At 50.3% G+C, this 283046-nt stretch overlaps 6 protein-coding genes and 1 long non-coding RNA gene across 16 annotated transcripts; 3 read left to right on the top strand and 4 right to left on the bottom strand.

The window, feature by feature from the left end:
- Positions 1-6254: 6254 nt before the first annotated feature.
- Positions 6255-23929, bottom strand: SDC1 (syndecan 1). Its single transcript, XM_074297281.1, has 7 exons — positions 23841-23929; positions 21986-22160; positions 21212-21589; positions 10236-10317; positions 9098-9507; positions 8205-8337; positions 6255-7655 (listed from the first exon to the last, which is right to left on the bottom strand). Exons 1-7 carry the CDS (start codon positions 23927-23929, stop codon positions 7489-7491), a joined length of 1434 nt encoding a protein of 477 aa, XP_074153382.1. The 3' UTR covers positions 6255-7488.
- Positions 23930-48578: 24649 nt separating this feature from the next.
- On the bottom strand, positions 48579-123869 carry PUM2 (pumilio RNA binding family member 2). Of its 10 annotated transcripts, XM_074285376.1 has the most exons (23): positions 123639-123867; positions 103901-103969; positions 103281-103326; positions 102171-102251; positions 98247-98355; positions 93689-93876; positions 92823-92992; positions 88284-88557; positions 88102-88195; positions 82220-82339; positions 80681-80826; positions 79278-79446; positions 78423-78566; positions 78031-78327; positions 75041-75280; positions 58498-58765; positions 55688-55817; positions 54836-54970; positions 54188-54325; positions 53562-53687; positions 52694-52815; positions 51553-51745; positions 48579-51425 (listed from the first exon to the last, which is right to left on the bottom strand). In XM_074285376.1, exons 6-23 carry the CDS (start codon positions 93866-93868, stop codon positions 51294-51296), a joined length of 3078 nt encoding a protein of 1025 aa, XP_074141477.1. In that variant the 5' UTR covers positions 93869-93876; positions 98247-98355; positions 102171-102251; positions 103281-103326; positions 103901-103969; positions 123639-123867; the 3' UTR covers positions 48579-51293. The 10 variants fall into 10 exon arrangements, with proteins under 10 accessions (XP_074141477.1, XP_074141478.1, XP_074141476.1 ...); XM_074285377.1 differs by lacking the exon at positions 102171-102251; XM_074285375.1 differs by lacking the exon at positions 103281-103326.
- A 10964-nt stretch (positions 123870-134833) lies between these two features.
- LOC141553081 (b(0,+)-type amino acid transporter 1-like) lies at positions 134834-141640 on the top strand. Its single transcript, XM_074284975.1, has 6 exons — positions 134834-135595; positions 138210-138343; positions 139081-139210; positions 139456-139580; positions 140104-140191; positions 141314-141640. The coding sequence occupies exons 1-6, from the start codon at positions 134858-134860 to the stop codon at positions 141545-141547; spliced, it is 1449 nt and encodes a 482-aa protein (XP_074141076.1). The 5' UTR covers positions 134834-134857; the 3' UTR covers positions 141548-141640.
- Positions 141641-166440: 24800 nt separating this feature from the next.
- Positions 166441-168586, top strand: RHOB (ras homolog family member B). The gene has a single exon (XM_074285369.1). It carries the CDS (start codon positions 166865-166867, stop codon positions 167453-167455), a length of 591 nt encoding a protein of 196 aa, XP_074141470.1. The 5' UTR covers positions 166441-166864; the 3' UTR covers positions 167456-168586.
- A 71041-nt stretch (positions 168587-239627) lies between these two features.
- On the bottom strand, positions 239628-258004 carry HS1BP3 (HCLS1 binding protein 3). The gene is made up of 7 exons (XM_074285362.1): positions 257783-258004; positions 254877-255042; positions 249462-249669; positions 248514-248757; positions 241810-241973; positions 240788-240908; positions 239628-240287 (listed from the first exon to the last, which is right to left on the bottom strand). Exons 1-7 carry the CDS (start codon positions 257815-257817, stop codon positions 240035-240037), a joined length of 1191 nt encoding a protein of 396 aa, XP_074141463.1. The 5' UTR covers positions 257818-258004; the 3' UTR covers positions 239628-240034.
- Positions 258005-262444: 4440 nt separating this feature from the next.
- On the bottom strand, positions 262445-263598 carry LOC141553907 (uncharacterized). The gene is made up of 2 exons (XR_012485715.1): positions 263284-263598; positions 262445-263175 (listed from the first exon to the last, which is right to left on the bottom strand). It is a non-coding gene; the product is annotated as an uncharacterized LOC141553907 (long non-coding RNA).
- Positions 263599-272270: 8672 nt separating this feature from the next.
- Positions 272271-279414, top strand: GDF7 (growth differentiation factor 7). The gene is made up of 2 exons (XM_074285361.1): positions 272271-272952; positions 275784-279414. Exons 1-2 carry the CDS (start codon positions 272568-272570, stop codon positions 276752-276754), a joined length of 1356 nt encoding a protein of 451 aa, XP_074141462.1. The 5' UTR covers positions 272271-272567; the 3' UTR covers positions 276755-279414.
- The last annotated feature ends 3632 nt before the right edge of the window (positions 279415-283046 follow it).

Raw genomic sequence — 283046 nt, 5'->3', positions numbered from 1 at the left:
TTTGAAGAGGATAAGTCTATGGTCAGTCCAGCACTCTAAACTACACATTGCTTTGGTCATTCTCATATCCCGTCTGTTTCATCTCCTTACAATCACATAGCCTATTAAATGCCGATGTTTGCTTCAAGGTGCATCCAGGAAGTTTATTGCATTTAGGTAAACTGAATACAGTGCTAAGATGAGATGCACAAGTCTTCAATGTCCACAAGGACAAGGTGATTGACACACATATTGTCAGATCTAACTTGGTGTTTGGGAGGCTCTGAAGGAGCGTGTGGGAGAGGAGAAGCATTCGAGTGAAGGTCCGCAGAGCCATTGGGCCGACCTCACTGTTGTACACCTGTGAAACCTGGATAGTCGGCAGCGCCATGCCAGGAAACTGACTCGCTCCATTTGAATTGTCTTAGGAAGATTCTAAAGGTCATCAGCAGGAGAAGGGACCTGACACTGGGCTCCTTTCTCAAGCTAAACTTCCCAGCATTCCAACTCTAATACGGAGAGCACAACTCCAGGGGCCTGGCCACGTTGTTCAAATAACAAATGTACGCTTGCCTAAAAGATTATTTTATGGAGAACTTACACAGGGCAAGCCCTCACAAGGTGTAGAAAAGGCAACCCAAGAACACTTTTAAAGTCTCTCTTAAGAACTTTAGAATTGGGGGGCAGCTAGGTGGTGCAGTGGATAGAGCACCAGCTTTGAATTCAAGAGGATCCGAGTTCAAATCTGGTCTCAGACACTTAACACTTCCTAGCTGTGTGACCCTGGGCAAGTCACTTCACCCCAGCCTCAGAGGGGGGGAAAATAAATAAAATTAAAAAAAAAAACTTTAGAATTGACTGTATGACATGGGAGACACTGGCACCAGATCGCCCAGCGGTGTGCCCTCATCAGAGAAGGTGCTGTGCCCTGTGAGTGAAGCAGAATTGAATTATCTCTGAAGAAACATGACATGAGCAAATTGTTGTTGTAGTGTCCAACCTGTGGCAGAGCATCCCAAGCTCTCATTGGTCTGATCAGCGCAGTCCGACACACTGCAACTCAACTCCAACATGGTGATGTCGTGCTGATCCTCTGTGACAAAGGACAACAACCAACCATGGATCCATCGATTGATTGATAGAAGGTGGGGGCAAGAAAGCTGTCTTCTTGGATTTGAAGGGCTCTCAAGGGGCATAAGGACTAGCCTAGCTCAGCTTGGCCCCCGAGGACAGAACCAGCAGCCTTAGGGGGCACAATGCAAAGACATGGATGGGAGGTGAGAAGCTTCCTAACAATGGCTGCTCTCCAAAACTGTTCCTTCTTCTCTCCCAACAATTATTGTCTCCTCTCCCTTGGCAAGGGGAGTCCCAGGACTGCCTTGAGGGGTATAGGGTGTTTCTCTTCCACAGTCATGAACTCAAGCCCCCATATCTGCCATTGCCCTGAACCATTTCTATCCGTTTGCTTTTGCTAAGGGAATTTTACTTAGAAGATGTAGCAGGAACAAATGCTCCCTGCCCATCCCTCAGGGGCACAGCCGGCTCAGCTCTGCACAAGGTTTGCAGAACTGTGTCCCACCAAGCACCAAGTTCCCACCAGATGTGTCTCTGTGACTGTCTCACTGCTGACAGGCAGGGTCCCCAAAGCCCCTTCTGCTTCTCAGGGCAGTGATACTGGCCTGTCTCTGACTCCTGGACTCCTGACCTCTCCAGCTCACAAGGTCAGTGCCATCAGATTAAATCTTCTTCTCCTAAGAAAGAACAGCCAGGGAAGCAAAGGACAAGGCTCGTTTTCCCAGGCATGAGTCCCCTTTCTTCAGAGAGAAGAGGGTCCAAGGCCTCCCTCGGGGTAATGTCTTTCCCCAAGAACAGAGCCCTTCCAAGAGAAGGAGAAGGTCTGAGAGAACCCCAGCTCCAGCTCTGCGCTCAACGGAAGAGGCTTCTCCTGACACCGCCGTGAGCCAAGGGGAGCAGTTGCAGAACGTGTACAGTGCTCTCCACAGAAGGCATTTCCACTGTGTCATCCCAACTTTCCCAGTAGACTCCCCTGCCTCTTCACCATGGTACTTTTCTACATAAAGATAAGATCATTTTTATTTTATGCTAAATTAGTACCTTTGACATAGAGAACATATGAAGGAAAAGCCAGTGATTAATTGTATACAACAAATCTGACTGGCTAAAATGCCTCATTTCCAGACTGTCAATCAAAGGATTACCCAAAGGCTCAAAGATTTTATAAATTTTATTAATAATCTGTATTATTACAGATGTACCAGTGCCCCACCAGGAGTCACCTTAGCAGCCAACCCCCTTTCCCAGCTCCACTTCTTAGAGCACCTCCTTCTGAGGTGGTTGAAATCCTTCTATCCTCTAAATCTTTCCTCTTCCATGAAGCCTTCCTTGAATCCCCCAACTACCAGGACACTCAGTGTTTCCTACACATGCCGTCTTATCAACAAATAGGTTGTGACTGCCCAATAGAATGGGAGCTTCTTGAGAGGGCTGAGCCATGTCTTTTTCATGTTGGTATACCCAAGGGGATGTTCAGAGTGGCCCTTCCTGCTTCTGGCCAACCATGAGGGCCAGCTCGGAGCTTTGGGGGGGAGGAAGCTGCCCCTTCTGACTCCCGAGGCCTTGTCTCTTCCCACTCAGGGTCCAGGAAAGGGAGAGATGGCTTCGTCGTCTCCAGAGAATCCACACAACGCTTAGGCACGTGTCCATTCCACACCATTCACATTTGTCTCACTGGGGGCTGAGCCAAGAGTCTGTCACGTAATAGATGCTTAATCCACAACTCCAGAATTAATCTGTCTTGGTGAATTCTGACTGGGGAAGAGCCAGGAAGCCTGACAAACCAGCTTTAATGAATGGATCAGGGTCATTCAAATTAGCTCATTATTATGGGAACAAAAACTGGGCTATTAAGATCAGTCAACCTTGCTGAACACAAATATTTTCAGCTGGAAACAAGCCATTCATCCAGTCCCTGGGTACTGCCTGATAAAGTGTAGTGAGGAGAGGAAAGGCAGGGGAGACAAAGCTGAGCTTCGAGTCAGGAGGATTCGAATCCTGGCCTTGTCCCTGGAATGGACTGGCTGGGAGACAGTGACCTGAGTGAGCCCCTCCATCAATCTCTTTAATTATGTATCTACTATGTGCTAGACAGAGTTCCAGCAGCACCTCTGGCACAACTGTACCGTATGGCCAGGAGCCCAAGCCACTTCTCCTCTTGATCAATACCTTGGGGAATTTTAGTTATGGAATTGACTGCTATATTGGAAGGAGTTTCCTCACCACATGGAATACCCTGCACAGGAAAAAAAAAAAAAAAATCACAGGTCTGGCTTTTGAAAAAGGATGAAAGAAAAAGAGGGAAGAAAAAAAAAGGTTGGAATAGAGTCAGGGATGAGGGAAGAGGAAGGAAAGAAGGAAGGAAGGAAGGAAGGAAGGAAGGAAGGAAGGAAGGAAGGAAGGAAGGAAGGAAGGAAGGAAGGAAGGAAGGAAGGAAGGAAGGAAGGAAGGAAAGAGAAAGGAAGGAAGGACGGAAGGAGGAAGGAAGGAAGGAAGGAAGGAAAGAAGGAAAGAGAAAGGAAGGAAGGATGGAAGAAGGAAGGAAGAAGAAAGGAAGGAAGGAAGGAAAGAGAAAGGAAGGAAGGACGGAAGAAAGGAAGAAGGAAGGAAGAAGAAAGGAAGGAAAGAGAAAGGAAGGAAGGAAGAAAGAAAGGAAGGAAGGAAAGAAGGAAAGAAGGAAGGAAAGGAGGGAGGAGGAAAAGTCAAAGAGAGGCTCAGACCTCCTACACACGCTCCAACAAAGATTTAGAAAGGGTACCAAATTGAACAATGATCAAGAAATCCAAAGGGGAACTAGAAATCGACTGCTTTCCTACCAGGACTTCCCGAGGAGCCTGCAGGCATTGGGAGGAGGATCCGGTCCCAAGCTTAGCAACATGCTTCCATATGCCTGCTCTGTGGATGAGTCTAATGTAAACTTCTGCATCCCCAGGGTGTCCTGTCTTGTGCTGCAGAATGGGCAGCTGTGAGAAAAGACAGCCCGGAATGATGGGGGGAGTAACGAGACTTTTCTTGCTGTGCTATTTCATTCAGTCCTTGGCTTTGAACTGATAAGACTTGGACTGACTAGTAGAAGTAACCCCGCGAGTGGGGCTTGTAAGCTATGGCTCTGAATGCATCGCTCTCACGAACGTGGGGTAGGTATTCTGGGACACTCGCTGGGCAAGTGGGGAAGGGGAGGGGCCCCCACCCGGGCAGCCCAGAATTATAATGTCAGGGAAAGCCTCAGGAAGGGACTCTCTAAGGAAGAGAATGTCCGAAGGCTCAAAGGGGGAATGGCAGCCCCTAGTTCCATTTTCTTTGTCTTCCCCCTTTTGTTGGGTTTCTTCTTTCACAGCATTATTACCATGGAAGTACGTGAGTGCACAGCCATGACTTGTATGAAATTGCTTACCACCACAGGGAGGGGGGAGAGAAAGGAGGAAGGGAGAGAATTTAGAGCTTAAAAATCTTATAAAGACAGAATGTTAAAAATTGTTTTTCCATGTGATTGGAGACAATCAAATATTATTTCAAAAAGAAAAAATAGAATGTCAGAGCTGGGAAGGACCTGTCAAGCTCATTGCACTCATCGGTAAGGGAAGGAAATGGAGATCCATAGGAAGGAGGCTTTGCTCTAGTCCCACAATGAATTAGTGACAGAAGCGGCTCCTGATCCTGGGACAGCTCCCAAGTGAGACTGATCCTCCCGCCTCCAGGGCGGCCCCGAGGCCCCTCCCCAAGGCTCCCAATGAAAGTCCAGGGCCCAGTGCCAGGCTGTGTTCCATTGCCCCCAGGGAGCCGCCGTAGGCTGCTCGGGGCTCCAGGATCCATTAAGGGCCCCCTCTGTCTTCCCGCATGTTGTTCTCACCCCATGCCAGGTAAAGTGTGAGGCTAGCAAAAGGGAGGTCCCTGGGCACACTTTATGGAGGGAACAGGCGAGATTAGGATCTCCTTGGCTAGGATCTGCTTTTGTCCCGGGTTTCATCAGTCTGTGGACAGGTGACTCCTGAAAGGCCGCTCCGGAGAGTTCACTGGGGGTTCAGTGATTTCTCTGGGGTCTCGGGGGCCTCAAGGTTACCCTCTGCCCCCCAAGGTCACACCCTGGCATCACGAGCTCCCCAGAGGGGAGGGGGGGGTGGTCCATGGCTGAGGGGGCTCAGCCACGAAGCTCTTCCCCAAAGCCAGGAGACTACCCTTCTTGCCAGGCCGTTTGATTAAATGTCTTTGCTAAGAGCTAATTAAACCACTGGCTAATTGATAACAGAAACACACCAGTGGGGGCTCATGAGTGAAAATGTTAGAAGGATCGCCCCACGGAGTCTGCCCGCAGTGGGCGCCCCCTGGGAACCCAAGCCAGCAGTGGGAGTGGGAGCTGGGGAAATCCCCCAGATTCACTTTGCTGAATTGTCTTTTTTCACCCCCTCGCTTTTTCATTCTTCATTCTGAGGGATGAGGGAGAGGAACATCGGATACTACGGAGTGCCGAGGGATAGGAGCCCCAGAGATGGCCGACAAAGGCGCATCAAACAAACGAGCGGGCACCTCAATCCCACGAGGAAACGGGAATGAACCAAGGCTGTTCACGGTGGAAGTTGGCAGAGGGCCGGGCTGTCCATGACCCCACGACCCCTGCCCACCCTCTCTCAGCTATTTCCCCTTCCTCATTCTGCCTTGGGGGCAGCCAATGGGGCTCAGCCAGTGGAGAGAGGGTCAGCCAGTGGGGAGTAGACAATTGGGGAGCAAAGAGTGAAGGGCAACGAGGGGCTCAGCCAATAGGGGGCAATCAGTGGGGGGCTCGGCCAGTGAAGGGCTCAGCTAGTGGAGAGGGGATCAGCCAGTGGGGAGCAGACAGTTGGGGGGCAGTGAGGGGCAGCCGATAGTGTAGGGGACCCTGTGGCAGGAGCTGGGTGGGGTGGCCGGGGCAGAAGCGGGGGCAGCGGGGGCTGCCGGTGCTCGGGGAGAAGCGGAGAAGCAGCAGCGGCAGAACCTGCCCGGGGGCTGCGGCCCGGCGGGGGACTTCAGGGTCGGAGCAGGGAGCCAGCTCCGCGCCCCGCCCCCTGCAGGCGCTTCCGGACCGCGGCTCCTCCGCCAGTCTGCCCAACGAGGGCCCCAGGCCCCCCCTCCCGTCGGCTCTCCGCATCACCCCCTCCCCCACTAGAAGAGGATTCTGGGAGGGAAGCGAGGCCGACGCAGAGAGAGTCAGAGGCGGGAGCTCCTGCTCCTTTATATTAAAAGTTTATTACATAATGAAAATCTACTGTACACGGAAAAGCCCCTCGGATGCGGGACCAGCGCTGGGGGGAGGGGCTTCCCGCCCCCCCGGCCCGGCCTTGGGGCCAGACGTCGGCCGGGGCTGCTGCCCGAGAGCTGCGCAGTCCCAAAGGAGGCCGTGGAGGCCCTGCGCGGCCCGACCCCCCGTGCGGGGGACCGGGCGAGCTCAGGGGGCCGGCACAGGCCCCGGGCCCCAGGGCGGAGCGCCGGAAGGCGGCCGAGCTCGGCCCCGGGCAGCGCGGCGCTCCCTGGGAACAAATACCAGATCATTCCTACCCTGTTGTTAAGCGAGGGACAAAGAGCACAAACAGAAGCTGGGCTTGGACTTCAAATTTTGGTATCTCGGGGGGAGGGGGGACAAGCATTGTCTCCCCCCACTCCAAGGCCCTGGGGCTCGGGGACCTCAGACCGGGCTCGGTGGGGGCCAAGTTAACTTATGTCCAAAGTGCCGCGGCCCGGAGGTGAGGGGCGGCCGGGCCGCCAGGGATGTGCAAAAGAGTCGGTGGGGGCGGGGGCGTGCCCACGGCACAAAGTGAACGCAGTCATTGCCCGGACTGGCGGGGGCTCCCAGAAGCCCCGGGGCCCAGTCATTCGCGGGGGGGGGGGGCGCCAACTCACGGAGGCGGAGGGGGGGGTCACTGCTGGCCGAGCTTTGGCCAGCTGAGGCCCCTCGGAGAGGGCTGTGCGGAGGGGCCCTCGGAAGGAGGAGGGGCTTCAAGGAGGGGAGGGAGGATTCAGGGGGTGGGGAGGGAAGACTCAGGCGGAGGGGAGGGAGGACTCAAGGGGTGGGGAGGGAGGACTCAGGGGGTGGGGAGGGAAGACTCAGGAGGAGGGGAGGGAGGACTCAAGGGGTGGGGAGGGAGGACTCAGGGGGTGGGGAGGGAGGGCTCAGGGGGGGGGCCGACTGGCAAGGCCATAGTCAGAAGAACCAGGGGTAAAGTCTCGTTCTTTTTGAAAGGTCACAGGTAAGTCTCCCCCCTCCCGCCCCCCACCCACCCCACCCTAAGTTGGCCGCCAGAGCCCCGCCCTAAGCGCAGAGAGCTGACGAGCTCCGGGCCAGAGTGGAGCAGGCCCGAGCCGGAGCCGGGGGCGGAGCCGGGCGTGGGGGGAGACCCGGGGTCTTCGGGCCAGGGCGAGGCTCGGGGCGGGGCGGTGGCCGGCACTCTCCGGCCGGGTCGCCCCTCAGGCGTAGAACTCCTCCTGGCGCTGGGGCTTCTGGTAGGCGCCGTTGGCCTGCTTGGGCTCCTCCAGGGAATAGCTGCCTTCGTCCTTCTTCCTCATCCGGTAGAGCATGAAGCCGACCAGGGCCGCGGCGAAGATCAGGCCCACCAGGCCGCCCGCGATGACCCCTGAGGGCAGAAAGGGGGGCACACGCACCACGCACGCACACGGATACAAGCACGCGGACATACAAGTGCACGCACGCACACACACACACACACACACACACACACACACAATTGGTTCTTTGAGAACAAGAAAGCAGGGCCCAGAGCCTGGCCATCTGGCCGAAGTCTCCAGGTTTACTCCGGGGCCGCTGCCCGTCCCCAACCGCAATTGGCTCCCCCTGCTGTCTGTCAAACGGGCTCCCGTCCTGCCTGCGGCCTCCCCGCGCCATCCCCGCTGCCCCCGCGGGAGTGTCTCCCCCCAAACAGGAGGGAGATAGGGGACAAGCCCACTTGGAGCCTCCACTCGCTCTCTCCGGGAGTCGGACGAATCAGGGCCAAGGGCAGGCGCCCCAGGCCGCAAAGCCGGCGCCGGGAAGCCCACGAGCTGCCCACGTGCTGCCCAGCGGGGGAGGCTTCCCTCTGCTCCCCTCAGACTTGGGGCTGGGCCTCCCCAGGGAGCCCCGCCCCCTCCGGCACACAGTAGGCCCTTAGGGAAAGAGCGAGCCCCACCTCCTAAGACCTCCTTGCGGTCCAGGATGCCCTGGGAGGCTCCCGTGGCGCCCTTGGCGAGGACATCTTCCTTCTTCCTCTCCAGGGAGGACGTGGGGTTATCTCCGGATGGGGCGAAGGTGAAGTCTCCGCTCTGGGAGAGGAGCCACAAAACGGGGGTCAGCTCTCGCAGGAGCCACCAGGGGCGCTGTCTCACCGCCCCCCACGATTGGGAGGCCCTCCCCTCCCTGCCCCCTACCTCATCACCGCCCTCCGAGAGGGCGCAGCCCCGAGGCTCATTTAAGGGGGGGGGGGCAGCCTTCTTCCAGTCCCGCTGCCAAGCTTTCGCGCAGGCTGTGCTTCCCTCCCGAGCCCCTCATCTCTCCACCCACTCCGCAGGACCCTTCCCTTCCCCTTCCTTGGGAGGGTGCTGCCGGAGACACAGAGCGCGAAGGCCCTGAAGGCCCTGCCAGTCTGAGGCTCTGCCTCCCCCCCCACTTCCTGCTTTTCCCCAGGTGTGACCCCGCCTCCTGGGAGGCCGGAAGGGCCCTCAGAGCTGGGGACAACTTAGCCAGGAGCCTCCGCTCGCGGCCATTCCCGTGGGGATGAGTTCTGCCCATTCAGAAGCTCCCACTGGCATCTGCCCGATTATTGGGGCAGGAGGGGGCCATGAGCCTGGGGAGACGCGGTGAGAGGGAGGAGACTTCCCCAAGAGGGGGCTACCATCCCCCACCCTCCTAAGGCAGAGCAAGGAAAGGGGAGGGGGGTGGGGAAGCTGGGTCCCACGGAGGTCCTGGGCAATCACTGCCCTCGGGGCGAGGAAGTGCTGGGGGCCTTCCCTTGGGAACTGTGGCCCTCTGCTGCCATCTTGTACCCCCCCTCGTGCCCGCCAGCGCCCGGATGAGAATACTTGCCCCGCTTCCTGAGCTCTCCTCCCCTGGATGCTGGCTGGGGCTTCCCTCGGGCTGGCCGCTCTCGGGGGCGCTGGGCAGGAGGCCTTCGTCTCCAGAGCTTGGGAACTCGGGGGAAGGCGCCATGGGGAGCCCCAGAGCGGGATCCAGGGCCCCGGGGGCTCCCACCGTCAAAGGCCAGTGGGTGGTGGGGGGAAACGTGGGAGATGAGGGGAGGGTCTCCTCCTGGCTGGGGGCCGGCCGGGGCTCGGGCAGCCCTCCAGGCAAGAGCAGGGATTCCACCGAGGAGGCTTCTGGGGCTGCTCCCCCCGGGCTGCTGGGCGGGGGCTGGGCAGGAGCGCTGCTCAAGGTGCTGGTGAGCACGGGAGTCTTGCTGGGCAGGAGGCTCAGGCCGAAGGTCCTAGAGGAGGCCCCTGCAAAGCAAGAGCCGGGAAGCGCGTGAGGGGCCGGGAAAGTCACCCAGCTTCTGTCCCCGTGCAAGGGGCAGAGAATGGCCGCCCTGGTAAGGGACACACCGGCAAGGGGGTAATACAGGCCAGGGCGTCCTGCTAGAACTTTGGCGGAAAGGGCTTCAAAAAAGGGAGCCCCCCCATCCGGGCACTTCCTCCCCTTCCCAAGCTCAGGGATTTTCTCCTCTGTATGGGGGGGGGGGGGAGAGGGAAAACCTCCTCAAGGTAACCCCCCTCCCCGCCAGCCCCGGGGCTCGGTTTTAGGAGCAATGAGAGTCATTATCCTTGCTAATGGCTGCCTGCAGCTCCAGAAGGGATAACAAGCACAGGAGAAAGTGGCGGCCCCTGGGGGGAAGCGCCGACCCAGCCCCGCCCCCCTCTGCTCCTTCCCAACTGCCCCAGAGACCCTCCAGGGACTCGCACTTGGGCCACAGAGCATAAAGCCTGCCCCCCCCAGCCCCTCCCCGCTGCCCCCCTGCCCCACGTCTGGTCCCAAGGAGCTGCACTCTGGCCTTCGCTTCTAGGGGTCCTCCTGGCAGGGAGGCTAGCCTCTTCCCCAGGCTGAGCCCTGAAGCCCCTCAGAGGGCCCTTCTAAGCTCGAATGCCGCAGTAAGGTGGGGGAGCCCAGGGCCCCCAGGAGGGGGAGGGGAGAAGAGAAGCATCCCCCCAAGTACTGGGGCTGAGCCACTCACCGGCCCCGGAGCCGGAGAAGCCATCGTCGTCATCGCCGGAGCCGTCCAGGTCCTCGGGAGGGAGGCCCGTCGCCAGGATCTGCTGGAGAAGTACCAAGGAGGGCCGTCACTTCTCCCGGGCCCCCACAGGCTGCTCCCACAAAGCACACGGATGCGCCCGTAATCCCCGGATGGACATGCGCCCTGTAACCCCTGGATGAACATGTGCCCCGTGACCCCCGGATGGACATGTGCCCCGTGACCCCCGGATGGACATGCGCCCCATAAAAATTCACTCTCACAGGGAAGAGATGAGCAGCCTCAGGAAAAGGGGCCTCCTCCCATTGTGGAGTCCCCATCAGCCCCCTGAAGTGCCTCGGTCTCCTCCTCTGGGCCCCGAGAGGCCTCCCGTCCTGCTGGGACCCCCCAAGCCCCCAGAGGAGAGGCCTCTGTGCAGTAACCCCCCAGGGAGCTCCAAGCCAAGTTCTTTGCCAAGGACACCCCAATCAAAGATGGGAAAAGAGCCCCTCATCAGCTGGGCAGGAGAAACTTAACCCCCCTCCAGCCAGGGCCAGGGGTCACAAGCCCAGGAGGTGATCTCAGCCCTCAGTTTCTCCCAGGGAGGAGCCTGTTCCCAGCTAAGGGGGAAAGCTCCCTGCCCCCGAGGTGCTAGAGCCCGAGGCCCCGCCTTCTCCCTCAGCCAGCCCAGACCCCTCACTGCAGCTGGGGCCCCCAAGCTTTCTGCTCATTCTAGAGAGGAGGCAGACCGAGTGGCAGAGCGGGCACTTGAACCAGGCCCCCATGACCCAGCCCCTGAGCCATGGCCAGCCACCCCCACCCCCCCACCCCCGGCCTGCCAGAGGCAGAAAGCGGGATCTGGGAGAGCCACCTGGCAGCCCCACTCTCAGAACCCAGGCTATTTCGAGGTCACTTTGCATAACCACCTGAACCTGCCTGGGGGCCCTTCCTGCTTCTGGGGGGAGAAGCCCGACTTGGTGCCCCCCCCCCCAAGGCCTTGGCCAGGAAAAGCCGAGGCGGGGACCGCACAGAGCGGTATGGCCAAATAAGCCTCCAGTGCCCGGCTCTGCCCATCAGCCCTGGGCACCTGCTGAGCCCCTCCCCCTCGAGGAGCCCATCACATCCCCGGGGCCCTGGGTCCCCTGGCAGCCCAGCCTCCTCCGGAGGGCACTGAGGGCAGTGACGGGTCCAGGATCGCCCGGAGCCCCGATGGCCAAGTCCACTCTCACCCGGGGTCAGGCAGCTTCTCGGCTCTCCATGTGTCCCTCTGGACCCAGGCGGAGGGCGGGGCAGGACCCCCTCCCCCAGCCCACCTCAGGCCCCACGAGCCACGGAGCGGGCAGTGCCACAGAGCGGGTGGTGCCACAGAGGGAATCGGAGAAGTGGCCTCTTGACAGTTGCGTGACTGCCCGTTCTCAGCCTCAGTTTCCTTCTCAGTAAAATCAGGGAGGTGGGGTCAGGGGCCGCTCCTCGGCCCCCCCAGCAGGGGCTGACCCCTCTCAGGAAGGCTTCCTGGAGGAGGAGCCAGGCAGGGACAGATGGCATCAGGGGAGCCCCAACTCCTGGGGGTGGAAGTCATCTGAGAAACACATCTGGTGAGTCAGGCATTTGGGGGGCAGGGCCTGGCTGAGTGAGGTGCCCCGCGGAGAGGAAACGGGCTGGGCAAGAGTCTGTCGTAACCCTCTCCGTGCCAGGGAACTGACCCACATCGGAGCAGCAGCTACGCCAACACTGCCTGCCTGGAGGCTGAGCGGGCACACAGCTCCCTGGCAGCTAGGGGCTGAGTGGGCACAGAGTTCACTGGCAGCTAGACCGAGTGGGCACACAATTCCCTGGCAGCTGGGGACTGAGTGGGCATAGAATTCACTGGCAGCTAGACTGAGTGGGCACACAGCTCCCTGGCAGCTAGGGGCTCAGCGGGCACAGAGTTCACTGGCAGCTAGGGGCTGAGTGGGCACAAAGCTCCCTGGCAGCTAGGGGCTTAGTGGGCACAGAGTTCACTGGCAGCTAGGGGCTGAATAGGCACAGAGCTCACTGGCAGCTAGACCGAGTGGGCACACAATTCCCTGGCAGCTGGGGACTGAGTGGGCATAGAATTCACTGGCAGCTAGACTGAGTGGGCACACAGCTCCCTGGCAGCTAGGGGCTCAGCGGGCACAGAGTTCACTGGCAGCTAGGGGCTGAGTGGGCACAAAGCTCCCTGGCAGCTAGGGGCTTAGTGGGCACAGAGTTCACTGGCAGCTAGGGGCTGAATAGGCACAGAGCTCACTGGCAGCTAGACCGAGTGGGCACACAATTCCCTGGCAGCTGGGGACTGAGTGGGCATAGAGTTCACTGGCAGCTAGACTGAGTGGGCACAAAGCTCCCTGGCAGCTAGGGGCTGAGCAGGCACAGAGTTCACTGGCAGCTAGGGACTGAGTGGGTACACAACTCCCTGGCAGCTAGGGGCTCAGCGGGCACAGAGTTCACTAGCAGCTAGACTGAGCGGGCACACAGCTCCCTGGCATCTAGGGGCTGAGAGGACACAGAGTTCACTGGCAGCTAGGGACTGAGTGGGTACACAACTCCCTGGCAGATGCACCCTAGAACTTAGAGAAGCAGAGGCTGCAGGGAAGGACCCAAATCCTGGCAAGTCTGGGGCACAGCTCAAACCCAGGGGCAGGATTCACAGGGGGCTCAGAGAGGGAAGGGAGTTAGCCCTGGACTTCCTGGCAAGGCCGGCCTCTGGTCTCCCTGCCCAGTGTGCTCTGCTGCTGAGGACGGGCTCCACAAAATTCCCTCCCTGGAGTCTCCCTGGGCGCTGCCCAGGCCCGCTCTGAAAACCCAGGGGCTGCTGTGACAGGGCGCCGCTCAGTCACCTGGGAACTGCCTCCCAGGGCCGGGCCACAGCGGCCCCACCGCCCTCTCCCAGGCCTGCCCAGGCCCAGGGGGAGACCACTCCGAGAACTTGGGACTCGGCCCCTGTGGCTCCGTAGAAGGGCGGGTGCTTCCAGCTGGGCCCGGCCATCCCCCTTCCCCTCTCTGCCAGTGGCCGTCCTGGCAGACCCAGGCCTCGAGCAGCTCCCTCTCCTCCCACCGAGAATCCAAGGCAAGCTGGAGCGTGCCCGGGCAGGGCGCGGCTGCAGGAGAGAAGGGCAGGGCAGGGTGGGGGGGTGGCAGGAGACCCAGCCCGCGAGGAGGGGGCCCCCATCCCGAAGGAAGCGAGAGCCGGGACGTCCTTCCCGGGCAAAGAACAAGGACCGTGGTGGAGGGCGCGGGCACGGGCAGGAAGCGCGCCCTCTCCATTTGTTCCAGGAAGCGCCTCATGCGCTCTCCTAGTGATCATCTCTCTCAGACATGCATAGAGATGCACAGTCACACACTGTCCCACCCCCTGGCCTGCTAGGGCTCTTGGGAAGGAGGCGTCCCGGCCCTCCAGAGCTGGGGGAGATCCCCGGGGAGCCGCAGGGGGACCCCCGGAGCCAGAAAGTGAGCAGAAATGCGGCCTTTTAGGGAGCCCCTGATTCCCACCACAGGCCTGGGGAGGAGGGAGAGCCTCAGACAAGCCAGGACTCGTCCCCGAAACAGGCCACGGGCAGCCGGGCGCTGGGATAACGGGCAGGCGGAGACCAGTTCCTCCACTTGCCTTTCACCCGGGCGTGGGAGGGCAAGCTCACCCAGCCCAGATTCTTGCTCTCTCGCCCACGGGCCCAGGGCGTCCTGCCCGTCCTCCAGCCTCCCGAGTTCTGCAGCCTGTTTGGCAGAGGCCCCCAGCGGGCAGTGGGCAGCTTCGTGGAGACTCCTATTGGGTGGTAGTGGGCAGTTTCACAGAGGCCCCCACTGAGCAATGGCAGGCAGCTTCATTGGGCCATGGTGGCAGGCTTGGCGGAGGCCCTCACCAGGTGGAGGGCAGCTTTGTGGAGGCTCCTATCGGGTGGTGACCTCCACGGAGGCTTCCAGCTGCCCGCAGAGGCCAAGCCTCTCCTCCAGCGGAGCCTCTTGACCCCCAGCAGGGGCTGCCTCCTGGACATCACCCAGCGGGGCTCCCCCTGCCGAGGGCAGGGCACTGCTTTTGTCATTGTTCGGTGACTCCCATGACCTCATGAGTGTTTTCTTGGCAAAGACCCAGGAAGGGTCACCCTGGCTGGCACGGCCCTTCGAAGCGCCGAGGGCCGTCCTCGGACACCATGCCAAGGGATCTCCCTGCCCTGGCCAGGCTCACCTTCCAGAGGATCTGCTCCCGTCTCCCACCCACTCAGGGGCCTCCCAGCCTCTCTGCCCACCCTGGACGTATCTGGCCATTCAAGGAACCAAAATGGCACCAGCCAAGGGCAGGATCTGAATCTGGTCCTGCCAATGCAGGTTCCAGCACCACCGCCTTCGGCACCAAATGCCCTCTCTCTCGGCTGCCAGCCTGCACAGGGGCAGGAAGGAGCAGCAGCCCAGTTGGGCGGCAGGCACCGCAATGCTCTGGCCCATCTCACTGATTGCAGGATGTATGTCACATCACTGCACATCAATATGCAATACCCTTCATAGAAAAGATCGCGGCCCCTCAGAATGGGCATTTGTGGCACCAAAGGCAGCAGGCTAAGGGCACTCAGCCTCAGTTTCCCCATCTACAAAAAGGCGGCACTGGGGGGGTAGTCTGGGATTCTCAGATGGATCCCTAGTGCCCATTCTAGCAGGGGCCTGTTCCACTTGGTGCCCGCAAAGACGGAGATGAAAAGATCAGCTGCCACATGCCCTGGAACAAGGGCCCCCAGAGTCCTCAGCACAGATGCCACTCACTGCAGTGGCCCCCAGGAGACGGGCCAAGCCTCAGTTTCCTCCTGGAATTATGAATGGCCCCCTGTTCCCTGGACCCCCAGTCTGGGGCTCCATCCCCTCAAAGGGAATGAGGATTCAGGGGCAGACCTGGCCTCCGGGACCCAGACCCGCTGGACACTGGGCCGTCCACTAAAGCCACCAGGGACGCACCCCCAGAAACACAAACATGCGCACATGCACGTGTCCTTGCTGGGCCTCCCCTCTGGAAATCCCGCCCATCCTTCCCAGAGACTGGGGGGTTTATTTGGCGGGGACTTTGCCTATTGCCCCCCCCCCCCCGGTCCAATCAGTCCAGTTGAACTCGGGTGCCAACACCTGGGCCTCGGTGCTGCCCAGGCCACCCCAGAGGAGGGGGTCCTCTCCTCCCTCCTCCTTCCGGGCCAGGGGGCAGGGGTGGTGGAGGGGGCGCAGCTCTCTAAGTGCCTGGGGACCCGCATCCTGCCCCGTGGCCCCCCGCTGGCCGAGCCCCCTGGAGAATGGAGCCCCCGACTCCCAGGCAGCCCTGGAGGAGCCACCGAGGTGGGGCCCCTGCCCTGGGAGAGACCCTTCCTCAGGCACCACGGACACCTCCTTCCCCCAGTGAGATGTCAGGGTGACGTCAGCCCCCCCAATGCGGGTAAGACGTGCTCGGACTTGCCACCACATCCGCTCCGGGCACCGGCTCTATGCCGGGCAAGGGAAGCCTCCAAAGGGGGCTGGAGCAGCCAGTGCCCCCGCTTTACAGAGGAGGAAACCGAGACCCCAGAGGGGGAGGGGCTCCATTCTTCTCCAAATCTGGGAGAGGAGGGGCTCCCCCCAGCTCAGACCCCTCCAGCTCGGAGTCCCACAGTCTGGGTCAGTTCTAGCCACCAAGGCAGGAGAACAGTTCTAGAGTGACCCAGAACCTCAGGGTCTTCGAGTGGGACCAAATCATGCTGGGAGGGATGGAGACAGGCTCCTAGTGTTTGCCCAGTCGGGGCCCCCTCCCTGCCCCCACCTTGCTCAGCACTACCCACAGCCCCTTAACTCCCTCCTCCCAAACAGAAAGCTTCTTGGGGAGGGGCCGGGCGCCCCCCCTGCACCCCCCTGCCTCTTCCTCCGACTCCACCTCCCACTTGCCTCAGAGGGCAGCAACCCAGGTTCTGCCCAGAGCTGCACCCGGGAGGGAGCATCTCCCCCAGCCCAACCCCCTCCCCCCCCCCCCCCCCCCGCACCTAGGTGGGTCTCAACACCTAGAATTAGCCCTAGAGTCCCAGGGAGGCGGGGGGCGGGGGGGGGGGAAGAGCCTGGTGCCTGGGGCTAGTGAGGCAGGGAGGTGCCCCCCCTCCTGGGGCAAGGTTGGAGGGGGGCCGCAGGGGGCCAGGCCGGGGGGGGGGGGGGGAGAGGGAGCTGCTATTATTTGGCTGCATTTGAACGCAGCCCTCAGCCCCAAGGCCACCCAAGGCCTCCCCACTCTGCCCTCAGTCCCCCCTGCTCCTTTTCCCCTTCCATCATCCCGCTGCCCACAAGCCCCCAGGGGTTCCCTCAGGGGGATTCTAGCTCTGCCAGGAGCCCCCCCCCAGAACCGGGACCCCTCCAGCCTCCCCTGTCGCCCCAGCCACCTTCATGGCTCCCGGGAAGGGACATCTCCCAGCTCCCTCGGGAGCGCCCAGGAAGGGGTTCTTCAAACCCTGCGCCTCTTAATCAAACCTCCCCGGAGGCAGAGGCTGGCGGGTTCTGACTCCCACCGAGTGACCCTGGGCCAGTCACAGGATCCGAGAAGGACCTCGAAGAAGCACGCCCCATTGCCCAGATGAGGAAACCAAGGCCTTTGGTCAAGTACACGGGAGGCCCGGCAGGTAGGCCTTTGGTTCCGAAGCCCGAGGCCTCCGGGGCCCCTCCCCGATTTGGGTGTCTGCTTTTCACCCAGAAAATGGGGGAAATCGTAACATTCCTCCCCCCTTTGAAGAATGGCTGTAAAGGGCTTTGAAATCCCAACTATCGCCACGTTATCTGGAAAGAGCGAAGGCTCCAGGCCGGGGGCCCAGCTTTGGGCAAGAGCGGGCTCTCGGCTCTGGACGGCTGCCGCTGCAGGGGAAGGGGCCCGAGCCGGACAGCTTTGTGGGAGCCCCAGTCACCATCCCTCTGAGGGGCTCGCGCCCCCCGGCCTCCATCTTCCAGTTGGCCAAGCCACAAACCTTTATTAAACACTTCCTGTATGCCAGCCACGGTGCCACGGGCTAGAAGTCAACAGGTAGGAAGGGGCTGATGCTTTTGTAGTCTTGGGGGAGGGGATGACAGAGGAGAAGAATCCAGAGGTTGGAGGGAGAGGGGGGCGCCGCGCTGGGCTGCACAGCTCGGTCCAGGACACTGCCGGAAGCCCGCCCGGGACGCTGCCCAGCCGGCAGGGTCTCCCTCGCCCGGCCACCGCCAGCTTGGCGTCGCCCTGGGACTCCCCTGCCCAGCACCCTCTCTGGGGCTCTGGCCCTCCCCCATGGAAGCTCGAGCAGCCAGCTCCGGAGAAAAGCCCAGCCCTGACTGCCACGGGAACCCACACACCAGAGCCCCAGGTCTTCTGGCCCTCAGAGGGGCATCGAGCTTCTCCCAAGCTCTCCCAGCTGACGGGGAACAATCACGGCAGGGAGCGGGAAACCTTCCCCGCTGGGAGAGCGGAGGCTTTGCCGGTGAGTGGCTGAGAAGCCAGTCTGGCAGGTTTCCCCATGGCAGAGGGGACGAAGGCTGCCCTCCGGCCCAAGGGACCCCACTCCCTGGGGTGCCATCTCCCCCCCGCCCCCTGCCTCCCACAGCAGCTCAGGAATGGCATCCACCCTGGCCCTAGGACACATCCCCATGGTGCAAAGCTGCCCGTCATCCCTCTCCCCCAGACCCAGGCAAGGAGGAGAGCGAGCCAGGTCCAGCAGAGCAGGGCACAGCGGAGCCAGGCACAGTGTGAGCCGGGCACAGCAGAGCCTCCCCGCCTGTCCACAACTGTGGGCAAGCTTGGGGTAAAGCTCCCCTTTAGGTGCCCAGTGGAGATTTCTTAGGCCTCCCGGACTTGCCATCAGGAAGCCTCATCTGCCTAGGAAATGAGCCCTGATCTTCCGTGACCTCTGACCCCAGGGGTCTCCCGGGCCCCCATGTGAGCCAGGCCCCATCTCTGACAAAGCCAGCCCCCCTCCCCCAGGCCGCTCTTTCCGTTTTCCCTGCAGCCTCTCACTCGTTTTAGGCCCTTCCGCCTCTGGGTGCTGCTCCTGGGTGCAGGACCCAACAGAGCAGAGCTGGGCGGCGCTGGGCATTCTGGGGCTCCAACTCGGGGGCAAGCCCCCTGCTCCGCCAGTGGGACTCCTGATCGGCCCCAGTCAGCCCCCAACCAACTAGCCGGGACTGGGCAAGGCCGGCCGGGCTGACGAGGGGGGGCCTCGGGTGCCTCCGTGCTCCCCATCTCGAGCCTCCCGCCTCCCTCTGAGTCAGCGCTGGGCCCCCTCCCCCCTCCCCAGGTAACCAGCGGAGAAGGGCCAGCCCAACGTGGCTTCCCAGGAAAGCGGGAGCCCAAGCCAAGAGTGACATCAGCCCTGGGAGGCGGCGGCCCGGGAGCCAGCTCCTCCCCGAACCCCCTCCTTCCCCAGAGCCTCCCGACCACGCAGGGAAGTGTCTCTACTAGTCCCCGGAATTCAGGGGCTCCTCTTTAGGGCAAACGGCGGAGGGATCGCCGGGCGAGAGCGGAGGCAGGCCCAGAACGGGCCGGGCGGCCTCAAACCCGTCCCCGGGGACGGGCCATTTCAGACAAACCTGTTTGGCTCTCCTGGGGCTGGTTCCAGAAACCTCTCAGAGGCCCCCGGTCCCTGCCGGGGACAGAGCTGCGTTCCCCACATGTGGGGCGCGGGAGGTGGGCGGCGCCCTCTCTGTGCTGGCCGTGGGTACTCCCCTCCTGGGCCCCGCCGTCCCGACAACAGGGCTGCCCACGGTGGCAAAAGGAGGCAGACCAGATTCAAATCCTGCTCCAGACTCCGTGTGACCCTGAGCAAGTCACTTGCCCCCATTTGCCTCAGTTTCCTTATCTATCAAATGGCTCAGAGAAGAAAATGGCAAGTGTCTGCCCAGAAAAGCCCAAAAGGGGTCAGGAAGAGTGGGACCAGACTGAACCGCAGCTACTGAGAGCTGAGCGGCAGGACGAGCGACAGCCGGGTCTCCCCTTTCCCCCCAAACAATGCGCCCAGGCGAGAAGGACCATCGTGTCCAAGCCCCAGTCAGAGCAGGCCACAGCAAGGTTCGAATCCAGGTCCTCTGGCTCCTAACATTGCCGAGAGGCGGGCGCTGGAGGTGAGGCTGGACCCCGCTCCAAGAGATACGCGTGCCCACAGCCACCGAGCCCGAGACCCCGGGACATCACTGCCCCCTCAGACGACGTACGTGTCCATACAGACGGCACCTGCAGCTGGGGGAGCCACTCGCCACCGAGAGATCCAGGGGGCCCCCAGGTGCCCCCACCCAAGAAGACAGGGGTGCCCCCAGGTGCCCAGCTAGGCTGGCACATGGCCCCGAGGGAGCCCAGTTGGGAGAGGCCCAGAGGAGGCACCAGTCACGACCTGGGGGGGGGGCAGGGCCAGGCCGGCGGCCCCCGGCCAAAGTCCAAGGGCTGGAAGGGAAGCCAGCCACCTTCTCCCGGTGGCCACCATCAGATCTTTCTTGCTCCGGGCCCAGGCTAAGCCTCCGCTGCAGCTCCCCCCCCCAAACAGAGGTCAGAGGCCAGACAGGGCTGGGAGGGCCCTAGGGTCCCAGAGGAGTGGCCTTCGGTTGTGGGGGAGGCTGCTCCCCCACTGTCTCGCCCACCTCCCATCCCCTGCGCGCAGGGGTGCCCAAATGTCGCCTGCCCGCAGGGGTGCCCAAATGCCTCCTCCCATGGGGGGGGCCCAAGGAGGCCCCCAGCAGCCCCACTTCTCCTCCCTGCTTATTAGGCCAGCTGTGTTGGGGGGAGAGTCCCAGGGACCCCGCATTTGGACTCCCTCGCAGCCCAACAAAGTACGGCACCTCGGGCACCTCCTGACAGAAGCAGCCGCAGGGAGGCCCGCCCCCGGCTCCTGCTGCCCGCCCGGCCAGGCTCCCCTTCTGGGGGCGGGGACTTCCCGGGGGCCTCTCTGAACCTCAGTTTCCCCTGTGGGGAAGGGCCCCTTCCTTAACTCACTGAGCCTCGTTTCTCCCAGCTGGAGGAGAGGGCTCCCGCCGGGAGCTTCCCAGCGCCTTCTGGTTCTCATGCTAGAACCCGGCGGAAGTCTCCTCCGCCAGTGGAGGCTGGGAAGGTTCCCGATTTGCTCCGTGCCCAACGGGTCCACCTGGCGGCCATATTTGCAGGCCTGCTTGGGGACTGCCAGGGGCCCCTCCTGGCCCGGGCCTGATGGGCTGGGGGGGGGAGGGTGTTTTGCTTTTTGTTGTTAGAACAAAGCTGAGGAGCTCTGGGAGCAGAGAGCCGGGCGGGAGGGGGAGCCGGGAGCTCTGAAAGTCCGGAGGAGAATCGGGGGCTTTCTTCGAAGTGAAGCAGGGAGGGCCCAGGCTGGGGGGGCCATGGTGGCAGGCGCCCCCAGGGGGGCTGGGTCCCCGAGGGCTCAGCCGGCAGTCCCGCAGGCGCTCCTCACTCTCCCGGGGGAACGGGGAGGGCAGTTGGTCCTGCCCCAAAGGCCGGGCCTCCGGTGCATGGGAGGGGGCCCTGCGGCGCTGCCCCCCCCAGCCGCTCCTTTCCCTCTGCGGGACAAAGCGATGGCCTAGGGGCTGCCCCCGCCCCTGTCGGCCCCTCCCTCGGGGCCCCAAACGCCTCCCAGCCCCAGGGGGGAGTGGGGGCGGAGAGGCCGGGAGGGGTCCGAGCCGCCACCCGGGAAACTTCCTGCCGCAGGAAGCAAAGGGAAAGTCGGCCGGGACGGGACGGAGCGTGTGGGGGGCGGGGGCGGGGGGGGAGTTACTGGCGCGCAAGGAATCCGATCTGCTCCGGAGGAGGGCGAGCTCCGAGCCGGGTCTGGTTTGAATTAGGGCTGGCGCAGGGGGAGGGAGCGCGGGACGGGCGGGAGGCCCGGCGGCGGGGGGGCGCACACGTGCGGCCCCTCCAGTAACTGAAGGGGGGGCGGAGGCAAGCGGGGCCGCGGCCGGAAAAGCCCCCGCCGCCCGCAGCGGGGGCGAGAGAAAGGGGCCCCCACGTGTCCCGGGGCTCACGCGCACACACTCACCGAGCGAGCCGGCTGCCCGCACAGCGCCAGGGCGCACAGAGCCAGCAGCGCCGCCGCCGCGCCGGGCATGATGCTGGAGCCGCCGCCGGGCTCGACTCCGGGCTGGGGACTGAGCGGGGCCGCCGCTGGGCTCGGGGGTCGGGCCGCCGCCGCCGCTGCCGCCGCTGGGCTCGGGGGTCGGGCCGCCGCCGCCGCTGCCGCCGCTGGGCTCGGGGGTCGGGCCGCCGCCGCCGCTGCTGCCGCTGGGCGCCCGCGCCGGGGCCGGGGCTGGGGATCGTCTGCTCGGGCTTCGCGCCGCCGCTGCAGCCGGCGGGGGGGGCGGGGGCAGGCCGGGGGCTCGTCCGTGCGCGGGCGCTGCTGCCTCGCCTCCCGGAGCTCCTAATAAACCCGAGCCGGAGCCGCCGACTGCCCCGCGAGCTTCTGGCGCTGGGGCGGCCGCCCGGCCTACCTCCCTGCCCGCCGGGCCCCGCCCCCGCCCGGCCCCGCCCCGCAGCGGCCCCGCCCCCGCGGCTGGCCCGGGCCCTCCTCCCCCGCGCTTCCGAGGCGGGGCCGCTCACCTGGCCGCCATCCCTCCCGCCCCGCGCCGCGAGGCTGGGCTAGCTCCGGGGCAGCGAGCGAGAGGGGGCGGGCGGGGGCGCGGTGGGATCGGGGTCTGGACTCCCAGGAGCAGGCTGGCCGTCCCTCCCCCTCTAGTGCCCCCGCCCCACCCTACTGAGCACCCAGGCCCTCTGCCAGTCCGGGCTGGCCCTTGCCCCCCCCCCCCCCCGCGGGCACCCACTGGGCGCAGGATCCTCGGCCGCGGATCGCAGCTCGGCCGGACCGGCCACGGGCCTGCCAGAGCCCGTTCTGGCCTTTGCGCTCTCCGCCCCGAACGCAGGGGGACCCGGGCCCCCAAAGGGAGCCGGGCCCGAGGGCCCCAAAGCGGGTGGGAGCCCGGAGGCCCCCTGAGCTGACAGATGCCCACAAGGGAAAGGCCTTTGTCCACCTGGCCCAGTCGCTCAGAGCCCTCCCTCGGGCTCTTCCTCCCTCTTCTCCCCTTGCCCCCCAACTCTAGCGGGACCCCAGGTGCACCCGGACCGCGGCCTCGGGGCCCGGCTCCCCCCGCGGCACCATCGCCTCTGCCTTTTACGAAGCTGAAAAGCAAAGATAAAAAAGCGCTTTGGTGCAGGTGGTTCCCGAGGTCCAATCCCCCCCTTCCGGAGAACCCGAGGGGGAAAAGTCCTAAGCTCGGCCCCCGGGCAATCGACTGATAATCAAGTGTGGGGGCCGCGGGAGAACCCAGGGGCGGGTCCCGCCCAAGGTGCATCCGGACCGGGCAGGTGGGAAATGGGGAGCGAAAGCGAGCCCGGAGCCCCGAGCAGCAGAGACCGGGCGGGGGACGGGATTTCACCTGTCAGTTCCCATTCAGGAAGTGGCTGCTGGTGCCAGGGCTGGCGCCCCAAACTGGATCTGCTGGAGCTCACGGGCCGGGGCGGGGGGCGCGCCGTGCCAGCCACGCGGGGAGGAGATAGTGGAAAGTGGACCGGGGGAGGGAGGGGCATTGCTGCAGGCCAAGCAGCGGGAGGCGCAGGGGTTAGCGACCCGGACCAGAGACTATTTGACAGAGACTATTTTAGGCTCCTCTCAGGTCTAGAAAAAAAATCAGATTTATACCTACGTGACGAGAGAGAAAAGCTTCCTCCAACTTTATATTGAAGAAATTCAAAATAACAATAATTGAGTACTTTGTCTTTTGTGGTAAATCGGAGACTGGGGCCACTCGTCAAGTTCTTGTATCTGGCAATATAAAGATGTTAGGGGGCAGCTAGGGGGCAGCTAGGGGGCGCAGTGGATAGAGCACCAGCCTTGAAGTCAGGAGTTCCAGTGTGGCCTCAGACACTTAACACTTCCTAGCTGTGTGACCCTGGGCAAGTCACTTAATTCAAACTGCCCAGCAAAAATTTTAAAAATTAAATTAAAAAAAAAAAAAAAAAGATGTTAGGTAAAGGACGCCGGTTCCAAACAGAATAGAAACACTCCCTGCTTCCTCTGGGTTAAGTTGAGATGGCGTCTCCTTCTGCTCATCCAGGATGCATTGAGTTAGGGGTTGGGTTAGGGTTGAGTTAGAGTTAGGGATGAGCAATTACAGGGTTAGGATGGAGCTCCAGTTAGACCACCGAGCTGTAGGACATGGAGGGAGACCCCCGTAGGGGCGAGTCTTCCCACTTGGGACATGAGTCCTCCTTCTGAGGTTATTGAAGTCCAATAACTCGTAGCTCCATCTCTGGCTGGAAGGGATCTGTTGAGTCCGGCTGGCTGCCCCAGCGAACAACTGGAAACAAGAAGATGGAGGCTTCTCCCGCTCTTTGTCTGTGTCTTGCACAGCTTGTGTGACCAGGTGAGTCCAGAATTCTCCTTCATGTGGTTCTTGCCGCGGATGTAAGAGATCTCGAAGTTGCCACCTCCTGCAGGCCTCTCCAGTCAGCGTCTTCAGTGCTTTCCCTTATTGGACTCTCGGTGACTTTTAGAGTCCCACTCCACACCCGTCCTTTTCCGATCTTAAACCGATCAGTTGTTCCATGTTCAGTTCTAAGTTGCTTCTTGACCCACATCCGGGTTCCTCAGGACTCCCCTCTATTTGTGGACTTGCCACTTTTTGTTATGATCCACACCATCAATGAATGTAGAGCGGATGAAGCGGAAGCAGTCGCTTTTCTGGAACTCCCTTGCTTTTCCCATTATCCGGTCAATGTGGGCAATTTGGCCATTTGGTTTCTCGGCCTCTTTGATTTTTAAAAAACTGTTTGAATTATTATTATTATTATTTTTGGTCACACATATTCATTCATTAAATACACATTTTTTTTATTTTATTCATTTTTCCAAATTATCCCCCCTCCCTCTACTCCCTCCCCTTGATGACAAGCAATCCCATACATTTTACATGTGTTACAATATAACCTAGATACAATATATGTGTGTAAATCCCATTTTCTTTTTTTTTTATTATATATATATATTTTATAATATTATCCCTTGTATTCATTTTTCCAAATTACCCCCCTCCCTCTATTCCCTCCCCCCGACGACAGGCAATCCCATACATTTTACATGTGTTACAATATAGTCTAGGTACAATACATGTGTGCGAATATCATTTTCTTGTTGCACAATAAACATTAGAATCCGAAGGTACATGCAACCTGGGCAGACAGATATTAGTGCTAACAATTTACATTCCCCTCCCAGTGTTTCTTCTCTGGGTGTAGCTGATTCTGTCCATCATTGATCAACTGGAAGTGAGTTGGATCTTCTTTATGTTGAAGATTTCCACTTCCATCAGAATACATCCTCATACAGTATTGTTGTTGAAGTGTACAGTGATCTTCTGGTTCTGCTCATTTCTCTCAGCATCAGTTGATATAAGTCTCTCCAGGCCTCTCTGTATTCCTCCTGCTGGTCATTTCTTACAGAGCAATAACATTCCATAACCTTCATATACTACAATTTACCCAACCATTCTCCAAGTGATGGACATCCATTCAACTTCCAGTTTCTGGCTACAACAAAAAGAGCTGCCACAAACATTTTGGCACATGCAGGTCCCTTTCCACTCTTTAGTTAAATACACATTTTTAAATGAACCCTGTTGGGAGAAAACAATCAGAGCAAAAAGGAAAAACCATGAGACGACAAAAACAAAAACAAACAAACAAAAAACTGAAGAAAAAGAAAAAAAAGGGGGGGGGGACATTGCATTTGTTGATGTACACTCTGGATACAGGCGGCGTTTTCTATCCCAAGTTTAGTGGGATCACCTTGGATCACTGAACCGCTGAGAAGAACCGTCTTGCCTACTCGATCACCGCACAATCTTGCTGTTCCTGTGTGCGATGGATTCCTGGTTGGGCTTGTTTCACTCAGCATCAGTTTGCATAAATCTTCCCAGACCTTTCTTAAATCAGCTTGTTCCATAGCATTCACACACCATAACTTACTCAGCCATTCTCCAGCTGATGGGCAGCCACTCGGTTTCCACTTCCTCGACATGTGTTCTCTGCCTCTTTGAAAACCAACCTGCTCTTTTGGAAATTCTTGGTTCACATATTGATGAAGCCTCAGTTTCCAAATCTTAAACGTAAATTTGGTCGGTGTGTGAAATGAGGACAATCGTTCAGTACTTTGGACATTCCTGAGCATTGCCTTTATTTAGGGTGGGGATTTAAGCTGATCTTTTCCAATCCAAAGAACACTGTGGAGTTTTCCAAATGTTCTGGCACACTGAGTGCAGCACTTTAACAGCATCATCTTTTAGGATTTTAAATAGCTCAGCCAGAAGTCCATCACCTACAGTAGTTTTATTCTTAGCAATACTTTCTGAGGCTGACTTGACTTCATTTTCTTGGACATCTGGCTCTAGATCAGTAAAAAGACCACTATGGTTTTTGGTGATGGTGAGATTTTTCTTGTAGAGTTCTTTTGTGTATTCTTACCACCTCTTCTTAATCTCCTGCTTCTGTTAAATTAGTACCATTTTTTTTTGCCTTTTATTATTCTCATTTTTGCATAAAATGTTTCTTTGATAGTTGTAACTATCTTGAAGATATCATCTCATTTCTTATTCTATTGCTTTCTTCTATTTCTTTGCTTTGCTCATTTAAGAAAACCTTTTTTCTCCTTATTCTCTGGAATTTTGCAATCTTTTGGGTATAGATTTCCCTTTTTCCTTTCCTTTTCCCCTTTCCTTCTTTGTTCACTATTTGTAAAGCCTCATCAGACAGCCATTTTACTTTCTTGTTCTTCTTTTTCTTTGAGACGTTTTTGGTTGCTGCCTCTTGCATAATATCGTCTGGCATGCTATCTATCAGAAATAACGCCTTAAGTCTGTCCATCACCTCCTCTTCATATTCATAAGGAATGTTTATTTAGGTCATCCCTATATGGTCTGATGTTTTCCCTTACTTTCTTAAATTTAAGTCCAAACTTTGCAACAAGAAACTCATGATCTGAGCTACAGGTTATTCCAAATCTTCTTTTTAATAACCATGCAGGGGAGGCGGGGCGGAAAGAGACAAGATGGCAGAATAAGTTAAGAACTCAGCTGAAATTTCCCAGACTCATCTCCAAACAACCATAAAAATGATGCCCCCAAATGATTTCTGGAGCAGCAGAAACAACAACATGGCAAAGTGAAACAAATTTCCAGTTCCTGATAAAAAGAACCTAGACATCATCTTTCAAGATGTTATCCCAGAAAACTTCCCTTATATCCTAGAACCAGAAAGTAAAACAGAAATCGAAAGAATCCTCTAATCACTTCTTGAAAGAAACCCTAAAATGAAAATTTCCAGGAATATTATAGCCAAATTCCAAAGCTCTTAGGTTAAGGAGAAAATATTGCGAGTAGTCCTCAAGAAATAATTCAAAAAACAGTCAGAATTACACAATAGTTAGCAACTTCTACATGAAAAGATCAGAGGTCTTGGAATATGATATTCTAAAAGGCAAAGGAGTCAGGAATACTAAGTATCACCTACCCAGCAAAACTGAGTACAATCCTTCAGGGGGAAAAATAAATATTTACTGAAATAGAAGATTTTTCAAGCTTTACTGATGAAAAGAACAAAGTGCAAGAGAAACATAAAATGGTAAAGAGGAAAGATAAATCATAAAAGACTCAATAAAATTAAGCTATTTACATTTCTACATGGGAAGATGATACTTGTAATCCTTCAGAATATTATCATTATTATTAGCATAGTTAGAGGGAGTATATACATAGATAGAGGGTATGGGTATAAGTTAAATAACAGGATAATTATTTAAGAAAATAAGGAGTACAACCAAATACTATGTCAGTTCACAAGCAAAGATTTAAATTGAACACATTAATCATTTGGAAGGCATTTATAGAATTCACTTAGATTCTTCTCTTAATATTTTCCTCTCAGTATGCTATTACATTAATCACTTCCAATTGAAACTTAGGTAGAAGCTTCTCAATTTGAGCACAGTGAATGGATTGTGAAATAAGAACATTTCTTTTGAACTGACAGTAAGATCTGATAAATGCTGTTGGAATTGTATTTTGAGCTTAGAAAATATATCCAAATGCAAATTGGTGTGGGAATGAAGATCTCACTTCTCTTTTTAAATTTTGACAACACAGGAAATGTCTAGAGCAACTTGTTTGACATGTGTGATTCAAATGTCCATTGTCATCAAATTGGCTTTATTGCAGTGTACGTTTTGAATATATGTGCTATTTGGCCTTGCAATTTTAGGTGAATTCAAAAAGAAATATCAAGTCTCTGAGTTGTTCAGTGTTGATAACGGCAGTTTTCATTCAGAAAAAAATTCAGTCTTGGCTCTGAGCTCAAAAACAAATAAACTAAAACCTTTTTTTTCCCCCTCTTCTTTTGTGTTTTGACATAATGGGAAAGCACTGATAATTTTTTAAAAATCTCAGCAAAGCAATATGCGTGGCACTTGAAATGCTGTCAAGGAATAATTGTCACTGTGATTTATAGTTCACCAAGCAACAGTGGGAATCAATGAGAGAACCAAATGTAGTCTCTGTTAAAGCTACTTGGCTCCACTATTGAAGCTTGAAAACAGAGACAATATTTAAGCAAATGAGTTTGACTATGTTCCAACAAAACTCTATTTATGGACACTGGAATTTTAATTTCATATAATTTTCATGAAGAAATATTCTACTGATATCTATTTTTCCAACCAGTTAAAAAGGTAGAAAACATTCTTAGCTACACATTTGACCACAATTTTTTGACTCTTGTGCTTTTACAGTAGACCATGTATGGAGTGATAAGGATCTGTACTAGAGCTGAGGCAGTATCAGAGGAGAGGAGTATTGGGGAGATGATGTTGAAGTGAAATCAAAAAGAAATGGTGCAGAAGTGAAACTGACCAGAGATGGTGGAAAGGTGAAACTGACCAGAGATCCTGCAGAGGAGAAACTGACCAGAGATGGTGGAAAGATGAAGCTGACCAGAGATGCTGCAGAGGAGAAACTGACCAGAAATGGTGCAGAAGTGAAACTGACCAGGAATGGTGCAAATGTGAAATTGACCAGAAATGATGGAAATTTGAAGCTGACCAGAGATGGTGGAAATTTGAATCTGACCAGAAATAGTGCAGAAGTGAAACTGACCAGAGATGGTGGAAAGATGAGACTGACCAGAGATGCTGCAGAGGAGAAACTGACCAGAAATGGTGCAGAAGTGAAACTGACCAGAAATATGGAAATTTGAAGCTGACCAGAGATGGTGGAAATTTGAAGCTGACCAGAAATAGTGCAGAAGTGAAACTGACCAGAGATGATGGAAAGGTGAAACTGACCAGAGATGGTCCGCAAGTGAAACTGACCGGAGATGGTGGAAAGATGAAGCTGACCAGAGATGCTACAGAGGAGAAACTGACCAGAGATGGTGTAGAAGTGAAACTGACCAGAAATAGTGCAGAAGTGAAACTGACCAGAGATGGTGTAGAAGTGAAGCTGACTAGAAATGCTGGAAAGGTGAAACCGACCAGAGATGGTGCAGAGGTCAAATCCACAGGCCTTGATGATGCTAAATTTCAAGCCCGGAGGATCAGCAGGATAGTAGTGCCCTTAGCAATTATAGGGAAGATAGGAAGAGGAGAAGTTCGGAGGGCAAAGATAGAGTTTTATTCTGAACATGCTAAATTCAAGACAACTAATGGACATCCAGTTTGAGATGTCCAATAGGCAGTTGGAGATGTGAGAGTGGAGGTCAGCAGAGAAGTTAAGACTGGAAATGATATTTGAATCCATGGGAAGTGATGAGAACAGCAAGCAAAACAATATAGAGAAAGAAGAGAAGAGAATCTAGGGCAAAGCCCTATGGGACTCTCATGGCCTGTAGGCATGATCTAGATAAAGAGCTGCGAAAGAGATGATTGGGAGAACTAGGATAAAAGAGTCAGGAACACCTAAAGAGTAGAGAGTACTCAGGAGAAAGTGATTAATAGTGTCAAAAGCTGCTGAGAAATCGAAATGAATGAGGATTAAGTTTTGCTTTAGGCCATTAGATCTGGCAATTAAGAGCTCATTGGTGATTTATGGAAAGAGAGTACTTGGTAGAACAAAAAGGTGAGAAGTCAGGCTGTAGAGAATCAAGAAGAGAACAAAACCAAAAAAAGCAAAAGAAAAAAACCACCTATTGTAGACAGTCTTGCCAAAGAATTCAACCACAAAAGAAGGGAGAAATGCAGAATGCTAACTAGTGAGGATGATTGAGGACAAAGAAAAATTTTATGAAGACCTGGTGATCTTTATCATCAATGTGCCAAAAGTGGACAAGCTTATAATTCTGGGTTACTTTAAAGCTAGAGTAGGCTTGGACAATCAGACATGTCAGGAAGTCCTTGAGAGAAATAGAACTGGAAACCACTATTGAAGATGTGCATCTCATGATCTTCTCATTACCAACACTGTAATCTGTTTACCTAAATGCAATAAACCAGCATAGCAAACATTGGATGGATCAAATGAGTTTTGGGAAATAAGGGTATATAGGTATATATTTAGGCAGTAGGAGAAAAAAATGACTCCGTTTCCTAGAAGCTGCTGGTACACTGTCCAGGTTTCACAGACATACAGTGAGAGGTCAGCACAATGGCTCTAGAGACCTTGAGTTGGGCCATCAGTCTATTATCTCTCTTCTCCCACACTTCTTTGAAGTCTTCTAAACACTGAACCAGCTCTGGCAATGAGTGTCAATCTCATCATCTATGTGGATATCCCTGGAAAATATACTGCCAAGGTAAGTGAACTTATCCACAGCGTTCAGCATTTCTCCATTTGTTATAACCAGTAGTTCTACGTCTGGTTGGGTTTGGTGCTGGCGGAAAACCTGTTTTCTTGGCATTAATTATTGGATGAGAGTTAGCAAGCAGCACAAGCAGAGAATCCACCTATACTCTGTTACATCTCAAACTCAGAGGTTACATCGAGTACCCAAATATCTGCAAGCAGTCTATCTGAGCCTCAAGAAACCGAATTGCTTCCATTTTAATTATCTTAGGAAGATTCTGAAGATAATGTCCTGGACACTGAGGTCTTTTCTCAAGTTAAACTGCCAAGTATTTTGACTTTACTCTAGAGGACGGAACTCTATTGGACTGGCCACATTGTTTGAATGCCAGACATACTCTGGCCTAGAAGACTCTTTTACGGGCCATTCACGCAGGAAAAGTGCTCTCATGATGCTCAGAAGTGATTCAAGATCGCTCTCAAGGTCTCTCTGAAGAGCTTTGGAATCAACTGTGGGATATGGCACAGGACCTGCCAACATGGCTTGCCCACATCAAAGAAGGCGCAGTGCTCTATGAGGAAAGTAGAATTGCAGTATCTCAGAAGTGTGAGATGCACAGATTTAGAGACATTTCCATTGCAAATGTTCACCCACGTGCCTCTGTGCTAGGGCCTTCAAGCTGATGTTGGTCTGATCAGCCACAGTCAGACCTGCTGCCCCCTTGACTCCAACAATGGGATATCATTTTGGTCCCCTTGGAGCATGAAGGACAATGACCATCAGGGAGGAGGGAGATAGCAGATAGGAAGGAACTGGAGGTAAGTGATGGTAAAGAGGGCAGAGAGCCAGATGGAGGGGTCCCTCGTGTACACACAGAAATCATAGAGGCAAAGAGAAGGCTCATGGGAGATGAGGCAAGGATACTGTGACACTTGTCTTCTCTCATCTTGCCTCTGGGGCTTTTCACAGGCTTTCTTTCCTGCCTCCCATACTCTCACCCTCATTTCCAGCTCAGCTCTCCTCTTCCACAAGGGGTCTTTCCCACCTCCCCTATGACTGTCTCCTATTTTTTTTTAATTAAAGCTTTTTTATTTTCAAAATATATGCATGGATAATTTTCAACATTCACCCTTGAAAAATCCAAATTTTTTCCCTTCCTTCCCTTCACCCTCTTCCTTACCTGGCAAGTAATCCAATATATGTTAAACATGTGCAATTATTCTATACATATTTCCACTAATATCATTCTGCACAAGAAAAATCATATCAAAAAAGGAAAAAATGAGAAAGAAAACATGCAAGGGAACAACAACAAAAAGTGAGAATGTTATGTTGTGATCCCCACTCAGTCCCCACGGTCCTCTCTCTGGGTGTAGATGGCTCTCTCCATCACAAGATCATTGGAACTGGCCTGAATCACCTCATTGTTGAAGTGAGCCAGATCCGTCAGAATTGATTCTTGTATAATGTTGATGTCGCATACAATGATCTCCTGCTTCTGCTCATTTCACTCAGCATTGATTCCTATAAGTCTTCCTAAGCTTTTCTGAAATCATCCTGCTGGTCGTTTCTTACAGAACAATAATATTCCATAACATTCATATACCACAATTTATTCAGCCATTCCCCAATGGATGGGCCTCCACTCAGTTTCCAGTTTCTGGCCACTACAAAAAGGGCTGCCACAAACATTCTTACACATACAGGTCCCTTTTCCTCCTTTAAGATCTCTTTGGGATATAAGCCCAGTAGTAACACTGCTGGGTCAAACTGTAGGCACAGTTTGATAACATCTTTGAGTACAATTCCAAATTGCTCTCCAGAATGACTGGATCAGTTCACAACTCCACCAACAATGTATCAGTGTCCCAGTTTTCCCACATCCCCTCCAACATTGTGCATTATCTTTTCCTGTCATCTTAGCCAATCTGACAGGTGTGTAGTGGTATCTCCGAGTTGTCTTAATTTGCAGTTTTCTGATTAATAGTGATTTAACTGTCTCCTGTTGTATACTTTATGTACATTTAGTGTGTGCATGCTGTCTCCCCCATTAGGCTATAAGCTTCTTGAGAATGGGGACTGTCTGCTGCCTTTCTTTAAGTCCCTGCCTTTTGCAGGGTATCTGCCTGGGTACACAGAGAGGGTTTGACAAATTCTCTACCCACTGATGACCCGAATTCTTTTGTTGGGACATGGGGGGGGCTCTGGGATCGAGGAGTGAAGAGATGCCCAGTGCAGATTTTGTTCCTGCTATTCCTTGTTCCATAGGAGTGGCTTCTGCATCCTTTCCCAATCTTTCCCAGACTCCCTGAAGCCTTATATGCTCCAGTAAACTAAGAGTTTACTGGAACCAACACAGACTGGCTCCAGCCAGTCTAACAGCCCTTGTAATGTCTGGACTAGCTCTCTGGAGAATCTCTGGACGAGCCTTGGGCTTTGGTGAGGGAGTGATGAAGGCAGGAGAGCCACCAGGAAGATTTCTGTTTCTGTCTCCTCTTCTGTGTCCCCTCTGTGTTCAAATCCTTGTCTGAGGCTCCTCTGGGTCTGAGTTCAAGCTGGAGAGCTCTCGTCTTTAGTCCTCTCAGCCCTTAAATACCTTGGTCTGATTCCATCATTCCATCATACTAAGTATGGAGTATATATTGGAGTGATGACATCATTAGATCAAATAGAATGATTACATCATTAGATCAAACTAGAGTGATTACATCATTAGATCAAATAGAGTGATTACATCATCATATAAAACTAAGTATATGTGAACTAGAGAACCATCATCTCATTATCTGCGGCCCTCTATAGTCCCTCTCTTCCTCTTCCTCTCTTTCTTTCCCTTCCTCTGATACTCCCTCTTTTTAAAAAAATCAATCATTGAGCATTTCTTTTCCTTCCTTCCCACTCTCCTATTTAAAAGAAAGAACAAAACCCTTGTAACAAATGTTCTTCGTCATGCAAGACCAATCCCCACAACGACCACGTCTCATCCTGCTCTGGCCCAGGCCCTTTCGGAGGGGGCAGGAGGTGGGCATCCCGCCTCCCTCTCAGGCCTCCAGAGTCGCTCCGGTCACATGTCCATCAATCTGCGTCTGAACTCTCTCCTGTGGCCTCCCTCGGGCTTGGCGTTCTTCCCTTTGGGAAGAATTGTGGGTCTCAGCTGTCGGCTCCCTCGAGCTGAGAGGGATTATGGGGACCACCCAGCCCGCCCGCCAGGAGGCAAAAGAAGCTAAGAGACCAGAGGCAGACTCCAAACCCGAATCTTCTCCACGCCAAGTGCGCTGTGGCCACTATTTCTCAAAGCCTGGATCGGCTAAATGGAGAACACCTAGAAAAGGAGGCAGGGGTCCAAAGTGCCAGCAATTTCCAAACAGGTCTGGCCAGACTCGGCTCATCCCTCCCCTCCGCCCCCAGGGTCATTGTGGCTAAGGGTAACCACATGCTATGGATTCCCCGGCCTCAGGAAAGCATTTAAAAAGTCACAAGCTGTTCTTAGAGAAGAGATGGAAAAGTCTAGACTAGACAGTACAATGGCCAGACAGATTTGGACCTGGTCGAATGGCCCAGCTTCTGCAAGTCCCCGGTGCTTTGGCGTCGGCTCGGCAGGAGGTCTCCAGTGGAGGGCGTCGGGGTTCTGTCTCGAGCCAGCACTATGTCGCACCTCTAACTAGCTATTCTTGGGTACCCTTCCAATTCCCTGCAGACAGCCGCTGACTTTTGCCACTTACAGTTCCAGAGATAGCCCTGAAGGGCTAGACCCTTAGTACTGTCTCTCATGGGCCCCCACTGATGTGCTCACCATGAACATCATTTAGCTCACTCCCTAGCACATAGTGGGCACTTTATGAATATTGGCTGATTGAAAAAAAGGGCATTACTAATATATGTATAGTAAGAAAACAAACATACCCTCAAAGGACTGGAGCAAGCTCTCCAAATACACAGGAGTCCTGGGGAGGACTTCACTTCATTTTACAGAGCAGGAAACTGAGGCAAACTGTGTCCAAGATCACTATTTGAACTTAGACCATTTAGCTTTTTTTTTAAATTACAGATCAGTATTTAATCACTCTGATATTTCAATATTTTAAAAATATATATTTTAGTAGATTTTATATGAAAATAATATTGCATAAGTTTAAGCTTGAATTGAATTTTTTTTGAGAATCTCATTTAAGGTCATGATTATTTTGAGATGCCGTCCTGCTCAGTTTTATATGCTGGGATATTGAGAATTTATAGCAGGCCTTTTCATGTATTATTCAAGGATTTTTAAACAGATCAAATACATGACAGTCTCGGGAAGGGAATCTTAGGCTATTGACATGGGGATTTGCTATGGTCCAAGTGCTTGTTTGAAATACAACATCTGACTGCTAAAAAGTACAAAAATGTTTTTATTAAAAACAGAAAAAAATATTTTAATGGAGAAAAACACAAAGGATAATGGCAGACAGAGAAGGACACTTGGGTCCAGAAAGTTTCAAGAATAGTCAGTGGGCACAGAGAGGAGTCGACCGAGTCCATCTAGGAATAACGGCGGGATTGATTTGGCCTCTGTTTGTGGTTCCTTAAGTGCAGGTAGGGATGGAGTGGGGAGGAAGGAAGATGTTCATGTGCAAGAGGGAGGAAAAGATGCTGGGTGAGGACGGCCAGAGAGCAGGAAATGAAAGGATGGCTGCTGGGACTTTTCTGAAATTTCAGTTGGGTCACCCAAAAGGAAGTCATTTCCATAATAATCTCCTTAGTGAGTGAAGAAGACAGAAAGCTTGTTGTGGCTGCCCACAGTGGGGATTTGTGAATCGTTCAGATGAGATTCAGGGTAAATAAAAAATCTCCTAAACAGTCCCAAAGGCTTAGATCTGGGATGGGTTAGTTTCATATTTAAGCATAAATGTTTTGTCAGCTGGACCAGAATCAGCCTGTCAGCTACAGCTTCCAAAGCCAGCCAGAGACAAGAGAGATGGGACCCAGAGCTTTAATCAATCTCAGAATTAGGAAAATGACATTTGCAAATGGAGCCCCACCCTCCTGAGGAGGCGGCCTTATCTTGTTGGGGGAAAGGCAGAGCCTATTATAACGCTTTAGGCTGGACTATGACACAATCGTCCAGTAGCTGCTCCCACAGGGGCCTACGAGAACAGTACTTAAGTTGATTGTTCCAAGTCTTGGGGGGTCGTGAGTACTCCGTGGGTTACAGAGCCAGAGTTCTGTGACGGGAGTGCAGTATTGTGAGCATGCTGGCTCTCAGGTCTCTGGGAAATAGGGGGGAGCTAAAATCACACTTTCCTTAGTCAACACCTGGCGCTGATCCAAGCAATGCTCTTGTCATCCAGAGAGCAAAGGATTGTTGTTATCCAAGCTCAGGGTGCAGCCTGCTGGCGCTGGGCCTTGGCTCTGGGAAGTCAGGTAGCTCCAAAATATTGGGACAGTCTGTTGTGTTAAGGATGTCTTTTCTGGTAGAGAAATGATGTCTACTTTGGACAATGAGTATCTTTTTCTAGAGGCTCTGTTAATCTCTTTTTCAAGGAGACGCTAAATGTGTCACACATCAATTATATTTAAGGACCTTTTCTTGGAAAGCCAAGGTAGGGCCATAATGAACTGGAGAGTGCGGGGAAAACGTAATTCCCTTTCTTTGCATCAGGCCGCCCCCAGGTGAATCCAGGTTTGGCTTAAGTTGAAAGGCAGTCCTCCCACCCCCACCCCCACTCTAGCATCATGGGTAAGAAGACTATACAAAAAAATGCAATGTGGAGAGCAGCGAGAAGACAGGACACGGACTGTCCCACATGTCACAGAGGAAAGAGGAAAGATCATATTCTGCCTCTGATTTAAGTCACCGGGTCTCAGTTTCCTCAGCTGGGAAATAAAAGAATTGAATAAGGTGACTCGCTGACAGTATCACTGAAATAAGTGTCTGGTCTTCCTGGGGGCCTCCTCCACTGGAGCCATTCCCAAATGGGCCAAACCCAAAGCTCCATTCAGCTTGAGCCGTTTCCGAGAAAAGCCATCTGCCTGAGGGTGTCTGACTGTTGGCATCCTGGATGACGTTGTTTAAGAAGCTGACTCAGCCCCTGGGAGCACGGTGACGAACGGTGGAGACTGAGGAGGGACTTGGCGCTCCCATCTCTCATTCATCCTTCCCAGAGCCGCCCAGTGCGCTTCCCTATCATACAGGCTGACACTAAACTGGCCTCCAGGACAAGAGAAATCAATGGACTCCCCTGTGCTGTGGGACGGCCACACAAAGAAGCAAGACAACCCCCACCCTCAGGGCATCTCCATTTAACTGGGCAGACGGCATACCCAATACATTGGTACATACAGGATACACTGATACATACACAATACTTAGATGTGTAACATTGATACATACAGAATACACAGCCACACAGAACAATGACCTAAAGAACAATGATACATAATACACTGATACACAGTACATTGATACATAACAAAACAATGATACATATAGAATACATTGATAATATGCAATAAACTTATATCCAATACATACACACCACTAGGATATATAACACTGATAACTACAGAACACATTGATACATACACAATACCCTGATACATACAAGAAACAATGATACATACATAGTACGTTGATACCTAGACAATACACATCAGTGTATACACAATGATACATACACAATACTTAGATGTGTAACATTGATACATACAAAATACACTGATACATTCACAAAACAACGATACATACATGATATTTCAATACATACACAATACCCTGATACATACAAGAAACAATGATACATACACAGTACATTGATACCTAGACAATACACATCAGTGTATACACAATGATACATACACAATACTTAGATGTGTAACATTGATACATACAAAATACACTGATACATTCACAAAACAACGATACATACATGATATTTCAATACATACACAATACCCTGATACATACAAGAAACAATGATACATACACAGTACATTGATACCTAGACAATACACATCAGTGTATACACAATGATACATACACAATACTTAGATGTGTAACATTGATACATACAAAATACACTGATACATTCACAAAACAACGATACATACATGATATTTCAATACATACACAATACCCTGATACATACAAGAAACAATGATACATACACAGTACATTGATACCTAGACAATACACATCAGTGTATACACAATGATACATACACAATACTTAGATGTGTAACATTGATACATACAAAATACACTGATACATTCACAAAACAACGATACATACATGATACTCCAATACATACACAATACACTGATATAGACACAAAATGACACATACACGATACTTAAATGTGTAACGTTGATATATACAGAATACACTGCCCCATACATAATACACTGACATATACACAGTTCATCGATACATACCCAATGGACTCTAACTACCCTCTAGGGGAAGGAGGAGGGGAAGAGGAAGAGAGAAAGGAAGAGAAGCAACTGGCAACTTTCTTTAAAAGAGCTCATTCTATAGGGACCACTTGGAACTGAGTCTTTTTTTTTTTTTTTAATTAGTTTTTATTTACCAGATATTTGCATGGGTAATTTTATAGCACTGACAACTGCCAAACCATTTGGAACTGAGTCTTAATGAAAATCAGGGACTTCAGTTCAGGATCTTTTTGTATCTGCTGGCTTTTAAGCATTTCTTTTCGGGTGGAGGAAATTTTAAAAAGCTGCTTGTTCTCAATAACCACTTTGTCCAATGAGTCTCCTTATCTAGAAGGAGCCCTGTTAATCTCTTTTGAGGGGAGACTCTAGACACATCATACATACATAAGTTAGTTGAAGAGATTTTCCCTGAAGGAGCAGGGGAGGGCTTCCTTCAGTGAGAGGGAGAGTGTTCCAGGCTTGGGGGACAGAGTAAAGTTATGGAGGCGCGAGATGCAGGGTCTGGTGTGGGGAACAGCAAATGTCTCCTTAAGGTTAGCATGTGGAGAGGACTAATGTGTAATGAGTTTGGGACCTTATCACACAGGGCATAAAGAGCTCTCCATGTTGGACATAGGAGTTTATATTTGACTAAATAAGTAATTGAGAACCAGTGTGATTAGGTGTAGGGGAGAAGAGGTCACATCTGCGTTTTGGGGAAATCATTTTGGAGGCTACATGGAAAAGGAATGGAAGTGGGAAGAGATCTGAGGCAGGGAGGTCCATTAGAAGACTATTGATGAAGAAAGATGGTGGTGGAAATGGAGAGAAGACATTGTGCCAGTAGAGACAGCAGGATTTTGTAGCTGACTGGATATGGAGGGACGGAGGGAGAGAGAGAGAAGAATAGAGGGGAGGGGAATGAGAGGAGAGGAGGGGAGGGGAGGGGAAAGGAGGGGAGAGAATGCTGATGAGGTTACAAAGCAGGATGACTAAAAGGATGCTGGTGCCCTCAACCATAAGAGAGATCAGAAGAGTGATTTGGGGAAAAGATGAGCTGTACTTTGACATGCTGAGTTTTAAATGACTACGGGACATCTAGCTCCAAATGATGATCTCCCGATTAAGTCCATTCCACTTTGGGATCACCTTAAAAACGGTGAGATACGTTCCTTTCTTCAAGTTTCAATTGACTGCCAAGTCCCTTCTTCCTCTGGGTCCTGGTTCTACAATCTGAGTTTTCCCAGTCCTTCAGAGACCCCCAAAGTTAGTGCTAGCTAGGATCTCAGAGACAGTCTGTCTCATGTCCTTCATTTGACAGATGAGAAACTTCCTAAGGATCATGAAGGTTAAGTGACTAGAAGGCTGTTGTCCTGAATCTCTCCTCTCCCCACCTCCCACTTTAGTCCCACATCTTTTCTGCAGGTTTCCCACTCCTCCGATGCCTGGGCTCTGCTGTAGGAGCAGACCCTACCAACTTGCTTGTCTGGGCTGTTTCCTCTTGGAGAAACTGGGAAGTCTGCTTGGAGGGGAGGCAAGATGGTGTACATGTCAGGGAAGCGCGCTGGAGAGAAAGTTCCAGGTAGATAACCACGTGGGAATGGGAGTTTTTCTGATTGGCTGCTGAGACACTCAAGATTCTCTCCGTGGTTAGCTGTCCCCAGTGGGGAAAAAAAGGGCTGGGAAGCCCTCTCCCCTATGAGGCCATGTGCCGCCCCTAATTCTCCCTCACCACACAGACACAGACACAGACACACAGACACACACACACTCTCTTCTCTGCATTTGTTCTTTTCCATTCTAGGTGAAGAATCCCCTTTCTGGTGAGTCTGGTGAGTCCTTAGAGCCCCAGGACCAGAGCCAGGGCAGTATCTATTCCCTGAGAAGCCAGTGTGACCTTCAGGACCCCACCTCAGTACTAGTGGAGCCCAGGACCCTCTCAAAGTTGCGCTGCACGTGGGCAAAACTTGTTGGAGCCAAGGGAAGAAACCGAGCTAAGCGACGCTGCCTCCCCCTAGAGGCTGTAGAGTAGGGGAGCGTCCACCCCAGTGATCCTGGAAAATGTGCCTCCATTTGTTCTTGCTCTATCTTCAAAGTAAATAGTCTTTTGTAAAAGCTAAAAATGTTCGGGAGATCAACGGAATTGGAGCTTTCTGGATATATATATATATATATATATATTATTTCCTCTTTACCATTCCCAAGGAGAACAGGATTCCCGGAACCACCAACCCTTCTCTCCGCTCTAATCCTCTGTGAGTGTAACCTAATTACTCTTTTTCCTACATGATTTTGCTTTGTAGAAGCACATCATACTCAGTTCTACCCCAATCTTTCTTTACTAATGGCAGTTTTAGACAGTTTATATTTGCACATATAAAATATAAACAAGCTTGTCTTTGAATTTCCTGTAGTCTCTGATGTTTAATATTTTAACATACTTGTTAGATTTTATTATATTATTTATATTAACAATTGTAAAATATGCTAATATTTTCTATTAAATTCAGGTCTTTTTGCAACAAAATCATGAATGTCCTTTTTTTTTTTTTTTAAATCATTCAGGATTATGCTTAACTTTTCTGGGTAAGATCTTTTTAGTGACAACCCCCAGTTCTTTTGCTTTTTGATATATAGTGTTCCAAGACTTGTCATCTTTTAGTGTTTAACCGCTGCTAGATCTTGTGTGATTCCAATTGCAGCTCCATATTTGAATTGCATTTTTGCTTGTTTGTAATATTTTCTCCTTGACCTGGGAATTTCAGAATTTGACTGTGACTCCCTTTTCTTTTAGGCTGTCTTTCATGTGGTGATCAGTGGGGTTTGTTTGTTTGTTTTCCTACTTATACTTTCCTCTCATGTTTGAACACCTCAGTAATTTTCTGTAATTATTTCTTGTATTATCTTATCAAAATTCTTTTTATGGTAGCTTTCAAGCAGCCTAGTTATTTTTGTATTTTCTCTTACTGTTCTATTCTTTAGATCGTTGTTTCTATGAGGTCTCTTTTGCTTAAAACTCTGGACTTCCTTTTCTAGTTGGTTAAATTTTTTTCATAATCTTGGATTTTTTGAGGGGGATTGTTTTAATTTTTTTCTTAATCTCTCATTTGACTTTCAAAGTCTCTTTTGAGTTCTGTGAATACTTTTGGGGCAAGTGATCATTTAACATTCTTTGGGATAGGAGAGACTTTAAAATTTTTTTCAAGATCCTCCTCTGAAGATGAACCCCAATCTTCTCTATTCCCCTAGTAACTTTCTATGGTTGGGTTCTTTCTCCTTTGTCTGGCTCATTTTTATTTCATTCTAACAGATTGTTAGTAAACGTCTAATCCTGGGTATGGGGGATGATGCCCTCCTTCAGCCCTCCCATCTGGCCTGAAACTCCAAATCAAGAACTCTGCCTACTTAGAAGTGCCCACTGCTGGGGCACCATTTCTTCTCATCCGGGCTTCATCTTGGCAGCACAGATAGGCTGGTCAGCTGAGGTTCCTTCTGTCTTCCCTTGCCCAGACACCCACACTGTCTGGGAAAATTCCTGTGGCTGGAACTGAGGCTATCTCAGCACAATTAGCCTGGAGGTGGTTACACCTCATGTAGACCAAATCTTGGTCAGGGGTTTTCTTCAGATTTTCTCTTGCCTAAGAGGATGTTTGGCCCCAACTCATTTCTTTTCATCTTTCTACATTCATCCTGAGGCTCTCTTTTATCTTGTTTGTAGGGAGCATCTGGAGAACATGGAATTTTATCTCCTACTCTGCCATCTTCCTACAATTAGTTTAATTGCTGTCACACTCTGACCCACATGGAAATCTCAAATGATCTACAATCCTCCAAGGTTTTTTTCAGGCAAACTGCTCTTATCTTGTACTTGTAGAGCTGGGATTTTTTTTTTTTTCTTTTACACAAAAGGTTAAGATTTTGATCTATTCCTATTGGCCACTCCCTCAAACATGCAGTTGCACCGGCAGATTGGTTCCCAGAGGATCAGCTGCTACCTCAGTTCTGGGCATTGGCCTGTGGATAAGTGCTACTAACACTATCTGATGAACTCCCACTAGTGTGCTCCCCATTGACAATCAGCCAGTGGATTTAGTCCTTGTAAAAGATTTTATTCAGTTCTATAGCACATAGTAGCCACAAAATGATTTCTCCCAAAATTTCTCATTCATTTACAAACACACAGAGAAACCTCCCCAATTACTACACTGTGTGTCCTCTGATCCAGCAATCCCATTACCGGGCCCATACTACAAAGATTTTTTTAAAGTGAGGAAAAGGTTTATGCTAAGAAAATATTCATAGTACTTTTTGTAGTGTCAATGAACTGGAAATGAATGATGTGTCCATTATCTTGGGCACTGATAGTGTACAAATATAAAATATTGTTGAATTGTAAGAAACAAAGAGATGGTTTCAAAGAAACCTGAAAGATATATAAAGTGGAGTGAAGCAAGTAGAACCAGGAGAGCCATTTAAATATTTGTTTAAAAAAAAAAAAAAGACATAAGAGATTTGATTAACATAATGATCAATCGCATTATCCAGAGGACAGAAGATGAAGAATAACAGACACCCTCATGACAAAGTAGTGATGTAGAATGAGACACATTTTTTGATATGATCAATTTAGGAAGTTTTGTTTCCTACATTTTTATTTCTTTTCTGTTTTCTTTTTCCCAAGCATGGGGTGGACATGGAAAGAAGAACAAATAAATAAATGCTTGCTAATTGAAAGAAAATATTAAAAGAAATAAAAACATTCAGTTTGGGGGGACAGAGAGTGGTCATAAAGCATGATGGTAGTGATGCAGTCATGGAAGTGTAGCTAAAGCGACTTAAAACTCTTGAAACTTGAGTCTTCAATTTCCTTTCTCCATTAAGTTTCAGGATAGGGAATTTTGGATAGTAATAGATGTGTGGGATGGCAAACCCCAATTCAAAAATATTCAGAGACATCTCAAATTGAACAGAAGCTTTATTAGGATCTCATGAGAAACGGACAGTCCTCTCACTGGAGTCCCAGAGCGGGGGAAGGTCAGTTTCTCAAAAGCTGTGAGATAATTTAAATGGTCAGTGAAAAAAAAAAAATTACAGAAACTACTCACCCACCCTCTCCTGTCCATCCTCCTGAAATCATTGGCAAAATCGGCATTTATTCCTTTATTTGTCTCTGGAATATAGGTGGGCTTTTATGGCATGAGGGTCTTGGTTATACGAGTCTTGTATCAAAAGAAAGAGTCTGTTCTGTTTCTAAGGTTAATAATCAATTAAGATAGTTTAAGGAGACTTAGTTTTACCTCAGGCTTTTCTCACTCAGAGATTAGCCAGTTTGTAGACTTCTCCAATATCTCCAGGACATTAAATAGATTCTTCTCTAAGCAGTTCTCTCTTAAATGTTTTCTCTTGGAAAGTCTGTTCTTCCCACAGCCTAATGATTAACAGACCCTTAGTGCTAAATCTGGAATTATCAAGGGATTATTCTGAGAAGTCCTCAGTTTCCCGGTTTGCTCATAGATAAATTTCTCTCACACTAGCCAGAGCCCGGCTTCTTCTGGACAGGTTCCTTGTCTCTATACTGGCTCTTTGAAAAGACTGGACTGCTAGATGGGTTCATCTACTGGGCATACGCTTTGATGGGCAGCTTGCAGTCTCTACCAGCACCAGTTTCAGCTGGTAGGGTGAAGGAAGGCATGTGAGTGATAGATGAGGAACAGGAAAGAAGAGGAACTCAATAGTTAAGGTCCCAATGTTTTTAGTAATTGATCAATGGATTTTTTCTATTTTCATTTTGCCCACGGACTCTATTAAGTCTAGGCATTCTTCTATTATGATTTCTTAACATAGTGTACTCGGTTGACTTTCTCTTTAATCTTAGGTTATCAAGATTTTTTTTAACCTATTGTCTTAAAACTTGTTTGTCAGTTTTTCTTTAAAAGATCAGACATATATTTTTTCTATTATTTATTCTATTTTAAAAGTCTTTTGATTTTTGTTCTAATATTTCTTGCTGTATCATGGACCATGGAAAGACCATCAGTCTTTTTTTAGTTTTCAAGAAAATCATTTCTTAAGTAAGATGTGCCACTTTCTCTTCTATTTCTTCTTTCCAATTCTTTGTTCTTTTAAAAATTTACTTTATCCTCTATTTTTAATAATAGCTTTTTATTTTTTAAAATACATGCAAAGATAGTTTTCAACATTCATCCTTGAAAACTGTGTTCCAAACTTTTATACCTCGCTCCCATCTTCTCTCCCCTTCTTTAGACATTATCCAATGTAAGTTAAAAAGGTACAATTTTTCTAAACATATTTCCACACTGATCATGATGCACAAAGAAAAATCAGAGCAAAAGGGAAAAAAAGAAAAAAAAAAAAAGTCAAGCAAATACTAACCAAAAAAGGTGAAAATATTGTTGTGCTCCACATTCAGTCCCCATCATCCTCTCTGGATGCAGATGGTTCTATCACAAGTCTATTGGAATTGCCCTGAATTACCTTATCTGATTCTTTTCTTTAGAACTTTTACTTCTTGCTTTGTTTCTTCTAGATGCTCATGCAATCTTCATAAAAAGTCCACTGAGGGAGAGGTATAGAGATAGAGGGAACAAAGATAGAAAGAGGGAAAGGGAAAAAGGGGGAGAAGAGGAAAAGGAAAAGATAAAGAAGAGAGGGAGAGAAACAGAGAGACAGATTGAGATTTTCTAGAGAGGCAAATTGGAAATCAGAGCAATGTTTCTCTCTTTGTTTTCCTTTTCTTCTTCCTCTTCCTTCCCCTCTTTTTGTTTTATTATTATTTTAAAATTAGTTTTATTTATTTATTTACTTATTTTTATTTTTATTATTGCCCCTCTCCCCCAAACAGTAACATCAACAAAACTGAATTAGGGTTAGCAAAACACCATGACCATTTCAGCAGTGACAGATACAATTTACTAATCAGTATTCTGGGATTGTGGTTGTTCATTTGTGAGTTCTTTCAAAGTCTGCTTTCTAGTCCTTTCCTAAGCAAAAGTGCTACTATATTTTTTTAAGTGTTGTTTGTTCCCTTTTTCTTTGATCTGTTTGTTCAGTCTTTTTTTTTTTTTTTTAAACACTTGTGTTTATCCTTTATACAAGTTAAGTAAGTAAGGTTTCTGAGATGTCTGCTCCCTATGCTCCCTTTTCTTATATTTGGTTTTGCTTGTGTATCTTAATTATTTGAAATACTGAGATCCTATCTTTTTCTTCCTCTCCTAGTACATCATTTTTCCTATTCTTTTGTTTCCACTATTAAAACCAAAGAAATTGAGATACATTTTTGCACAATTCTCTCTTTGAAAAAACATTTCCCCCCAATTACATGTAAAAGCAATTTTAAATGTTAGTTGTTCTTTTGTTTTCAGTTTGGAGTTCCGAATCCTATCCTTCCCACCTCCCCTTCCTTCCAATGGCAGTATCTTGTCATGGCAACAGTTTGGATTTACGTTATGACGACTTACATGATGCTGCTGCTCAATACGAGGAAGATACCAGCTGCTACGATGGTGGTTCTGGGAATGAGTTGTGACTGGCTCCCTCTGTGCTGCCCAACCATCTCAGGCCAAAGGGAGCAGCAGAAACTCAGCAGAGCCAGTGACAAAAACTACACGAGGCAGGGGGAGGAAGGAAAAACAAGCCTATTTACCATTGGCGGGGATCTGAGTTTGCTTATTTATTATTATTTTTTTTAATGGACCTCTCACTGGAGAGGAAGTAACTCTGCAGAATATCTGAATTCTTTCAACACACTATCACAACTCCTTTTTGAAAAGAAAACCTCTTGAAGAATTAGTCTCTCATTTTTAAAAGAGGAAGGGGAGATGAAGGAAGAGAGGGGGAAAGAGGAAGGGAAAAAGAAATGAAGGGTGGTGAGCAGTATTCACCCTGGAGCCAGGCTTTGGTTTTTTAGCATGGTAAGGCCTGTGTCCCTTGAAGGCAGCAGTAATTCAGGAAGAAGCTGACCACTTCTCCTCTTATCTGAATGTAATTTTTCATTGCTTACCACCATCCCCCGCTTCCATTTGCTCAAATGTAATACCCTACCCTACCTAGCTCTTGTGCTTGCAGCTCAAAACTACTAAATTCTAGTCTTTTCATCAAGACTACTTGAAAATCCTCTTTCACAGGAGCTCTTAATCTGGGATCTGTGAACTTACTTTAAAAACTTTGATAATATCTATTTTCTTTGTAATCTAATGACTTTATATTAATTAAAAAAATTTTTTTTTAGGAGTCCAGAGAGCCAAAAGGATTGCCAAACTATTCCAATGGTTTTATTTTCTATAATTAAAGAAAACAAAACAAAACAAAACAAAACCTTTTTTTTTTCTCCTAAGAATTCATAGATTTTTATCACAGAGCCAAAGGGGTCTGTCTCACATCAAGTAAAGATCTATTTTTTACTTGTGTAGGATCATATCTAGTTTTGGAGGATAAGTTGTTCTTATACATAAGCCCTTTTCTTTTGCCTTTTGGAATATTACCATCCAAGATTATCTTTCCCTTGTAGTTCTTTGGTTGTTGAGTCTGTTCTTGCTGGTTGTTTGCAGTATTTTATTTTCACCACAAAACTTTGGAATACGGTATTTCTGTGTATTTTTAGTTCGTAGTATCTTCCAGGTGATTGGAGGGTTATCTTCACTTTTTCCTCTGGTTCTAACCGATTTAGGCAACTTACTGATTTTTAAAATACAATATCCAGATTTTGTGTTGGATAGTGATTTCTTGGGAGAGCAATGGTGCTTAGCAATCTACACAACTCCAACCCCAATCTATTTCTAGGTCAGTTTTTGGCAAGTACGTTTTTATTTTAATCTTCAATCTTTTGATTTTGTTCTAACTTTTTTTTTGTCTCCTAGAGTCATGGAGCTCTGGTCATTTTTTCAGACTCCAGCCACCGGTAAGGCTCTCTGCTTTGTGCCTAAGCTACTTATTTGCATTCCATTCCCCCCCCCCCCCCTTCCCAAGGTCTTATTTTGATTTTCATTTCATTTTTCCCTCTTGCTTCAGTTCTTCCGTCCTCATGGCTCTTGTTGCCACGACTTTTCCCCTTCAGTTCTGTTCACGTTTACTGTTAGAATGTTCAACAGGGATCAGTTGCCTCGTGGAGTCCTCTCAGTCCAGTGTTCTTGGTTGTTTAGCATCTCCAATTTTCCCTGTGCCGGCTTTCAGCATTACTAACCTTTAGATCTCTTTGCTGTGGGTTGCTATGGCTTCCCTTTCCCAGCATCCATTGGGTTCTAGGTATCTTAAGGAGTCTGTTACTCTTTGCTTTGTTTTTTATTTTTGGAGACTGGGTATCTCCCTCTCTCTCTCTCCGGGCTGCAAGTGCAGGGGCCCCTGGAAGGCCCTGAAGCCTTGTCCTGACCCAGCTCTGCCCTGGGCAGATTTGCCCTTCCTTAGGAAGCCTAGTGAACCCCTGGGGCTTACTATATTGAGGCTAGGGATAAAGTGTTCCTAAATTAAAAAAAAAAAAAAAAATGCCCAAAGCAGGATTGATGGTGAACCTTGACCTTGGGCCACCATTTTTCACCAAATGGGAACTGAGAAATCACCTGGTCAAGCCCTCATCCCTCTCCTGGGGCCAGAAGGGATGATGAAGGTACTTCTGAGGGGAGAATCCCTTCGTATCATGGATCAAGAAGGAGACTGACCCAACACCAGGCTTCCACCATGCAAGCTCCTGCCCCAGGTTCAGCACTAACTAGAACCCTTCTCTTCCTGGAGATTCCTGCCCCCATTACTGCCCTTTCTGGGTCAACTTCTCATCCACTCTCCCACCCCCAAAGAAAGCTCCGCAGGGACAGGTACTTACATCCTCACAACAGGCCTGGTTGCTCAGGGGGCTTGAGGGTCAGCCCCTGCAGGGGGACACCGGTGACTTCGGGTCCTCCACAGTTCTGGGAAGTTCCACTGGTCTGGAGATATCCAACTTTCCACCATTTTCAGGCTTTCCTCTTCATTTCTATTTAGCTCCTTCCTTGTTTCAAATGTTAACAGTTCCATAGGCAAAGGAGTAGCTTTAGCTCTATTAGCATCCCGCCTAGAAGCAGAGACAGCGCAAGAAGGGCGTCCCCCTTGCGTAACGGTCGCTGTTTGGAAGGGCTTGAGCTGTCTTTTCCTTCAATCATCACAAATCCCAAGTGGAAGGAAGGCCCCACATGCTGGGAAGCTGAGCGTCACTGTGCGCTGATTCTGTGACTGCCTCCAAATGTCTGGTCAATGGGCAATTTCCCTCTTACCTGTGCTGACCAAAGCTTTCTCCTCGGGGTCCCGAGAGCAGGGAGGCGCTGGCTCACAGATGGCGACCTTTCTTACATGGAAGCTGCTCTGCAGACAGGTGCCCAGTGTAAGCCCAATGTGCATGTGTGAACACATGAGTGCATGTGAATATGTGTGTGAGCATGAGTGTGTGACTGTGTGTGTGAGTGTGAGAGAGAGAGAGAGAGAGAGAGAGAGAGAGAGAGAGAGAGAGAGAGAGAGCGCGCACACGCACAGCGCTGAGCTGATGTCAGGGACCCAGCCCGGCTGGACACAGAGGAGCACAAGGACCCAAGTGACCAGATTATGGCGGGACGTTGGTCCACAGGGGCAAGAGGAATTTTGATGTGACCCAAAGAATGAGGCTGGATCAAGGATGACATCAGCCAAGAGGCCCCTTTTGGCTCCACAGGCGGGTGGTTACCACACTGTGAAGAGACTTTAACAGCTGGACAAGGAAAGCCCTGCACTCTGCTAACAACTAGACAAATAGGGGGCGAGGGAGGAGGGTGCCAGATGAGGGGAGGGGATGCTGCAGGAGGGTGCCAGGGAGGTCTGGGACACAGCCTCTAAGGAGGCAGCTTCTGCTTCATCTCTGGGTAACATGAGACCTAAATAGGAATGGAGAATGGTCCCCAAAGGGGAAATCTTTCTGGGACACGCCAAATTAACCTCCTGTACTCACTCAGTGGAAGGTAATTGTGTGAAAAGCCAATCATATTGGTTCTAGAGTTAACAAAACCTCTTTATTTCCGTCCTTTTCCTTCCCCCACCCCCCCTTAAATTACAAAATTATCCACAGTGGTTTCTAGCCCATCCCCAAGTCCCAAGCAGCCTACGAGTGGGCAGCTCACACAAGCTAAGCGAGGTGTCAAGGATTCGCTTTTATCTCCCTAGAGAAAAACACAAGACCAGGTTTATTTCATACAATGTTATTCACACTTTTTCAATTCCTAGTTTATACAGAATATACAAATAAGTGAATAAAACAGTATTCCATATGAACCAAAAAGAGCCAGGACTTATCAGACTAAACAAACTGGTCCAGAAACAATGCATATCAAAAGGAGACACTCGTGTGCAAAAGCTGAATGGTTCTGCCCAAACAAACTTCCCCTTCAGGCTTCACCCTAACTGCATCCCAGATGAACACAAAGGCTTAGGAAGGTGGGTTTGGGTGGGGGTGGGGCAGGCAGAGGACCCAGTAAGGAAACCCTCCGAGATCTCACCAATGGGTTTTAGCCAAACAGGCCTCCGAGCGCCAGGGAGGTTTAATGTCGCCGCCTGGACTCGAGCGGTCTCAGACCAGCTGATCGCGTCGTGGACACAGTCCCTGGATGGGACTCAGGGTTCCTGACCCTGTTTCTAAGAAAGACCAGCTTGGGGACCCCAAAGGGGCCTATAGATTGCATCTCACATTCGGGTTCCTGATTGGGTCAAACTAGGAACTCCGACCAATGACAGAAACACGTTCTGGTCAAAAACTGGGACCAGGAGACAAAAGCCTTGTTAGGAGACCAGTGTCCCTCCCCAGGACTGGCAAAGTAGAGATGGATGGCATGGGTGGAAACGACGGATGAGCTCCGCGTGGTCAAAGACTGTGGCCGTGGTGGTCTAACTGAGCCTGCCAAACATTCCCTAAGCCGGCAGAGAGAGACGCCAATGAAAAATCGGCTAAATCCCCTCTCTTCTTCACCAAGGAATGTTTTTCTTTTGCTAGTATAAATCCAAAAAACATATTCCTGGCACCCCCCCCAATTCCTGCTGTCAGTACAGATTCATGATACGAATGATTAAAAAGCCACAACTCTCTACAAGCAGGATCGCCCCCAGAGAGGGTTCCTTCTCTTCTGAAGAGCCTGGAAAAAATGCCCTTTGACATGATCCAATGACTGAGATGGCACAAAACCAAAATGGGCCAACAGAAATGTTTTATACAAAATACAAAGCACTTTCTTTATCTTTCAGAAACTGAATATACAAAGCAAGCTTTTTTTTTTTTCCAAAATATTTCCATAGGCAAAGGATTAAAAACGACTTTAATTATACACATATGGTCACAATTTTGCCTTAAAAAGCTCCTTGGGAAATGTACATAAGGCCTCTTGTAAATGTACATCATCTTCGTGTTACTGTTACAATGTCCAATGTCCAGAGAAAAGAAGGGTATTTTACAGATCTGCTCTTACTTGGGAGCCTATTGAAAAATACAGGACTCTTCTGTACAAAGCAAAAAAATCACACCACATTGAGGAAGATGGAAAAAGCCGTGGCTTCTGCGGTGAGATGCCTTCTCAGTCCAGAACGCTCTGACTAAGCACAATAATACCCTGACTTCAGTGGAACCCAATCCAATTCTCAAAATGTCTGGAGTAACAGAATCAACAGCTATGTTATAAAACAAAAGGACATTTCTCACAATAGATAAAAAGAAACCTGGTTCAGATTCCTGAAACCATATAAAGATAAAATTTTTTTAAAAATCACTCTTGATTTGGAGAAATAAATTTACATTATACAACACTATATGTCAGGGCAAAAGGGCTGGGGATCTGAATATACACTAAAATGCAATTTTCTCCCCCCCCCAGGGTAAAACAAATTACATTTACAGCATGAAGGTTTACAAATGTACATCTGTACAGCCAAGAAAAGCTTCACTACCAAATTAGCCAAGTTTGTAATAAACATTGAACCAAGATCTGCCGTCAAACTGTAAACTTACATCTAAGAACTACACGCATACAATGCATATATTTATAGGAAGCAAAAAAAGCTCTCTGAATATGTCCTCATGCTTCAATGTCGCTTCTACCCAGGCCCTCCCAGCCTCCCCCCCACCCCGGCCGACCCCCAGCGGCACGGCCGCCCAAGGAAGGGATCTGGGCAGTGGGGGAGGGGGAGGGGATGGATGAACAGCCATGATTTTGCTCTGCTACCTCTTACAATCACTACATAGATAAGGAGACACAGCGCATCTTCTATACATTGCTAGAGAAATCAAGGGCAGTGTCTGTAACTAAAACCAGCTTCGCAGCCAGAGGGGGAAGCCTTGCTCTTCTCCCATCCTCTATGATCTTGTCCTCATTGAGTTACCGGGGCAACAGGTTGTGAATTACCAAAAAACAACTTCACTTCCTCGGTGAGCGGGTAATCGTATTTATGCAGGTAATTTGTCAATCTGGTATAAAAGACTTCACAGAAGGGGGGGAAAGGAGGACTATTATTCTATATACATTTCTATAAACCTGTTGTGCTATGGGGTAGGAGACCTACCAGATTGCAAGCCAGTTTATTAAAAGAATACTGTACTTTTTCCTTTTAAAAACTATTTTTTTTTTGTGACTTTACAAGGTAAAAATTTACAAAATATGTGACAGCTATTTTTGATACAATTACATCATATACAGGCATTCTGTGCTTTGCCAGCAATCCAATCTGATAGGTCTTTAATCAGGGCTGGAGATATTCTATCATTCACCCCCCCAAAATATACACAAGAACCTTAAAAAATGTACAAATGGATGAATCAAGTCAATAAATAGGTCTGCTTAACAAAAAACGGCCACCTTCCGAGTCGAGTTGTGTTTTGATAATTCACCAGAGCAGCGCCCCTACAGCACGCCGTTCGGGGGGCCCCCAACGGGCCCCAGCTCCGAGCTATTTTTCAAGTAGTACTTTTCCAGCTTGACCAATATGTGTTTCCCATACGTATACTTGCGCAGAGTGGCGACGTGAGGCCGGATCTGTGGTTGAGAAAGAAACAGCCGTCACCTGTGGGCCGCGCAAAACGAGGGCCCCGGGCCGTGGTCTCCCAGTGGGCCGGTGGCCCTCGGGCCTGGGGCTCCTGGCTTCGCCCTCTGCCCGACCTACCTTGTGCATGAGGACCTTGCGTTGCCCGGGCTCCGCCATGTCGATCATCTTCTGGATGACGTAGTTGGCGTACTGGTCCTTCATCATGGTGTATAAGGCACTGTGAGGACCGTCGTTCTGGCAGCAGACCTCGTCAATCAGCAGGGCTCGCTCGGCGCGGGACGCGTGAGACACACACTTCTCTACTACGTTGCTGCCAAGACAGGACAGGCAGGGTCACAGTCTGCTGGGAGTCGCGGCGCCATGCGTCCGGCCGCTGCACAGCAGCCGGCCTTCTGAGCTCCCCATCCCCGGATCCCTGGGCGTCTTATGTTAAAAGTCAAGTCCCATCCACCTCTGGTTCTTAAATCAAGGGATTCTCCCTCAGGATCTACAGCTCATCCCGGAGGGTGTTCGGGTTGCTCCAAGATGTGGCGTCACAATGATGGGCACCCTCAGGGTTCCCATTTCCCTTTCCACCATAGGTTTTAAACCGCTTTCCAAGACATTGTTGTTAAAGGGAACAAACAGTCAGGAGTCTCTCTGCTCCACAGAGCATGGGGCATAACAACTCCTAGGAAAGCTTGCCTTGCCCAGGATCTAGGCACCTAAAAGCCACTGGCTGGTGAAAGGGCACTCCAACTACCTCCCTGGAGTTCCAGGGACCCGTGACGGAAGTGATGGAGCTTCTCACTGGGGCTCCTGCCCCAAACTTGGCATTTCCAGCTCGTGCTGTGGGGGAAACACAGTGGGCAGACTAGGGCCCCCTCCCTGTGCCAACCAGCATGGACAGTACTCCTCTATTAAAAGAAGGCCCCTGGTTTCCTCCTGCTCAGCTGCTCACGGAGTCAGGTAGCCTGGGTTGCTCCTGGCTCTGAGGGAGCCCTTCACAATCCCAAGCACAGAAATGCCCCAAGGACTGGCACAGCTCCAGCTTTGTGGTCTCGAGACCCTCTGCATGCCCAAGAATTGAGGACCCCATTTCTGACAAGAGCTTCGCTCTAGGTCACAGATTCAACGTTTACCATGTTAAAAACGAAAAGCTCTCCACAAGAGCTCTGATCACACTCAGACAACAGCTCCTATGTCAGCCATCCCTCCCCACGCCAGCCTGACTCTGAGCATGCTCCGAGCGCGCCGCTCTGGGGGAACGCCGCAATACCTGGCAAATTTGTGCTGGCTGAGGGTCAGGACCTTGCCTCGGATTTCAGAAACAATTTTGCTCTTGTCCTCGGGGCGGCCATGTTCCAGAACATGCTGAATAACATAGTTTCCATACTGATCCTAAAGAGAAACCGAGTCACTGATGACACAGAGGAAGCCCCGGGTCCAAGACCACCTCTGGTCATGTATAGCTCCCTCCCGACCTTCTGCATGGAACCCTTCCCTGCAGAGACGCCCAGCCTGTCCTTGGGCCCCATGCTGCTACCCATTACTTCACTGCCCGATTCCTGGAAGAAAAGGGCATCCATGGGTTGCTCCATCCTTCAGGGTGGCTGGCCTGCCTACAACCCATGCCCCCTAAGCACTCATTCACTGCCTTCTGTGTGCCAGGACAGAGAGACTCCCCTCACCAGGATCTGCCTTCGAGAAAGCCGACAGCTTATTTGGCTGAGGGGAACTGTGCTTGAACACAGATAAATCGTTTGGAGGGGAATAAGGATCATGATTCAGGGAGTGAGTCTTTCTTGTAGGAGTCTGGAGGAAGACCAGGGATCCCAAGGAAGAGAGGTGTTTGAAAACAAGGAAGTCCCCCCTTCTCCAGCCACATCATACTGTGGCTGGGGACCCTGCTCTGAGGGGGAAGGGGTGCAAGGATGAACCCAGGAAGCAAAGTGGAGTGAGAAGCAGAAAGCCCTGCCCAAGAGGGAAGATGCCCTCTCCTTCCCGGGCCTCACTTTCTAGGCAGCTCCACATTTGATCCTCCTCCATGTAACTGCCCCCATTTAGACTATAAGTGCCACGAAGGCAGGGCCTACTTTGGGGCCCAGAGCACAAGCCCCCCTGTCCCGGCCCAAGGCGGCACCTACTTGGACCAGCTGCTCCGTGTGCTGGTGCAGTTCTTCCAGGACAGGCAGGGTCTGCTCAGCCGTGCAGTGCTCCAGGATGCGCTGGATGACTCGGCAGCCGTACGGGTGGGTGGAAAGCACAAACACCTTCAGGGACAAGCACAAAAGCCAAGTTATGTTGGGACCCCGGGGCCCCCTCCTCCTCAGGCCTCTTAGCAAATAGCCTGGTCAGGGAGTCACTGGGAGCACACAGCCCTCGGAGGCACAAAGGGCCTCACAAATGGGGTTTTCATGACCCCTTTGAAGGAGGGACTGTTAAGATGCAAATTTTACAAGTTAGGAAACTGAGGCAGACAGAAAAGTAACTAGCCCACAGTCAAAAAGTGTCTGAGGCAAGATTGGCACTCAGGTTCTCCTGACTCCAGGCCCATCAAAGGGGCAGAGCTGAACACTGAGACTCAACAGAGTCCCATTGCCCTGCAAGCAAAACAAAAAAACAAAAAACAAAACAAAACAAAACAAAACACAAAAGGGAACACACCCAGAGAAAGGAGCAAAGTCTCTTCTAAACAGCACTGAATGCCAGGAGCAGAGGGAGAGGAGACCCTCCCCTTCCCTCCCACCGTGGCCCGCATAGCCCTGGTTACCTGTCCTTTAAAAGCATCAATGATGAACTGCAGAGCCTGAGGCTGCACACACTCAATGCACTTCTGAACCACGTGGTTCCCGTTCTGATCTTTCACGCATTTGAGGACGTGGCCATCCAACTCCTTGACCATGTCATTCTGTAACACAGACACTAATTCACTCCCACAAAACAAAAGGGTTTGGGGTCAGGGTAACTTGCTCTAAGGAATGGTGGGGCCACAACACTCCTGAGGGCGGCCCCAATTAGCTTCAAGTGCCACAACAAAATAACTGATCGATCGTGCAATTAAAAAATGGATCAGAATACATTTCACAACAAAGTCAGTCTGTGGCCCACATGGATCCTCATGGACGTTTTGCAGTCCCTGCTAATCTGACTTGGACTCCGCTGGTAAAGGGCAGCTCTAAAGGGCAATGAATGGTCTGGCAGGTGGTTAGGGCTGGCACCCCTTACACCAACGTGTACGACACAGAAGGGGCCTGATAAAAAATCTGATTGATTGAAAGGAAATCCAATGCAAGTAAACTGACCCACTTTAACAATTTTACTTTTAAAGTTATTCAAAGGTAATAAACACAAACAGAAAAGACACACGTGAAACAATTCTCTAAGAAAATGAATTTTAGAAGATGTGGTTATAACTTACAATTACCTGCTGGTCAGGGGAAATCGACTCTAACGCTTTCTGAATAACCCGGCAGCCGTACATCTGTAAGGCCAATGGCAGGACGTGGCCTCGGATCCGGGTAGCCAGGGCGAGCTTCTGATCCAGGTTCCCGAACTGTAAGAAAAGAGCTGGGCTAGGGAAGTGGAGTCTGGCAGAGTTTACCGAGCATTTCATCCCCTCCCATGGAAGACAGAGAGAGGGCAACATTATTCCAGTTTTAAAAATGAAGAAAACTTGGTGACTTTGATACTAAGGGATTGGAATCCTTGCTGCCCCAATCACAGCAATGGATAACAACCTGGTAATAATAAATGGTCATTTCAAGCATCAAAGGGCAGAAGAGAAATCTGCCGGGGAGAGGACTCTCATTCACAAGGAGAAATAAACTGAGCCACCTGAAACCCAACGGGGTTACTGACTGTCCTCCTCTCTTGGAATGAGTTCACCTCTTCCCCAAAATGAGGGAAGACGGGCAAAGGGTTTTTATTAAGGCTCACCAGGTCTCGGGATATGTCCCTTCGACCTTGACCTTGACCACTCCAAAGCTACATATATTTCTGGCTACAGACAAATTGTAGTTTAGGGTGGCTAAGTAAAAATTCTTAGACAAAGGCTACCAGAGATAGAGATTAATTAGATAGAGACAGAGACAGGCAAGACAAAGACTGGAAGAGGGATGAAACAGAAAGGCACGCGCTTTGGATCAACAAGGTGAATTCATCAGAGACCAAACAACCCCTCTTAAGGGCATTCTTGGACATTAAAACACAAAGTACAATCACCCCAAATTGATGGGTGGATCAGCACTGTTACAACCAGGCAGCTTCTTACCTCAAAAAACTTTTGAATGACATAGTTGCCAAAGACATCCGTCATCAGTTGATAGGCTGATTGCAGAATCTCATTAAATACCATCTGGCGCTCAGTGGGCGTAGCTCGTTCTAGCTTCTGCTGTATGAACCTACGTGGAACAGAAATTCAAATGCCATCTGTAGATAACGGCAAACAATCAATGAAACCAATGCCCATCGTCCTCAGAGGGATCTCCTGGAATTCGATTTGCTCACTTTGCAGGAAGAGAAAAGGAAACAGAGTTCCAGAAAAAGAAGGGGCAATGTGCCCATGGTCACCGGGCTTGGGTTGGAACCCAGGTCCGCTGGCTCCAAAGTCTCTGATTCTCCCAATATTCCACACATTCAAAGAAACACAGAACTTCAGAGTTTAAGAGAAATGAGTACAGTCCCTGTAACCTCTGGGACAAGCATCTGAGCTGCCTCTGATGTAGAACCTCCAGGGAGGCCGACACCTTAAGATGGACCTCATTGCAGGGGTTTTCCTGGACAAGGCCAAAGTTCCCTTTTCTCTGGCTGTGCTTTTCCCAGATCCTTCAGCCAGTGTTCACGTGGGACAACCCCAAGGCCAGCCATTTCCCACCTGGCCCACTTCTTATTAAAAGGCTTTAGAAGTAATGAGAGCACAGAAGGTAAGAGTTGAAAGGAAGTCCCCAAAATTTATCTTGAGGAATCTGAGGCTTTTGTCTCCTGTCTGTGGCAGCCCATCCACATCTCCCTAGTCTATGTAAACGGTGTCTTTTAGGATGTAGTCCAAGATGGCAACAGATTAGTCAGGTATGTATTTTGGGGTTATCATTCCTTACAAGCCATGCATCTCATTCAAAGTCCTACCTCGTCATACCTGCTTTCATTTTGAATTTCTGACAGCCATTTTTTTCTCAAATTGGTCTGAAGTACCAGACATTCCAAAATTATACAATTACACTATCAAGCCCTTAAAAATAGCATGAGGCTCATCACTTTGGGTTTGTTTCTTTGGCTTGATAAATCTTGAGATACTGTATCTATGACATTTCCCTGAACGGTTACCGTTTAAAAACCACTAATAGAATCAACCAGCCTGTGATCTTAGGATGATCTAAGTAAGGATCTTAGAGTCCTATCAAAAATGAAAGTCTAATTACTTCCGCATCCCCTTCTTTTCTCTTGGGGAATAAACTGGCCCAGGTTAGTCTTTCTCTGGTGATCATCCCCTACTCCCATTCTTTTTGCTTCAATTGGACAAGGTCTGAGATTTCACGGGCACAGACCATGATGTCCGAGATCCCAACAGTCTTGCAGATGCTGACTTCCTCAAGGCCACAGTGCAGCCAAGAAGCCAGCTTCTGGTCTTCTCAACTCTCCAGAAAATGCTCTGCTGTCCACTGGACTCCCCCTGCCTCAGAAGAGACTTTTCTCATTCTTTTACACATTTTTTCTGTAGATGGATTATTAAAAGCTAAAATACACAGAGCTTTATAGGATATTGACTGATAAAATACTAAGAAATAAAGGTAAATGTACTCCTGCCCTCTTGGAGCTCACATTCTAATGAGGAGAAAAAAATGCCAAAACAAAAAAACCCCAACCCTCTACAAACAAAATACAGTGTAAGTAGGAAGTCATCTCAGAGCAGAGAGGACACAGAGGATGCTGGGAAAGACTTTGCTGCATCTGAAAGGGAGCCAGGAAAGTCAGAAAAAAGATGAGGAAGCTGGGAAGGGGCCAGCCCGATGCTCACAGAGGGAAGGGGTCCAACTGGAATTTCATCACAGGTCTTTCTATCTGAAACCTGGCCCTGTATCACCATACCTCCCGTGCTGGGAATTCACAAAGATCAGGAGAAGGGAGTGATGGAAACAATTCAGACTTCCTTCAGTAATTTCCTGGCCCAGTTGAGTTCTTGGATTTTGTTTGTTTTTTGTTTGGAAGGAGGGAGGAGTCATGTGTGACCCAGCTCCAATGACTGGCTCGGGTATCTGGGAGCCTGAGAAACTGTGTGAGGGGCTTGTCCGGAGTCCCAGGGGGTGTGTTCCCATTCTGTGTGACCGCCTGCCTTCCGGGCTCCCAGTGCTCCCATTGGCTACAGCCAGACACAATGATGTAACCTGGCACAGCCACCACCAGAGCTCGCCACAGGCCGCACCTGAACCCAGACTGACCCAACTCCAAAGGTCAGTCGCTTCTTTACTATCGTTCCTGCTGTTCCTTAGATCTTGCAAACTGATATATATATATGCTGAAATGACACCAGCCAAGAGTCTTACATCTTACTGCATACAGGCCACACAGGTCCAAATAAAGTTTGGGCTGTGCAGTTACAGTCAGGAGTGATCTTAAGCAGGAATGGGAACACACTAATGCCAGTGGACAGCACTGAGCAAACAAAGCCACTTCAGCTTCTGTACATATTTATAATTGCCATTTGTTTTGCATTTTACCTTCAATTTTTAGGATAATCCTGATCCCCCCAACCCACTAAAACAAATAAGCCAAAAATAAAGGTCAACAAGATCATCGAGCTACCCGAAACAAATGTGAGGAGACAATATTTCAGGAAGGCTCTTCACAAAATTTCACAACAGTTATTATTGTCTGAGAGGGAGAAAGGGGAAAGGCAGACCCATCAATAAATCATGTCTCCAGCTAGCTTCTATTCTTGGAGGATACAGCAAAAAGGGCGATTTTGGAGCCTTCCAAGTCAGCTCTCCCCAAGGAACAGAATCCAAGACTGACCACCCAACCAGGTGGCTGGGAAGCCTCTAAACAAACAAGGAAGCCACATGCGGACGAGTGGGAGATACTCACCTGGAGCCATGCTGGTCTTGGGAAAACTCTACTATGTGCCCCATGAGGTCTCTGAGCTGAAGGTTCGGGAAACGGTTGTTCCGGAAATCTTCTAATAAGCGACTGCGGCCGGAGGGCATAATGTCGGCCCGGCTGTAGCGGAGCCGGGAGGGAGGGAACAGCTGGCTGCTGGAGCTGAAGAGGCTGCACGTGCTGGACGCGCTGCGGTGCTTGGCTTCTGCTCCAGGAGCTGCCGAGATATAACGCCCACTGCCATTGGCCAGGCCTCCTACAGCAAAGGGGCGCTCGTCAACTGGGGGTTTCAAGGCATTCCTCAAACACAAGTTTACTGAGAGCACAGATACAGTGAGCAAACCGCTAGTTTCCCCTTCCAACCGAGACTGATCACAAGAGCAGGTTAACATTCCCAAGGCCTTACTGTGTAATGAGTGCAATTGTCAAAAGGAGAAAGGAAAGCAAGAGGGAAGTGAACTTACAGAGAATATGCAGACTCTCAATCTGACCGAACCCCAGCAGCTAAGTTAAAAGTGCCGAGGAAACTCTTGGCAAGGGGAGAGCAAGTACGGGTTAGCCCCTGCTGTGGGGCAAGTGCCCGGCTGGCTCCCTGCCTTCAGCACCAGGTGCCCTGAGGTGCCCTCTAGTGGCCTTACGCTCAAGTGGACAAGCAAGATTTCCAGAGCCCTCCAGCCTCAGCGAGCGGAGGATTCCTTCCCTTTGGAGGCTATTTCACAAACAGATCCAACATTGTCTGGCTTAAAGAAAGTCAAGGGAACCAGAATCATCCTGTATGTGGATCAGGCGTCCTTGAGGGAATCAGGTGACACTAGGTCACATAAAAAAGAGCCCATAAGGGGTCGGATACATTAAATGCTAAGCTTTAGCTGGGATAATTCATTTATTTTCTTTCTTTCTTTTTTTTAAAAATATGCTTCTTATACAACTTTCAGACTGCTCTGTGGACATTACAAAGACATTGTGGTCACTATCAACAATTCCTAGGGATTTTTCTGGGCAAAAGGAATTAAAAAAGAACCGCTCATTTCAGGTCCATTCAGAACAACAAATTCAAATGGCTGCCAACACTAAGACAAAAGAAGAAAACATGAATGTCAAAGGGGGGAAAGCACTTGACAGTGTCCTTTTAAATAAGTCAATCCTACAGAAAATGGAAAAACAGGAATTTAGGAGCAGGGTCTATTTTTTAAAGACCAAATTATGAAGTCACATGAATCCTGGCATCCCCTGGTAAAGGGTGGGCCAGTTCAATCAGTCCTATTTCATGGTGAAAACCAGTTTCTTGCTACTCAGAGTCGCATAAAAAAGCACAGGAAGTGAGTAGCTACAGGACAGATAGCCCCAGCAGGGCCAGGAAGAACTTCATCTTCTCCCCTATGTTAACCAAAACCTCTCCACGGCCTCATTTCAAGGTCTGTAGAAAGACTCCCAGGGTGGTTGGTTCCCTGGGAATTAGCTTATGATTTTCAGCAATGGCCCCCATTGGCTCTGAGTAATTTGCTCCTTTGTTTCTTCATCCTTGAGGAGCCCTCCACACCCCCATGGCTTTCTTATTGCTCAAGTTAATTCCTCCCACAGCTGCTTTAGCTTCTCTTCTTGGTCCCTGAATTCAGCGACAAACAGCTGAATCCGCATCCTTCCTTCCAGTAGTGGACTTCTAGATACTTTCTGAGCCACAGCAAAGTATTCTCCCCAAATCGAAGACAATCCTCCATTGCTACAAATTCTGCTCATCATCTCCAATCTATCCAACACTCTCAACTTCCATGACAAATTCATGGCTCGCTCTACTCCTCTGATGATGCTTTCTCAGCCAAGCCTCCTTCTCTAAGCAGAGTCCCCTCTATTGCCTTAGTGAACTGAATTTCAGTGATTTCTTTACCTCAATTCACTTCTGCCACCACTTAAATCCATTACTTCTGGCAAGGCAATTAAGGCCTACTTATCTAACTTGGATTTACACATTCAAAGGCTACCGCAGTATTTCAGAGCTATAATAAGTAATCTTAACGGTCAAAAAGGATTGGGAAGAGCTGCGAATGCCAAGTTCAATTCAATACCTTCACTTCTGAGTTGAATAAACAATGGCCAAGAAAAATCTGAAATGACTTATCAAGACTCTACAAATAAGAAATTATTAAGTGGCCCATGAATCCAAGCCCAATCTTTGAGATCACAAAGCAAGCTGATGGCAGAGTCCAGATCTCCTGGCTCCTAGGATAGGGCTTCCCCCCAAATATCACAGGCTCCTTAACACTTTACCGCATTTCCCCCCCACCTCCCCACTGGGATGCTGCTGTAAGGTGTGTGTGTGTATGCACATGAGCACGTTTATGTGTATGCACACATACACACCTACATACACCCCCCCACACACACACAAAACACACACACACCCTACCACACCCTCAATATTTTATATGGAATATTTTATTTTCTCAAGGCTACAAATTTCTGAAAGACAGAAGATGGTTTCTCTAATTTATCATTTACATTTTAGGAATCTGTACAGTTTAAAACTTCATTTAATCATAAATGATTAAAAAGACAATGCAATCACAACCAACTAATGAAGCCCCTCTGCCCTGCTTCTCTGGTATGGATAGGATTTTTCACCCTAAGTCCTTCAGAGTATATATGGATGATTGTACTACAGAGAATAACAAAGTCATTTACAGCTGGTCATCCCAGAACATTGCTATTACTTTGTTTACAGTATATTTCACTTTGTTCATGGAGGACTTTACAGGATATTTTCCCCTGAGAGCAACCTGTTTATCATTTCACAGAGAACAATAATATTACATCAGAGAAATTTGCTTCAAAGTTTTTTTCAATTACTATTACTAATTGTATTTCTCCCCATTTATTCTCCCTCTCCTTTTACCCTGTCCCTCCTCAGAAGTGTTTTGCTAAGGATATGCCCTCTCTTTTAATCATCCTTTTCCCTTTCCAATATCCCACTCCTGTCCTATTTTCCTGCAGGTAAGATAGATTTCTAGACTCCTATCGAATATGTCTGTTATTTCCTATTAGAGCCAATTCTGATGAGAGTAAAGTTCATTCCTTCCTCCTGTCCTCTCCCTCTTCCCCTCCACTGTAAAAGCTTTTTCATGACTATTTAAAAAAAAGATATCCTCTCTTCATGTCCAACTCACACCCATGTGAGGCCCAACTTCTTATCCAAAATTCCTGCTTGGAGGAAGAACTAATAATCCTGCTTCAGAGGGATCCCTGATGAAGTTAGGAATGCCTCAGAAGACCTTGACCTTAAAGCCTACTTTCACTAAGCCCAAATGACTGCCTCAAACATGTCTCTTGTTTTTTTATTTCTTTTTGGTGAGGCAATTGAAGTTAAATGACTTTCCCAAGATGGCACAGCTAGGAAGTGTTAAGTATCTGAGGCCAGATTTGAACTCAGGCCCTCCTGACTCCAGATCCACTGCACCATCTAGCTACCCCTCAAACATGTCTTTAAAGCAAGAAGACTCCACGTCCCCATTCTTTTTATGACAGGACAAAACTGGCTGTTAAGAACGACTCACATTTTTTCTACAGCTGTTTTAATTATGGGGCTGCAAGGAACCTAAGGGCTCCCCTTTCCCAATCCCTTCAGGCACATGTAGCACTTTTTCTGATTAGAATAAAAGAATTCAGAGTGGGGGAAATCATCATTACTAACTGTCATTTTACAGTCAAAGAAGCTGAGGTCCAGCTAGAGAAAGGAACTGGCTCAAGGCTGTGGTCATGAAGAGAAGGGACTGAACACAGAAAACTGAGAGATGGTGAAAATGGGGCTGATAATCATGCTTTGGACCCGAAGTGTATGGGACTGAGTGGACATAAAGAAAGCCAATCCAGGAGGGCTGTCTGATTGTAGAGTTCTTTTGAGCAGAGATAACGGAGTCTCCGAACCAAGTGGAGATGGGCAGGGACTGAAGATGGAGGATGCGTGATGCACGAGACCCTGAAAATGGCTTCTTTCAGGATTTTAGCTGTTCTACTACTGCTCCTCCAGCATTAGCCATTTCCCAGATCCTCCCTATGGAGGAAAGGGAAGAGGAGCAGGACACACAAGTGATAGGTATCATGGACAGGTACTCAAAGAAATACCAGTTGACCTTAAGTTAAAAGCTTACCACAGGCAAAGTCCTTTGCACTGCAGAGATGTGGAGAAAGAAAGGCGCTCAAGGGAAGTTACCAGCTGAGGGCTCCACAAGTACAGACATGGTTGTGCCAAAAGAGATCCCAGGATGAACCCAGGAGAATACAATGAGGAACATAGTGAGGGTCCCTGATGACAGTCAGTGGCGGGGAGAGGATTGTCATTCTAGATAAAGGCACCCAAGGTAAAGATCCCTCCATGGCACTGATGCTAGCCCATCTACTCACCATGACTCAGCCCAAGCAGGTGAGCTTAAGAAGCCCAAGAGGATGAAAGGGGTCTATTCTCAACTGTTCTGGCCCCCAAGTCCTCATTTCTCCCCCTAAACATCCCCAGGCCCCTGATCAAGGTGACTTGATCAGGTCACTGTCCCCGGTCAGTTCATCTCACCAGTCGGTAGGTATATATTAATTAGCCCCATGTGTTGGGGAGATTCCAAAGAATATAACGATAGGAAAAACAATGGGAGCATACTAGTGCAATAACTGAAATTATACATAAATAAAATGAGTGATACGGTTGAATGGTCAGAACTGGAACCATGCTAAGGTTTTGAGAATGAGACAAGAGGGAGGGGACACAGCTTTTGTTTTCTAGGAGATTTGCTGAGAAAAAGGCTGAGAGCTTCAAGATAATGGCTTGAGAGGATGGAAGGACCCAAGGAAGGTTTTATTTGAAGTAGGGGGGATATTGGGGTATATTCGAAGGTAGGAATGATTAGATCAGGAGAGGATGCTAAGGAAGATGAGAGGAGTGGGATCAAGGATACATAGAAACAAGATGGCCTTGGCAAGGATGATCATCCTATCACCAGAGACTGGATCATCAGAAAGAGGGAGGAAGGGAGCAGCTTTAATCCTGCACGCCGAAAAATAACATCACTTGACTCAAAGAAATTTTTCTTCACAAGCAGCCCATCACTGAAGACATTTTTCTGTTTACTATTACTACAGCCCTCACAGTTTGAAGGTTCATATTGACAAAGAGCTAAACTTGGAAACAAATTAAAGACTATTTGGGAAAGCCTCATGAAGAACAGAGCTGAGCAAGCCAGCAAACATGTGGAAGCCCTAAACTTTTTTTGTGTTGTGGCTCATGGGTAAGAAAAGCTGGTAAAGCCCAGGGATCTCTTCTGACATTTGGGTTTTAAATGCCTAAAATAAAATACATGGATTACAAAGAGTTAAAAGGCTTTGCTTATCTGCCTTTGACTAGAGAATCTCAACTAAAGGCAATGGGGAATCCCTCATCTGAGCCAGGCAGGCAGAAGGAAAAGCAGATTATACTGAGGTCCCCTGGCGATCCTGGGTCAGAAATTGTCTCGCTGCTAGCAAGTCTTCTTCGCCGCCAGTGGCACTTACATGTTTCCCCTCACCTTCCCACGGAATTGTCAGTTAATGTGACGCACCAAGACAATTCCAACAGCCCTGGGATGCAAACTGCCATGTGCATCCCAAGAGCTATGAATGGAGATGGAAGCTGACTATTTTCACTTCGCTTTTTCCTTCTCATGGTTTTTTCCCTTTTGGTCTGATTTTTCTTGCATAGCATGCATAGGATTGCAAATGTTTTTAACCTATATCGGATTGTTGTGGGAAGAGGGGGAGTCAGGGAGAAAAAGCTGGAACAAACTCATGTAAAAATGAATGTGAAACTATCATTACATGTATTTAGAAAAACGAAATACTATTGAGGGGGGAAAAAATGCCTGCTAAAAAGAAGGCAGGGGGAGCAGGGGAATGGGGAAAGGCCTTCTTAAGCTATAGAAAAAGTAACAAAATCCAGAAGGATTCTGGTTCAAAATTATGCCTGTAACCTCAGTTAGTTAGTGAAACCCTATGGTTTCACTAGATGGACTCTGGCTGAAGCCTTCCCACTGTCCAGAATGGGATGGGAAGAATTTGTGACTTTTAAAGTCAGGTAAGAGGACACCTTAAAAAAAATGAATAAATAAAAATCTAGCTCATTTCTTTATATAAAGAATTAAAAGGCTTAAAAAAACCCCACCTGCTTGTCTTCTTCATCACCCCCCTCTCCATACCTTTTTAGGAAAAGTTCACTGGTCCTTCTAATCAAGAAGGTGGCGATTTTCACCAGTCTCAAAGTACAAAGGAATGTTTCTGGCACCAGAGTCAAACAGTTTCTTCCAGCTGTTGTAAAGCCCTCTCTTTGAGGCCCTTCTTGGGGCTAGAGTGGTTTTTGTTTGCTTCAGCACCTCAGAAGACACATGAGTCCTTGACTGGGACTCCCAAGTGCTGGCCAGTCCTCCAATGCCAGCTCAGGAACCTCAGACACATTCTCTTCCGCTGTCCTGACTCCGCAGAAGGCCAGGGTTGTGGAATCTCACAGCTGGACAAAATCTCAAAGATTATCTACTAGTTCACCCCACACTGATCAAGAAGCCTCAGTGCATCCACAGGGGACACAATTACACAGATAAATCAGCCGATTCACAAGCATCTCCTTTGTGCCAAGCACCGTATCAAGTGAGACAATCACTGTATTGGAGAAGATTATGTTCGTAAACAAAATTTTAAAATCCCAAATAAAGGAAACTGGAATGCCTCTTGAAGGAGAGACATGATTACTGCAGCTGAGCTCTGAAGGAAAGCCACCATTCCAAAAGCCAGAAAAGCCAGGCCATGAGACAGCCACAGTGACTGCGGAGACGGATTGCCCTTTTATCCTAGAGACAATGGGAAAGCCATAGGATTGAGCGAGAGGTGAATTTTTCCTCCCCAATCTAGCTGTACAGAACACAACCAAGAAATGTAAAATACTCTTTTCCTACTGTCTACATGGTATACTTTTTTCCTTTTGGAAAAGACCTCACTCTGGCTGTGATCTGTGACCCTTCTCCAGAGGGTCCATCTAAGTTGCTAGCTCTTTTCCTCACTGGAATCCGGCTCTCACAGTGCCCATCATGTCCCAGTTCATGCGGTGCAGTCACCAGTGCCTCAGTGGCTGCTCTCTTCCCTGCCACCTACAGGGTGGCACTCCCTACAGGAAGCCTGTTCCAGGATTGCCACAGTGGTTAAAATTCCCCTCTCACCAAATTTAGTTATTTTTGTACCTAATCAAACTGATATGATGCTTCCCCCAAAAGCCACTCAGGTTCATTAAGTATATTTTCTTTTCATGGCCTGGCTACATGCTATCACAAGTCACTCCCTGCCTGACTTCAGCCACCGTGTCAGAGAGTAATGGGAGTCACTGCAGCAGCACCCCCACCCCCATCAGCCACTCTGCTGCCATATCTGGCTGATCTAAGATCCCAGAATGGCTCTGCTATCAAAGTTCTCTAACCAAGTTATGATCCTTATGGCCCCACATGAAGACTACTATACTGACTTCCAACTGACATCCTGAACCCAGGTCTCTCCCTTCTTCAATCTACCCCAACTAGCAGCTCCCGGGCAGTGGACAGAGCGTCAGGTCTGAAGTCAGGGAGACCTGAATTAAAATCCAGCCTCAGATAATTACTAGTTGCATGACTTTGTGACCCTGTGTTAATTAACATTGACAAAGAAACCCTGGATTTAAAACCAAAACAAGGCAGTCTTTAAAATCAGTACAAAAAAACAAAATAGAAAACCTCATACATATGAGTCAATATCATCTAAAAAAATCAGGCTCAGTTCCCATTAAATCTCCAGTCTTTGGAACTCTCCAGAAAGATTGTTAAGCAGGAGAAGCCTTTTAGGAAAAGGTGCGCCTGTCCCACTGTGCCTAAAGCTCTATTTTATATTATCTAATTAATTTTTTTTTTTTAACATTATCTAATTAATGCTGGGCTCTACCCCATACAAAGCAAAAGCAATGTCTATCACAAATTTTAAGTCATATATAAAACACTCACTTCCCAGGTCAGTTGTGAGGAACAAATTAGAGACTGTAAAGTGCTGAGCATAATGCTTGGCACATCATAAGTTCTATAGAAATGCTAATTTCTATCATTACAGAAGCAAATTTGATCTTGGATCTTAAGAGTAATGAAGGATGCCAACATGTTTGGAAGAGTAATTTAATAAGAAACCCCAGAAATAAATTATGAGAAGATGAGCACAAGAAATTGAAGGATTCAATAATTATACCTGAAAAATGTAAAGAGCTTGAATGGAGACCAATGTGGATTTCCATGAAGGTTAAGCAAAAAAAGCTCAAAAGTTTAGTGTCAAGGCCAAAACATGTTTCTAACCACCCCCTTACTCCCCACCAAAAAAGAGAGAGACAGGGAGAAAAAGGAGGGGGGGGCGGGGAGACAACTTCAATCAAAAACTTTTTTTGTGGCCAGCCAGTCATTAAATGTGACACCATTTAGATATCATTAAGATACCTCTTCTCCAAAAAGCAATGGGAATGGGAAGAGCATGGCATCTTGGAGCAGTAGGCCTTGATTCAAATATTGCTTTCTGGAATCTCAACATGCTTAGGCTTTCACTTAGTACATTCACTTTAGAATTTACCTATAAAATAAGGGGCCCGTACAAGATGATTTCTGGAGATTCTAGATTCATAAATGGAAGTCATTGCTGTCAAGGGAAATTTGCCCAATGAGGCTCTTTAACAGTGCAATAGATTGTCAAAGGAAGTTACAAAAACAACTCCTATTTTCTGAATATTACAGATCAGACACATTCATTGCACTTCAGGAAGCTGACAAGGGTAGAAACCTGTAGCATTAGGGAGTTAATGCTTTATATTTTATAAATGTTAAGATTTAACAACTGTTGCAGAGTGCCTCTGCTGGGCCTGTATCCCAAAGAGAATATAAAAAAGGGAAAAGGATCTACACATGCAAAAAATGTTTGTGGCAGCCCTTTTTGTAGTAGCAAGATACTGGAAACTGAGAGGATGTCCATCATTTGGGGAATGGCTGAATAAATTGTGGCACATGAATGTTATAGAGCATTATTGATCTGTAAGAAACCATCAGGAGGATGATTTCAGAAAGGCCTGGAGAGATTTACAGGAACTGATGCTGAGGGAAGTGAGCAGAACCAGGAGATCATTGTACACGGCAACAAGATTATGTGATGATCAACTGTGATGGAGTTGACTCTTCTCAACAATGAAGTGATTTAATACAATTCCAATAGACTTGGAAATGCCATCCTCATCCAGAGAGAGAACCATAGAGAATGAACCACAGTATTTTCACCTTTGTTGCTGTTGTTTATTTACTTGGTTTTTGTTCTGCCTCTTTTCCCCTTTTGATCTGATTTTTTCTTGTGCAGCAATAGGGATGTGGAAATTTATGTAGAAGAATTACATGTGTTTAACCAGTATTAGATTGCTTGCTGTCTTGAGGAGGGGAAGGGAGAGAGGGAGGGAGAAAAATTTGGTACACAAGGTTTTACAAAGGTAAAAGTTAAAAACTTTCTTTGCATGTATTTGGAAAAATAAAACATTATTAAAAATAATAACTTAAAAAAGGAAACAAAAAGAAAAGTTGCAGGCATCATAAGGGCAAGATACTTTTTAGCATTTGTTACTGTAACTAAGTAAATATAATTGAAACTAAAGAAATGTTTTCCAAAAGGTTCATGTGAGGCTTAAATAACATACAAAAACCAAAAACAAAGACCACAACCTTATTTTCATCAAAGCCTATGATAGTAAAAAAGAGCACATTTCTTCAAAAGTAACAACAATTGCAACATCTTAACAGGGAGTTGGGGAGGCTCCCAAAGATATAAAAACAAAATAAACAAAGATAGAAACACCACTGTCACTTTCCAAGACTTGTTCCACTGAAATGAACAGTTATCTTCTTTCCCTACTAATCTCACTAGACACTTGTCCACAAGCAAAAAATGCTTTATCTAGACTATTAAAAAAAAAAAGACATATAACATTTTCACACCTTTACTTTCATGATCAAAATACTGTTCAACATGAACAACAACCTGAAATCATGGGCTTTCCCATGTTTCTCTTTTTCTACCCTGGAAAAATGAGACTGCATGACTTTTTAAGCTATGGGGATCTACTATGGTTCCAAGTTCTTGACAAGTCCAGTGGTACAGTTTGAACCTCTGATCCAATACGATCCTTCTTACCCTACTGGATGCCAATATCAGTTCACTGGTTCAAAGAATGAAGGAAGGAGCTAATAATTTCACTGTATTATTACAAACTGAAACCCAAAAAAGTTATATCATATCATGGCCCCAACAGTCTATTCAGACAATACAGGCCAATGTCTCTGTTTTTAATGATCCACTCTAGGGTTTTTGGGAAATAGATTGCTGATCTGATTTCCCTCCACTTTTTATTTTAAATGCAAATGGTATGACTTTTCAAATTCAAGACATATATACATTCTGAATTTAAAGTAGTTATATAAGATCCAAAATTGATTCCTGCCAAGATATTTTCCCATCAACACTTGTCAAAAAGAAGATTCATTTTGCTCCTACCCTGTGACTGTATGTAACCCTCATATTATAATTTAGAATTCAGAGAATGACTAGTTCTTCATTGTGTGGATACCATGGACAGCAAGTGGAGGTGATGCAAAAGATTTCTCTACTTCCCCACCAACATCAAAAGTTTGTGTATGGCTTCAACCAATACAACTCTAAGGGGATTTGGAGGGAAAAAAAAAAATCTTTCATCAAATCTCTGATAACAAGAGTAAGAGTCATTCTACGTGGCTGAACATACGGTTTCCCCCAAAATAATTACAAACTATTGCCAACCAGGTAAAAGAATGCTCCACTTATTTAAAAAAAAAAAAAAAAAAAAAAAAAAAAAAAAAAAGGGCTGCAAATTCAGACAATTCTCAAAATTCTCTGCATATCCAGCCAATTGGCAAAGATGGCAAAAAAGTGTCAGGATTGGGGGTAGGAAGATAACAACATGAAGAAAATAGGAGGCAAAGAAAGCCTAAGTATGAAGTGGGGGATGGCACAGCGTATGTGGAAGAAGGGAGAGAAATCCGGCCCGGCAGACACTTGCTGTCCAAGGATCAAGAAGGAGCAAGTGTGAGGAAGGACACAGAGACTTTGTTCTTGAAGCTTAAGGAAAGAGCAAGCCCCCAAGCCAAGAGGGTGCATGTGGGCTGGCTCCTACAGCCTTGGCAGGATACGCTACCTGCTACCCAAGAGCTTCTGATGTGGCTTCTGGGATGAAGCAAAGTCTGGCCCAATACCTGCAGCCTCATCAATGGCCTTCTTATCAGTACAGACATATACAAGTGAATGAATAAAAATATATACAAAGTAATTTGGAAAGAAGGGCAACTGCACTTGGTGGTAGGCTGGCAAAGGGATATGTATGGAAAAGCCTTGTTGCAGGGATGGTTAAAGGAAAAGGAGGATTTCCTAATGGAAATTAAGGAGGGAGCTTGCAGCCTGCACATGGGAGCACCAGGGACACAGAGAAGCAGCCACGTGGCCAGAGTGATGAGTGGGGCAGGAGAGCTAATGTCCAAGGAGGGCAGATGGAGAAACTGAGTCCAAGCTGGTAATGGGGCCACTGTACAGGGGCAGCAACCTGTGCAGATCCGGCTGTGGGAGAAAGACAAGCTGCTGATAGGGGAGAGGGGCTGGGGGATGCCTATGGAAGTAGAGAGAAGTGTCAAAAGGGAGATGCTTTGAAGATATAAAGGGCAGGCGATGTGGTACGTGCAGGAGCAAAGGTGAGGAGTCCAGGGCAACGGCCACGCCGTGAGCTTGTCACTCTGAGAAGATGACAGTGCTTCTGACAGAAAGCATGAGGCCTGTGAGGGAGAGGTCTGTCTTGGACCAGTAGAGTCTTTGGGAAGGGGCTATGGGCAGGATGTTTGGCTCCAACAAGGACTTATTCCTTTAGAATCGGTAATCAATCTGTGACCCATCAAATACCAGCCCCACTCCTGGTGTTTCCACCTGTACCAGTCCAATAAATTCCTGCACTTCTGGGATGTCAGCTCCAAGTTATTCCCTGAGCTTAGGCCAGGTGACAGAGGTAGTAAGTTCTGACTAAGGATCTTCACAACCCTTAAAATGGAGCCTGGGAGAATTTTCCTAGGCTGGGGGTAGATCGAAACCAACATATATAGTCAACATGAGACCCAACTCTTCTTGGAACTCGGACCAAGAGAACAAAGATCAAGATGTTTTCTGGCCAATCTTGGGGGGGGGGGGGTTTACCACTTTTGTATTTGTATTTTGTTCTGGACTGTGGAGGCGAGAGCCTAATTTTTATCTGGACATGCTAGGTATCCTTGTGCTACATTTGTGGTTTTGGAAAAGCTCTGAAACAATTAGTGTCGCTATCAAATCTCTGCCCAAGCATGCACTAGGTGGTCTTGCAAATGTCTCATATCACATGACGCAAGCTCCTGGTACAGGGCTCATAGCTACAAAAAAATTTATGTGGTTGATGGAAGCAGAGGTTCACTATGATGGCAAAATAGAGCACAAAATCCTGTGATTCAGCTTCAGGTGACAGTTCACTTCTGGAGAGCTGTTTCATCCTGGGATTATATATTACGGGAATGTTCTTCAGGCTCAATTATTCAGACAGGAAAGGAGTTTCATGACAAGCTAGACATCAAAATTGGAAAGAAGCCCAAACCTCCTCTGGCCCCACACCTGCACACACATGTGTACATGTAAATTCAAATGCATAACATTTGATATATAATCAAATCTCATCTTACTTAATACAGTTTTTTTAATAGCCCTGATAGACGGCTGTTTGTGTTCAACAAATTGTGTTGGTGATGAGGAGGGGCGCGGAGGGAAGAAAGACTATTCCTTCCTTATTGTTATTAAAGCAACATATTTAGCTGTGATAATTCTTACACATCACTTTCTGGAAAAGAGGGTTGCTTTTTATCCCCTGTATGGTCTTGAAAGATCATGATTAAAATTGGAAATACAAGTCTTGTGAGTGACTGAGCACTTTTAATTGAGTGATGAAGTCAGAAGTAAGCCTGCCAAGGGCTGAGAACCAAGTGAGGGCAGAGGAATGAGACAGAATGTGCAAATAGCTTTTTCTAGGAGTCTGGCTGAGGAAAGAATAAGAGATTACAAGTTGATAGTTAAGAGGACGGTGAGTTCTAATGAAGAGCTATTGCTATGGGTTTTCAAATGACGTGGGAGATTTGGGTCTGTGTTTAAGTTAAGAACATTAAAAGATGATTCACAAAATGGAGAGGGGACACTTGAGGCTGCTTTTGTGCTGACAATAACAAGAACAGAGAGGCAAGCACATGGAGGAACATGTTAGATATATGATATAAGCAGGGAAGGAAGGATGCGGAATGGGGTTTGGATTGGAAGAGAATGGGAGTCAAAGGAGCACACACACCAAATGCCTCTTAAAAGAAAGAGTCCAGATGTTCAGCTGAGAGAGAGGAAGCAAAGTGTGAAGAGAAGGATTTTAGCAGATCCTCTGGGGATAATGGAGAGAATTAATTCTGTAAAAGTTTTAAGTAAAAATATCCATCAATCTACTGTGCAGTGATTGAAAGAGTATGTTAAAAAAACCCAGGAGACCAGCCCAGCTCAGTCTTGGGGCTCCACTGTATGTTTTCTGCCCATCACATTATTAAATGAGCCCATAGGCAATGGTGGGGCTACCGAGGGACAAATCACCGTCCCATGGCTTTGTCCTCCCATTCCAATAGCTTCCAGAGAGAAGACTGGGATCTGGTACCAATATTCCCAAATCAAGTTCTAACCATGTCTCCGTCAGTAGCCACCCTTCTCACTTGGAAGGCCCTAAGTCATTTTCCATCATTCCCTTCCTTGGACCAACTTTCCCATTTCTACCAACTTTCCAGCCACCTAATCCAGCCCCTCAGGGCTCTCTGAAGACTTCACGCAGCATTCAAACAACTCTGATTTCCTCTCCCCCAGTCCAACTCTCAGCTCTTATTTCCAAAAGACCATTCCAGATTTCCAAAATTCACATTTCATACTAACAAAATAACCTGTTGCTGGGGAACTCTACCACCAGCCACTAAAGCCATGAATTGGCTGTTCAGTGAGGTGTGTGGCTAGCTCTATGCCAGCTATCACCACTATGGAATACAACCTCAAACCCAGCTGTGCCCTCCGTACAGACACTAACATGCGATGGGATATGGGAACCTTTTGAAAGCACTTGCACCTCTTTTCATCTGTTTGGATACAATAACATGGCAAACAAACATTGGTTTACCTGCAAAACTTTGGAGAAGAATTTCACATGCTGTCGAATGGCTCTGCTATTGCACTGGGACTTAAGAGTATTTTAGGATTGCCTTTTTTTTTTTGACCTGGGATCTCATCTCTGTACAGAACTCCAGGTGATGGCATGTTCTCAACTCTATCAGCAACTGCTCTACCACTGGGTCTTGGGAAAGGGTCTGAGAGTTCCATGAGCACGCATGGCTGCCCAGCCAGAGTGGGTGCAAGGTGGGGCTGATGGTAAGTAATGGTTAACCTCCAAGCTCTCCTTCCCTTCCACACATGCAAATCAAAGAGCACTGGGTTAGGAGACCTTTAGGATTTAACATCTTGACTACCCAAGAAGAAGTTAAAGTCAAATCTATTTATTAAATCACTCCTTCCATCAGAAAGTCACCAGGACTTACTATCCTGAGCAATTCCCCTTTGGCCGAACTCAAGATTCAATTAAGGAACTGTGTGTCCTTCAGAGTCTCAAAAGCACCTACGCTATAGGAAATGCTGGCAGTTTTTCTTTGACCTTCTAAGAGAGAAATTTCAGCACAGTCAATGAGTTAAAATCTGGCATTCACTTTTTATATTAACTTCCTTGAAAGGACTACTTTCTGACTTTCATACTTTTAACACTTCATAATCACATCACACTTGCCCACTTCTGCATCAGATCCTGCTGGCCAAAGCTCCTCGCCTCACTCCTCTGCAAAACTCTCAGAAAAGAGGCAAACCAAGGGAAGAAAAGCATGGCTGAGTGGTCAATATGAAAGGCCACCACTGGCAGTCCACAATGGACCCGAGCTGTAGAAATGAATACAGTATTCATTAACCCAATGACAACCCAGCACACAACTCCTTGGTTCTTTGGAAGTGCCTTTTCAGAATGGGTTGTTGTCAGTCCCTGAACAACCCCCAGTGTGCCCAACATCTCAATCAAAAAAAAGCTGTGGGCCATGCTGTGACGGGGACATATGCTTACTCAACACTTCTGTATACAGAAGGCCTTAATAGAAACATGAGCTCTTCTGTACCCTGACAAAAGACTGTTCAGAATACATTAAAAAACAAAATTTTAAAACAATTAAATAGGTTTTCAGAGCATTCAATAGCAAGTTTTACTTTGAGATGAACTGAAGTCATAGGCAATCCTAATATTGAACCCAAGAAAAAAATATGTTATGAAGCCTACAAAGGACCGAGCTACATCAATTAACACAGCGTACTGTTAACCCACAAAGCAAAGAACAAAAGAGACAGGAAGAAAATTTCTATTTCAAAGTGAAAATAATAATAGTTTTGTATCAATTGAGGTACTTGGTCCTTCCAGTGTTACTCACTGTAAAACAGAGATAATCAGTCTCAAGATAAATATCATTTACTTTAACTATTGGTTAGATTCATTTGTAGAGTCTTATTGACATGGACAAGTACATCCATGTAGGAGAACATAAAATGATTACTGCCCATTTATAATTTTTCGGGTGACTACCCAAACTGAAGCCACAAAACTATTACATGTATAAAAATAAATTTTTTCATCAAAAGTCTATACTCTAAAAAAAAAATTTTTTTTTAATCTACCATTATTTTATTTCAGAAAATTGAGATCTAAAACATTATCTAAAATATTCTGTTCAAAAGCCTCAAACTAAAATGAAAACAATGAAATGTAGGAGTTGTGTCCCCAGGACAAAACTGAAGCCCATTTCTTGTTCCTGATCTCACGCTGGCTGTCATGTAGGTGCAAAGGGCCCATGTGGCAAGGAGACATCAGTCCACTTTGCAAATCTTTCCCTTTCCCACACACACAAACTTTGAAGAGTGAAATTCTCATTCCACTACAACCTAGAAAGCATTTGGCTCTTTAGGGAATCTGAAAACACACACATACACACACACACACACACACTCACACACATCCCAGATGAAAAAAAAAAAAAAAAAAAAAAAAAATCCCCCACCTATGCATTTTATCAAAAGGATATAATATAGAAAAGTCTTGACCCTAACTGTACATCTGACTCTTTAATTCCAATGTTGTGACAGAAAAGTGAACAATTTTCAAAGTTACAAAAATTTCTAGAAGCAAAAGCAATTCTGAATGTCTTATCCAACATGAAATTGTTTACACACATTATAAACACCCACACAAACATACACACACACGTATACATACAAATAAAAAGGGTTTTTGTTTTTTTACCTAAATGCAAACTGGATGAAGATCCATGTGATGAGAGTGATGGCGGTGGCGTAAGACAATGTCCTGGCGTTTGGCTTGGCAGAGGCATGCCTATTGGGCTTGGAGAGGAGGAAAATCCCAGACTATTGTAAAATGGCGGCCCTACGGGAGGAGCTAGGCTGCTACTAGATCTTTTGTACAATTCAGAACTAGTAGACAGAGAATCTCTCCTTGTGGCACTACTACTTGCAGAACTGCCAACTGAAGAAGAAATAAAAAAAACCCTAATTACATATAGTGGTAACTCGATAAAACCTATCCCCAACTACTCCTGAGTACTATCAGGAGGGAGCACAATAATCATTTGATAAACATCATTGGGGACAAAATGGTTACACTACAAACTGTACAGATTTCTTTATGCAATTCAGCAGGGTACCAATGCACCCCAAGAAGGAGTGACATAGCTTCAAGGCCCAGATCAGACTTAGATGGCTTCATTCAGGACCTAATCTTGTCCCAATGCTTTCTTTGACCCGGGTCTAAGAATGAACCATTCTCCATTTAATGTCAATGGATTAAATTTGGGGAGCTTCCTAATCTCAGGAAACTAGTCCTTAAAGCTTCCCTTTCAATCTTTCCTAGTCACACAGGGAAAAAGTTATAGTCATTAGAGGGGGAAAAAAAAAATCAAAAAGTGGTCCCCTGCAGTCACATCTGCTTTGGCTTCTAGCTTGGACTTCAAACTCTGTCATCTAGAAAGTCTGTATTGGCCCGAATATCAGCGGCTTCTGAAATGTCCGTGGCAATTCCTCGTGCCACTGTCCCCAGAAGTGTCAGGGATTTCCCCCAGCTCATGATGACCCAATCTTTCTAAGATTCTCTGGACTATGATGAGCTCCTTTCTCAGGCTCCACGCCTTGTTCCCTCCCCTACCACCAGGTTCTCAGGCTATTACAAGGCTCTCCTTTTCTACACTTTATGTCAGCATCCTCTCTCTCACTGCTCTTTTATGTCCAAGAAATCTGGACAAAGTGGGCATGATGAAATTCCCTCATGCTGCCGCCACACAGAAGATTCACTCCCTGTCGGACATCCCAGATGGTAACTGTAAACAGAGTGGCTGGCACTGCAAGCTCAGCCCATGGCCTCTGCCCCAACTATCTCCCCAGATCCAACTAGGACTATGGTCTAGAGGAGATTACCAGCTTTCAGCTAAAGGGAAGACCCTGAAATCTGTCCAGTGAAAAATCAGCTGGATATTCGGGCCAATAAAGCAGTTCTTTTCCAAACAGCTTCAAGTGTTCTAGAAGTACTTGGCTTTCCAATGAAAGGTCTTTGAGGGGTGATACATACAGAACATAGATTGGAAAGAGAAAGTCAGCAGAGCACAAGGCGGGCTATAGATCGAGTTAAGCTAGTAAATACAAATGTGAAACTTTAACATACTGGTACAACAAAATATCCAATTTGGGGGAAGAAAAAGGTTTTTCCTACTATATATTAAGCCAAAAAAGGGGGTAACATCCAACCTAACTGCCAGTCTTTTTCCTAAAAAAATATATAAAATATATATACACATATATATCTGATTTGTTTTGTAGACAAATTTCAAATTTAAGAAAACCATGTAATAGGCAAAGTGTTAGCTCTTTTTGGAACGTGGGAAAAAACTGTAAAATTTAATAGATAAGGAGTAAAGAGAAGCTCTCCTGGAAGTAGGCTTGGCAAAGTTGTTCAAGGCAATTAAAAAGCCAATTTAAAAGGACACTGTCAAAGTGACTGTTCCAAAGTTCAACTCCACTACACATGATTAGGTGCTGCAGACATTGGCTGTCTCTGCCCGAGAGCCAGCAGCAGCCCTTTCTAAGAGGGCTGTTTCATGCTAGCTCTCCCACCCTGAGGTCAAAGGAAATGAAACATTTAAAAAACAATTAAGAAAATCTTTCCCTTAACCACCTGAACAGTAGAGTGAGTTGCTGTAGTTTAGTTAAACTTGCTCTGAAAACTAGGAGGGTAAACCTAGAGCAACAACACACAGCTAATGATGCCTCATTGATGTCAAAAACACCAGCTGGGATAGGGCCTCTGACCTGAGGGTGATACTCTCTCCCGGGAGATCCCCACACAGGCACCCAGATTGATGCTACCTGGGAAGGTGAATTGTTCTGAGCCTAGTGCCCTGACTGGCCTGTGGGCAGGGAGTTGTACCCATGAACCCAAAGGGCATGGCTCACTAGGCCAAATCCCTAGTTTTGTCTGCTGTCCCTGGGCTAGAACCAATTCCTGCCAGCCTGAATCTGTGTCCACAAGGCCACAAAAGTGAGCCTCCGGGGCATCTGCTGGGAAGAGTGGGAAACCTGAGCAAGGAGGCAGAACACCTTGTCAGCCCCAAAGATACTCAGGTCTCAGAAAATGGGGAATATTATTTCATTTGCAAGGGCCAGATTTGCTGCAGTTTAAAAAAATGCAAACAGATCATCAAGGCAAGTAAGGCAGGAATTCTGCCTGTTTTTCCTAAACAGTGTTTCCTATGGAAAGAGACAAAGAAAAACTTAGGAGGGGATTTTAGTCAGTTTAGCAGGCTCCTTAAATGGACTTGGGGACTTCAGTTTAGAATTGTTCACCATCATATTGATTTTTATGAGGAAAATTAAGGCAATCACAACTAGCAAGCTGTATGAATTACATGATGAACATGTCATTTTCCATTGTGTGAAAAATCAGTGAAAAATAACAAGGACTCAAAGGAGTAAGGGGCTAGCCAAAGATGTCTAATAATCAATGTAAAATGTTTTGGTCCTTGAAAAATCTTACTAAAAACTTATCTTTCTAAAGATAATAGGATGACTTTTTAAAAAAGGCACTGTATTTGAAAAAGCTCTAGACTGAATGAAATACATAAGACTCGTAAATACTGCCTTCCTTTTTGCTCAACTATCAAAAGATTCATGATTCCCATTTCCACTTAAAAACCCAGCCATTAAAAAGGAGTCTCAGGCCACACTTACCAGAAGAGCCGAACCCGCTGAGGGCAGAGCCAAGAGCCGCCCCCAAGGAGCTGCTGCTCCCAAAACCCAGAGATGTGCCTCCAGGCTGACCCGGCCCATGAGAAAACAAGGAGCTGCTCTGGGAGGTGCTGGTCAGAGAGCTGCTCCCATAAAATGAACTGGACTGGAGATTTGTGTTGGGCTGGGGAGGAGGCTGCTGTGGCGGTGGCGGCGGCGGCTGGGTGCCAAGAGGCCGGAATAGGCCATTAGTGGCTCCTGTCAGACTGCTGGCAGTCCCTCCAGCAGAAGCTGCGGCTGCTGCAAGACACAAGTTAGAAATCCTTGCTCAAGGGCCCAGAATGGGTCTTGTCCTTAAGGGGTGCGGCAAGAGAACCTCTGTGCTCCCAACTTACCAGCCTGTGCTGCTGCTGAACTAATGAGAACAGGGGTGGAGGCCACAAGGCGCACTGGGGCGCCCAGGCCCGTTCTTGCTCCAGGGCCCATCACTAAGGCACCGGTCTGGTCATAGTAGGCGGTCGGGGCAAGGACTTGGTAGCCTAGAGGTTGGGAGAGAGACAAGACAAAACATCCTGCTCAGTACTGTTCCTTCGGTAGAAAGCCTGTGCTAAAGTCACAAGAGTGTACCATGCAGAGGCCCTGGAATTCAAAGGAAGCCCAACTTTCTCTGGGAAAGACAAAGGTCATTTGTGCTCAGGCTTCCTTGGGACAGCTGGTTCCAAGAGCTTGGAAACACTGAAATGCCCTCACAAAGTGAAAGTCCTCACCCACCTATAAATGGGAGCTCCAAGAGCCCACCAGAAAAAGCCTTTCTGTGAATTCCTGAAGGCTCCCAAAGGGTGCAAAGGATCAAGAAAAGCCAAGGAATTTCATTCCCTGACTTGACTGTATTCCGACTTCCAACTCATCAGTAGGTAACCTTTCAGACTGAATGTCCAACTGAGAGTGTAAACCTCCTTCACCCACTTTCTTTTCTTATTTCTCCCTTTATAATTTCATGATTTCATGAGACAAATCTGCTCAACTTCAGTTTTATCTCATTTACTAAGTTTTCAACTGAGTGAAACAAACACCAAGCTGCCACCCAAAGCCCCATCACCCCAACCCACAGCTACAAAGGTGCTTTACCCCAGTGGGGCCAATTCCAGCATGGACCATCAGCATTTGGGCTTTGGGGGACAAGGGGCGGGACCTTCTCCCCTACCAGCAAAAAACAAACTGGAATGAACAGAGGTCGGCCAATCCATTACCTGGCATGCCAGTAGCAAGACCCTGACCAAAAGCCAGAGCAGGGTTGGCAGCGGCAGCGGCAGCAGCAGCAGCGGCGGCAGCGGCAGCAGCGGCAAGGGATTCTGCTGGCTGCCCCTGCTGGGTCTGGTTGGGAGTGAGAGGGCGCTGACTGGCTCCAGCCCGGAGAACCTGTGTGAGGGAGAGAGAAACCCAAGAGAGCCCATGACAAAACAAAATGGGAAGGCAAGTTGTCAGCATAGCACGCTCTGCCTATTTAATAAATTTACAGACACTGAAGGGACTGAGAGCAAAGGCTTGGAACTCTGGAGAAAACATGAAACAGACCAGAGACAGGCTCTCAAAATGCAAGAGTAGAGGGAGATGCTGTTTCACAGATTCTAAAAAAAACATCATCTGAAAAGGACTCAGTTTATCCATCTTTAATGGAACTGATGAACCAAGACAAAGTTTATTTCCTCTTTCACATCATTTAAGCAACAGAGGCTTAATTCTTACAGTGGTTCATAACTTTATCCCACAGTGGTATCTGAAAAATAATTTCATTCCTCTTCACTGCAGAAGTAATCTGGATTTTTCTCATCAAGCTAGTGTTTACCAACCAAATTTGAGACATCTCTGGCAACAGACAACTTTCCCATACGCTCATTCCTAGACCAAAATGATTGCTCTACTTGTCAAGATTTTCTTCAAAACTCTTCATTTTTCAATCCCCTTTCAATTATGCTGCTGTTCCACAGAAATGTCAATTTAGGTGCTAATGTGTTAGCTGCATAAACTGTATAAACTCTAAGCAGATATGCCCATGAAAACAGGACTAAAGAGCAAGTTTAAAAATGAAACTGACACACCCCAAAGAAAAGTGGACCATCTGCAAATCAAAGGAGGCCAACAAACCCTTTCTGCTTCAAAGGATGGACTGGTCAGGAATAAAAAATGAACCAGTCAAAAACCAGATGAGACCCACTTCTCTGAGGAGTTCCTGGCTGCCGTGGGCAGGCTTTCCACAAAGGTCACAGGTTCACCAGCAGCAGCCTACTGATCTGTCCAAGACTCTAAAGAAGTACTCAAGATTCCATTAGGCTAAGAGTCCCAAGACAGAGCGCGCCAGGGATGACCAGAACACAGTCGTAATCACAAAAAATGACTTCAATTATCATAATTATGATGGCTAAATGAAGCTACGTCTAAAAGGTTGGGTAAGGTTGGGTCTTAAAGGAAATCTGTGATTCTGAGGTAAACACGTTTGCAACTATCCTGATCTATTTTTCAACAGATAAAGTTGCTTAAGTTAAGAAAGTAAAAGCCTGCTTTAAGTTAAGAAAGTTCCCTCTTGAATTTCATCAATAACATGCAGCTGAAAACCACCCACGCTTTGAAATTGGGGATAAATAGAATAAACTACCTGCTGCTGTCCCGGAGGTGGCGCCTGGGATGCGGCTTGCTGATTTGCTGCGCTGCTAGCAGCAGCTGCAGCTTGCTGCTGAAATAAATTGGCTGGATACACCCCCCAGGGCACGCCGTAATACTGGGGCGGGACCACTGCAGGACCTACCCAAAACACAGAGGGATGAGAAATGAGTACACTGTTAGCACAGAAATAGAGCCAGTATGTGAGACCATTAGAGATTACCCATTAACCTCTCTTCTCAAAGGATAAACAAGAGACAACTCTAAGATAAAAAACTTTTCAGCACTATTCATTTCTAGACCAGTGTGTTTCCCATAACTGCTCAACGTGCTCTTCATTTTCCAATCCTCTTTCAATTCTGCTGCTATAACAGAGAAAGTTGGTGCTCAAGTGTTTGCTGCTGGATAAACTCAGAAAGGTCAGGTATGAAGGGGAAGTCTGCAGCAAGCAAGTAGAGCCACCGGATCAGGGAACACTCCAGTGGAAGCTCCTTTACTCCTCCTCATCACAGGCTTCAAGGTGGAGACTTTCCAGGGCAGTCAGATACCTTTTGGGCGAAGTCCCTACCATTGCAGACCAGAAGGCAATGGCCAATGTGCCCGATGCTATTATTAGTCTAGTGAGGACAGTCCTAAAACTAGCTCTGCATTTTACACAAATGTGGCACCAACATGACCGGCAGATTGCATTAACCAAGTCTTTACTATTTTCCCCCTTTATGTCTTGAGGAAACTGCAATTGTGCTGACGATAAAATTAATTCACAAAATCAACTAACAAAAACTAGATCTGCGAAAAAAAAATATATATATATATAAAAACATCTTATGAGAAAACGGGACTAATAACAAAAATCAAAATTGCAAACACCAATGCGTTTCTAAGAAACTTCCTTTGAGAACTGGGTTGGACAAAGAATAATGGGACACTGAAGAAGCCGAAGCAAGAGGTGCTACTGCACGTCCAGGGATCTGGGCCCAGAGTCAGGGGCCTCACCTTTGGCTTCCAGTGTGGTCTCAGACCCACCTAGCTGGACAAGTCGCTTTACCAGGCTTGTCTCAGTTCTGCAAGTAGTAAGGGCGTGGATAGAGCCCCAGGCTTGGAACTAGAAAAACTCATCCTCATGAGCTCAAATCCAGTCTCCAATACTTCCTAGCAGTGATCCCTGGGCAGATCACTTCATCTTGTCTGCCTCAGTTTCACCATCTGTAAAATGAGCTGGAGAAGGCTATGTCTGACCATGGCCAGGATGTTTGCTGAGAAAACCCCACAAGAGGTCACAAAGAGCTGGGTGTGACTAAATGACTGAATGATAAGAGCTGGGTCCCTGAACTTGTGACTCAGCTCTCCATTCTTCCTTTCTACTTCCCCCACCCTTCACAGGACTCCCTTGCTGTTCTTGCAAAGGCTTGCATACAGTAGATGCCACATGTAAACAGAAGGTACTCATTAGACCCACAGCACCTGGACCGCTTAGCCAGACCCGCTCCATCCCAGGGCCCCAGACAGAGCCGAGCTGGCCGCTGCTGCTCACCTGCTAGCGTGGCGGCCAGGCCGGCCGCAGTGTAGGGGTCAGTGCCGGGGGGTGCAGCACTGATAATGTACGGGTTTGGCACAAAAGCGGCTGGAGCGAGGCCTGCGGAGAAGACGCCGGCTGGAGGAGAAAAGGAAGGAGAGTGAATGACAAAGAAGAAAAGACAGGGCCTCGTACTTAACAGAGAGGGTGGGAGGGTGCTGATCCTCACCACCACCTGGGAGTCATCGACCTCAACCTTCCATTCTCAGAACTAGATAAATACAAATAAGGAACTAAGTAAGTAAATAGATTAGAAAAGGTAGATATGATAGACTTTGAGAAAAGTAAATGTAAATAGAAAGGAATTTTCCTTTTATTTTCTCAGACCATGCAAAAAGGCATAAAAACTTCAAAATCAAATGTAAATTCATTAAAGAGAATGACAACTAGACAACATACCAAAATATCTGCTTGGGATGCAACCCAAGCAGAACTTAGGAGAAAATTTATTTCTCTAAATTCCTGCATCACAGATTAAAAAAAAGAAAAAAAACAAAAAAGGATCCCTGAACTGAGTATGCAACTAAAAAAACTAAATAGGGAATAAATTAAAATCCCTACTTAGTCTGAAAGTTAAAACAACAACAATACTACTGTATTAATACATCCAGTAGCTAATTTTATGGAAAAAGAAATTATAACTAAGCCACTGGTTAATTTAATTAAAAAAAGAAACCCAAATATCCAATATCAAAAATTAAAAGGGTAAAATCACTATCAATGAAAAAGAAATTAAAATAATCATTAGGAAATATTTTGCCCAACTGTATGCCAATAAATCTGACAATCTAATTGAAATGGATGATTAAAAAATGTAAATTTCCCAGCACAATAAAAGATGAAATAAGGCACTTAAATAATGCCATTTTATCAAAGGAAAAAGAACAATCCATTAGTAAATACTCATTAAAAATGTTTTCTATTTTCTATTAGTTAAAAAAATTATTTTATTAAAACCAGAAGAAAGAAAGAAAAAAAAAAGGAATATAAAACACAACGTTGTCATGCACCCAGCAGAACATGAAGGACTCAAAATTTGACAATGACCAGTTCAAGAAAGGACAAGATATTATATTCATGGGCATCCATCTTTTCTTTACTTCCTTGTATGTTGTTCTCTATTGTGCACCTGTTTTACTTTATTTTTTTTCCCTTTCATCCTCCTCTCTTCCAAAGGAGTTAAGCAAGGACATATCTACATATACATGTGTATATATATGTACCCCTACCTCCTTTTCCTATTCCTCTCCTTTAATTCTGCTCCTTAAATTATTTTGCTATTTATTACTTAACCTTCCTCTACGCATGGATCCTTCCTTTTTTTTTGCTTCACCCTCCATGGGTTCCTCCCCCCCCTTATTTCTTTATAGATTTTGGAAGGTGCAAGGAGAGCCACCGGATTACATGGTACCCATGTAATGCTGCCTATTTTACCCATTTTCCACATGAGTAGGTTTGCAGAACTAAGAGCCCTCCTCCTCCCTCTTCTAATGTCTCTGTGTCTATTCTTCCTCTGCACCTCATTTGAATAACATTACCACTATTTTTACTTAACTCTGTTCCAATCTTTCTTGAGCTACCTGATTGCTTCTTATTAATCTTAAATATAATATGCATTTCCATGTCAGAAACATAAACAATTTGTCTATGTTAAATTCCTTTCAATTGATACCCATTTTTTTCCTCATTTGGTATTATGGATAATTTTGCGGGATATATTTTTGGCCATAGGCCTAGTTCCTTTGATTGTTGGTAGATATGATTGATTCTAGGACTTTTGGCCTTTTATTGTGGTTGCTGATCAAGTCCTGTACAATCCTAATGTAGCTCCAACATTTGAATTGTTTTTATCTTTATTGCAAAATATTCTTTCATCTGGGGGTTTTGAAAATTAGCAACATTCCTATCTGCTTATCAGGATAATTTTCTTGAATCATTTCTTGCATTATTGTGTCAAGGGTTTTTTGGTTTTTTTGAGGGGACCCAGCTTTCAGGTAGTCCAATTACTCTTATATTTTCTCTTGTTCTTCAGATCTGTTGTTTTTCTTAGAATATATATGACATAATATTCAATTTTTTCATTCTTTATATTGTTTTGTTATTTACTGATCTCTCATAGCTTCCCTGGCTTTCCCTTGTCCAATTCTAATTTTCAGGAGTTATTTTCATCTTTTAGCCTCTATCTCCTATTCTAGTTGGTTAACTTTTTTTTTTCCCACAATCTTATTTTTTCTTGGATAACTTTTGTTACTTTTTTGTTTTTCCCCAGTATCTCTCATTTGGTTTTTAAATTCTTTTTTGAGTTCTTCTAATTCTGAAGCCATTTAACATTAATTACTCTTTGGGGTAGAAACAGATTTTTTTTTTTAAACTTCACAACCCTTTGAAGATAAACCCCAGTCTTCCCTGTTTCCAAGTAAGCTTCTCTGATTGGCTTCTTTCTTCTTTGCCAGTTCTTTCTTTCTTTCTTTTTTTTTTTTTTAAATGAGTATTCCTGTAAGCACCTCTAATTGTGGGGGTGGGGAGATGGTACCTCTAGCTTCACCTCAGCTCTTCCTCTGATCTGGAAGCCTAAACCAAGAACTCCCCTCTCCTGTACATGCACTCCCTTCTCGCCAAGGGCCCATCTCTATAACACAACTGAGATTGGCATTCCTGATCAGCTGAGATTTCCTCAGTCTCCATGAGTCTAGGAGGTGGCCGTCTCCGTGGTTCCTACAGAGGCTCTAGCCAAATCCAGCTAGCCCCAGAGCTCCCCACTTGGTTTTTCTGTGGAGCTAGTCTGGAAGTGTTTATACTTCATACACATTAACACTTAGTGGAGTCTTCAGAGCATCTTGGATTGTACCTGAAGCACTCCTGTTCTTGCCCAATTGTCTTGATTTTTCACCAGTCTATATTCAGCCTGAAGCACAAATTTTTTTCTTTTGTGGGGGATATCTAGAAAGTTTGAAATTTACCATCATCCTAGAATCCTCCCCCCCTACTGAATTCTTAAGCAAAAATGACCGTGATGAATATGGAAACATATCTAAAATATGTTGGATTGTCTTCTGCCTATGGGACAGGGTAGGAGGGTGAGAGAGGGAATAAAATTTGGAACATAATGTTTTGTAATGGTGAATGCTAAAAACTACTTTTGCATGTATTTGGAAAAACAAAAAGCTATTTTTAAAAATGACCTGGGCCAAATGGGTTCACAAGTGAATTCTACCAAACATTTAAAGAATAATACTATATTAACTCCTTGGAAAAACAGACAAAGGAGAACTCCTACCAAACTCCTTTAACACCACAAATATGGTGCTGATGGTGTTTTAGGTTTGACCTAAAACAGAGAAACAAAATTATAGGCCAATTTCCCTAATAAACAGCAATGCAACAAAATACTAGCAAGGTGATTACAACAATATATCACGAGGATTATATACCAGGAAGATTAAAAGCAAAGAATAAAACTGGGAAAAACAATTTTTACAGCCAGGGTTTCTAATAAAGGCCTCATTTCAGACTCTGAACATCCTCTCTCATCCTGCTGTACAATTCACCATCCATACCAGTAGGCGGTATTACCAATGACCAATACCTGTTGCTATATGTACTTGCTCCATGGTGTCACACAGATAGATACTATTCATAATGTTTTATATGCAATAAAATATAGAGCTTCAGTTTAGTAATATTTATCTATACCTTTATGTTTTATAAGGCACTCAGGATACATTATCTCTCTGACCCTCAAAACAAGCCCAGGAGCTAAGTTATTACATAGTTATTATTCCTAACTATAGATGAGGAAACTGAGGCAGAACAGTCATCACATAGCTATTAAGTATTTGAGGCTGTATTTGAAATTCAATTTTCCTGACCTGAGACCTAGCATTCAAAACTGCAAAAAGACCAATTCACAGTTGATCAAAAAAAATCCTTCTAATTATAGAAGGTGCCCCCAAATGGCAAGGTGAAACTCCAGAAGTGATTAGGATCCCTTCATTAGAACTCTTCAAGTAGGGACTAGGTGAGAACTTTCCATTTGCAAGGGGCATTTTGAGTCTTGGTTTGACTAGACATGAACAAAGACCTGAAGTTTTCTCCCCCTCTGAGATGTGAATGTCATGTAACAGCTTTATACAAAAAGGAATAAGGAACGTGAAAATTCAAACTCACAGGAATTGATGCAGCACCAGTAAAAATTAAGGACTTAATTTCTGGCGAAACACCCCTGCCCCCTAATTCCATTCCTCATCTCTTTTTCTCTTCCTGTCTGCCTATGGTCTCCTTCCCACTGAGAGCTCAAAAGCAGGAGCTGCTTTTTGCCTTTCCTTCCATCTCCAAAGCTTAGCTCCGTTCCTGGCACAGGGAAGGTGTTCAATAAACATTTTGGACTTGACTCAGCTCCAGAGTCCCATCCATCACTCCTGGTAGTTCCTTCTTGGCCAAAAGCCTTGGACTACAAGTGGGAGTAAAGCTCCCCACATCAGCTGTGGCCAGATTGTTTGGCTTTGCTGGATCGTTACAGGACTTGGTTATATAGGATTGGGGGATGGAAGCAGGAAAAAAAAAAGTCAAAACTCAGTGAGAAGTGATAATAATAGTTAAAAGCAACAATAAACACTGGGGGGAGGAGTCCTCATTCCATCTCTCTCTACTGGGTCCAGACTAAACAAAATATACAAAGATAACTTCAGAAGAGCAAGAAAAAAAGGCAAGCCATCCATAGGAGGAGAAAGTACTTTAGACACCATCCTCCAGCCAAATGTTTAACAAGAAGCCCATTCATAAGAACATTTGCTTTCAGAAATGCTCCAGTGCTCAGGAGGTAGGCTATTCCTAAATACACACTACACCCCCAAAATGAAACAGAGCCCCTGTCCTTGATCAATGTTTGCCCTTGCACCATCTCAGTCTGGACACATGGGAACTGTGTCCACCTTAGCCCACCCGAAGCAGCCCTCATGTCCCTGCTGGGGACCCCTATTTCCCTGCTTCTTTGCCACTCTTGAAAGCTGCAGCTGCTAACAGCAGACTCCAGGCTAAGCTCAAAGTGGGGAATTATCAGAGACCCTCTCACAACCTCCATGCTGCAGGGAGGAGGGGTTCCAGGAAGGCAAGGATGGGCGGGGTTGGCTAGCTCCCAAGCTAGAGCAGAGAAGAAAGAGCACAATCATAGGTCAAGGCAAATTTGGAGATGCCGAGCCTGTATACCAGCTGGGGAAACAAAGTCACGCTCCACAAGACCTTCTATCTCCTCTAGAAATAAGCTTCTTTTTATATCCTTGCCCTAAGACAGGATAAGGTCTTCAATAATTTACTCTGATGTGTCTAATACTACCAACTACAGCATCCCCCCCCAAGTGCTCTTCACTCCATCATTTAACCTTGGCAACAGTCCTGGGAAGGGGGGGGGGTTATTCTCCCCCAGGTTACAGGGGGAAGAGCTGGGTGGCAGGAGAATGACCTGGCCAGTCACACAAGAGGTCTGGGATCCAGTCAATGATGGTGATGATGACACTTAACACTTACAGAGAACCTACTAAATGCCAGGGACTGTGCTTAAGAGCTTTATGAACAGCATCTATTTTGATCCTAACATTGCCCCCATTTTACAGGTGAAGAAACTGAGGGCAGATGAGCCAAAGTCAGTCTCCAAGGTTATCAAGAAGGGGATGGGCAACTTGGCCCGGGCTATGCCGGCATTTCAGGGCACTTCCCAAGTGTAAGACACTGCTGCTCCTGAGCTACCACCAGGAAGAGGCCCTTGGAGGAGGCGGCTTATTAAGAGCCCGGCGCAGGGTCTTCTCTCAGACACCCCTACCCCGAGATCGACCACGCACACTCACCGATGTGTGGCTGCTGGGCTGCAGCTAACGCGTACTGCTGCTGCTGGGCGGCCGTTAGCTGCTGGACAGTTAGTGCCCCGGTCCTCTGAAAGAGCTGGGAGACAAAGAGAAGGCCCCCTGAGATGCTTTCATCAAGGCCCCCCTCCTCGTCGGCACCCCAGATCGCCCGGCAAGCCCGTTACCTGCTGTGGCTGAGAGCTGTAGTCAAAGAGGCCGACGGCAGCCCCTGAAGAGTCCATCGGCACCTGGTTTCCAGGATAGTCGAACTGCAAGGAATCCAGGCCCACTTGCTCCATGGCATCCAAAGTCTGGGCTTCGGGGCTGGGGAACTCTTCCACGAGGGGCTTATTAGCTGCAGGGTTAGGGAGAGGACCCAGTCCTTCAGGAGGATTTGAATTGGGGCCCAGGCGCTCAGCTACTTCTGTGGGAGAAGCTTGGCGGCTTCCCGGAGTACGACTAAATAAAGAGAATTGGGCACGATCAGAGTGTGGAAAAGCCACCAGCAACAATCGCCTAAAGCAGAACAGAGGGCCCCAGAAATGCCTGGCATCTAGACAATGCATGCAGTGATCTGAGAATCAAGAACCACATGGCATCCAGAACGTTCACTGGAGGAAGGGCCTTCAACATTCACATCGTACCCACAGAATCTCAGGCCAGGACTCAGGGTTTCCCACAATTTGCAAACCCCACTCAGGGCAAGAATGGCAATGGACCCTCTCTCAAGTCACGGTCAGCTGCTCTTGGGTGGGGAGCTCCTGATGGGATCAAAGATCAAGAGATGAACCGGGCCACAGAAGCTACCTGATGCTCTCCCAACCCTGGGAAGTGGAGGCTATTGTCCCATCTCACAGATGAGCAAATGGAGACTGAGAGAGGCAGGGATCATGAGGGAATGGAAGGAACATGTTTCAAATGTCATTCTGACAGTCACAACGAGCTCAGGAGGCAGGGGCTGCTATCATCCCCGTTTCATACAAAGACAATGAAATGACTAAGCATCCAGGGCTGGATTTAAAATCAGCCCGGAGTGCCAACCACGGAACTATCTCTAACAGGACAAAACCACTCCCTGGCAGAAATCAGCATCCAGAAGAGAAGAGTACGTTACAATGGAAACCAAACTGCAGTTTTCATGATGAGAAAAAACTTCCAAGAATCAGCCAATAAGTTTCTTGTGCCATTAATGAAACGGCTTGACCAAGAGATGGAAGGCTCGATCACCCAAACTAAGAACGTGGCCTCCAGGAGAAGAACCAGCAAAAACCTGGTGGGTCCTCTAAAGTGTCTACGTCCCAGAAATCTGGGTCACTTAATATAAAACAAGACAGCCAGGGGCAAAATAAGTTGCCTCTATGAAAATCTCCATAAATTTATTCCAAAATTTTTAGCCATTCCCCAAAATCATTTTCTTATTTCCAGGGATAAGGAGGATACAAATACAAGTGAATATCCCTGACTTTTCTGAAGACATACTTCCTGTTTATCACACAAGCAACATTTCTAATGCAGGGACTCCTAAACTTTACTGCTGAAAACTTTGGGCACTGAACAAAAAGCAACTCCATTCCTTAATTTTCACCCCTCTTTTCACTTAGATCCCGCCCATCTCTCACCCTCCCTCCTACCCGTATTCTATGCAGCAGTTACTCCAGTTCTGAATGGGGTTCCAAATAGAGAGCGAAGGGGGCATCGAGCAGCCCTTTTGGAAGCCAGATTCCAAATCCCTCACAACTCGGGCTCTACAAAGTCAGTCCAAAAAGGAACATTTGCTAAGTGCCTGCTACGTGCTAGGAAGCGGGCTGCAGATATACCCTAAGGCAGAAGACAGTTCTTGCCCTTGAGAAGCTCACAAACTTCACATGTCTATAATCAAGGTACAGACAGAATAAAGAAAGGGCTCATCACGGGAAGTAGGGCATTAGCATTAAGGGGAAGCCAGGAAAGGTTTCTCTTGGCCAGAGGCCGAGCTGAGAAGGGAGAGTGGATGGCTAGAAGCAAGCATGCAGTGGCACCGAATGTGGAGAAACCAGCAGTCATTCAGGTGTGGGAATGGCAATGTCAAAAGAATGGGCCCCGAGGAGGGGTGAGATGAAGATATCTGTGTGGGACAACAAGGTAACAGAAGAACTGACAATGGAGGCCAGGAATGAATAAACAGATGAGAGAATTGGGGGGAGGGAAGAGGAGGGACGCTAGGACTAGAGCTAGAGTAGGAGGAGACTGAGAGAATATCATTGCAGAGGCACCCGAGCCATTCCAGTTGGAGGAGGCTGAATGCCAGGCAGCAGTGAGCGGAGAGCCCGAGTTAAGGAGGTGCACTTATCTGGAGACGGCCTTCTTAAGGTGGGTCACAAAAGGCAAGAGAGGGGGGGACCAGAGCAAACAAGGCAGGAAGAGATTCTTTTCTGAGGATGGAGGAAAGAAGCAGGGTTGGCAGGAGCAGCAAAGCAGCCTACAGATGAGCCAAGGCCACAAGTCAAGTAAGAAGATGAAGAGAGAGGACAACCTGCTACAGGAGAGGGGACAAGGGGAGAGAACAGAGACTTCAGATGGTGAAGGGATCCAAGAAGGGGAAGTGGTCTAAAGAAGCAGGTTTGGGACAAATGGGTAAATGGAGGAGATGCTCCATTCTCTGCCGACCAGGGCAGCTTCCTTCAGCAGTCCGTGAGTGGGAGTGAAAGCCAAGAGGATGGCCAGAGGAAGCTGGGCCTGAGCAACTGGACCAGAGATCTGGGCCCTTGAGACAGGACACCAAGAGAGAGGAAGGTGGTTGCCAAGCAGAGGAGAGGAAAATTGTTAGAACAGGGGATGGCGTGGCAGAGCACCAGGGGGTCAGTTAGAGGACACAGTGAGGGATGACCAGAGCTCCTCTCCACGGACAGGGTCTTTGGGAGCAGGGACAAGAGCAGGGCTGGGGCCATCTTTGGGTGTGGTTGGGAGCCAGCTGAAGGGCGGCCAGGCCTGAGCCCAGCAGGCCCCCAAGAACCAGCAGTCCCTGAGAGGGAAGAGGGAGACTAGGGATGACGGTGGCTCGCTGTGGAGCACCTTCTAGTTCAGATGTTCGTCACGACAAATTGGATGACCTACAAGGCCTTTTAAGCATCTTTACTTCATGTTTTTCTCCAGACACTAAGGAGATGATCACGTTCTTTCTTTGCCAATGACATTAGGGCAAGTCTACAAATCCATCCAAACAAAGAAACCACATTTTGCTCTCATTTTATCCGTTCAGGCTGGTACTCAAGACTCATTTCCAAGATGAATAAATAAAATAAGGACAAAATGAGCAGACCTGAAAAAACCTTCCAAGTCTCTCAGGAAAGCTTTGGAGCTACAACTGCAAGGATGCTAGGAGGAATGGCTGGCTGTTTTTGAAAAATGTTATATGTCATCTAGTAACTGAAGTGGAATCCACAATAATTAGTAACATTAAGAAATAACAGCATTATTAACATAGAACAGAATTAGAACATTCTTTTGAATGCAAAGCATTTATACTTAGGGAATCAAATCTGTACTCACTCTCAAACATCTTTTTTAAAAACACATTTGTTTTTTAAAAAATGCTAATAGGAATTTGGTCTCTCTGTGGTTACTGGGGTGAGGGTTTGCCCCTTTCAGTGGTGCCATTTTTCTTGCTATAGTTAATGTTGTTTTAACACTTCAATTATAAATATGTGGATCTTAAGGAGTTATAGTAAGTCAACTCAGTATTAATTAGTCTTGGAAGAAATTTGTGTTAGACATAAGCTGGGAAGCAAATGCAAAATGCATTTTTGAAATGTAATTCTTTCCATTTCACTGAGTTCATTTCTTTTTTAAAAAGAGGCTTATTAGTTTTGAAGGCTGTTTTGCACGCAGGAGTTCTTTACGTCACTGATTTTTAAATCATCTTATTTATCTCACTCGTTGTAGCTATCTAAAAGCAGTAGATTTAAACACTTGTTCCTCTGGACATGTGGACAGGCTTTTAGACACAATTTACTATCTGCTTTGATATGAGCAGATAAGACAGGAAACTAATAGGAAGAAATGATTTGTAAAATTTAGACAATTTGGTGTTCTGAGATGCCTTCAACGGAAAAGATGCAGGATGTCTGTAGATGACTGGGCCACGTTAATTCCTCTTCAGACTAACTCCCAAATCTCCATCATCTGCAGTCTTCTTGCCATCAAAACCAACATGAATTCATTCAACAAGGTCGTGGTAGGGTCACAGCTACATTAAGGCCTTCATTTTTCTAAGGCAAACTATTAAGGAGATGGGGAGGAAGAAAAAGAAGAGGAGGGGGAGGAAAGAGTGGAAGGAGAGGGAGGGGCGAGGAGGAGTGGGCAGAGGAGGGAAAAGGGAGGATTCACTGCCAGGAGCTCAGACAAGAGGCGCCATTGGACAGAGAAGGGGAGAGGCCGAAATGGGACATTCCCTCCATTTTGGCTGGGGAGAATACAGAAAAAAGAATGTGAGCTCTCACTCAGTGGGACAAAAGATGACAGTGCTGTTCATTTGAAATGCTTCAAAGAACTTGCATTTCCCATGAATTATTCTAAGGATCCACGGAGTTCAAGAAAACCAACTAGCCTGGCTTACAAGTAACCAAAAAAACCATACTCCCAGGCAGTAGCAACAGGCAGAATGGGAAGCACCTGGAAAACCGTCTGAATGAGCCCCACAGACCAGTAAGGACATGCTTGTCTTCTGGAGAAAGTGAAAAGCTTACTTAAAATCTTTGCAATCGGCATCCATTCCATTTGGCAACCCTCTGCCTTTTATTTTAGAATCCTCCTCATCTCCTTGTTTAAGATCTCTGTCTGTGTCCTCCTCAAACGGAGAAGCCTTGCCTTTCTCATCTCCTTTCTCAGGTCCATCTGTTTCAGCATCTCTAGGGCCCTGAGGAGAAAGAATCTGTTTGATTCTGAATATTTAATAGCACACAAAAAAGGCACCATAAGGTGACCTAAATCTATGCTGCTGCAGTGCACGGAAACAACAAATAGACTTTGAAGTTGAATTGAGTGGTTCGCTTGTTTACCAAAGGCCAGAATTGGAATATAAAACCATCATCATTTATAATGGAAGCGCAAATGGCAACCTTAACTATAGCGGGGCTAGGAAAGCATTAACACCACAAATACGATGACTGGTGATCACTAGAGAGGTAGAAAGGGAGAGAGACAGAAACAGACAAGACAGAAAGACACAGAGACAGAAAAAGAGAGACAAGAGACACAGAAAGACAAAGAGAGAGGGAGAGACAGAGACAGTGTCTCCTTTCCTTGGAATTAAAAGGGGCCATATTCAGATTGTAAAGTGCAGGGCTATCCCCTACAAGGAATTAAAATTTCATCTTGAAGATTGGTTGAAGAAGTTACTGGGACTTATATTTGTGTCAAAATTAAGCCCCAAATTCTTCCCCAAAGCTCCTCTTTTTCTCTATTTTTAGGATTTCTTAAATAAGGAGGATTGGGGACAAAAACTAGGCATTCTCCCTAAATGTTTTAAGATAACCAAATATCAAAAAAACAGAAACAGAATCAAATTAGACACAAAGGACTGAGTCTTCCTTCTAAGAACAGAAGTACTTACAAAAGCTCCTTTCCTAAATCGAGAATCCAATTTATCTGCAGGAGAAGAACTTAATACATATTCTACCATGCTCACGCCAAGGCCTCCACTTTCAGATCGAGGAGACAGAATTGCATTTACTTCACTGTTTCCATGAAAACCCTGTCCAGGTCTTCTCTGTACCATAATAGGTTGGGACATCGAATGGTCTGTTTGGAAGAAAGAACAAAATGAAAAACACGTCAACTTCCAAATTAAACAAAAATGTTAACGAGTTAACAAAGGGGAAGAAACCTCCCCCCGCCCCCTGTTTTATTTTAGATGCTGCTTACTATAGCTCTCCAGGAGGTTACATGTCATTCAGATGATGAAAACCCTTTGTACTGCTGGGAAGTAGATAGCAAGAACCACCTGCAATGAAGAGCAGCCTCCCCAGCATATACCACAGCACCACCAAGCAAGAGGCTTAAAAGCTGGCTCTCCTGCAAGATGAAAAGCCTTCCAAAGGCCAACAATTCCAACTACCTGGTCCACACAATAGTTTCTTGTGAGAAAGAGTTACAAACGGGCCACTTGGATAAAAATAAGTCCTTTTGAGAATTTTTAGCTTAAGTAAAACTTATCACTAATTTTATCAAGACTTTTATTACTACTATAGAAGGGGGAAAGGGAAAAAAAGGGGAAAACTTATTGGAGTGGATGTAAGTTAGCTCAGAAGTAAGTACCATGTGCAAAAGTACATTACAAAATTATTTCATTTGCTCTTCAACAACCCAAGGAGATAACTACTACTAAGATGCCCATTTTCCAGTTAAGAAAAAGAAGGCAAACAAAAATTGGGTGGCTTTCCCAAGTACACACTGAGTATCTGAGGCTGGACACGAACCAGAATTCCTGACTCCAGACTCATTACCCTACCCACCCATTGTGCATCCTGAGTGCCAGGGAAAAAAAGGATAAAGATGGTAAAGATGGTGAAAGTGCTCAGATACAGTAATGAAGGCAAAATTTAGTATTAAAAGAACTTCTGTCAAAAAAGTTTTACAAATAGTTTCCACAAGGATGCAGTGGCTCAGTGCACTCTCTAATCAATCTAATCAATGTGAAAATCAGTTCTGAAGGCTGATGAGGTGGTTAAGCTCAGCCAATAATAATCAGCTAAATAAAACCTGATTCTTAAACTATGAGTCGAGGCCCCAGATGGGCTCACAGAATTCTGGCAATAGTAAAAGGTTTTGGGACTCAATGACCAAAAGTTAATTCCAAATCAAACTCCCCATGAATCTATGGTGTTTCTGGCAGCATTCGCTCCTGTTGCATCATGTGATTTCACTGCAGCCCTGATTCTAAACACACAACATGCACCAACATTGCCACAAACATCAGATTCAAGATAGGGTCAAGTAAAAATATCTCAGGTGAAAAGAGGCCACAGTTGGGAAAAATTTCAGAAGGCCTGGATTTGGGATCAGAGACCCTTGTCTGGATTCTCCCTGAGACCTTTCCTAGTTGCACTGCAAGCTCAGCCAAGTTTCAGAACTCTTCATCCCTTAGAAGGAAGTGGCTTGGGGACCTCTATGGTTCCACCCCGCTCTAATGGTGACCTGCCTGTGCTAACAGTAAATCTGCTCAACATGGATAGCCAAGGCCATTTCTAACTCAATTCGGATACTCAATTCCAAGTTAAGGTTGATCCGCTTTACTTGCTCTGTGAAGGCCTTACTGCTGACCAAGCCTGACCCATCGAATGGGTTCAAGATGTCCTTCTGGCAGAAGGCTGCCCCCTCACTCCTCTCCGATCTCACTGGCCTTCAACCTCTACCTCCACTTTCTCTCCTCAGCCTCTCACAATCTGGTTTCCAACCTCATCATTCCACCCCAAACACAGTCTCCATTTTCAGCAATAATCTCTTGTCAGATCCAAAGCTCTTGTCTCAGTCAATCCTCATGCTCCTTGGGCCTCTGGGTAGTCTTTTCAGGGCAGGCTTCCCCTCTGGCTTTCCTCCTACCCAAGACCTTCCAGATAAGGAAACTCCCAATTATAGGATGGTGCCCTATCTCTAGCTTTCATTCCCCGAGAACAGGGAGAAGCAAAGTGCCCTGGCCAGTCTCCACCCCCAGGGCTTCCTGGCTTACAAACCCACTTCAAACACACTTGGAAGAAACAAAGTATCTGACCCAGAACTCCACTGACTCACTGATGGAAGCAGCAAAGTTTCATTTTGCATTCTTTACAAGAATGGGTGCCTAGGTTAGTAAACACAGTTTGGAAACTGCCAAGGCAGCATTTTTTTTTTCTTATTTTGCAGTGCAAGTCCCTCCCCTGACTCCCCATTAATTGAATGTTTCAGAAGTTATAGCAGGTGAATCTCCAGCCCTCATCACATACACCAGCCCCTTCCCCCAAGGAGCTTACTCATATTCTAATGGGGGGAGGAGGGAGAACAGTGAGCAGAGGGCTCCTCCTGGTCAAATCTAAAACCTCCATCCCTGATTACATTCTTTGATGTCCTTGTGGGTCCCAGTCTCCCATTTCTTGTTTCAATTTACTAATGTTTCATTTCATCAATTTACTTTTCCTAGCTGTGGAAACTAAAGCCCCATCTGATGCTCACACACTCCATCCCCTGCCTCTCTTAAGTGAACAGCCGTCATTCAGCTCTCTGGCCTTTCTAAAAAGGCCTGAGGGGCATTAGGGGCCAGCAGGACAGATGTGAGCAGTGTGTACTGGCAGCCAAAAAGACCCACACACTCTCCAGCTGTGTCACTCGGGGCCTAAGGAGTCAAGTCTCACTGGGCCTCCTGTCTCTAGGGCTGAGCCCCAAGTTTAGCGAGGTCACTGAAAAGCTGCAATCACACCAGCGGAGCATGGAGTCTGGGACGTAGAAGAAGCTCTGAGGGATAGATCTGGATATTGGAAGGAGTGCCCAAAGAAAGGCAACAAGGTGGGAAAGCAGACAGAGCATCGAGCCTGAAGTCAGGAAGGCCTGCATTCAAATCCAGTTTCAGATACTTCCTAGATGTGTAACCCTGAGCGAGTCACTTTACCTTGTCTGCCTCAGTTTTCCCATCTGTAAAATGAGCTGGAGAAGGAATCACTACAAATGGGGTCAAACAACACTTGAAAAGGAGAAATATTTGCGTTGTTTCCTTCATTCACCCCCTTCGGAGGAGTGAATCTGCAAAGCGTTCTCCTGGGTCTGGATGGCAGGGAAGAAAGCTGGCCCTGAGAACCTGTTTCTTTTTTTTCCCCTAGGGGCAGGTTCTTTTTTCCTTTTCTTCCCTTTATTTTTTCCTAGAAGCCTTCAACTAAAGGCTGCACAGGGCGGCTCCTCTACTGCTAGGACCGAGAAGCCATAGGACAAAGTGAACAACACTGGTTTTGGCCACAGGAAGCTCTGCCTCTACATCCTGCCCTCACTCCATGGTCCCTGTGTGGCAAAGGATAAGTCTCCTAAAATAAGCATGTTTCTAAGATTGTGAGTTCCAGAGGAACTGTCTCTTCATATAGGCCTTTCCACACCAGGAGTACCTGGCATTAATCAAATCTCAGGGGATCCTGTTTTCCTTCGACTGCCTAGAGATTAAGCTCCCTGACTGACCTACCAAGTTCCTTTCAGCATACATCAGTCATGCAGTGATTCTTCTAATTCCTTTTTTAAATCATCTCTGGAAATCTTTTTTTTTTGCTTTATTAAAAATTTTGAAAACTATATTGCAATATAATGAGGTTTTTTTAAAAAATCTTTAATGTCTCTAAATCCTAAATTCATTTAAATAAGACACATCAAGAACATTTTTCTGGCTTAAAAATCTCACCATTCATGCACACATTGACCCTAATGATGTCACTCTTAAAAGCACACACATAAGCTTACTGACATGAACTACAAACAAAGGGGATCATCTGGCTCTGAACTGATCCATTCATTCAAGCAAAAATCTTGATTTCCGAAATTATTCAGTGCTTAAAGATTCTAAAGATTATGAATAATTTTAGACTTGAATAATAAGAGCCCAGAGAAGAGTGACCTATAAGGGAAAAGACCGAAGGGAGAATCCAGGTGAGAAAACATTGAGGGTACACAGGGACCTGAGAGCTGCTGGGTCAGAGGCAAGATGCCAGCTAGCTCCAGGCTTACTCCATTCTCTTAACTCCCAGGAGTTAGAATCCAAACTGATCAATTCCTTTTTCTTGCAGCACTCTCTCTCGTGCACACAGAGTAGTGCCCACCCTGACTCGCTTCCCCTCCCTCTCCCTAGGTTTGGCCTGGCTTTCAATAAGAAGGGGTCACCACATCCCTCCTGTATGATCAGGTCCTTAGTGACAAAGTTAGGGTTCATCTGCTAGTAACACTAACACTTTCCTCAAAGAAACTCTTAGTTTAACAACACTTTGAAGCCACAGGGGGCTGCTAGCTAGGGATTTGGAAAGAGGCAGGTAGGTGTGTGCTCTAGAACTTGATTTAAAACATTAAATCCTAAACAGCAAGCATGTCAATATCATCTCTTTGGTGAGCAACACAGAGAAATGAGAATTAGTCGAGCAATGATTGATTCACAGAAAGTCGTCACTTACGAGGAGTACCCCAAGCAGTCTCTCTCCATTCATCGTCCCCAAGAAAGACGCTTTTTTGTCCATCTTTTGTGGAATCATCAGGTTCCCAAAATTTTTTGGTAGGCAAAAGCTAATTTGGAAAGAAGAAAATAATAATGTTTAGGCTTTGCTATAAACACCAAGATTCATCATAAAGTCAAAGAGAAAGCATTTAATACATTTAAGACTTAAAGCTACTCTAAGAAAATCTGGGAGGGGTGCAGCCCGTCCACTCATTTGACTTACTCAAAACAGATGCATAAAACTGCTTATCCTCGGACATGGAGATTCCACATTTAGGGCTTAAACTCAAACCAAGAAGCGCTTAAACATGAATTTGCACAAATGTGTTCACAGCATCACCGTGTAAGGTACCAGGAATGGGAAGCGACACACACAGACCACAAGAGAGCAGCCAAACACATCAGGGCACGAGGACATTATGGAGTTTAACAGTTAGGCAAAAAAAAGGAAGAGGTGATGGATGCAATGAGCTAAGAGGGCCAGACTTAGGGGTCTGAAGACCTGGGTTCCAATAGGACTGGGAGGCCCTGGATCTGGGCGCTTCCCTGGGACCTATCGATGCCAGAACCTATTTCTGAATTGCCTAAGTGGAGAAAATCCCCCCCAAATCTTCCCATGTGGGCCTAGGACAAAAGAAGTATGTGAGCTCTCACAGACGGCTGTCCTACTACGGGACGACATCAGTGCCAAAATACAAAGAGGAGAGAACAGGCAAGTCCGAGCATTCTACACTAAAAGCCCCAAAAGGGAGCTGGGGTGAAAATATCACTGGGAGAAGGGGAAGGAGACAGGGACAAGTTGTTTATAAAAAGGGAAAAATTTCTAGTTTTATTGATTTTTTAAAATCCCTTTAAATTCATGACTACCTATCAGTCAATTGTCTATCAGGACTGAGGACACAAAAACAGGAGCCCTCCAGGCTTTTATGGAACAATGGGATGTCCTTTCCTCAGATGCATGAAGCCCTCCCCACAATCCACTTCTGCTCAGCACTACCTTTCCAGACAAGGAAGTTCACCTTAAGGAGCTACAGCAAATTCCCCAGTGAATGCAGCGAAGAGAAAAGGAGTTGCTTCCCAAAGGCATGTGAACCCTGACATTGAGGGAAATTGGCTCAGCTGTGGCCACAGAGCTACCCCAGCCTATGGAGGGGCTTGAATTTAAGTGAGGCCCCATATCAGTGGGCGTCTGAATGCTAGGCTACCTCCCACAACTGGACAAATTATGGGAAACATTCAAGGGATACTGGGGTAAATGGGGTAAAGGGGTAGAAGGGGGGCCGGGGGGACAGGACAGGGTATAGGAAGACAAGGTCAAAGCTAGTTTCGTAGTCATAAGAGACATTTTAATTTCTAAAATGGTAATTATCTAGAGTTCTGACTCATAATCACAATGACATATTCTTAGAGGGGTTCCTGGTCATTTTTAAGCACATAGTCTAAAAATTTTGAGATTTTTTCCCCCCAAAGAATTCTATGACTATTTTTTCACATGACCCCTATTTTCCAATATATCCTCACTTTCCCTCCTAGAGATCCATTCCTCACTATTTTCTTTATTTAAAAAAAAAGAAAAGAAAGAAAAGAAAAAAAGTTTGTTAAAATTAACCCATGCCTCAAAGCCTGCCACATGCGATGCTCCACACCCACTGTCTCCCACTTCTGACCCCCAGAAGAAAAGTGACTTCTCCAATCTCCCCCAGACAAGGAGCCATGTCTCAGCCTCTGAATGCAGGGCTTCTCTCCCACTCTGCCTCTCCAATATTCTAAGAACACAGTTCTCTCTCTCTCAGAAGGATTTCCTGTCTTTCACTTCGCGCATTCTACCCTCCTCTCCCCAGTGTCCTTCCCAGTTTTGGCGGTGGTAGTGAGCAGAATCAGATGTAGACCTGAACAGGAAACCATTAGCCTTGTTCTAGACTCCTCCCCTGATCTTACCTGTGTGATCAGAGTCTTGCCTGGAAAATGTGCTAATGTGCTTAGTATGGCCTCCTGCCGGAGATACCCTGAGATTCAACTAAACCAAGGGAGATACTTTGCTAACCTAAAGTGATCACATTTATCGCTGCCCTGTCCTACAGAAATGGCCTTCAACCTACTCTGACTCAACCACAGACATTCTTTGTTACAGTATAAAGGCTGAGGCTTTATTGAAGACTGCTCCAGACTCAGTGGGAAAAAAGGAAAGTAAGCTTCTCCCCTGACTTGACCCCTCCAAAGGCTGAAACTCTGCAAGTTTTCCCCTTAATCAGACAACTAAGCTATGCTTAGGGAACTTAGTAGATACCAGAGATTTGAAGTTCAGATGCAAGTCACTAATTCCAAATACTACCAGTCTATACTCCTAAATTTGTCTTTTAAAAGCACTAAAAATGCCCCTCCAACTCTTAATTCCCCTTCCCTTGGGCACAGTGACTTCAAGTAAATCCCACATTCCAAGATATTTAGAAGAGATGCTTTAGCTAAGTCAAATATTGAAATGGATGTTGTCCCACTAGGGGCAGAGCAGCAGGTGTTGCCCTTGAAGATGTCTGCCTCTTCCTGGGATGACTTCAACAGATTCATCTCAGTTTCCAAAAACTCCAAGTTTTTAGACACTAAAAAGTCAAAAAAGTGCCCAGAAAAGCCCTGCACAACCCTTCACTTTTCTTAATATAGTAGCTAATAAGGAAAACCACAAATTCCTTCCTTTTAAAAACCCCGCAGTCCAGAGTATCTCAGTCTAAGTGACCACTGAAATCCATCTCCACTCAAAACATGCTCTCTCCAAAGTTATCAAAACCCTCTCCCTAACAATCCAATTAGCCCGGGTCACTCATATACCCTGGTCTGTGTGTTTTCCTTGGCTGCTCAGCACTTTCTGGAAACTCCATCCTTAGGGGCTAATCATTCCACTGAGTTCTAGAGCCAGTGAATTATTTGAGCTTTTAGGCCATGCTTCTATTCTGTATTCACAGCTACAGAGAAAATTCCTGCAATTCTATGCTGAAACATGACTGTCACCTCCAGTTCTGCCCTGATCCATCAGCCTCGTGATCCTGTCCAAGAAGCAAGGGAGCTGCTCCTGGACTCCCACTGGCTCCTTCTCTAAGTGCTCACAAAGAAGCCCTCTGCTAAAATATTCTGGAACTTGGCCAGGAAACCAAGTCAAGAATGACTACATTTCCCTCCGTTTCTCCTTCTAGACAGCCAAGCCCTAGTAAATGGTATAATAAAGGAAAAGGAGAAAGACTGAGTCAGTAAGACTGGTGTTTTAACCTCCTTCAAATTAAATTCTGCCTAAGCTACGATCAGAGGGTAGGAGCTCTTCCCATATTAGCTGCAATAGAAATTCACGTCAAGAAAGACAATCCCCTGTCCTTGGAGGTTAGTTTAAATGAAATGGGGGCAGAATGTTGCTGCTCAGAAGGCTACATCCCATTGCCTTAGGACCATGTAAACAAAACCAGCTACGGATTACAAGCTGAAATAGCAGCAACTCTGGGGACAGAGGTGCAAATTCAACCCCACTAATGGAAAAGAAAATTTAAAAAAACAACATGAAAGCCAAGTCCCGAGAAATGGAGGCTCACTGAAATCATCTATCTCTGGCACTGAAGGAGAGGACATTATCATCAGCAGCATCCCAGACATGCAATGTTTTGAACTTTTGAACTCACTTCCTAGAAAGTGAATGCGCTACATTAAGAGAACAATAAAATCCCATGTTTGCACAGTGGTTTGGACCCAGGTCATTCTATGGAAAAGACCTTTTCATAAAAAACAGGAGTTGGAGATTTAAGAAAATAACAAAGAAAAACTTCATGGATGCTGACACTTACTTACTTCAACACTTAAGTTTACAGAGTGGAAGAAATTCTGGGGTGGAACAAAAACACCTCACCTGTCAGAGGGCAGGAGGAGAGGAAGGCTGGTGAGAGACCCCCACAGGCAAAGAAGGAATTCCCTGAAGGTTCCTAGCTGCCTGTGAGACGGGGAAAGACAGAAAGGCTGGTGGGAGACAGATACCCAGAGAAGAAAAGCTGCACAGGTTTTGGAGTCACCTGTCACAGGGGGCAGGATTCAGGGGCTCGGATGACGAAAAATGAAACTGGACTTTGGGCCATAGGAGTTTCTCAGTGTCATTTAAATAGCTTTGCCAATTGCCGCAACACCCCCAGCATCGGTTCAAATTACAAACGGAAGGATGCCGCAGCCCTTCCAATTGCACAAAAACCTAACTTTTCTAGGGAAGAGATTACCAATGAATGGTATTTTGCAATAACTACATTTCCTGTTATGATAGAACTGTGCTTTTGTCCTCAGAAGGAGAGCTGTCCCATAGACTCTTTTCAAGGGATCTTTAAATTGTGGACAGTGCTTTGCTGAGGACTTCTCTTGACTAGCCCCAAATCCTGGGGTTCCCTCTTCTCCCTTTACAAGAATGGGGCTGGTGCACATAAATGATGGGCTTGGAGCCAGTGGGGAGTCACTAGTTGGTCCCTTAGCCTCAGCAGTCAGTCTCCAGCAGCACTAAGTTGCCAGGTCTGTGCCTTTGCCTCTCCTGCCACAGACGCCAACATTGGCCAGCATGTTTCCTGTATGCAAAGGGGCAGGGCTGTGACTGTGGTAAAGCTATCCTGGGGGACCCTTGCAAGAACACATCCGTGGCTTGGGACCCAGAACTGATTTGGCCATACAGCAGACTCTGCAGTAGTGGGTTTAGGGAAGGGGAAAGAAGGCTGGAGGCCTGGTCTTGGTAGGGAGAAACTGTGTCTGAACATCATGAGCTTCAGCAAGCTCTCGGCTCTTATCAGACAGTTTAGGATGACACAATCCTAACAGCAGCATTATGTGAGGTACTTCAGACAACAACATGGAAGCCATCGGGACACTTACTGTCATCAATTAATGGTTCTTGATTTCTCCACAGTGGAGCACTGAGTATTAGTGTGAAATGGGGTTAATCTAAGGAGTCACGAAGACCCCACTTTTAATCCTCATGGATACTTACTAACTGTGTGACCTGGCCAAGACAAGGAGCCTCCCCGGGGCCTCAGCTGATTCATGTATAAAATAGAAATAAGAAGACCTATGATCACTCATTTAATAGGGGTACTACGAGAACTAAATGATTAAAGTTAGCATTCTCTATTCATTTAAATCTTAATGGGCAGGTTTCCTCTGAGATGTGGTGGTAGTGAAGGGCAGGAGGAGGAAAGGGAAACTCAGGAGGCTGCAGGCCACTAGACTGACCCATGACTGGCCACAAACCACAGCCCTCAAAAGCAGGCGCTTGCCAAACAGCAGAACAGGAAGGGGAACTGACCTGAAGCGCTCAGCACAAAACTAAGCTAACCAAGGGGTTTCACACTCTAGCTGAACCCCAAGCGCTCTGACAAACTCCGTGAATTCCCCCAGATGCAAATCACCACATTAAAAACCCACAACCACAAGGAGCTGTAAATTAAAACCTGGGGTGGGAGGGGTGGAGAGTGGGGGTGGCCTGAGAAGTGGTTTGGGGCCCTTTAGAAAAACTACTGTCACTTTCACCGTGTGAATAAATTTCTCACTGATGTTTCCAGGGACTGAGTCCAAAGTCTTCTGTGAATGTTCGTGTCTGTAAATATTTACCTCTCCCATTCCCCGAGATTCTAATGCAAGAGCTTGAAAATCATGATTCATTTCATCCACAGATCAAACCTGTTGGATAATAAAAAGAAAAGGAAAAAAAAAATTAGAGTCTTCCTTAATCTTCAGCATTGGCATTTCTGCACTACTCCCTCCCCGCTCCCCCCAAGGCCATTGAAAAGACAATCTGGGTGGAAAACCTTTGATTCTCTCAAAGGAGGTGCTCATATCCCTATCAATCACTGCTCATTGTTTTACAAGTAAGTCTTCTGCATTCATCATTTCCAACAGACCATGAAGTCCTTTTTATGCCCATTTATAACATGCATATACCAAGAGCCACTCGGGTACTCAGGGCACACATCACAACTTCCCTGGAAAAGGGCTGCTGGAGTTCTACTCATCACTCAGAACTGAGCAGCCTCTGCACCGTGCTCCAACAATAAATTCCTCCTCTCTTAGCGGGCCTTTAAATGTCTGCTATTCGTTCAGTCTTATTCTCCAGTCACTCACTCGCTCGCTCGCCTCCTTCCTACCTGCCCATCTGGGTGCCCATGAGTCAAGGGCGCTGCCAGCAAAGAAAGCACCTACCTCCCACTACCACCTCCAGACATCTACCCCTTATTACACACTTCTTTATTCAACCCCTTATTACCAAGTGGCCTTTGTCTAATTTCTCTGGGACAGAGAAAGACAAGTAAGCAGCTGGAACCCTCCTGCTCTCTCTCTCCCCACGAGGTTCAGCTCCAGTGCCATCCCTCCAACAAATAAGGATAAGTACTTCAAAGTTGGCCAAAACTTTATGACACATGAATTCATTTAGTCATCACCAGATCCCTGGGAGGAAGGTGTGATTACTATGTCCATGTGGCAAATGAAGAAACTACAGGTCCTGTGGACAAATTCTGCAAAACCCAAGCACTGCAGCCACTGTTACCTTGCTGCTCCCATAAAAAGGAACACCTCTCAGGCTATCCCCAAACTCAGCAGGCCATCTCCCAGCTTCATAGCTTTGTATGGGCTATAAGCACATACACACCACACAAAATTAATGAAATATCTAAGTAAAAAAGGTATAGTGCAACTCCACTAGGACCTGACTGATGGGCAGGATTTGAAGAAACAAAGTCTGGGAGGCAAAAAGGATCTGCTGGAAACATTGGGCACACTGAGCCCAGAAGCAAAGGGTCAAAGACCAACATGAGGCCTTCAACTTGCTCTGCTCCCCTGACAGGGAAGTACCAGGACCAATTCACCCAAAATCTGACTAAGAGTAGAGGAAGAGAGGGGCTGAGGCTTGAGTCTTTGACATCCCTCTCAACACCAACCCTAATCTGACACGAAGATGGGGCCAGGGCACAGGGAGGATTGCCAATGGAAGGGATGGGCAGGGGGAACACATGCATAGCAATGACAGAAACATTGTTTATAAGTATATATAAGTATATGGATAGAGCTGAGGGGAAATCAATGTAGGATGAGGGCATCCATGAAGCTGAAGAGGTCACATAAAGGACACACACAATCTGCATGGCCATGATCTTCTGGATAGATAGAAAAATTGAAAAACAGCCCAGATCTGGTATAGAGCAAGATGCAGTAGTAGCCAAGCCCCAATGACACAGACATCTGCCCACATTCTCTTTAAGTCTCTAAAGAGAAATCCACAAAGGGAAAGCCTCCTCTTGCTAAGATTCCCATCAATGAGGAAGAAGTGGGAACCTGGTAGGGAACTATCACCTTAGAATTAGTGTGTCTTCCATACCAGACTTCTGGAGAAGAGATTTCAAAGGACTCAGTAAACAGAGAAGTGGGAAGTTCTCATTGACCAAAATTCTTTAAGGGAAAGGAGGTAAGAAGGGATGCATTTAGAATGATATTCCGAAGAAAGAATTCTTGAGAAGGAAACAGGGAAAGTAGGAGGAAGGTGCCAAACAAAAAGAAAGTGGACACAGAGGAAACTTAACTCACTTGGATTTAAGAGAGATATATGCCAAACACTGAAGGAAGGGCAAGTAAAGGAGGATAAACACAGAGCACTTTCCAGTACAGTCAAGCTTCTAATATCCTAGGCTTGCAAAGACAACTGTGGTCAACAAAAAGATGGACAGTTTTCTGATGGGAGATCAGGAGAGACAAGCCCCCCACCCACACAGGGGGGAATAAGGAAGATGGCACAGACTCAACCCAATTTTCTTCCACCCTCTTTGGCTTGGAAAGGTAAAACAAAAATTACTTTGGGGGCTAGACAGGGTGAGAGTCATCAGAGCAAAGCAAACCATATCCTCAAGGACTTACATGGAATGCCAGATGATTTTTGCATTAGCACTCAGCAACCTTGGAATGATTAGGAAGCACAGGAGAGATTCCAGAAGGACTTGAGAAGAGGCCCCAAATTTGCAAAAACAGCAAGGAAATGGGATCAGGTGACTTTAGGTCATATCATCACAAGTACAGTTAGTGAAAATCCAGAAAAGGCAAGACAACAGAAACTCAGACTGTCCAAAGGAGTGTGAGTCCTAGTGAGTTTTTCAAGCAAAGACTGTAGATCACTTGTTGAGAATAATGTATAGGGGTCATTCTCAGCTGCTGTTTAGACTGGTACCTGACCCTTTTCCACCCAGATTGTGATTCTATAATCTCCCCAACAAGAACAAATAGCTGACTCCATATAATATATAACAAACCCTGTGAAACAAGAAAATGATATTCACACACATGTATTGTACTTAGACTATATTGTAACACATGTAAAATGATGGTATTGCCTGTCGTCGGGGGGAGGGAATAAGGGAGGGGGGGTAATTTGGAAAAATGAATACAAGGGATAATATTATAAAATATATATATATATATAATAAAAAAAATTAAAAAAAAAAAAAATAATATATAACAAACCCAACTTCAATGAATCAATATAAGCATCAGTAAAGAAGGCATAAATAGGCCGAGCGAATATAATTAAGATGACAATACTCCCTAATCTATTTATTTAGTGCTATACCAATCAGACTTCCAAGAAACTATTTTAATGACCTAGAAAAAATAACAACAGAATTCATATGGAACAACAAAAGGTCGAGAATTTCAAGGGAAGTAATGAAAAAAAAATTAAGTGAAGGTGGTCTAGCTGTCCCTGATCTAGAACTGTATTATAAAGCAACAGTCACCAAAACCATTTGGTATTGGCTAAGAAATAGACTAGTTGATCAGTGGCATAGGTTAGGTTCACAAGGGCAAGATAGTGAATAAAAATAGCAATCTAGTGTTTGACAAACCCAAAGATCCCAAATTTTGGGATAAGAATTCATTATTTGACAAAAACTGCTGGGAAAACTGGAAATTAGTGTGGCAGAAACTAGGCATGGACCCACATTTAACACCACATACTAAGATTAGATCAAAATGGGTCCAAGATTTAGGCACAAAGAACGAAATCATAAATAAATTGGAGGAACATGGGATGGTTTACCTCTCAGACTTATGGAGGAGGAAGAAGTTTGTGTCCAAGGGAGAACTAGAGACCATTATTGATCACAAAATAGAACATTTTGATTACACCAAATTAAAAAGTTTCTGCACAAACAAAACTAATGCAAACAAGATTAGAAGGGAAGTAACAAATTGGGAAAACATTTTTACAGTTAAAGCTTCTGATAAAGGCCTTATCTCCAAAATATACAGAGAATTGACTTTAATTTATAAGAAATCAAGCCATTCTCCAATTGATAAATGGTCAAAGGATATGAACAATTTTCAGATGATGAAATTAAAACTATTTCCACTCATATGAAAGAGTTCCAAATCACTATTGATCAGAGAAATGCAAATTAAGACAACTCTGAGATATCATTACACACCTGTCAGATTGGCTAAGATGACAGGAACAAATAACGATGAATGTTGGAGGGGCTGTGGGAAAACTGGGACACATTGTGGTGGAGTTGTGAAAGAATCCAACCATTCTGGAGAGCAATCTGGAATTACGCCCAAAAAGTTATCAAAATGTACATACCCTTTGACCCAGCAGTGCTACTACTGGGCTTATATTATATCCCAAGGAAATACTAAAGAAGGGGAAGGGACCTGTATGTGTCAAAATGTTTATGGCAGCCCTTTTCATAGTGGCTAGAAGCTGGAAGATGAATGGATGTCCATCCATTGGAGAATGGTTGGGTAAATTATGGTATATGAATGTTATGGAATATTATTGTTCTGTAAGAAATGACCAACAGGAGAAATACAGAGAGGCTTGGAGAAACTTACATCAACTGATGCTGAGTGAAACGAGCATAACTAGAAGATCATTATACACTTCAACAATGACACTGTATGAGGATGTATTCTGATGGAAGTGAATATCTTCAACATAGAGAAGAGCTAATCCAATTCCAATTGATTAATGATGGACAGAATCAGCTACATCCAGAAAAGGAACACTGGGAAATGAATGTAAACTGTTATTTTTACCTTCTGAATCCAATTCTTCCTGTGCAACGAGAAATTCGGTTCTACACACATATATTGTATCTAGAATATATTGTAATATATTTAACATATATAAGACTGCTTGCCATCTGGGGGAGGGGGCTGGGGGGAGGAAGGGAAAAAATCTGAATAGAAGTGCGTGCAAGGGATAATGTTGTAAAAAATTACCCATGCATATGTACTGTCAAAAAAAAAGTTATAATTATAAAATTAAATAAAAATTAAATAATAAAAAAAGAAGGCATAAATAACTGAATGGTATTTCACAGTGATTGCTTCTGAGTTTTTCCTATATTTATATAATACTTTCTATAATATTATAATTAGAATGATAGAAGAATTGCAAACCCAAATTAAATTAAATATGTTTTTCCAAAACAGCAAAAATTGAACTCACCAGAATGGCTGATAAGAGAGGGTAAAAAGAAAAGATCTGAAGAATGCAATTTGAACTCATTCACTGATTCTCATATAAGATCTTATCCAACCATCTTATTTTACAAAAGAAATTGAAGCTGGCTGGGAAGGACTGAGGAGTTAATCCAAAACCATTTAGGTCTAAGAACGCCATTTCGTGCCTCCCAATTTCTCTAGGAGAGTCAACAGAATGGGAAAGAGAGCGATACAGGAAGATCCCCTGGAAAAGGGGAAGGGGTTAATCATAGCTATCCTAAAATATCTGAAAGGTTTATTTCTAGTTATATATATATATATATATATATATATATATATATAAAAATACTCTAAATCACCATTAGTTAGAGAAATACAAATTACAACAACTCTGAGTTACCACTTCACACCTCTTAGATAGGTATTGGAGAGGATGTGGGAAAACTGGGACACTGGTGGAGTTGTGAACTGATCCAATCCTTCTGGACATCAATTTGGAACTATGCCCAAAGGGCTATCAAACTTCATACCCCTTGATCCTGCAATTTCTCCATTGGGTCTATATCCCAAAGAGATCATAATGGAAGGAAAAGGAACCACATGTGCAAAAAATGTTATTGGCAGCTTTTTTTTTGTAATGGAAAGGAATTGGAAACTCAATGGATGCCCATCAGTTGGAGAACAGCTGAATAAGTTATAATATTAGTATTATAGAATATTATAGTCCTATAAGAAATGATCAGGAGGATGATTTCAGAAAAGGCCTGGAGAGACTTACAGGAACTGACGCTGAGTGAAGTGAACAGAATCAAGAGAACATTGTACACAGCAACAAGAACATTAGATTATGTAATGATCAACTGTGATGAACTCTTTTCAACACTGAGGTGATTCAGGTCAATTCCAACAGACTTGTGATGGAGAGAGCCAGCTGCATTCAGAGAGAGGACTGTAGGAAATGAATGTGGATCACAACATAGTATTTTCACCTTTTGCTGTTTGCTTGGTTTAGTTTTAAGTTTGTTTTTTTTTAATCTGATTTTTCCTGTGCAGCATGATAAATATGGAAATATATATATGGAAAACTATCTTTGTATGTATTCTGAAAAATGCAAAAGCTATTATAAAAAAATTCAAAAGTTAAAATATTTGAAAGGCTTATGTAGTGGAAATTGATTTTTTTTTTTCCTGTTTGCTCCCAGAGGGCAGAACTAGAAACAAAGAGTAGAAGTTACCCTGGAATAGTCAGACTTATTGAAAAGCCTGAGCACTATGTTCCATGGAAGCCTGAACTGCCTTTGGAGGTGATGGGCTCCCCTACACTGACAGTCCTTGCACAGAGGTATAATGCTTAAATCTAAATATGAATTCTCACTAGTTACTAAAGTAATCAGGCTGAAAGCACAATGAAAAATGGAAACTATTCATTAAAAATTGTTTATCAAACTATTTTAAATTCATTTTTGGATTAGTACATCAAGTCCCTAGAAGTGTTACACAAGAATATAGAAATGACCCTAAAACAAAAAGGGAAAAGCAGTTGGATAATACCCAGTTTATACAGAGAAAGGCTATGGTGAAGGCATCACAATTTTGAGAATGCTGTGGGACTGAATCTCAAGATAGTTCCTCAGGAAAGTAATTATAAGAACTTAGAAAAATGAATTGGGCTTTAACTCTCACCCACAGGATATTAATGACAGGCCCTTAAAAACTGGTGAGACTAAGTGACAAAATACATTTAAAGTATATTGTTACAATTTAAAGAAGATCCTAATAATTGTGTATGTTACATTTCAAGAAGCACCTATTAGGAAATCGCATTAGAGAGTGTGTGGGTTTTCTCTGTAGAAGATATGTCTGGTAAACATTCCACCTGCTATGGAAGAAAAAGCCCCTTCTCTTCATCCCCTAGTACAGCAACGAGCAAATGAGTCAGTTTACTGACTTTATAAAGAAGCAAAGGAGGGGGTGGTTTGTTACTGAGTGGCTGCTGAGCTTTGAAATATCAGGGAGGAAAAGGCCAAACTTTGGCCCAGCCCCTCAGCTAATGTACTAAGGATCCAAGTTAATAGACATTAGTCAATAAATATTCATTTAGCATCTACTATGTGTCAGACATAGGAATTCTTGGATAAACATTCCTGAAAGATACTTGAGGCCCCGAAGGAGCTTACTATCTTAGGGAAGACAATACCAAAAAACGAAGAAGAAAAGGATACATCCCCCCCATTTCCTCCCTAGTTTGGGAAGTTTACTGCTCTGCCCTCTAGCCAGAACCAATTCATTACAAGCTGCCATTACTGAGGACTCAATAACCCCTTCTTGTCTGTCTGTGGGGAGAACCTAGTACCTGACTTGGTGCATAGTGTGGCTCTTACTTCAGCTCCACCTGGCCATTTTCCATAGTGGTACCAAGAGCTCTTCTGAGGTGAGGGAGGTTCTTGCCCCTTCACACAACTTTCACCTGGCATTCCAGGAAGTTGTAGCATGCAGAGTGGCAATACTCTGGGGAAACTGGCTCCACAGACCATCTAAACCAGATTGAGAGTGAATGACAGACCTCAAACCTATCAGCGAGTTGGGAGTGCCTACCCACACATGTGAAGACATCTTTTGAGAATAGGTAGACAAGAACAGTTTGTTCTAATGGCCATGAAAGCCGCCGAAGCAGGCGAATTTGGTCAGATACTAAGAGGCAAAGGTCAGTCATTGGATCCCAGGCCATCTTGCCAGTCATCCAGACTTCACTGGACTTTGATGGTTATGACAGCTTTGTGCAACTCTGCCTCACTTAAATCCCATTCATGTGCAAGCCAAGATATCACCCCAAGTTGTCATGGGTCTTTGATTTTCAAAGACTTGATTTGCCTTTGGAAATTTACCCAATACTTTTAATCAGCCAAGGTTCTTCCCAGAAAAAGGTCTCCCTTGAAGCAATTTGAATAAGGAAATACCACATTCCTCCAAAAACTCAAGAACATAAGGGAGTCACTATGGAGAGGGATATGTCTACAAGTATTAATAGATAAGACATTATTATGTGAAGCACCACTATCAAGGACACTGTCAGAGAAATTATAAATGGATACAATATAAACTATATAACTTGATAGGCCACTTGCACATGGGAACAAGAATGCCAATAAGAAAAGGCAAACAAAGCATGACGCCCAAATTTGTGTCACTGTCTTGGTCACAAACATGACCTTTCGAATTCAAAAAGAATGTTCTCTAAACAAGCTTGAGACGAAAGGCTTTTCCATGATCTGCAGTGGAGGTCCTTTTTCTTCCACAGAAATCACCCTGTCTCTGAGCCTCTCAGACTCAGAAAGGGCCTTAAAAATCTATGCCAGACCCTAAAATTTTACAGATAAGAAGCCTAAGAACAAGAAAAGGGAAGTGACAACTCAGGGAACTTGGAGAATAAAAGGAGGATGACTTCCACTAAGAAGGCCAGCCATTATAACCCCATAGCACTTGGTGAGAACAACAGGGAAATAAATCACTAATAGCACAAAACTATTAATCCACAATTTGAAAAACCTTCATAGCAAACAACAGGTACTATGGGGCTTGCAGACAAGTCAATGCCCTAATTTTCAAAAAGGGGAAAGCAGGGCCTTCAAACTGAGCTTAATATTAATTCCTATCCAAATTCTAGAATTTGTCAGAAGGAAAAGGTAGGAAAAGCAAAACCACAAAGAACCAGTGACCTTACCAAGGACAAATCAAGTTAGATGACTTCACTTTTTTCACAAGGGGGAGAAGGGAAGAGAAAGAATAAGAGAGGGAAGAGTTGAAGAGTAAGGCTGCCTCTAATATTTGGGGACACAAAGATGCCAATCAAGGCAAGTTCTGATGATTCCTGTTGTATTGATGAGGAGTAAATTGGAGGCTCTAAGATGGATCAGCTCTTCTCCTCATGGTCTAATTAATCTCTCTCTCTCCCCCCAAAGTAACCAAGGGCAGGTTCAGTAGTGAATGAATTCGCTACTCAATGCTGTATCAAAACAAAGTCTTTATTGATAGTAAAAGAGTAGACAGGCATTTGGCCTCCAGAAAGGCCAAACTGCCTGGCAAGGGGACGCCAGTTGGCAAGCACAAGGCAGGTGTAGACCGAGTGCAAGGAAAACAATTTTAGACCTTCATTTTATATATAACCAGGGTCATAAAAACCACATTTGCACAGAGATGTTATCCAAGCGGTTCCAGAGATATTTGTAAATAAGACAGGAATTTCTCTTAATCATTTGTATCTCAAATTATCTCCTTTTAAACTCTCCCAAGACAAGAATTTTCCTGTTAATTATTTTTATCTTGAACTATCTCTTTTTTCAACCTTATCATGTCATCCTGAAGAGCTCTCCAAACCTCTGAAGGATATCTCTCAACTTGTTTAAATTAGTCAGAAAGGGACTTGTATAATACATCACTAAGCCTCTTGACTAGAGAATAAGACTAGACTAAGAATAAAACTAGATTTCTTACTAGGAAACTAGTAACTAGGAGACACTGCCTAGTACCAAGCACCAACCTGGGGTTGGAAAACCTTGAGAAGAGTTCAAACTTGGCTTCAGACACTTTCTAGCCAAAGAAGGAAATAAAACTATCTCCCAAGGTTACTGAATAAGAGAATATTTGTAAAGCTGTTAGCACTGTGCCTGGTACATGGAAGGTGCTACATAAATGCTATCTAGCAAAAAAAAGATAGTATAAGGCTCAATGAGATAGCTTTGAAATATTTTTGAAGCTCCTTCAAGAAAGTGTAATATGACATTAAAGTATTAGAGCATTGGATTGTGTTTTTGTTTCTCAACAGGCCCTCTGGGCCCTATTCTGATAAAGCAATTAAATGAAAAAGAATCTATTTTCCATCTGATGATGGAAAATAAATAAAAATTTTATTAGGCAGAGCACTGCCTTCCAAATGTTCTCATTAACAGAACATTTAGTAAAATACAGCTCTGTGGTCTAGCTACCCACAGAAAGATGAAGGGGAAAAGTCAAACTGGATTCAAGATGATGTCTTCTTGGTGATTTCTGGACAAGTATCACATATACTGACATATTCTTTTAGCCACTTTTAACCATAATTTAAGTTCATAATCATGATCATAAAGGAGGGAAAAGGACCCACATGTGCAAAAATGTTTATGGCAGCCCTTTTTGTAGTAGCAAGAAAGTGGAAACTGAGCGGACGTCCATCAGTTGAGGGAATGGCTGAACAAGTTATGATTTATGAATGTTATGGAATATTACTATTCTAAGAAATGATCAACAGGATGATTTCTTGAATTCAAGCAAAGTAAAATGTTCTATGTACAAAGTAATAGCAAAGCTGTGGGATGATTGATCAGCTGTGAATGACTTTGCTATTCTCAACAATACAATGATCCAAGACTACTCTGAAGTATTTATAATGAAAAATGTTCTCCATATTCAGAGAAAGAACTGATTGTTTCTGAATGCATGCATCCTTTTTTTTTTTTTTTTTTAAACTATTTTTCTTGAGGGTTTCTTTGGGGGGAGGAAGGAATCTGTTTTCTTTGCAATATGACTGTTATGGAAATGTTTTGTATAATTTCACACTCTCAATTGGGGAAAGGAGAGAATTTAGAACTCACAAATATTAAAAAACACCATACATACATACACCCACCCACCATGGAAACCGATAAGATTCCTAAGTGAAGTAATATAGGAGAGAAGGCAGCCCAGGACAAAGCCATAAACTACAGCTCTAGTTAGAGGGCTTTGGAGGAGGAGCCAACAAAAGAAAAAGGTAAGGAGCAGTCTGGGAAATTGGAGGGAAGAGAAGATGATGGCAAAGAGGAGTGATCAAGAGTGTCAAGAGCTGCAGAAAGATCAAGGAGAATGAGCATGGAGAAAAGCATATTGGATTTGACAACTAAGAGATTACTAATAACTTTACAGAGAGCAATCTGAGCAGAACAGGGCTGGAAACTGGATTGTAAGAGGTTAAGATTAAGAGAAAGAGAAAAGTGGAGGCACTAGGGTAGATGGTCTTTTTAAGGTATCTAGTTACAAAGAGAAGAAGAGATATATGACAGTTCTGGGAGATGGAGGGATCACACTTCTCACAAAAGAGGTAAGACATTCCTTACCCCTTGCAGAAGTGTTGGGCATTGTACATATTTTCAGACTTTTATGTTGATATCCCCACCCCCTCCCCTCTTTTGAGGAGGAGGAAGGTCTTTTAAAAAAAAAAAATACTATGCGTTGTATGGGTTGGCTCTCTGGGAAGAAGGGAGACACCCCAGCTACATGACACAATAGATAAGTGTTGGCCTGAAGTCAGGAGGACCTGAATACAAATCTGGCCTCAGACACTTAACATTTAACTTCAACTGTTGCACTTAAAAAAAGATTGTACACACACACACACACACACACACACACACACACTTTTTTTAATTTTGGCAAATCGACCTGAATTGAATCCTCTCTGATACATCTGTACCAAGTGCTATAATGTATAAATTTAAAAAATAGTTTTAAAAAAGGAAAAGGACCCATGTGTGCAAATGTTTGTGGCAGCCCTTTTTGTAGTGGCAAGGAAGTAGAAACTGAGTGGATGACCATCAGTTGGAGGAATGGCTGAATAAGTTATGGTATATAAATGTTATGGAATATTACTATTCTATAAGAAACAATCAATAGGATGATTTCAGAAAGGCCTATAGAGACTTACATGAACTGGTGCTGAGTGAAGTGAGTATACCCAAGAGAACATTGTACATAGTAACAAGATTAGGTGATGATCAAATCTGATGGACACAGCTCTTTTCAACAATGAGATGATTCACTCCAATTCCAATAGACTTGTGCTGGAGAGAGTTGTCTGCACCCAAAGAGAAGACTGAGTGTAGATCACAACATAGTATTTTCACTTTTTATTGTGTGCTTGTGTGGTTTTTTTTCTTTCCCACTTTTCTTCCTTTTTGATCTGATTTTTCTTGTGCAGCATGATAAATGTGGAAATACATTTAGAAGAATTGCCCATGTTTAACCCATATTGAATTATTTGCTGTCTAGGGGAGAGGCAAGGAAAGAGGGAGAAAAATTTGGAAAAGGTGAATGTTGAACACTATCTTGGCATGCATTTTGCAAATAAAAAGCTATTGTGAAAATGTTTTGTTTTTTTTAAGTATTCCCATGGCAACTCGGGACTGATCATCCAATCTTTTCTTGAAGACCCCAAAATGGGGCCACCCCCCACCTCTCCACTTGAAGCCCATTTCTTTTACTTTTCACCAGTTTTCATCATTAAGAAGTTTCTTCTGACATCCAGCTATAACTTCAGCCCTCTCTTTTGCCAGGACATAGCCCCTCAAAAACAGCAGTATACTCAGTCTCTTCCTTTCCATCTCTAGCAGACTGTCTTCAGTCACTCTTATGGTGAATCTTCAATCCCTCTCTATACTCTATCCATCCCTACTGCCTCCATACATGCCCAAATTTTCTCCATACTCCAAAAAAAACAAAACTTCTTCTCTTTGGCCCCCTCTCCTATACCTGTCTTCTCTTCAGCCAAACTCCCTGGGAAAATCTATCTACATTTTCTTTATCTGCTTCTCTCATTCACTGAAACCACTAATCTTTTCTAAACTCTTTAGCCAACTGAAGCTGTTTTCTCCATTGTTACCAATAATGTCTTAATTGCAAAATTTTCATGAAGATGACTCACAGTTTTACACATCCAGCCCCAATCTCTCTCCTGACCTTGAATCTGGCAATGCCTATCAGCTACTCAAAAATGGATGTCCTAGAGACATCATAAACTTAAAATGCCTAACTCCTAATGATCTCTGATACCCCCCCCTCAGAGCCTTTTTAAATGAACCGCAACAGAATTATGACTTTATAAGTGCTAACTCTCTGAGGGTACATGCACACAATAAAATACCATTATTATTAATTTTGATAATGTTAATTTTCCAATAGGCCACATTTGGTACCATCCCTACAAATACCAGGAAGAAAAAGGAAAAAGAAACAAAGCAATCCCAAGTTGCCCCATTATTAAGTCGCCCCCAAGCTGGCACCCCACTTTTAGCCAACATCTCAGTCCAACAAAGCTCAGCCAAACGAGATCCTTGCTATTCCTCCAGAGTCCATCTCAAGGCCTTTGCAATCATCAGCTCAGTGACTAGAGTGGTTTCTGTTTCCCCTCAGAATGCCTCTTCTCTTCAAAGCAGAGCCATCTCCTACAGAAAGCCAAAACTAGATCCCCCAGAGCAGCCTCTTCCACCCACACTCCCAGCCATTAAAAAAACAAACAAAAAACTCAAAAATCATGTACACACACACACACACACACACACACACACACACATCCCTATAACATTATATTCCACATATTGAGTAGCATGGCATGTATAAGATAAAAGCCATTCTCCAAACCACAGATGTTCTGGGTCCAAATCTTGCTTCTGATTATAAACTAGCCCCTCTTACCTAAAGTGCCCAGAATCTAACCCTCCAACTCTAATCCTAATCTTAAATGCACCTGCAACTCCCTAGGTATTCTCCAGAGATAATTTTATTTGTGGTCATACACCATTCCCAGGATGTGTGGGGACATCTGTACAAAGGCAATTATGATTGCTTGCTGACTGATGATAAGCGGGATGGCCTCTTAAGGTCCCATCCAGATTGGTCTCTTGTCTCAAAAAGGGAACTACTGAATCCAAACAGAACCAAAATAAACAAAATAAAGTTTTTTATAAAAATCACAAATAACTGCTAGTAGTGCCATAGGCACAGAGCATCAGACCTAGGGGCTGGAAGGTGCCTTGTTCAAATCCATCTTCAAGTACTTCTAAATTGTGGGACTTTGAACAGTCACTTAACCTGACAGTCTTGGTTTACTCATCTGTAAAATGGAAAGAGCACCTACCTCCTAGAGTTGTTGTAAAGAGATACCATTTGCAAAATGCTTAGCACAATAAAATAGCTTAATAAATCCTTGTTCCCCAATTGCCTCAGAAAAAAAAAAAAGTAAAATATTTAGCACACCTTTAAATCTGACCTTTCAAGGCCAATACACAAAACACCAGATGCAGATCCAGGTGAATACTTTACTGTAGATTACAATTCATCTATGTAAAGCCCTAAGCTTGCCAAGAAGCCTGACTACAGTGTGGAGGGTTCTCAGGTTGATATGGCAGAAATGACTTAATTTGTTTCAAGACATCTTTTTCACAATAACAATTGAAAATAGCTTCACATTCAAAGAAATGCTCTGATTATACCACATACAAGCAGAAGATAGATCCATACACACACTGGGATAACCCAAAGCTTTGTTTGGGATGATGCAAACAACCATTATCATTTCCCAAATACCCTATGGTAAAAAAACATTCATGACTAATTTGCCAATTTATTAGAAAATATTTCCCCAAGACTCTTCAAAATCTTTCAGAAATCTGCTGCCACATCTCACTTGACATAAACCACTTTACAATGAGCCTCTTCAAAAAAGTGAAGTCATTTAAGAATACTTACTAAAGTTCTAGCAAAGAATGTGCTTTAAACAAGCTTTTTGTAAGAAGAAAATGATTAAATTTATTTTCTGGTTCTCAATCTCATTAAACAAAACAAACTTGGAGAATATTAATACTTGTCTGAGGCAATTTTATTCTGACATTCCAGAAATATTCAAAACTAGTAATTTAGAGAACTGAATATCATAAGGGAAGTGAGACACCATCAATGTCAGAAGCCCAACTCTGCCTCATTGTCCCCTTTCCTGCCAGTTCTCCTCCAGCTAGAGCAATTTTAGCACAGTCAGGATTTCACCTCAAAGCAATCAGTTTTAAGATGGGATTTTCACTTACACATATCATCCACGTAACATCACAAAACACCTTCCTTGAGGTGTTGACCAGAGAAACCATTAGAGTTTTGGACCTCAAAATTAACAAGCACTATTGATCTTGGTAGGGATTGAATTACAAGTAATGAACAACCTTTCAATCTGACCATGCAAAAGTTTTGCTATCTTGAAGACCTAAATGAGCTGAGGAAGGGAGGGAGGAAAATAAGGAAGAAAAAGGAAGGAAGGAAGCAGAGAAAAAAAAAAAGTTAAGTGTCCATCAATTTAAAAACTGCTTTAATAGAGAAATATAATATATTGTGCTTTAAATTAAAAACATGAGGGATTAAGAATATAAGAATATATGACATAAAAAAGAACCAAAGGAATGAGATACTCTAATTTCAAAAAATGTAAACGAAAAATGACACAAAGGAAGATAACCCAAATGAAGGTTCCAGAGAAGAGATGAGGAAATATAAGCACATGGGAATGAGAAGAGGTAGAGGGCAGGCTGCCCATTATTACCAGCTAAACTGGCCTGCTTGGTCACCCCTGGGCAAAGCCTAAGTATTGCCTGGGCTCAGCTGATGCTCACCCCTGATGACCCTACACTTCTCACCCCATCAGGTCCAGTCACCAGTCTCCTTCCAAGCTTAGCTCCAGCCACAGGAATCAGGCATAAGGCATATGCCAAGGCCTTCCACTACAAGGCCTCAAGGGCTCCTCACTTATAATATTTGGTATATGTGTTTAAGATATCCTCTCCTCCCAATCTAAGTTCCTTGAGAGCAAGGAATGGGTTTTTTTGTCTTCTGTATCCTTTGTGCCTAGCATAGTACAATTCATCAAAACAGAACTGAATTAGCTTAGAAGAAACTCGAGATGCAGTTAGAGAATCCACCCCAAATGTTCAAAGGGATTACCTATGTCTGACCCAGCATTCCACGCTTGACTTGGTCCAATTAGACACAGTCAGGATACACTAACATAACTCAACATAGTGATGTCATTTTGGTTCTCTTCAAAAATGAAGGCCAACAGCCAATACAATTCAATATAATAAGCATTTATTATGCTTCTATTACTCTGCAAGGCACTAGGGATACAAATAAGAAAAAGACAATCCCTGCCTCTCCTCAAGAAGTTCACAATCTAACAGGAGAACACAATATCCAAAAGGAAGGTGAAAATCCAGGGGGTGGGATGGGGAAAAGATGATGATGGATGGAAATCAAATAAAGCAGTTGGTGGGATGTAAGAGGTATTTGGGATTAAGGGAGACTCAGGAGGTATTTCTGCTCTCCCCTTTCAGTCAGAGGGGCCAAAAAAACTAAGGGAACTGTGTGGAGGGATGAGTCCCAAAGCCAAAGTCATCTGATGAGTGCCCTAGTGATAAACTGGAGGTGGAAGAGATTCAAAACCAAGCAGTGCAGCTAAGAGATGTTTACAAAAGTCAAACATTTATTTATGTTTATATAATTTATATCAATACATATCCAGCCCTACAAAGAAATGCAAATTAAGAGAATGCCCATCAACTGGGGATTGGCTGAACAAGCCGTGTGCTAATGATACATAATGCAATATTACTGAGCGATAAGAAATGAGGAGCAGGCAGATTTCAGAAAAACTTGCTAAGTCTTACATGAACCGATGCTGAGCAAAGCGAGCAGAACCAGAACATTATACACAGCAACAATCCCAAAAGACTATGATGGAAAATGCTATCTGCATGTAGAGAAAGAACTATGGAGTCTAAATACAGGTTGCAGCAAGCTATTATCACTTGTGGTTTTTCCCTTTTGTTGTTTCTTCTTTCACAACATTAATGTGGAAATAGGATTCCATGATTGCTATGTATTACCTGTATCGGATTCCACGCTACCTTATAGAAGGAAGGAGAAAAATTTGGAGCTCAAAATCTGGTAAAAATGAATGTTGAAAACCATCTTTACATGTTTTTGGAAAAAATATTATTTACACCATATTATATACGCTATAACAATATATGTATGCATAAACATATATGTATGTAGTGTGTGTACACACACAATACACATATACAGCTCATTTTTCTCCAATGCTACAGCATTTTGGGAGAGGGGGAGGGAGGTTGTCCTCTCCTAATGGACATCCCATAGTCATACCCCACACTCAGCACATGGTTTTCCCCAAAAACCTCCCAACAGTTGTGAGCTTCCCACTTATTGTCAAAGTCTCCACACCTGACTCTCTCTCATTCACACCAAGCAATCTAATGCCAAATCTTGTCCCATCTACTTTCAGTGCTCTCTCTGAAGACCCCTTCTCTGCATTCCCACCGGGCAGTTCAGAAGCAGCACCATGCAGAGCAAAAAAAACCTGACTTCAAAGCCTGCCTCAGGCACTTCTAGCTATGTGAAATTGGGCAAGTCACTAGAAACCTGACTCAGTTTCCTCATCTATAAAATGGAGATGAGGATAACACCTCTCTCCTAAGGATTTTATTGAATCAAATGAGGTAATATTTTTTTTATTATTTTTATTATTTTTTTAAAGGACTTAGCACATTGCCTGGCACACAGTAAGCACTGTATTCATTGTTGCTGTTCCGTCATTTCAGTCCTGCCTGATTCTTTATGATCCTTTTTTGGAGTTTTCTTAGAAAAGATCCCGGAGGTCATTTCCTTCTCTAGCTCATCTGACAGATGAGGAAAGTAAAGCAAACAGGATGAAGTGACTTGCCCAAGGTCACACAGCTAGAAGCGCCTGAGGCCAGACTTGAGCTCAATAAACTGGTCTTCCTGACTGGAAGCCAAGCACTCTGCCTTCCACTACTGAGTGGGCCTAAATATATGTTCGCTCTTACTCTCATCATTAGCTCAAGCCCTCTGTACCTCACCCAAACAATTCTCGAGTCTCTTCCGAAAGTTTCTGAAGCTGCCAGAGTGACTCCCTGGCAAGGCCCCACTTGCTCAACTGAAAAAGTCCTAAATTAAATGAACTACAACACTAGCATTTTGAAAAGTTGCCACCTAAAACGGGAAAACTTCGATCAGAAAAAAGCAAATAAGCCTTGTGCTTACACACTTACACCCACACCCACACCAGGAGGAACTCTGTAAATTTAGTTCTATGTTGCTAAGGACTATAGGGAAGGAGCAGACACAGGTGACTTTCTTACAAGAAAAATCCCAACCAGTGCCTTTATGTTTCTTGAGTTTAAATACTTTTAAAACAAAAGCTTTCTCTTGTGTGGCGATCCCTGCTACTTTACAAGCAAGGTGGTCTTATCGTTTTAATCCCACTCATGTTTTTGGCCAAGAAAAAAATGGTGAGCCAGGTTTTACCAGGACCGGAGCTCCCTGTAAGTAATCCCGAAAATCACAAATGAGGAGGGTCCCTAAAATACTGACCGCAGTGCCACCACAAGCATGAAGATGACTCCATGCCCGTTTATCACAACAGGAGGAGAGGGCACTTTCTAGGGCTGGCTGCAGCTCCGGCAGAAGGCAGGCCAAAGGCCCAGCTGGGGAGCCCGGGGAGCCGCCGGGGAAGGCTGCACACCTGGGGCTGTGGAGGACTTACCCGAGCTTTGGGGCACTATTATTAATACTCCTGCAAACTTCTGGCCAAAACCACGGCATTTTAAAAGCGGGACTGCCGGGCCCGGCGTCACCCTCCGAAGCCCTTCGCTCCAGACTCGTCCCCCCCCAGGCGCGGGCCCAGTTTAAATCCCACAGCTTCCTAATTCCCCTCCGAGCCCCATAACAATTCCCTAAAACGAGTCCCCACCCATACCTCGGGTCACATGCTGAAGAGTCACTCGCAGCCAGCGCTAGGCGGTCGCTGCCTCCAAACCTCCCATCAACAAAAGCCACCCCGGCGCTCAGGGATCTCCGCGGCCTCGCTCCCCCCGCCCCCCACACTTTCGGAATCTCTGCTACTCAGTAACCCCGGCGAGCTACAATGTGGCCGCTCCCACAAACCACGGGCTCCGGAGGCCACGAAGGCGGCTGGGTCGGGCCCCGGGGCTGGCTCCCGGTCTCTGCCCGAGGGCGCTCACGCCCCGACCGGGCCGGGGACCCCAGAAGCTCCGGAGACAGCCCCGTGCGCCCCCCACCCCGGGCCCGGGCCCGGGACCAGTCCGCGAGGGCGTCCCTCGGTAGCTCGGCCACTCTCCATGTGGAGAAAGGGCCCCAGCCCCAGGACTTCCCTCAGGAGCGGGACCCCGTGCTCTCCCGAGGACCCCCCCCCCGAACTCCCTCCCCTGCAGCCACACAGAAGCAGGGCCCCCAGGACGTCATCAGAGCCCCACGTCCTCCCCAGGGATCCCTCCAGGACCCCATCCCGGTCCCGGTCTCCGCAGAGCACCCCCAATCCCGGCCCGAAACAAAGAGGGGGGCCGCACAGCGCCCCGAGGGGGGGCTGGGCTTGTGGACGTGCGGTGCCTCGCGCAGTCGGGCCACGGGACTCCAACAAGTCCGGGGAGACGGCTAAGCAACCCCTAACGAGGCGGCCTCTCTGGGGCCGGGGTCGGGCCACGTGCCGGCCCGCGGGGGCTGCTGGAAGCTGGGCCGGAGCCCCCAAACCCAACGCATCCCGATGACTCCGGGGAAACTGAGGCGGAGCGGAGGGGAGAGCCTGCCCAAGGTCACCGAGCCAGGCTTCGCCTGCCCTATCCGGGTCTTCTGTCCCCCAGCAGCTCGGAGAGTTCACCTGACTACCGCGCTCCCTGACAGACCTCAGTTTCCCCGTCACGAAACAAAAACCGGGGGCTCGGCCACGGGAGAGGCGCCCGGGCCTCGGTTTCCCAGTCCGTACAATGGGGCCGCGCCCCCTCCCCCCTCCGGCCCCCTACCGCGCGGCGGGCCCCCAAGCGCGCATGCGCGCCGGGCAGTACGCGCCCCCCCGCCCAGCAGGCCCCCCGAAGGGGGGAGGGGCACCACGCCGGGCGAGACGCGCGTGGCGAAAGGAAAGACGGCCGCGCGTGGAGAGGTCGGCCTGCGAGCCACGCACGGGGGGGACACTTACGGGGCGGCCTCCGCGGCCCGGGACACCGACCGACCGTTGGGCCCGCGGTTGCTCCTGGTCGTCGGGCGGCGGCGGCGTCTCCTCGGCGTCCTTCGGCCTCCGCCTCCTCCTCCGCCTCCTCCTCCGGCCCCTGCCCGTGCCCGTCCCCGTGTCCGCCGCCTCCGCCGCCCCCGAAATGCCGGGGCCCGACCGTGAGAGACACACAGGGCGCACTCACAACAACATGGCCGCCACCCGCCGCCGCCGCCACCGCCGCCGCCTCCCCGGCCGCGCGCCCGACGCCAAAGACGCCGACGTGCGCGCCGCCGACGCCGCCGGCGCGCGAGGCACCCTGGGAGTGCCTGGGGCCCAGAGCCCCTGGGAGGACGCGCACGCTCGCTCGGGCGCCGGTGGGCAGAGCGCGCGCGCGCACGCACGTCCCGCCCTTCTTTCCTACAGCCCTCCTGGGCGCGAGGAACGCGTCCGGCGCGCGGGCTCCCTCCTCTGCCCCTCCCATTGGCTGGAGGCGGTGGGGGGTGCGCGCGCAGCCGATGGGGGCCACTCCGGCCCGGAGGGAAGGGAAGGAAAGGGGACCGGGAGGGGAGGGGAGAAAAGGAGCTAGGAGCTCGAGTGAGGCCCGCCTGAGGGGGAGGGGCAGCTTTCGAATAGCTCCTCCCCCACTTCCTGCCGAGCCCCTCATTGTTCTGGCCCGCGTGGACCTGCCTGGCCCCAGCAAGCTCCGCGACTGGGCGCCGCCTCCAGGAAGTCTACCCTGACTGTTCCGCGCCGAGCCAACGTCCTAAAGGCCTACCTCAGTTTACCCATCTGTCAAATGGGGCGTTAAGCGGACCTTCCCTCCCCGGGGGTTGCAGCATCCAGGACTGCCGCGGAGGGGGCCCCACCCCCAGCAGCAGACCTGTCTGTCCCCGGGACGGTACCTCTCCTCCATCCCCGTTAGGCCCGGGAAGTCAGTGCCCCCGGCGGCTCGGTCTGAGTCACGGACCCACCCCCGGGTCCGCCGGGTCCGGGGCTTCTGAGGATGGGGGGCCACGATCCCGCCGCCCCTAGTCCGGCCAGACCTAAGTGCGAACAGGGCCCGAGCCCCTTTTTATTTTACTTTCAATAGCATTTTATTTTACCGATTACATATAAAGATAGTGTCCGACATTCACTTTCCCAATTGCTTTTTATTTTTTAAAATATGGGGAAAAACAGCATCCCTTCCCTCCCCGTCCCCAACCAGATCTAGGCTATACATGTGCCGTCCTATTGAACGTATTTCCATATTAATCGCGCTGTGAAAGAAAAAGCAAAAAAAGGTGAAAATGGAAGGCTTCGGCCCCAGTCCGCCGGCGCCGCCCGGATCACGGCGTGGCCGAGGAGAGCCGCGTCCATCAGTTACCGTCGCCTAATCTCGCAGGGCGGTGCGCAGTGATCCTGGTCCGCTCACTTCCCTCAGCGTCGGCTCCTGTCCGTCTCCGGTTCTCTCAGAAATCCTCCTGCTGGTCATTTGTTTCCACACGAAATCCCTCCGTGGGTCAGCCAGGACAGGCTGAGGTGGGGTCGGCATCATCCCGCTCGCGGAGGCTCTCAGGGCTTTCCCAACTCCCAGGCCCAGAAAAACCCCGCCTTCCGGTTCCCTTCCCCCTCCGACTTGTCTCCATTTTACTTTGTAACGTGTTAGCACTCGTGGCTTATCTCCACCGTTCTAGGAGATCTTCAAGCAGGAGCTACCTTTTGCCTTTTCTATTACCCCAAGTCGGACCGACATGTAGCAAGTGCTTAATGCTTTTGATTATTGGATAGTTTGGGGGGGGGGGGGGATCAGACGATATTGGACCTGGAAAACACAAAATATCACCAATTGATTCTATTTTAACAGAGAGAAAAACTTGGCTCTGATCTGAGTGTAAAGTTCGCCGCTTTCTGGAGGTCCTTGGGAGGGGCCCTGCCTCAGCAGCATGGGCACTAAGAATGGTCAGGAACAGAGTCTAGAGGCTTGATCTTAGTGGAGGAGGCAGGAGCGCCACCAGGAGGATGGTCATCTCCAGTCCTTTCAGCCCTTCAATACCCTATTAGAGTGACATCATTACAGCATGCCGAATATGTGTGAAGCAGAGAGCCATGACAGCACCACGCTAAACACTGAATATATGTGACCTAGAGGACCACCGACCCGTCAATCCCACCGGCTAACACCTCCTTGTCCGTATCCTTGTTTCGAGTAGACTCCCCCAGAGTTCCGGCCCTCTACCTCTGAGAATCATTCCTGAATCAGCTTTCTGTGCTTAATCACATTTCTGATGAGAGAAAAGATTAGAAACAATGTTCCCAAGTCAGGAGACTTGAAGAGTGAGAGAGAGGAGACTTGTAATATTTGTACCCAAATGGTCCAAGCCCATTTGTAAAAGGCTCGGACCATTTGGGTACAAATATTGGTCTCTAGATTCAGAAACGTTCTGTGACCTCAGGTCGGGGGGGGGGGGGGGGGGGGGTAGAGTCCAGATTTTCATTTTCTTGAGGGCAATCCCAGAGCACACATTAAAGGGCACAGGGAGCAGGACAAAGGAAGAGAGGCTTGGGACAAAGAAAACCGCTGGCATTGGAGGGGGTGTTGCTGGGATGAGGACGAGAGGTCTCCGGGTGTGGGAGGCAGGAGGAGGGTCAGCGAGGACAGCTTTGTGGGTCTTCAGCCAAGCTCCGAGGTCTCCTTCGAGTCCAGAGAGGGACAGGAGGCTGGCTCCTGAGTCCCCTCCACTGCACGCCAGCTTCAGGATGTGTCACCCTGACCTTGGATGTCCAAGCACAGCAAGAACACAAAGGCCTGGCAAGGGGGCTTTCAGCCCAGAACAGGAGGGGGGGGAGGGGGACCTGACACCAAGCTGGCCAGCGTTGATTCCCTGGGCCAGCCTCCAAGAAGCACTTAAAGCCGAGAAGGTGTGTCATCCCCCTGGCCTCCATTTTCAATGGCTGTACATGGAGCCATGAGATCAGATGGCTTAAGTCATGAGACAGATCCAAGGAGATAAGGGTAGGAGACTGGGCCAGGGTCTCAGAAGAGACGGCCTCTTCTTCCCCAGATGATTCCTCCTCAGACATGCCCTAGAGAGCACCCGTCCAGTTTTGGTAGACCTCTTTTCCAGCTAATTGTGTGCTTTAAAACCAGCCCCAGAAAGCATCAAGAAACCCTGCAGGCAAAAGGAGCAGACCCTTGACTGGGGGCCTTTCACTGGATCAAGTGGTTTTCAAAGCTTTTCAACACTTGGACATAGGGCCTGTGACTGGTTGATTGAGCTAAGTTCTTCACTGAGGATTACAAAATGGAAATTGGGGGTCAACCCCATTCTGGCCTGGCCTAAGTCACTTCCAAGAAGGGAGGGGACTGCATTGTGATATCCAAGGAGTTCATGGAAGGAGGGGGAAGAAGAACAGAAAGGGGAGAATGAGCCAGGCTGGGAAAGCACTAATACGAGCCAGTTTGAAACCAGATATGTCCGTGGAGGGGTGCAGGCCGGGAATTGGGGCGAGTTCAGGGGAATGGGAGATCAGAGGAAGTAGTGGTGATTCAGGAAGGCTTTGTGGAGGAGGCAGCTTGGATGGAGCAGGGAGAGAGACTTTTAAGTTCTTGCTACCCCACTGAGACAGGTCACTGGAGCAGCAGCATCTGGAGGGGTGTACCATAGATGGTTCAATGAAGGCACCAGCATCACTCAGACTTGAAGCCAAGAGTGACAAAAAGCCCCCACTGGGGATACTGTAAGTGGCCCTTCTACAGTGACCACAGAAATGACTTGGCAGGGGAGAGATCCAGGAGAGAGCGGACAGTCGGGATGGGGCGGCTCTTCTGGAGGGGGTGCTTCTGTTCTTGGGCTTGGGCTCTGAGGAATGATGACCCTGGCCCTGAGGTCAATGATAGCTGTCCCCTCATGCCGGAGCAGATGCCCAGTTCAGAGCCCATTTACTGTGCCCTTCCCTTGTCATTAACCTGAGATGAGGATGCTGAACCCCAATGGTGGCTAAGTTCTCTCCAGCTGAATATCTAGATCTCCCAAGCCTTTCAGTAGGATCTGGGACTTTGGTCAGATACGAGACGAAGGGGCTCTGGACAGGATGTGGATCTGTGTCCCTGGGGGGATTACAAGCCCAGGTTATTGCTTACAATGTAGAAGGAACATAAGGAGGTCAAATCTGGCAGCATACACTTACTACATGTGTGATTCATTAACTCAACCCCAAATGTGCCCCCAAAAGGCAGGGGGTATAAGGGAGAGACACTTCAGGTTGGCACTGGTCTCGAGGCTTCACTGATGAAGTTCTCAGCACTACCCCCATCCCCATCCCAGCCCTGGCAGGTCACAACACCCTGTACCTCAAGAGTTAGCTCATGGGAGTATAGACAAAAAGCTAGAGGCCCCAAAGGCCATCTGGAGGAGCTCCCTCATTCTATTGATGTGGAAACTGAGGCCCAAGTCCACTTCCCCTACCTGGAATCTCTCCAAGTTACTGGATCTTTAAAAAACATCTCTCTCCATCTCACCCCCCAACCTGCTCTCCTGCTCCTGGACCTCAGGAACATATGACTCAACCTCCTTCACACACATCATCAACAGTCACCTGCTGCATGTCTCGTCCCCCTTTACCTTACCTGTGACTCAGCTGTGATGACAGCTTCCCATCATTCCTAGCCACGCAGTCTCACCAGAATATTAATGCTATAAAGATGATCTTTGGTGCAGGGAAGCAGCTTGGGGTAGCCAAAAATGACACCACCCACTGTCCCCGAGACAATCCAGCCTTGTTTCTCTTCTTCAGGTTTGAGCCCCGCTCACTGTGCAACCACAGGGTCAGCCCAAGGCCCACTTTCGGAGCCCAACATCTCATCTGGGCAACGAGGGTCTTTTTCCACTTGGTATGTCCTGTGTGGATGGTCAGGCCAAACCCTTTGGAGAGATTATGGATTCATTATGGAGGCCTAAAGTGTTCCATCACTTGCCCCCGTGTCCTCTCCAAACAAGAACACTTGATCTGAAGGCACAAGAGAGGGAGCTCAGTGGCTTTGTCCAATATTGGTGACCAAGATTTAGGCCAAACAGGAATTCGTGCTCATACTCCACCCTCATCTCGGAGTTGTAAGGGACTTTTCTGGCAATTTATTCCAACCCATATCTGACAAAGAACTCAATATCCCCAAGTGGTTGTCCAGTCTCTAAAGACTCTGCTATGGAGGAGTCTGCTGTGCTCTCGTGGGGTTCTATTGCTGATCTCTAGCCTTACTCTGCCCCTTTGTGACTTCTGCCCATTGCTGGATCCACAGTCTCCTTGGCTGGTGTTCCCCAGGACACTTCTTGAGTCAGTATAGTTTAGGAGTGACTGTCCCTCCAGGTGGAAGAAGAAGCTTGTGTTCATTCATTTAAAGCTAAGTAGTTCATAGCTAATGGCCCTGGAATTGAAAAAAAAGTCTTGTATCCCCACTCACCATTTTTTAGGTTGTTTTTTTTTTAAATAAAGTTGGCAATAAGATGCATTTCTCTAAAATAAACGCTTTTCTCATTCCTTTTCTTGCATTCAAGGGGTGTCTTCTATTGCAAGGCTGGCCTGCTGTGTGTTGTATATCAGTGGGGTTCTAATTTGGGGAAATTTCTGAAATTGTATATTTTGTAATATATATGAAATCATATATTAGAATTTAGACCTGAAAAGGATGCTTATCACCCAGCCTCCCATTGTATAGCTGAGGCCCATAGAAATGAAGGGATTTGTCCAGAGTCACACAGATAAAGAAGTGGGGAACTTGGGGAGCTGAGTCTACAACTGGCCTTGTCACCTACAGGTCTTTTTTTTTTTCTTCTTAATATCTTGAGTTCCTTTTCATTGTATCTGTCCGTCTTGTTCTCCCTTCTATGAGGAAAAGCATGTCCCAGGCTTACAAACATGCCTGAGATAAACCCAACTCAAGGCTGGCAAGATGAGCCCTTATTCTTTGACACCTCCAGACCCAGTAATTATTTCACTACCAGCCAGTCCTGCCTCTTGGCCAATTTCAAAGTTCAGATCAGGTTCTTGGAAGGGGCAGCTCTGTGTAGAGTTCTGTGGTAATAGCCACCTGGCCCTTGGGCTTGGCTGCTTGCAGGGACACGATTGCAAACTGAGAGGCGGTGGCTCCTTGAGATGCTGTATTATTAGAGCTGTTGTTGCAAGTGGGGGTGCCAACAGGGGAGTCATCCAGACCAGTTTGGCAGGAATGAGGAGGGTGCTGGAGCAAGGCATGAAAATAAAGAAGTGGGTCTTTAAGGAGAGGGTACACAGACCCTTACTCCACCTGCTCCAGCTGGGAATGATGGGAGAATGTCACAGACACAGGAAGGTGGAGCCTGGATCTGCAGGAAAGCCCCCAGGAGGTATCCTCCCACAATGTTTGTGGCTCAGGAAAAGAGGATCACCAACATACAGGCTTCTGAAGGTCTGGGACTGAGAGATGAGAGTCCTGGGTTCAAAGCCTGAATCCTCTACATGTTGGCTCTGTGCCAGTGAGTGAGGCTGGGTCTTGTTTTAGTATCAGTTTTCTCTTCTTCAGAATGAAGTCACGAGACTCTCTTTGAGATCATCTATTCTGGGGGCAGCTGGGAGGAACGGTGATTAGAGCACCTGATCTGGAAGCAGGAAAGCTCCTCATCCGGGGTTCAAATCTGGCCTCAGACACTAAGTGATCCTGGACAAGTCACCTAATCCTGTTGGGCTCAGTTTTCTTATCCAATATGCTGGAGAAGAAACGGCAAAGCAAGCCAGAACACCCCAAATGGGATGGCAGAGAGTCAGACATGTTTGAAAACAAATAACAAATCTTAGGGACAATCCAACTTCTTCACTGACCCCCAGAAGCCATAAGTGGAGCTAATAATTTACATTTCTAAAATGCTTTGAGACTTATCAGACATTTCCCTCATAATAGCCTTAGCAAATAGGTAGTTTCTCTCTCTTACTTGCCCAAGGTCACATAGTCAAAAAGCCAAGTCAACAAGCATTGATTGAGCACCTACAGAGTACCCGGAACTGTCTGTGCTAAACGAAAAGAAAGGCAAATCAGTTCCTGCTCTGAAGGAGTCCCCAATCTCAAGGATTATACCCAGTTAGAAATGGTTGAACTCTGGTCTTCAGCCTCCAGAACGGCTGCTCTGTCCACTTCATGAGTGCTCTCTATCCTCCCCACCCCACACAAGCTTCCCCACAAAAAGGGGAAATTCCACCTGGGTCAAAGGAAGAACTCTTTAGTCCTTCTCTGGGCAACTATGGTAAGGAGGGTCTCTGGCAGCGTCGAGCTCCCCGTCACAGCAAAGGCTGGGTGATCATTAAGCAACCACACCAGTTTAGGTTGCCCCCAAGGGTTGCAACGTGCTTTCATGGATGGCTGCTTAGACAAAATAAATTAAGGATCTGCTTCTCAGGCACTGCCCTAAATGCACAAATGGCCCCCAGCTGCCTGCCAAGTCTGGACTCTGAGTTAAACGGGTGATAACATGGCATGGAACCGTCCAAAGTGGGGAGGATCCATTAGGAGAGATGAAGATGACAAGACATTATAATCTCTTTTTATGTGAGGTACATAGAGCCCCGGGGCCTGGAGGCAAGGAGACAAATTCAAATCCAGCCCTGCCCAGCCAAGTGGCAAGTCTGCCTTAGTTTCCTCATCTGTCTGATCGTCTTCTAGGGCCATTGTGAGAGTCAGATATTTGGAAAGCACCTGGTATACAACAGGTGCCAAAGAAGGATTTGTGTTCTTCCTTGCACTTAGAGGTTTACAAAGCCCTTTACACTCAATTGAGCTTCACAGCAATTTCACGAAATTGAGTTTTTATTTTATAAAAGGTGAACGAGATGAGGTGAGATCTTTCAAGATAGTTGTGAAAAGCCAGTGAGGCTTCATCTACTTCAGAGTTGGAGTGGGCCTGAAGGACTCTGAGCATGGATCCAAGGGCATACCTAAGTCCCCTTCCTGCTGTCCTCCCATGACATGATTTTCTCCCTATTTCAGTCAAATATGGGCCACTATGCACTTATTGGTCAAGTTCAATTTCTTGGGTACTTCCTGAGTTTAGAATTAAGCTCCTCAGCCAATGAGGATGAGGGTCGGTGGTGGGAGGGGGTATTTGCATTAGGGATTAAGTGTTAACCTTGCCCACAGGAGGTGCTTCCTCCCTTCCATTGCCAGGCCAGGGGTGGGATGCCCTTCTCCCGAGAGTGTAAAATAAACTTTGCTTCGAGAGAGATCTCTAGCTTTTTTTTTTTTTTTTTTTTAAATTAAATGGTGACCCCCTCACCATTTCTGAACCACACAAAGGGATAAAAAATAAGGGTGTATGGGTAAATGTTTAACAGCCAGCTTTCCAAAGGGGAAAAAAAGGAGGCGAGCTGTACTCTGTTCAGTCGGTATTAACCCTTAAGTCTAAACAATCTATGGAACAATTATCCAGCCTTGTTGTCCATTGAGTCCCGAGGCTCCTCGAATTCCCCACCTGGGAAAAATCCAAGTGGGACTTGAGGCGAGGTCAGGCAGGTACCTCCAGAAGCCCGGGTCCCCCCCAGCAGCTCCCTTTTCACCTGGGTCTCTTCCTGTGCGCTCTCATCTCTGGGCCTCTGCCCTGGCCAGCCCCCATGCCAGGCATGCCAGCCCAAGGTAGCTCTTCCACTTGGTCACTCCTCCCCCATGTCAGAGCTGCTTGCAGCCCTTTTCCCCACTTTGAGAGGGGGGTGACACCTCCCCTTGGGGACAAACTGATGTATGAACCAGTCATCCTCAGCCAGGCTGAATATGCGGGGGCTCTTAAGGGACACGGGTTGGCGCCATTTGCCCACTTTTCTGAGTCTTCCCAATGGACAAGTTCCTAGCCTGAAGAACAAAGGGGGAGGGGAAGAGGGTAACAGCAAGGGAAAGTGTCCTCCAGCCCAGGAGGGATTAGGAGTGTTCTGCTTGGCCCCAGGGGCTCGAATTAGGGCCAGGCAAATGAAAGAAAAACTATTTTTTGTTGTTGTGAAAGAAAAACTTTCTCCCCTTCCCTTCCAAAGGAAATGGGCTGCTTGCGGTCAGGAGGCTAAACTGGAAAGATTACTAGCTCAAACCCCTCCTGAGGTATTCAAAGGCCGTTAGAAGGTGGAGGGCTCCTCTGACTCAAGGCTTTTCCTACTCTAAGTGGGGCCCCCCTCCCAGGGGTTTTTAGGCCTCAGGGGGAGAAGTGGGGGCCACCTGTGACACTCTAGGATGTGGCTGGCCCTCCTCCCCGCCATGGGACCTTGCAGTGATGGCAGGGCTCAGGGCGTCTCCCCACAGCTTCTGCCAGGCTCGTCCCCCAGACCCAAGAACTCTCGTCCCTACTGAGTTCTTCTCTCTGGTTTTCACCCTCACCCCCAGATTGCTCCAAGGGTCTGAGGAGACGGGAGCCCCCAACCTGAGGGGGCTGAGCTGGGCTCCCAGCGTTACCATAATTATCCCGTGGCTAGTACTCAGAGTATGCCCTTTCCCGTACTCCCCTCTCCCAGTCCTAGGTTTGCCCCAGGTGCTCCAGTTCCTGGTTCTAGCTCAGTAGGAAGATGATTGGGATTAGCTGGCACTAGTGTAAGGTCCTTAACGTGGTGTTCATGAGCAGGGGTCTGTGGCTGAAAGTTAGCTGTGGGACAGCGCTTTTCAGCAGGGCTCTTCACCAGCCTGGGAGGCAGAACACAAGGCCCAGAACCCCCACCTAGGCCAACCCCCTCATTTGAAATGGGAGGAAACTTTTTGTAGCCCTAGAGCTTCGAATAGTGCAGGTCGTACAGCGGGTGCTCAGCTGATAGCTGGACTTGCACTCAGCTCCCAGACTCCAAATCCCGAGGCCTTTGCACTGGGCTGCACATCCAAGTGGAGTCAAGGACTGTCTCCCTGCAGGCCCCGCTCTCTTCAGCTGCTGGGTGAGGGCCCTTCTCCCTGATGGTGAGGACCTTCTCGCCCTGCTGGGTGAGGGCCCTTCTCCCTGATGGTGAGGACCTTCTCGCCCTGCTGGGGAGGACCTTTCTCGCCCTTCTGGTGAGGACCTTCTCGCCCTGCTGGGTGAGGGCCCTTCTCCCTGATGGTGAGGACCTTCTCGCCCTGCTGGGGAGGACCTTTCTCGCCCTTCTGGTGAGGACCTTCTCGCCCTGCTGGGGAGGACCTTTCTCGCCCTTCTGGTGAGGACCTTCTCGCCCTGCTGGGTGAGGGCCCTTCTCCCTGATGGTGAGGACCTTCTCGCCCTGCTGGGGAGGACCTTTCTCGCCCTTCTGGTGAGGACCTTCTCGCCCTGCTGGGGAGGACCTTTCTCGCCCTTCTGGTGAGGACCTTCTCGCCCTGCTGGGGAGGACCTTTCTCGCCTTTCTGGTGAGGACCTTCTCGCCCTGCTGGGTGAGGGCTCTTCGCCCTGCTGGTGAGGACCTTCTCGCCCTGCTGGGTGAGGGCCCTTTGCCCTGCTGGTGAGGACCTTCTCGCCCTGCTGGGGAGGACCTTTCTCGCCCTGCTGGTGAGGACCTTCTCGCCCTGCTGGGTGAGGGCCCTTCTCCCTGATGGTGAGGACCTTCTCGCCCTGCTGGTGAGGACCTTCTCGCCCTGCTGGGTGAGGGCCCTTTGCCCTGCTGGTGAGGACCTTCTCGCCCTGCTGGGGAGGACCTTTCTCGCCCTGCTGGTGAGGACCTTCTCGCCCTGCTGGGTGAGGGCCCTTCTCCCTGATGGTGAGGACCTTCTCGCCCTGCTGGTGAGGACCTTCTCGCCCTGCTGGGTGAGGGCCCTTTGCCCTGCTGGTGAGGACCTTCTCGCCCTGCTGGGGAGGACCTTTCTCGCCCTTCTGGTGAGGACCTTCTCGCCCTGCTGGGGAGGACCTTTCTCGCCCTTCTGGTGAGGACCTTCTCGCCCTGCTGGGTGAGGGCTCTTCGCCCTGCTGGTGAGGACCTTCTCGCCCTGCTGGGTGAGGGCCCTTTGCCCTGCTGGTGAGGACCTTCTCGCCCTGCTGGGGAGGACCTTTCTCGCCCTGCTGGTGAGGACCTTCTCGCCCTGCTGGGTGAGGGCCCTTTGCCCTGCTGGTGAGGACCTTCTCGCCCTGCTGGTGAGGACCTTCTCGCCCTGCTGGGTGAGGGCCCTTTGCCCTGCTGGCCACAATCTAGGTGTAATCATTAACCCAGACGGCCCCAGGCTCAGCTGGTGCCCCCGGCTGCCCACAGTACCTGCTGCCAAGAGCTTGAGGACGATGAGGGAGGAGGAGGAAAGGCCGCGGCGGCCCGGGGATGCAGCGCCCTCCGGGCTACAGCTGCGGAGGGAGCTGGGGCTGGCCAGCAGTGTGTCGCTGATCGCCGGCTGCATGATCGGCTCCGGGATCTTCATGAACCCCCAGCTCATGCTCTCTCACGTGGGGAGCCCTGGGGGGAGCCTGCTTATCTGGGCTGCCTGTGGCCTCCTGGTCACACTGGGCGCTCTGAGCTACGCCGAGCTGGGCACCCTCATCCGGGAGTCCGGTGGAGACTACATCTACATCCTCAGGACCTTCGGGTCCCTCCCTGCCTTCCTGGTGACCTACGTGTCCACGCTGCTGCTCCGACCCGCTGGGATCGCGGCCATCGCCCTCACCTTTGCAGAGTACGTGCTGGCACCCTTCCACCCGGGCTGCGCTTCACTGCCGCCGCTGCTGGTGAAATGTGTGGCAGCCTCCTGCATCCTGATCCTGGCTTTGGTCAACTGCCGGAGTGTGAGGCTGGCCACCGCGCTCATGAACGTGTGTACGGTTGCCAAGGTCCTGGCGCTGCTGGTCATCGTGGCCGGGGGGCTCTGGGTCCTGGCCCGGGGGCAGGCGGCCGCCACCCTCTACGGAGCCTTCGCCGGCACGAGCCAGCAGCCGGGCAGCGTGGGCATGGCCTTCTACCAGGGGCTCTGGTCTTTTACCGGCTGGAACCACTTGAATTTCGTAATGGAAGAGCTCAAAAACCCAGAAGTGAGTGCCCTTCCTCAGCCTGGGGTCACAGCCTGGGTTCCCAAAGGGGGGATACGAAGCTGGGCAGGAGTTCTGTTTGAATTTCCGGGTGATCTCAAAAAACTGTTCATTTAATTCAATGTCCTAAGGGAAGTCTTTCTCCAGGCACTGAGAGGGATAGTGAAGAGCATCTTGAGCACCTACTGTGTGCACGGCCTGGTCCTCCGAGCATAAGTTATAACAGGAAGCAGTTATGGAGCCCTGTGAGGTCGGCAAAGCAGTTTAGGTCATCTTACTTCATCCTCACAATAGCCCTATGAGGCAGATGCTACAATGGCTCCATTTTATAGAAAAGAAAATTGAGGTTCTGGAAAAGGAAATGGCTTTGACCAGAGTCCCACAACTTAAGGGGTTCCCTGCAGCTACACCCACCATTCTGCTCCCCTACGGTTTACTTTCAGCAACAAGACGGGCTCTCTGATTTTGGAGAGTCCACAATGGGGGTGTTGGGGTGGGGAACACCCCAAGTAGGTGCACAGATAAGGCAGGCTGGGGCAGAGAGCTTCGTTTTGTGCGACTGGAGATGGGAGGGGGCCCTGCTCTCTGGCAGCTTCCCCAGAGCTCAGTCAGTCAACAAGCTTGGAGGACTGCGGGGCACCCTTCTAAATGCTGGGGATGCAGAGAAAAGACCCTCCTAAACAGAGGGGCCGGGGCCCGGCCCAGCCTGGAAGGTGATTCAACATGAAAGAGATGAGGAGGGAGTGTATCACACCGGGAAGGACAGTCTGTGCCAGTGGACATAGGTGGCAGAGGAGAGGAGGAGATAGTGAGGACCAACGGAGACTTTGTCTGGACCCGTCTGCTAATTGGGTAGAGGCTAGGAGTGAGCTTGGGGAGCCTGCGGGGAAGCCAAGGCGCCTCGGTCCCCTCCTCAGTGACTGTCAGAACCCATTTCACAGGCTGTGCTGAGGACCACACATGGGAAGGCTTGAAAATGCTTTAAGTGCAGAGGGGAAGGGAGGGATGTGAGGGAGGGGAGATGGGGGAGGAAGAGGGGAGATGGGGGAGGAAAAGGGGACACATTGTTGGGATGACATTATTGAACCTGAGAGATGAAGGTGACTTGAGAGCCCTGGGCAGGGACACCTCACCCAATCATCTCACCCGGAAAGCAGACCTTTACCCCTTAACTCAGGAGACGTGAATGAAGAGAGTGGTCTTCTTAGAGGGAAAAGACTGTCCTGACCAACATCCCACAGCCCCTTTTTCTCCTCCTCTCTTCCCCGTTTCTGTTGCCCTTCCCTTTTTCTCCCCTTCCTTCCTCTTCCTCTGCCTGCCACTGCTTTGAACCCAGGATTCTTTGACTTCAGATAGGTTCACATGCCCACTACCCTGCTCTCTGCCCTGAGCACTGAAGCAGCTTAGAAAGGCCACTCAACTCCCCGTGCATTGATTAGACTCCTCTTCCTGGGAGCCGCAGTGTGCTCCAGTCAAGGGCAAGTTTCTTTTCTGGAGCTTAGTTGAAGTTCTAATGTTGCTTCCACGTGTCCATCACTACTAGCAGCTCTTTCACAGAATCTGACAACTGGAGGGGACCCTGACGTTTATGGCCCCCATTTAGTCCAGCTTAAGCAGGAAGAAAGGAGAGAGGGAGGGAGGAGGAAAGAAAGGAAGGAAGGGAGAGAGGAAAGGAAGGAAAAAAGGGAAGGAAAGAAGGAGGAAAGAAGGGAGGAAAGGAGAGTAAGGAGAAGAGAAGTGAGGGAGGGAAAAAAGGAAGAAAAGAAAGGAGAAAGAGAGGAAAGGAAAGAAAGGAGGGAGGAAGGGAGGAAAAGAAAGGAGGGAGGAAGGAAGGAAAGAGGGAGGAAAAAAGGAAGAAAGGAAGGAGGGAGGAAGAGAGGAAAGGAGGGGAATAGGGAGAAGTGAGGGAGGGAAAAAGGAAGAAAAGAAAGGAGGAAGGGAGGAAAGGAAAGAAAGAAGAGAGGAAAGGAGGAAAAGAAAGGAAGGAAGGAAGGAAAGAAGAGAAGGAAGGAAGTAGGAAAGAAGAGAAGAATGGAAGGAGGGAGGAAAGAAGGAAGGCAGGAAGGATGGAGGAAAGAAGGGAAGAAAAATGGGAAGGAAAGGAGGGAAGAAGGAAGGAATCCTCACTGATTTCCCCAGCCAGGAGGTTCTGGAGCCTGGGCTCAGCACTTCTGAGGGAGGGAGAGATACTCCCAGCACCCCCAGAAGTGGGAGTGCCACTGGTGGTCCGGAATCTCTTTCTCATCTGCAGCCTGGCTTCTTTGCATTTCCCCCCAAGATTCCCAGTCTGCCCCCCTCCACCCCGGGCCAAGCAGGGTCTGGCTACTCTGCAATTTTTATCTAAACAAGTGTCCAGAACAGATGGCCCCCCTCCGGACAAGATGCAAAAGGAGTTCAAATCCATGGGACTGTGGAGAGCATCTTCCTGGAAGCTGTGGCTCTCTAACCCCCCTCCCAGGGAAGGCAGGGCCATGCCTCCATCATCTCCTTCTGCCCTTAGCACAAGGACTGGGGGCTTTCCCCCACCCTGAAGGTCCAGAAGAAATGCTTGAGCATTAAGAACCTACCCAAGGGTGGGGGAGAGCACTGGAGTCACCTTTCTGTGTTTCCTCCGCAGAAGAATCTGGTCCAGGCCATACTGATCTCTATCCCCCTGGTCACTGGCCTCTACATCCTCGTAAACCTGAGCTACATGGTGGTCATGAGTCCCAGTGACATCAGGTCCTCAGGCGCTCTGGCCGTCACTTGGGGGTGAGCAGCAGCCACCGGGGCTTGGGGGAGACCTTTCAGGCTGGACAGAAAGAAGTGCGGGTTTGAGTCTTGACCGAGATCAAGTGCCATGACTGCCGTTGTTCAGAGGTAGAAACAGCCCAGAGAAGGAAAAGCCTCCTCCCCGTGTCCCTCCCTCTTAGAAAAGGAGCTTTCCCTTCTCTGCGGCCCCTAAGGCTCTTTCTCCAGCCCTCCACCTCCAGGATTCCAAGAACAGCCTGGGAAAGGGTTAGAAGGAAAGGGGTGATGGGCCCCAGCTTGCAAGGGCCAAGGCCTGCGACCTTTCCTGTCCTGAGGTCTCCCAACTTAGGAGGGGTTAGTACAGGAATGGATCCCTAGGGCAAGGTGGCTGAAGGCTCAGATAGAGATCTGAGATGGGTTTAGCTCCCAGGTCCCCACCCTCTGGGAGGTCCTCCAGTCTGAAACACGAGCTGAGTCAGACTCTGGAGCCCCAGCCTCTGCAGAGGGCTCCAGCAGCCTCCCTTGCCAGGACCTCTCAGGAATCGCAGTCACATCCCTGGAAAATCTCCTTATGGGCTACCCCTCTTTGGGTCAGTCCATCATGGCCCTGATGCCTTTCCCTTCTCCTTCCTCCCCTAACTCACTATGCTTCCCAACCCCACTTTCTCCCGGGAAGTTACCCCGGGGAAATTAAGCTGGGAGAAGGACCAGCTGCAGCCGGGCTTGTGTTGCTTTTCTTGCCCTTTGTGTTTTTCCAGGAATCAAATCCTGGGAGATTGGGCCTGGCTGGTGCCTGTGTCAGTGGCGCTCTCAACTTTCGGGTCAGCCAATGGAGGGTTTTTTAGTGGGAGCCGCATGTGCTACGCTGCCGCCAGGGAAGGGCACATGGTAAGGAAGGACTCCACCATTCATCTCGGGGGGCTTCTTCCTGTGCCCCCTTCTCCCGGTCCTGATGCTGCAGTTCAGCCTGGTCTGGGAGCCTTGTGCCCGCCAAGAGGAAGCCCAGGTGCCCCTGCCATCCTTAGTGACCGTCCTCCCAGAAGGTCCCGGGTGCCCCTGCCATCCTTAGTGACTGTCCTCCCAGAAGGTCCCTGCAACGGGTGACCCCTTCTTCCTCGTGCTGTGACTTCCAGCCAAGCATCCTGTCCATGGCCCACGTCCGGCACCTCACCCCTTCTCCAGCTCTGACCTTCACGTCCGCAGTGGCTCTGATCATGATCATCCCGGCGAACTTCAGCAGTATCGTCAACTTCTGCAGGCAAGGGAGGAGGGCCTTCTCCTGTGGGGACCCAGAGGGGCTGGGGAGGGAAAGAGGGCCAGGGCACGAAGCGAGGATCTCCTTTTTGACAGAGGGAAAGAAGGGAGAGTGCTGTCCAAAGTCCTGGAAGCTTGGGATTCGGCCACAGGGCTCTGCTGCCCAAGGGCCTGCCCCTTTCTCTGTCACTCGAGGGCCTGCAAGGGTAGGGACAGAGGTCGTGGCAGAGCAAGACCTAGTATAATCCCTATTTTATATAGAGGGGAGGGAGGCTCACTGAGGTGAAGGGTCTTGCCCAGAGTCACAGAGCTTATCAGGAGCCATGGCCACAACCAAGCACGACCCTAGGGATAGCTGCTGTTGTACGACTCCAGGCCTACGGCCCCTTTTCTGCCTGGCACTCTAGTGGGTTGGCTATAGGAGAAATGGCCTGAGAATCAGCTCACGGAACATTGTCAGCCTCAGCTCCTTCCCTCCCTGAAGTTGGCCATATTCGAGGTAGGGAATAAAGTATGTTCTCTCTTAGCTTTATAATATGGATGATTCATGGAACTACTATCAGCTGCCTCCTTTACCTGAAAGTTAAGAAGAAAGATTTGCCAAGATCATACAAGGTAAACTGAGTCACTTCTGACTGTACATAAACATTTAGGAGCACAAAGACACACAGACTCTGCCCTTGAGGAGTTTAAATTCTAATGGGGCAGAAAAGGGAGGGCCTGGGGTGGAGAACTTGTGGAGAGGTCCAGGGAGTCAGCAGCAGAGCCAAGAGGGGAACAAAAGATGGCTGGTGTTGGCCCTTCCTCAAACTGGAGGTTCACCTATGGGAGAAGGAGGATGGGCTCAAGGCCCCTTTTGTTTACCTCCGCCTCTTCTTTACCCCATTTGGTGGCTAGCTGTCAGCTTGGTGTGATCCCCTGATGTCTTCTGTCTTGGAGTCACAGGTCCTTGAGCTCCCCGGGAATGAACAAGGCGTGAGCGCAGGGAAGGGACCGAGTAGCAAAGGGAAGGGCTCAGCTGAAAGAGCCTCCAGTTCTGCTGAGATTTCATGAGCATGAAAGCCCTAGCTGTCCAGAGACCCATGCTGGGGACCATGCGGGCCTGTGATCATAGTTGTTTACAGCTGGACTAGACCTTGGATAGGGAGAGGCTGAACAACACTTAGGCCAGTAAGCCAGATGGGGGAGTAGTTATGGGGGGGGGCAGGAATTCTGTAACCAATAAACCTCAGTCAATCCAATGATTAACTAATGACCATTTAGTTAATGGCTAGGAGCCAGGAGCTGAGTTCTGGATTAGCTCTAAGAAGCCCCAGGGATGAAGGCAAAGTCTTCATCTTCCTCATCCTGGGTGAGCTCAGGGAAGGACTTCCTTCTCTGCTCTTCTCCTTTCCTCTCTTCCTTCCTCTCCTGATTCCCAGCTTCACTCACCGCTCTAAAGATTACAATCCAGTTTTCATCTGTCAAGGAAAGGAGATCCCAGACTCCATTTTAGATCCTTTGTCTCTTGTGAGAGCTGTTGGATCATTAGCAAAAGCAAAACACAGTCCAGGCAAATTTCTCCAAGTTAGTGTTAGTTCTGAGAGCCTTTGGATGAACTGAAATGACATGAGCTAAGAGTCTGTTCAGAACAGGAGACCCAGCTTCTCGTTTCCAGCTCTGCGAGACAGGGGCTGGGCTAGGCTGACCATGGCTGGAGTGCCTCCTGCCAGTGATTGGCGCCTTTTCCCCCTGAAGGTTCCTATCATCGTCCCAGTCATCGTGCTGCTGGCCGCCATCTACCTGGTCCTGGCGCCCATCATCGACCAGCCACAGATGGAGTTCCTTTACGTCTTCCTGTTCATGCTCAGTGGCATTGTGGTGTATTTCACCATCATTTACTTCCAGTACCAGCCCCGGCTCTTGCAGGTGATCACAGTCCAACTCCAGCTCTTGCTAGAAGTGGCTCCAACCATGAAGAATGTGGACTGAGGGCTGCTGGGTAGTTCTTCCTCTCTTGCCATCTTTATTTTCTATTGTGAACTTAGTGAATGTGGAGAGTTCAACTTACAAGAATAATAAAAACAAGATTATATATGAAATTGTGAACTTTTGTTATATATAATTTGGTTGGTGTGTGTGTGTGTGTTAAATATTGTCATCAAAACTTCCCTGCTCAAGAACCAGAAGATCACTATACACTTCAACAACAATACTGTATGAGGATGTATTCTGATGGAAGTGGATATCTTCAACATAAAGAAAAACCAACTCACTTCCAGTTGATCAATGATGGACAGAAATAACTATACCCAGAGAAGGAACACTGGGAAGTGAATGTAAATTGTTAGCACTAATATCTGTCTGCCCAGGTTACATGTACCTTCAGAATCTAATGCTTATTGTGCAACAAGAAAATGGTATTTACACACATGTATTGTATCTAGGTTATACTGTAAAACATGTAAAATGTATGGGATTGCCTGTCATCGGGGGGAGGGAGTAGAGGGAGGGAGGGGAAAATTTGGAAAAATGAATACAAGGGATAATATTATAAAAATATATATAATAAATTTTAAAATAATAATAATAATAATAAACAACTTCCCTGCTCATCTCTGAACTCCTGTTTTCTTCAATATATTTTAAATGATTCATGGATGGGTTCCATATTTTCTTCTTTTGTTTCATCATCTGCCATGATGTCCCTTCCTTCCCTCACCCCCCATTATATCATCATGCAGGGACCAGTCTCCTCATTTCTATTGGTCAGGATCCTAGAGCAAAGCTAACTTTCCCTTCAGGAGGAGAGGAACAGGGGGAGGGCTGGCCGATACTGCAGTGGAGCTTCTACTGAGCAAACGTTCCCCACAGCATCAGTTTCCAGCTACCATCTCTCCTATATCAATTGATCAATTGATCTTTCCTTACTATGAACCCCAAATCACCGACTAGCTTTCACAGAAATCCTTCCTAGCTATGTGACCCTGGGCAAGTCCCTTAACCCCCTATTGCCCTCCCCTCCCCCCCAAAATGATGAGCAGGCTGATTTCCGAAAAGCTTGGGGAGACTTAGATGTCCTGATGCTGAGTGATGCAGTATTGGATGGGGTGGGGGGGTGGGGGGAGGAGGGGGAGGAGTAAGGAGCCTGTGTTGCCCTGTTTGGAAAGTCATAGAGATGGAGAGTTCATGGCCTGTTTGTAGAAGAGCCATAATTATTCACTGGAGTTGCCAAACTGGAAGGGGAATGAAGGAAAGGGAAACAAGGAAGAGATGGCGAGAGAATAAAGTGATGATCAAGGAGTCTGGTGGCAGCCCGAGGTGCAGGCAGCTGGACAGTGGCTTACCAATGTCACCCTCTGCTGTTGAGTGTTGAACAGGACAGGCAGACCCGGGCACGGGTGGCTAGACAGCACATGCTTGGGTCCTCCCAACCGCTTGGTCCATCACTGGATATAGGGGCCCCAGAACAGCTACAACACTCCCTCCGAAGCACTCTATTGTCTTACAATATTCTCCTCCTTATCTAGTTTTTCTTTACGGGCAGCCAAACTTTGATCTGAAACATAAGATCACCGATGTTGAGCTACAAGAGATCTGGATGAACATCCAGTCCAATCCCGTCACTTGACTGATGAAGAAACTGAGGCTGAGAATGAAAAAATGACAGAGGCAAGATTTAAAACCTGATCCTCTAGCCCCGGGCTTTCCTCTCCTCTGACACTAAGTCACAGCAGCCTTGAGCCTTTTCCACATGACAGCCCTTTAACTATTTAAAGATTGCATCATGTCCCCCATTCTTCTCTTGCCTGAACATCCCAATGTCAATCAACAAGCATTCCCTCAGTGCTTTCTACGATGTCAGGCACTATGTTATGTGGAGACGTGAAGCACTCCCTGCCTTCAAAGTGCTTGCAATTCTTTCAACTTGTCCCCACTCATTATTACTAACCCAAGCCCTCCCCCATTTATGCAAAGACTTCCTTTTTTATTATAGCTTTTTATTTACAAAGCATACGCATGGGTAATTTTCCCAACATTGACCCTTGCAGAACTTTCTGTTCCAACTTTTTTCCTCCTTTCTTCCACCCTCGTAGTTCCATACATGTTAAGTATGTTAAATACAATATATAGATACCTATTTATACAGTTATGTTGCTGCACATGAAAAAATGGATTTTGGCAGAAGGTTAAAAATATCCTGGGAAGAAAAACAAAAAGCAAGCAAACAATAACAGAAAGAGTGCACATGCTATGTTGTGGTCCACACTCATTTCCCAGAGTTCTTTCACTGGGTGTAGCTGGCTTTGTTTATTATGATCATTTGGAACCGATTTGGATCCTTTCATTGACTAAGAGGGCCACGTCCATCAGAATTGATCATCATATAATATTGTTGTTGAAGTGTGTAATGACCTCCTGGTCCTGCTCATTTCATTCAGCAGCAGTTCATGTAAGTCTCCCCAGGCCTTTCTGAAATCATCCTGCTGGTCATTTCTTAGAGAACAATAATATTCCATAACATTCATATACCACAGTTTATTCAGCCATTCCCCAGTGGATGGGCCTCCACTCAGTTTCCAGATTCTGGCCACTACAGAAAGGGCTGCCACAAACATTCTTGCACATATGGGTCCCTTTCCCTTCTTTAGTATTTCTTTGGGATATAAGCCCAGTAGTAGCACTGCTGGATCAAAGGATGTGCACAGTTTGATAACTTTTTGAGCAGAGTTCCAAATCGTTCTCCAGAATGGTTGGATCCGTAGTGCCCTCCTTTCTAACCTGTGGCTCCAACACTGAACACAATCCCCAGCTGTGAATAGGCCCCAGGACTAGCTAGGATTTTCCCCCGGGGAGCTTCCGCCTATCAGGAAGAATGTGGTTCCCTAGACTGAGAGCCAGGAGCATAGATGGTCTTAACAGTCCCCTGCTTCTCTAAGAATGTTCCAGGTAATCTGTCCACAGATAAGGGCCCTAGGGGGGCTTCTTCTGCAAGAGCTCCCATCTTGGATCCCAGACCTCCATACTTACACAGGAAGACCCGAGTTCAAATAATGCCTTTTACTAGATGTGGAGTCCTGGGCTAGTAAGTTAACTTCTCTTACACTCATTTTTGTTCATCTGCAAAGTGAGAAGGAAATCTGGCTCATTCCCCATCCTGAATGACCTCACCTGGGGGTCATTAACATGGAGCCTCCCAACCTCTCCTAGGGCTGGAGTTCCCTTCTGACACTGTGGGAGGATCTGGTTACCTATAAAGGCCAGTACTAGGGAGATCACAGTCCATCCCTCCCCCCTTCCCCCCACCCCGGGCTGTTAACCTCTGTCCCCTTCACCCATCACCTACCCTCTCCAGTTCTTTCCCATGGGGTTACTCATTAAATACATGGGTCTGCTGCCATGTTGTGCCTCCTCCCAACTTCCCCTTCTTAACTCGGCTTCTGAGAGAATTGCTGTACCAGAAAGTGCCTTGGAGGGGGAAGGGACTGCCCAGGGGAAGGGACTGTACAGGGTTACACAGCAGAGGGACAATTACAAGTGGGGTCTCCAGACTCGGAACCCTGAAGTCACTGGGCCACATGGGGTGAAAGTGGAGCGATTTTCCAGGTTTCCAGCCAGACTATTCTTAGACTAAGCCTCCTGGCATTAGGCCAGCTAGAGTATAAGCCTCATTTAAGCATTTATTAAGCACTCTTGAGACAGGTCTTGCCCTTCTGCACCTCTTCATCCCAGGGCACTGGATCAGGGCCTCTACAAGTACATCAGAGAGATGATATAATACTGGGAGCCTTCTTCCCGACAGTCTCCTGGTGTGGGCAGAAGCTGAGTGAGGCACTTTGCTGACTCCCTCTGACCAGCTCACCTTCTTTTTTTTTGCCCATAGTCAAGAATCCCAGTCTTAAAATTAGAAGACATTCCAGCGATCCCTACTTCCTAATTTTATAGATGAGGAAACTGAGGATGAGAGATATTAAAAGGCTTCCCCAAGGTCGCACACTTAAGAGGTAGGATTTGAATCCAGACACAGTATCCTTTCCCCCTCCCCAATTTTTAAAAAAACATTTTTATTCAAAGTGATGAGTTCCAAATTCTATCCCTCCCTCCCTCCCTAAGATGGTAAGTAGAGGTGGATTATTCCTGTACATTTTTATAAAATATTTTCATCTTAATCATTTTGTAAAAGAAGACTCCAATAAAAGAAAAAATGAATGAAAGAAAATGAAAAATTGTATGCTTCAGTTGGTATTCAAACCATTTCAGTTCTTTCTCTGTAGACAGATAGAATGCTTTATCATGAATCTAGAAGAACTTGTGTTACCACAAAAATATGGAAGCTAGAGAAAAACTATGACAGCATTCCGTTGTGAATATTATAGGTTGCATTTAAGGTCAAAACTAAATTAACTGAGAGTGGAAAGGACAGGAAAGTAAAGTTTATAACTATAAGCTAAAAGCATGCTTAATTGTTTTATGCATATTAATTTCTCCTGGGAGGAGCTTAGGTTCATTTAAATGACCATGTTTTGTAAGTAGCAGGAGGAGGAACATGTCTAAGAGTATATATTTAAGGTGGATCAGGAAAGAGGTGTTAATTTCCTTAATTGGGTAATGAAGGAGGTGCCTTGTGCTCTGGTAATAGGATAAAACTGCTTTATTTGGCTTCTGTAAGGTGTTTATCCTTGGACAACACATCCACTTCCTGGAGGAAAGTAATAAGGACCTGTTACTTCCTTCACCTTGGAGCCAGTTTCATCTTTTGTCCCATTAGTTTCTCCCAACCATTAGTCCTTTGGCATTGTCTTGGATCATTACGTTGCTGAAAATAGCTAAGTCATTCATAATTCTTCACCAAATTTACTACAGCTTGTTTAGCCATTTCCCAATTGATGGCCATCTCTTTGATTTTCAATTCTTAGCCATCACAAAAAGAGTTGCTATAAATATTTTTGTACAAACAGGTCCTTTTTCCTTTTTGGGGGGGATGTCTTTGGGATATCAACCTAGCAATGGTATTGCTGGATCAAGAGGTATACGAAGTTTTATAATCCTTTGGGCAAAGTTCCAAATTGCTTTCCAGAATGGTTGGATCAGTTCATAACTCCACTAACAATGCATTAATGTTTTAGTTTTCCCACATCCCTTCCAATAACCATAATTTTCCTTTTGTCATATCAGCCATTCTGCTAGGTGTGAATTGGTACCTCAGAGTTGTTTTAACTTAGTCATTTAGAGGATTTCCTGATATGACTATAGAAAATTATCTTTCTCTAAAAACGCTTGTTTATATCCCTTAAATCTTTATCAATTGGAAAATGAGTTCTTTTTATAAATTTGACTCAGTTCTCTATATATTTGAGAAATGATATTTGTATCAGAGATAATTTGTTGCAAAACCCTCCCACCCCCAGGTTTCTATTTTTCTTACAATTTTGGTTGCATTCGTTTTGCTTGTGCAAAATCTTTTTAATTATATATAATCAAATTCTACTTTTTAATATTTATATTTTATATATAATGAATTTATATAATCAAAAGTCTATATTTTGTCATGCTTTCTATCTTCTTTGGTCCTAAATTTTTTCCTTATCCATAAATTTGACAGATAAAATATTCCATGCTCTCTTAATCTGCTTGTGGTATCACCTTTTATGTGTAAATTAAGTATTTACTTTGAATTTTCTTAGTATACAGTGAGAGATCCTGGTCTATACGTAGTTGCTGCCATATTGTTTTCTGGTAATTTTTTTCATTCAAATAATGATTTTTTTTTTCCAAAATCTTGGATCTTTGGGTTTATCATATACTAGAATACTATTATCATTTATCACTATACTTAATCCATTCCACTGATCTACCACTCTATTTCTTAGCCAGTACCAGATTATCTTGATAGCAATTTGAGATCTTATATGGTGCTGAGTAAATAGATTAACTCAGGTAGAATTGTCATTTTTATTATAATGGCTCAGCCTACCCATGGACAATTAATATTTTCCCATTCTTTAAGATTTGACTGAAAGGTGTTTTGTAACTGTGTTCACATAGTTCTTGGGTCTGAATCATCAGGTAAACTATCAAGCATTTTCAGGCTCTCCCAAGTTATTTTAAATGGAAATTATCTTTCTATCTCTTACTGCAGAATTTTGTTGATAATAGATAGAAATGCTGATTATTTGTGCAGGCTAATTTTGTATCCCGCAAAATTACTAAAGTTGTTAACAATTTCAAGTAGTTCTTAAATTGATATTTTAGTATAGCATCTACCATAACAGTAACATTGATTCTAAGTGTAACATCGTATCATCTGCAAAGAGTGATAGTTTCATATGTTCACTTTTTTTTGTTTTTTTCTTCTCTTGTGGTTTTTCATTTGTTCTGTTTTTATTACCCAACATGATTCATAAATAAATGTGTATTTTAAAAAGTTAATATATATGTGTAACGAGAAAAAAATAATTAATTTTTAAAAATTTTTAAATTTTATTTATAAATTTTTTGACATTATATATGCATGAGTATTTTTTATAACATTATCCCTTGTATTCATAAAAAAATAATTAATTAAAAAAAAGAAAAAGAAAGAGGATGTTAAAGGCAGAAATATGACCCTGAAAAATTATAGGAAAAAATGAGATATATTTAACAATTTTAAAACTTTGTTAGAGAAACATTATGATTTAATGAGTAGAGAGGTGGTTTTGGAGGCAGGACAATCTGGGTTCAAGTCAATACCCTACATGAATCACTTAAATTATTTTTTAAAATTTATTTTATTTGAAAAAACAGAAAAGAAATGCAAAACAGAACAGAACATTCTCATGTGCCCAGCAGAATAGCAGGGAGGATCTAGAACATCAGGGAGGATTCAAAATATAAAACAACAAATTACCAGATCAGGAAAGTATAGATAGATAGATAGATAGATAGATAGATATTAGTAGAAGAAATTAATGAATGTCCATTTGTTCTTTACTTCCTTGTAAATTATTCTTTGGTTCTCTGTTGCACATCTTATTTTCTTTATTCTTTTCCCCATTTTTCATCTCTTCCCAATACCCAAGCAAGCTACAGATAATAAAAGATATATTTATATATACATATAAATATTCTTGAATATTCTGAAATAAATTATAAACCTGAACACTCACATCCACATACCACCCACATCTTTCCTATCCCTGCTGTCTTTTTAATCAAATTCTGCTCCATAACTTGCCTTACTATTTTTTAACCTCTCCCCACTAAAGGATTCTTTCCCTTGTTTTTTCCCTTCACCTTTTACCCATGTTTTCTTCTTCTTTTTTTTTTTTCCTTTCTGAGGCTGGGGTCAAGTGACTTGCCCAGGGTCACACAGCTAGAAGTGTTAAGAGTCTGAGATCAGATTTGAACTCTGGTCCTCCTGAATTCAAGGCTGGTGCTCTCTCCACTGCGCCACCTAGCTGCCCCTCCCTTCACCTTTTACTTCTCCATCCTCTTATTCCCTCCCCTCTTATTTTGGAGGCTGCTATACATTTTATGTAGTGTTGCCTATTGAATCCATTCCCGATGTCACTTAAATTTGTAGTGCTGTAGGCCAGAGGTTGGCAAACATGCTGCTTACCTGCCTTACTGTGATCAAGTACAGTCCAACCAGGGAAATGTCTAACAAAATAAATAAAAGTATAATAAAAAGAGAGTGATGGCTTTATTTCCTCGCCACCTCTTCTAATTCCTTTAATTTCTTTTCCTTCTCATTGTTATAGCTAACAATTCTACTACAATATTAAATAATAGAGGTGATAATGTGTAATGTTCTTCTGTCAAGTATAATGTTCTCTCAGAGCAAGTTTCTTGGGGGGCTTCTGGAAGCATCCTTCCTTTCAATTGAGAGTAATCACCTCAAATGCAGCCAGGAGTTAAAGTCCAGATCCTTTATTGTCTCCTTCAAAATAGCCGGGGTAGCTTTCTTAGAGGCCTATCTCTCTCCCTTGTTCTTGCCTCTAGTCCTTTGTCTCTTCCAGCTTCTGTCTCTAGCTCCCTCTGAATCCAAAGCCTCCAGCCAGCACAAAGGTGGAAGTTGGAACGAAGCTGACTCCACCTCCGAGAGTGGGCTTGTGGGTTCCTGTGAGCTTGTGGGAGCTCCTCCTTATATAAGCTCTCTTAAAGGTGTGAACTCGAATAAGTACTAAGTATATAAACATTGTCTCTATCAATTCCAGTGACTTAGCATCTTGTTTCAAATTCTGGCCCATAACAATAACGGGCATCCTTGCTTCATCCCTGATTGTTTGGGGAAGCTCTTCCTTACAGATAATGAATGTTGTTAGTTTTAGAAAATTGCTTATCATTTAATAGGAATGGGTGCAGTATTTTGTCAAAAGCCTTTTCTGTATATATTGGGATAATCATATGATTTCCATTCGTTTTGTTATTGATACGGCCAATTATGCAGATAGTTTTCCTAATATTGAAGCAGCCCCAGTACTCTTCCACTATTTCCCATTGCCATTGGCACCTCCTTATCCTCAGTTTTATTGCAGTTTGCCTTTACCTCTTTGTGGTCTTTTGGGGATACTCAACATTAATTTTTCAGAGACCATGGTATTCCAGGCCTGACGGCCACACCAGAAATGAGGTTCAAAGACAAACATGAAAATTGGACCGAGCTCTCAGGGACCTTAGGTTCTCCTCACACGCAGAAACAAGTAAAGCATCAGCTTGACTGCTAAAGGTACTGTGGGGAGAGGTGAGATCAGTAAAGATTTATCAGAGGAGGTGAGACTGGACTGAACCTTGAAGAAACTTAAGGACTCTGAGGTGACCCATGAAGAAAGCATACCAGCAGAGGGGACATGGGGATAGAAAGCCAAGTGCCAAATTTGGGGGTCTGACATGGTTTGTTCAGAGGGAGGCAGCATAAGATAGGAGGAAGACTCCTGGGTCTAAAATGGGAGGTCCTGGGATTTTCAGACTTTCCTACTTTCTTCTGCCCACAGGGATAGAACATTGCCTTGAAGTGATTGCAGAGTAGAAAAAAAAAAAAAAAAAAAAAAAAAAAAAAAGTTAGGGCATAGCAATTGTTCTCCGGATTACTAAGGCAGACCCCAGGGGTGACCAGATCTCTAGGAAGGAGTTCAGCCTGATGGAAGTGCAAATACCTTCAGGCCAACTCTTCAGAATCCACAAACTACAAGCCTTGGGGGCAGGTGGATTAGGAGGCAACTTCAGCTTCAGGAACTTTCACCCCTAGGATAGCAAGGGCTTGAAAGACTGAGTAGCAGAAGATTTAGAGACCTTCCATTGGAGAGTCTATGGATCAGACACATGCTGGGCTGCAGCTTCAGGGGAGAAGGAACTAGCTCAAGCCTGGTGAGTGCATAGCAGAGGGAGGGAGTCCACGTCTCTCTGCTGCCTGTGGCCATTTGCAGGAGAACAGAGTCGCTGGTTTCAGTTCCAAAGTAGAGAGGATGGGAGGAGGAACCATAGAGACCAAGAGCATTTATGGGACAGTAAGACTGGAGGAACTCTGACTCTAGATTATGGGTAGACAGGAGTGCCCAAGACTGGGCCCTGAAACAGAGCTTAGGGGGAAAAACAAAAAACAAAAAACAAAACCAAAGAACAGGGAAAAAGAGCTGAGGTCTGGGGCATCATTCCCCACACCTCAGGACTAGAAATTGATTATAACAATGCTGCTAAAAAATAAGATTAAAATGAGTAAGCAATGCAGGAAGAGTCCAGCTAACTATGCAGATAAAAAAAGAACTGGGTTCATATTCAGAGAAACATAATAAAGCTAAAAAAAAGTCATTCTATTTTCTTTTTTTTTTTTTTTTTTTTTGAACCCCCAAAAATTTTTTTTTATTATATATATATATATATATATATATATATATATATATATATATATATATATATATTTTTTTTATAATATTATCCCTTGTATTCATTTTTCCAAATTACCCCCCCTCCCTCTATTCCCTCCCCCCGACGACAGGCAATACCATACATTTTACATGTGTTACAATATAGTCTAGGTACAACACATGTGTGCGAATATCATTTTCTTGCTGCACAACAAACATTAGAATCCGAAGGTACATGCAACCTGGGCAGACAGATATTAGTGCTAACAATTTTCATTCCCCTCCCAGTGTTTCTTCTCTGGGTGTAGCTACCTCTGTCCATCATTGATCAACTGGAAGTGAGTTGGATCTTCTTTATGTTGAAGATTTCCACTTCCATCAGAATACATCCTCATACAGTATTGTTGTTGAAGTGTACAGTGATCTTCTGGTTCTGCTCATTTCACTCAGCATCAGTTGATTTAAGTCTCTCCAGGCCTCTCTATATTCCTCCTGCTGGTCATTTCTTACCGAGCAATAATATTCCATAACCTTCATATACCACAATTTACCCAACCATTCTCCAACTGATGGACATCCATTCATCTTCCAGTTTCTAGCTACAACAAAAAGAGCTGCCACAAACATTTTGGCACATATATGTCTCTTTCCGCTCCATTCTATTTTCAATGAGAAATGTCAAATGGTCACAAGTTCCAAAAAAATTCTTGGAAGAATTTTTTTAAAAATTAAGAGAGATTGAGAGAAAATTTAGGAAAAAAACAAAACAAAAACAAAATAAGAGCAATCTAAGAAAATTAAGAAAAACAGTCAACCAACTGGAAACAAACAAAAGCTCCAGAAAAAAAAAATAATAATAATTCCCTCAAAAACTGGAACTGGGCAAGGAGAAACTAATGATTATAAGATAATGAGATAATTTTTTTTTTTTTAATCAAAAGAATAAAAAAAATGGAAGAGAATGTGAAACATCTCATCAGAAAAACAAACATCTGATCTGGACATAGTCGGACTACCTGAAAGATACGATCAAAAAAAATTAATTTTGATACAACAGTACAAAAAAATTTTATATCATTTTCATTAAAGCTTTTTATTTTCAAAACATATGCATATATAGTTTTCAACCATCACCCTTACAAAACTTGTTCCAAATTTTTCCCTCCCTTTCCCCCACTACCTTCCCTAGACAGAAAATAATCTATGTTAAATATGGGCAATTCTTCTATACATATTTCCACGATTATCTTGCTGCACAAGAAAAATAAGATAAAAAGGGGGAAAGTGAGAAAGAAAATAAAATGCAAGCAAACAGCAACAAAAAGAGCAAAAATATTATGTTGTGATCCACATTCAGTCTCCACAGTCCTCTCGATGTGTGTATATAGCTCTCTCCATCATTAGAATTGGCCTGAAAGAGCCATGTCCATCAGAGTTGATCATCGTATAATTTTGCTGTTGTGTACAATGATGTCCTGGTTTTGCTCACTTCCCTCAGCATCAGTTCATGTGAGTCTCTCCAGGCTTCTCTGAAATCCTCCTCCCGATCATTTCTTATAGAACAATAATATTCCATAACTTATTCAGCCATTGTCCAATTGATGGGCATCCATTCAGTTTCCAGTTTGCCACTACAAAAAAAGCTAATACATTTTTGCACATGTGGGTTCTTTTCCCTCCTTTATGATCTCTTTGGGATATAGGCCCAGTAATGACACTGCAGGATCAAAGGGTATGCTCAGTGTGATACCCCTTTGGACATAGTTCCGTATTGCTCTCCAAAATGGTTGGATCAGTTCACAATTCCACCAACAATGTATATATGTCCCAGTTTTCCCGCATCCCCTCCAACATTAATCATTATCTTTTCCTGTCATTTTAGTCAATCTGAGAGGTATGAGGTGATACCTCAGAGTTGTCTTAATTTGCATTTCTTTGATCAATAGTGATTTGGAGAACCTTTGCATATAACTAGAAATGGTTTCAATTTCTTCAGATGAAAAGGTGTACTTGAATCAAGGTCAGCAGAGTGCTTATAGTTAAATACTTACTCTGTAAGATAATGGATCTCTAAACATATACTTAATGTGATACTGTGAAGTAATGGTTGCACATGCTCAGTGTGCTGTAGTGATGTAATCGTACTGAAGTATTTAAGGGAGTCTCAGACACAGAAGACTCTCTCAGCCACAAACACAGAGAAGACTCGGGATTCCAGATTCCAGACTCCAGATTCCATCTTTGACCAGCTTCACGATGGCTTATCACTCCTCCACTAAGACCAAGGACTCAGGCTAGTCCCGAGATCCTTTAGAGAGCTATTATATTATATTAGTTTTATTTGTACAAAAAATTTTTAACTTAAAATAATCAAAATCATCCATTTTGTATTCAATAATTTTCTCCAGTCCTTCTCTGGCCACAAATCCCTTTCTTCTCCACAGATCTGAGAGGTAAACTCTCCTTTTTTCTTCTAATCTGCTTAAAATATCACTCTTTATGTCTACATCATGAGCCCATTTCAATCTTATCTTGATATAAGTGTTAGGTGTGGGTCAATGCCTAGTTTCTGTCATACTAATTTCCATTTTTTTTTCCAGCACTTTTTATCAAATAATAAGTTCTTATCCCCAAAGCTGGAGTCTTTGGGTTTGTCAAATACTAGATTATTATAATCATTGACTATTTTGTCCTGTGAACCTAACTTATTCTACAGATGATTATTTTATTTCTAAGCCATTACCAAATGGTTTTGATGACCACTGCTTTATAATATAGTTTTAGGTCTGGCACAACTAGGCCATCTTCATTTGCATTTTTTCATTGATTTCCTTGAAATTCTTGACCTTCCCAGTTGCTTCAGAAAAAAAGAAAAAGAAAGAAATTCTTGATCTTTTGTTCTTCCAGATGAACTCTATTATTATTTTTCCTAGCTCCATCAAATAATTTCTTGGGAGCTTGATTGAAATGGCACTGAATAAGTAGGTTAATTTAGATAGTATTATCATTTTTATTATATTAGCTCAGCCTACCCATGAGCACTTGATATTTTTCCAGTTGATTAGATCTGACTTTATTTGTATGGAAAGTGTTTTGCAATTGCATTGATATATTTCTTGATTTTGCCTGCACAAGAAAAAAAAAAAAATTAAGGAAAATGACCCTAAAGTTCTACAACAAGAAGGTGGAATAAAACCAGAAAAAACCTGAAATCACTACCTGAGCTCTCAGGAAGAAAACTTACAGGGATATCATAACCAAGTTTCAAAGTTCCTAGGCTAAGGAGAAAATGATACAAGCAACAAGGGGGAAAAATCAATTTAAATACCAAGGAGCTACAATAAGCATTACAAAAGAAGTAACAAGATGAAGGACCATAGTTCTTAGAACTCTATGTAAATCCTTTTTGTAGAACAAAAGACCTGGAATTATGTCCGAGAATAATTTACCCAACAATGTTAAGTATAATCCTGAATGGGACAAAAATGGATATTTAATGAATTGGAAGACTTTCAAGTATTTGTGACAAAAACAGAAGAACTTACTAGAAAATCTGACAAATGCAATCCAGGAAAAATATAAGGTAAATTATAAGGGATTCAACAATTTTATATATGAAAATGTTATGAGTACTTTTATGATTATCATCTTTACTCTTATTGGAAATGGATTAAAGAAGGGAAATCTATATATCTAGAAGGGTATAGAAGTCTTCTAAATTTAGAAAGAAATAAGAAGAGGGATAGTATAAGGGAGGGACTTTTAAGGAGTAGAGGAAAGATAAGGAAGAAACTTTTAGAAAGATAGGTAGATTAAGGTGAAGAATTCAGGGGGAGGATGAGAGAGAGAGACTTTTAGAGGAATGGATAGATTAAGAACTAGAAGAGCAAGGTAGTGACAGAAGTAATTTAGACAATGAGGAGGCATAAGGTAAATAGGGTAAGAAAGATAATCAGGAAAAATAATATAGAGGAAAATATACAACATATAATTATAATTTAGAATGTGAATGGGATGATCTATCCATGAAGTGAAAATAGATAGAATGGATTAAAAATCTGAATTTAACAATATGTTGCTTTGAGGAAACAATAAAAATGAGATGCACACAGAGTTGAAATAAAGATCTGGAGTAGAATTAATTTCTAAACAAAACAAAACAAAAAGGGATAGTGGTGATGATTCAAAGTTAGAAATAAAATAGATTAAATTAAAAAAGAAAACTAAGAAAACTTCACTGTGTCACCAATTTTATTCAATATTGTTTAAGTTTTATTTCTCAAGTATATAAAGAACACTGTCTAATTCCTTACAATATAAGTCATATCCCAATTGAGAAATTGCCAAGAGATATGAACAGGCAGTTTTTCAATGAAATCAAAAATTACAGATTATCATACAAAATGCTCTATATAGTTGCTGATCAGAGAAATTAAAATTAAAACAACTTTGAGATATCATTTTGTACTTATCAGATTGGCTAAAATGATAGATGCTCTTCAACTGTGGGTTGGCTAAATATGCTGTGTGTATATATGATTGCAATGATAGACACCATCTACATCCAGAGAAAGAACTGACAAATAGAAATATGCATGTCATGGTCTTAAATATATGTCTTTATTTGGAGATATATGTATATATGTGTTTGTAGATATCTATGTAGAGGTATTTGAGTTTAATTGTAGCTTTCTCCAGGGTGAGAGTAAAGGTGAGAAAAATAAATAAAAAGGACACAGCAGAGAATTAAAAGAAAGCCTAGAAGGAGGAAAAGGAAAGCTGGGTATCTTTGAAAACCATGTGTATCACCTCTCAGTTTGGCTAAGATGACAGGAAAAGATAATGATTAACGTTGGCAGTGGGACACTGACACGTTGTTGGTGAAGTTGTGAATTGATCCAGCCATTCTGGAGAGTGATTTGGAACTCTGCCCAAAGGGCTATCAACCTGGGCATCCCCTTTGATCCAGCAGTGTCTTTACTGGGCCTCTAACCCAAAGAGATCTTAAAGGAGAGAAAGGGACCCACGTGTGCAAAAATGTTTGTGGCAGCCCTTTTTGTAGTGGCAAGAAACTGGAAACTGGGTGGATGTCCATCAACTGGGGAATGGCTGAACGAGTTATAGTATATGAATGTTCTGGAATATTATTGTTCTATACGAAATGACCGATAGCATGATTTCTAAGAGACCTGGAGAGACTGACATGAACTGATGCTGAGTGAAGTGAACAGAATCAGGAGATCATTGTACATGGTAACAGCAAGATTTTGCAATGATCAATTCTGATGGACGCGGCTCTTTTCACCAATGAAGTGATTCAGGCCAGTTCCAATGGTCTTGTGATGGAGGGAGCCGTCTGCACTTAGAGAGAGGACTGTAGGAATTAAGTGTGCATCACAACATGGTATTTTCACTCTTTTTATTGTTGTTTGCTCACATTTTGTTTTCTTTTTCATTTTTTCCCTGTTTGACCTGATTTTTCTTGTGCAGCATAATAAATGTGAAAATACATATAGAAGAATTGCACATGTTTAACCCATTGGATTGCTTGACATCTAAGGGAGGTAGGTGGGGGAAAGAGAAGGAGAAAAAAATTTGGAACAAGAGGTTTTGCAAGGATGGATGTTGAAAATTATCTATGAATATGTTTCGAAAATAAACAGCTTTAATAAAAATGTATAGTATTTATGACATAGGTTTTCTTGAAATGGGAATTTATTAGTGTTTTATATTGAATCTTCTTATATCCTGCTGTGCACATGGAAAGGTTATTTCTTTTTTATCCTTTTGTACTTAAGTTTAAAATGAATTTTAAAAGTTAATGAAAAAAAAATAGAATGAGAAGCCTGCATTCAAATTCCACTCCAAGGAACACAAGGCCTTCGTGAAGGTCACTGGGTACATCAGCTAAGAGGGTTTTTGGAACCTTAGAGAATGATGGGCTTGGAAGCCAGACTGGGAATGGGTTTGGGGGAGGTGCAGTGAGGTGCCAGCTTTCTGTCTGCATCAAAACCTAATGAGCTAAAGCACTGTGCTGGGATAGGATTTTGTCCTAGAGTTCTTGCGTTGTTCCTTTCCCTTTCTTTTCCTTCCTTTTAGATTCAGAGAAATGACTCATCTATAGATGGAGTGCCTCCCTAATACTGCTTCTAGGTTTAAAGGGTGTTATGTGTGAAATGGTGATGATCCTACCCTTGCTGGGTTATGGTGACATCAAAGGAGATCGTGCATGACTTTCTCTTTAGAGCCTTGACAGAAATGTTTTCAGGGGTTGGGGATAGAGGGCGGAGTGGAATCCCAGAATCCCAAAGTCAAAAGGGCATTCAGAGGTATCCGACCCAAAGCGGACCAAGGCCAGACAAATCATGTTCCCAGAATGTCAAACACTTTTAGGCCCAAGGGCATCATGGCTGCACTTGGAAAGAGAAGGCCTGAACTTGGACCTCAGAGTACTACTTCTTGCTAGCTTGGAGACCTCAACCAAGTGTTTTCCCCTCACCCAGGTCTCCATAACTTTGGGGTTATTTAGGATTCTTCCCTCATCCTCCTGGACCAATCCTGCTTCTGGAGCACCTCTCCCACCTGCCCTTTCCTCCCTATTCAGAACGAGAATCCAAATAAATGGGCATCTCCATATACAATGTTGAAGAAAAAGAGGAACTAGGAATCTACATGATAAACATCTGGCTTTTCTTCTAAAGATGAAATATAAATTGGTAGACAAATTGCACATAGATTTATAATAGATTCAGTGTATGACTTCCCAAACTGTCCTACTCCTCTTTGTTTTTTCCTATCATTTCCTTCCATTCTCTCTTCTGGGCATTTGGGAAGGGGGGTTGTATAACTCTCTCCTATTTCCTAACTCAGCCAGGAAGGGAATCAGACTTCCTTATCCCTCTGGCATCCTCTAGACAAAGTTCATTAATATAAATCTTCTGAGTTTTCTCTGAAATCTTGTCCTGCATCCTTTCCTTTTAGTTTTACTTTATTTGTTTTTAATACACATTGTCTTATGAATCATGTTGGGAGAGAAAAACAAAAGGGAAAAACCATGGGAGAGATAAAAAAAAAAAAAAAAAAAAAAAAAAAAAAACAGAAACAAGAAGTGAACACAGCATGTGCTGATTTACATTTGGTCTCCTTAGTTCTTTTTCTGGTTGCAGGGGGCATTTTCTGTCCAAAACCTGTGGGGATTACTCTGAATCCCTGAACCCCTGAGAACCAAGCTTTTCATAGTTGATCTGTCACTGTGTCCAATGATCTCCTGGTCCTGCTCACTTCCCTCAGCATCGATTCCTGTAAGTCTCTCCGGCCTCTCTGTATTCATCCTGCTGATCGTTTCTTACAGAACAATATTTCATAACATTCCTATACCACAATTTATTCAGCCATTCTCCAATTGAGGGCCATCCACTCGGTTTCCAGTTTCTGGCCACTACAAAAAGGGCTGCCACAAACCTTTGTGCACGTGTGGTTCCCCTTCCCTCCTTTAAGATCTCTTTGGGATACAGGCCTGGTAAGCATCCTTTCCTACAGCACCACAATTGTCTCAGCCTTTCCCCATTCACTGGACAGCACTTAATTTCCTAGTCTTTGTTCCCACAAAAAGGGCCTTAATAAATACACTTGTAGGTAGAGGTCCTCTTCTCCCTTGAATCCCTTCAGGCAAGGGCCTGGTGGGATTGAGTGGCTCTCATTTGCACCTGACCACAGTTTCTGATCTCCAGTCTGATCTTCTGCCCTCAAGGAGCTTCCATGACCAGACCACACACTAATAAATCTATGCAAATCAAGTTATAGATAGGAGAAGTGGGAACTCTCCTACAGAAGGAAGGCACTGAGATTGTGTGGTGGGGAAAACTTTCAGCAAAAGATGGAGTTTTAGCTGGGACATGAAGGAAACCTGGGAGGTCGGCAGCCAGAGCAAAGGAGAGAGAGTTTTGCAAGGCTTTGGGAAGAGGAGAATAAGGTATAAGAGAGGGAGGAGGGGACTAGGCTATAAATTTTGAGCAGAGCATCCTGGAGCCACTGGGGTTAGGGGGTGACTGAGTGGAGGATGGATTATAGTGGGGAGAGACTCGAGGCAGGCAGGCCCTCAGCAGGATAATGCAGCCATCCAGCTGTGAGGTGATGAGGGCTTGCACCAGGACCAGGACTAACACCACCAGGAGGCTCGGTGTTAGAGGAGGGAAGGGGTCACCATGTGGTGAAGTGAAGTGGACAGGCCTGGGCACTCGGCAGCTAAGAGATTGTGAGGAGTCCAGGGGACCCTTGGTTGTGAGCCAGGGAGACTGGGAGGAGGTGGTGCCCTTGATGGTGATGGGGAAGATGGAAGGAGGCAGGGAGGGCTTGGAGAAAGATCTTGGGCTCTGCTTCCCAATGTCGAGGTGCAGGCATCTGAACATGTGAGACATGCACGCAGGGCAGCTGGAGATGAGAGACTGAAAGTCAGCAGAGAGACCGGGCCCAAAAAGTAGATTTGAGAATCCTCAGCTTGAATCCAAGAGAGCAGATAAGATCATTAAATCCTTGGGAGTTGATAAGACCATTAATCCTTGGGAGGTAATGAGATCATTAAATCCTTGAGAATTGATGAGATCACCTAGGGAAGCAGATGAGGGAGATGATCCAAAGGCCCAGGACAGTCTTGGGGACACCAAGGGCTAGAAGGTGTGTCTGTGATGGGGAATTAGAGAAGGAGACAGAAGGAGCAGTCAGAGAGGGAGGGAAAGAACCAGGAGAATGAGGGCAGCGTCCCAAAACCTGCTGGGAGGAGAGAGTGACTCACAGGGCCAAAGGCTGCAGAGGTCAAGAAGAAGGAGGATTTGGATTTGGCAATAAAAGGGTGGATTCCTGGTCCTTTTGGGGAAAGCAGCCCTGGTGGAGGAGGTCAGAGGCCATGAATGGAGGCAGCTGGTGTAGATGGTTTTTTTGAGGAGCTGAGCTTCAATAAAAGATAGTGAGATAGAAAGATCAGGGAACGGGTTGAGGATGGGGGAGATGTGGACATGTCTGTGGTGAGGAGGGAGAGACTGAAGGCAAGTGAGAGGGGGATGGCAGAGTCTGCTGGGGGAGGCCGGATGGAAGGGGACCTCTTGTGAAGTGGAGGGTCAGCCTTGGGCAGCATTATGGGAGATAGGGATGATGGGGCTGAGGGGCAGAAGGTCCCCGAGTGCTAGGAGATGAGAAAGAGGAGAGAAGAGGGAGCTCATGGAGAGTGGCCTCCATTTTTCCTGGGGTCTCAGCTGAGAGTGGGGAGAGGGGAACCATGAGAGGCTTGAGGAGAGATGAGGAACTCTGGAGGAGCCTTGGTGGAGAGTGGGACAGTGAGCTCTTGAGAGGTATGGCGGGATTGCCAGGCAGCAGTGAGGGCCCAGGGAGGTTGTATCATATCTACTTATGATGGGCTTCTCCACCTTCATTTAGCAGCCCGTGTGTAGGAGTGAAGGTGGTGATGGGAGTGACCGGAGGCTGAGAGGAGGCCAGGGCAGTGCTGAACCGGCTCACCGAGAGGACAAGAAAAGGATACAAGGAGAGAGAAACTAGTGCTGGGGAGATGGTCTGGGAGGGAATGGAAGGGTCACGGGACTGGAGGTCATGACGCAGGCCTTCTGATCCCACCTTCTGATCTCTAGCAATGCACTGTGACACTGACAAACTGCACTGCATTTTCCTGTCTCTGGGCTTTTAGAACAATTATTAAACCTTTTTATTTTCAAAACATGTAGAGATCATTTTCAGCATTCTCCTTGCAAAACCTTGTGTTCCAGAATTCTTTCTCCCTCTCCTCCCCTAACCCCTCCCCTAGATGGCAAGAAATTCAGTATAGGTTAAACATGTGCAATTCCTCTATACATATTTCCAACAATATCATGTTACACAAGAAAAATCAGATCCCAAAGGGAAAAAAATGAGAAAGAAAACAAAATGCGAGCAAACCACAGAGTAAAAATGCTGTGTTGTAATCCCATCAGTCCCCACAGCCTCTCTCTGGGTGCAGATGCTCTCTCCATCACAAGATCATTGGAACTGCCCGAATCATCTCACTGTGGGAAAGAGTCACATCCATCAGAACTGATCATAGTATAATATTGATGTTTCCTTGTACAAGGATCTCCTGGTCCTGCTCACTTCCCTCAGCATCAGTTCATGTGAGTCTCTCCAGACCTCGATGAAATCTTCCAGCTGGTCATTTCTTACCGAACAATAATATTCCAGAACATTCATATACCATAGTTTATTCAGCCATTCTCCCACTGATGGGCAGCCACTCAGTTTCCTGTTTCTTGCCACTACAAAAAGGGCTGCCACAAACACTTTTGCACGTGTGGGCCCCTTTCCCTCCTTTAAGATCTCTCTGAGATATAAACCTGTTGGCATACATGGGAGCACCTGCCTGTGGCTGCTGGAGACTCAACCCAGAATGGATCTCCTCTTGTGAAAGGATGATATAAGGAGACGAGAAGAAGTTGTTCTCTGACCTCTATTAGAGGCAGTTGCATTGTCTGACCTCCCTCCTCTTCCCTCTACTTCCAATTTATCTCATTCCCAGTCCTGTGTCACCACAGGCTGCCCTGCAGCTCCTTCAGATGCTGTGATCCACGTGGAGGCTCTTGGAGAACTGACCTGTCCCTTAACATAAGCCCAGTAGTAACTGTTGGGTCAAAGGGTATGCAGTTTGATAGCCCCTTTGGACATAGTTCCAAATTGCTCATGGAAGCTTCTTTTACAATAAAAATAGTTGAGGCCTTTAATTGGAGCATATGCTGGAAAACCGAAGTTCAAAGCCTACCTTAGATGTGTTTTAGCTGTGTGACCCTGGGTAAGTCACCACCTCTGTCTGCCTTAGTTTCCTCATTTTTAAAATGAGGATCAAAAAAGCATCCACCTTCCAGAGTTGTGGTAAGTGTCAAATGAGACTATTTATCAAGTGCTCCCCACAGTACCTGGCACACCGTAGGTGCCTAATAAGTACTTGTTTATTTCCCTTCCCCTTATTTCCTGAAGTTGTCAGACCCTTCAGCAGGGCCAGAATTCCCAAGCCTTCATACTGAGGCTGCCACAAGAGGGCGCAGGCGTCCCAGAGAATCTGTGCCCAGCCTAGCAGGCAGGGGATCCGAGCTGTGCCAATGGCAATACAGCCCTGGAGGGGTGTGACCCAGGGGGTGAGGGAGCCCATGGCCACGGTTCCATGTCCTGTTCAGATGATCCAAAGGCTCCCGATTTCTCTTCTCTCTGTGTGTCTGTGCTGGTCACCAAATGCCCTCCGGAGCCCAGTCTGAAGGAGCAGGATCGCTGCCCAGTTCTGGTCTGTAAAATGGAGAGAATAATCCTTATACTGCTGGGAAGAAGCCCTGGCCCTGCAAGCCTGAGCTGCTGGGATAACAACAAGGACTCCACTGGGGTTCATCTTGCTCTTGTCATTTCCCACGGGCTTGGGGGACAAACCCCCTCCAGTTCTTTCCCTTCCAGTCACTAGAACAGGGACTTGCACAGGTGGGCTTCATCATAATTTCTGGAAGCAGAATTGGGCTACAACCTCATTACTCTTATTACCAGCAAGATAGATGGCTTGGACCTGGGATTTTGCTGGCAGAGAACACTCCCGTACTTGGTCCTTGCTCTATAATGTTGAGCCTTGAGAGAATTCCCCAGAGCCAGAGGCAAAGTACAATGGGGGCAGAGGAGAGGCAGGGAGACATGGGTCCAGGGACAGAGATCTCCGCCAGCAGCCCAGCCTTCACCTGGAAATGTACCGCTCTCCATTGTACTGAATTGGATTCATTGTGCGGGATGTTTCCCAGTGACGTGGTCATCTGGTTCATCTTCATTGGGGACTGGGGTAGACCGCACATGGCCAAGCCGCTTGACGTCCCTGCCCTTGAGGACCAAGAGTGTATGTGACGTGCCCAGAATCTGACGAGGATCGGTCAGAAATGAGACTCGAACCCAGATCTTTAAGGCCTTGAGGTCAGTTCTTCAGTAACTAAGCCATCCCACCTCTGTGGCAGCCATCACTACCACCACCACCATCATCATCATCATAATCATCACCAGCAGGGCGGCTGCAGTTGTAATAATAGTTTGCCAAATTCAATTTACCAGGCACTTATTAGGCACCTTTTATATGCTAGTGATCCATAGTTTGTAAGAGGTAAGGATACAGAGGCATGTGGAGCTGGGAGGGAGATCAAACCTCAACACAAAGTGCCCCAGATAACTCTCAGGCCAGAGGGATCCTAAGGGGGAGGGGTGGGGGGACCTGGAAGGGCCCTTAAACTGAGCCTAGAAGAAAACCTGGGATTCCTCAGATCCAGGGGAGGAGGCAACATATTGGGTGGGAGAGAGGATGTCTTAGAAAAGGTGACAGTGGGGAAGGGAACAAGGGTCTTCTCTTTGTACCTCAGTTTCCTCCTCTGCAAAGTGAGAATGATCCCTTCCCCCAACTATGACCTGGAGGACTGTGCCCCAGCAGCCGCTGGGTAATCTGTACTTGCTCTCTGTCTAGGGTCTCTCAAAGGTTTGTCCAAGGCTGGGATTCTGGCAGAACTCCCCAGCACTGCTTTCATTTCCCTGGTTTTCTGTTCTCTTGTTTACTGGAAAGAAAAAGGGGGGGCACTCACGGGAAGCAGCCCCATGGGAAGGTGTCTGGAGCTCAGGAAACAGTGAATTTACTGTTTCCTGCTTCATTGTGTTTGAAATAAAAGCATTGTTTGGTGTTCTGAATTTTCAAAATGTTATTTCTCCCCAAGGTCCCCCTCCTACCCTCACCCCCCCTGACCTCCATCCCTCAGACTCCCAAGTGAAGATAAGCAAGAAAGAAAACATGGCTGAGGAAAGCTGGCCGGGAAAACAGGCGGAAGGAGGCTGGACCCTTGGCCTCCAGCAGACTAGTTTTAGAGAAGCAGATAATTCTGGGAGGCTGGGGGGGGGGGGGTGCTGAAGGGCTGGAGAGAATGGGCTTTGCTCCTCACTCCCCGTGGGTGACTCTGGCCTCCCAGAGACTGCGCCCTTTTCTGTTAAATGAGGGGAGCCTCCGGCCTAGAAGCAAGCCTATTGGCACCTCTCCAGTCTGCGGGTGTAGAGCACCTCCAGTTAGTCAGACTAGAAGTGGCCATCCCGGCCACTGGGGGACGGTTCCATCCATTTCCATGTGGCACAGACTTACGGTTACTATTTTTCAGATGGGAAACCGAAACCCCCAGAGCGTGGGGAAGTGGGCCTTTGCTTCAGGGCCAAAGCTTTCCCTCTGAGTCACTCCTGTCCAGCTCAGGGCTAGCCCCTTAGCCAACGCTATTGAACTCTTTTCCGTTTATGGGTCATCGGACCTTGACCTTGGTCATCGGCCTTCTCCCTTCCCCTGCAGAACAGAAGCTCCTCGAGGGCAGGAATTGTTTCATTTTTCTCAAGCCCAGTGCCAGTCCTGCCTTAATAAGGGCTAGTATTCGCCTGGGTGGGGGGTGGCGGCTGAAAGGGGTCCCAAACCCAGCCTGCCACTTCTGTGGTGTTATAGACAGCAAAGAGTCCCCTGGGAGAGACTGAGGCCCAGGAGCAGGGAGGTGGTCCCTTCTGGAGGAGGGGGCTCAGCGGGGGCCTCCATGGGAAGGTAACTAGGAGGGGGAAGGGGGAAGGCTCCAGGGCCCAGAGGCTCAAATGAGGGATCTTAGTTTGGAGAGGAGGAAGCTGAGGGCCCAGGGGGACCCGGGATAGGGTAAGATTCCAGTCCCCTAGTGTGGGAAATCCCCAGGTCCTGGGAAAGAGGATTCCCTTTCTTCTGCTTTAAGCAGTTAATTACCAAGCACTAATTGGGGCCTGGGAGCCGGGCTTCCATTGGGCGGAGCACCCGAACCAAAGGGGGGGACTCCTGTGGCTCACTTTCCACTAGAGACTGAGACCCTGAAGGCGGGCTCCCCGCAGTGCGGACCCCTGGGAGGGGCAGGGGGCGCCGCTCAGGAGGCAAACTTGAACTCGGCTCTTGCTCCCCCGCGGCCTCTCCAAAAATTGAGCGGAACAAAGCCAAGAGCCGGACCGAAGGGGGCGGGGCTGGGGGGGGACTTCGAAAAGGCGGGTGAAGGAGGGGGCGCTGGAGGGCGTCGGGGGCTCTCCCTCCCCTTCCTTCCCAGCTGTCGCGCGTGCAGGAGCTTTACCGTCCCCACCTCTGTCCCCTGCTCCTCACCGGCGCCCCCAGCCCCTTCTGGGCCCCCCCCCCGCATTCTGGCCTCGCCTCGAGCCTCCCGGCCTCAGAACCCCCCTTCTGCGGCCCATCCCCCGCCCGGGAGCCCCCGGCAGCTGCCAGAGACCTCCGTCAGAAGCTCGGCTCCGCTCTCGGCCGGGCCGATTCAGGGCTCGGGGGCAAATCGACAGCCCCTCCCCGCCCCCATTACGAGACTCCCCTCCTCCCGCTCCGGGACCGTCCGACCCTCTGGCAATCCCCGGGCGGGACCCGGATCGCCGCCTCGGGGCCTTTGTCCCGAACGTTCGCCCCTTGGCCTTCTCCTACTAGAACGTCGGGCTTCCTTCAAAGCTCGGACCCCCGGCGGGCGGCCCTGCGGACCCTCCCCCCGCCCAGCCCCCTCCCCCGAGCATGGGGACCGTAAGCTCCCTGAGGGCAGGGGCCCCGGGCTTTGCCACTTGTGTCCCCAGCGCCCAGCCGGGCGCTCGCCGTTTCTAGGCAAGAAATCCCCGTCCGTGTGTGTGTGTGGGGGGGGGTGCGCTCCCTTCGCTCGCGGTTCGACCCCGGGATCAGCTGCGGCTGCAGCGGTGGCAGATGCAGCAGAAGCCGGAGCAAGAGCAGCAACCGCGGCCCCCGCCCCGCCCCGCCCCCGCCTCTCACCCGCCGCCAGCCCCGCCCTCGCTCCGCCCCTCCCTCCTTCCTTCCCTCCTCCCTCCGGCAGCCCCCGGGCCCCGCCCGCCGGCCTGCCGTCGCCGCCGGCCAATCAGGGTGCGCCCGCCCAGCGATGAGCTCAGCCCTCTAGATTTCCATTGGTTGGCTATATTAAGAAAGTGGCCGAGCCCTTTAAATAGCGGGCGCCGGGGCTCAGGCTGCAGTAGCAGCCGGATCGAGACGGAAGTGGGCCCGTGGGTCGTCGGGAGGGAGGGGGAGCCAGACAGAGAAAGCAGGAGGCAGCGACCCCCTTCTCCCCCGAGAGCACCCAGGGACCCCCGAGCCCGGAGCCGGCCGGGAGGAGCCCGCGAGGCGCGGAGGCGGAGCGCTAGGACCGAGGCAGCTCCGACACCTGCAGCGGCAGCGGCGGCACCCGCCCGGCCCCGGCCCCCGGCGGCCACGGTGCGCTCCCTGAAGGCCGGCCCAGCGGCCGCGCCCGGCTCCGCGCAGGCGGCGGCGGCGGCGTCTGCGCCGTCGGGGCCCGGGGGCTCCGCGAACTCGGCCGCCGGCCCGGGCCTGCCCCCGTCCCCCCGGGCGTCCCCGCGGCCGCCGCCCCCGCCCCCGGCCGGCCTGGCCATGGCGGCCATCCGCAAGAAGCTGGTGGTGGTGGGCGACGGCGCGTGCGGCAAGACGTGCCTGCTGATCGTGTTCAGCAAGGACGAGTTCCCCGAGGTGTACGTGCCCACCGTGTTCGAGAATTACGTGGCCGACATCGAGGTGGACGGCAAGCAGGTGGAGCTGGCGCTCTGGGACACGGCCGGCCAGGAGGACTACGACCGCCTGCGGCCGCTCTCCTACCCCGACACGGACGTGATCCTCATGTGCTTCTCGGTGGACAGCCCGGACTCGCTGGAGAACATCCCCGAGAAGTGGGTGCCCGAGGTGAAGCACTTCTGCCCCAACGTGCCCATCATCCTGGTGGCCAACAAGAAGGACCTCCGCAACGACGAGCACGTGCGCAACGAGCTGGCGCGCATGAAGCAGGAGCCGGTGCGCACCGAGGACGGCCGCGCCATGGCCGTGCGCATCCAGGCCTACGACTACCTCGAGTGCTCGGCCAAGACCAAGGAGGGCGTGCGCGAGGTCTTCGAGACGGCCACCCGCGCCGCGCTCCAGAAGCGCTACGGCTCGCAGACGGGCTGCGTCAATTGCTGCAAGGTGCTCTGAGGCCGCGCACGGACAAAGGCCGGGGCCCGCCGACGGGCTCCGTCCGCCTCCCGGCCCCGCCGCCGCCGGAGGGCCTGGGGCGGGCGGGGGCTGGGGTGTGCGCGAGTGCGCGCGAGTGCGCGCGGCCGCCCGGGCCCCGAGAACGGGAAGAAAGCGTCCCGGTGGCGCTGGGCGCGGGAGGGAGCGGGCGCCGCCCCCGCCCGGCTGCTGAGCTCGGCATTCCTGCCTCCTTTCTTCCCGAGCTCTCCGCCCGCCCCCCTCGGTGTTGGGCCTGGCTGTTCCTGGGGGTGTGTCTCCAGTGCGGGTGGGGGGATGGGGCGGGGGTGGGCACTGTTACTTAGTGATAAATATAATTTTATTTTTTGGCAGTAGGATCTGTGAAAGGCCTGCTCTTATTTAAGGAGGGGGGAGGGGAGAGCGGCAGAACGTTCGGGGACCCCCGTGCCCCCGCTGCCGTGCCCGGCGCTGGGATCGAACGGATGTGCACCCCTGGAAGATCGGGGGCGACTGCCGGGGGCGGGGAGCGCAGCTTAAGCAGCCCCGGGGCTGGGCTCGGCCCTTCTGGGGGCGGGGAGGAATCGCGCCCGGTGCCGGGCTCCTGCCGGCCCCCGCCTTCTCTCCGTGGGCATCGCCGAGAGGGGAGTCGGGGCTTTATCCCCCCTCCCCCGTTCAGCCGAGCCGCCGTTGCACAAAGGCCTTCTTCCTCCCACCGGCCCGGCCACCTCCGCCTGCCGTCACCCGGGAGGAGAAGAAACCGCTGTAAGATTGTTTCTCCTCCCAGTGCCAGGCGACGCTGGGGGGGAGGGGTCGCCTTTGTGCCCAGCGGGCACCTTGGGTAAAGGGCCGGGGACGGCGCGGGGGCTATTGAAACAATCTCGCCGGGCGGCCCGGCCTTCGGGACCGCGCAGGCGTCTCCGGGGAGGCGGCCTGCCCCCTTTGTCGTAGTCGCATCCCCTCCGCCCCTCCCCCAGCGGTACTTTGACCAGAGTCTGGGTTTTTATTTTTATTTTTTAAATAAACTGACCGTTGATAAAGTGATCATCACTTCCATAAAGGTGTTTACATGATATGCTCTAAAGCTTGTGCACAAAGGTTTTTGTCAAACATTAAAAGATTTCAGCGATTTCACAAGGTGTCCGCTGGTTTACTACCGAGATGCCGGCTGGGGCAGGGCCCGGGGAGCCTCGGCTTTCTCTGCTGGGAGGGGCCGGCGGGGGAGGGGGCTCAGGCACGCTCCCTTAGGGGCCGCGCTGCATTGTCCCCAAATTCAAGGGGAGGGAAAGCCGGCGCCCTCGCCCTCGCCCCCGAAGGCCCGGCGGATGCTCTTGCCAGCGACTGTCCGGACAAACGAGGGACCATCCGGGCCCTAGAACTAGGGGGAGGCAGGAGAGGCCTTCGGGAGAAGGGGCAGGTTTGGCTGGGCCTTGAGGGGGAGCCTGGGGGGATGAGGCCCGGAATCCCTGTCCAGCAGCAGGGGCTGAGTATTGTACTCCTAAGTGGGTAAGAGGGGCCGCTGCGGTTTGGAGGGAGCTCTCACTCCCACATCTGTGTGCTGGGGTCGGGGGTGGGGACCCGCTGAGAACATTGCTGAAGTCACAGGGAAGAACACAAAGGCGGTGGGAGTCCTGGGAGACCTCTGCCCCGGCAGTTCTGAGCCTTGACAACACAGCAATGGTCAAAATAGATATAATTGAGCTCAATATGCATTCCCTTGTTTATCCCTAATGTAGATCTAAGCTAGTAAGAGCCCACTTTTCTAAATGATTCACACCCATCATGCTGGGACGGAAGGGGGGCTCCCGCCAGAGAAGGTGGCCTGGGGTGGGAGTGGGTAACCCCCTTCAGGGATTAGAAGAGAAGGACCATTCCAGCAGAGAATGGGGGAGGGGAGCTGGTTGGTAGGGATACCTGAGCAGTCTCTAGGAAGCTGGAGGGCCCTCACCCCAGGAGGCAGGGATTTTACTCCCAAAGCTTTGGCCCTGATGGCCCAGGAGGAGCCCAGCTCTCCAACAGCTGCTTCTAGTTTGGGTTGAGAATTATACAGTTACCTTAAGTCATGTGCACTTATTAAGCATCTACTGTGTACCAGGTATTGCTGTGCTAAATAATGAAGCAAAGAAAGACCACACCCCAATTTCTTCCCCCCCCAATTTCCAGGAGTTCTTCTAACAGGACAACATGCAAACAATGTCCAGATGAGAGGTGGAGACAGTACCTGGGAGGTGATCTCAGAGGAAAGCCATTGGGGTGGGAGAGGGCGGGAGAAGGTCTGGTAGACAGGTAGGAGAAGCCTGAGGGAGGTGCCATGCAGCTCAAGCAGGACAGGGCTCTCCGTGGTTGTCCGTGGCTGGGGAGAGCCAAGAATAACGAATAAAAGATGGCAGACAACTTTGGCCAGAGCCAGGTCGGTGGGAGGAATGGCCAGGCACAGGCCAGATTGGGGGGCTAAGAAGAGAGCGCCAGGAGAGGCTGGAGGCCTCTCCCAAGAAGTGTAGCCATAACGAGCAGAAGTGCCCTTGGACGCAGGAATCAAGGGAGAGGTTTCTGAGGGTCCAGGAGACAGGGGCCTGTGGTTAGACAGCAGGAGCTGCAGGGACAGACTGGAGTGTGAGTGACAGTGGGGATGACAGGGGAGATGGGGCAGCATGGGGGAGGGGCTGTGGGGCAGCAGAGGGCTTAGCCTGGGCAGGGAGAAGGGCCTCCTCTCCCTGGGAGATGCTGGAGTTGAGAGAGATGGCCCAAGGACTCAGTGATGGGGGAGGAAGGGAAAGAGGAAGTGCTCCCAGGATGACATACAAGACCAGGTTTTCGGCTGAGAGGCCAGGGAGTGGGGAGGCCCGACAAACCTCAGCTGGGGATTAGGGAAGGAACTGGAGAGAGCAGAGGCTGGAGTCCAATGGGTTCATCAAGGGGTGTGGAGGAGGAGTGGAGCCAGTGCAAGGGCGGTGAAGGGGGGGATGCTTGAAGTAATGGGGAGCCAGCGAGGTGAATGTGGCTCAGGACAATTTGTACCAGGAAAACACTGAAAGACAAACACCTTTTCATGACGAGTCCAGGGCCCTGATCCATGGGATGAAAAACAGGCTCCAGGGGATGGCTAATGAATGAAAGCCTGGGCACAGCTGATGAATTGAGGAGCCCTCGGAGCTGGACAGAGACCGTGCAGATGGCCATGGGGCCCGGGAAAGAGTCAGGATGAGCTCTCCTGGAGCCCGGCTCATTTGGCCCGGGTTTTTTTAAGTTTTTACACGTTTATCCAAGCCCTGGTGGGGCTCCCGGGGATGCACAGGGGCTCTGAATTATAGACTCAGGCGGTCTTAAAAGTAGAGCCTGCTGGACCAGCAGACACAGGTTTAGAGCTGAAAGGGGCTTCGGGAGCCTAAATGGCTCTGGTGCTAAAGCAGGAAACGGAGGTTCCTCTGCTTCCTTCCCGTCCTGTGCTCTCTTGTTGGGGCTCCCGAACACCCTACTTCCCCAGCGAGAGGCCCAGCCCCCAAAGAGAGACCGGGTCAAGATCCGGCCCGGGTCCTTTGGCGGCCAGAGCGACCCTGGTGGGGGGGCACAACTCTGGGACCTTTGAGGACCCGCAGCATTCAGGGTAAGAGACGGGGTTCCAAGCAGGTCCCTGATTTTCCCCATTGAGCTGAGCTGGACCACAAGGGTCTTCTGTTCCCCCCCCTTTATTTTTCCCAAACTAGAAAGGAATTTTAAATCACGTGGGCAGGCTCTCCCGGCAGTCCCGGGACCCTGGGACCCACATCCGGCAGGGGCTTCCTTGTCTGGGGCAGCCTGGTCGCTGGTGACCTTTCCCCCACTTCGGGAACGCACCTCCACCCCCACCCCTACCCCACTCACCTGGGTATGTCAGCCGAGTGTCAGGGTGTGAGGGGGGTCGGGGGGGGGGGCTGGTGTAAGTGGGCGAGTCCCTCCCTGCTCCCTTTCCCTTCTCTCTCAGCTGCCGCTTTGGGGTGGGGGAGGGGTGGGCCGGACTCTTCCTCCCCGGGGGCTCCCAGTTGCCGCGGCAGCTGCCGGGCTGGGGCCTCCCTGCCCCTCCCCCTTGTTCCAGCTCCTCCCCCACTTTTCTCTAGGCTGCTCATACCTTTTGGGAGGGAGAATAGGGGCATGGGGGGGAGCGTCACTCAGATTCTGCGCCTCCAGTGGGGGCTGCTTCGGGACAGCCTTTGAGGCCCCCAGGCTCTTTTCCTCGGCTCCGGGTCCTCATTTCCGGGAGTTCTGGGGCAGGGGAGGGGCCAGAGCCCCTTGGCTGGGGGGAGGGGAAGGGCCAGGATGAGAAGCTTTTCTGCAGGGGAGGGGGGGCCGAGCCCGAGTGCTGGCCCTTAGGCCCACTCTCGCCTTCGCTGGCCCCCCGCACGTCTCGAAGCCAATCTTGGGCCCTGTTTGGGCCTTCCCAGTCAGGCTGCGGAAGCGGCTCAGCCCTGCAGAAGGCGTTTCTCAGGGGCGTCCTTGCGGGCCCAAGAAGCCCCTCGAAGGCTCTTCCGCCTCCCTTCCAGTGAATCCGGGCCTGGGGGAGACGAGACGTTTGGGCAGCGTCCCGGAGCCGGTTGGTAGGACTTCAGGGAGGTGTGCGAAGCACAGGCGGGTGATAAAGGCTTTGAGGGGAGGCCCTGGAGTTGTAGGAACATCTCTTCCGTGACTGGGGCCGGCCGGAGAGGCTCAAGGTGGGCCTTCCCCCCCTCCAGAAAAGCCCAGAGCCATGGGGGGGGGGTGAGCTCTGTACCGGGGTGGGCAGCGGCGGAGGAGAGAAGGGGAGCAAACAGGAGGGGCTCCCTCAGTCTGGCATGTCCTAGAGCTCCAAGGGCTCTGGGATCAACCTCTTGATTTTACAGACAAGGGAAAGGAGGCCCTGGGAGGTTAGGGTTCACTTGAAGTCCCCAGAAAGCAGCAATGGAGCTGGTGGGGAGCCCGGAGGACCTTGTGATGCCACAGGAGGCGCCCCCAGGAACCCGGGCCTGGACAGCGCCTTGACCAGCCTCGTTCCATCCTTTCCCTCACTCGGAGGGCGCCTTGGGAAGCTGGCCCGTGAACCCCTGGAGTGGCCACACTGTGTCCTTAATGTCTCCTCACTGGAACTGGGCTCCCCTGGAAACTGAGGGGACTCCCGTCAGCGGGGCATGGCTAAGCCAAGGGATAGGACTGTTATGGGACATTATTGTTCTGTGAGAAACGACGAGCAGAATGAAAACAGAGAGGCCTGGAGAGACTCACAGGGACCCATGCTGAGGGAAGGGAGCAGAACCAGGGGACTGTCATACAGGACTGTACCACGGTCAATTCTGATGGCCGGGGCTCTGTTTGACAATAAGGTGATTCAGGCCAGTTCCAATACACTTGGGATGGAGAGAGCCCAGAGAGGACTGTGGGGACTGAGTGGGGATCACAACATAGTATTTTCACTTTTTCTTGTTTGCTTGTGTGTTTTTTTTTCTTTCCCACTTTTCTTCCTTTTTGATCTGATTTTTCTTGAGCAACAGGATAATTATGGAAATACATTTAGAAGAATTGCACATATTTAACCTATATTAGCTTACTTGCTATCTAAGGGGGAAGGGAGGGAGAAAGTTTTGGAACACTAGGTTTTGCAAGGGTGAATGTTGAAAGCGGCATGTATTTGATTTTTTTCTTCTTTTTTTGCTGAGGCAGTGGGAGTTAAGTGACTTGCTCAGGGTCACACAGCTAGGAAGTGTTAAATGACTGAGGTAAAATTTGAACTCAGGTCCTCCTGACTTCAGGGCTCTATCCACTGTGCCACCTAGCTGCCCCAACTATATATATTCTTTTTTTTTTCCCCTGAGGTTGGGGTGAAGTGACTTGCCCAGGGTCACACAGCTAGGAAGTGTTAAGTGTGTGAGACCAGATTTGAACTCGGGTCCTCCTGAATTCAGGGCTGGTGCTCTATCCACCAACTACATATATTTTAAAAATAAAAAGTTAAAAAAAAAAAAGAAAGAAATTTGATCCTCCTCATATCTTTGGATTTAATCTTGAACCTCTCTCCCCAAGTTGGACTGACCAACCTTTTGATCTTTGCTCTGTGGGACCAAGCCCCTCTTTTGTTGGAACCATGTGAAATCTGCTGTTCCTGAAGAACCTTCTAAGGGTCTGTGCCAGAAAATCTAGGTTTCTGCTCCTCAGTCAAGTTCTCCAAAGGAGTGACCCCTCTTTACTGAGGTGCCAGTCATTTCCAGTTGGGCAGAATCTAAGCCAGAGGAGAGTGTCCCTTGGTTGGTTCCTCTGAAATGTGAAGACTATCACTAAGTGACATTTCACATTGTGAAGTCAAGCAAGTCAGACAGAAAGAAACAGAGAGAGAAAAAGAATTAGAAAAAGACAAAGACAAAGACAGAGAGAGGAGAAACAGAGACAGAAATAGAGAGAGGAAGAGGGAGAGGGAGAGAGAGCAAGAAAGTGTGCTTTGATCTGCATCCTGAGTCTCTCCATCTGGAAGCATGTTTTATCTTGCATGGAATCATGGTTGCCACCAAGAGTTCCCAAGCCTTCAAAGTCATTGTTCACTATATTGTTCTCCTGGTCCAGCTCCCTTCCTTCTGCCTCAGTTCATACCTGACTTCCAGAGCTGGGATTAGTCAAACCCAGAGCCTGAAACACCTACAATGTACAAGGAAGACTGAATCTCAGAGCTCTGGAGAGGCAAGCTCCTCCTCCAGCCCCGCCCACCTGTTCAAAAGAACCAGGGCAACTGCCCAATGGCCAAGCAAATATGGTGGATGAATAGGATGGACTTCCATTGGGCTGTAAGAGAGGCTGGACTTGGCTCTTCTCAACAATGACTCGAGAAAATTCTAATAGACTTGGGATGGAAAGACCCATCTGTATCCAGAGAACGATGGAGAATGAGTGTGGATTTGTTTGCTTGTTTGTTTGCTTTTTTTTTTTGCTGTATTTCCCCCCCTTTTAGTCTGATTTTTCTTGTACTACGCGGCAAATATGGAAATGTGTTCCAAAGGATGGCACATGTTTAGCCTAGATCAGCCTGTTTGCTGTCTTGGGGAGGAGGGAGGAAAGTTCGGAACACCAAGCCTTACAAAAATGAACGGTGAACACTATCTTTACCTGCATTTGGAAAAATAAAATGCTGTGGAGGGAAAAATAAAGCGAGCATCTTGCCCTCAGAGTACACAGTTATCCCTTCCTCATGGAGAAAATGCACGTAAGATGTTTTGGCCCTCACTTTGTGCCAGAGGAGAAGTCTGAATTCTCATGGCATTAAGAGAAAAGCTATGTTGATATAATACGATATACACATATTTCAGAGTTCCTCGACTTTTTCTGGGTTGTTTGCTGACCTTTGCATCCTGTGTGTGGCACAAAACTCCCCCCTGAATTCCCATTTAATTTCTTTTCTGACTGTGATATATCAGAACCTCAATAGGGAAAGTCTTACAATGGCAGAGACAATGGCAGATTCTGATGGGGGAGGGAAGACACCACAGAAAATCAGGGATGATGGGATGGGGGACAGAAGTGAAAATGCTGAGCCCTCTCCTCAAAATGAAAGGCCCAATTGGAGGCTGAGTCTCATAGGGCCCAGGGTCCTTCCATGGTGTAGTGGGCACTCCAGGGGCACAGTGAGCCCCCCAAGAGCATGGGAAACACCCAAGGGCACAAGGGACAGTCCGTGGGCACTTTGTCCTTCTGCAGAGGGATGTGTGGGAGCATCTTGCCCCGCCTTCTTAACAGACTATTGCAAGGATGGAGAAGAGGTTTAGAAACGAGGCAGAGATTATTGATGACTCTAAATGTCAGCTATTAACCTTCCTATCCTCGCCATAATTACTGCTGTGGGATCCAGAGAGCAATTTTTTAGCACCTGATAGAAGCAGGGGGAGAGACCAACGGCTCTTGACCTCCTGGGACTCCTGTTTTGGCAGAGGATTCCTGACTCAAATACAGGGAAGGAGAAGGGGTGCAGTCTGGAAGAGGCCCCAGGTTTCCTGGGCTCCCACAAGGCTGGCTCTGCTTGAGCTCTGAACAGCTTTGAGAGTAGAGGTCTGGCCAGGCCCACGGGGGCTGCCTGGGGCTGTGGCTGGGACCGCTCTCCCCTGACCCCGGGAAGGGCTCCCTTGGGCCTCCCCAGCCTCCGTGGGCTTTGCCGGTCTCCCCTCTCATTTGCTCACGTTCCCGTGTGTCCCGGGGCCTGAGAAGGCTTGTAGCAATGTGTGTGGAAAGGCCTCCAGTGTGACCCGTCAGAAGAAGATGTGAGCGCTCAGAGGAAATGCCCACTCTCCGGTTATGGCCAAATATGGAAAGCCGGCTGGTACTCCCCGGGGACACTCAGCCAGAGGCGGCTCCCTGCGGCCATTCGTCCACCCATCACTCCTCCCCCTCCCTGGGCCCTGTGGTGGCGATCTCTGCCTTGGAGATGATCTCAGGCCATGGGACTCTTAATACCCCCCCAACAGCAGCACCAGCCAGGTAGGGAAGTTCCAGGTGTGCCCCCAGGAGGCTCACAGCATTGTTCAGGAGTTTTACTTTAGAAAGAGCTCTGGAAACCCTAAGAAAGCCTTGTCCAAAGGCTGAACTGCCAGGACCCTGAGTGGGAGGCTGGAGGGCCAGTGGGCTGCCCCTAGAGCAGTCCCCAGCTGACCCTGCACTCCGGCTTGAGCCCTGGGCTCCCCAACCAGCCTGGGACCATTGTCTTCCCTTACTGCCCCACTCTGCCGGGCCTCCCTCCCCCTCAGAAGGTCCTAGATGCTGGTATGGGACTGTGGGCCGAACGCCTCAGAGCAAAGGACATTTCTCATCCTCATTTGACAGTGGAGAGTTCTCTGGCCCTCACACTGTGGCCCGAGGGGCAGGGCCGGGGCTTCCATGTTTCTTATGAGGGATTTCCAGGCTCCTCCCTGCAAAAGTAGAGTGCCAGCGGAGAGGGGCTGCCAAGATCCCATCCTCCAGCTTCTTCTCCCAGGGGCCTCTCTGGCACTGGTGCCCAAAGGTGGGACTTTGCACAATGGACAGTTCCTACGTTGGATAAATCCTGGGAAAGAAACAGAGAGAGAAAAAAAGGGGGGAGAGGAGGGAGAGACAGACAGACAGACTGACTGAGACAGAGACAGGCAGACAGACTGACTGAGACAGAGACAGGCAGACAGACTGAGAGACAGAGAGAAAGAAAGGGGGAGGAGGGAGAGAGAGAGAGAGAGAGAGAAAGCAGAGGACTAATATGGGACAGAGTCCTCCAGATAAAGTCTCTTGTATTCTTGTGGATGAGATGGAAGATCTGGGCAAGGCAATAATACAATTAGCCGGGTCAGGAAGGAGCCTGTGCCAAGAGAAGGCTCGTGGTTGGAGGTTAGCTCAGTAAGTCTTGAGGGGGGAGTTCCCAGGGACTTGTGCTCGGCCCAAAGCTGACTTTTTATGGGTCAGTGACTTGTGTAACAGTACAGTTTGCCAGAAGCTGAAGGGGCGGAGGAGGTGGCAAGGTAGGCCCTAGCTGGGCACCCACCTGCTGTGATACTATCCAGGCCTTCCAAAGGTCTTTATCTAGCCTGATTCCAGCACCCGGTGCCAGTCCCTGGCCAAGTTCTCTATCGAATTAGAGGACTGGATGGGCTCCCGGCCATTTGAAGAAACAGTTCAAACTCTAAATAACCTTTATGCAGAAGCAGAGAAGCTTGGGAGCTAATCTCACCTCGAAGGCTGTTTGCTTGCAGGGTGTGCTAGCTTTCTGGACATGGAACACATCATCAGGAGCTTCTGCTCCTGATTCAGGAACAGAATGAGAAGGGCCTCCCTCGGACATCCCCACCCCAGAGAGGATTAGTGAAGTCTCCATTGAGAAAGACAGAGACATAAGCAGTGGAAGCTAAGCCGGGAAGTCGAAGGGTCTGTCTCACGCTGGGATGCCAGCCACAGAGGGCCCCCTCCCTTCTGTCCAAGAGTCCTAGCTGCCAGTGCCACGGGCCACTCTGCCCCAAGCACTGACCTTGTAAAATTCTGCTCCTGCATCCTTTTGGTGTCTTTTAACTGCATAGGATCCTCATTTTTGTAGCTATTTCTGGGAAAATATAACAAAGCGTTTCCCCTTTTAAATTCACAAGGTTAATAAGCTGAGCTGTGTCAACCATCCCCATCTGAAAGCTCCTTCTTATCTGTGACGGGGACTGCTGGTTCTGCTCAGTATTTATGCTGCCATCTCTATAGGTGGTTTTTAAAAATTTTTAGCCAGATGATACCGGTTTGGTTCCATCTCCCCTGAATTTTAGACCGCCTTGAGTTGGGAGCATGTTTTTTGCTGGGGTAAGTGCTCCCCATGGCCTGCTGACACACTTAGCTGACGCATCTCGCAGACCTCAAAGAGCTCACAGAAGATCATGAATAATGTCATTTGTTTTTAATGTAGTGCTTATTACTAAGGGCCCCAGTGTTTGGTGGGATTTCCGGCTACGTTGATTCTCCTTGGAACATTTTACATCATTGCTGCTTTTCCATGAATGTTGGGAGGATGTAGCACCTGTCGCTTTACTTAGTAAAACTTTGTAAGCAATAGAGTGGACCTCAAAGAGAACCCAACGACATCCTCGCTCTGTCCCTTGATGTGTAATAAGCAAGGGGGATGGACATTTTCCTTGTGACTTTATTAAAAATATAACTTATGGAGGAAATCATTTGGTAGGAAATAGTTTTAAATGATTTCCACCGAAAAACCTTATGAATCATAAACCTTTCTTGAATTCCTCTCCGGGATGTAATTAGTTCAGATAAAATAAAATGAATGTTTCCTGAACAAAACTCCCCAAATCTGAGTTAATGTTTGTTGTTCTACCTACGTTCTTCCAGACCTTGAAAGTAAGTTAATCATTATGGTTGAGAGCATTGTTCTCCTGAAAGAGCTAAGGGATTTGCTGGAAAAGAATGAAAGAACGGAAGTTCTATTTCCAGCGCCGTTGTAGGTGCAGATGCTGGCTCTGGTCTTCCAGATTGAATTTCCGTAATGGATTTGTCATTCACCTCCATCCCAGAGGGTTGTTCTCTTTTCCTCCTTCCTCTAGTTCTTCTATGGTCTGTAACATTATGTCTGTCTTTCATAGCCCTCGCAGCAATTTTGCCTCAATATTAATGCATTAGTAAAACTTGCCTGATTTTTTTTTAAAGCATAGATTGCACAATCGTTAGAATTACAGATGACAAAAAAGCTAGGAAGAATGAAAACTCCTTATTGTGGTTGAATCCCTTAAGAAGCCCACTCCCAGATCTTCTCTTCTCTGCAGGTTTTCTGAACCCCTCTCTGCTTCTCCCCCTCTCCACCCCCCACTTATCCCTTCCCTCTCCCTCCCTGAGCACTCCTTCTCTGTCTCCTTGGGTCCTCTTCCAGACCATGCCCCTCATGTCCTCAGCTCTCTGCTCTCCTCCCCTGTCCTTCTTCCCTTGGGGACCTCCTCAGCACCCATGGATTTCATGACCATTTTGATGCTGATGATTCTAAGATCTCCTGTCTCTGCCTCGCTTTCTCTGCTGATCTCCAATGTCACGTCTCCAACAGCCTTCTGGGATTCCTGAACTGGATATCCAGCGGCCTTCTGAAACTCGCCATGTCCAACCATGTCACCTCTTTCCCCTCTCCAAGTTCCTCCTTGCCTCCAGGATCAAATATAGTATCTGGCTCTGTGTTTAGAACCTTTCCCGACCTCTGCCACCTAGCTCCCTCTCTAACTTTTTTGGGCCTTTCCCCCCCAACACTTACTCTTGGGCCCAGAAACCCTGGCCTCCTGGCCGTCCACCATTAAGATTCTCCATCTTTTGATGCTGGGGATTTTCTCTGGCCGTCCCCCATGGGGAAAGAAGCCCAACTACTCTGTATGGAAGATGGGCTGTGAGAAAGTATCCAGGGAAGAGGATCATGGGGTCCAAGATTGAAGCTGATTTGTTGTGTCTGCTGTGCCCTGAGGATACAGCAGGAGAGGGCTCAAGGTCAGGAGCAAATCCCTGCCCTCCAGGGGCTCCCAGTCTAGAACCTCTTCCTTTCCACTGAACAGCATAGCCAGCCAGGGCATTTTCAGCAGCTCGGCACAATCCTGTCCCCATTTGTGATCTCATTGGATCCTCACCCCCCTGGGAGACGGGTGCTAGTCTTATTCCCCTTTTTCAACAAACCGAGGGACATGTGGGGAGGTGCCTTGCCCAGGGACCCCCAGCCGGAAGTGTCTAGCGCTGGATTCGAACTCAGATCTTCCAGATTCATCCCCCCAGTGTTCTAGTCTGGCACCAGCTGGTTGCCTCGTGGTCTCGGGCAATCCAGAACCAGCAGCTGGAGGAGCCCACTGGGGGTTTTCTGATACATTGCATGTGAGTCCAAAGGTCTTCCCCTGGCTGCACGACCTGTTCCTCAGGATGTTCTGCAGAGATGAGCTGGCTGGGGGTCTCAGAGCGGTCCTGCTCAGTGGTCTCTGTGCCCCTCAGAACGCCTCCGGCTTCACTGCTGGCTCAATGGAACTGAACTGAGCTCAGATCCCACCTGCCACTTCCCCTCTGCAGGACCCTGGGTACTCTGGGTGCCTTGGTTTCCCCCTGGGTGACTGCAGGGCTGTGAGGGGCAGCTCGGGAGCTGTGACATAATCTCGGCTGCCGCCGTTCCCAACATTCCTTGTCCAGGGAATCATGGCGGGCACAGCTGGGGGATCATGGCACCGCCCTCCCTGGGGAAGCGGGCTGGAACACCCGCCCAGTGTCCTCAGCGCCAGCTGGTATCATGGGGAGGGGCAGCACGGGCACAGATGCCAGGCTGTTCATCACGACAAGCCTCCTTTCTTGGCCGGGCAGTGGTGGGTACCGCTTCCTCATGCCACTGGGCACGGCTCAGCAGCTGAGAGAGCAGAGGCGGGGGAGGGACCCAGCTTTTGTGTTCCCCTGTCTATGCAGTGGGTAGAGCTGCTGGGCCCGGAATCACTGGGACCCAAGTTCGAGTGTGACCTCAGACACTCACTAGCTGGGTGACCTTGGGCAAGTCACTTCACCCTGTTGCTTCAGTTTCCTCATCTGTAAGATGAGCTGGAGAAGGAAATGGCTGATTCCTCCAGCATCTCTGCTGAGATGGCCTCAAATGGAGTCACACTGAGAAAAAAAAACACCCAAGGACATGCTGGTCTCAAGAAGAATGTCACTTAAAAAATTCATCCCTCCAGCACTAGCACAGTGCTGGGGAGGAGAGGGAGGGAAGGAGCATTTATTAAGTGCCTACTGTGTACCAGGCCCTGTAAGAAATTCATATTGAGTTAAATAGAATCTAAAGGAGCCCCAAAATCTGGACGGCTCCTCCCGCCATTCTCGAATCCCATTCTGCCCCTTCCCTTTCAGACTCAGTCTGGACTAAGGATCAATTACCTCTGCTTGGCACCTTACCCTGAGCTTTTCCCTGCAGGGGGAGGACCTTGTGGAGCACGAGGCAGCCCCTTGACACCTCCCGGGGTGAGAGAGGACATCTCCTGAGTTCCAAGTGCCTGGAACCCGGGGAATTGAGGCAGAGCCCCTCCTTAGAACATGAGGCAAGGCCAGTGACTGACTTGACTCAGGCTTCCCCCACCCTCGCACTCTGAACCTTGGTACTTGACCTACAAAAGGGAAAGGCAGATTGTCCTGAATGGACGGGAGCTATAAATCCCTTCTTTGGCCTGTTTCCTTTCCAGGTCTCTCCCTGGGCACCCCAGAACAGCTCCAGAGATGGCGGCCATGGGGAGCTCATGGCAGAACACAGGCTTAAAAATGGCAGCCGTGGAGAGTGAGGTACAAGGCCAGGGGGATGTTCCTGCCCACCCCACGCCCCAATGAGCCCCGTGACCTGAGAAGCGGAAGAGCAGGAAGGAGCAAACATGGACTTTGTCTTCTGCTGATTGAGCAAGTGGACTGGCATCTTCCTTGTGGTGGAAATCTCTGCTCAAAACTATCAGATGATTATTGTTTGTCCATTTCTTGGAAGAGAACGTTCCATGACATGCAAGGAATTGGATTTAAGGGAGGCTGGGCAAAGTCGCCAGCCTCACTTTTCCCCCAGAGCCCTCTGGGGCAGTGGCCAGAGAGAGACCTGGAAACTGGAGGCGACCTCATGCAGGGGGAGAAGGTTGTCTGAGGTAACACCCATTCAGTGATGGGGGCTGGCTAGGAAAGGAGGCAGAGAACGAAAGCCCCAAAAATCCTCATGGGAAGGGAAGACCCTCAGGGTTCCTGGCCCAAACAGAAGCAATGACTGTGTAATTCACTCTGAACCAAAGGGGCCCTAACCCTGACTTGGCCTGGAAAGGGTTACTGGGAAGTGAGACAAGGGGATCTGTCTGGAAGGGGAAGAACTTCAGTCTCTGCCCCAAACAGAAAACTATGGCTAGTTGCACTCATTCTAAGCATCAGGACCTAAACTATGGACCACTGAGCTAGCCCTGCTCCATTATTGGCCTTTCAATGAAAGCCAGAACGAGTTCCGTTTAAAGGCTAGTTATAAAGCTCTGTTTGGATCCCAATGGACTTTTTAAAAACATATTTTTGGGGGGGAGAAATCATAAATGAGAAAAGCATAGGACAAAAAGTAACTTGTCCCAGCTTTTTTTTTTTTTTTTTTTTTTTTTTGAGGCTGGGGTGAAGTGACTTGCCCAGGGTCACACAGCTAGGAAGTGTCAAGTGTCTGAGACCAGATTTGAACTTGGGTCCTCCTGAATTCAGGGCTGGTGCTCTATCCACTGAGCCACTTAGCTGCCCCTGTCCCAGCTTTTTGAAAAAAAGAAAATGTAGGGGGGGCAGCTAGGTGGCACAAAAGCACCAGCCCTGAACTCAGGAGGACCTGAGTTCAAATGTGGCTTCAGACACTTAACACTTCCTAGCTGTGGGCAAGTCACTTAAGCCCAATTGCCTTAGCAAAAAACAAACAAACAAAAAAAGAAAAGAAAAAAAAGAAAAATTTTTAAAAATCATCAAATTCCCCAGAGCCCAAGACATCCAAAATATAGGCAACAGGAAGTTCTATTCCTCTGGGCAGAGTACGCACATGGAAAGCTACTGTACCCAGTAGAGAGAGGGAACACGAGTGGCTAACTAAGAAGAAATAGCAGCTTTCCCCAACTGGAGCTGGGAGGCTGGCTCCCCAGAAAGGTCCAGGCTGCAGTGGGTGACAGTGTGGGACAGTGGCGACCACAAAAACAATCAGAGACTCTCGAGGTAAGAAAAAGCAAAAAGGGATTTATTATGGATCTTGAGGAAAAAGGGCAACTCCTGACAGACGAGGTATCAGCAAAGGAGTGCAAAGCACAAACTGAGAGGCACACAATTAAATAGACCAGAATCCCCCACCCTCCGACATTCTGAACACACACACATTATACTTTTATCTCTGTCTAGAAGTGTGGGATGGAGAGGGACAGAGCGCTCAGAACTTAAAGTGCAACAGAAAAACAAGTAACATTTGGCAAAAAGACAGTCATCATTAATCATCCCTGGGGAAGTCTCTGTCATCCGGATCTGATCAGGACCAGCACAATGGGCGCTTCCTCAGGCCCTTGGGTGGGTCCTATCTGGGACCCCGAGAAGCACAGCGCTGGCCACGGTTTCTTGGCAAAGGCCCTGGCCATCTTGCCATTTCCTGTTCCAGGTGAGGATTAAGACAGAGTTAAACGCTTGCCCAGTGTCACATGGATAGTGTCTGAGACCACATTTGAACTCGGATCTTGCTGGCTCCAGGCCTAGCGCTCTCTGCCAAGCCTGTCTCCTGGAAGCTTTTAGACAGATAATTATTTAACAACCAGCTCTTGGAACATGTGTATACTTAGCAGACTCACTTTTAAGTAAATCCACATTATTTCTAATTTCTCTGCCACTTTCTTCTTTCTAAACCGCCAATGAAACCATCAATCCAAATGGAATCATCTGCAGTATTTGCTGGTTTCAAGGTAGGATTGCTCAAGATGGGAATTTAACCACAGGCTTCCTCAAGCCTGTTGTTTTTTTGTTTTTGGACCGGTGACATCATGGGAAATGCTGGATTGAAGCGAAGCAGGGCTAAGTCCTCGGCATCACACCGACCTCCAGAGACAAAGTCCAGTGGTGGGACAAACATCAGGTGCCCGGGCCATAGCCCGGAGGCAGGGGATGACCTTGAAGTCTTCCACGTAGCCACGCTCTAAGCTTCAGCCACTTCAAGGCCACTGGAACAAATTGTTCTCATCGACCCCTTCCTCGGGTAGGGGGGAGTCTGCACACTGGGGTTGCCTCCCCCAACCAGTTGTTTGTCCGAGACTTCTCAGTTACCGTGACCTGGGATCAGTCTGTTTGCTGAGATGGTTCACCAATTCCAGAACCAGAAGAGATCTCTGAGGTTGCCTAGGCAAGTCCACCCATTTTAGAGATGAAAAATCGGCGTCAAATGACTTGCCCAAGATGTCGCAGCTAGAGTTATCAGAGGTAGGATTTGAATTCAGGTCTCCTGACTCCAAAAGCAGGGTTTTTCCTAGGGTGAGTGACTGTGTACCTCAGATCCCCCGGGGAGGGAGCAGGGATGGTCTGACAGAGGGGGAGTCTGCCCAGGGGTGCTGGCCACTAGGGAGCTGTCACTGTCTATCCAAGCCCAGCTCCCCTTTCTGGAGGCCCCGCTTCTCCGCCCCTGCCTCTGTGCAGGACAGAACTTGGCTGAGCTGAGTGGAGATCTGCTGACTCAGCAAGACCTGTCCCCACCGGCCCACCTCCCCAGCGGCGTCTGCAGGGGTTTGCGGGGCCCCTGCTGGAGGGAGACAGACAGAAAAGCTGGGGAGGGCACCGAGCTGTCCCGGATTTTCTCTCTCACCCACCCCTGTGCCCAGGCCCCCCGGATGCCGAGTCCTGAAGCAGCCTGGGCGGTAGGGGTTGTGGCAGGAGAGGGGAGGCGCTCACATGGGGCGCACGTGGGGCAGGACCGTGCCCGGACAAGCAGCAGGAGTTGGGTAACTGGATTCGTGGCTGTAAAGTGGCAGCCCTTCCACTGCTGCCATCCAGATCTCACTCCAGCCTGGAGCAGAGGAGGGGAGCGTGGGAAGTGATGTCTAAGCCACAAGTGGGGGAAGGGGGCTCACGGTCTTGCTTTTTTCCAGAAGGATACAAAGAGAGTCTTCCCCCGAGAAGGTGGGAGAATGGATGGGGCAGCGGGAGGTCGGAGGAGACCGTTTGGAAGAACCACCGGGGTCCTCGGGGCCTATCAGGGAGCTAGGAAAGATTGCCTTGCGGTGGTGAGAGCCCCTTGAGACAAACCATGGTAAGATTGTAGAGGACCCCGCCATGGCTTCCCGATGTCCTCCACCCTGCTCAGCAGCAGGAGAATGAGAAGGAAGCAAAAGAAAAAGAAGGAAAAGCCTTCCAAGGCTCCACAGGACGAGGTCCACTGTAGCCTTAAGGAGGCCAGGGGTCTTCCATCAAGAGGACTATTAGAGAACTGGTTCTCTCCGGGGAAGGGAGAGCACAGCCAGTGCAGCCTGGGGAGGAGCTGGGGATTGGGCCGAAGATGGAGAGCGGGGTTGGAAGCCAAGGCTGAGAGCAGGCGGCTGGCTGGCTTGTGTGACTGGGTGCAAGAATTTCAGGAAGTGAACCCCAGGGGGGAGGGCAAGATCAAAGGCACACAGCTGAAGTGGGGGGAGGAGAGAAGACTGGGGCTTCGGGAGGCCAGCACCCTGTATGTTGGCTGCCCTAGAAAAGACACAAATGAGAGCAGAGAGGAAGTCAGTCACTGAACTCCACGAGGAAAGAGAGAATGTGTCCTGCCGGCTGGTAGAGCTCTCCCGCAATGGAGATGTCTCCAGATTACAGATGAGGAAACTGAGGCTCGAGACGCTGTGCGACTTGTTTGCCCACAGTTACAAGGAGAGTTGTAGGCAGCATCTGAACCCAGGCCCCTCTTCACCCTACAGCTCGTTCTGATGTAAACTGTGTCCCCCTTGGGGGGAAGGGTGGTCCTGGGCCTCAAATCCGGCCTCTGGGAGGGCCCCAGCCTCTTGTTCAGAGGGAATAGTAATCTCATCCAATTCCACTGGAGATCCTGGCCTGGGGCACAATCACTGCCCTCGATGGAGTTGAAAATGAGTCCCTCAAATCCACCTGGAGACTGGTCCCCAGCTCCCCAACCCCCGATATAATCAAAGCCGTGCGCCCAAACCTTGGCAAAAAATCCGAACGGGATTTGGCGCGCCGAGAAGCTGAGAAAGGTGTTTTCTTAGTGTAATAAACCCATTTTTGGCCACAAACCTTTCAGGTGAATTCTTTCCCAAAGTCTGCCATGCTGGGGACCCCACGGCTATCAGGGGGTCTCTCATCCCTCCTCTCTCCCGCCCCAACACGTCCATCCCTTTGGTTAAGTAGCCTCTGTAGAAAAACAAATGCCCCCTGAATGGAGCCCCCTGAATGGAGCCCGGCTTGGCCAGGGGCCATCGCCTTGGGATGCCCCAACTGTCCGCTGCTCCTGCTCCTGGGCTGAGCTCCGGAAGGGCTCCGGTCAGCTCTGGTGCAGACCTTTTCCTCCCTGCCCTCCCTGCCAGCGAGGTGGGCATCTGTGGCTGGGCGACTCGGAGCGTCTGGGCTGGTGGGCAGCGGGAGGAAGCAGCCTGTGCACAGGCCCAGATTTGGGGAGATGCTTCAAAGGGCAATGACATAATCCTTCCAGACAGACCCGAAGCTGGCCAGAGAGGCTTTCTCCCTTCCTTCCCTCCCCTTCTCTGTCCCCTCCCAGGCTCAGGCTGTCTACACTTGTGAGGGTTTGTAAGGGATCCGCTCCCCACACCTATCTTGGTCTGGCAGAGGAGGTGTCCTAACGTTAACCCCCTCTGCAGCCAGGCCTGATCTGAGGCAAGGAGAAGAAAGGGAAATCAATGATTTTGAAGAAGAGCTGAGGGTCAGGGACGCCCTGGGTGCCTTGGCCAGTGCAGGGCAAGAGGATGGAGAGGAAGCCTTTGTAAAAGGAGTTGGGAAATTGGAGGCTGCTGCCTGAGGGGCCAAGGACTTGGAGCTGCCAGCCTTACATGCCGTGGAGACTCAGCTCATGGGACATCTGCCTCCCAGTCTCCCTCTCTTCTTCCCCTCCATCCTTCCCTTCTTCCTTCCTCCTTCCTTTTCTCCTTCATTTCCCCCTTTTGTGTAGGACTTAATTAAATTAAAACCAGACTCTCTAGGTAAAAAAAAATAATAATAATTATCATATTAAGATCTCAACTCCAACCGACAAGGGTCAGTAGAAAAGTGTCAAGCACAGACTGCAGAACACAGGTTACATAGCCCCTAAATGCAGAAGCTGCCCCCCCCCCAGCTTTTCTCCCATTGTCTGGGGGGAGTCCAGGCTTACCTTCTAAATAGGAAATCCATCTCAGAAACAAAAGAATACGAGTAAATAAGAAAGGCTTTGCCCACTAAGTACCTAGCTGCTAATTAAGAAGTGGGGGAACACTCGTCCAGGAAAATGGGACAGCTGTAGCTTTTGAGCTATAGCCCCATTAGTTCCTGCAAAGTCTCGAGTCACCATCAGGGGCAGGGAGAAGCCTCGTCCTTCCGGGAGGGCTTCACTCAGTTTATCCCATTCACTTTCACCTCCTTTTCTTCCAGCAAACGTCCTTTCCTCATTCCACAAGCTTTTCTTAAGCACTTTTGATGCCCTGGAGGATTGTGGGAGGCAGCAGGAGCAAAGACAGAAGGGAAACTTTATCTGGAAAGCACCTGAGTAGATACCAAGTAGATGTAAGAGAGTTTGGGCTCTGTGTGTGTTTTGCGTGTTATTCCACCCTCAATTCCGTCTGTCTCTGGTCCGTCTGTCTCTGTGTCTCTGTCTCTGGTCTCTGTCAGTCTGTCTGTTCTCCCCTCCCCTCACACGTTGTCTCTCTCATTAGGGAGAGCAGGGAAGGAGCCTGAGCCACTTCTGCTCTTGTTCTCTCAGCCTGGAGCCCAGTGACTGACTTGAAGAGACATGGAATAAGCTCCGTGGTTGATGGATCACCTGATCTCAATCATCAAATCACCGATAGATCACCCCCTTGACCCTCCCTCAGCAGGAGCCCTTAGCCCGGACAGCTCTACAAGGTTCCAGTTTGTAAAGGGCTCATTTCAATCCTCTCATTTAAGCTTCTCACTGTCTCCAGGACAATGACAGAGTCAGGGTCACACAGCTTGTGTCAGATCTTCTAACCTAGATCTTCCCCACTCTCTGTCCAGTGCAGCACATATTAATGAAGCACCTACTGTATACAGAGCCCTTAGTTTGGTGTCACTTGGGTTTGCACCCTGCAGCTCAAAGCTTTATGAGACTTGGGACTGGCCAAAGGCATGACCCTATATGGGGGGGGGGTGTCCAGAGGTGCTTGGGAGGCCCCAAGGAGGCCGAGACCGAGGGCACCTGAGGGTGCAGGAGGAGAATGGCCTCTGGGCCTCTGAGTCCCAAGTTTCAGTTTTCAGCCTGAGCCGGGAAAGTAACCCGGGTGACATTCCTTTCACACGTGAGCCTTTTCCCAGACTCCCGGTGGAACCTGAGAGCGGCCCAGGTGGGCGGTCACAGACAGGCCCGGAAAGAGTTCCCACCCCTCCCCCCATGGGGAGCCGCTCAGGTGCAATCCAAGGACTGGACAAGGGCAGCGGAGGGGCGGGGAGGGACCCCAGGAGGCCACCATGGGGTTGGGGGGGATCCCACTGCCTCTGGGACATTCTCCCAGGCTCAGCGGAGGGCAGTCTGTCAAATGGGGGTAACCCCTCCCTCGGGTAGCTGGGGTGTGAGGACCAAGTGCATGTGAAACATTTCACAGATTGTAAAGAGCTATCGTGTGATGGTACAGAGGGAGAAATTGAGGCACAGAGCATGGAAGGACATCCCCAATCACGTACTGGCTCAGTGATGGGACCAGGACCACATGAGAGCCAACTTGGGTACAGGGAAAGGAGCTCTGGATTCGAATTCTGAGGACTTGGGTCCCAGCTCTGCCATTTGCTCCCTCATCTGTAAGATGGGGAGTTGGGTCAGGTAACTTCCAAGATCTCACGTGTTTCAGACACCCCTTCTCCCTGGTCCCCGATTTCTCTGGAGGGGCGGGCTCCAAGGGCTGGGGGCTCCAAGGGAAGGCTTGGGCTGCCAAGGCCTAGAGTGAGGCACCTTTCAGTGACAAGCCATGCTGACATCACCAGGAGCTGGAGCAAAAGGGCCCTCCCCCCCTCTTTCTTGCGCTTTGTGCTCGGTGGTTCTGGCCAGGACCTCGGTGACCCCGAGGTGACCAACATGAAGGCTCCCCTTCAGAAGTGGGTGTCGGTCTGGTGGTCCTGGGGCAGCTGGGGCACTCTGCTACCTTGCTGGCTCCAGGATGAGGACCCAAGAGAGGTATTGCCAGCCTCCCAAGAGCCTCACTGGAGGCAGGCTGGACAGCACATGGGTTCTCCCTGTGCAATTAAGGCCTGTGGTCGGGAGGCAGAGCAATGGGTTGAGACCAAAGTGAGAGGCCTCCCCAGTGGGACTCAGGTTTTGTTCCTTACTTCAAACTCTATAAACTGAATTCTGGGGCAAAAACCCTCCACCCATGTAGCTTGGGTGCTGAGTGAGCCCCAAAGCCTGGGGTTCTGGCCTGGGGACCACCACGGCCCTTTCCAGCCTGGGTGACAGCATCCAAGAAGATTGCACAGGCTCAGGGCCTTTCTCTTGGCCGGGAGGAGTCTCGGAAAGATCCAAGCCATCAGTTTAGGGTCACTGGTAAGCAAAACTTGCTGCCAATGAGAGAGGAAGGGGCAGCAGCTTCCTCCCCACCAGCAAGAGCTCACCCGTCCAGAGAACTCCAGCATTGGCAAAGGGGACGGGGCATCTCGTACCAGCTTGACAAAACCTGGCAGGCAGCCACAGATGACTCTGGTTGGGGAGCACCTACTATGTGCTGAGCCCAGGGCCACAAAGAACAGCTCCCAGGCTAATGAGAGAGCACCAGCCAATAACTACAGCCCAGCAAGATAAACAGGAAACAAGGGACAGAGGGAGAGGCTGCCTGGGGAAGGCTCGTTGGTGGCTGGGATGGGAAGCCCAGAGATGAGGAGGAGAGTATCCTGCAGCAGGCCAGAGACAATGCAGCAGTGGGGAGAGAGAATGGGGACGTCACCAGGGAGTAAGGGGTCAGAAGCTAAGAAGGCAGCAGGGGCTGGAGCCAGGAGAGGAAGGACAAGATCAAGCAGGATTTTGTATTTGATACTGGAAGTGATAGGGAGCCCTGGCAGCTTATTGAGTAAGGAAGTGAAATCTACATGTTAGGGAGGAAAGGAGACAATGATGAAGGAGGGAAGGAAGAAAGGAAGGAGGAAAGGGAGGAAGGAGGGAAGGAAGGAGGAAAGGGAGGAAGAGAGGAAGAAGGGAGGAAGGAAAAGAGGGAAGGAGGGAAGGAAAGGGGGAAAGAAGGAAAGGAGAAAGGGAGGAAGGAAAGGAGGGAAGGAAGGAAAGGAGGGAAGGAAGGAGGAAGGAAAGAAAGAAGGAAGAAAGGAAAGGAGAAAGGGAGGAAGGAAAGGAGGGAAGGAAGGAGGAAGGAAAGAAAGAAGGAGGGAAGGAAAGGGGGAAGAAGGAAAGGAGAAAGAGAGGGAGGAAAGGAGGGAAGGAAGGAGGAAAGGGAGGAAGAGAGGAAGAAGGGAGGAAGGAAGAGAGGGAGGAAAGGAAAAGAATAAATATTTATATGCTTACTACATTTACAAGCCTACTATGTGCCTGGCACTAAAATCTGATCTCAATTCTGATGGATGTGACTCTTTTCAATAATGAGATGATTGGGGCCAGTTCCAATGGTCTTGTGATGGAGATCTCGAGCCATCTGCACTCAAAGAGAGGACTGTGGGGACTGATTGGAGATTACAACATAATATTTTCACTTTTCTTGTTGTTGTTGTTTGCATTTTTTTTTTCTTTTTCAATTTTTTTTCCTGTTTGATCTGATTTTTCTTGTGCAGTGTGATGTTTGTGGAAATATGTATAGAAGAATTGCCCATGTTTAACATATATCAGATTACTTGCCATCTAGGGGATGGGGTGGGGGGAAGGGAGGGAGAAATTTGGAATGCAAGGTTCTGCAAGGGTGAATGTTGAAAATTATCTATGCATATGTTTTGAAAATAAAAAGTTTTAATTAAAAATAAAAATATGATCTCATTTGATCATTTAAAAAATCATTTTGACAGCTTTAGTGGAGGATGAACTGGCAGTAAGCAGACTGCCTCCTCCCTCCCCCAGAGAATACTGCAGCAATCCTGGTGTGAAGTGATAAGGATGGCCCAGGACGGGGACCACGTCAGAGGTGGGGGCTGTATCTGAGAAATGCTACAAAGGTGACATCAACAGGTCTGCAAATCAAATCATCCCCATTCTACCAATGGTGAAACTAGGTTCGGAGCAATTTAATCAAACATTCTTTATATACCTATAATCCACTCTAGAAAGAATTATACAAAGATTTAAAAAATGACCTAAGTCTTGCCCTCCCCTGGAGATATACTATGTATACAGATAAATTGCTACTGTGTATACAATGAATATCCTGGACTTCTGAGAGAGAAACATGCGTGTGGGAGGGCAGGAAACCTAGTCCAACAACAAATGGCCCCAGAACCAGAGTTTCTAAGGGATTGAGGTGAGAAAGGATGCTGTAATAAAAATTATCCAAGGATTTGTACTACAGCCCATCGAAACAGTGACCAGATATGGAAAACCTGGCTTACTATGCTCCCAGCATAGACAGACCATACAAAACTCAGGGAGCTGAGCAGCAATTCTAAAATACATTATGTAGGTTTTAGCCACTGTGATAGGATGAGCACAAGGGAGTTTTATAGAAAGCAGAAAGGGAAGATAATAATTGAATTATCAAAGACCAGATGGCAAAAAAGGAAAGTCTACAGTGGGTAAAACAGGAAACTAGCCAGGAAACACTGGGTCTTGAGCTGATATAGGAAGCTGGGATTTGCAAACAGGCAGAGCAAAAACTGACCACTTAACACAGGGGCTATCATTGATATCTCAGCTTGATTTGTGCTGATTCTAGCTGGTCATATGACCTGCTTATCTTGAGTAAATGGTGGTAATCAAGTTAAGCCAGAAATTCTTTCATCACCAAGCCAAGAGGGATTATGGGCAAAGATATGGAGGCTGGAAACGGACAGTTTTGGAGTGAACCCCTAGTAACCCACTCTGACTAGAATGGAGAGGAGGGAAATAAACTGAACCAAGATTAGAAAGGCAGACTCGGGGAGGCATTCAATGTCAGAAAAAGTTTGTCTTTTCTTCTGGAAGCACTGGGGAGCCACTGAAGATGTATGAGTAGGTATGTGTTGTAGGGAAAGAAGTGGATTGGAGAAACATAGGAGAGGTAATTTCCCAGCACACAATCTTACCTGAGAATCCCATTAGAAAGGTGCTGAAGCTGGACAGAACATCGTATTAATGCTCGATGGCACACTGTGCCAACTTTATTTTTTTTCTGATATATATATATATATATATATATACACACACACACACATATATATACACACACACATATATACACACACACACACATATATATATATATATATATATTTAAATTAAAGTTTTTTGTTTTTCAAAGCATATGCATGGACAATTCTCTAACATTAACCCTTGCAAAACCCTGTGTTCCAATTTTCCCTCCCCTTCCCCCACATCCTCCCCCAGATGGCAAGTAGTCCAATATATATTAAATATAGTAGAAATATATGTTAAATCCAATGCCTGCATACATATTTATACAATTATCACCTTTGTGCCAACTTTAAATGACAGCAGACTCACCCAGTGAGCAATCTTTTATGTATTGTTCTGTGGGGCCCTGGGGGAAGTGACCATTTCTGCCTCAGGATTAGAGATTAGGCTGGCTCTGTGGAGGTCTGAGCAGGGCTTTTAGGGCTTGGAGTCTAGGTCTTCAGGGTAGAAATGCCCTAGGCAGGCACACTGAGTCCCAGGCTATGCCAGCTAGACCCAGCCGGTTTCTAGCACTAAGGTTTTCTTCTAAGTGAGAGTCCCTAGTTCTGCCTGGCCCCCTTACCCACCCCAATTCTTTTCTTTCTCTTGACCTGTCCTGAGGACACAGGCACTGGATGAGCCAGAAAACAGAGAGAGGGTCCAGCTGGGTCCAGCTAGAGAATGATGGGCTCCCTGCCCACAACATTGTGCTGGCCCAAAGGGACCAAAGCAGTCAATTTCTGATTCTCCCAGCACCTGCTCTTCGGAACCAGAGCTCCCAAAATAAAAAACCAGACAGCCCTGCCCTCCCTGGGCTGACTTTCTAGAAGGGAGGAAGGGTGGAGGGAAGGAAGGGGGGGAAAGGTTCTGGTGAGAGCTGATGGCCCCAGAATGTGAGCTGCTCCAAAGCAGGGACTGTTGTTCGCCTTTCTTTGGGATGCCAGGGCTTGGCAGAGGGTATGGCCCTTGGGAGAGCAGGATTTAGGGAGACTTTAACGGACCAAGCAAAGGCTGGCAGAAATCACTGAGCCCTGCTCCAGCAATAAATGCCAGCTGATTTAAAACGAAATCCCAAATGTGAGTTGGAAAAACAATCTGAAAGGGGAGGGGGAAGAGTCATATATTTGGCCACAACTACCTGGCCAAACTACCCTTGAGAACTCATCGGTAGGTTGTGCTGTGGCTGCAGGGCTGGATCTAGAGTCAGGACTTGAGTTCAAATCCAGACTCAGACACTAACTAGCAGTGTGATTCCTTGGCAAGTCACTTAACTTCTGCCTGCCTCAATGTTCTTTTTTTATAAAATGATGATAATAACAGCACCCAATTCCCAGGGTTGTTGTGAGGGATTATAGTTGGATTTTTTTCTTCCAATTTATTTATTTATGTAATAAACTTTTTTCAATTTTCAATTCCAATTTTCCAATTTCCATTTTTCCAATTACTTTCCAATTTCCATATAAAGATGGTTTTCCAACATTCATTTCCCCCCCCCTCAGGTAATAGGGGTTAAATGACCTGCCCAGGGTCATACAGGTAGGAAGTACTAAGTGTCTAAGGCTGTATTTGAACTCAGGATCTCCTGACATCAGGGCCAGCACTCTCTTCACTCTTCTATGTAGTTGTCCCTAACATTCATTTTTGAAAGATTTTGCATTCCAAATTTTTTTTCTCCCTCCCTTCCTTTCTTCCTCTTTCCCGAGGACAGCAAACAGTAAGATATAGATTATATATATATATATACAATGATTTTAATATTAATTAATTTAATTAATTAATATTAATGTAATATTTCTATATTTGTCATGTAGAAAAAAAACACACCAACAAACAGAACAAGAGGGAAAAACCTCAAGAAAGAAGAAAAACAAAACAAAATAAAAACAGGTAAAAACAGTGTCTTCGATCTGCAGTCAGCTTCCATCGTTCTCTTTCTGCATGTGGACGGCGTTTGCCATCCCAAGTCTCTTGGAATTATCTTGGAAGGCTGAGTTGCTGAGAAGGCCTAAGTCCATCACACAAAGTCACTGTCCCTGTGCACCATGATCCCCTGGTTCTGCTCACTTCCCTCAGCATCAGTTCCTGTCAGTCTCTCCAGGCCTTTCTGAGATCATCCTGCTGGTTATTTCTTACAGAACAATAATACTCCATCACCTTCATATTCTACAACTTATTCCCCCACTTCTGGGCAGCCACTGGGTTTCCAGTTTCTTGCCATCACAAAAAGGGCCGCCACAAACCTTTCTGCAAGCGTGGATCCTGTTGAGCAATTATATTTATACAGCCCTTTTATCTTAAGCTACTATACAAGCCAGAGTTATTTTTGTCAAAGATGCCCTCGAGTGCAGAAATGTTCCCCAAATGACGGTGTCCAGTTTGGGGGGACAGGCAGCGGGAAGTGTAGCTCAAAGAACCAGGAGAGGCTAGGCTTCTGTCAGCTGACTCCTGCAGAGAATTCATAGGCTAGCAGGGACAAGAGGTGGAGAATGAAGTGCTAGAACTTAGAACCCAGGGCTGAGGTTCTGAAGCCTTTTTGGATCCTGGATCCCTTGGACCATAGCTGGTTAATCTCTCTGTCCTTCCCCAGGAAGCCTTTCTCAGTCCTCCTTCTTGCTGGGGTCCCCCTTCCTCTGCGCTCACCCCCAGTATCTCCTGCCTCTCCCTTCTTTGTCCCTCCTTGTTTGCAGAGGGGTCCCCATCAGTGAGATCTTGGAGGCAGGGCCTTCTTGATTGATGGACTGCATCTCTGGGGCCCTCAGGGGTCTGGGCTCTCTCTCCTTTTGAGTTTTCATGCATTTGCTTCTCTGTTTATCCTCCCAGTTAGAGTGTAAGCTACTCTTTCTCTAGTACCTGCTTCAGCACACAGCACACAGTAAGTGCTTAATAAATGCTCAAATTAGATCAGATAAAGTCAGGGCCTTCCAGCTCTTCCCTATATGAGTTTTGGATGGCCGGTCCTGTATTTCAATTGGTTTTTATTCCCCTCTCCCCCTGACCCCACCAGACCCATAATGGAAGAAGCGGCAGGACATGGAAAGACAAAGGGAAGAGGGGGGCCTTGGAGCATCCTCCTCTGGGCAGGAAGCAGCCCCAAGCCTCCTCCTCTGGCTGGTGGTGAGCTCAGCAGATGACTTCCCCTTCCTTTCCTTCTCCCCTCCCATCCCCCAAGGGCCAGGAGAGAGCAGAGAAGGAGGGGGGGAGGGGAGGCCCAGCCAACCCAATGTCCTGGGGCTTTGCAGCAGGAGGTAAGAGGGTTGGGGGGAGCAGGGATTGAAAGCTGGATCCCCCAGTCCAATCCTGTAGCAGCTGGATGCCACAGGCCTTCCTTCTGGGCTGAGCCAGGAACAGTTCTTCCCAAGCTGCCCCAGATAAAAGGAGTGTCTCTGAAGATGACCTCCAACCTGGGCTGGCTCTGTGGCCAGTGGGCCACGGCAGACCTTGAATCTGGCCACGGCAGGCCCTGAATCTGGCCACGGCAGGCCCTGAATCTGGCCTCGGCAGGCCCTGAATCTGGCCATAGCAGACCCCTGAATCTGGCCAATGGAAATCACCTGCCAGCCAGCTGCTCCCAATCTCTCAGCTGTAATGGAGACACCAGGTTGCTGCTGACGGGCACTCCCAAGTCCCCAAACTTCAGTGACCCCGGGGACTCCCCATTCTGGCCCTGCCCCCCCTTATCCCAGAGGCAGAGGAGGCTGAGTCCTCAACAGTTCTTTTATGAACTGAACAGCGGGCACTGTTCTAGACCCTAAGCTCAGCCTCCAGAAGGTAGATGGCCTCATGGTTTGGGCCACTCACTCACTGTCTGTGGAAAGAGGTCCCCTCCCAAGTGCAGTCCTGCTCTTTGACAGGGAATCCCCCTTAGCCCTGGGCCTGACTCAGACCTCTGCACGTTCTCAAGCACTGATTGCTGAGAACAAACCCTCTGCTCCGGGTCAGCCTAAGAAGGGGGGGTCCCCCCAGGGAGGTACCTATGAGGCCAGGACCTGCTCCATCACCTGGAGACATGTTTGAGTGTGTATGTGTGTGTGTGCCGCTCTCACGGGCACCTGGGACTGGGGGAGCAAAGGTACTTGGAAGAGCTCCAGAATGGGCCTGGGAGAGCACAGGTACCAGGGAGAGCTCCAGGATGAGCCTGGGGGGCACAGGTACCAGGAAGAGCTCCAGAATGGGCCTGGGGGAGCATGGGTACCTGGGAGAGGGCCAGCTTGAAGGAGAGCTCTCTTTTCACAGCATCTGAGACTCAATGGACCCAGTGGTCTCATTAGCACAGATAAAAAAGCTGAGGGTAAGACAGGGAAATCAAGAACCCAAAGACACACGGAGTGGAAGGAGTTGGGGTGCAGCCCTGACTGCCAGTTCCAAGGAAGGAGATCTGCCTGTGGGGACCCCGGCAGAAGACGCCGCTATCTTGGAGCCCCAGACATGGCAGTGCAGCTGGGCCTTGCCGTGGATAGAGAGATGGGGTCATTGTGTGACCCTGGCCAAGTCACTTAACTTTGCCATCTATAAAATGGGGACCCAGGGGCCCTTCCCTCCCAGGGTGGCTATGAAGCTCAAGTGAGAGAATAATTGTAAGGATCCTCGAACACTTTTGGAGCTTCAGAAATGCAAACCCTCAATAAGGCAGGAAGCGCAGGGAGCTCCACTGGAGACTCAGTGACCTGGAGGTGCTGCTAGGACACGCCTGAGGGCCCCGGGAGAGGAGTGAGGGCCCGGCTGGGGGGCTGCCCAGACGGAGGGGGGGGATGGAAGCAGGAGGGGGCCCCAGAATGGGTGGGGAATGGAGAGGAGATGGGAGGCTGGGAGAGGGGAGGAAGGGGGAGAGGAGCAGGGGTGGTGGACTTTTGGCTACTTGCTGCGGGATGTTCTGGGTCCGCCTTCAGAGCTACCCTTCCAGCTGTGAGTGTTCTAAGGATTCTAAGGTTCTTCCTTGTCCTGACATTCTAGGTGCTGGGGCCCCTGCCAGCTGTGAGTGTTTTACATCCCTGGATTCTAAAGTTCCTCCTTGTCCTGACATTCTAGGTGCCGGGGGCCCTGCCAACTCACCCATTCCAGATTTAGCTAGAGAACCGAGGAGGGAGGGGCCCGAGAAGAGAACTTTCCGGGAGTATCTTTGCCGCTGGGCCCGGCCCCCAGAAAGCCCCGATTTCTACCCTCAGCCCCGTGGCCGCCTGGTGCTGCCTCCCCCCATCTCCACCGTCAGGCTCTAGTGCCCGGGGAACAGGGAGCTTATTGTCCGGGGAGCTTTTCATGCTTGTTTTTGGCTGGAGGCCCTGGGTAAAGGGCTGGCACTGGGACAACGTTCCCAGAATGCCCCTAGTCCTTGCCAGTGGCCGCCCACAAGGAGACCCTGCGCTCTCGCTGCCAGCTTAGCCTGTGGCCCAGCCAGCACGGGGCCGGGGGCTTCTCTGTGGGGCAGGAGAGGCTGCTCTGAGGCGGCTCCTGCCAGAGACCCAACGTCAGTGCCTGGATGGGCCGGCCAAGGCCTCTGGTTGCCAGGCCCCCACCTGGGCCGGAAGCCTCTGCCCATCTCCAGGCTGGCTGAAGTTCTGAGGCCGGAACACAGGGGCCTCCCACTGGGGTCTCCGGAAAGATCGGGGAAGCTGAGGCCGGGGGGTCTCCAGCCAGGGGAAGTCGAGGCTGGGAAGGCTGGCAGGGTTGGGAGTGTTGAGAGTGGGGTTTGAGTCCCCTTCTTACACTTCCCTGATTGGAGGGGGAGGCAGTGAAACAGGAGAATGCTGGAACCCAAGGACCCGAATTCAGATCTTGACGTCCCCTCTCCCTGTGTGATTTGGGGCATGTACTCCAGTCCCTTCAGCTCTCTTGGCCTCAGTTTCCCCAGATGTTAAGTAAAAGCGGTTGCTCCGGGTCACCTCTAAGGTCCTTTCTGCTTCCCGGGCTAGGATCCTGGGAGTTCCCTAAACCAACGACATTCAGGGCAGCTCCCTAGTCCCGGGATTGCTGTGGCTGCCGGGAACCGCGGGACCTCTTAGCACCAGCCAAACTTCCACTTGCTTTCTTGGTGGCCCAGCAAGCGCACCGCAGGCTCATGTGTGGGTCGTCCACTCAGACCCTCAGATCTTTTTCAGATGGAAGACTCTCCAGTCTCCTACCTGGGCAGCTGCCTGCTTGAGCCCGAGTTGACCCTCCCCCCCCCCCCAAGAACTCTTATTAGCTCCTGGAAAGTCAGCTTCAGAAGCTCGGCCTCAGCTCGTGGGCTGGAGGAGGCTCAGGCCGGGCCGTGGGAAGGCGCCGGGCCAGCCGACCGGGGGCCGGGGTGACTAATGGCTGGGGCTGGCTGCAGGTGAGCGGCCTCGGTCCCGGCTTACTCAGAGGCGCTGGCCCGAGGCCCTTTGTTCCTGGGAGCCGCCCCCGCCCCTTGCCTGGGTGGTGACCGTGCTTGGGGCAGAGGGGGGGTGGGGCTGCGCATCGGGGTGGGGCCGAGGGCTCGTCGCGGGGGCTGGGCGGCTGGGGGAGGGCTGTTAGGGGCCTGAGTGCGGAGGCCTCTCCTTGCAGGCGGGGATGAAAGCTGCTCCTGGGGGGCGGGGGGGGGCGGACAAGGGGGATGGCGGTAGTGTTCATGGTGGGGTGGGGCCACAGGAGCGGGGCGGAGCCTCTTAGGAGGCTCGTGATTGGGGGCAGGGAGGAGGGTTGCTGGGGGTGGGGGGCACTCGTGGGCGGGGCGTGGGGGCCGTTCCCAGAGGTCGGGCCCTCCCCGAAGCAAAGGGTGGGCTTGGCGGGGCCTGAGCCCGGGGGGCTCCCCTCTTAGTGGGGGCTCCAGGTCGCCCGCGGGGCGGGAGCAGTTTGCTCGAGGTCGCTCGGGAGGGCGGGCCGCGAGCCAGGCCCGGCAGTCGGCGGCTCGGCCGCCAAGTTCTCGGCCCTCGGAAAACAAAACCAACCCACGGGGACTTCCACTTGTCCCGCCGCTAGGCCGCCCCTCCCCCTCGGCAACAGATCCGGGGGAAAGGCTCCCCAAAGGCCAGGCTGGAGCCCGAAGCAGCCCCGAGCTGCTGAGCCAGCGCAGGGGCAGCCAGCGCCCCCCGGGCTGGGCCCGCGGCTCCCACAGGGGCCAGGTGACCCTAGAACAGTCATTTGCCGGCCCCATGCAATGCCTGCAAAGTTGTCCAAAGACGAGCCCGGGATGGAGCCTCTTCCTCCCACCCAGGCCAGCCAGAGATGGGGGCGCTGAATGCAGACGCTCTCGGGCCAAGAGCTCTGGGCTCAGGACTCCCGGTCAGATCTGGCCTCGGCCCCCAAGAAGAGTGCCCAAGGCTCCCCCCGGGGGGGAGAGTCTCACCCTCTGCAGGGTGCCGGCTCTGGAGCCAGCTGAACATTGGAATGAATTGGTTTTCTGTGATCCGGGCCAAGTTCTCCTGCTACATCCTCCCATAGCTCCCAAACACTCCAGGAGACAGAACTGCAAACCGGTTCTGTGTCTAATAGTGTATGTAGTATTCGGCAGCCATAGTCCTCCACTTCTCCAGTGAGGGCATGAGCTTGTGCTGCACACTCAGGTGGACTCTGGGGTGTAGACACTGAGCACTCTGACTCCGAGGTTGGGGGACCCGAGTTCAAACCTTCCCTCAGGACTTAGAAGCAAGTAAGTCACTTTCCCCTCGCTCCTCCTACATCCCATGAGGGGATCGGCCTTGATGGCCCCCAGGTCCCTCTGCTGCCAGATCCAGGAGGGTTCCCTTTCCCCATCTTTCTGACCCCCTTGTAATTAAGTCATAAAGTGTCAATTCTATCAGTAGGGAGTGTGGCCCAAGCCCCGATTCTGCTTCCTCTGGACGGTCCTTTCCTCCCCCCCCCCAAAAAAAAGTCCCGCTTCCCTCCTGCTCAACCCTATCGCGTTCCACCCCATCCCAGGGCCGGCCCCAAGCAGATTAGAGGGGCTGACAGATTTAGAACAGCAAGGACTTTTGGAGACCATCAGGCCAACTCCTCCACTTTACAGATGAGGAAACTGAGGCCCATGGAAGCTTCTCATTTTGCCCAAGGTCAAGTAGGCAAGTAAGTGGTAGAGACAGAATTGGAATCCAGGTCTTTTGGCTCCAAACCCAGCAGTCTGACAGTGGGTGCTGTCCAAATGGGGGCTCATCTGATTTCCAGGTATTTACCATACTACCATAGGGCTGCCATGACTACTTGGGGTGATGGTGATGAAGGTGATGAAGGAGACGGTGATGGTGATGGTGATGATAATAGTGATGGTGGCGATGAAGGTGATAATGGTGAGGATGATGATGATGGGGATGGGGATAATGGTGATGAAGGTGATAATGGTGAGGATGATGGTGATGGGGATAATGGTGATGATGGTGATGATGGTGATGAAGGTGATGGTGAGGATGATTATGGTGAGGATGATGGTGATGATGAAGATGAAGATGAAGATGACAGCAACAATAACCTCCTAAAAGCCCTTAGAGATAGACTGGATGGGGGTGGGGCCATCAACTCCACGGTACACTTGGGAAACTGAGGTCCAAGGAGGCAGAAGTCATACCAGCAGTAGTGAAGCCAGGTCTGAGGCAGATAACTGGGTTCTCCTCCAGGTCTAATCTGAAGATAAAGTAGAGAAAAAGATGGAGAACGTCCCTCCCATTTCCAAGGCTCTAAGACTTACAGGTTTCTAAAGGCCGCCTCTTCCCCCCCCCCCCTCTCCTGGCTTGGGGTGTGGCCACTGCAGGGAATGCTCCCTTCTGGGTCTGAGGAGCCCTGCCCTCCCTTCCCTACTGGCCCTGGCCCAGAGAGGCATTTTAAGGAACTGCAGAGCCGGGCAGCCCAATGGGAGGGGAAGGCGGCCGTCCTATGGCCTTATGCCCCCTCTGCTCTTCCTCTCCCCTGTGAGGGCTCCACGAGTACTCGGCGCCTGGATGTGGAGAAGCTGCTTCTTCTGAGAGGACCAGGGACCCACCAACACCATCTAGCCCCAAGGCAGGGAGGTGCCCGGGCTCCTGCAGGATCTTTGCTCCTGGGCTGGGGGAGGGAGGCTGGACCTGAGGAGCCTGGCTGGGGAGCCTGGGCACCATTGTGATGGAGAGTCTGAGGGGAGTTTGTGTGGATGCAGCTCGTTAAGTTTTCAGATGGCTGTAACTACATGTGGAACTTGTGGTCCATTCAGACCCCCATATCTTGCTCACACAGATGGCTACAGGCTCCACTTCCTCCAGGATGCTGTGGTGGATTGAGGCAATTGGCTTTTAATCCCAGCTCTGCTGCTTTCTCCCTGTGTAACCCTGGCTCCTCCCTGTCCCAGCCTCTATTTCCCACTCAGTGAGATGAGAGACTCAGAGTAACTGGGCTCCGGAAGGCTCTCTAATCCAAGGATGGTGTCTGTGGGTCAGGCCTTAACCCTTCAGCAGCCACTGTGTGTTAAATGCTGGGGATGAAAAATCCCAAGCCCTCCTCTCAAGGAGCACCAGTGTGAGGGATGTGATGGGGCAGGGGGAGGAGAGAGGAAGGAGGAGCAGTCCTTGGCCCCTCACCCCACCGGGCAGCCCTGATTTTTATTCTGATCTTCCTTTGGCTTCCACCCCATTGGTGCCCCCACCCTTGTCACGGACCCAGGCCCCTGAACCTCAGCAGGCTGGCTTCATGAGCATTTATACAGCACTATACAAATATATCCAGGGAAGTAAGGGCGGTGGTGCCTCATTTGGCAGATGGGGAAACTGAGGCAGACAGAGACTGACTGACTTGCCCAGCCAGTAAGTGTCTGGGACTGGGTTTGGACTCGGGCCTCCCCCCCCCCCCCAAGGCCCAGGGGTCTAGCAGCTGCACAGGTTGTGGTGACCATCCCTCTGCCTGGGACTCTGAGAGGGGACAGGCTGGTCCTTGAAGGACGGGCCATCAGATCCTGGGCTCTCCCAGAGTTTGCCTCCGGCTGGCACTGCCCGGGGAGGCCTGGCCCCAAGGCTCTGCTGTCATTCAGTCCGGTATTTTTGGTGCTCGGAGCCCTGGCTCTCCTTGGCCTGTGGGACCAAAGACTGGGGCGCTCCAGCCCTCTTGTGCCTGGAGCCTGAGGCTCCTGCCGGGAAGCCACTGGGCAGAGCTCCCCTGGGTCCTTGCCTCTGGGGATTTCCCAGCAGCCTCTGGCCTGACTGACCCCTAACGGCCTCCATCTTTCCCAGATGCCCTGGTGTAAGTCTTTCTCTGTAGAACTTACTGCCTCACATGGGGGAAAGGCCTGGGCTGGCAGAAAGTCAGACGGCAGATTCTGAGTGTGACCTGTTGGTACTTGTTCCGCTCCTTTACAAACACGACCTCAGAGGCTTCTGGGGAAGAGATGAAGGCAGGGCTTTGTTCCCCTGTAGCCCAGGCCCTTCTTTTCCCAGCTCTGTTTAGACAGAAGGCTGAGAGCCCTGCCCCCTCCTCCAAGCTCAGTGCAGTGGACAGGAAGTGGGCAGGCTGGGGCACAGCCTGGGAGGCTGGGGTCCAGAGACACGCTGTTACAGAAGGAACCTCATTCAGTTATAGCGCATACACACTCACACTCACACACTCACACACACACATACACACTCATACTCACACACACACACATACACACTCATACACACACACACATTCACAGACACACACACATTCAAGACACACACACACTCATAGACACACAAACACACTTGCACACACAGACACACAGAGACAGACACACACACACACATCCTTAACTCAGCACTTGCAGTTTTGTAGGTGGCTCTTTAGGAGAGTAACTTCCTCGGGGTCCAAGGGCCACCCCCTACCAAGCCTCGCCAGCGTGCTCCCCACGAACTATCAGCCAACAGACCCAATGGGCTCCTAGCAAAGCATTTACTGGGATGGCAGAAGAACAGCCAGAGAAGGCTCTGCCTTTCCCCTGAACCTTAGGGAAAACTCCCACAGTTCTACCCACTGTCCGGGAAGGTCTCATTCTTCTCTGGGGAAGCAGTCGAGCCTGAGCTGCCTTCTCTACAATCAGTTTTTCTTCTAGGCCCCGGCAGCCTTCTGTTGCCCAAAGACACGGCCCATTTCCTAAGGGAAATTTCCATAGAAGGTTGTGGTTCGGATCTCACCTGGACTGTCTCCCCATCCCTCCATCTGGCTGTCATCGTCAGCTGCCGGATGCTTTCTTACAAGGGGGTCGCCACAGAATGACCTGCAGGGAGGTGAAAAGGCTGCAGCTTAATGAGAGGGGCTGCGGGAGGGCCTCCTGAAACTCATGGTTGGACCCTGAGTGGGGAGAGGAATAAGGCTGGCCCCTCAGGAGAACCTTCCTTGGAGAATCTGAGGCACTTTGGGCCTGTATCCCAGAGCTCTTAAAGGAGGGAAAGGGACCCACATGGGCAAAAATGTCTGTGGCAGGAGCAGCTAGATGGTACGGTGGATAGAGTGCTAGCCCCAAAGTCAGGAGGAACTGAGTTCAAATCCAGCCTCAGATACTTAACACTTCCTGGCTGTGTGACCCTGGGCAAGTCACTTAACCCCAGTTGCCTCAGGAAAAGCTGTTTGTGGCAGCCCTTTTGGTAGTGTCAAGAAACTGGAAACCGAGTGGCTGCCCGTCAGTGGGGAACGGCTGAAAAAGGGATGGTATGTGAATGTTATGGAATGTTATTGCTCTATAAGAAACAACCAGCAGGATCATTTCAGAGGAGACTGGAGAGACTTACAGGAACTGATGCTGAGGGAAGTGAGCAGAGCCAGGAGGTCATTGGACCCAGCAACAACAAGACAATACAAGGATCAATTGTGAGGGGCGTGGCTCTCTTCACCAGGGAGGTGATTCAGGCCAGTTCCAAAGATCTTGTGATAAAGAGAGCCATCCACACCCAGAGAGAGGACTGTGGGAACTCAGGGGGAAGCACAACATGACATTCTCACTCTGTTGTTGTTTGCTTGGATTTTGTTTCTTTCTCATTTTTTTCCTTTTTGATCTGAGTTTTCTTGGGCAGCAAGAGAATTGTATAAATAAATAAATATATATGTATAAATATTGATTTATCCTATATTTTTTACCATGTTTAACATATATTAAATTACTTGCCATCTAGGGGAGAGAGTGGGGCAAGGGAGGGAAATTGGAACCCAAAGTTTTGCAAGGGTCAGTGCTGAAAAATTATCCTTGCGTATGTTTTGAAAACAAAAAGCTTCAATAAAAAAAAAAAAAAAGGATCTGAGGCACTGTAATGTGGAAGAAGACTGGGATTTGTCCTGCTGGCCCCTGAGGGCAGAGCCAGGTGTGGTCGAGTTTACATCTGTGCCAAAGCAAAATGGAGGCCCCAGGAGGCAGGGGCTCCTCCCTCTTTGGAGATCTCTAAGCCAAGGGGGGAGGACTGCTTATGGGGTAGACAGGAGTGGAGATCAGCTGGACAAGATGGCCACGGAAGTGTCCAGACACTTTAAAATTTTGTTGATTTTGAGTTTATTCTCTAGGCAAAAGAAACTACGGAGGAGCAACATAATTAGATCTATGTTTCAGAAAGCTACTTTGGGCATCTAGATGGTGGATGGATTGGAAAAGGCAAAGACTGGAAATTGAGGCAAGAAAGTAAAAGGATCTGAACTAGGATGGATTGAAGAGAAGTTGGCGAGGTCTTGGTCTTGGTTTCTGTACCATAACTTAGAACAGGGGAATCCTGGGTCCCGGCCAGGGATGGAGAGTCTCCAAGAAGGGGAGATAACAATGAAATTTTCTGCAACCTTGAACATCTAATCAGGGGACTTGACCTGCAAAGGCCGGGGAGGAGGAAAACTGCTTGTGTGTCCACTAGCCTTGAGCTGTGGGAGCTGTATCTTGGAGGAAGGAAAGAAAAAGAACATCTGAGATCCCTGGTGGTACAGAACAAGCCCGAGAGAAGAGCCGGGCGGCCCCTGGGTTGAAACAAGAGGGCCTGGAGGGCTTGGGAGGCAGTGGGGCCTTGGAGCTGTGGCTGACACTTGGCGGGATGAGCCCCAGCAGAAGCGAGCCTCCCTGGAGCTTCTGGGCGGGATCTTGTGTATCTCTCAGCCCGGGGAAGGAGGGAGCCTCCTGAGACAGAGAGCTTCCTGAGACAGAGGTCGGCGGTATTCTGCCAGGGCCCAGCTGACAGAATCAGGGCCACAGGCATGGGAGGGGGCCAGGTTGGGGAGAGTCACAGGGAGACAGATTCGGCTCGATGTCAGGAAGGACATAAATCGCCATAAGAGATGGCCCCAGGGTGGAAGGGGCTGCCCAGGAGGCGGGGCTCTCCTGAGGGGTCTGTAAGCAGGGCTGCGGATCCCCTGCTAGGTAACTTGTGAGGAGCCACTGTCCTCTCCAGCTCTGAGATTCCAATTCTTGCATTTGAGAGGGTCTAGAGATGGGCGGCTGGCAGCCGGTGCCCATGTGAGTGCCAGCCTCTCCCCACCCCCTTGTTGGCACCTCTCTCCTGTGGGGGGCTACATGACTAGCCCTTTCACTTAGGGCACCTGCTCGGGAACACGAGCCACGTCCAGGAGAGCAAGGGTCCGAGCCAGGGACGTGGGCCCCCGGCTGCCTCGCTCGGGACAATCTGCCCTCGGCAAAGCATTTGGCGCCACCTAAATCCTCAGCCCAGAACCAGCAGCTGCAGGGGCTTCCTGGCCTGCCTCTGGATGATTCAGAGCCCTAGTGGGCACCTAGTTGTCCAGGCAGGGCCAAGAGCCTTTCTGGGCAAAGCTGGTGCTTGGCACAAAGCTGCTCCCTGCCCCCACCCTCCAGTGGAGGAAAACACAGGCCTTCTGGGAAATTAGAAAAGAGCTATTTGTCAAGGGCTGGGGGGGGGGGGGCAGCCCCTTTCAGCTTCTCTCCACTTTTGGTAACTCCCAGGAGCACCCCCAGCCCGGGGTCTGGGGCCTTCTGCTGGCTTCTAATCCTTTCCCAGGAAGGATGACAGCTGAACCCTGTTTTCTGAGCTCTTAAATCACTGGAGGGACTGGCCCGCGGCCAGCAGGGTGATGTCAGCAGCCAGTGGCCACAGGAGATACCAGTTTGGGATGAGAGAAACGGAGCCATCTTGAGAACCAAATAAGCAGCGGCTCCCTTTAGGAAACTGAGGCCCCGAGGCGGGAGGACCACAGCTAGAGAGGGGCTGGGTGGGATTCGGGACCCCCAGTAGCCCCCAGGGCTGTCTTCAGCTGACTGGCTCCCTTTGCATTCCCCGGACTGGGAACTGGCTATGCTGGGAAGGGCCAGGGAGTGAGAAGCACTCACAGGGTGATGGCTTCAGCCTCTTCCCCCAGTTCTCCTCTTCTCTCGTTCACCCTCGGGAGCAGCAGGCTCACCCCTTGGCCCAGTGAGGAAGAGAAGGAGGGATTTTTCCAAACTCGGCAGAAGGGCAGGGGCTGGAAGGCTGAGGGCTGCAGCAGAGAGGAAGGGAAGGGGAGGCCAGAGGGCCAGAGGAGGGGGTGTGGGAGCACAGCATGATGGGAGATAGGTTCCGTCTCCTTTTCTCTCTGGCTGTGTGACCTCAGACAAGTAGGTCACCCTGTCTGAGTTTCAGCTTCATCTTTCATAGAATGAGGGGCGGCTGTTCTAGAGAATCTCCGGGATCTTTTTCGGCTCCCACATTCTGAGCCTGGATCAGGGATGATGGAGAAGCAGGATTCCTGTCCTGAGGCGAAGGGGACTGATTCAGGGCTGGGCCTGGGCCAGACATGGGGAAGGCTTGACTTGGGACCCAAAGCAAAGAGAGGTAAACATTTTACAACTGGTTCCCAGAGGAAGGAGACACGATGTACTTTTCATTTTGGATCGGCATGATTTATGTTCTCTGCGATGCTGTCCAGAGCATCAACAAAATAGGAGATGGAGCCCTTGTGAGCATTTTTGATTTCTGAGCTGTAAATGCCGACACTGAAAATTTAACAATCAGCTCTCTTGTGGCAAATGCCCTGGAGATATTTTCATGGATTTAAAAAGCTGTTAGCATCATCTCAGTGACTCAACTTCTCCATCTGCTCAGCCGGGACACGTCAGTGACCTGTGTTCTTTGTTCGCCATGAGGAAATGTCAGATGGTCAGACAGTAACCGGGGAGGCTGGAAGGCTTTGTCCAGGGGATCTGCACCAGGCTGGGGACCGAAGAGGCCCCTGACCCAAGATTTCCCTGCTGCCCCGCCCAAAAGTGGGGGGAATGTTCTCTCTGGATAGACTGAGACCTTGTCCTTTCACTCCTTTCCTCCCCAAAAGACCTGGTCTCCTCCTTTCCTGCTGGCCAGCCTGTTTGTGGCAACCCCTGGGGACACCGGCAGGTGGGGCAGGAAGTTGTCATTGGCAGGGCTAAAGGCAGGAAGGAGTGGAGATAAAGAACCGCTGCCTTGTTGGGTGAAAAGGGAGTCTTATGTTGTCTTCTTTCTCTCTCTCTCTCTCTCTCTTTCTTTCTTCCTTCCTTTCTTTTTTCTTTCTTTCTTTCTTTCTTTCTTTTTCTTTCTTTCTTTCTTCCTTCCTTTCTTTTTTCTTTCTTTCTTTCTTTCTTTCTTTCTTCCTTCCTTCCTTCCTTCCTTCCTTCCTTCCTTCCTTCCTTCCTTCCTTCCTTCCTTCCTTTCTTTCTTTCTTTCTTTCTCTTTCTTCTTTCTTTCTCTCTTTCTTCCTCCCTTGTCTCTCTGCCCATCATTTTATGTCTTAAAACAAGTTTTGCTGTTTTCTTTTGTTTCAACAATGAAATAATTTTTGGATATACTCCCCCTCTTTTCCTATCCTTCTTCCCTTTCTTTATCTTTCTTGTAACAAAGAAAAAAAGGTGAGCAAAAACAAACAAACAAGCGACACAGTAACTGGCTTTGCTACATGTTTGCAGCTTTCGCTCTTGGAGAATCCTTCTTGGCCTATTTGTTCTTTGGGCCCAGGATGGATACTTATGTTGCTCACTCCAGCTTCCTTTTAATCACACCTCCCCCCCCCTCCCGCCTCCCCCCCCTTTTGCAGAGCTGTAGTCCTTGGATAGATTGTCTCTCCTTTCCATAGCCCAAGGGACTGGCCCCCTTTGCTTGCCCTGCTCCTGCTCGGTGTCCCCGGACCCCCATAGCTAATGCTTTCTGCACTGTAATCAGGGGGACCATGGCAGCTCCCCTAGGATGCTGGGTCTCAGCCTGGCAGCAGTTGAGGGTCAGGGACAAAGGATTTTCATCAGGCTGTCCCCAAAGGAGAAGCCTGGACCTGAGCTCTGTCCCCGACTGTCCCCAATAGGGACTCTTCCTCCTGCCTCTGGCAGGCTGACCAAGCAGAGTCCAAGACTTCCTTGGGTCCCAGGAAGCCTGTGAAGAGGGGTCTGGCTACAGTATGGGCTAGGGGCCATTGATCCAGAACAAGGAGCTCAACCTCATGAGCACAGTGCTTGGAATCTAATTAGGGATCAGAATGGCAGAGCCAGGAGAGAGCTTAGAGACTATCAAGTAGCTCACTCATTGTGCAGAGGAGGAAACTGAGGCCCAGAGCGAAGGAAGGGCCCCCAACCTGCTAAAGTCATTGTTCCAAGGCATGGGGCTGACTCCCTCTGGCCTTCAGGAGCTCCCTGCGGCCTCCACACTCCCAGCAGCTTGGGTTTCTCCTAAACCCATCCTCAGCCATCCCAGTCCAGCCTAGCAGCGGTTTCCCAAACGTGTCGAGTCACCTCCAAGCTGGGTGCTCTCCCTCCTTGGAGCCCCCTCAGGCTCAGCACAGGTGCTGCCACCTCTGAGCAGCCATACCGGGTCCACCCCCGTCCTTGATAGCTGGATCCTTGGCCGGGCTTGTGTTCCTTCTTGGGGCCCCCATAGGAGGACTGGAAGCTCTCTGAGCACAAAGACTTCCATCCTTGTCCTGGGATCCTCATGCTCTGCGGGATGCCATCGAGGCCCTTCATCGCTGTTTGGGGAATGCTCCGGAGAGGAGGCTCTGGGAAGCTGGGTCGCCTCGGCTGCCTGGGTCAGCAGACTTTCTCCGGGACTAAGAATAACTCTCAGAAGAATTCAGAACTTTCCAGAGAATGGGCCAGAAATAGCTCCAGAGCTCCTGGGCCTCATCCAAGACCCAAACTTAGGCTCATTTTAAACATTTTGAGCCCAATAACTCTGGGGCAGTCAGTGATGAATTGTCTCTGAAACCAGTGGATTCGGGCCAGGAGAGAAAGTCACTCCTATCCTGCTGAGCCATTTGGGGGTCATTTTTTCCCCTTCTGACCAGAAAAGAGCTGTATCGCCCACTTCAGGCACCCTCTAGGCCCCCTCTCTGCCAGGGCCTCTGGCCGTTGCAGAGTTCAGGTCGGATCTTTTCCTGGAGGAGCCAACTTCCCACGGGAGGCGAGGGTTGGAGGGGGGGATGTGGAATATTCTGGGCAAAGGCTGCACCGACCTCTCACTTTCAACTCGCATCAGCCCATGTATAGGCAGGGTATGTGGCCACCCCGTGCTGTCCTCCGAGAAGTCCTCCAGCGTCCCCTTCTGCCTCCTCCATGGCTGCTCCCCCTGATCAAAAGGGAGACATGGCAGAGCTCTTTTCTTGGGCCTCAGAAACTCCATGTTCTCTGTTAGGATGCAAGTGGCCTGGGGTGGGGGAACTTTCAGTCCCTGGCAGCAAGAACCCTAGATTCTTGAAGGAACCTAGGAATTGTGTGAGGTAGAGCTAAAGAGTCAGTGCACGAGGTCCAGCCCGTACGAGGGACAAAGGTGGAAGATGGGGGGCCGAGCTGAAGGAGCAGCAAGGGCACCATTTTGACTGGAGCTGGAAGGTGTGTGCAGGGGACAAATGTGGAATAAGGACGGAGCTGGCCAAGGAGAGAAATTTGGGCTTTCCGCCACAGGTGGAAGGGAAGCCCGGAGGATTCTCCAGAAGGGGACTGTTATGCTGGGGCAGACTTGAGACCATAGAGGAATGGCAGACTGGGAGGGCCTTAGAAACCAGCTGGTCCAGAGCCAGCCAGCCTCATTCCTCTGACGGAGGAGGGGAGGGTCTGCTTGTGTGGTGAGAGCCCCCTCTGGCCCCTCAGCCCATTCGGGGCCCTGGCTCCCAGGGCCAGCAGTTTCCTCCCACGGACAGCACATATCAGAGACAACTGAGTTCCAGAGATTCTCATCCTCAGTCTCAATGGCTTCCAGGAGTTTGCAGGCCTGGCCTTTCCACCCTGTTCCCCATCTCCAATCCAAGACAGTAGAAAGAGCAGAAAGCCTTGGTTTTTCCTGCCGATTTCTTTGAATTCTATTTGTCCAAATGGTGGGTGGGCACTCAGGCCCCTCGGGGTCATGTGTCCTCCTCCTGCAACCCCTGCAGTTAGTTTTTCCAGAGTTTGGGGAGTGAGGGGAGGAGGAGAGCTCTGGGTCTTCAGCCCTACCCAAAAGGCAGTTATAAACTGCCTGGAGAAACCAGACAAACCTAGGGCCGGGTTAAAGAGACCTTGGTGCAATAATCAGTGGGGGGATTTGCATACAGCAAGTGCTCAATTAATACTGTAGGTCTGGAGCATCCACTAAAGTTCTCTAGAGCAGAAGGGGATGGGACCAGAGGAGATTGTGAGGCAGTCGGGTCAGCCATTGGGTCTGGGGAGTGGGGGAGAGGCTGCAGGGAGGGCAGGGCTGGTCAGCAGGGCTCAGAGGCTTCAGCACCCCGACACGTTCCTTGGCGGTAAGTAGGTGGTGGCAGGAGGCCACCCTGTCTTTATCTGGACACCAGAAGGTCTAAAGCTGCAGCAGAAGCTGCTAGCAAATGGAAGGGGGGGCGGGGGGAGATTGGTTTCTGAGCCCAGGATAAAAGCAGGCTGGGAGAGCCTTTACAAGGGCTGCTTGGGCTTCACATGGAGATAAAAGTCAAGGTTTCAGGTGGCACCTTGTCAGCACTGGGCGCTGGGGGCAGAAAGGCAAAAGCAGCAGGAGCTCCCCTGGCAGGCCTGCCGGCAACCGGGCCCTGGCTGGCTCCGCCACCCAAGCATCTGGAGGTCTGGAGGCCCAGAGGGAGGAAGGGATCAGGGCTGCATCAGGCCCGGAATCGAGAGCCGGCTGCTCCGACCCTGGGGAAGCATGGAGAAGGCATGGAGCCTGCTGGGAGGACGCAGAGCAGGGAACTCAGGCCAAAGACTGAGGAAGGCTAGAATAGAAGAATCTGTACAGAATGCAAGCGCGCAGGAGGCCCTTAGAAGTGGAGCCCAGAGCATTAATGCTGGGAGGAGCTCAGGAGGAGAGCGTTAGAGATTTAGACTAGGAATCTCTTCCTTTAGAACACAGAATGTCACAACAGGAGGGCTGCCAGCTACGGGACAGGGAACGCTGGAACAGGAACGAATCTTAGAACATAGAACACGGAGTGCCAAAAATGAGGATAGCATAGAAAAAGAATGTCAGAGAGAGGGAAGGAAGCTCCCAAGCACCCAGCACCTTAGGGCTGAGCGAGAACACAGGATTCTAGATTCTTGGTCCACAGAGCAGAGGGGGATGATCCAAATTCTGTGATGGAGGGAGGACGCACGCTAGCGTGGAGCTGGGAGTTCTGTTTACTCGAAAGTTGGGGGGCCTCTCACCCCAGAAGCAACCCCACATTCAACCGTGCTTTGGGTCAGCATTCACCCACAACTACTGTTCGTGAGTCCCCACCGATGGTTCTTCAAACCAGAGCGACCCTAATTCAAAGAAAGAGACGGAGCTGACGGATGGGACAGAACACAAACTTCCCTCCCGGTGCGGGAGGGCGCTCCCTCTCACCTCCCTAACCCTCCGTCACAGAAGCAGCCCAGAGACGGTGGCTGGCCAGGGGACAGAGAGCTCAGTGGGGAGTGTCTGTGGAGTGAAAGCACGGGGACGGGGTGACACGCGACAGAGGCTACGAGAACACACCTGGCCACATGCGTTCACATAGACATGCCCCCCTCCCTATAGAGTCAGAAACCACACGTGACCGGGACAACTTCCCCTCCAGGGGCTTTGCCCCTCCTGCCATCTCTGCCTATACCCAGAGCCGTCCCCTCCCGCCGGAATCCTCCCCGGGTCTGCTCTCCCCAAGCCGGCGGTCTCAGTCTCTATGCTGAGCCGCCCTCCGAGTGGTCTCTGCCCCTCCGAGTGGTCTCTGCCCCCTCCGAGTGGTCTCTGCCCCTCCGAGTGGTCTCTGCCCCTCCGAGTGGTCTCTGCCCCTCCGAGTGGTCTCTGCCCCCTCCGAGTGGTCTCTGCCCCCTCCGAGTGGTCTCTGCCACAGCCAATAGCTGCTTCTCCCAGGAATTTCCGGGGCTCCGCAGGGTCCGGGGGAGGGTCTCGGTTTAGCTCCTAGCCCCAGGGGCTAGCTCAGCTTTCCGGGGTTTTAGACGCCGCAGCGGGAGAAGTCCTCGGGCACGCAGGGGCTCCCCTCCACCCTCCTCCTTTCTCTTTTCTTCTTCCGGCTGGGCTCGGCTGGGAACACTCCCTCCCGGCTTTCAGCTCCCGCTCCTCCCGTCCTGCTTCTCTGCAGTCCGTTCCCCCCCTCACTTAGTAGGTCTAAAGGGGAGATGGTGACCTGTGCCCCACTTTCCTGCCAAGCACAAAGCGCTTCATTGTTCTCCAGAAATACAAGGAGGGAGCCGGAAAGACTGAGCCTGTGGGGGGGGGGGCCTGATTTATCCGCAGCCTCCCGAGGCTACCTCACACACACAGCTCGCTCTGGGAGGAGGCGGGGGGGGGGGGGGGGGGGCTGATTTATCCGCAGCCTCCCGAGGCTACCTCACACACACAGCTCGCTCTGGGAGGGGGCGGGGGGGGGGCTGATTTATCCGCAGCCTCCGAGGCTACCTCACACACACAGCTCGCTCTGGGAGGGGCGGGGGGTTGCTGGCTGCGGTCGGAACGCGGAGCTCGGATCCGCTCTGCCCCCGGGGGACGGAGTTAGCTGAGAGAGCGGGGCTGGGAGGGCGAGTCCAGAAGTGGGACCTAAAAATAGCGGCTCTTGTCTCTGCTGCAGGCGGCCGCCTCGGAAAGGGCTGGGATGGCGGCAGCTCCGAGCGCGCGGCGGGGGCGGCCGGGACCTCGCTCAAGGTCACTCCGTTAGTTGGGCAGGGGGAGGGGGGGAGGAGCGGGAGAGCGGCTCGTTCTCCTGCAGGGGGGACAGGGAGGGTCTGGGGGCCGGTCACACAATTCATCCGGGAAGACCGGGGGTCTCCCTCTCGGGGGCAGAACTGGGCCACGGCCGATCCTCCCCTTCCCCCGGGGAAGTGCCATCTTCGGCTCCCAGGGCCGGGCTTGGGCGTCCGGGGAGACCGGGCCCCCTTGCCCATCCCTGCCCCCCAGCTTGTGTTCTCGGCGGGGGCGGGCCGCCCCCTCGGGCCCCATCCCCTCCCCGCCCCCAGGCTGTGAAGTTGGACTCCGTGAGAGCTCGGAAGCCCCCCCGTGTGGCTGCCCCCACCCCCGCGGGCCGTACCCCGAGACCAGCGGGTGAAAACGGGCCGGGCCCGGGCTGAGCCGGGCCTTTTGCTTTGTTCGTTCCCGCATTTCATTCATTCGTTCCCTCGCTCTCCTTAATTCCCCACGGAGCCCCTCCATGCAGCCTTCTGGGGGCGGGAGGGCGGGGAGAAAGCACCGCGGGCTGGAGGCACAGACAGCGACCCCGCGCCCCGGGGCCGGGAAGGGCAAGATCGGGAAAGGCTCCCGGAGGAGGAGCCGCGGGATGGGAGACCCGAAAGGTGCTCGGAGCATCCCCCCAGTGGAGAGGGAGAGGCGGGCTGCCCTTGGTGGGGTGGGTGGGAGACCGGAAATGGAGCCGAGGAGCAGGAACTACGGGGTGTGGAGGGTCTACTGAGTTCATTGAAGGGCAGTAAGATGGAGTGAGCCTGGGAAGCTCGGCTGAGACCTCCAAGGACAGAGGACTTGATCTTTGATGCTGGAGGCAATAGGGAGCCATTGACATTTCTTGAGGTTATGTTTTAGGAAAATCATTTAGCAGGGGGTTTGGAGTGAGCAGAAAGGGCAGAGAGAGGGGCTGTTGACATGGTTATGATGGGAGGTGTGGCTGGTGATCAGGACCTGCTCTATGGCAGGAGATGGATGCTAGAGATGCTGGGAAGGCCCCGCAGCAGATTGGCTGTGGGAGCTGAAGTGCCATGAGGAGTCAAGAACGAACACCCTGGGCCTGGCTGCCAAGGAGAGGGAAGGAGGCCCTGGGCCTGGCTGCCAAGGAGAGGGAAGGAGGCCCTGGGCCTGCCTGCCAAGGAGAGGGAAGGAGGCCCTGGGCCTGGCTGCCAAGGAGAGGGAAGGAGGCCCTGGGCCTGCCTGCCAGTGGGGGCCAAGGATGGACAGACAGGAGGAGGGGGTGTCTGAGCTTGGGAGGAAGTTCCAAGGGGGAGAGTGTTGGGGCAGAGAGGAGATCCTGGGAAGCCTGGGCCCCGGGGGCTACCTGGGGCTCCCAGGCTGAGGTCTCTGCCTCCCATGGCCAAGGGCACATGCTGGAAATGAGAATGGGCCGTGATCCCGCTGGGGACGGGCTCTTGCTCCTGCCTGAGCCCGGGAGGGCCAGTGGGGGAGACCTTGCAGCTCTGGGCTCCAGGGAGGGCTTGCTCTGAAGTCTGTGCTGTTGCCTCCATGACTGTTTCCACCTTTGGCTTTGGGGGAGCTCCCTCAGATTTCCTCCCTCCTTCACCCCGCCCCCTCCCACAAAGGCATACTTTGCTGTCCATGGAACATGGTGGGGGGGCCCGGGAGGAGCCTCCAGGGACCTGGAAGCCACCTTCACCTCCCACAAAGCTAAAGGGATCTGTCCGGCTCTCACCACAGAACAGAGCAGGCTGGGCCCTTCCTAGGCCCCTGGAGGGAAGGGGGCCTGAGATGCGGGCTGACCATCTAGAGTCAAGCTGCTTGTCCCCCTGGCTGGAGGCCACCTCAGACCTTCTCTGGTGCCTGAATCTGGCTCCTTGTCCCGGTTCCCTGGGCCCGGGTTCGCTGGCTCCAATGCTGACTTGGTATCCCGCTAGCCTTTCCCATGGGCCCATTCACAGCCGGGAGTGGCTGGAGAACAGAATCCCTTTCGTCCCCATGAAGGACGTTGTCTCCCAGGGCTTTGCTGTCATTAATCTGGGGGGAGGATAGAGCTCAGCCCCCTATTGGGCCGTGATTGAGGCTGTTGGGCAGGATGGGCTCGGGCTCCCTGTGGCTGGGACAGAACTACGGCCTGGCCCATAGAAGTTGGGTTTGGGCTGCACTTGTTGGGCCCGGAGTAGCCGTGATCAGACTCATGGATTCTCAGTCTGAGACTCAGTAGTCCGGTCCCCTGCCTCTCCATTGGGTTCCAGCGTCCCCCTGGCCTCCGCCTAGGGAAGGAGCTGAGCCTTGTGACCACAGGGGGCGAGAGCAGCCCAGAAAGGGTCAGGTGGGAAGCGGAAGGGGGCAGGTTCTATCCAGAGAAGATGTGGGTGAGCAAAGAGGAGGAAGTGGCTGGGAAGGGTTAGTTCGGAATACACAGTGGGTGATGCTTCCGATGCATCTTCCCAACACTCCCCATCCCGGGAGGAGGAAGCCAGAGGGCAGGCAGAGAGGGGCCAAGGCACTGGACTTGCTCTGTTTGGCCTCTGAGGGACGGAGGAAGAGAGACAAAGATGTCTGCATTTCATGTCACCATGAGTCGGTTTACTGGGGGAGGGAGCACCAAAAAGTGCTGGAAACTTGTATGGTTTTGGGTGGGATGTAAGGGTTCCTCTTGCGTTGGCAGGGGACTTGCCCACAGTCTTGCAGTCAGATAGAGCCAGATCTGAAGCCAGATCTGCCCCGAAATTAGCTGCAGTAGCCTTTTCTCTACCCCACAGCAAAGATCAGGCAGAGGGGGGATAGCATTGGAGGCTCACAGTGGATGCTGAGGGAAGGGAGCAGAACCAGGAGATCATTGGACACGGCAACAGCAAAATTATGTGATGATCACTTCTGATGGATGTGGCTCTCTTCAGCAATGAGATGATTCAGGCCCGTCCCAACAGACTTGTGATGGAGAGAGCCCAGCAAGAGGCTGTGGGGACAGACGGTGGGTCACAATTATTTTTGGTGTTGTTGCTCTGTGTTTTCTTGGTTTTTCCCTTTTTTTGTGTTTGCTTCCTCCTTTTGATCTGCTTTTTGTTGTGCAGCATGATGAATAAGGACATATGTTTAGAAGAATTTCAGGGGCAGCTGGGTGGTGCAGTGGAGAGAGCACCTGCCCTGAAGTCAGGAGGACCTAAGTTCAAATCTGCCCTCAGACACTTAGCACTTCCTGGCTATGAGACCCTGGGCAAGTCACTTAACCCCAATTGCCTCAAGGAAAAGAAAAAAAAGAATTGCACATGTTTTCCCTATGTTGGATTGCTTGCTGTCTAGGGGAGGGATGGGGGGAGGAGAGAAAAATCTGGAGCACAAGGTTTTTTGAAGGTAAATGTTGAAAACCATCTCCGCATGTATTTGGAACAATAAAAAACTATTGTTAAACAAACAAATAAATAAATAAATCCACCGTGACCATCCTCTTCCAGTTACTCAGGGGAAAGTCTGACAGGGCTGGCTCAGGCCTTCCCCAGTCAGTGGGCTCTCCACCCCGCCTGTGTCCAAGAATCACCTGCCTGGCTCCCTGTTACTACAGTGACAGTTGCTATGGTGATGGGGAAAGCTGTGGGTTTGCTTCCCTAGCTGTGGAATCCAGAGCCCATTTGAGCAGGGGGCCAGCTCCCCGCTCCCAGATCCCAATACCACAGTGTGTCTGCTTCCCAGGGGCCTTCAGTGTGAGTGGACCAGCGGGCGAGTGCAGGGTGGCCAGGAGCCCCGGCAGGCAGAGAAAGCACCAGCCACAACTTTCTCCCTGGTCTGGGTTAGCCCAGGCAGCCTAGGGTCTAGACCAGTGGCCAGGGCCTGGACCCCCCCCCCCCCACCTGCTGTGAGACCGGATTAGGGCTGAATCTTCCCCAAACAAGTTTACTCTTTGGGCAGGCTCCTCATGAGTCAGGGGGTGGACACCCCTGCATCCGATGCCCCTAGAGCTTCCCCATCCACAGATAGCCAGATAGAACCTCCTGGGAAGGGGCCAGTGCCCAACCTCCTCTGGGAGGAAAAGGCTCCTCCTCCTCTTCCTCCTCCTCTTCCTCCTCCTTCTCTTCCTCCTCCTTCTCTTCCTCCTCTTCCTCCTCCTCCTCTTCCTCCTCTTCCTTCTCCTTCTCCTCCTCCTCTTCCTCCTCCTCCTCCTCCTCCTCCTCTTCCTCCTTCTCCTCCTCCTCCTGCTCCTCCTCCTCTTCTCCTTTCTCCCTCTTCTGTTCTTTGCTCCTCCCTCCAGAATCTGTTCCCTTGAGAGGAAATGTGAGGAGGAGGATTCTGGTACAACAGATCTTTGTTCCAAGTACATATTATCATAAAATGTTAGAGATTATTGGGGCCGGCCCCTCATTGCACAGATGGGGAAATAGAGTCTGAGAGAGGGGACGTGGCACGGGCCAGAGCACCCAGATGAGGCTCTTTGCTGGGTCTCCTTTGGGGAGCAGACCATCCTCTCCTCACAGGAAACAAAACCTTCCTGTCCCAAGAAAACTGCCCCCTTTTCCTCTCCTCCCAGGCACCCAGGGCCTGCACAGTCTGGCGTCCCTGCGCAGGGGACTGGCAGTCTGCCTCATCGAGGCCTCGGGATCTGGCCCAGGTCATTGGGAAGATGATCAGAGAGCTCGAGGCTTCAGAAGATGTTTGTCTCCAGTAGTGTTGGGATGACAGACAGGTCTCCCGGTTCTGCTCACCCACCCCCCTCAGCTCCCATAGGTCCTCCCAGGTTCCTCTGAAGCCAGTCCCTTCCCAGACCAGAGCGAGCACTGTGTCCCACTCCAAGACCACCCCTTGTTCAGCCATTCCCGACGGGGGGGGGGCAGCCCCCTCGGGAGCCATTGGAAGCATTTTTGTGTGTACAAGTCCCTTGCTTCTCTCCTGGGATGCAGACCTGGCCTTGGCCCTGCTGGCTCAGCACCCCGTTCTGTGCCTTTGGGGGCAGCTCCAAATGGCCTTCCCGTCGCCACAGCTCATGTGTTCCTCGATTCTCAGCCACATCGCCTTATTCAGAGATATTCCTGCCAAACATGGGGTTTTGGTTCAGGAAGAGCCCCCCAGTGTTTCTCGAGTGCACGTCCTCCTCTCCCCCTCTCAGTTCGGAGCCTTTGTTTTTCCTCCATCCGCACCCAACACCTGCCCAAAATCCTGGCACAGCCCAACTCCGTGGGCATCGTATGGGCAACGGGCACATATGGGAGGCTCAGCGTGTTCACTGGGAAGCGTGATCCTCGGCAGAGTGCGATGGGTACAAGATGGGGATGAAGTCCCCTGGAATGGGGTGGGGAAGGGGCGACAATCATGGAAGAATCAGGCCCCCGGTAGAGAAGGATTCCCCCAGTGGACAGAGGGATGCAATGTTTTTCCTACGTCCGATAGAAAACCCAGCGCCCTCTCCGTGGGGACCCGTGTCTGGTGTCTTCTCTAGCACATCCCCAAGCGCCTCCATGTGGAAGGACAAAGGTGATTTCCATAAAGGGCAGGATAGCCATTGGCTCGTGAGACTGGCTGAGAATTGCCATTCAGGGCTCACACCTGGAGCACGGATCTCAGTGTCGCCTCTAGCCCAGGCTCCGGAGACACCAGAGTCTGGTTTGCTTCATCCCCTCCTGGGTCTCTCTCCCTTTACCCCCCCTTTCCGTGTCCTCGCTCCCTGGGAGCTTTCCCTCCAGCCCGTCCCTGCTGGGGCCCTTTCAGAATGACCCTGCTTCTCCCTGCACGTGTCCGGAGCAAACAGATGCAAATGTGGCCTGCCCCAGATTCTGCAGCTCCTTCCTCCCTAACCTGGGTGCTGCCTTCTGTTCCCGCCACCCAGGAGGAGACGAGAGCTAAAGATGGCTTACGTAAGAGCCGAAGCTGCTCTCCTCGGGGGCCGGGGGTTCTCGGAGCCGGAGCCAAGTGCCCTGAGAAGCTTGGGCTGTTCTCACAGCAAGCAACAAAAGGTCTTTGCTCGGAGACCTGAGCTCGGCCGCCCCGTGAGACAGAGCCACGTGGCGTCTCTCGGGGCTGCAAGAAGCCTGGCCGCATCCGGCGGGGGTGGGGGGGTGATCTTTCCCCGGGCGCTGACTGAGGGGGCTCACCAAGGAGCTGGGGGGGGGTGCACCATCCCCTGCTGACCCTCTTGCCTTGGAAAAATGCACACACGCCCCGTAACCCTTGACATTAGCACCTCCTGGGTGGGAGGGAGCCCTTTCTCTGCAGGAGGGACCTCCCTTCTTCCCCAAAAGATCCTTTCTTACTCATGCCTCCTTTGTTCCACCAGGGCCAGAACAGGGGCCGGCGTGCCTGGTCCCCCTCCTGCCAGCTTTCCCCTTTCATGTCCCCAAACCGAGTCCAGAGCCCCCACAGCAAGCCTGGCGTCATCTACCCCGACGAGGAAGTAGGGTCCAACAGCCTGTGTGAGCTGCTGAGGAAGGGTCTTCTCGGGGACCCCCTCCTAGTGCTCCTTCTCCGCTGTGGGGACGCAGGCCCCAGTTCAGGCCCCCAGCTCTGACAACAAAGGATCTGGACTCGGGTCACCTTCCATGGCTTATACTTGAATGATCTTGGATTGAGTGAACTTAATAACTTCTCTGTGTCTCAGTTTCCCTCTCTGTCAAATGGGAATGGTCAATTTAAAGGAAAAATAGCGGCTCTCTGTAGATTGATACAGCATCTGGATTTGTCTCAGGCGACAGAGCCTGGGAAAGTTGCTGTGGAAACGCTCTGGCCTGGTCTTTTCACAGAAGCTTTCGTGGAGGAAGAAGACGCCATGTTCTGGCTGTCATGAGCCGTTGGCCCAGGACTGGATCCGTCTGAAGTGGCGAGGCTGCCCTGGAGTCTTGCTGTTTTCAGTTGTGGACATTAATAAGTGGCTCTCAGGGTAAAAGAAGCCTCCTCGGATGAACCTGCCCCATTTCTAAACTTTAAACGGACCCTGAAAAGCAGAGAAAAGGGGAAAAGCAGACAGCAAGCACCTAAGTGCAAACGGGCCACCTTGTGACTGAACTGCAGCTGGGATCTGAGCGCGGGCGCTGTATTCCACCCGAGTTTCCCCACGGATTGTTTTTGCCACTTCTGACTCCCTTTTCAGTGCATTTCCCCACTGTCCACCTTTGTCAAAGGCAGATTTGCCAAGAAGATAAAGCGAGAAGGAAAATATGCACATTGCCCCCCTTCCCCCCGTCATCCAGGCTTGTGCTTTTCCTTCTGCCATCTCAGTCCCGGGAATAAAAAGGACCAGAGTACAAAGCACAAAGCAAAGCGTGTCTCCTTCCAAAGCAATGCATCCAGCGGACGGTGACCCAGGGAGCTCTGGGATTCGAGCCTGCACAGGGCACTTTAAAGGGAACAAACACAAGAGGGAAGGGGGACGGGAGAAAGTATTTATTTAGTGCCTACTGTGCGCCAGGCACTGTGCTAAGCGTTTTATGAATATTATTCCATTTGAGAGTCCCCAGTTGCCTCTGGATCAAACTCTTGCCAGGGCTGGAGCAGGGATAACTGAGGGCCAATAAAGTGTTTCTTTGTGTCCTAATTCCAGGGCCAGGGAAGCTGTACCATGAGGCTTGGAAAGAAAGAAAGAGAAGCCCTAAGACCCATTTCCGCTTCAGGAGAGCAGTCCCAAAGCTCTGGGGTTCAGGAAGCCCCTCTCCTGGCAGAGCCGTTCCTGTGGGCAGCAGGAGGGAGTGTCACAGCACGCGGGAGCCCTGTGTGGCCAAGAGTGACTGCCACAGGGGCAGCTAGGTGGCGCAGTGGATAGAGTGCCAGCCTTGAATTCAGGAGGACCCGAGTTCAAATCTGGTCTCAGACACTTAACACTTCCTAGCTGTGTGACCCTGGGCAAGTCACTTAACCCCAGCCTCAGGAAAAATAAAAAAAAAAAAAAAAAAAAAAAAAAAAAAAAAAATAAGAGTGACTGCCACAAATCTATGTGAGCTTGGGGTCCCACCTTGTCGATCCCTTGAAACCCCCAGATTCTCAGGGTCCAAGCGTCTCGGGGGCCATGTAGTCTGGACAGTCTCCTCTAGCGACCATCCAAGGGGTTGGCCAGCCTCTGCTTGAAGACCTCCAAGGAAGGGGAGCTCACTACGGTACCAGGCCGCCCAACACTGTCTCAGAGGGCACAGACCCAGCCATAATGCCAGCCACTGGGTTGCAGAGAATACAAAGAGTATACAATTTAACGCAGTTCCAAGGTGATTTTTCTAAAGATCAATCCTGATCACATTATGCTTTGCTCAGTGAGCTACTGTGGCTCTCTATTACCTACAAAGTCCTTTGGTTGACATTTAAAGGTCTTCATAACCTGGTCCCTTCTTCCCTTCCCGGCCTTTCCCTCCTTCCTCCCTTTTCTCATCCCACTGCCAGCTCTCTTCGCTGTTCCTTACATGGGACGCGCCACCATCCCCTATGATCTACCTTTGAAGCGCCATCTCTCTTTCCCCGGCTTCCATTAACACTTAGCTCAGGTCTTTCCGTCTGCAGGAGGGAAGGGGAAAGGGGAAGGAAATCAGCGTTTATAGACTGCCTCCTATGTGCTGAGCTCGGGGCTGTTATCTCATTTCATTTTCACAACCTCCCTGCAAGTCCGCTCCCATTATGCCCATTTCACAGACAAGCAAACGTGATTCAGTGCCTTGCTCAATTACTCTGGTAAGTATCCTAGGAGGGGTTTGAGTTCCGGGCGGGAAAGTCTGCTCCAATCCATGAAGGAACATCAGGTGAAGGCCACAAGTGAGCGGAGAGAACCAGACTGAGCAAGCTTGATGGGCCCCGCCTGGAGCGGCGTGGGGAAATGTTCCCATGGCCCGAGGCTGCCAGGCCTGGGGCACCCTGGGCGGCAGAGGCTGCCCAGCTGTCCCAGGGGCCCAGGCTGAGCGGAGAGAAAGGCCCCCCAGGTAGAAGGGTGAGAAAAGCGGCTCCCAGAACCCGCCCTGGGGGGCGTGGCCCAGGGACCCCGGGAGTCTGGGGCCCTCACGGGCCCCTCCCCGCCAGCTCAGGCAAGTCTGAGAATCCCGGGGGGGGGGGGGGGGGAGGGGTTGTTTCACAAAATTGGAGGGCAGGAAGATGGTTGCAGTGGCCGCCCCTCCCCCCGGGCCTCCCGGCTCAGCGGATGAAATCCCTGAGAGCGACCCCCTGGGGTGGGGCGGCCTGTCCCACTGCTTGAACCTCTCTGGCTGGTCCAGAAGTGGGCTCGTGATCGCGCTGTCTTCGGGGAACTCTCAAAAGCCGGAGGACCTCGGGAGCCAGCGCGAGAGCAAGACTTGGCTGGGAGGGCCAGAGGGCGGGGACTTTCCTCCCCCCCCCCCCCCCCCCCCCGCCCCAGCCAAGTCTGCATCCCCATTTCACAGACAGGAAAACCGAGTCATCGCGCAGTGTTCTTTCTGGAGGTCAGAGCAAGTTGCAGAGGAGTTGAATGAACGCTCCCAAACCCCTCCCTCCCCAGAATGCCCTTTAAGAAACCACTGGGGGGGGGGGAGGACTCTGAATTTGAACTCAGGTTCCTTTGACGCTGTCTGCAGCGCCACCTAGCGGCCGAATGGAACGATCCCGCGAACTAGGCGCTCCATGGGGGAGGTTCGGCTTGCGGACAGGGGGAGGGGGAGTCTCCCGGGTGTCCTGGCGGCAGTGGCTGACCGTGCGGACGGCGGGGGCAGTGCGGACCGCCACACCGCTGGTCTGGGTCCCTTCCACGGAGGAAGCCACGTCTGAGGAAGCCCTAAGTTACGGCCCCACATTGAAGCCTTCCCTGGGGAGGAGGGAGGGGGGCTGAGGAGGAGGGAGGGAGTGTGGGGGGCTGAGGAGGAGGGAGGGAGTGTGGGGGGCTGAGGAGGAGGGAGGGAGTGTGGGGGGCTGAGGAGGAGGGAGGGAGTGGGGGGGCTGAGGAGGAGGGAGGAGTGTGGGGGTGGCTGAGGAGGAGGGAGGGAGTGTGGGGGGCTGAGGAGGAGGGAGGGAGTGTGGGGAGGGCTGAGGAGGAGGGAGGGAGTGTGGGAGGGCTGAGGAGGAGGGAGGGAGTGTGGGGGGGCTGAGGAGGAGGGAGGGAGTGTGGGGGAGGCTGAGGAGGAGGGAGGGAGTGTGGGGGCTGAGGAGGAGGGAGGAAGTGTGGGGGGCTGAGGAGGAGGGAGGGAGTGTGGGGGAGGCTGAGGAGGAGGGAGGGAGTGTGGGGGGGGCTGAGGAGGAGGGAGGGAGTGTGGGGGGCTGAGGAGGAGGGAGGAAGTGTGGGGGGCTGAGGAGGAGGGAGGAAGTGTGGGGGAGGCTGAGGAGGAGGGAGGGAGTGTGGGGGGGGCTGAGGAGGAGGGAGGAGTGTGGGGGCTGAGGAGGAGGGAGGAAGTGTGGGGGGCTGAGGAGGAGGGAGGAAGTGTGGGGAGGCTGAGGAGGAGGGAGGGAGTGTGGGGGGGGCTGAGGAGGAGGGAGGGAGTGTGGGGGGGGCTGAGGAGGAGGGAGGGAGTGTGGGGGGCTGAGGAGGAGGGAGGAAGTGTGGGGGGCTGAGGAGGAGGGAGGAAGTGTGGGGGAGGCTGAGGAGGAGGAGGGAGTGTGGGGGGGGCTGAGGAGGAGGGAGGGAGTGTGGGGGGCTGAGGAGGAGGGAGGAAGTGTGGGAGGGCTGAGGAGGAGGGAGGAAGTGTGGGGGGGCTGAGGAGGAGGGAGGGAGTGGGGGGGGCTGAGGAGGAGGGAGTGTGGGGGGCTGAGGAGGAGGGAGGAGTGGGGGGAGCTGAGGAGGAGGGAGGGAGTGTGGGGGCTGAGGAGGAGGGAGGGAGTGTGGGGGCTGAGGAGGAGGGAGGAAGTGGGGGAGGCTGAGGAGGAGGGAGGGAGTGTGGGGGGGGCTGAGGAGGAGGGAGGGAGTGTGGGGGGCTGAGGAGGAGGGAGGAAGTGTGGGGGGGCTGAGGAGGAGGGAGGAAGTGTGGGGGGGCTGAGGAGGAGGGAGGGAGTGTGGGGGGGCTGAGGAGGAGGGGAACCTGGGGGGGCAGAGTTTAGCACCAGATGCCCCCCCCAGCTGGGGCCCCCTGCCAGCAGAGAGGATCATGGGGTTTTTAGCTCCAGGGGCCTTATAGACCCTCCAGCTTTCATTTATCCAGACGAGGAAACTGAGGCGCAGAGAGCCAGGGGCTGCTGGGGGCCCAGAAGCAGCCTGACCCCGGCCCGGGCCGGCCCGTCCTCCCGGGGAGGCCCCCCTGTCCCAGGGCTCGCGGGGGCTGACGGGAGATCCGGGCTTCCATCGGTCACCAGAGCCCCGCCAGCCCGGACTGGGGAATGGCAGCCAGGTGTTCTGGGCCCGGCCCCAGCCGAGCCCGAGCCACTCGGTGACCTCACCCGCAGCCAATCAGGTGTGGGCCCGCCCCCCCCCCCGGGGCCCGGAACAGGCGTGGGAAGCGCTCTGAGCTCACACTCTGGGGCTCATCCGTGGGTGGTGCGGCTCAGAGCCTGGCACAGGTGGCGCCCTCAGCCCCCCTCCCCCCTCCCGCTCTCCCTGAGCTGGGGAGGGGGCTGGAGGGCCCCAAGAGGAACGATCCCTTTGGACTTGTCTGCATTTGGGTGCGGGGGGGGGGGGGGAGAAAGAGCTTGCCAGCAATGGGAGCCGCTCGGGCATGAGGGGGTTGTTTGCCTTGGGAGGTGGTGAGCTCCCCGTTTAGGAGGGCCTGGAGTGGAGCGGGACAGGACCACTGCTCAGGGGGGTTTAGAGGATTGGGAACCCAAAGATCTCTTCGTGAAAGGCTGCATCTCCCTCCCCAACCTGCCCTGCCCTCACCCCTCCTCCTCCCCCAGAGTCTCTCCCAGTCCCCATGACTCTCCCTCCCCTCCCTTGAGATCTCTGGGACATCTGTTTGAGAGGAGAGGGGCAGCTGGAGGGGGTACACCAGGGCACACTGTGGTCAGGAGGGGGGACAGGGATAGGTGAGTCGGCCACAAGGGGACGGTCACTGAGTCGGCCACAAGGGGATGGTCACTGAAACCGTGGGAGCCGCCACGAGGAGCCTTGAGGGACGCGATAAGTGTGGGGCTGGAGAGTGAGGAGGGCGCAGAGCAGGAGAACCCAGAGAGAAGAGGGGGTCCGGAGGGGAGCGGGATCCCCAGAGCATGGGGCTGAGGCTGGGTCAAGAGACTGGGAGAGAGCGGTGCTTCTGGAAGGATGAGCTTGGAGGTCAGAGCTTAAGAAAGTCAAGATGCCCAGTGGAGACCTGACCTTCCCAAAACAGGCCAGAGAAGGGGGAAGGATTAGGCTCAATGGCAGGGTCGGTGTTGTCAGGACAGGCCTGTGTCTAAGCAGGCAGGCAGGAAGCAGTGGGGGGGGGGGAGACTGAAGGCAAATGGGGGGGCAGGGGGCATTCTGCTGGAGAGGGATCCAAGGGGATCTCATGAGGACCCCGAGGGGTCGTCCTTGCCGAGGGGTCGTCCTTGGTCAGTGTCTGGGTTCTCTCTGCCTCCCACCTCTGTGTCCCTGAAAACGGGAGGAGTAGTTTCCCATCTGGACCTTTACCCAATGGTTGATGGCCATATCAGAGAGCACAGATCTCTGGGGCGTCCCCCAGAGCCAGCGGACACCGGCACACTGACAGTGAACCGCGGCTCTCTGGGTCCGCATCCGGAACTTTCCTTCTTTTCCCTTCTGCGTTCTTGAGGCGCTTCTCCGGTCTTCCCGTGTTCCAAATATTACTGACATTGATCCAGGGATGTGAGGGGGCAAACCCTCTTGGCGGGGGGAGAGCGGGGGCCCAGGGCCACAGTGGGGAGAGCGCTCAGAGGGAGCCAGAACCAGGAATGATTTCAGTTCAGCTGGAGGCAGTAACTGGGAAAATGGACTAGGGGGAGATGATGGAGGGCCCTGAATGCCAGGCTAATGGCTTCATCCAGTGGGCATCAGTTTTGAGTGTCAGGCTAAGGGCTGAAGGCTTGTTCCTTCACCCCCACCCCCCAGCCCAGAGGCATCAGATTAGTGCAGAGCTGGAAGGGCCATCTTGTCCAGTGCCCACTGTGGGTCTGAAGCCAGCCCCTTGGACTCCAAGCCCAGAGCTTCGCCTACCACTTCCCCACCCCCACTCCTCTCCAGGGTCTCTAGCAGGGGCCCAGGGGCAACCCCATCTGCTCCAAAGCAGGACGGGAAGTGCCCCTCCCCCTTCTGTCCCAGTGATAAATGGGCTAGAGAATGCTGGGAGCTCTGGAATCCTGGGGCCTCCCGTGGCCTCCAGGTCAGCCTGGGGGAGAGGAAGGAGAAGGGGTGGGGGGTCGAGGGCCTCTTGTAGAAAGGCTTTGCTGAGTCCAGCCAGAAAAGGGGAGGCTGGAGAGTGACAGAAGCCCACCCTCCCAGGATCCTTTGGGGGAACGCAGCAGAGGGAGGTGCCAGCTGGCTTCCAGGAGGGCAGAGCGGGAGGAGGCTGCTCAGGGGCCATTTTATTGGGGCTGTTGGGAGCCCCAGAGCCTTCCGGGAGTGGAACAAGCCCCTCAGGAGGTAGTGAGCTCTCTGACACAGGAAGCATTGGAGGGGGCTTGCAGAGAGGCCCCATTTCCAGTTTAACCCCAGAGGAGCCAGACGTGGAAGGGCAGGGACCCCGGGCCTGGGCCCTGGCACCAGAGGGAGGCTGAGCTGGGCGGGCCTGGCTCCAGCTCTATTGTCCCAGGTCAGGGGGTGCCGGGGCCCAACGTCCCAGAGAGGCCGCCTCTGTTTTCCAGAGAGAGCGGCCTTTGCCCCCTCTTCCCCCCTGGCTTATTTTTAGCTCTGCCTCCTTCGAAGGCTGTCCCTGTCTGGGGCCCGAGGGCTCCCGCACTTCCTCTCAGCTCTGGGGGAGCCTAGAAAGGCCCCTCCGTCCCTCGCCCCTGCCCAGCCCTGCTCATGGGCCGGCCTGGCCCCACCGTCCATCCTTTAGTGTGATGTGGGAGGGTGGAGCCCAAGCTCCCCGCCTGGCACTCGAGGCTCTGCAGCTCCCCCCCACGGTGACCCCCCTCAGCTTCTATTCCCGGGCAGGCTGGCAGGCCCCATGCCCAGTGGCCTCGGGGTGCCCCAACCTGGGGGGCGGCGCTGTTCCGTGCGGGGCTGACCCGGGAGCAGGGACAGGGGCACGGGGCCCCGGCTCCATTCAGGCCTAGTTTCCCCGAGCACTGGGGACATAAGAAGCTCCTGGGGGAGCTCTCAGTCTAAAACCTAAGGGAAGCCCCGTGCCTCCGTCCCGAGCCGCGGGCTCCGCCTCTCCCTGGCCAGGCCCATGGGACAAGCCCCTGGTGCACATTACCGGGCGCTGGCAAAGCATAAGGAAGGAGCTTACTTCTAAAGGGGGGGACCCTGGCAGGGCCTGGGCTCCAGCCCTTCCCCCTCTGGGCTGGTCCGCCAGAACTGGCACAGAACCCGGCCAGGGCAGATGATGGCAGACTCTCGGCCAGTCACCCATTTATTCCCCTTTGGGCTCTTAGGAGCACTTCCTGCTGGGCAGGGGGCTGGGGGGCCCACTCTCTCCCAGCCTCCTCCCCCCTAAGTCTCTCCCTTCTCCACTCTCAGAAGAACCCCCCCTCCCAGGAGTCTCTCCCTGCCTATTCCTTCCTCCCAGAAGAGCCTGCCTCAACACCCCCCCCCCCCCCCCCCCCCCCCCCCCCCCCCCCCGCCTCCATCCGTTGAGTGGGAATTCCCCTTTGCGCAGCTGGGACGGAGGACACCGTGTCCCGTACACAGGAACCCCACCAATAGCCTGGCGGAGGAGCAGGAGAAGACCGGCCCGGAAGGGGGAAATCCCAGATGTGGGACCACGTGGCTCCACGCGGCATTTTTACAGAGAAGGAAACTGAGGTCCAGGAAGGCCTGGCCCCAGATCAGAAGCAAGATTCGAACCCAGCTCCTCTGACTTCCACCCCAGCGCTCCTTCTCTGGGGGTCCTGGCAGGCGGTATCTGCAGCACCGTTTTACCCAGAGTCCTCCGGGAGTGGCCAGCGCCGCTTGGCCCCGAATGCCCCCTCCCGGCTGTCCAGCGTCCTGCCAGCGTCAGCGTTTCTGGGCTGGAATGACTTAGAATAACGCTGGGCTCAGCTCGGAGCTTTCCGGAGTGCGGGTGACGGCGGCCCCCTCCCGCGGGGGAGTCTGCGCAGAGGAAGGAGCCCCTGGGCCGCCCCGCCCCCTCCGCCTCTGTGAAATGGGGCAAGGGGACTCTGTGGGGAAGGCGGCGGGATGGAGAGAGCTTCCCGGGCTCCGGGCAGGTGCGGGCGGGCTGCGGCCCAGTCCCGGAGGCTTAAAAACTCCGCCTCAATTAAGTGCAAAGTAGTTTGATCTTTCTTTTTTGGACCTGGGAATTCCAGTTCAGCCCTTCCCCCACCCACTTCTCTATTCGCCCGGGGGCGGGGGGGGGTAAGAAAAGCAAGGAAACGGCCATCTCCGCCCCCCCCCAGCTCGTCTGCACTCTGCCCGTGGCCGCGGGCTTGGTCTAGACCCCAGCGAGGCTGAACCTGGGGGGGGCCTTCTGTGTGGACCCCAAGTTCTCTGGGGAAGGAAGAAGCGGCCATGTCCAAAGCCCAGCCAACTGGAGCGGGCCGGACCCACCGGACATCAGGCCTTTGGCCAGACTAGGTGGAGGAAAAGCAGTTACTATAAATGAATAGAAAAACAAACAAACGAATAAATGAGTAAACGAATAAATAAACAAACAAACAAATGAATGAATGAATAAATAAAAGGGGCCCTTGGGGGACAAAGAAAACAGCCACTCACCCCCTTGGGAATCGGTCTCCTTGGGCCCGGGGCCTCCCCCCAGGCAGCTGGGGGCGAACTCTGGGCTCGGAGCCAGCCGGACCTGAATTCAAATTTCACTTTCTAGGTATTTGATCCCAGGAAAGTCCCTCGGCTTCTGCCTGCCTCAGTTTCCTCAATTGTGTATTAAGGAGCATAATTTCCCCCCAAGCCCAGTGGTTGTGAGGAGACAATGAGATGACATAAGGGGTAGGAATTTCCATAGGTACTAGGGAGCCATCGGGGTGTCAGGGGAGAGTCAGGAAAGAGGCTGCTTGTCACCGTTTTGTGGAGCCGGGGCCAGCAGACCACAAGGGGCATAGGATGCCAGGAAGAAACCCAGAGTCACCAAGTGTTTGTAAGCGCCTACTGTGTGCAGGGCAGATAACGGCAAAAAAGAAAGTTCCCTCCCTCAAAGATCCACATTCTGGGGATGGCCAGGGGGTGACAGGGACAGATACCGGGACTGGGGGGAGCATGGGGGCCAAGGGAAGCAGGGCCAAGCTGGCTGGGCGGGGGTTCCCGGGACCCTCCCATTGTACAGAGGAAGGGAAAGGACTGGGCCAAAGACAGGGGCGGGGCAGTAGTGGCCAGTCCTGCTGCCTCCATTCCGGGGCTGGGGCCTCGGCCCTCAGCCTGACCCTCTCCCAGGGGTCAGAGACAGAGCTGGGACCAGCCCAAGCCGGCTTCCTGCTGCTTCCTTCGCCTCCAGACTTGGGGGGCATTATCTGCTGGGGCCAGGAGTGGTAAAAAAAAAGCAGGGCTCCATGGGGGAGAGGGGGCAGCAAAGGCCACATTCCAGCGGGGGCCTGTGAAATCTGGGGCCCCAGGACATCTGCCCCCTCCCCCCCAGGCCTGAGGCTCAGTGCTCCCAACACCTCCGGGAAGCCAGGAAATGGAGGCTGCTTCCGCCCTTTGTCCTGAGTCTGCTCCTGGCTCCCCTGTCTGGAGGGGGGAGGGATGGAGTCCAGGACACCCCAGGAATGAGCCTGCAGCCGTGAGAGGCTCACACCCCGCCTGGATACCTTCCAGGATGGGGAGCTCACCACCTCCCTCCCCAAACCCCCATGCGTCCCAGCCAGGCCCGAAGGTGATGGGGTGAAGGTGCTCTGGAGTCCTTCATTATCCACAAGAGGAAACCGAGTCACTCAGCCAAGGCCCGACTCCCAGCCAGGGGCTGCCCCATCCCTTATCTCCCAGGCCCCAGGCTCCTCCCCCTCCCCGTCCCCCTCCCCCAGAATTCTTCAAGGGGTTCTCTGGGGTGTATGTGTGAGAGATGGGGGCACCGGGCCAGCCACCATTGGAGGCTTTCTCCCCAGAGCCCAAGGGGCAGCCCCCAACTTATGCAGGCTCAGAAACCCCCATCCCCCAGGGGGAGCCCCCTCACTCACACTCACACACACAGAGACCCCCATCCCCTGGGGGGAGCCCCCTCACTCACATTCACACACACAGAGCCCCTATTCCCCCGGGGAGAGCCCCCACATTCACTCACACACTCACTCCTAGCTTTCTGTTGGGGGAATGCCGAGAGCTCAGGGCTGGAGGGGGTGCCCACCCGGCTTGGCTGGCCTGGCCTCTGGACCTCTCCCGCTGAGCCAGCCCTGCTCATCCCTGCCTCTGACACACGGCCTGCCTGGCCCTGTCCCCACACAGGGGGCTTCAAGGCCACAGAGCCTGAATCAGGGCCTCCCCCTGAGGCCATCTCGGCCTCCCAGGTATCCGGGGACCAGAGCCTGAGTGAGGGATGGAGGGAAGCGGAGGGGCCGGGCAGAAGCAGCACAGGGATGGAGGGAAGCCGAGGTGCTGGGCAGAAGCAGCACAGGTTTTGGGTTCTCAGCCAGATCCGAGGCCGGCCCGGCAGGAAGTTCCATTTCTCACCCTGGGTGGGGTGCAGCGGTCCCCCCCCTTCATCGGGGCTCAGTGTTGTCTTTGGAGAAGGGGGTCTGGCCCATTGTCACTCACACCCTGGCAGCTCCCCCAGGGGAACTGCCCCCCATGCTCAGAGCGGCCTCAGGGAGCCCCAAATTCTGCCAGCTGGTGGTCTGGGCCCTCTGGGGATCACCATGGTCTTCCGGGGGCCTTGGTCTGTCTCTCTCTGCAGTCCCTCCTCCCCCTTACAGCCACGACTCCTCCCCAGCTGCTCGGCCTTCTGCCTTCTCATGTCCCCAGGGGCCCTGAGTGACCCTGCACAGGCCACACGACCTCCATTAAAGGAAGGGCCTGGACTAGGTAAGGGATGCAGAGGACACCAATCCCATAAGCCCCTGGTTCTGCCCCTTAGGGATTGTGGGACTGTCTGTGAAATGGGAGGAAGGGCCTGACTGGGCCGCTGACCACCAAGTTTCCTCTCCTCTCCAAGCATCCGTGGCTCAGCCTAAAGAAAGAAGCCGCCCCATGGGGTGGGGAAGCGGGGCCTTCCCATCCCGTCCGCGGGCCCCTGAGACCCCATGGCTGAGGGGGCTCCTGCTGTTGGGCCACAGCCTGGCCATCAGAGGCCCAGGTCCCCCACCCCCCGACCCGAGGATTCCCCCATCCCCGGTGAGATCAGGCCTAATTGTGGCGCCCACCTGCAGGCTGGACCTTCCCCATGAGTCATCGGGGAATCCCAACCTGGGGAGCGTCCCCCCCCCCCCCTGCCCTCGGACCTTTCCCATCTGCTGAGCTCCCTTCTATTTTAATCTCTGCTCCAAACAAAGGCCTGATTTCCTCAGGGGGGCCGGAATCTGGGGGGGGGAGCCCACCCCCAGTGGGGAGTGTCCACTGAGAGGCAGGGGCTGTGGACGGGACGGGGCAGGGACGGGGCGGTACATAATTACACACACACGCACACTCACACACACACTCACACACACACTCACACACACACACACACACAAATCCCACCGAAGGAGGACGGCAGGGTCTCCACGGTGCTTCAGACCCACAGGGCCCCTGACCTGCTTCCTGAATCCCCTTCCTCATCCCCTCTTGGGCTCCGGAGACCCCCAGGCCCTGCCTCCCTGGCAGCCCGGGACAATGGGGAGCGCTGTCCGCAGCTGAGACGTGACATCAGGCTGAGGCACAGGCTCCCAGCTGGGAACAAGGGGTCCTTGTTCTGGGTGATACGCCGGGGGGCTCAGCACAGGTCAGGGAAGGATCAAGTGTGGGAGGGGGAGGCACTGGGGCACCCTGGGCTACACCCTTCACCATCCCAAGCCTCAGTTTCCCCATCTGCATAATGGCAGTCTGGTGTGAAGGAAAGGACTTAGACTGGCTGGGCTCTGCCCCTCTGGCTAGGTTCCCTCCCCTCCTGGGCCTCAGTTTCCCCATCTGTCTAGCCCAGAGCCTTGTACCTAGAACACCCTCTGCATTTGTTGAGTGGGATTCTTTAGCAGAACAACCTAGACAGACCATTTCCTGCCAACATCCCCCCCCCCACTCCTGGACATCAGGATTCCACACTGACCCAAGGAGACCCAGACTATGGATGGAGAGGATGGAGCCCTCCCCTCTGGGGGCCACCAACTTCTTGTCCATCAGCCAAACCCCTTGGAAGGGGCCTGAGATGGGGTGGACTCCCAGAAGCCTCCTGGAGCCTGGAGAATCAGTCTGTCTTTTGCAAGACCAGAAGGAAGAAATGGGGCTGGGACATCTCCCTGGGGTTCAAAGGGAGGACACGAGCCTTGGAGGGGGAGCCCCATCATGGCCTTTCCTCAAAGGAAGGGGAGTAGGGGAAGCCAAGAATTGGGAGGGGCTGGCCCTTGGGAGCAGTGTGAGGTGAACATCCTGATGTTCTCCCTTCCCTTCCCTTCTCTCTGTCTGTCTCTGTCTCTGTCTCTGTCTCTGTCTCTGTCTCTCTCTGTCTCTGTCTCTCTCTGTCTCTCTGTCTCTCTGTCTCTGTCTCTGTCTCTGTCTCTCTCTCTCTCTCTGTCTCTCTCTCTCTCTCTCTCTCTCTCTCTCTCTCTCTCTCTCTCTCTCTTTTGCTGAGGCAATTGGGGTTAAGTGACTTGCCCAGGGCCAAACAGCTAGGCAGTGTTAAGTGTCTGAGATCATATTTGAACTCAGATCCTGACTTCAGGCTGGTGCTCTATCCACTGCACCACCTAGCTGCCCCCAAAGCTTTTTATTTTCAAAACATTTGTATGGATAATTTTTCAGCATTGACCCATGAAAAACCTTGTGTTCCAATCCCGCCCCCCCTTCCCCTAGATGGCAAGTAATCCAATGTATGCTAAACATAGCGGAAATATGTTAAACCCAATATATGCCCATATATGTGTACAGTCATCTTGCTGCACAAGAAAAGTCAAATCAGAAAGGAGAAAAACTGAGAAAGAAAACAAAAAGGCCGGTCCATCGGAATTGATCATAGTATAATCTTGCTGTTGCCGGGTACACTGATTTCCTGGGTCTGCTCATTTCACTTAGCGTCAGAAACTCAAAATTTTAAAATTATTTTTAAATTAATAAAAATTTTTCTCATCATTTTTTAAATTTATATATTTTTTGACAGTACATATGCATGAGTAATTTTTTTTATAACATTATCCCTTGAATTCATTTTTCCAGATTTTCTCCTCCCTCCCTCTACTCCCTCCCCTTGATGACAGGCAATCCCATACGTTTTACATGTGTAAATTAATAACAATTTTTAAAGGACATTACAGGTTAGAATAATTTTTTAAAAAGCTACTCCTTCCAGGAAGCCCTCGACTGGAATTCATTGCTCCGTCTTCCATGCTCCTCTCCACTTCCTCTTTGCATTTATTATGATTTTAAGTATATTTCTCTCTCCCTTTACCACAACTCAATGGTGAGCTCTCTAAAGAAGGGTCCAGATCTCGGATCTTTCCTAGCAACCCAAGGGTGCTAAACACGGTGAAAGCTGAATAAATGCTTGTCCATTGAATGGACAAGTCCCTTGGATGGATGGATGGATGGGTGCAAGCTTGGACGAAGATATTCTGCTGTAACTTTCCTTGGTGAACTTCTACAGGGGTGACCTTGGACAAATCCCTTCCCTAATCCTCTTCCTTGTCTTGCATTGACTACATTTGTTGCCTCCCCCCATTCTTTATACCTGCTGCTGGCTTCTCTGTCCGCGGCCTCCCTTTAGCTGCTCTGGCCTTATGGGTTTGCTCGGGCCTTCCCGTCTGGAGAGATGAAGGACTCGGAGGGCGCCTTCTCTGTTCCTTTGCAGCTGCAGGGGGGAGATTTTTCAGACTTATTTTGATCCCAGTTTTCATTGGAGTAGACTCCGGGTGGGTCACATTCCAAGAATTATGGACAACAGATGGGCTTCTGTCCCAAAGACTAGCTCCCGGGGAGCGGCTGACCTCACCTCGGGGTGGACGATGGGCCAGTTGTTTGGGACAGGAATGGAGAACATCAGGCCCTTCTGAAATTCAGTGGATCTGGGCTTGGATGCCACCCAATGACGATGGATTGGAATGAATAATTGATCGGATCGATTGATGAACAAATCAATGACTGAATTAACAACTGACTGCGAGATGAATGAATGGGTTCTGGCCCAGCCCTGCCCGGATCCCTTCAGTGGGCTGACCTCTTTACTTCAGGGTTTCCTGGCAAAGGTCAACCGCTTGTTAGGAGGCTGCGTGTTTGCCCCTTGAGACCATGACCCACCTTTGATCTCAGCCACGGACTGACTCACAGCAGGAAAATCAATCAGGAGTCAATAAGTAAAGAGCAGCTTAATGATTGATCAAATGAGGCAGTCATGATTTGCAGCAGCTGGAGGAGGAAGAGGCTGAAGGCACGAACCGCCTTACCCCCCCCCCCCCACCCCTGTTCTGGGGGGAATGGGTGTAGTTGGCCTGGCTCCGAGAGGGGAGTTGTGGGTAAAAAGAAGCACGAAGGGTCTCTGGGTCCTGTTGCAGTGGGGGTGGGGGGTGGGACGGCAGAGGTTGGATTTGATGTCACCATCACAGCATCTCCCTCAGAAGGACGTGGGAGACCTTCAGCCCAGCCCAGCCTCTCTGGTTCCTAGCAGGGGCTCAATCCCCTTCTACCTGGACCCTCGGAGCTGCCCACCCCCTCCAGAGGCAGCGTACCACCGCCTGGGACTGCTCCTGAAGTGGCCCTTTGTGCCTTCTGCCGCTGACTCTGCCTTCTGGGAGGAAGCAGAACAAGGCTTCCGTGATCCTTTCGGGGTCTCCTCTCCTCCCCCTGGGCTTCCAATGGCGCCCAGGCCCTTCGGCTTCCTGGTGGCCCCTGACCTTTCTCCAGATGGTCAATGCCCTTCCTAAATGGCAGTGTCCAGAACTGACTCCTCGGCTGGAAGGGGGCATAGGGTGGGTCTCGGCTCTTTGGGGAGCAGTTCTGGTGTAGCCTTCCCCCTCTGTGCCCAGCCCGGGCAGACTGTCCCGGCTTCCCATCTGGCCGACACTGCCCGAGCCATTCCATTGAGGTCTGGCTCTGCACTCCCATGGGGCCTTGTACTCGGGGCGCCCACCCAGTGAAGTCCAGTGAGTGGGGAGAAAGGGGCCTTGGGGCACACGGGCTCTCCAGAAGCCTCTGCCCATCGCGCTCCGTCTCAGGCACAGGCTGCAGTGGGGCGCTGCCTCTGGAAGGGCTGGGCCCAGGCGGCTGACCCCCCTCCCCCCCAGGAGCTGGAGAGGCTGGGCTGCAGGTGTCCCAGGTCCCACTAAGGGAGATGCTGTGACGGTGACATCTCAGTCCTCAGTTGACCAGCCTGGGCGCAGGGGGAGGAGAAGGGCTGTCAGAGCGCTGGCCGTTTTATAAGCTTGAGCTCCCAAAACCGAAGCCAAGGACAGCAATGGCCTGTGTCCGGTCATGGGAGGGAGGGAGTCCTCCCAGAGTGCGGGAAGCTGGTGCTGGGGGGCAGGAAGGCCCGGGCTCCAGGGCTGGGGACTCAGGGTCATACAAGGAGCACTTCGGGGCTGGCTTTCTGGGGATGGAGCACCCACGGGATGTCAGCAGATGGCTCCCAGACAGAAGCAGAGGCTCCCGGGAGCCGGAAAAATGCAAATGAGCTGAAGACCAGGAAGCTTTTTCTCACCAGGTGTACATATACATGTGGAGAGATACACACTCACACATATACAGTCATACACATACAATCACACACAATAACACATATACACTCACACACATACAGTCATACACATACAATCACACACACAATAACACATACACACATATACAGTCATATACATACAATCACACACACAATAACACATACACACATATACAGTCATATACATACAATCACACACACACACATTCACACACACGCTCACTCATACACACTCACACATATACAGTCATACACATACAATCACACACACACACATTCACACACACGCTCACTCATACACACTCACACATATACAGTCATACACATACAATCACACACACACATATTCACACACACGCTCACTCACACATATACAGTCATATACATACAATCACACACACACACATTCACACACACGCTCACTCATACACACTCACACATATACAGTCATACACATACAATCACACACACACACATTCACACACACGCTCACTCATACACACTCACACATATACAGTCATACACATACAATCACACACACACACATTCACACACACGCTCACTCATACACACTCACACATATACAGTCATACACATACAATCACACACACACATATTCACACACACGCTCACTCACACATATACAGTCATACACATACAATCACACACACACACATTCACACACACGCTCACTCATACACACTCACACATATACAGTCATACACATACAATCACACACACACATTCACACACACGCTCACTCATACACACTCACACATATACAGTCATACACATACAATCACACACACACACATTCACACACACGCTCACTCATACACACTCACACATATACAGTCATACACATACAATCACACACACACATATTCACACACACGCTCACTCACACATATACAGTCATACACATACACATACAATCACACTCACACACACGCTCACTCATACACACTCACACATATACAGTCATACACATACACATACAATCACACTCACACACACGCTCACTCATACACACTCACACATATACAGTCATACACATACACATACAATCACACTCACACACACGCTCACTCATACACACTCACACATATACAGTCATACACATACACATACAATCACACTCACACACACGCTCACTCATACACACTCACACATATACAGTCATACACATACAATCACACACACCCCCATTCCTCAGCTGGCCTGCCTGGGGCAGTGAGCATTGGCTAGGGCCCCTACACCCACACTCAGGAATACCAGCCCCTGTCCCAGGCCCTGAGGAGCCCAGGTTCCTTCTTTCATCTGGAGGAGCGGATCAGACAGCCCTCCCCCACCCCGGCCAGGCTAGGACAGGGACAAGTTCAAGCTCCGGCACTTCACTCTGCCCATCACCTCAGTTGTCCTGATTTGTAAAGTGAACACTCGGGCCTTGCTGATGCTTAAGAGCTCATGGTTCTGTCCAAGAGTCGATTTTCCCAGAAGAAAGCTCTGATGATACCCCCTGGCCTGGTTGTGAGTGTGTGTGTGAGTGTGTGTGTGTGTGTGTGTGTGTGTGAGTGACTGTGTGTGTGTGTGCGTGTGTGTGTGTGAGTGAGTGTGTGTGTGTGTGTGTGTGTGTGTGTGTGTGTGTGTGAGTGTGGGTACGTGCGCTCACCATTCCAGGCCCCTCACCACCCATGGACCTCTCCTCCTGGCTGCCTTAGGGTGGCACATGAGGCAGGGAGGGCTGGGAAGGGGAGAGAAGAGAGAAAAAGGGAAATTCGCATCCAGGCTGGAGTGGGGCTGCCGGATGGGGGGCAGTAGGGGGATGTGAGTAGAGGCGTGAGCAGAAGGCAGTGTGACAGTGACCTGGTCCATAAGGAGAGCCAGAGGGTGAGGGACCGCTCCCCCAAATGTGATTAGACCGGAGCATCTCAGATCGTTTTGGGATCATCTCGGAGCCCCTGGAGCACGGCATTCCCTTCTCTGGGCTCTGGCTGGCCATCCCTCAGGGAGAGAGACCCCTGGCAGCCTCGGCCCCAACAAGGGAGCCTTCCTCCCCCCGCCACTCCCCTCGGTCAACCTAGAAACAAAAGCAGAGAGAAGATGGAAGTGAAGCAAGCCCGAGGTAGGAGCAGAACAATTCCCGGTTCCGGGGAGCCACGCCGGGCGCAGCCGGTGCCAGGGCATTGGCTGGCAGGGTGGGCCCGGGCCGGACACCAGAGTCTTACATTGACTTCAGCTCAACACACATTCTCCTCTCCGTGACCAGGAAAGACCCAGCCCAGACTCGGCTCCCAGGCCCTCATCCCACCGTCCTTGGGAGATGGAAACACTCAGAGGGCATGAGGTATGAATAAAGCGCCTACTAAGCCTCAGCTGGTGGGCTGGTGACTTCGGGTCATAGGCTTAGAATGAAGCAAAGTTGATGGAACCATCCCAGTTATGGCTCCTGCAGGGAAAGCTTACAATGACTCCCATCTCCCCTGTAAGTTGCCTAAGGGCCTGGTCGGCCCCTCCTGGGCTGTGACCCTGCCTCGCTGACCACTGTGGCCCTTCCTGGGCTGTGACCCTGCCTCGCTGACCACTGTGGCCCCTCCTCGGCTGCGGCCCTGCCTCGCTGACCACTGTGGCCCCTCCTGGGCTGTGACCCTGCCTCGCTGACCACTGTGGCCCTTCCTGGGCTGTGACCCTGCCTCGCTGACCACTGTGGCCCCTCCTGGGCTGCGGCCCTGCTGATTCCAGGCTCCCAGACCCCTTTCTCCCGCACTTGGGAAAAGCCAGGCCGAGTTTGGGGTTCACCCCTCTCTCTGCCGACTCACCTCACTGACCAGCCAGTTGTTCCTCCACCTGCCCAGAAGCTCCTCTTCTCTCCATCTTCAAAGACAGCCCTGGTTCTGACTGGCCAGCAGCAGTGACAACATTAGCAGCATCCCCTTTAACAGATGGGGAAACTGAGGACCCAGAACACTAGCTCTCTCCCAGGCGGAGCCGTGTCTGTGGCCCGCTGGGCCCCTCCTTGGCCTGCCTGACCTCACTGTTTTGGAAAACAAGTCTCTGGGGTGAGTGGGGATGCCTGGGGGACTTTCCCACTGTATTTTTAGGCAGAGGAGGAAGTCTGGAGGAGGCGGGGGCAGTGGCCGGGCCGTCCACAGCTGCCGGAGGTGGACGTGGTGGACGTGGGGCCCCCGGGATTCCGGTATTCCATGTATGCGGAGGTGGCCCCTGTGGAATGTTAACAACAACCAGACCTGGGACAGGGGGAGGGGCAGTCTGAGAGGGAGCTGACACACAGGGCGAGTGGCTCGGGGTCACCCCGTTCTGAACCCAGGCCTCTGACCCGAGTCCGCTCCGGCCCGGATCCAACGGCCTCCGCTCTGCCTGGGCCCCTCCGTGGGAGCCTCTACCTCAGGCCAGGCCAGCCCACGGCGTCAGGCCCAAAGGACCCAGGGTGACATCCCAGCCACCGGAAGGTACATCCTAGGTCTGCTGCCCAGAGAGGAAGACCTAGGTCCTCCATCCTCGGCTCCGAGCTGGGATAAATGCATCAGAACTGGAACCCGGGTCCTTCGGCCCACCTCCAGCCCTCTCCTCCTGGCCCAGGGCCTGTCTTGGACCCTGCGGGCCTTTACCCTGGGTCCAAAGGTGTGGGGTCTGAGCAAATCTCTGCCCATTACCTCATGCTCTGATCTGTATCATGAGCAAAGGTCAGAGACCCTCTCATCCCTGCAAAAACCCATCTAACAGGGAGGGAAACTGAGGCACAAGTCACCCAACCTGCAGGGAGGACACACTCCTGGTCACTCCCTCTTCAGCTTCCCCTGAAGACTGGTGGGGCTCCCCGTGGCCAAAAGTGTCCTTCACTAGACTGGCTGACCAAGGAGCCCCCCGGCCAGCCTCGGAGGCTGGGGGGGCAGGGGAGGCTGTCCTGGGGGCCTCAGAGTCCGGCTCCGCCACTTGGGAATCTTGGCTTGGAGCCTCCAGGACCTTGAAGCCACTTCTTGGAAGCTGAGCCATCCCTGCTTTGGGGACGGTATGGAGGGAGGCTGTGACCCTCAGGACCCCGACACCTGAGCGACCTCATTCAGTCTGTTTATTTTAGCACCTGCAGCAACACGGGAGACATGGAAGACGGGGACCCCCCAAAACAGCCAGCCCCCCAAGGCACTTCACAAAATCCCCAGCTAAGGATGCCCCTCCCCCTCCCTTTGTGCATAAGGAAACTGAGGCACAGAAAGTCAGAGACCTGGAGAAGGTCCCACTGTGGGGATCCTTTGGGGGTCTCCCGAGGTCTCCCCAGATCCTATCATTCCCAAAGACGTCACAGGAGACTGGCACTTTGGGCCAGGGCTGGCCGAGTCCTGGGGCCAATGGCGGGCCAACTCTGGGGCCTGGGGCCGAGGGCAGCTCCCCTTCCGGGCCCAAGGCTGGGCTGCAGCAGGCCGAGTCCTGGGGCCGACCCCCGCGTGGGGCTCGGGGCTCCTCAGAAGAGGCTGGGGGCAGTAGCGTGGGCTGAGTTTTGGTCCTGGATGTACTTCAAGATGTCCAGCTCGGTCAGAGCTTGGGCCTGTACCTGGGGCTGGCCCTCTGGGGGGGCCGCTCCTGCCTGCGGGGGCACAATCGCAGGCTTCTTGGGGATTGCCGGCTTGGGGGGCAGCCGAGGCTTAGCCCTGGGCGGAGCCTGGGGTCCGGCCTGTGACCCCAAACTCAAGATCTTGTCCAAGTCCTCTTCAATTCTGAGGAGCAAAGCAGAGAGAGCCGGTGAGCGGCCCTGGCACCAGCAGCACCTGGCCCGAGGCAGTGCCCGTCCCACAGCAGTGCCCGGGGGCCGCTGCCCCTCCCAGGGGCCCGGCCCTGAGCCTGCTCCTCCAGTGAGCCTGGAGCCGGCTGCCCCCAGTGGCCAGGCAGGGCAAGGGGCACCGAGTGCCCAGCCACGCTCTTAGGTGCCAGGTGCTGTTAACCCATACAGGGGCCGCTGCCCAGACTGTGGGGCCCAGCTGGGGAGGGCATGCTGGGCAAGAGGACGAAGGGCCAAGCTCCCTCCCCTCCCCCTTTGGAGACGCCAGCGCTGCCCGAATGGGGGGGAGGGGGTTCAGAGCCGAGGGGGGGCTTGTCTGGTGGGCCGCTGCTGTGGGGATCAGGGGGACTCGGGGCAAACCCTGCCCCACATCTTCTCCTGGGGGGGCTCTGGCTAAGTGTGGGGCTTCCCTCCCAGCCCTGACCCCCAAGTACCCACCCGAACGGGTCCGCGCCGAGGCCCGCGCCCCCCGGCTGCCGCTCACAGGCCGCGGGCAACAGCAACGAGTCTCCCCGGGAAACCTTCCCTCCGAGGTCGGGATCTTCGAACAACCTGAGACCTGCAGGGAGCAAGCGGGCAGCGCTAATCAGGCACCCGCGGGGCGCCGGAACCCGGGGGGCGCGGGCCGGAGGGGCACCCCCCCCCAGGAGCCCCGACTGCCACCAACTTTGCTGCAGAAGGCGCCCCCTGCTGGCTTCGGGAAAGCGTGGATATGTCTTGCTCAGCTTCAAGCACTTGTTAGCAGGGCGGGCTTTTATTTTGATGGGGGGACGGGGTGTGTGTGCTAGTGAAGGCATTCGAAGAATCCGGCCGCAGAACACCCAGGAGGAGTGGGGGCTCCCAGCAACCGAACTGGGCCGGGCAACGCTCCCTCCGGCTTGGCTGCGTCCCTCTGGGCCCCCGGGAAGGCGCGAGTTCAGCAGCAGAGGCGCTTCATAAATGCTCGCTGCCTCAGACAGTCCCGGCCCCAGGCTGGGGGGGGGGGAGGGAGTGGTTCCATCTGAGCCCCGAGTCAGGCCGGAAGCAGGGGACAGAGACTGGGGGAGGGGCGGGAGCGCCCCCGCTCGGCCGTGCAGGGGCTCACGGACCCCCCAGGGAAGGCCCCTTGGGCTGGCACTGGACAGTCTACAACAAGAACGGGGAGGGGGGGCAGCCCCTGCCCCCTGGAGCCCTTGCCCGGAGGGGACCCCGGGCTGAGTGCAGACCCCAGCTCGGCCGGGAGGGCGGATTCAGGGCGGACTTCCAGGAGGAGGCAATGCTGCAGCGACCCCAGGCTCCCTCCCGGCCCCGCCCATCACTTCCAGGAACATCTTCCTGCACAGGCGCTGCGGCTCTGACTCTCCCCATTTTAGAGAAAGCAACTGAGGCAGCCTGTGGGCAAAAGTCACAATCTCTAAGTGTCGGGGCAGCCCAGCGGGATTTCCTCCCGCCCACCCCGAGCCCCCAGGCCACCCACTCACCGGCTGGGCTCGGGGGCCGCCGCTGCGGCCTGAAGAGCTCCTCCTCTTCTTCCTCCTCCTCCTCGAAGAGGGTCAGCTTGGGCCTGCTCTCCCTGCCCGAGCCCACAGGGGGCGCCCTGGGCGTGGTGGGAGCAGGGGCACGAGGCCTTTTGGGCTTCTTGGTCCTGGGGAGGGAGAGCCGGATGGGTGAGCAGGTCTGTGCGGGGGTGGGGGGCCGAGCTCCTCCCCAGCACGTGGCACGGGGGCGGGGGAGGTGGAGGGTTGGGGGGGAGGGGGGAATCCAGCTGCCCGGAAGGGCAGAACACCGGGGTACTCGGGGAGCCAGAGAAGCTGCGAAGCTGCGGCATCAGAGCCCTGCGGCCAGAGGCACCGGGGAGGGGGAACCCCGAGGCCCCCAAGGCTCCCCCATCCCGCCCTCAGGGGCCCTGAAACTGCAGAAAGGGACCTCTGGGCTCAGCTTGGTGACCTCCAGTGAGCGGGAGAAGGGAGAGACAGATAAAGAGAAACAGAGAGAGACACAGAGGGACAAGGAGAAATAGAGACAGAGACACAGAGAGAGACAGGAAGACACAGACACGGGGACTGCCCAGGGGTGGCTGGTGCTTGCACAAAGGCGGGGGAGGCACTTCTCCCCTCCTTGGGGCTGGCCCTCTGAATGCAGGGCGGGGAGGGGTCTCGGGAAGGGGTGGCCCGGTGCCGGGGGAGCCGTAGGGCCCCATCAGGGCCTCGTGCCCAGGCTCTCCTGGCCCGCTGAGGTGCATCCTGGGGGAGGGGTTTGGGCAGAGCCTGGGCCTTGAGGAAATTGTGGGGGCAGCACTGGGGCTGGATTGGGGTGGGGGGAGGCACAGTAGTCCAGGTGAGAGGTGACTGGGGACAAGGGCAAAGCCTTTAGGGACAGGACCATCCGGCCTTGGCACTCTGAGGGATGGGGTAGCCTTTGGAGGGGGAGACCCCAAGTCCGTTCTAGGCCTTCTGAGTTTGAGATGTCTCTGGGCCACATTCAGGGGGAACTGTCCAGCAGGCTCTGGCAATACGGGACTGGAGCTCCAGAGAGAGGTAAGGGCTGGAGACACAGTTGAGGGAGACATCCTCGAAGCCATGGGAACTGCAGATATCATTAGGAGAAATTACAGAGAGAAATGAGAAGAGGGGCCAGGATTGAGCCTGGGGGAGCCCACACTTGAGGTGCAGCATGGGAGATGGGAAAAGGAGGCAAAGGGAAATCAAGGAAGGCAGGCATCCAGGAGTTGGGTCCGAGGTGTGAAACAAAGTCCTCCTATGTGGCACTCCACTTGTCAAGACCTCAGTTTCTTCATCTGTCACATGGGGCTTGGACCCAATAGCCTCAATGACACATCTGCTGCCCAAGCTGGCCAGGGGCTGTGTCCCCGGTCCCGGGACCTATTGGGCCCACCAAGGGAGGCCCTTCGGGCTCACAGTCCCAGGGCCCTGCCTTCCACCCAGGGATGGGCTGGCTACTTCCCCCTTGCCAGCAGCGGCTCTTGGGCTCCCCACCGTGGCCACAATGGGGACGGACAGCTGAGGCTCAGAGACATGGAAGGCCAGCACTGTCCTTCCCGGGGCCCAAGGTGCATGCTCCTAGAATGGAGGGAGGGGCTTTAGGGCTGAGGGGCCAATGCCCTGAGCCAGCCCTCGCTCTGGGCCTCCCCTCCCCCTCTGGGCTCAGCTCCGGGTTCCACAAAATTGAAGAAAGGCTGTGTGAGAGGCCGGGGAGACCCCAGACATGCACCCAGGATGGCAGCTGCTCAATGATCGGGAGGTCTTCTCTCAAAGCCCACCCCAGAGAACAGAACCAGGGGCAGCACAGGGGATTACCCAGAGGTCCACTGAGGACCTCACTAAAGCTGGAGCTGCTTAGGGGACAATGAGCTATCTGGGAAGGTGGGGGGCCTGAGTCCCCAGCATTTGGGAGCCTCCCCTCCCTTGCCAAGGATGGCTTTGGTCCTGAGTGTGTGACCCTTTCTAGACCTCACAAAACGGGGGGAAAGACGGACTCAAAGGCCAAGGAGCCCCTCAGCAGGGCACCCAGGAGCTTACACCCCTGAGTGCAGCCTCTTTCTAAGACCCTTGGGTTCACACGCCCATTTACTTGGTGTGCTTACAGGATCTCCCCCTGGAAGAGGCACGGGCCCCGCGTGCTTAATTTATGTTTCTGGAAAGGAGAGGGAAGAGAGCTGCCGGGAGGCAAGCTGCCCAAAGGGAAGCCCAGGAGCTGGGCGGGGTCCCAGGAGGTTGGTTCTTGGCTGCCCGGCGCTGGCACCTCCTCCTGGAATGAAGAGGAAATCCAAAGGAACATTTTCTGCCCCCACTATTTTCCTGCCCAAAAAAGGAGCAGCCCACAGCTCCAGGCTAGCCAAGTCTGGGTTGTGTTGGAGCGGGTTCCCAGAGTGAGAGACGCTCTTATCTCTACCAAAACAAGGCCAGAATGGGGACGGCGGGGTCCGGGAGGCACCGGCGGGCAGGCGCTGGCTGCAGACATGATTCGCTTCAGCTCTGCTGTCCCCGCTTGACCCCAATGACTCAGGAAGTGGCTACAAGACTCAGGGAGAGACACCGGCTTTAGCAACCAAGGGAAGGGCCAAGGAAGGCTAGGAACCTCAACAATTAGCTACCATCTGGAGGGAAGAGGGTCCTGAGACAGGAAAACACTGACCCCAGAGCCCGGGGTCACTTCCTTATCCTACAAATCAGTGCCGGGGAATTCAAGGTCATGAGGAAGTGAGGCAAGTGAAGAACAAAAATAAAGGCTGGACCAGGGCAAAAGAGGCTAGGGCAAAATTACCTGGGGGGGGGGGAAGAGAGCGGGCAATAACAAGGGCAGGTGGGAGGATGGACAACAGGGAGAGGATCTCAGTGTGAGTCTGCTTGTAGATTTCTGGCCACAAAGGGCCCAAAGCAGGGGATGAGAAGGTGATCCCTATGAGAAGCAAGGAAAAAGGAAAGGAGAACCTCGCTGCTCTGGGTGAATCCCAGACACTGGACCCAGAGGAAAGACATCCAGTGGTCCTGAAAGAAGCACAGATGTGATTGCTCAGCCTCTGCCAGGAATATCTGAAGGACCGTGGAAAATGGAGGAAGTACCAACGACCTGGAAAAGGGCAAGGATGGTCCTATCAACAAAGGAAGGAGAAAAGTCAGCAAACTAAAGATCAGGGAGCAAGGCTGTAGTTCTTGAGATTTTAGGACGTTTCATGAAAGAAGGCAAAAAAAAAGTGTGGATCCCATGGATAGCATCCTATGGACTGGGAAAGGCCCCCTGGGAGCCGTTTGCTCTGGTGATGGGACAGCTACAAGGGAAGGTCAAAGGAGTGATCCACAGATGGTCAAGAGAGATTTCTGCAAAGTAATTTGATTAAAGATCTTGTGCTGTCCTTGTGGAAAAGACAGAGATGTAAAGACCTCAGGGGTGAAATGGAAAAGAGGATACAAAAACTCACTGAAGTCGGTAACTTAAAAATTAAAATTGGGCAAGTGGAACCTACTGATTCCATGAGACATCAAGAAATGATAAAACAAAATCAAATGAATAAAAAAAATATATGCAATAAAATGTGAACTATTAAATTGGAAAAACAACTGACCTGAAAAACAGATTGAGCATAAAGAAAAATTTAAGAACTACTGGATTACCCAAAGACCATTATCAAAAAAAGGTCTATATCATATTTCAAGAAACAAGAGAGGAAAATTGGCCAGTATCTTAGATCCACAGAATAAAATAGAAAGAGAAATAATCCACTCTCATCACCAAAATCAAAACTTCCAGGAATATTATGACCAAATTCTAAGCTCACATGTCAAGGAGAAAATATAACAAGCAACCAGAAGGAAACAATTCAAATATTGTGGAGCCACAGTCAGGATCACATAAGATTTAGCAGCTTCTACTTTAAAGGGTAGAGGGCTTGACATGTGATATCCAGAAAATAAAAGAGCTAGGATTAAGACCAGGAATCACCTATTCAGTATAATCCTTTGGGGGGAGGGAATGGATATTTACTAAAACAGAAGACTTTCAAGAATTCCCAATGAAAAGAGTAGAGCTGAATACAAAATCCGGCATTCAAATATAGCTCAAGAGAAGCATTAAAAAAGGAAAACAGTAAAAAAAATCATAAGAGATTCAATGAGGTTAAACCATCTAACATTCTTACATTGCAACTTTGTAACTCCTAGGAACTATAATTATTAGAGCAATTAGGAGTTTATATGGACAGAAAGCAGGCAATACTTGAACTTCAATTTCATTGAAATTGCTTCAAAGAGGGAAGACTATATATCTATAGATAGCATAGAAATCAATCTTATCCAATAGAAAAAAGACAGAAGGCGAGAGGGTGGGGAGAAGGAAAAGGATTGTAAAAGGAAGAGTGGATTTAAAGGAAGCAATGGTCAGAAGCAAAACAGAGTTTCAAAGAGGGAAAGGATAAAAAAAAAAGGAGTAAAAAAGATAAACAAGAAAATAAAATGGAGGGAAATACATAGTATTCATTACTGTGAATGTGAATGGAAGACCTCACCCATAAAAGGAAGCAGAGAATAGAATGGATTATAAACTTGAATAAGACAATATATTGTTTATAAGACCCACACTTGAAACAGAAAGACACACACAGCGTTAAAATAAAGTACTGGAACAGAATAAGCATCACATGAAGTAAAAAAAAAGGTAGGGATATGCAAAGGTAAGTGAGCAGAACCAGGAGAACATTGTACTCACAAATAAAAACACTGTATGAGGATCAATTATGATGGACTTTGTTCTTCTCAATAATCGATGATTCAAGATTATTCCAAAGGACTCATGATAAAAAAAAAATGCAACTTACTTCCAGAGAAAAAACTGATGATGGAGTCTAAATGCAGCTCAAAGCATCCTATTGTGACATTTTTTATATCGCTTTTTTCTTTTGGTCTATTTCTTCTCTCACAACATGACTAATATAGAAATGTTTTATGTGACTGCACATAAATGACCTATATCAAATTGGCTGCTGTCTTAGGAGGGGAGAAAAGAGGGAGGGTGGGAGAATATTTGATCTCAAAATTTTTAAGTATTAACATTTATCTTTACAAGTAATTAGAAATAATAAGATATTATTTTAAAAAAGACAGATATAGTAGTTGGGTAATGATGATCAACTGTGAAAGACTTGGATACTCTGGGAATTACAGTGATACACGATAGTTCCAAAAGATTCGTGTTATTCATGGACAGAGAGGACTGATGAACTCTGAGTGCAAACAAGTATAATTGTTGTGCATTTTTTGGAGATGTGATTAATATTGAAATATGTTTTCTATATTTCACATGTGCCATTGACATCATTTTGTGGTCTTCTCAATAGATGGGATATGAGGGGGAAACTTGGAACTCAAAATACATTTTGAAGAATGCTAAAATTAAAGAATATATATATTTAAGAAGAGGGTATTGAGGAGGAGAGAATGAAAGTGTGCAAAACTGCAGAGAGCCCAAGAAGGAAGCAGATGGAGAAAAGACCGAGAGATCCGGCCACTAAGAAGCCACCAGTGACCTTCCTTTAAGGAGTGAAGGAACTGGGGGTGCTTAGCCCTGCAAAGAGAAGCAAGGTTCCTGGGAGCATCTGAAGGGCTGCCATGTGAAGAAGGGCTAAGCAGCAGAGGACAGGAACTATGGGGAGTTCCAGAGAGCTGCAGAGAGGCCAATTTAGGCTGGAGGTCAGGAATAACTTCCTTACAAGGAGAGCTGTCCCAGGGTGGAAAGGGGCTCCTCTGAGAGTGGTGGGTTTCCCCTCATTGCCAAGTGTTTAAGCAAAACTGGATGACTCCTTGTTGGGTTGGGCTGGGGCCTTGGAGTACCTCTTACAGCACTCTGATCCTGGGTTCCTGATCCCGTGTGCTCCGAATATAGTCAGCACTTCATAATGGCTCAGTCAATTGAGCCAAGGCACTGGGCAAGTTTTTAAAGCTCCTCACTTAGGGCAAGGGCTCGAGGATTCCCATTCTCTAAATTAGAAGGATGAGGCTGAAAGGGTTTGAGGCTGGTAAGGGTTGCAGAAGTTAAGTTTCTGAAGGGCAGGGGCTGATCTTCCCCTTCCTACCCCCACCCGTTCCTAGAACTCACAGAGCCCAGCACACAGAAGGAATCATATAAATATAACTCATGTCAGTGAGGGGGCTCAGAGTTAAACAGGAGGTTCAAATGTCTAAGTTGGCAGTTCAAATCCTGCCTCAGCCACTTACTAGGTGTGTGACCCTGGGCAAGTCACTTAACCTGTGCCTCAGTTTCTACATTTAAAAATGAGGGGGTTGGAGTCAGGCTTTAAGTCCCCTCCAACTCCATATTGAGGCTCCTGGAGGAATCTCCTCTCCCCCTCCTCCCCCCCCTCATTTGACAGATCAGAATTGCTGGGGGGGGCACCAAGGCCCGGACTGGGAGCCTGCCCTGTTCTGTGCCCCAGCCAGTCTGGCTCCTCAGAGAGAGGTCTTGAGACAGAGGAGGGAGTGACTCTCCCTTTTGCCCTTCCATCTGCTATGCCCACAGAGCCCAGGGAAGAGCCTTCCTGAGACAGCGTACCCAAGTGCTCAGACTTAAAAATCCCTGCCTGAGCCTCTGGAGGGCCCAGCAGGAGTAAAATGTCAGGGTCACTACTTGAACCCAAGACCCAGGATTCCCCCGGGGGGGGGGGATGAGGACCTACCGCATGATGCCCAGGGGATCCAGCACCTCTTCCTCCTCCTCCTCCTCCTCCTCTTCCTCCTCTGCTCTATGCTGACTCAAGCTGCCAGGCAGAAGAGCCCCGCTGCCAGGCAGAGGAGCCCCACTCCCTGTCTTGTCTGGCTCCTGGAAGAAGTCAATCCCGTCCCCCGGGTCCCCATCAGTCTCTTCCTTCTGCTCCTGCAGACGCCACCCAATTAAATCACTTCCCCCAGAGGGCTTGGTTCCTGTAGTATGAGACACAAAGGGAAGGACAGGAGCAAGTCTTTGGGGGGAAGGCACGAGTCTGGGCACCGGCCACACCTCTTTCTTTGTGGACTTCCTCGGTTTCCCCATCTGTAAAACCTGGGGAATGGAGCAGATTGCCTCCCCTTCTCTTTCTAAATCTGGGGTCCAAGAATTTGGGAAACCCAGAGCGGCGCTTTGCCCAATGGCAAACTTCCTGGGGGCAGGATGGCACGCAGCTGGCAATTAAGCTGCAAAGAACCTTAGTCTGACCCCATCACCTTTCAGGAGCACTGGGTTCGAGACTTGGCTCTGTTTTACTGTGTGGCTTCAGGTAATGACTGTCCCCTCTCTGGCCTGTCGTTCCCTGTTCTCTGTTCCAAGGCTTCTCCCAGCTTTGATCTTCTCTGTTCTAGGTTCTCAGGTCCCTCCCAGGTCTAATCTTCTCGGTCCCACATTCTAAGAGCTTTCCAAACCTGATATTGCCTGTTCTAAGTTCCCTGCCAACTTAAACATTCCCTGTTCTAAGAGCCCTCCCATCTATGATATTCCTTGTTCTAGGAGCCCTGCTGTCTGTGACATTCCCTGTTCTAGGTTCTTCCCAGCTCTGACACTGTAGAAAGCAATCCAAATCCAGCTCAACCCCCAGCCCCCAGTGCCTGCATGGACACGGATGTGCCCGAGCCTGGAACACCTGGTCACTCACCCAAGAACTCCAGCAGCTCAGGGCTGCTCACCAGGTCCCCATCCTTGGCGATCTGACGCATGATGTCATTGAACACCGCTCTGCGTTCTCGGATGTCAGACTCCCCAACAAAGAGGATTTTCCTGGGGAGCAGGGGGAGGGCAGCCTGCGGGTAGTGGCTCGTCAGCTTCTGGTAGAACTCTTCGATCTCACTGTATTTTTTGGAAACCTGGAATGAGATGGACATGTGCTGACCAGGGCACAAAGGAGAATATGTCCAGTTTATGGGGGGGGGGGAGAAGGAAGAGCCCAGCCTTGGGGGCTGGTGAGTGCTCCCGAGGGGCTCTGCCCTGTCCCAAAGGTGGCATCCTGGGATGCGTGGAGGAGCTTCTTGTAGTAATTTCTGTGGGCACCAAGGACAGGGCCAGGGTAAGCCAAGTTGACTGAGGAGGGAGCTCTGGGGACCAGAGTCAGGCTCATCTATCCCAGGACCTGCACCACTCTTGGTTTCTGCTTGAAGACCTCTAGGGATGGGGCCTTGCCCCAGCCCATCCACTGCCACCGAGGCAACAAACATTTATTAAGCACCAAACTCTGCCCTAGAGAGCTGATGCTTAGGACAGCCTTCCTGACACCAGGCTGAAATTGCCCTCTAGGTAGTCTCTCATTGCCTCCTGCTCCTGACTTGAAAGGGCATAAAGAGCTAATCTTCCTCCAGTGATGAAGATGTGGCTCTGGAAAAGGGATGTTTATTATTTAAATGGTGGCCTTTAAAAATAAAACATTATTTTTTTTTCCCTCCAAATTACATGTCAAAACATTTTTACATTTAGTTTTGGAAATATTGAGTTCCAAACCTTGAGAAGACAATTTGTTATGGTTATACATTTAAAATAATGCAGAATCTGCATGTTGTGAAAGAAAACACAGGCCAAAAACTAAAAACAAAACAAGAAGAACAAAGAAAAGCTTAAAAATATGCTTTAAGTTTCACTCAGACACCATTGATGCTTTCTCTGAAGGTGACTGCATCTTTCATACTTTACATTTCATCGAGTCCTTTGAAAATGCCCTCGTTCTGGGACAGAAAATGTCATCTGCACCCAGACAACTATGGAGACTGGATTCGAATCAAAGTATACTATTTTCACCTTTTTTTTTGCTTTTTTCCTTGTGGTTTTTCCATTTTGTTCTGATTTTTTCCTACAACATGTCTAATATGGAAAAATGTTTAAAATGATTATACATGTATATATCAAACTGCTGTCTTAGGGAGAGGGAAGATTAAGGGGGGGGGAGAGAAAACAATTTGGAACTCAACATTTTAAAAAACTGTTTTGACATGTAATTTGGGGGGGGAAATAAAGTAATACTTTTTTTTTAAAAGGTCATCATTAAAAAATAATGAATGTTGAAAACTATCTTTACATGTACTTGGAAGAATAAAATACTATTGAAATTAAAAAATATATATATATATATATATTTAGAGGGAAGCAATTGATATAGGATGATTAAGATTGAAAATTTAAAAAGAGGAATTGTCTTGGATAACTGTATTGTTGAAAAAAGCTGTGTCACACCATTGATCAGCCTACAATGTTGCTATTACCAAATATAATATTCTCCTGGTTCTGTTCACTTCACTTTGCATCAGTTCAACTTTTTCCAGGTTTTTCTGAGTATATTTTGTTCATCATTTCTTACAATGCAACAGTATTTCATCACAATCATATACCACAACTTATTCAGCCATTCCTTGATTGATGAATACCCCCTCAATTTCCAACTCTTTGACATGATAAAAAGAGGTGCTACGAATATTTTTGCACATTTTGGCCTATTTCTTTTAGGGATACACACCTAGCAATCTTCTTGAGTGGAAGTAGCACTGTGTCAAGTTTCAGGGTTTTTATGCAGCTATTTTCAGAGCTAGTACTGGGGGGCTGTAAACTTTCAGTTCTTCAAAGATGTTTGATCTTAGAAGAAGTATGTTGGCGTTGGCAGAAATTAGCTATAGAACAACATTTATACTATATACCAAGATAAAGTCAAAATGGGTGTATGATTTAGACAGAAAGTATACCATAAACAAATCAAGAGCTCAAGGGATAGTTTGTCTTTCAACTCTATAGAGAATGGGAGAATTTATGACAAGAGACAGAGTAGGAGATATAAAATGGAAAATTTGGTTATATTAAATTAGAAAGCTTTTGCCCAAACAAAATTAGTGTAGTCAAAATTAGAAAGAAAGCAGAAGTTTAGGACACAATTTTTAAAGCAAATGTCTCTGATAAAGGCCTTATTTTTCAAACATTTAGGGAACTGGATCAAAATTTGTAAGAATACAAGTTCTCTCCCAACTGATAAGTAATGGACAGGAATGACAATTTTCAGATAAAATAATCAAAGCTATCCATAGTCACAAAAAAATGTTCTAAGCCACTATTGTAGAAAAATGTAAATGAACAATTCTGATCAGATGGAATAGGATAGAAAAAAAAAAAAGATAAATGTTGGAGGGGATATGGGAAAATTGAGGCATTAATGAACCACTGGTGGAGCTGTGAAATGATCTAAGCATTCTGGGGATCGATTTGGAACTCCACCAAAAGGGCTACAAAACTGTGGAAACATGACCTTTGATCCATCAATGCCACTACTAAAACCATATCTCAAAGAGGTTTTTAAAAATGGGAAAAGGACATATTTGAACATATACATACATACATACACAAAAGCACACATAAAAATACATACATTAATAGCAGTTCTTTTAGTGGTGGCAAAAAAAAAAAAGGAAATTGAGAGGATATTCATTAATTGGGGAACCAATTGTGGTATATGCTTGTAATGGAATATTATTGTGGTATAAGAAATGATCAGCAGGCCAATTTTGGAAAAGTCAGGAAAGTATTATGCAAACTAATACAGAGGCCAAGAATAGATCCAGGAGAACATTGTATCTCTTAAGAGTAACATTGTATCTATAAGAGCAATACTGTGCCTCATAAAAATAACATTGTATCTTATAAAAGTAACATTGTATCTATAAGAACAACATTGTATCTCATGAGAGCAGCACTGTATCTTGTAAGAGTGACACTGTATCTATAAGAACAACATTGTGTCTCTTAAGAGCAACATTGTATCTTATAAGAGTAACAGTGTAGTCTCCACTGTGAATGACTTAACTATTCTCGGCAGCATAATGATCTAAGACAATTCCTAAGGATTCCTGATGAAAAAATAGTTTTTACTTCTGGAGAAAGAACTGATGATGGAGTGTGAGTGCAGATCAATGGATGCTACTTTATTCTTTGTGTTTTTGACCTGTTTGCTTTCACAACATAACTAATGTAGAAATTTTTTTGCATGACTACACATGTATAATCTATATCAAATTGCTATTTTAGGAAGAGGGGAAGGGAAAGAGGCAGAGAATTGGTAACTCAAAATAAAAAAAAAATTAATGTTAAAGGGGCAGCTAGGTGGGGCAGTGGATAGAGCCCCAGCCCTAAAGTCAGGAGGCCCTGAGCTCAAATCTGGCCTCAGACACTTAATACTTCCTAGCTGTGTGATCCTGGCAAGTCGCTTAACCCCAATTGCCTCAAGGGGAAAAATCAATGTTAAAAATGTTTTTACATGCAATTGGGGGGAAAAAAAAAGACAAAAAATTTAAACAGAGCTGTGCTATGAGTCTACACCTTCTGTTGAGTCTCTCCAGACATGCTTTGCTCCCCCAGACCCACACAACCCTGACAAGAAACGCTCCAGATGGTGCAGATCCCCAACCACAGGGATATAAGGTGAAGGGCACAGAACTGAGAATATCTGGAAAGCTGGGCTCTTGTTCTGGCTCCAGAGCTTTGAAGCCGAGAGGTTTTGAGGGAGTTGTTTTGTCCATCTTCGGTTCCCTCCCATGAAGCCACTGGGGCAGGCAGTGTGGGGCAGTGGAAGAAGCCCTGGGGTTGCAATCTGAAGAAGACCTGACTCTACTTTGGACTCTTCCCCTCTCTAGATCTCAGTTTCTTCTGTAGAAATTGTAAAATTTCTGTACAATGAGGTACATTGTACCTCTGAACAGAGGTAATATAAAATGGGACCAGATGATGTCAAAGACTCTCCCCATTCTTATCAATTCTGTAGTCCTGATTACTTCCCCTGGAGCTCAGTGTTCCTACATGTAAAGTGGGCTAGTAATATCTTTCCTGCTTCTTTCGTGGACTCACAGATCAGAGCGAAAAGGAACCTCAGAGTCCTCTCATCTAAAAACTGACGCCCTTTGCCTGTCCAAAGGCTTGAAGGCAGTAAGTGGCTTTGGGAGAATTTGCACTCGTGCTCCCTGGCTCCGAATGCTTTTTTTCTTAGCTGCCAGTCCTGGAAGGGCTGTGAGGGCTCAGTGAGAGAAGGGATGGGACTGACTAAACAGAGGGCTCCAGAACTGGGTTTATGGGTTTTCTTGAAGCTAGTGTTCAGAATGAATCCAGTTGGTGTGGACAGAGCAGGGCTAGCCTGGGAGAGAGGAGCCAGGATTCAAGATTTACTTTCTTCCTAGCTGGAGGACCTTAGGGGAATCCAGCCTGAGGCTCCCCTTTTGTAAAATGGGAGTGTTAGTCTTCCCAGGGGAGGCAGAAGATAGCCCGTGGGGTAACCCTGACCAGAGGCGCAGACATAGTTGCCAGCAGCACCAGTGCCAGGGAGATCAGGAGACTGAGCTCTGGTCTGGGTTCCCATGTGCCAGTGGGGCCTGCCACGTCTGGGGTTTGGAGAATGTGAGGATGCCCACCCGCTGCTCTAGCTCCTCCTGTCAGTCACTGTCCAGCTCCAACCCTACCTGGCATGGAGGTGTCCAGAGATGCTGACCAGAGACCGGAGAGAGCCAGGAGCCACTTAAAGGTCCCGTCAATCTCTGGGGAGCCTGGAGCACTGTGGGGGACCAGAGCCCAAGTGCCACTTCTAAAATGAGCCCTCCCTACTGCCCATCTCGAATTCCATGAAATGCTGGGGTGAAGAGATCTAGGCAGCGTGCTCCCCCTCTGCTTTTCCTTCCCCTCCCCACTCATACAAACACACACACACACACACACACACACTACACAAGATGGATATCTTGGTAAAGCAGCTCCGTTCCTCCTAGATGCATAGAGCCTCCATGCTTCAGTTCTTTCTCTGGATCCCCAGCATCAAACACAGAGCTCGGCACACAGCAGGCGTCTAAACAGTGCTTGTAAGCTGAATGGACAGATGAATGGGGGATCCCCACCTCTTACTTGAGCTACAATGGCAGGCTCTCAGGGCCGACTAGGAGGGGTCCCAGAAGGCTCCTGGAGCGAGTCCCCCCACTCCCGCACAAAGGGCACCTTCCAGCTTCTGCCTGAAGTCCCTGAGAGCAGTTCCCCCTTCCCCCGACAGCCATTAGCAGCAGGCCCTCACCATGAACTGCACGACGTCCTCCGCCCTGTGCTTGGGCGACTTGAAGGCGGGCAGCCGGGTCACCACCATGATCTGGTACTCCACGTGGCCAGACATCATCTTGCCCCGGACCTCCTGGTACGTGGGCACCGAGAGGTCCAGGCCCGTGTGGGCATTCTGAACTTGCCTGCAGGAGGAATGAAAAGCGAGGTCAGAGCCAGGAGGGGCGGCAGGGGGCCTCGGGCCCAGGGCTGCCCCCTTCCTGCCGGTCACTCTACACACATTTATCAGGTGCTTACTGGGGACCAGACCTTGGGGAGGCGGAGACAAGGAGGCCAAGCCTCGTCCTGCTGGAGCTCTGCAGACAGAGGGGGAGAGGAGGCGGGGTGGGGGCTCACTGTGTCAGGCAGTGGCTCAGGCAGGTGGGTGCTACAGCCATCCACCTGACTTTGCAGCCTCGGTGATGGAGGTTGAGGGAGGCCCAGGATCTGGGAGCTGGCAGCTGTGTGAGGTGGATTTTGAACTCAGCCTCCTGATGGGAGGGGTCAGGGAGAGCTCGGAGCACACCCACCCACTAGACTACCCTTCAGCCTTCCAAATAGTGGAGGCCATCCTCCCTGCTCCAATGTCTCCCAGCCTCAGGAAGGAGCGCAGCCAAGGACACTCCTGAAGGGTCCCAAGGTGCTCCGGCAGAGACACACTCCTCTGATTGCCCAAGTTCCAGATGTCTCTGTTTCCCAGCAGCCTCCTGGCCCTGGAAGATGTACCTGCCCAGGCAGCACCCCCCCCTGCCTGGGGAGGAGGGGCACCTCCTTATCTCCCTATCACACTAGGGCCCTAGCCGGATTCCCAGGGTCCATTCAGAAGGCGACCCTCCCCCCCAGGAGATAAATAACCTGAAAGCATTCCCCAAGGAGTGACCCATTTCCACGCCTCCTCCAGGGATTCCCAATATTCAAACTCCATTCTCCACCCCTCCCTTAGGGACATCCCTCTTAGCCCCCCCCACCTTTCCCTTTAGAAGCCCCCGCCCCTCCCCCATGCCCTAAGGCCTCTCCCAAAGACAGCAACCAGCTTTTAGCTGAAATCCTTTCATTTCCCTTAAAGACCTGGCCCTCCCCACCCCCAAGTCCCAGCCTCCAGGGCCAGTCTCTCCTGTCCTGGCAGAGGTGAAGCCCCCCCCCCCCCCATCCCTCAGTAACCTCCACAGAAGCTGCCACCCATACAAACTCCTGCCAGCAGCAGTCTCAGAGCAGGACTTTTTTTTTTTTTTTTTGCTGAGGCAATTGGGGTTAAGTGATTTGTCCAGAGCCAGGAAGTGTCCAAGGCAAGATTTGAACTTAGATCCTCTTGACTTCAGGGCTGGTGCTCTGCCCACCGCACCAGCAGCTGCCCATAAATCTGGATTTCTTCACTCATGTCCAATTCGAAGTAGCCCCGGACATCATCTAGGAGGTTTTCTTGGCAAAGACACAGGAGTGGTTGGACGTTTCCTTCTCTGGTGGAACCCCATTTTACAGATGACAAACTGAGGCAGAGAGGGTGACTTCCCCAGAATCCCACAGCTAGGCATCTTCCTGAGTCCTGGCTTGGCCACCTGCTCACTTGACTGGACTTGAATGGGACCGTCATTCTGTCTCTCCCGCTCCTCTCTCCGTCTTCCCTGGGACACAGCCCAGCTTCTTAGCTGTCAGCAGCAGACAAGATGCCCAGCCGGGCAACCCTGCAGCCTCATCCCTGAGTTCCGGGGTAGAGCGCGGGCAATCTTGTGGTTCCCACAAGGAGACTCCGGTTTCCAAGGGGGAATCCTGGGCACCTTTGGCAGCTCTGCCTTGACATGCTGTTTAAATTTGGGGCCTTAGTCTTCTCCTCTGTAAAATGGGGTGGTGATGGAGAAAATAGGGAAAAACCACTAGAGAAAGGAAAGCTGTTTTTCCTTGTTATGTCACAGTTTCTCCAATTATCCTGACTCAGTTTCCCTGCTTCTCAGTCCTGCAAAACCTCCCCTCTCTCTTTATAAGAATACATGATAATGGTTTGGCAATTGTCAGTGCTGTAAAATTACCCATGCATATATCTGGTAAATAAAAAGCCATAATAATAATTTAAAAAAATACATAATAAGGATAAAATATCATATGTTTTAGGTGATCAGAATGCCTCTCTCCATCCCAAGCTACCTGAATGGCCGATACCATCTTATCAGGATGCCGCCCCCATGTCCGGGTGCCTCCCCCAGTCTCCCCTCACCGGGTCAGAACCGGATTGTCAGAGTCCCGCCCTGCCTCAGTCTACCCTGAGTCTGAGCCATGTGGATACAGGTCACTGAGAACTCTGATTGCTGGATGCTTGGAGACCACAGTCTCATTCAGCCCTGGGCCCAAACCATGGATCCATCTGGTCCCAGGAAATCTCTCCCTTTTAATAAATTATTAAATACTCTCTAATCTCTATCTTGCCTCAGTTTCTCCAGCACTACACTTCCTAGCTTTCTCCCTCCTTCCTTCCTTCCCTCCCTTTTTCTGGCAGAAGCAAAAATGAAGGAAATGGGAAGGCCCCAAAGGCGAGGCCCTGAGAGTGCCTTCTCCCCCCCATCCCCTCAGGGGCCTCGGCTACCTCAGAGAGGAAACCTGCCCTCAGGCCCCCGCGGAGCTGGGAGAACGCTCGCCCCGGGGAGGGGCGCCAGGGGGCCAAGGAGGAGGCCTCGGGGTGCAGGGCACTCTCCTCCCCACCCGGACAGAGGCCGGCATGTTGGGGGGCCCTCTCCGGGCCTCAGTTTCCGCTTCAGAGAAGTGGGGGGATCCCGTTCAGGGCTGGCGTCCCTGGGGCTCAGGATTTGGGGCCGGGGAAGGGCCTCGGGAGGCCTGGCTGGACCCCCAGCAGCTTTCCTAGACACCGTCCCCGCCCCGCCCCTCCCCCTCCCTCACCTGCTGGCCACCAGCACCGAAGGCCCGGGCTGCATGGCGCCGCTCGGCCACGGTCACGGGATAGAGGCCGCCGCCCCTCCAGCCCCAGTCCCCGGCGCCTGTGGGGGCTCCTCTGCCAGCTGCGCGCTCCTCCTCCTCCTCCTCCTCTCCTTCCTCCTTTCCCCCTCCCTCCTTCCTTCCCTTCTTTCCCTTCCTCCTCCTCCTTCTCCTCCTTCTCTTCCTTCTCCGCCCCGCCCAGCTGGGGAGGGCCCGGCCCAGGCCGGGGGTGGAGCAAGGATCGGAGCCGCCTCGCGGGGAAAGGCCCGCGAGCCTCGGCCCGGAGAACCGGGGCCGGCCGGCGCCCCGCCCCCTCCTCGCGTTATTCCGCCCCCTCGGCGTTGATTGGGGGCCTCCGTGGGCTGGGGCCACGGAGAAAAGCCTCACAGTCCCCGGTCTCCGGGAAGTCCAAGTCTACGAGGAGGTCACGTGGGAGCTAGAGTGAGAAGGACCACCTTGGAGGGAAGTAAAGGGTGGACTGGAAAGTGTTTAACAAGCGGCTCCCGGAAAATGCGTTCTCTCCACAGACACACTCTTAAATGTAATCTCTATCACGGTTCATTTCTTCATTCTAAAGTAGCAATAAAACAGTCCAGATCGAATCCTTGGTAGCGTTTTCGGACTTCTGAGTGTAGATGCTGGCGCTGAAAATTTAACCATGGGCTCTCCCAAACCCGCAGGGCTGGCTCTGTTCGGACTCGGGAGGGAGGTCTTTAAGGACTACTGCAGAAGGCTTCTCTCGGAGGGCGAGACCTGAAGGCTGCCAGGAAAGCCGGGAAAAAGAAGCGAGAAAGAGAGGGAACGAGAGGAGGAGGAGGAAGAGAAGGGAGAGGAGAAAGAGAAGGAGAAAGGGGAAGGAGAAAGGGGAAGGAGAAGGAAGAGGAGAAGAAAAAGGGAGGGAAAGGAGGAGGAGGAAGAGAAGACAGAAAAGGAGATGGAGGAGGAGGAGGAGGAGGATGGAAGAAGAAAAAGGGAGGAGGAAGAAGAGGAAGAGGGAGATCCTGACACACAGGAGAGCCAGTGAAAATGGCTGGAATTGGCAGATGAGATGTTCTATGGCAGGAACAGCAAGGGCGGCCAATGTCTCTACCTGATGAACCTCGGGGAGGGAAAGGGAATGGAAGAGGACTGGAAAGGGAGGGAGGAACCAGATTGTGGACTTCCAGACTCCAGCAGAGAAGGGTTGGGGGCACAGTTCACGGGGACAGTCAGGGCAAAGGCTTGGAGATGGGAGATCCTTGTAATCAACTGATAGAAGGCAATTTGGCTGAATCCTTGGGCTTTTTGGCCTTCATTTCAAAAAGGACCACTGGCATCATGAGGTGATGTCTTGAATTGTGGGTGAATTGGACTGAAGGAGGCAGGGCTGTCAGCCTCTCTCCTCCATAGGTCCAGAAGCCCGGGGATGGTGCAGGTCACAGTGAAAGAGCTTAGAGTCTGTTACACCTGGTGGAGTTCTCCCCCTTCAGCCGCCTTCATGGTCATTGGAGCAAAGTGTTTTCATCTTCTTGCTCTCCTGGGGGAAGTCTTCACAGGGGGTGCCTGTGGCACCCCTAACTCAGCAGCAGTCTGAGGTCTGTCAGTTACCCCCAGTCTGGCCGGCCGGCTCACCCCCCAGACACCCTGCAGTCCCATCCTGGAGAGGACACGGTGTCTAAAAAGACTGCACTTGGTGTCCGGGGCCTTCCTGTGAATGGCAGAGGACCTAGGATCGATTCCAGAGCCAGCAGGCTTGTGAAGGCCCCTGGCTCCAAGCTTTGGCAACTGAGTGGGGGATGAATGGGGCTGGGAGGGCAAGCAGCAGGGCCTGGCTCCTCAGAGCCCTTACAGAGGTGCTCGCTGACTGGGGAGCAAAAGGCATTTAATAAGCCATAAACTTCTGGGAAAACTTGAAAACAGTATAGCAGAAATTAAGTATATGCCAACATTTTACACTATACATCAAGATAAAGAGTGATATCATAACCAAACTAGAAGATCAAGGAATAGTTTATCTGTCAGATCTATGGAGAAGGGAATAATTTATGAACAAAAAATAGAGATAGAGCATTAAAAGATGTAAAATGCCTAACTCTAGTTATATTAAATTTAAAAGGATTTGTACAAACAAAGCCAATGCAACCAAGATTAGAAGGAAAACTGAAAGATGGGCAATAATTTTTTTACAACAATCTAGAGAAATGAGTCAAATTTTTAAGACTTTAAGTTATTCCCCAATTGATAAATGGTGAAAGAATATGAACAGGCAGTTTTCAGACAAATAAATGAAAGCTAACTATAATCAGGAAAAAATACTCCAAATATGAATTAAAACAACTCTTGTGTACCACCACTTACTGGCTAGTGAACAACAGAGGTGGATGAAAAGCCCTAAAAAGGGCTCAGAACTTTCATACTAGTGATATTTGTTCTCCCTGAACACTTTGGCTATTCCCTAGGAAGGGGGGAAATGGATGATGTTGAGATAACAAATGGATAAAGATTGTAAATATAATTCTGTTCAGGAGAAGCAGAAGTTCATACATGAGTGTTCAAAGGAGGGATGTAAGAAAGAATAAAGATGCTCCAAGACAACCCACATAAACTTTGGATCAAAAATGCCACTTACAGCCATAAAGAGAACTGTGGAAATTGCCATTATATTGTCTGCAAAAAAGATGTTTTTACTATTGCATTGGCCATTTTGACTCCTTCAATTTCTTTTTCTTCTCTTATTGCTATTTCTAAAATTACCAGCTCAATATTGAAAAATGTTGGTTATTTACACACATATATTGTATCTAGGTTATACTGTAACACATTTAATATGTATGGGATTGCCTGTCATCTAAGGGAGGGAGGAGGAAGGGAGGGGAAAATTTGGAAAAATGAATACAAGGGATAATGTTATAAAAAAAAATTTACTCATGCATATGTATTGTAAAAAAAATTATAATTATAAAATTAATGTTAAAAAAAGAAAAATGTTGGTTATAATGGGTATCTTCGTTTTACTTTCAATCGTACTGGGAAGGCTTTTAGCTCATACTCATTACAGATAATGCCTGCTGATGACTTTAGGTAGATATTTCCTATCATTTTAAGGGAAAAAATATGATTATATTTTCAAATAGTTTTTTTAGTGTAAGAATGTTGTGCATTGTCAGAAAACTTTTTTGTATTTTATTGATATGATCATGATTTTTATTATTTTGTTATTGATATAATCAATTATATTTATAATTTTCTTTATATTAAACCACTTTTGCATCCCTGATATAAATACCATTTGGTCACATAATATTTGCATAATATTTGTGACATATTATTTTATTCTCCTAGCTAGTACTTTATTTACAATTTTTACATCAATTATAGTAAAATTGATTTATAATTTCATTTGTTTCTTTTTACTCTTCCTGACTTAGGTATCAGCAGTATATTTATTTTATAAAAAGTGTTTGATAGAACTTTTTCTTTGCCTATTATTTTAAATAATTTGTTTCATATTGGAATTAATTGATCTTTAAAGGGTTGGTAGAATTCACTAGTAAATCCATCTGTACCCGGGGCCTTTTTTCCCCCTAGGAAACTTGTTTTTTGTTTTTTTTTTATAAATTTTTTTTTGACAGTATATATGCATGAGTAATTTTTTTATAACATTATCCCTTGTATTCACTTTTCCAAATTTTCCCCTCCCTCCCTCTATTCCCTCCCCTAGATGATAGGCAATCCCATACATTTTACATGTGTTACAGTATAACCTAGATACAATATATGTGTGTAAATCCCATTTTCTTGTTGCACAATAAGCATTAGATTCCGAAGGTATAAGTAACCTGGGTAGAGAGACAGTAGTGCTAACAATTTACATTCACTTCCCAGTGTTCCTTCTCTGGGTGTAGTTATTTCTGTCCATCATTGATCAACTGGAAGTGAGTTGGATCTTCTCTATGTTGAAGATCTCCACTTCCATCAGAATACATCCTCATACAGTATTGAAGTGTACAAAAATCTTCTGGTTCTGCTCATTTCACTCAGCATCAGTTGATGTAAGTCTCTCCAGGCCTCTCTGTATTCCTCCTGCTGGTCATTTCTTACAGAACAATAATATTCCATAACCTTCATATCCCATAGTTTACCCAACCATTCTCCAATGGATGGACATCCATTCATTTTCCAGTTTCTAGCCACTACAAAAAGGGCTGCCACAAACATTCTGGCACATACAGGTCCCTTTCCCTTCTTTAGTATTTCCTTGGGATATAAGCCCAGTAGTAGCACTGCTGGGTCAAAGGGTATGCACAGTTTGACAACTTTTTGGGCATAATTCCAAATTGCTCTCCAGAAGGGCCGGATTCTTTCACAACTCCACCAACAATGCATCAGTGTCCCAGCTTTCCCACATCCCCTCCAACATTCATCATTATTTGTTCCTGTCATCTTAGCCAATCTGACAGGTGTGTAGTGGTATCTCAGAGTGGTCTTAATTTGCATTTCTCTGATCAGTAGTGATTTGGAACACTTTCATATGAGTGGATATAATTTCAATTTCATCATCTGAGAATTGTCTGTTCATATCCTTTGACCATTTATCAACTGGAGAATGGTTTGATTTCTTATAAATTAGGGTCCGTTCTCTATATATTTTGGAAATGAGGCCTTTATCAGAACCTTTGCTTTTAAAAATATTTTCCCAATTTGCTACATTTTGCTGGACTAGACTGGGGCTCCAAGTGAATGTTGGTTTCCAAGATGACCGGGGCCTAGCCCGGGGGAAGGGCATGCTGGGTAACAGGATGAAGCGCCAAGCCCTCCCTCCCCTCCCTCTTTGGAGAGGCAGCAGCCCCTGACACGTCCGTCACAGACCCTCAGGCCACCAGCCCGGCTGACTCAGATGCTGCCTGTGAGCCCAGGCTGAGCAGGGCACGGGCCGCCAGTGAGGGGCTGAGCTAAGCAAACCCTCAGGTACCCGAGAATATCTGAGTCTGGGAGAAGGGCGTCCAGGAGGTGTCGGGGGTGAAACTCGGGGCTCCGATCTGGCTCCACTAGTCAAGGCCTCAGTTTGTTCATCTGTCAGATGGGGCTTGATTCGACAGCATCAATGACACATCTGCTGCCTGAAGCTGCCCAGGGCTGAGCGCTGCTGGCCGAGGTGGGCAGGGGCTGTGCGCCCGGGCCGGGGCCGTACTGCGCCCATGGAGGGCCGCCCTTCGGGCTCACAGTCCCAGGCCCTGCCTTCCGCCCTGGGAGATGGGCTGCCTACTTCCCACTTCCAGCACCGGCTCTTGGGCGCCCCACCTCGGCGGCCAGTCCCGAGAGCGGCCCGCAGGGCGGACTCCTGGCACGAAGTGATGGGAGGCGGGGAGAGCGGGAACCTGACGGGAGAGACAGAGGGGGGATGGGAGAGGGACAGGCCAAGGAGAACCCGAGCTCAAGTCCCGCCTCGGCCTCCAGGCCGTAGGATCCTGGGGGAGCCATCTCACCGGCGCCTTCGTTTCCTCAGTTGCGAAGTGAGGAAGGACCCCGGGAGCTACGGGAGCGTACTTGTGTTGATCACTTATTAGAACGGGAACCGCGAGCCGCCGAAGTGCAGCAAACGCCAGGCCCCACCACGAGAAAATCCCGCCCGTCGGTCACGTGAGTTTCTTCCTTCCTTCCCCACGGGCTCCTCTTCCATTGAGGGTCACAAGGACAGCTGATACCTCCCAGGTACCAAACCACCACACCAGGCCCTGGCGAGAGGAGACGCAGTGCCCTCAGCTTCGGCCATATTTATTCATCTGCAGCCGCTGGAAACAAGGCGGCCGGCAGGAGGAGCAGAAGCGGGAAAACCTAAGTCTCGCGAGAGAGCGGGGCGGTCGGGCAGCGGAGTGTGCAAAGGAGTCACGTGAAGGCGTGGCTCCGCCCCTTTCGGGGAAGTCACTGGTAGGGCCTGCCGAACCTTCTCTGCCTTCTTTCTCCCATTGCTCGCTTTTACTAAGTAGGCTGGGGAAACGATTCACCGTGCAGTCATTGCAAGGGAAAAAGTTTGGGGTCATCTGAGGGCAGCCATTTTCTAATATAAGCGGGAGGCTTGGAGTGACGCATGCGCATTTAGGTCTGATTAGCATCTTTCCGCCCCATCAAGGACAACGAGAATGGCTCTGCAGCGCCCTCTACTGGCCGTTCTGGGTATTCACAAACGGCGGGTGTCGCAGAGCCGCCCCAACCATGACGTCATGAATGCGAGAGGGAAGACGGTGACTGAGGAGACCGGTGGAGGTTAAAGGTCCCGCCTCCACCTGGCGTCCTCCCGGGAGCTCACCCCTCCCTCCGAATCTTTCCTCCCGATCAGGCCATCAGCATTAGGGGCAGTTTCGAGCCCCTCCGCCCCCGAATCCGGAGAGGGCTCGGGATCCGGGGGAGGGAGCGCCGGGGCTGTCTCCCCATTTGTCCTTCCTCAGGGGTGTTCTGGGCCCCTTTCCTTCCTACAGCCCTTCTGCATGGAGCCGCTCTCAGCAGCGGAGTGACGTCTCTGCCCCCGGACTGGAGCCCTTGGAGACCCCCGGGACTGCAGCGACCCTGCGCCCCCCGTTTTGGCGGCCTGGCGAAGGGAGGTCCGACTGCTTCCCGCGTCTCCGCGGCTCGGCCGGAGTCCCGGCCGCTGCGCCCCCTATCGGTTGTCTCAGACAAGCCCCAGACTTTTCTGGGCCTCCGTGTTTTCCTCGGTGAAATGGAGGGGGTTGTGAGGCAGGGGGCACTAGAGCGAGGGGAACGCTGGGAAAGGGCGTCTGTGCCGGGAGCATGACGAGCGGCTTGGCTTTAGAGACACAAAGACGGGAGGGAAGAATAAGATGGGCGGAATGGAGCGGGAAGCGCCTCGGAGCCACGGGAACGTGCGCCGTAAAGCTCCCACAAGGCCACGCTCTCCACCCCCAGCGGAGGAAGGACCCCCCGGCCGGCCCCGGGGGGCACATCCCAGCCAGGCGGGCCACTCGCTCGTTGGGGACTCCGTTTCCCCTTCATCCGAGCGGAGGGCCTGCACGCACTTTCCATTGGGTTCCAAGTCCCTCTGCGGGGCTCCTGGCTGGCCAGGACACGTGGTCTGCCCGGGGCGGGAGGTCCGGGGCGGGGCCTTCCTGGGAGCTGCTATTACCCCAGTGAACAGCAGGGGGAAGTGTTCTCCTGCCTGAGTATACGATTGCTCCGGGGCCCACAACCCCCACTTGTCCGGCTCCTAGGCTACGGAAAGAAAGCCTTTTTCTCCTCCTGCTCTTTGTCCTCCTCTCTCACCTGCCTTCTTCCTCCTCCTCTCTTTCCTCGCTCCCCATCATCTCCTTCCTTGTACCCACTTTGTCCTTCTCCCCACTCCTCCATCAGCCCCGTGGGAAGGCCAGGGGGATACCAGGACTGTCGCCCTTAGTAACCAGAGGCAGGCAGCCTTTCACGGGGAGAGGATGAGGGACACTTCAAAGGCCTGCTGAAACCTTGCCCCCGGGCAACTGGCAGGAGCCAAGGATCCTGGCCTGGGATTGGGAGAGATTCCTCCCTGTGTGAAGGGGAGGAAGAGGAGGAGGAGGAAGAGAAAAAGGAGGAGATCTGTCCCCTCTTCTCTAAGGGCCACCCCAGGACACCTTTCCTACTCTGGCTCCCCCAGGTTGGGGAGGGTTTTTCAGCCTGGGTCAAACAGAGTCTTGTAGAGTTTGGGGGCTACAGTTTCAGCCCAGGCCAGCTGCCTTCCAGCCTCCCTCCTTCCTCCCTAGACCATCATCCTGTAGTTATCTAGTTCCCCTTGGGTGAAAGGCCTGGCCTCTACTGCGAGAAAGACTGAATTCCTGCCTTCAGGCAGCTCATTGTCAAATTCTAGGGCCAAAGAATAGCTTAAAAAGTGCCAGGGCCTGTCCCAGAGCCACAGGGAGGGCTGGACAAATGCCTCGGTCGCCATTAGGAGTTGCAGGCCCAAGGGAGACCAGCAAGGAAGGTTTGCTGGACATGGGCTTTGAGGTCCCGGAAGCCATCTGGGCCATTGGAGGAAGGCCCATTGCAGCGGGCTCTTGTGCCTGATTCCTTCTCCCTCCTGTCCAGATCTCTAATTCAATGCATCTCGGTTCGTTTTGGCTGCCATGGAGCTGCCCTCACTTATGCCCTCTTTGCCCATCATGATTAGACAGCAGTTCTGGGCCAGCCAGAGGCCCTGGAGGACTGATAAGGAGTCCTCCTGCCTCTTAGCTTTAGGAGACAATCTGTAGGAAGATGGGCGAGCCTGTGCCTCGCTGACCCCTGGCTGATTCACAGATCCTGAGTCTATAAACAGGGTCACCAGCCAACTGCCAGGATACCATTGATGCCAAGGGCCTTAGGACAATTTGGGGATGGGTTCTGAGACACCTCAAAGGCCTGCCCTCCACAAATCTTGGCTAAATCCTGGGAGCACAAAGAAAGGCCCTCCCAATGCTCACAGCCCCGGGAGAGGGACAACATCTAACCAGGCAGGGGCTGAGCTCCAGCCAGCAGCAGGCGAAGAAAGCCTTCCAGGGGAGCACTAATCCCGAGGAGATCCATCATGGGAAACCCCAGGCGGGGCACCCTGGCAGGCTCCTTCTAGACCTCCGCTTTCTCTCAGTGTGACCCAACAGCAGGAGCAGCAGAGCATCATCTGGGCTCAGCTGCTGGTTCTCTCATCACCAGAGCTTCTCACAGAGCCCGACCCCTAGGAAGTGCTTGAGAAATGCCCGTAGAGCCCTGGTCTGCCTGTTCTCTCATCTCCACAGTTACTAGGTGTAGTAGCATCCTGCCAGGACAGACCTTGTGGACCAGGGTGTGTCTGCCAGGGTATCCAGGCAGCTTTGACCCCCCTCCCTCCTCCCTCCTATATTTTTCCAAGTCACAGTCCCTGTCCTTCCCCCACTTTCCTGGGGCACAGTCAGCAGCCTGCCTGGACAAGCACGACCTCCACAAAACTTGAGGAGCTGATAGCCAGCCCTCCAAGCAGGACCTCTGAAACTTTTGGTCTCAGGAGCCTTTAAAATGAGTGACGGTCCTTCTATTCTCTCAGAAAGCTTTTGTGGCTTCTTTCCAGGGTGTTAGTGAATGTTTCACAAGTAGTTCTTAAGAACAACAATGTACTTTGAACTTTACTGTATATTCTGAACGTTTTCTCTTTTACTTTCTTAACTTTGTTGTTATTCATTTGTGTCCGGCTCTTCATGACCCCATTTGGGTTTTCCTGGCCAACACATTAGTTATGATGCCTGTGTCCCCCCAACTTTGTAAAAATAATTTTTATTAAACGTTTGGAGTTCCAAATTGTATCCATCCTCATTCTCTCCTGTAACGTCCTGTTGTCTCCAGAAGCTGCCGATCGCTCTCTGGGAGGAGATCTGCTGTGTCAACTCAAATCTCTGGGACAGATTCTTCTTCCTGCAGAGAACCCTTGTCTCCAGACAGTTGCCGTTAACTCTGGTCCAGAGAAGTGATTTCCCTTCCTGCAGAGAGCCGCCTCAAGTCTGGTCTAGAGCAGAGACTGACTCCCTTTTCCTCCAGAGCTGCCCTCTTTTATCCTCCCAGAGAATGGGCGTGGGATAATGCAAGGGCTTCTGGGAAAAATTACTTCAGCCAATGAACTTGCTCCTCCTAAGCATGCAAGCTCTTCCCCAGAAATTCACAAGTCAAACTCCCAGGAAAGGCCAGAACTAGAAAATTGTTAAGTACCCACTTAGCACTTAGTAAAAACCTAATATCTTATTATCTCATTAGCACTTAGTAAGAACCTAACACTCTCCCACCCCCTTTCCTGATACAGCAAGCAGATATGGGATTACAGGCGCCATTATGTAAAATATTTCCAACTTAGTCATTTTGCATAAAAAACTTGAATAAGAGAAAAACGAAAGCATTAAAGTGAAAAATAGCATGTTTTAGTCTGCATTCAGACTCCCTCATTTCCTTCTCTGGAGGTGGATAGTATACTTCATCATTGGTCCCTCAGATCATTGTGTGGCTGAGAATAGTTGAGTCGTTCCCAAGTCTTCAAAAGATATCGCTGGGGGCAGCTAGGTGGCGCAGTGGATAGAGCACCAGCCTTGAATTCAGGAGGACCCGAGTTCAAATCTGGTCTCAGACACTTAACACTTCCTAGCTGTGTGACCCTGGGCAAGTCACTTAACCCCAGCCTCCAAAAAAAAAAAAAAAATCAAAATATCAAAAAAGATATCATTGTTACCATGCACAACATTCTCCTGGTTCTGTTCACTTCACTCTGCATCAGCTCAAAATCTTTCTAGGTTGTCCTGAAATCATCCTGCTTGTCATTTCTTACAGCACAATAATATTCCATCACAAGCAGATGCTATGGCTTGTTCAGCCATTCAATTCATGGGTGTCCCTTCAACTTCCAATTCTTACTCGCCACAGAAAGAGCTGCTATAAATATTTTGTACAAATTGTGTGTGTGTGTGTGTGTGTGTGTGTGTATTTGGGATATAGACCTAGCAGTGGTGTTGCTGTACCAAAGTTTTCTAGTCCTTTGGGCATAGTTCCAACTTGCTCTCCAGAGTGTTTGAAACAGTTCACTACTCCATCAACAATCTAGCTCTCCCTTCTTAAGTCTACACAGCATCTCTCTCCAGCCACTGTGAGCTGCCTCCAGCATGCCCCTGGTTATAGTGACCTTGTTCAAAATGGGACCTCCTAGCATTATTATGAAGAATATCTGACCTCACAGACCCTCCTGAGCACTGCTGCTCCAGGCAGAAGATAGGAACCAGCTGGCAGAAGGAGCAGTCATCTCTATCCAAAAGAAAAGCTAAAAACTAAACATTTACTATAAAGAAGCTTCAACCAAAGTCACAATGGCATGAGTTCCTTGAATCCAGGAAGAGGGATGACACTCTGGGTTTGGGGAAATTCTCCCACCTCTATCCTAAGGAGTCCCACTAAACCCCTTACCCACTTACCTATTCAGGGTAAGGCATTTCTCTCTCTCTCTCTCTCTCTCTCTCTCTCTCTCTCTCTCTCTCTCTCTCTCTCTCTCTCTCTCTCTCTCTCTTTTTTTTTGCTGAGGCAATTGGGGTTAAGTGACTTGCCCAGGGTCACACAGCTAGGAAGTGTGAAGTGTCTGAGGTCAAATTTGAACTCAGGTCCTCCTGACTTCAAGGCTGGTGCTCTATCCACTACGCCATCTAGCTGCCCCTCTCTGGGAGTTTTGTAAGATGTGAACCTCAGTGCCAGGGAAGCAGGGACTGGGCACTGATGGCTCAATAAAAAGGCACAGCCACTTTTCATTCAAGAAGACTGCCTAAAAATAGGGACAACTAAAAATAGGGGGCTAAAAAGGTGTCCCTTACCCTTGGGATGAAGCCCCTCCTCCAGGCTTCCTGAGGTTTGCTTGGAAGAGCACATGCCAGCTAACCCTCTCCTCCGTCCTCTCCAAGGGGCCAGTGTTCACGTGCCTCCTCTCTCCTCCAGCTCATCTGGACAATAACCTGCTGGGAGCTGGCTGGGCCTCAGGTCTCCTCTGGCTCCTTCAGGGGCCACACTTCCCCAAAGACAGGCCCCTCACCATTCCCCTGTGCCTCTCTACGGACGCCTCCAGGTTGTCATTCAAAGCCCTCACCACTGTGGCCCTGCCTTTTCTGACACCTCCCAGCTACTCTGCGATCCAGGCACAAAGGGCTCCATCTCACTCTGGGCATTTTCCCATCTGGAATCCTCTTGTTCCTCAGCTTTCTCCAAGTCCCGGCTAAAATCCTGCCTCGGCCCCCCTTCACAGGGCTGCCGTCCTTCCCTCTTGGTTTCTCCAGTTTCTCCTCCCTCTCCTGTGAGTATGTTATCTCCCACAGACTGACTGGTCCATCAGGGGTTCTGTGATTTCGAGGGTCGCAGCGAGATGGGGCAAAGGCTCTCCAAGGCCCAGAGGAAGAATGCATATTAATGAACTGAGGGTTAAGACAAGGCTGGGAAGGGGGGAAGCTGCTGGGCCTTTGGTGCCGGGCAGGCTGATTTGGTCTTAGGACCCTGCCCAGGCCGGACTCTGGGGCTGGGCCAGGCTCAGGCAGGACTGGCTCTCTGATGGGCACAAGCCCGCCCAAGTACTTGGGAGCTCCAGTTGTTAGGCTGAACTGAGCAGAGCCCTGATTTTAACTTCCCCTTTCCCCACTCGAGTTCCCCTCTTGTTCTAGCTCCTTAAGAACTCTTGCTGCTCTGGTTACTTGGAGTTTGGGGGAGGGGGGAGGAGGGATGGGTTGTAAGCACCGGGGAGAAAACCTTGGGCTGGACCACAGACCCCCACTGTTAAAGGGTCCTTAGAAACAAACTAGTCCAATCTTGCCCATCACTCCCAACTCTCATTTTGGACATATGGAGAAACTGAGGAACAGAGAAAGTCCCCTGGGTACTTAGCCTAGCGGATCTCATTTGGAACCCGGACACTGAGTCCACATCCAAAGCGGCTGCTGCCTGAAGTCCTAACCCCTGAAAAGAAGGGCAGGATGCCTTCTAGGGGCCGGCTCCAGGCGCGTGCACTTAGAGTTCTCCGGGCCGGGAAGGATGAGGGGTTCGTGACCTTAGCACGCACAGCTCCAGCAGCCCCAACAAAAGGAAACCTGAAGCCTCGGGACCCACGCCGGGAGGCCCGGCTCTCCCAGCCTCCCTAGGGCGCCACCCCTGCTGCGCCCCGGGGACCCTGAGGGAACCGTTCGGGAAGTCCCACGGCCTGGAAGCAGCAATGTGAGAGTGCGGCGGGGCCGGAGCCCCGCACCAAACTTGGCTGGGGGGGGGTCGGTGTTTGTGCGTGTGTGTCGGGGGAGGGGCGGTTCGCCCCCACATTAACGTGGCCGGGGGTGGGATGTTTGTGCTCGGGTGTGTCGGGGGAGGGGCGGTTCCTGCCGCCCCCGGCCTGGGATGGATTCGTGCAGGCAATTACTTTCCGCCCTAGGTCTCCCCCCTTCGGCCCGAAGCAGAAGGAGAGCTCGAGCGGAGGAGTGGGATGCGTGGGGATCCCCGAGGAGGGAGGAGGCGGAACCTGGAGCGGCTGGCCGAAGCCCCGAGCACGGCTCCCTCCGGCGCCTCCCGGCCTTTCGCTCGATGTTTGCGTGGACGTGGCTCCTTCCCCTAGACCAGCCCCCACCCTGCGGGAGGAGGGGGAGCGCGGGAGCCGGGCGGGAAGTTGCTCTATGCCCCGCCTGTTCCCGGCCCTGAACTGCGCAGGGAGCTGAGGCAGGGCGCTCCGGCGCGGCCCCGACGGCTCCCGGCCCTTCCCTCCGCAGCCGCTCCCGGAGGCCCGGGAGGCCCGAGACGCCGAGGCCCGGCGCACCGCAGGCCGTGCCCACCGGAGGCCCGCCGCCCAAACCCCGCGCGCCCCCGAGGAACGGGGGCACACGGCACCTCGGCTGGCTCCGGAATCCGCTCGGGCAGAGTCGGTGTGCGCGGAGGCCCGCCTGCGGCCCTCGGGCCGAGCACCCCCGCACGCCTTCCCGCTGCGCCCTGCGGCCGGATCCGGGCCCCGCATCTTCTCGGCCCCTCGCCGGGATGCCCTTCTCCGAGGGAGGGGCAAGGCAGTCCGAGCCCCAGACCCCGCGGTGGCTTCGGACCCAGATCTGGCGCATCGATTGGCCGGCTCAGCTGGCGGGGCTCCGGGGGGAGGGGGAAGAATCTAGTCCCCTCCCCCCGGCCGACGCTTACAGGTGAGAAACGGGGGCTGCAATGGGCTAGGGGACGGTGACTCCCCCCCAAGAGGGCCGCCCGGGGGCGGCAGCACTAAAGCCAGGACGGCCCCCGCCGCCCCCCGCCGCGCCCCACTGCCCCCCGCCGCCCCCGCTCCTTCAGGATGTCGCCTTTTCCCACTCTTTCGCCTCTCTCCCGGCCTTGCTTCCTCTCTTTGCCCCGGACTCTCCTCGGTTCTGGGTGCGCCCTCTCTATTTCTGTTCCTGGGTGTCCCCGGTTCTGTCCCCCAGCTCCATCTCCTCCCTCATTCCTTCCCCTTTGTGTGAAGCCGTCTGTCCCCGGCAGGACTTTCTCCCCTACCCGAGGCTACGCCGAACCCGGGTTAGGTCCCAGTCCCGGGGCCAGCACCGCTGGAGCCTCCCACACTCGTGCGTAAAAGTGCTTTGCGTTCGACCCAGTGGAGGAGGCGAGAGGCGCGGAGGCGGGCGGGGCGCTCCGGAGCCTCACTTTGGGGGGGAGGGCCGACTTGGACCGAGCCAAGGGTGGGGGTAGGAATGTGGGGGCGGGGTGGGTCCGCCTTTTCCTGGCCGAGGAGGGAGATGGGCAGAGGAGGCCGGGGCTTCGACCGTGACCCTTCCTGGCGGCGGCTGCCGTGGCTGAGGCTTCTGTGACTGAGGAATGAGTAGCCCGAACAGAGTTTGGGCAAAGGGGGGCAATGGAGCTGCTGCTGCTGGTGGGGTGGGGGCTGCTGCACCAGGCGAGCTTCAGGCAGGGGGCGCTGTTCCGGGTGAAGAGGCGGGGATGGGGGTGGGGGGAGGCGGGGGGCAGCGGTCTCTCCGCAAACTTCCCCGATTATTAAACGCTATGTTCAAAAGGCGACAGGGGAGTTCCCGGAGCCACCAAATCCCCTCCGCCACCGCGCGCGCACCGACTGCCTGCCGGGGCCGGGCTGAGCGCAGCGTAGCCGGGGAGCAGAGGGGCGTGAGGAGCAGAGGGCCGGGGAGGGGAGCGCCCAGGCCACCGGAGCCAGCTCCCTCCCGGGAGGCGGAGAGGGGCGAGGAGCGCCCAGGGCAGCCGAGCGCAGCGGCGTCGGAGCAGCGCGCAGCCGGCGCAGGAGAAGCCCCGGATGGACCTGGGCGCTGCTGCGGCGCTCTGTCTCTGGCTCCTGAGCGCCTGCCGCCTCCGGGACGGGCTGGAGGCGGCCGCGGTCCTGAGGGCCCGGGGGGCCGGCCAGGGCGGGGACCCGGGCGGCGGCGGCGGCGCCAGACGGGGCCCAAGAGACTCGGCCAGCACTGCGGACAGCCGCCTCTCGCCGGCGGCCGGAGCCCGAGGGCCGCGGCTCGGCGCGGGCTCGACTGTCGGGAACGGCTCGACTCCCCCCGTGGTGCCGCACCAGTTCATGCTGTCCCTTTACCGGAGCCTGTCCACGAGGGCGCTCGCTCCTGGCGCGGGCGGCAACCGACGGGCTCTCGCGGACACCGTCACGGGCTTCGCTGACCAGGCGCCCCCAGGTACCTTCGCCGCCGGCGGCCGCCCCCGCTCCGGGGCTGCTCCGCCCCAGAGGCCGCTCAGTCCTGCCGCCCCGGGGGGCTCTGGGCCTGCGCGCGGGGGGTGTCTGCGTTACTTGTGCGGGCGCGGGGCAGCCTGCGATCAGCGGCGCCCAGGAGCCCCGAGGTCAGCCGGCCTCGCGCTGCTCCGCTCCGCTCGGAGGAGGGGTGGATGAGAGTCCGTGTGCGGGCCCAGGTGAAGGGGATGGCGGGGAGGGCCCAGGCTTCTCGGGGTGGGCGAGCAGCGGGAGATCTCAGGCCGCCCGTGTGTGGGGGTGTGTGTGTGGGGGTGTAGGTGTGGGTGTGTGTGCGCGCGCGCGCGATGGAGCGGGGAGATCGGAGGCAGAGAGGACACGCTCTTAGCCTCAGTCTCCGATGCGGCAGCTGCCCTAAGGAGCTTCCTCGGTGCGGGCACTTCCATCCCGTCCCACCCTAACAAGGCCACCTCTCTGTGCCGGGAAGCTGGAGGTGGGGCTGTGCCGGCTGCCCTCCGGGTGTCTGTGGCCACCTTTTTTTGGGGGGAGGAGATTGGAAATTTTTGCATGGGGGGGTCTTCGCGGGGACCTTCTGCACCCTGGGTCCAAGAGGCGGCGGCGGGAGGGAGCTGGGGCTGGGCCGGGTGGTTCCGGGCGCCAGGGCAAGGAGAACCCCCAGTGGAGAGGCCCTGAGCCCGGGGGCAAAGGCTCTGGGCTCAGGACGCGAGGGGCGTGGGGGCTGGGGTCAGGCCAGGAGTCACGCGCCGGGCGCTGTAGTGCTGAACTAAGAGCTCCTAGTTCTGTTCTCTACCCGCCTAGAGACTGACCCTATCTCCCTCCTGTCACCGGCGGGCCCTGCACCCGAGTCCCTTGGGGCGAGGGCGGCCCTGGGGAGAAGGGAGAGGCAGGATGCGTCTCTTCTGGCCTGTGTTAACGTCTGCTGGTCACGAAGGCCGACAGATAGGAGCAAAGTGACTGATTTCAGGCGGAAACCCTTCGCTCTTAATCCCCTCCATCCCGAGCCCGGCCGGCGGCCTGGCTTCCCCAGACCCGCGGCAGAGCTAGAAATCGGGGCGGGGGCTTCCCTCCCCCATGGCCCGGGGCCCCGGCCGAGATTCTGCTTCTGCGCTGCCCCTGGGTTCTCCGAGCCCCTCCCGGGCTGGGCACTGCCAGGCAAGGCTGGTTCTTGACCTCCCTCCCCTGGCACTGCCTGCCTGAGAGGCCCTAGCCCCTCAGAGAAGGCTGCCGAGTGAAACTGGGCGCCTGGCTATCTAGAGTTGGGGGTTAGGGTAGCCTGACTAGGAAGGGCACCCCCAAGCTCTCCTGGGAAGGGGGGTTATTCATGACCCCACAGCTGCACCGCCCCATGCGAAGTGCCCCCAGGCAAAGGCGCGGGTGGAGAAACTCCCGCTGGGCCTCTTGGAAGGCCCCACTTTCCTGTCTCAGGGTCTTCTCGACTCGGTCTTTGGGTCTCGCCGGCCTTTCCTGGGTCCGGGTGGAGAATGGCAGCTTCGAGGCCCTTCTAGAGCAGCGGCTCCAAGCCCTCTCCTCTCCTCACTCCCCCTTTGCTCCCAGCTCCTCTCGGTCCCCCCTTCCTTCGGCTCTCGCTCTGGGAGAAAGGTGCGGGAAGGGAGGAGGAGAGGCTGCTGCTTGGGCAGTTTCTCCGTGACCTTCGGCCCCCAGAGGCCAGGCCTCCTCCCACAGTGGCCCTGGCTTGCTCCCTCCCCATCGGCGGCCTGGAACCGAGAGCTCGAGCGGCCGGAGTGGGGGTGCCGAGCCCCGAACGTCACGGTTCCAGGCAATCTTTCCGCACGGCCTCTGACTCCCGGGGCAAAATGAAAGCATATGACCTCTTCAGAGTGTTCCCCTTCGCCGGGCTCCCCCGGGACCCAAGGAGGGGAAAAACCACCCACAACTCCGATAGCCTCGGTTCCCCTTGCCCCTGGAAGAGAAGCCGCGACCGAGGCCGTGGCGGGGGCTGGGGTGGGCACCGAGGTAGGGAAGGGGCGCGGCAGCGGCTCGTCCGCTCCATCCGTGGGCGGGCAGCCCCAGCGCCGCCGACGCCGCTCATCTCGCCGCCCCAGGCGGCAGAGCTCCGGCCGGGGATCCCGGCCTGCCAGGGGAGAGACCGGAGCGCGGCCCGGCGGCCAGCCGGAAGTCTCGGGGGTGTCGTCCCGGGGCTCGGGGCCTAACTGCGCCTCCTCTTCGCCCGAGCCGGGCTGCCGCCTGAGCAGTAGAGGAAGGATGCGGGGGACGGCGGCCGGACTGGCTTTCGCTGTCCGAAAGCGCCGGGACTCCGGAGCCTTTCACGGTGTAGACGCCGACCCGAGCAGGCGAGAAGCAGTCTGCACGCTGTAGTGAAGGTGCGGGCAACTGAGGTGCGGTCAGGAGACGGCTCCATTTCCGCAAATTAGGGGAGGGGGCTTTTCCACTCTAAGGGAATACAGGGGGAGAGCTGCGCGCAATTCTCAGCCAACACACACACTTTCCCTCTCTGTCTGCCTCTGCCTGGGTCCGTCCTCCTCCGCTTGTCTCTGCCGGTCTGGGTCCGTCTGGGGCTGTCTCCCCCTCAGTCTGGGGCTGTCTCCCCCTCAGTCTGGGACTGTCTCCCCCTCAGTCTGGGGCTGTCTCCCTCCGCTTTCTCCGGTCTGGGTCCGTCTGGGGTTGCCTCTCCCTCCGTCTGTGTCCGTCCCCCTCCGCTTGCCTCTGCCGGTCTGGGTCCGTCTGGGGTTGTCCCTCCGCCTGGGTCCGTCTCCCTCCGCTCGCCTCTCTCTCTTCGTCCCTCTCCGCGTCCCCGTCTCACCTCCCTCTCCCTTGCAGATGGCGTCTCCGCCGAGACAGGCCAGCGTTTCCTCTTCGACGTGTCCAGCTTGGCCGGCGCTGACGAGGTGGTGGCCGCGGAGCTGCGGGTCCTGCGCCGGGCGCGGGCGGCCCAGGAAGATCCGCCGCTCAAGCCGGAGGAGGCGGGCCCGGGGCAGCTCGGCGAGGCCGCCGGGGCCCTGTTCCTGCTTTCCACTTGCCCGGGGGCCGCCCGCGGGCCCCGGCTGCTGACCTCCAGGCCCGCGCGCCCTCTGGAATCGGCGCGCTGGGAAGTGTTTGACCTGACGGACGCTGTGAAGCAGCACCGGCCCGAGCGGCCCCTTTGCCTGGCGCTGCGCGCCGTGAGCGGCTCCTCCGGGAGACCCCTGGCCCCCCGCTTGCTGGGCTTGGGGTTGCCCGGGAGCCCGAGGCCGCCGCCCCACGAGCGGGCCCTGCTTGTGGTTTTCTCCCGAGCCCACAGGAAGGAGAACCTTTTCCAGGAGCTGCGCGCCAAGGGCCGAGCCCGGGGGCAGCCGGGAGCTATGCCCGCGGCGGGGCGCAGGAAGCGGCGGACTCCGGGGGCCGGGGCCGGGGCCCGGGGGTCGGGAGCGGCGGGGAGCCCCGGCGGGGGCGGCGGGGGCCCGAGCCCGGGCCGGGCCCCGGGGCGCAAGGGCCGCAGCCGCTGCAGCCGCAAACCTCTGCACGTGGACTTCAAGGAGCTGGGCTGGGACGACTGGATCATCGCCCCCCTGGACTACGAGGCGTACCACTGCGAGGGCGTGTGCGACTTCCCGCTGCGCTCGCACCTGGAGCCCACGAACCACGCCATCATCCAGACGCTCATGAACTCCATGGCGCCCGAGGCCACGCCGCCCAGCTGCTGCGTGCCCGCCAAGCTCAGCCCCATCAGCATCCTGTACATAGACGCGGGCAACAACGTGGTCTACAAACAGTACGAGGACATGGTGGTGGAGACGTGCGGCTGCAGGTAGCGCGGGGCCCGGGGGAGCCCGGCCGGCCCTCCCGGGGTCCTGCGGGCGAGGCCGGCGCTCTGGGGCCCGGGACCTCGGGACAGTGCGGAGGAGGCGAGCGGGAGAGCCGCCCCTTGGATCCCAGCGGCCTGAAGCCCCCAGCCGCCGGGGGACGCGCGCGCGATCGCGCGCGCACACACACACACACACACACACACACACACACACACACACACACACACACACACACACACTCTCCCGAGCTCACTCCCCGTCTGCCTGCTGGCCCTCAGACCCCCCCACGGGGACAGCGTGTGCACGCTGCTGAATCTCACCCGCTTTGGGAAGGGGCGCGGCCGCGGGCTAGGGAAGGCTGGGTGCGATTGGACAAAGCTCGCCTCTCCCCGAGGACGTGCTGGCCGGGCCGCCGCGGACCTCAGCGCTGCAGCTCTGTACGCGGCGCCCCCAAATGCCAAGGATAACTGGCGGAAGCGGGGGCCCAGCCCCGGGGCTCCACAGCGGGCGGCCGAGGTTCTCCTCCCTGGGGGTCACTGCCACCAGTCTGGCACCACAGACGAGCACTGGCCCTGAGGGGGAGGAGCGGGGCCCAGGTCGGGGCCGTTAGCGAGAGGCCCCAGGCCCAGGCCGCCCTACTTCGGGGGTTTTGCCGTTGGGAAGTAACTGGGACCCCGGGCTTGCTTCTCTTTTCCTATTTTTGAGGCACTTGCCCCAGAATCGCCTCCGGAGGCTCCCAGAGCTTCAGATTTTGGGGGACCCAGGGCAAGAGCCTCGCCCTTTCTTTCCATTTCCCTGGCTGAGGGGACACGGGGTCCGGGTTTTGAGGGGGCTAGGCTTTTGTCTGACTCGGAGGGCCGGGAGCCGCCGGCGGATGGAGCTTGGAGGCGGATTGGCCGGGCTGCTAGGGGGTGGGGGCGGGGAGGAGGCAGGGGCGCCAGTTTAGAAGGAGTGGGAGTGGGAGGGGGGGGCTCGGAGGAAGGGGCCGGGGCCTCGGCTTGTCGCCGCGCAGTCCTGCTGGCCCCGGGAGGAGGAAGGAGAGTCAGCAGAGCTCCCCCGGCGTGGCTGCCCCCTCCCTCCCCGAGCCGAGCCCGCGGGGCCGTGACCCTGGACGTGGCTCCTGCGTTTTCCTCCTCCTCGGCTCCCCCGTTCCCCAGCTTCCTCCTCCCCCCGAACCCCCAGTTAAGGGCTCTGACTGAGAGCTGCAAAGGCTCCAGAGAGGCTGAAATCCAATTTAAAATTGGGAAGGAAGAAGGGAGGGCGGGAGGAAGAAAGGGAAGAGGGAAGGGAAGCCAAACGTGCCCGCTCCGAACCCTAGCGACGGAAGAGCCACTCCGCTAAATGGGGTTTTGAACCTAAGGGCTCCCGGTCTCCTGGTGCGAGCGGAGCGCACTTGTGCTCACCGATTCGACCGACGTTTCTAAGCCCCCGGAGGCCCCCGGGGGGAGCCGCGGGGTCCTGCTGGGCCCCTTGCTCCCCGGGAGTGGAAGACGAGTTCCATGGCATCTGACGGTCACATCGGAAGGCTTTAAAAAGCCGGTGGAGCGGTTTTTGAGGAGAGTGAGGGCGGGGGGTCGGACCCTAAAACCTGGAGTTAAACTGTCCCTGGGAGTAGATTCCAAGCTTGCTCACTAGCTGAGGAGCTTTGGGAGGCCCCCTAATGCCGCCGAAGGGGGTTTGTTTCCGGGGAAACTCCCGATTTAACCCGAGGCTTTTTTTAATGCTAGAACTAGCCCCTGTGAGCTCCGGGGGTGTCTTGAAAGAACAGGAGATTTGGGGGTGCTCCGTGATGCCTCCACGGCTTCTTTCCTCTGGGGAGCCAAGGACCCTGTGACAGGGCCCCCCATGCAGCCCCCGCCATCAGATTTAAGGATGAGCCCTCACCCCCCAGTCCAGAGGCGGCTTCCTGGCCGAGCTGCTCAGAGGGCACATGGGCTCTTCCTCAGCTCTGGGCGCTAGCCTGCCGCTGGACTTGGCATCTGGCCGGGCAGGGCCCACTGATCCAGACTTAGTGCTTGAGGGAGGGGTCGGGTTCTGGCCAGCCTAGCTATTAATCTTCCAGTTCCACATCAGCCTGTGCTTGTGGCGGGGAAGCCCCGGCTGCTTGGTCTGGGCAGGCGCGCTGTAGCTCGGGGTAGAGAGGGGAGGACACACAGAAAAGAAAGAAGGGGTGGGGGGACCCGAGGCTCGGGGGAATCCTCCTTCACTGGGCTGGACAAAATGGGAGCTGGACAAAGAAAGGAAGGGGAGCGGCTGGGGGGCAGCAGGCCCCTCCCAAAGGCTCCCTTTGCTTCTCCATCCAAAGGAAGCATGTTCATCCTATTAGGGGATGTTTTGGAGCCTTCTGGGTGGTGGCTGCCCAAGCTCTGGGAGTGACTGCTCTCAGTGACCCGGCTGAGGCAGGGGCCCTTGTTCAGTACCTGCTGTCCCTCCTCCCACCTCCATCCCTAAGTTTGCATCAATCAGCAGCCTATCGTGGCCGAGCCGTCCAGCCGGAGCACAGCCGGCCCAGCACCAGGCAGCCAGCCCTCCCTGGCCTGGACCCCACTCCCATGAGCCCCGGGGGCTGAGCCTGGGGGAGACCGCCACTGCAGCATTGACCTCCTGCTTCCCTGGCTCAGGGACACTCGATTGCTCCAATTAAACTTGCTAAATTGCTTTCAGTATTTCTTTTGTTTGGGTCTGTGATTTCTTCTGTGTGAGCACTCGTGTACCAATGTCCTTCTACACTCGCTTGGCCAGAGACCCCCAGTCTCACAAAAATGACTCTAGGGGTCACCCAGCCAGGATGAGCCTGAGGCAGGACTGGGGTCTTCCGAGCACATACACAGTGCTCCAAATGGGGGAGCACACAGAGAGAATAGAGGCAAGCTTACTTTATTCCTCGAATCTTGCCATTGGAGACACGAAGTCTCTTCAGGCTGGAGGCAGAGCTGAGTTCCTGAGAGCCTGGTATCACAGCTAGAGCTGGGGGGGGGACTCAGGGGGCCTCCAGTCCCACCATGAGGCTGAAGGAAATGGGAGCAGCCCAGGGCCCCCCCCGGGATTCAGCTCCCACTGTGGGCTGCAGCACTCTTCTCCAGGCTCTCCCTGTCTCGGTTTTGTTCTGACAGTTATTCCACCTCTGCATTTTGGAGTTCTGAGCTGGTCAGGCCCCATTTACAAAGTATCCCCTGTTCAGTGAGGGTTTCCACCATGGATTCTAAACAGCTGATTCCGATCTTCGAAAATTCCTCTCTGAGAGCTCTGATTTCCACTCTTAATTTTTTGGAATTAAAAATTCATTTTCTTTGCCTCCCACCTCTGGGGAAAAAAAAACCAAAACAAACAAAACCCTTAGAAAACACATGCCAAACCAAGCAAAACACTTTTCCACAGTGGCTGCACCCAAAATGCATGTTCTTCTCATCCTGCTCATCTATCACCTCTCTGCTGGAAGGCAGGTAGCATATTTCATAATTAGTGCTCTGAAATCATGGTTATTGAACTGATCAGAGTGCTTCAGATGTTCAGTTCTCTTTTTGTTATCACTCTGTAAATTGCTCTCCTAGTTCTGCTCACTCCTTTTTCTTTTATTTTCTTCTGAAGCAATTGGGGTTAAGTGACTTGCCCAGGGTCACACAGCTAGGAAGTGGTAAGTGTCTGAAACCAGATTTGAACTCAAGTCCTCCTGACTTCAGGGCTGGTGCTCTATCCACTGCACCACCTAGCTGCCCCAGGTCTGCTCACTTCATACTACATCATACAAGTCTCCCCAGGTTTCTCTAAAATCAAGACCTTCGTCATTTCTAATGGGACAATGTAGTTCAGTCTTGTCTAATTCTCGGTGACTCCATTTGCCAATTTTTGGGCAAAGATACTGGAGTCTTTATCATTTCCTTCTTTAGTCCTTTTACAGATGAAAAAACTGAGGCAAAGAGTAGTTAAATAACTTGACCAGGGTCACATAGCTAGCAAGTGACACACAGATTTGAACTCATGAAGATGTCTTCCTGACTCTAACCTCCTGATCTAGCCATTGTACCACCATAACTTAACTTGTTCAGCCATTTCCCAAGAATGGGCACCCCCTTAGTTTCTATTCTTTGCTAGCACAAAAAGAGCCACTATAAATATATGTGTACACATGGAACTCTTTCCTCTTTAATCTTTTTGAGTAATCGATCTATTATCAATAACACTAGGCCAAAAGCTATATATAGTTCCGTGCCTTTTCATAGTTCCACCAACAGTGCAGGAGCGTACTTGTTTTCCATTAGTCTACCTGTCCTTATCCTTTGGCATTAGTTTTGTGGAGCTAATGAGTATGAGGCAGACCCTTAACTGTGCATCGCTCCAGTGAGTGATCTCCCACCTGATTCTGAAGGAATGAACGAAGAGCACTTACTAAGCACAGTGGTGTGTGCATGTGGATTTCACTTCACTTTTTAAATCATAATTTTAATTGTATTTGCAGCTCCTATGTTTTTCCCCCCAATTTTTCTTCATTCTCTTGGTTTTTTTCCTTCTGAGTCTTTTTAAGTGATGATTTCTCTCTCCTTTTTTGAGTTGCATTATTCTTTGATTGATTTTATTTGTTGTTATTTTGAAGTGAAGAAGGGATCCTTGGTTATCTGCAACTTTTTGCTAAAAGCCTTCTTCCTCTCTCAGAATTTCCCAGGTGCTGATAACCATAACCATGGATACATAGAGGGAGAATATGCTGGAGGTAGCCTCATAGGGTGGAGGGGAGAGATGGAAAAGGACAAATTTTACGGAAAAATTTTTTTGTTTCCCTTCAATATTATTTTACTTTTCTTATTACATTTAATTATAGTTTTCAACATTCATTTCTGTAAGACTTTGTGTTCCAATTTTTTTCTTAATACCTCTCGTCCACCTCCCTTCCCAAGATAGCAAGCAATCCAATGTAGGTTAAACATGTAGAAGGAAAGGACAATTCTTACTTTTCAATGAACCCTGCACTCAGCATGGGGCCTGGCATTTGCTAACATTTACTAGATTTTTGTGGACTATCTGAATATTTGTTAAGAAGAGTCTAAGTTGAGTGAACAATGCACAGTTTTAGGCCCAATTCATGGGCATCCACTCAACTTCCAATTCCTTGACACTATTAAAAAAAAAGTTGCTATAAATATTTTTGTACATGTAGATCTTTTCCCCTCTTTTATAATATCTTTGGGATATAGATCTATTAGTGATGCTACTGGATCAAAGGATATGCACAGTTTTACAGCCCTTTGGCTATAGTTTCAAATTGCTCTCCAGAAGGGTTGGATCTGTTCACAACTCCACTCACCAGCAATGTATTAGTGCCCCAGTTTTCCCATATCCCTTTCAACATTTATCATCATTTTTTCCCTGTCATTTTAGCCATTCTGACAGGTGTGAAGTGGTACTTCAGAGTCATTTTAATTTTTATTTCTCTAATCTATAGTGATTTAGAACATTTTTTTCATATGACTATAGATGACTTTAATTTCATAATCTGAAAATTGTTCATATCTTTTGACCATTTATCAATTGGGGAATGACTTGCATTCCTATAAATCAGACTCCATTTCCTATATATTTTAGAAATTACACCTTTATCAGAAACACTGGTTGTAAAAATTGTTTCCCAGCTTTCTACTTCCCTTTTAATCTTGGTTGCATTGATTTTGTTTGTGCAAGACCTTTTTACTTTAATGCAATCAAAATTATTCATTTTGGATTTCATAATGTTCTCTAGTTCCTCTTTGGTCATAAACTTCTCCTTTTCCCAAAGATTTGACAGGTGAACTATCCTTTGCTCTTCTAACTTGCTTATAGCATCACTCTATGTCTAAATCATGAATCTATTTTGATCTCATATTGGTATAGAGTGTGAGATGTGGGACCTGCCCAGGGTTACTTAGGAAGGAAGCATCAAAGGTGGGGCTTGAACCCCAGGTTGGGGCCTCCCTAATCAGTGCCTCTGTCACAGCCAGAGCTGTTAAACTTCATTTCTTTGCTATGGAAAAGGTGAGGAAGCACAGGTTCCAACCTCACTTCCCTGCTTCATCTCAAAGACAATAAAAGGGGTGAGAAATACAGGGAGGGCCTCCCAGAACCACAATCACATGAATAACAATAGCTGACACTTCCCAAAGGCTCTGGGCTGGCTCCTCCAATCTACTCTCACACTGACCACCTGGATCCCACTGAATGGCATCTCAGGGTGACTCTTAGGTACTGGAGGGCATAGTACTGCCACAGGCTCCACCAGTGTGCTTCCCATTGATCAGCCAGACTTGATTAACTTAGATAAGGTATTTGC

Source organism: Sminthopsis crassicaudata, chromosome 2, assembly GCF_048593235.1.
Source record: "Sminthopsis crassicaudata isolate SCR6 chromosome 2, ASM4859323v1, whole genome shotgun sequence".
Lineage (NCBI taxonomy): Eukaryota > Metazoa > Chordata > Mammalia > Dasyuromorphia > Dasyuridae > Sminthopsis > Sminthopsis crassicaudata.
This window is presented reverse-complemented; position numbering and strand designations above follow the sequence as displayed.

What these genes read in the sequence shown, in the direction of transcription:
- RHOB (XM_074285369.1), top strand. Translation starts at nt 166,865, where the DNA reads ATGGCGGCCATCCGCAAGAAGCTGGTGGTGGTGGGCGACGGCGCGTGC.
- PUM2 (XM_074285370.1), bottom strand. Translation starts at nt 103,951, where the DNA reads ATGAATCATGATTTTCAAGCTCTTGCATTAGAATCTCGGGGAATGGGA. An exon ending in AATCTCGGGGAATGGGAGAG is followed by an intron (nt 98,356 to 103,900) that starts GTAAATATTTAC and finishes TTTCCAAATTAG; the next exon opens with CTTTTGCCTACCAAAAAATT. An exon ending in TTGATGCTTTTAAAGGACAG is followed by an intron (nt 53,688 to 54,187) that starts GTAACCAGGGCT and finishes TTGTCCCTGAAG; the next exon opens with GTGTTTGTGCTTTCCACCCA.
- HS1BP3 (XM_074285362.1), bottom strand. Translation starts at nt 257,817, where the DNA reads ATGCAGCCCGGGCCTTCGGTGCTGGTGGCCAGCAG. An exon ending in GCGGCCCCCGAGCCCAGCCG is followed by an intron (nt 240,909 to 241,809) that starts GTGAGTGGGTGG and finishes TGCTCCCTGCAG; the next exon opens with GTCTCAGGTTGTTCGAAGAT. An exon ending in CTCGGCGCGGACCCGTTCGG is followed by an intron (nt 240,288 to 240,787) that starts GTGGGTACTTGG and finishes TTTGCTCCTCAG; the next exon opens with AATTGAAGAGGACTTGGACA.
- SDC1 (XM_074297281.1), bottom strand. Translation starts at nt 23,929, where the DNA reads ATGGGAAAAGCAAGGGAGTTCCAGAAAAGCGACTGCTTCCGCTTCATC. An exon ending in GAGGATCCTGCGCCCAGTGG is followed by an intron (nt 21,590 to 21,985) that starts GTGCCCGCGGGG and finishes CGGGTTTATTAG; the next exon opens with GAGCTCCGGGAGGCGAGGCA. An exon ending in CTTCTCCGGCTCCGGGGCCG is followed by an intron (nt 9,508 to 10,235) that starts GTGAGTGGCTCA and finishes CTTGCTTTGCAG; the next exon opens with GGGCCTCCTCTAGGACCTTC.
- GDF7 (XM_074285361.1), top strand. Translation starts at nt 272,568, where the DNA reads ATGGACCTGGGCGCTGCTGCGGCGCTCTGTCTCTGGCTCCTGAGCGCC. An exon ending in CGCTGACCAGGCGCCCCCAG is followed by an intron (nt 272,953 to 275,783) that starts GTACCTTCGCCG and finishes TCTCCCTTGCAG; the next exon opens with ATGGCGTCTCCGCCGAGACA.
- LOC141553081 (XM_074284975.1), top strand. Translation starts at nt 134,858, where the DNA reads ATGAGGGAGGAGGAGGAAAGGCCGCGGCGGCCCGGGGATGCAGCGCCC. An exon ending in AAGAGCTCAAAAACCCAGAA is followed by an intron (nt 135,596 to 138,209) that starts GTGAGTGCCCTT and finishes TTTCCTCCGCAG; the next exon opens with AAGAATCTGGTCCAGGCCAT. An exon ending in AGTATCGTCAACTTCTGCAG is followed by an intron (nt 139,581 to 140,103) that starts GCAAGGGAGGAG and finishes GTTCTCTCTTAG; the next exon opens with CTTTATAATATGGATGATTC.